The 288,358-nt window shown below is 43.4% G+C and overlaps 3 protein-coding genes, 1 long non-coding RNA gene and 1 pseudogene across 11 annotated transcripts; 2 read left to right on the forward strand and 3 right to left on the reverse strand.

The window, feature by feature from the left end:
* Positions 1–13,978: 13,978 nt before the first annotated feature.
* LOC113912290 lies at positions 13,979–18,166 on the forward strand. The gene is made up of 3 exons (XR_003516792.1): positions 13,979–14,115; positions 15,084–15,279; positions 17,876–18,166. It is a non-coding gene; the product is annotated as an uncharacterized LOC113912290 (long non-coding RNA).
* Positions 18,167–53,276: 35,110 nt separating this feature from the next.
* On the forward strand, positions 53,277–76,952 carry MPPE1 (metallophosphoesterase 1). Of its 2 annotated transcripts, XM_027575351.2 has the most exons (11): positions 53,277–53,675; positions 54,008–54,187; positions 63,337–63,720; positions 66,607–66,715; positions 70,902–71,005; positions 72,166–72,240; positions 73,874–73,982; positions 74,139–74,204; positions 74,296–74,418; positions 75,428–75,568; positions 76,527–76,952. In XM_027575351.2, the coding sequence occupies exons 3-11, from the start codon at positions 63,452–63,454 to the stop codon at positions 76,707–76,709; spliced, it is 1,179 nt and encodes a 392-aa protein (XP_027431152.1). In that variant the 5' UTR covers positions 53,277–53,675; positions 54,008–54,187; positions 63,337–63,451; the 3' UTR covers positions 76,710–76,952. The 2 variants fall into 2 exon arrangements, with proteins under 2 accessions (XP_027431152.1, XP_027431154.1); XM_027575353.2 differs by lacking the exon at positions 74,139–74,204.
* Positions 76,953–77,469: 517 nt separating this feature from the next.
* Positions 77,470–219,288, reverse strand: GNAL (G protein subunit alpha L). 6 transcript variants are annotated; one of them, XM_027575348.1, is made up of 13 exons: positions 218,682–218,767; positions 176,585–176,831; positions 176,245–176,317; positions 175,246–175,300; positions 174,976–175,095; positions 124,749–124,846; positions 90,474–90,528; positions 89,201–89,274; positions 88,616–88,674; positions 88,187–88,307; positions 86,104–86,234; positions 83,254–83,321; positions 77,470–79,525 (listed from the first exon to the last, which is right to left on the reverse strand). In XM_027575348.1, exons 2-13 carry the CDS (start codon positions 176,724–176,726, stop codon positions 79,379–79,381), a joined length of 1,143 nt encoding a protein of 380 aa, XP_027431149.1. In that variant the 5' UTR covers positions 176,727–176,831; positions 218,682–218,767; the 3' UTR covers positions 77,470–79,378. The 6 variants fall into 6 exon arrangements, with proteins under 6 accessions (XP_027431149.1, XP_027431150.1, XP_027431148.1 ...); XM_027575349.1 differs by lacking the exon at positions 218,682–218,767 and adding an exon at positions 177,609–177,630; XM_027575347.1 differs by lacking the exon at positions 218,682–218,767 and adding an exon at positions 177,451–177,585.
* On the reverse strand, positions 95,212–98,558 carry CHMP1B (charged multivesicular body protein 1B). Its single transcript, XM_027575354.2, has one exon. It carries the CDS (start codon positions 98,447–98,449, stop codon positions 97,850–97,852), a length of 600 nt encoding a protein of 199 aa, XP_027431155.1. The 5' UTR covers positions 98,450–98,558; the 3' UTR covers positions 95,212–97,849.
* Positions 186,259–187,740, reverse strand: LOC113912328 (annotated as a pseudogene). The gene has a single exon (XR_004819567.1). The product of XR_004819567.1 is annotated as a dnaJ homolog subfamily A member 1-like (transcript).
* Positions 219,289–288,358: the final 69,070 nt, after the last annotated feature.

A 288,358-nucleotide genomic window follows, 5' to 3' on the forward strand; every position in this document is an offset into this window, starting at 1 on the left:
CAGCGCTCACCATAGCACATACCCCACCCAATGTCTATCACCCAGCCACCCCATCCCTCCCACCCCCCACCACTCAGCAACACTCAGTTTGTTTCCTGAGATTAAGAATTCCTCATATCAGTGAGGTCATATGATACATGTCTTTCTCTGATTGACTTATTTCACTCACCATAAGACCCTCCAGTTCCATCCACGTCGTTGCAAATGGCAAGATCTCATTCCTTTTGATGGCTGCATAATATTCCATTGTGTATATATACCACTTCTTCTTTATCCATTCAACTGTCGATGGACATCTTGGCTCTTTGCACAGTTTGGCTATTGTGGACATTGCTGCTATAAATATTGGGGTGCACATACCCTTTCGGATCCCTACATTTGTATCTTTGGGGTAAATACCCAGTAGTGCAATTGCTGGATCATATGGTAGCTCTATTTTCAACTCTTTGAGGAACCTCCATACTGTTTTCCAGAGTGGCTGCACGAGCTTGCATTCCCACCAACAGTGTAGGAGGCAGGATGAACAGAAATCTTAAGCATAAAGTCCATCTGGGTCAAGGAGTTTCTATCTCTTTATGCTTGGCTTTACTGGACCAGCAACTCAAGCCGGCACCTCTTGTCTGTGCCACAACGGCTTGAACATTTCTAAATATAATACCCACTCTCCTCACTGTGCAAAAAAAAAAAAAAAAAAATTATGCAGACACGAACAGATGATTGGAAACATTCATTTTCAACTGATTTATAAAATTAAAAGATTTGTGAAGACACTACCAAAAACGTAGATTCTAACTTGCTTAAAATGAATAAAAAATATTTCAAATAAGAAATTTTTAAAATAATGCAGCATTATTCACAATAGTACGTGAACAACCTAAGTACTATTGACAGATGAATGGATAAAGAAAATGTGGTGTGTGTGTGTGTGTGTGTATGTGTGTGTATACACATACAGTGAAATATTGTTCGGCCTTTAAAATGAAGGAAACCTTGTCATTTCTGATAACATAGATGAACCTGGAGGGTTATTATGCTAAGTGAAATAAGCCAGATGGAGAGAGCATGGTATCACTTATATGTGGAATCTAAAAAAGAAGTTGAACTCATAGAAACTTCAGAAATGAAGTTTGCTAAGGGGGCGCCTGGGTGGTTCAGTCCATTAAGCCTTTGACTCTTGATCTCAGCTCAGGTCTTGATCGCAGGGTCGTGAGTTCAAGCCCCGCATTGGGCTCCATGCTGGGCATGGAGTCTACTTAAAAAAAAAACAAAAAACAAAAAACAAAACACTGAAATGAAGTTCATTAAAAGAGTAGAACTTAAATGTTCTCACCAAAAAAAGGGGGATGCGGTAAATATACGAGGTGATATATGTGTTAATTAACTCAATGAGGGGAACTGTTTCACACAAATTAACTCAACGAATCAATTCATCATATTATACAATTTCAATATCCTATGATTTTGTTTGTCCATTATACCTCAGTAAAGCTGAAAAAGAATAATAGTAGATGACACATTGTCCAGCAGTGAATTTTTTGTGTAAATTAAATTACTGTTTTGAATTAACTAGTTCTTAACCAAATTACTTTGGATCAAATGGTCTGCCACGCAAAATGCAGATGGAAGATGTATATAGGGAAAAGATAGAGGACAGGATCAGATTTTTCCAAAAGTATAATCTCAACCTTGTCCTAAGGCTAACGGGACTTTTAGGGGGTCTGCTTGCTTCTAGGAGAAAAGGGGAAGAGAGGGAGGTGAAGGGGGGGACAGCAGTGTCAACTCAGACTTGCTTATCCTTCCAGGTCCTCAAATCATGACCTGCAGGCTCTTTATGGCGTAAGAGATGCTCTGAGTGATTCCTAACTTCCCCCAGTGCAGGGAGCGTGTCTTCCTTGTCAGTTGCTCCAGGGTCTCTATGGAAAAGGCTGAGTCAGGGAGAGAAAGATTTGCTCAGTACTCAGAACACAGCAGCAGCAAAAATGGTGCATAGCTTCCCTACCTTCTAAGATCACTAAGAATCAAATGTCTTTAGAAGAAATACCCTGTGGGACGCCTGGGTGGCTCAGTCGGTTGAGCATCTGCCTTTGGCTCAGGTCATGATCCCAGGGTCCTGGCACTGAGCCCCACATTGGGCTCCCTGCTCCGCGGGAAGCCTGCTTCTCCCTCTGCCTGTCATGCCCCCTGCTTGTGCTCTCTCTCTCTCTTTCTCTGTGTCAAATAAATAGATAAAATCTTAAAAAAAAAAAAAAGAAAAGAAAAGAAATACCCTGTGATGCCTGGGAGGGGGAAGAGAGCATAAGGACTCTTTCTAGAGATGTGATTTATCGGGCAAACAGCATTGTCCTCTCAGAGTGATTCAGGACGTTGAAGGAGAATTGCACATGAATGTGATAAATTATCCTGAAACTTCAAAGTATTTGGATGGGGCTTGGGTAACTTCTCTTTAGTACGTCTGTTCTTAGGTAGAGCTATTAGTGGTATAACTGGTGCGTGTCCATGTGAAAGGAGAAGAGGTGTGGACTAGGGCAGTCTGTGTCTGAGCTCTCTGCAGTCAGTCCTGTCCAAAGCTTAGATCAACCCTGACAGCAAACATGGTAGAGGGTTATTCCTTTTCTGGGCTTTGAGCCCATCCTCGTTTCTCATGTACCCTCCTCCCATTGCTGATACTGTGCCAGGCTTGATCACTGAGCCCCCCGATACCCATTTCACTGTTAGACCCCTGCTCCCAACACACACACACACACATACACACACGCGCGCGCGCGCGTGCGCGCATGCACACACACACTCAGCATCTTCACAGAAAGCTCTTCTTCTCTCTTCTGATCCTAAATGAAACCTGGCTGTCTCTAGCAATAAAGCACCCCTTCCGAAGCTCTTCCACATCCCCAGGGAGATGGAGAGAAGGAGGTTAGCGTTCCTCGCCGCCCCCCCAGCTCCCCAGTCTCCCACCCACACCATCTTTGCCTGGCTCCTAGTCACCTCTGCAGTCCATTCCCATATTCCACTCCCTGTCTAACCTGTCCATACTGCTTTCTCTCCTGCATCTATTCCCATATCTTAACTGTCCCAGTATCTCCAGGAGTGGAGCACTGGAAAGGATGTGACTTCAGACCAACCTGGGTTCAAATTCCAGGTATGCTACTGGCTAGGACATCAGCCTTCACCTGACGACTTAACCTTCCAGTCTTCACTTGGCCATCTATAAAGTAGATACCATACGAACTTCCTAGGGCAGTCTTGAGAAGTAAATGAAGTAACGTCTAAAAGATCTGGCACATAGTAGGTGCTCATCAAATATTGGCTTCTTCTTTGCATTTCCTCAACTTCAGTGCTGCTCAGCAATGCTTTTCCTCTCCCCTTCACTGACATTTCCAGAACTTCTCTGCTCACTGTTCAAATGCCCTATTGCCTATTTCACTAGGAGGTAATTCACCCTGGTACACACAACACCTTTCCCCTGTACCCATTTTCTCCTGATTCAAAGGAAGAGGTGCTTCTCTATTTCCTCTCCACTGTGCTCTGGACCGGCTCCTCCATTCTCCCTCTGGACCTCGCTTCATCAGTTACCTCCTCTCTCTGGTATGTTTACTCCCTACATTCATTTCCACTGACTATTTCTTCCTTCTTGCCCAGCCCCCTAGACATCTGATGTCTGCCTCTCCTTAAATGTCTTCTGTTGAGCCCCGCACCCCTTCTAGTTGCCACTTTCCCATTGTGTCTGGATCTTCTTGAAAGAGTCCTCCCTCTCCTCAGTGCCCAGCTGGCAGGTCCTCAGCCTGCCGCAGCATGGCTTCCTATGACACCCTGCCTCAAATGTCACCAGTGCCCTTCTGAGTCCTGCATATCAGACACTTTTTCATCTTTTTTCCTACTTCAGTTCTCAATAGCATTTCCCTCTGGGGGCTACTTCTCCTTGGAACACTCTTCTCTTTGTTTCCGGGACCTCAATATCTGCTGATATGTCTTCTGCATAACTCTGGCTACTCCTTTCTCAGTCTCCTTTGAAAACTCTTGGTTCCTCTTGTCTAAGTCCTCTCTCCAATATTTACTGGGTGCCTACCGAGTGCCAGACCTGTGTGGTTGGATGTGTTGCAGAGAGACTAAGACAATAATAAAAGAAGCGTTTGTTTAGTTCAGAAGTGGTGCAAAGGCCAGACCCACCGTCGGGAGGGTGAGAGCATGGTCACGGGAGGCTTCATGGAGAGGGGAGAGGAAGAGTAGTTGTCCACAAATAGGAAAGGAAAGAAAGATTATTTCAGGCAGAGGAAACGTTCCCAGGGCAATGCCAAAAAGGGAGGCAGAAGTTGATTTACACAAGTAAAATTCTGAGCAACTCAAGTCTCAGAGGTATTATGCTCTTCTTTTTCAGTGTTCTCAATCAGTGTGATTTTGCCCTTCAGGGGACATTTGGAAATGTCTAGAAACAAGTTTGGTTGTCACAATGTGGGGAGTGCTACCAGCATCATGTGGCTAGAGGCCAAGGATACTCCCCACAATGCAGAATTTTCTAGCCCAAAATGTTAAAAATGCTGAGGTTGAGATATCATATTTTATTTTAACTCTAGTCTGAAGAGTCTGGCTCCAGGCCAAAATTCTAATTGTGATTTTTCAGACCAGACCACAGGCAATTACAAAGTTTTACCTGGCAGGTTCCACGAGGGGTGGACTGTGCCCTACCCATCCCAGACTTGGTACTTAGCCAGTGCACTGCAGTTTTCTGGAGAGCATGGAAAGATTCAGAGGTCAGCCCCACAGTGCTCTCCCACTCCCAGCCATGCTCTGAGGCATACCTGCAAGCCTGGCCCAAGCATCTCCATTCTCAGGCCTCTTTTTGTGAGGGAGGTGCCTCAGATGAGGCTTTTCTCAGGACCTCTGCCAAGACCACCTGGTCTGGGGGGCCTTGAAGACACTTCTCTCCACTCTGACTCAGCATTCAGTACTTTTCCACTCTTAGCCCTCCCTCCTCTACCTCCCCAGGCCCCCAGGTCCTAGCGGCTTAATCTTTCAGAGCATGGGCTGTAGACCTAGTCATGTTATGCAATTATTTGGCTTTCTTTGTCTTTGAATCTAGTAGGCACTTCATGATTTTAGACCCGGATAAATAAAAGCGTGTGTCAGTTTTCCAGATGGCAAACCCAAGAGAGGTAATTCACAGCAGATGATAGAAAAAGGCTTCAAGGAATTTTGTGGACAGCTTGGCAAAGAAAACTTAACTGGGGTCCATAGGAACTCCTCTATTTAGGTCTCAAAGAGTAACTGTGCAAGTGTGGAGTGAGTGCCTAGGGTTACATAGCAGTTGCAGGGATCAGCACACGGATGTGTTAGGATTCCTTGATATTTAGAACCGTGCAGGTTAGAATCCCATTATACTCTGGCTGGGTGGGTCATCCTGGAGAATCTTGTTCGGTTTTGGGCATGTTCTAAACAGTTATTTGCTTAAATTGGTGATTCAAGGCATTTCAATGTGCAGCCATGCATGCACAGGACACAAAAACGTCACAAGGGCACGAACTAAAAGCTCTCCTTTCATCGCGGGCACCTGTCTCCCACTTTCCTTCTCCAGCGGTAGTTACTGTTTACACACCATTCTTTAGGACGGTTGATAACAAACCCAAATATGTCCAAGGAAACAACTGGGTAAATTAAGGATGCTTATCGTGGAGAAGGAAAAACTTCTCAACATGGTGGAGAATAAGGTGATATGAAGAATTCTCAAGAAAAGAGATTGAGGGCGCCTGGGTGGCTCAGTTGGTTAAGCGACTGCCTTCGGCTCAGGTCATGATCCTGGAGTCCCGGGATCGAGTCCCGCATCGGGCTCCTTGCTCGGCAGGGAGTCTGCTTCTCCCTCTGACCCTCTTCCCTCTTGTGCTCTCTATCTCTCATTCTCTCTCTCTCAAATAAATAAATAAAATCTTTAAAAAAAAAAAAGAAAAGAGATTGAGACAGAAGTGGATTTGCTATGGCTTTCATGGAAGAGAAGCTTCTGGGCCCCCCACTTGCACTGGCTTCTTTGAAGCCTTCAACCTAATATCATGTTCATAATTGTTATTCTTTTTTTCTGAAAGAGAGTTCTCCCCAATCCCCAAATCGAGTAAGATTAGCTCCACTTATTCTGGATCCAGCCCTGAGCTAGAATTAGTCTACATAATTCCTTGGGACAAAACTAGGATTAATAGTAGAAAGTTACAGTGAGGTAAACATTGCTCAAGATCTGGAAATTCTCCCAGTTAGAGCTATTAAAAATTGGGATGGGCTGCAGAAAACCAGAGAGTGCGTCATTGGATGCTTTGGGTAGAGGCGTGTGAGGCAAGGGTGTTGTAAGCGGGGCTGATGATCTCTTCCAACTCTAGGAATCAAAGTCTCTGAGATAAGCTACAGAGCACTGGGAAAGCATTTGTTTGGCTATGTATTAATAGCAGGTACCCCAAGTCCAGACATGTATTAGTTTGCTAGCTTTAAGTCCCTGCATTATAATAAAGTAATAAAAATATTAAAAAGCATTCAGTATTTTAGGATAGACTTTCTCAAACATATTCAAACCAGCAGGAAGTTACTGAATTTAGTTTGCAGTAGACTCCTAATCTATTACTCTTAGTCTCCTGCTCCTCTAGCCATGTTCTCAGATGCTGATTATGCATGATTGTATTCTTTCCGAAAGCTCTCCGGTGCAGAGAGAAGTAGAAAGCACCCCACCATCTCAGTAATGTTTGTTGCTGCTGGACATTCAAGTGCAGTGAATGTCATAACTTCAAGGCACATCAGTAGACACTTCCTCACAATGAATCTCTGGTCATAATTTCACTAATAGTGACACCATCATATGCTTTGGGTTACCAGTGTCCCTTTTTCATCAGGAAGAAGCTCAGCACTGCATTCAAGGCCAAACACATCTGGATCAATCCCATATTCTGACCTTTAAAAATCTGTTTTCTCGGACCACTCACACCCAGTATGATAATTGATCATGGTTCTCAGGACAAGGGAGAACTGAATGTAAGAAATTGGCTAAGCAGGTAAAAAGGCCAAAACAGAAAACTGTTTAGTCAGCAACAATAGTGGGGGCAGGAAGCAGCTCCCAACCTTAGGGCTGGCTGGGGAAATAAGGCAGAGGCTCGGATCGCCAGAACCTGTCCGCTGGGAGGGGTGCCCTGGGGCTGGGAGCCGGGCCTCCTCAGAAGGTTGCTATGCAGGCAGGACAGAGGCTTGGAAGAGGGGCCTTGAGGCAAGGCTGCTGCTGGGTGGAGCTGCCACCTCTGCAAGACCCAGGCAGGCTGGCATGGGGGTCTGGAAAAGAGCTGGGAATTTACTAGTGTGATGGTGACAAGAACAGCCTGACAGCAGGTGCCCATTCCCTCCCCAAGCCTCCCAGTCTCCTCTCAGCACTCCCACTGGTAGATCCTCATGGGGAGCCAGCTGGCAAAGGGAAATGTATTTGCAGAGGCTTAGCCTTGGCATCTAACTGCAGAGCAGAGAAGGGGGTTGGTGAGCTGGAAGGCAATAGCTTAATAACCAGCACAACCTCCTCTGTCTGCAGGAGACACCCAGACCCCTTACGATCTGGCCTGCTGACCAGACTTGCCTTCTCTGTGTCTCCTTCCCACCCTGATGAAGGGTTGCTCTCCCACCTCACCATTTCTCAGGGAGAACTGATGATGTCCACCTCCCTTATGCTCCATTATACATGCCCAGGTCATTAAGAAAGCACTGGGAACACTTCCCAACTTCCCATGTATTGGTCAACATGTCTCTTTCTCCCTATTAAAATTCCTAAACCCCTTGGTGGAAAAGGATGAGTTTTCATTATTGTGTCTCCAAAGCCAAAGCTACGGTTGGCACATGGTAGGTACTTTAAAAACATTTGCCGAGTGAATGAATATGTCTTAGATGTTTACCCAGTCATGGCACTGATATTCCAATTGGAAAAGGTCATATAAAGCTTTGATATATAAATTGAAAGTCTTCTTCTTATTATTATTATTTTTATTTTTATTTATTTTATTTTTTTTTAAAGATTTTATTTATTTATTTGAGAGAGAGAGAATGAGAGATAGAGAGCACGAGAGGGAAGAGGGTCAGAGGGAGAAGCAGACTCCCTGCTCAGCAGGGAGCCCGATGCGGGACTTGATCCCAGGACTCCAGGATCATGACCTGAGCCGAAGGCAGTCGCTTAACCAACTGAGCCACCCAGGCGCCCCTCTTATTATTATTATTTTTAAAGGTTTTATTTATTTATTCCATACAGAGAGAGATTGAGAGAGAGAGCATGGGTGGGGGGAAGAAGCAGACTCCCCGCTTAGCAGGGAGCCCAACCTTAGGCTCTATCCCAGGACCCTAGGATCATGACCCGAGCCAAAGGCAGACACTAACCAACTGAGCCTCCCAGGCACCCCACAGATTGAAAGTTTTTAAAGGAAAGTGAAGCATACTGGACTTTAAAAATTATTTTTTAATTTTTCCTAGTTGGTAGAAAACTCTAACATAACTTCTGTTTAGTAATTAAATGTATTAGGTAACTTTTCAGGAGTCTCTAAAACTCTAATATAATTTCCCTTTAGTAATCAAATGTATTAGGAGCTTTTCAGGAACTTTAAAATCCCCCATCTCTGTGTGAGATGGATAACACATGGGAAATACCTGTGGTCTGAGAACAGAGGTGTTTTCATATATGGAAGGGTTTTTCTCTTTTCCCATTTTCTTTGGGAATGATGGTTATAGAAACAGCAAAATAGTACTAAATTTCCTCCCAGGAAAGCACACTGGCCTCACAGAGGACACTTCTCAGTTCTGAAGAGGGCGTTCCCTCTCGCAGCTGTCCCCTGGAGAAGGGATGGGCTCAAATGATGTCTTTAGGCTCATGATTGGCCCAGTGACAACTTGGGAGGCTAAAATAATGCAGACAATAATAACTCGAAAGGCGCATTAATCAAGGGGCACAGACACTTTAAAAAGTATGAGGCTGACATTTGTGCCCACTAAGAGGAAAGAAGTGCCAGGCAGCTCAGGACTCGGATGGAGGAGACGCAGAGTGCGTCCTTGCATGAGGAGGCCTAGGGGAGGTGGGGCGGGGGGACCCAGCGCACTCAGCCTGTTCTCTGGGGCTGTAATTCCCAGGTGGGCACTGGTCTGCCCCCAGTGACATTTACAACCACACAAGAGTAATAGGGACAACCCTATTGATTTCCTGAGATTTCCATTCAGCTAAGTGTATTTCATGTGAAAAAATGGTCCTTGACCGAAGTCATGTCCTTTCTGCATTTTGGTGTTAAAATGTCACATCTGTAATAAAATGATTGTGATGTGAAATGGCAGGGATTTGTTTTTGCTTTTCCTTCTCATTTGGCCACATAAATGATGGACAAATCTATGTAGGTCACCAAAAAAAAAGTTTGTTTGGTTTTTTTTTGAGACTTTGCTGGTGTGTGGAATCTAGAAGTCTGGGAACCATGATAGAAGGCATGTCCCGTGGGACACCCCCCTGCCCCCACCATGAGTCTTTCCTTAACCAAGAGGGGAAGAATTGGGGAGAGGGGGTAGCAACAGAGAATGGCTCTTCATCCTTGCTAATAAAGAGCAGAAAAACAAGTCATTGGTGAGAATCCCTAGAATTTCCCAGGTTCAATGAGCTTCTCCAAGTACTAAACAGGGATCTCTCTCTTCCTCCTCACTCTCTCTCCCTCCCTCTCTCTCTCTCCCCACCTCTCCTTCCTTCCTCCCTTCCTCCCTCTCTCTCTCTCTCTTTTTTTTAAGATTTTATTTATTTATTTGACAGAGAGAGCAAGAGAGCACAAACAGGGGGAATAGTAGAGGAAGAGGGAGAAGCTGGCTCCCTGGGAGCCAGATGTGACCCAATCCCATGACCCTGGGATCATGACCTGAGCTGAAGGCAGACGCTCAACCATCTGAGCCACCCAGGCGCCCCCTTCCCTGTCTCTTTCTCTATCTTTCGCAAAATGCCCTTCCAGGAGAAAAAAAAAGAAGCAGCCCACTAGAAAACACACTTGCTATATAAATATTCCAAAAATAGTATTAATCTGAAAAAAAAATCATGTGGGTTTTAGACAAAAGAGCCTTGGCCTTTTCTGTGGCACAGGCAACGGCATCTCTTTTACTTTTCTAAACTGTGGTAGAAAGCTGTCAATTGAGTTGTTTGATGGGGAGGTAGCATTATTCCTCAAAAAGAAAAGAAGATTATGGTTTGTTTTTTTATCAATACTTAATGAACTAAAATTATAAAATTAAAAACCAAATGTTCTTCACATTTTATCCTCCATTGATAAGTCTTGCTCAGCTATTCAACCACCTAATAATGTTAGAAAGTCAAAAGACAACCTTTCCGGGATGCCTGGGTGGCTCAGATAGTTGGGCGTCTGTCTTCGGCTCGGGTCATGGTCCTGGGGTCCTGGGATCGAGTCCCACATCGGGCTCCTGGCTCGGTGGGGAGCCTGCTTCTGCCTCTCCCCCTGCTCATGCTCTCTCTCTCTCTATCTCTGTGTCTCGAATAAATAAAATCTTAAAAAAAAAAGACAATCTTTCCTTGTTCTTTAATCAATGCTCAATTTGTGTATAAATTTGACAGATTAAATACCCCTAAACAACAATATTTCCAAACTTGACTAAATTATCTTAGATAGTTCAAGCTATAATTATGAATATAATATCTAATTCTTTTTTTTTTAAAGATTTTATTCATTTATTTGACAGAGAGAGAAGGGACACAAGCAGGGGGAGTGGGAGAGGGAGAAGCAGGGCTCCTGCCTAGTGGAGAGCTCAATGTGGGGCTCGATCCCAGGACCCTGGGATCATGACCTAAGCCGAAGGCAGATACTTAACAACTGAGCCACCCAGGTGCCCCTATAATATCTAATTCTTTCAAGTACTTCAACTTGGAGTTTTTATAATTCTCAGGGACAAAATTGCCTTGCACACTTAAGTGTGCTTACCCATCTAGTAATCAGAACCCAACAAATCAGGTTCCCCAACATCCTAACAGCAGTCAAAGCATACATAAAATAGTGTAATGATTCCAAAACTTACTACCACAACTATATAAACACAACTTAAATAAGTCTCATATAATATGAGACTTTGCTGGTGTGTGGAATCCCAGAGTTAAAAATGTGCTCATCAGCCAAGGCATCGGATCCCACATCCCAGGCAAGAGAGCAGGTGTGGGATCTCAGCACTGGCGCAGAGGCCCACGAATCAGGCTGGTACCCTCATTCCCAAGGACCTCCTTGCCACCTGGTAACTCACTTCTTTGCCTTTATGGATTTTTTACTCTGAATGTTTTTTTCCCCTGATCATAGCTACCCCCTGCCTGATCCCCCACCTCCTTCTCTCTGGTCCCCTAGAACCCTCAGAGGAGCCCAGGGTTAGTCCTGCACCTGCAGATCAACTCTCCATGCCCTGATTCACACTGCCTGACATTAGTTGTCAAACAAAATACAAACCTGGTATATAATCAGGGGTTATCAATACGTACCGTTTTTTGAAACTGTTATTAGAAATTTATGTACAGCTTTCCTGAAGCATACCTCATACTGTTAGCCTCTTTTGAGGTAATAATTGGACTCATGGTTTTCTACAGAATTATTGTTTGCTTTATAATGCTCCAATTGTCACAAGGTAGCCTGTGGGAGCCCCTGATTTAAACTGGTTCCTTGGTAGTCTTGAAATACCCTGCATCTTTGACAGCAAGCAAGCTGTGTCAGGCTGGGTTTTATTTTCCCTCTCTTACAGCACAGAATCAGCTGCTCTGAGTGCAAGCAGCTGAGGGACCCTGGGGAAATGACACTGATTTAAGTCACTTTAGTGAATGTCATGAGTTCACATTTTGTATCTAATTTTACCTCCATCTTTACTGAGTTCTCTTTTTATTTAAAGCAATCTGATGTAAAATAAGATTTTCAATGTTTCTTTCCCTGAGGCACCCACTTTTTGCATCTGATATATCCATATCCTCTTGCCAACTTTTTTTTTTTTTAAGTAGGATCCATGCTGAGTGTGGAGCCCAAAACAGGGCTTGAATTCACCACCAAGATCAAGAGTCTGATACTTAACCAACTGAGCCACCCAGGCACCCCTCCTCTTGCCAACGTTAATGCATCATACTATACGCTATTTCCCCCCAACCATTTGATTAAATCACACCATCTAACCTTTCTGTTACACAAGTGTGTACCTATTTAGATCTTGAAACCCTCGCTTGGACTGCCTGCTCTTTTATTTTATTTATTTATTTTTTAAGATTTTATTTATTTATTTGACAGAGAGAGATGCAGCGAGAGAGGGAACACAAGCAGGGGGAGTGGGAGAGGGAGAAGCAGGCTTCCCGCAGAGCAGGGAGCCCGATGCGATGTGGGGCTGATCCCAGGACCCTGGGACCATGCATCACCCAAGCCGAAGGCAGAGGCTCAATGACTGAGCCACCCAGGCGCCCCAGAGGACTGCCTGCTCTTTTAAAATCCTTCCAACTAAAAGTCAGGAATCCGGGACACAGTTACATTTTGAGTCACTGAATTGCTATGAATGATTTTCCACTGAAATATAAATGTTAACATTCCGCCTTTGCTAGCTTCTTAGAGAGATTAGAAAGTAGGAATGTACTGAGAATGTGCACCCAGGAGGACTCCAAGATTGAGAGAAGGAAGGCAGCAAAGAGGAGCGGCTGAGGATGCCTGGAGCTGGTCTGTGTCCAAGCCCATCTAGATGGCTTCCCAAGCGCACACAGGCCTGCAGGACAATGGTGGCCTGCGCTCTGCTCTTTGCCTACAGATTTTATTTAATTTTTTAAAACTTTTTATTGAGGTACATATATGTTCAGAAAAGTGCATAGAACTTAACTCAATTTTTTCTTAAAAAGTTTTTCTTGTTCTTAAACCTAGAAGTCAACTGAATTTTCACCAACTGAACATACTATGCAACTAGCTGCAATTAAAAAGCAAGGTTTTATTTTACTAATGTGAACAATTTTGCATATGAATGAAATCCAAAAGGTCAAGAAGGGTATGTATGAAATGAGTTTCCCTCCTACCCCATTTTTCAGTCACCCAGTTCTCCTTCCTAGAGAAAAAACATTGTTAGTAGTTTCTTAACAAATGGGCTTCATTTATCTTTAAAACATTTTGATTCCAGTATAGTTAACATACAGTATTATATTAGTTGCTGGTGTATAATATAGTGATTCAACAATTCTATACATTCCTCAGTGCTCTTTGTAAGTGTACTCTCTTAATCCCCTTCACCGATTTCACCCATCCGCCCCACCCACCTCCACTCTGGTAACCATCAGTTTGTCCTCTACTGTTAAGAGTCTGTTTTTTTAACTAAGGAATTTCTTTTTTTAAAAGATTTTATTTATTTACTTGAGAGAGAGAGTGAGCATGAGTGGGGAGGAAAGGCATAGGGAGAGGGAGAAGCAGACTCCCCGCTGAGCAGGGAACCCACCTGCCGGAACCCTGATATCATGACCTGAGCTCAAAGCAGACGCTTAACGGACTGAGCCACCCAGGCGCCCCTAACCAATGAGTTTTTTTTTTTTTTTTAAGATTTTATTTATTTATTTGACAGAGAGAGAGAGAGAGAGCGCGCGCGCACAAGCAGGGGGAGTGGCAGGCAGAGGCAGAGGGAGAAGCAGGCTCCCCGCTGATCAGGGAGACCCATACGGGGCTCGAGTCCAAGACCAGGGGATCATGACCTGAGCGGAAGGCAGTTACTTAACCAACTGAGCCACCCAGGAGCCCCACCAATGAGTTTTAAATCAGACTTTCTGACATCTGTATGATGGCTGGGTGGGGGGAGGGACGGTGAAGTCCTGAAAGGTTCTTTATGTGAGCCAGATAAGGCCCCTGAACCTGTCCCAGGCTCCGCCTGGCCCAGTCTGCCCAGGGACAATAGCCAAGGAGAAGGGTCCAGGCCCCAGGTTCAAGTCAGCGGCCACCCCAAGGCCTGTCCCGGGAGCTCCCCTCCTCGTCACGGCCCCCTCCCCCGATGTGTGACAGATTGGGGAAGGGGGGGCACAGAGGCCGGAGGGTGGGGTGGGGAATCTGAGACTCAAGTCTTATGGACCCTTGGCCACCAACGAGGAAACCTCCGGGAGGATCCGCCACAACGGTGGGCAGAGGGCCATCGTCAGTCCTGGGAAAGGGCACTGCAGGGAGGCCGAGAGGACGGCCTTTCCCTGAGAGTGTGGAAGGCAGGGCCCGCCAGGCCAAGAAGGAAGAGAGCAGGGCGGGGGGGTGGTGGTGGTGGTGGTGGGTGGTGGGGCGGAGACCAACCCTCCGGGGATTTCTGGGGGGCGGATCCCCGGGGTCTGGAGGCCGTCCTCCCCCCCTCCCCGGGGTCCTGGGAACTGTCCTCCCTCCGGGGTCTGGGGGCGGTTCTGTCCCGGGGTGTCCGGGGACGGCCCCTTCGCTGGCCAGGCTGCCGCGCCGAGGCTGGCAGGACCCGGCTGTGGTGGCCCGGCCCCGCGGTACTTTTAGTTTGCGGAGCTCCGGGAGGGATTTTAAAAATAGCTTGGCTGACGTGTGAAGAGCGACTTTCTATGGCAAGTGATGAGTGCTTGTTCAAGTGCAAGCCTGAGGACTGAGTGAAGAGGACAAACAGGGACCGTGGCCGCCCGCCGGGATAAGCGTCCAGGCGGCCGCCCGAAGTGGGGCAAAGGTCGCGCGTGGGACCCAGCGCCTGCGGCGGCCCAGATGCTCTGGTGCTTGTGCCGGAAGCTCAGCCAAGGCATTTGCATTTTCAAGATAATAGAGAAAATAGAATTTTTCATAAAAGGATTTTTTTCCCCCTTGAGGAGGGTACACGTTTACCTGGGTCACCTTTTGACCTTTCCTTTCTTCTCTTTTTTTGGGGGGGGGCCTTCCCTTTCTTAATAAACTGTAAACAACGATCTCCTTCATGTATTCATCTTTACCTGGTGCCAAATGAGGAGCTAGTTTAACCCATCAGCACTTCAGTTAAGTTTGAAGCTAGTTATTAATTAGATAACAGGTATTTATGGGACTGAACCTGAGTTCAGTCCCGAGCTATGCCATTTCGGTGGTATGAAGGAGTAACATTGGGTTTTTGGTCCTCAGGTTTATCATCTCACTGGGAAGTCGAAACTAGCACCTTGGACGTAATACATGACACGATAAGCTTATACAATTTGCGTTCAGTTGTGAAATCAGACGACGATTTTTCTAAGACTTCGGAGAAGAGATCAATGAGAAAAAAAGGAATCAGGGAAACATTCCGAGAAGGGGCCTCTCTTCAAGTTTAGATGAGATTTCAGTAAGTACTCACTGGGTTACACTGAATGAAACCTCCTAGAATCTTTGTTGCCTTTTATAACCGGAAGGCGGGGTGTTAACGGAAGGCTCTACCCACACTTCGATATACCCGTCGCCCAGGTGAACGCATAAGATATCCCTAGGCACCTCGAAAGCTCCCCTTGTGCCTAGCCCCCGCCCCCACTGCTCCCCCTTCCACGAGGTAACAACTGTCCCAATATTAACATCACGTATCCGTTTTGTTTGCTTTTGAACGTTACTATATGCCTTTTGTGCCAGCTCTGAAGCTGCCGCCTCTTGGTTCCAAACCCACCCTCTTAGTCTGCGGGCGAGGCTCCCCCTATCCCGACCCCTCCCGGCGGCTGATCTACTAGATTCCCCGCGAGGCCTGCGGCAGAGAACCTGCGGCTGGGCGGAGAGGGGCGGGACTTGATCCTTCCTGCTGGCTTCCTGTTGGCTCCCTTTCCTGCCAACGTTACCCTAGCAACCTGCTCCCCGCCCCCGCACCCCTCCCCCCACCCCCAGCGGTGGCGGCAGCTTCCTGCAGCAGTAATTTCATCTAGTTTGTAAGTTTCGCAGTACTTACAGAACCCGCCTCAGCGCCCCCCCCCCCCCCCCCCGACGCCAGTCTCAGCACCAGAGGGCTGCGCCGGGGCCCTGCCTCGAAGTGGCTGGATTTCAGGAATTCCAACTTTTTTCTTTTTATTCCCCAGTCCGAGGGGGTTAGTAGCTACCTCCCGGAGACCTCTTTTTGACTTTTCGTCGTCTAGTTAATAGCTTTATACCTAGTTAACAGATCTTTATACTACATTCTTTCTATTGGGATAAGCGGTGTGGTTTGTCTCTCGTTACTGGATGCTGACTATAGAATCTATTCAGGGTTAATTCTTTTGTGTCTGGCTTCTTTCGCCCATCCTGTGAGACTCCGCTGTCTTAGGCCGTGCCGCTAGAGTTCATGAATTGTCGCGGCTGTTGATTAGCACTCCATCGTGTGGACACACCACCATTTATTAATCCAAATACTGTTGGTGGACTTTCAGTTTGGGCTATTATATGATGCTGTTGTGAATATTCTTGCACGAGTGTTGATGCCTAATGTGCGTGCATTTCTGTACGTGCGTCCTAGAAGTGAACTTGCGGGGTAGGGCATGTATCTGTTCATTCATACGGTTAGGGAGATCATTCACACGGTTTTCCAGAATGGTTGTACCAGTTACACACCCCACCAGCAGCGGCGCAATGAGAATTCCCTTTCTGGTATACCGTAACCAGTTCTTGATATGTCAAACTTTAAAATTTTAGCTATTCTGGTCTATGTGTGATGGTATCCTATTGGATACATCATCTATGTAACAAATTACCCCCAAATTTGGTGGCTTAAAAACTTTATTATCACACGTTTCTGTGGGTCACCACTTCTTTAGGAGTGACTTAGCAGGGCAGTTCTGCTCAGGGTCTTCTCCTCAGAGTTTGGCTCGAGGCCCCAGTTCCTCACCGTTTGGGTCTCCCTAGGGCTCTTTGAGCAGCCAACTGCCTGACATGACAGCCAGTTGCCCACTCTACTCTGAGTGATTCATGAGAGGGGGCGAGGGGGAAGCCACACACTTCCATCTGCTTTATTCTCTCTGTTGGAAACCAGTGTTTACTCCTAGAGGGCCCTCAAAGGAACTAGTCCCTATGTTGTGAAGGGAGAAGTAGCAAAGAATGTGTGGACTTATTTTATCTTATTTTATTTTTAAAAGATTTTATTTGAGAGAAAGAGAGAACACAAGCTGGGGGGGGAGTGGCCACAGGTAGAGGGAGAAGCAGGCTCCCCGATTTGGGACTCGATCCCAGGACCCTGGGACCATGACCTGAGCCAAAGGCAGCCTCTTAAGCCACTGAGCCACCCAGGCATCCCTGGACTTATTTTAAAACCCTCACACACATCATGGTTTTCATTTACAGCTGGTTACTAACAAAATTGAGACTGTACATTTGAGTATCCTGCTTGGTGAAGTGTCTGTTCAAATCTGTTGCTCATTTTTCTCTTTAATGTTTTTTTTTTTAAATTGATTTGTAGGACTTTGTATATTCTGGACACAAGCTCTTGTTAGAAGTCTGCGTTGCCAATATCTACTCAGGCATGGGAAATTTCTCTTTAATGCCGTTCAGTGTTTTCGAGTTTCTTGCAGTTCACATACATTACTTTTTTTATTAAGATTTTATTTATTTATTTGACACAGAGAGAGAGACAGCTAGAGAGGGAACACAAGCAGGGGGAGAAGGAGAAGCAGGCTCCTGGCTGAGCAGGGAGCCCGATGAGGGGCTCATGACCTGAGCCGAAGGCAGGCGCTTAACAGACTGAGCCACCCAGGCACCCCTCACATACATTACTTTTATATTTTAAAATATCTTTAAAAAGTAAAGTTCTCGTGGCAGATGGACAGGGAAGCAGCAGCGGGAGTTAAAACATCAGTAGGTGTGAGGGAAGGAAGCTGGTAGGTGCAGGACAGCTATTCACTGGAAATTAGTCACTGACCTGAACATTCCAAACTCTTGTTTGAGGGCAGACGTTTAAGAAGCTTTAATTAATGAAGTTCTGTTTTCTGTTCCAGATTTTGAAGATGATTCCAAGGATAACATACTATGTTCCCTGCCTTCCCAAAGAGGGTTACCTTGTCTCCAGGGATGCAAATGTTTTTGGTTCTACTGTTGGCTTGGTCACAAAAAAAATGCATTAGCCCAAAGCTCAGCATGTGAGCAAGAACACTGTATTTATTTGTAAGAAACTAGCGAAGCAGCAGAAACATTGGCTGATCTCAACAATCTCTAATCAACGTCCCCTTTCCCGAGGTTTCCTTGGGAGTTGATTTATCTTTAATTTGTTATGGGAAAACTTTCTCCATTATAAGCCCTTCACCAATTAATACAAATATTTTCAGATACCGTAATTCTTGGTACTTTGTTGTCTTTTGGCACTGAACATAAAAGTCTGTCTTGAAAGAATTCTTTTTTTTAAAAGATTTTATTTATTTATTTATTTGAGAGAGTGAGAATGAGAGAGAGAGAGCACATGAGAGGGAGGAGGGTCAGAGGGAGAAGCAGACTCCCCGCGCCCGATGCGGGACTCGATCCTGGGACTCCAGGATCATGACCTGAGCCGAAGGCAGTCACTTAACCGACTGAGCCACCCAGGCGCCCTGTCTTGAAAGAATTCTTAACTTTCAGAGCCCAAAATGATATGAATGGAACAATATGTGTGAGGTCATAGCATGTTTTTAAAACAGTTCAACATGAGAAATAACGTTAAAAGCTTCCCGATTTTATCTTCCCTTCATAATGTCTCTTGGCATCCTGCTGACTGATTTCTCACCTAGCTCCTCACCTGGTTAGGATCTACTGTTTAAATCATCATATGAAGAAGAAACCTATTTTGATACTAAATGGATCACTCTGTGAGAAGTCTCATCACAGCAGAGGGCAACTTGCGCCATCTGCTGGGGACATTCTCGGCAGAGTCTAGTTAGCCAGAGCCTGACCACTTTTAGTATTTCTGACTGACAATTATTTGCCTTGAGACCCTCTGTCTTTAAGATTATGTTTCAGACAAAAGCAAAATATGACTTACCCTAGAGATAAAAACAAACTTAAACCAAAATATGTAGAGTTATCGCAGCCATTATCTGCTTTTACCCCCAAAGGATGTTCTAAAGGGGCTAAGGTAATAGGTATAACCAGAAAATAGCTTATTTCTTTAGGGCGATCACAGTGGGGTGTGTGTGTGTGTGTGTGTGTGTGCGCGCGCACGCATACGCACATTCCCACCAAACTGATGTCCCTCTATCTCTTCCTTCTTTCCTTCCTTCTGTTCTCTTTCATCTTTCTGTCTCTCTTTTATTTCTTTTCCTCTTTACTTCCTTTGACCCTTCCATTCTTATTCATCTTTAGCTTCTTCCTCCTTCTCCTCCTCCGTCTTTCTCTCCCTCTCGCTCACTCTCTTTCTCTCTCTAATGAACAAAAATAGGTTACTGAGAATCTGGTATGCATCCAGAACAGAAACTGTGAGTGAACTCGCTCCATGTATATTCTTCTGTTGGCAAACTTCCCCAGCTTCAGACTCCAGCAGAATTCTGTGATGTGCACTGAGGAAACAAGAGTGGCCAAATACTCAGTGTCTGTGTGGTTCTCTGGTGCTGCACTCAGAATACCCTGTCACTAGCCAGGCTGTTGGGATCTCTGCTTCCTAAAGAGACAGAAAGGGTGCAAAGACTTGGGCTTATAGGTTCAAAACTTGGCCCTCATGACTTGTCAGCATCCATTGTTACTTTGACCACCGTCTAGCCTGCAGAAATGCTGAGTCCCTGAACTCTCTACTGTTTACTGGATTCCTACCCCCTCATCCCTGCCCTTTGCCCCACACCTGCACTCCTCTCTGCCCCCCACCCCTGTCCTGGGAGCACCCTTACTCTGTGATGGTCTGGACTGCTGGCCTTCTTAGTCTGGTCTTCCCCGCCCCCACTCTTGGGCCCCAGCCAGACCCCACCCAAAGATAGGCTTCATTAGCTCTGTGCTCCTCAAGGAAGGACTTAACAATGCATTGATTCCCTGTGAATACCTGGTCCACTGCTTTCTTTGCTTGGTTACAACTGGTTGCTAATTCACGCTCCATCCAGTTGATCCAACTGTGAGTACCTTAAATTCTTATTTTCTTCTGGATGTGATGGCTGGGTCTCCACATTGATGATGCTAGTAGGTTTTACTTGCAGAGATCTAAGAAAATTGCTTTGATATGAATTGGAAACCCAGTGAACTAATTCCATAAGCTCTGCTACTTTGGCACTGAACATAAAAGTCTGTCTTTTACACATCTCTCTGTGTTCCTGCCCCACATCCCACATCAGATGGGTTAGAATGAGTCATTGGAGGTGATGAGTCTTAGGGTCACGAGGACTTGTGACTCAGGACTTACTTGTACTTACTTTGTGCTCACAGAGCAGTCTAAAAGTTGTATTACTTTTTCTTCTTATTGTTCCTGAATATAGGGGGAGTGTGATCGTGTCTACTCTTTGACAGGTGTTTGAGATAATTAGTATTTGAACATCTCTATGTTAGAATAAAAAGCAGTCTCTTTTGTCTTACATTTCTTTTGTGAAGTTATGAAAATAATTTTAAATACTATCTTCTGAGACTATTATGTCTTCAGAGGAAATTGTTCAGATTTTCTTGAAAGTCTACACTTTATTCTTCTGTCCTGTCTTTCAGAATGATACCTGCTCTTGTGTGAATCAAGGGTTTTGGCAGGAAGTTTTGCTCCTGAAGGTACAGACAGCGCAGAGCCAATGACTGTCAAACTCGATTTTAAAAAATAATAATAAATAATCATAATAATCATAATAATTACCGTAACAAATTAAATAAGCTAAGGTTTAAAGTGTCATAATACAATGGAGCACTTTCTTATGGACTGGTGATGGCAATAGTCAAGAAAACAAAGAATCTTGGAGATTCTCAAATTATCTAACTTGATAATGGGATTTCCTTGTTGACATATTCAATAATATGTATTGAAACAAAGGCTGGGTAGCATTTTAGTGAAAAAATCAGAAGTCCCAGCCCTCTCCCTGACTAACTGGTGACCTTGGATAGGTTACTTAACCTAGCTAAGCTTTAGTTTCTACACCTGTAAAAAAAAAAAAAGAGAGAGGAGGTGATAATAATAGGTTTCATCCCATAGGATTGTTGTTCTCATTTAATTTTCTTTTTAAGGTCTTATTCATTTATTTGAAAGAGAGAGAGAGCGAGCACAAGCATGGGGTGGGGAGAGGGAGAAGCAGGCTCCTTGCCGAGCAGGGAGCCCAACTTGGGGCTCGATCCCAGGACCCTGGGATTATGACCTGGGCCGAAGGCAGACGCCTAACCAACTGAGCCACCTAGGTGCCCCTCATTTAATTCTTTTAAATGAGTTACTAGTACTTAGTATGGGGCAAGGTGTCTAGTAAGTGCTCCATAAATGTTACCTAAAGAAGCAGATTAGTTTCAGGTTCCTTTTGGTAGTATGTACTGTGGTAACCAGCCTCCTGATACGTGCCCTTGGAGGATCCTCACCCACGTTGTACCAGAGGTAGTCTGTGTGACCAATAGAACTTAGCAGAAGTCAGTGCTGGTTACTTCTGTGATCGGGCTGTAAAAGGCTGGGCTTTCTTCCACTATCTTGGGCTCTCCTCGCTCCTGGGGAGACATTCAGGTTGCTGACAGTTTGGCCACTTAGCAAGGCCCTGGGGTTTTTGGCCAACAGGTGGCAGGACCTGGAGGTACCGACAAACCCGTGTGTGAGCCTGGAAGTGGATTCTCTGCCCCGGATGGAAGCAGCCCCAGCCAATAGCTTCACTGTAGCTTCCTGAGAGACTACGCACCAGATCCCCAGAGCCTAAAATAGGGTGCATCTCACAGTTGATGATGACTTAGATTTCAAGAAATATTCTCGTCTCTCTAAATCATATCGTAGTTACATGATCAATCTTTTCTCCCCCCCCGCCGAACCATACTTCTTAAATGGCCACGATCTTTATTTTTGGAATAAATGATGATATCTGAAACAGAGGTGCCTGGGCACATTTGCCATCTAGAGGGATTTTGGCTATTACTGACCAACCGTGAGGCTAACTTATCAATATGCAATTGTTTTTACATCGAAGGTGCTGCTAGGGGTGTTGGTGATGGTTAAGAGGAGCTGATGACTTACAAACCTGTAAAGATGTTCTTGGCAGGCACCGAGAGAAAGGCTGTTGATTGTGGATCACAGATATCATGGGATAGGATGAAGCTTGGGGGGAGGGTGTCTCTCTCTGTGTTCCTGCCCCACATCCTACATCCATATTAGCCAATGATGGAAGTAAGCGAGGTGAGGTGAGGGAAGGAGGGAGGAGGTAAGGAATATAAATGAGATGCTTCAGAATTTTTCCATGGTAACAAGAAGATAGTTTGTCAGCAGGGGAAATTTGGGTCCCTAGAATTAGACTCTTGTGTGTGTATTTATTTATTTATAAGATTTTATTTATTTATTTGATAGAGAGAGAGATAGCGAGAGCAGGAACGACAAGCCAGGGGGTGGGAGAGGGAGAAGCAGGCTTCCCGCTGAGCAGAGAGCCCGATGCGGGGCTCGATCCCAGGACCCCAGGATCATGACCTGAGCGGAAGGCAGACATTTAACGACTGAGCCACCCAGGCGCCCCTCTTATGTGTTTATTTAAAACTAATGTAGATTGTTAACATTCTCATAATGCATTTACTCGGTCATCAGAGAACTGATGTATTCATTGTAGGGCATGATCTAACAGAACTATCATGAGCTCCATATTTGTTACATAATTATTATTTCTGCTTTGTCAATGCCCTGCACACTCCTCCCTTTCTATTTTCTCTCCATCACCCTAATACAGCACTTGGGCTGTAGTCTTTTGGCTAACCCTCCATCCATGCACCATAATGCTAGTGCATTGAGTTTCCGAAAGCACTACAGTGCTCACAAACTGCATTAGATGCTGTGGTCAGTGGAATAACATCCCCTCCCCTGCCAAAGATGTTCACATTCTCACCCCCAGAACCTGCGAATATGTTACCTTCCATGGCAAAGGAGAAGTAAAGTTGCTGCGGTAAGATCAGAAAGATAGTTGGTCTTTGTCCCCAGTTCCTGAAACAGAGCTTCTAAAACTCTTGGAATTTCTGGAATGATGAGGTGTTCCAATGAGGTGACTCTTGCTCTCCTAGATAGCATCAGGGTAGGAGCCAGTCTCCAGAAAGGTCAAGAGTTGATCAGAATCTTGGAAATTTCAGCTTCATCCTCCCTGCCCCCCAGCCTCTGGGGTGGAAGGAAGAGTTGGAGACTGAGTTCATTGCCAATGGCCACAGTCATGCTTAAATAATGAAACTTCCATAAAAACACCTGAATAATGGGATTTGGGGACATTCTGAGTTGGCAAATACATCCATGTTCTGGGAGGGTGGCATACTTCAACTCCACAGGGATGGAGGCGCTGGCACTTGGGGCACTTCTGGTCCTTGTCTTATGTACCTCTTCATCTGGCTGTATTTGCACCCTTTAAAATAAACTTTAATAACCAGTACAGCACTTTCTTTGATTCACTGTAATAATAGTTGAACGTTGGTGGGGGTGTGTGGGAACCTGGGACTTTGTAGCCAAGTCCCAAGCCAAGAAATGAAGCTATCCTGGGGACACGATACTTGCAACTGGTATCTAAAATGAGGGCGGTCTTGTGGGACCAACCTTTAAACCTGTGGAATCTGACAATAATGATGGGTAGTTAGTATCAGAATTGAATTGAGTTATAAGACACCCAGTTGGTATTGGAAAGTTGGACAAGACACTATGTATTTGGTGTCAGGAGGAAAGAAGCTCCTCGGTTGATTAGTTGACCTTGAAAAAGGGAGATTATCCTGGATTATCCATGTGGGCCCAATATAATCACATAAAATCCTTAAAAGTAGATGAGGGAGGTAGAAGCGGAAGTCAGAGTAGTGTCATGGGGAAAGGATTTGATCCACCAAGGCTGTGATGTGTCTTCTGGAGAAAGTGTCTGTGTTCTATGAGCTTCATTCAGGACATGAGTTACAGTGCTGTAGGCTGTGACTTCAAGGATAATACATCACCAGTATGTGTAAAGAAGGTGTCTTTAAACAGAAACATTCATCAAACGAGTTTCTCTAATGATTTGTCAAACACTGTGACCGGTGACCTGCAGGAATCTGACCTAGCATTTCCCTGAGGAACAATGGCTCAGTATTCACTAATTCGGTGAATACCTCAAAGAAAGAGAAATGATCATATTCACTCATACAAGCTAACACATTATTTTTTTTTAAGTGATCTCTACCCTCAATGTGGGGCTCGAACTCACAACCCTGAGATCAACGGCCCTGTGCTGATCTACTGACTGAGCCAGCCGGGTGCCCCAAGCTAACACACTATTGACTGATTGTGAGGGGAAAAACAGAGCAGATAATTTTTTTTTGGTAGTGAAGTTATGTGATGTATTTTGTAGTTTGCATGGTACATAGTGACTTTTATTTGTTGTATGTAAATATCTTCCCATGTCTGGCCCAACTTAGACTGGGAATGAAGTGCTCCCAAAAACATCATTGTTCCCTAATAACTGTGTAGTTTATATAAGCCGTATTTGTGTAAGTAAAACTAGAACATGTCTATATTAGAAAATCAAGGGCTCAACCTTCTCATTTTGGGTGGGAAGAATATTTCCTCTTATCTAGCTCATTAATTTTCAGCTTTTCAATGATATAACTTTAAAGGAATTTTGAAAAACTGTGTACCCCCTCACCAACATTAAGTTGTCCTCAAATATTTTCTTCCTAAGTTTAAATAGTTGCAAAGGATTTAATTGCTAGTCTAATGCAAATATCAACACATATAAATGAAACTGTTACATCTGTCTTTTAAATGGATCCAAGGAAATATAAATGCCATAGTGATTTATATCCACCTCTATATACATTTAAAAAATGAACAAGCTTTTTAAGTCAGAAATCTTAACATTTTCCTCTCGTCTTGAAATCATATTTTCATTACATACACTTATGCTTGAAAGTCTGTTACTGATCTCTGCATGAAGATTTATATAAATGAAAACTAAATTTTTATTATTTATTTATTTATTTTTTAAGATTTTATTTATTTATTTGACAGAGAGAGACACAGTGAGAGCAGGAACACAAGCTGGGGGAGTGGGAGAGGGAGAAGCAGGCCTCCTGCTGAGCAGGGAGCCCGACGTGGGGCTTTGATCCCAGGACCCTGGGATCCTTACCTGAGCCGAAGGCAGACCCTTAATGACTGAGCCACCCAGGCACCCCGAAAATTAAATTTTTAGAAAGTCTCTTGTAACTACAAAACTTTAGGTGTTTAATCATTCCCTTCCGGATTAATCTAGAGTAAGGTTGATGAGAAATGGTTTTTGACTTTAAGGAGAATGCATTCTTCTTGGGAAGGCAAGACTCACATGCAGGAAGCACTAAGATGACTGTCGAGCTGTGTTTGCAGAGTTAATGCATAGAATTTCATAAAGAGGGCAGCCTCCAGGAGCTGGGGTATCTGGACCACCAAGCTGCAGTTGCATGGGTATAGAAAGGACATCTTCAAATCTATATCAGGATAAGTTGCTAATTTTTTGGGGGGGAGGTTGCATGAAAGTATCCAAGTTCAGTTACCTGTGGCCCAATTAAATTCTGTTTAAGGCATTGTGCTAAGTGCTGGGGGATACAGCAGTGAATAAAGGATTTAACATACTCTTATGGACCATTCTTTGTCCCAGTCGTGATATTGGGGACCAGAATATATCCAGAAAGAGATCATCATTAAAGGGAAAAAGGCAGAGAAAAATGACAGGAATAGCAAACAGAATAAAAAGCTAAAATTAAGAGATAAAAAGGTAATTACAATACTGGAATTAGTAATAACTTTTTCTTCGGATACATTTACTGTAGTTGAAATGCATTTTTCTTTTCTTCTCAAAATGGCTGGGTCTAGGGCGCCTGGGTGGCTCAGTTGGTTAAGAGACTGCCTTCGGCTCAGGTCATGATCCTGGAGTCCCGGGATCGAGTCCCACATCAGGCTTCCTGCTCGGCAGGGAGTCTGCTTCTCCCTCTGACCCTCTTCCCTCTCGTGCTCTCTATCTCTCATTCTCTCTCTCTCAAATAAATAAATAAAATCTTAAAAAAAATGGCTGGGTCTACATATGAAAAGTAACTGGACTATGACATGGCCTATAAATTACTCTGGATTGTCAAAGGGATTGACAATGATTAACACAATCTCAAAGGCTAGTTTATGTGTCATAATGCAATTTGAGGTCTCTTTCTTTTTTTTTTTTTTAAGGTTTTATTTTTTTATTTGAGAGACAGAGAGGGTGAGCTCCATGCTGGGCATGGAGGTTATTTTAAAAATAAATAAATAAATAAATGGAGATCTTACATCATCACTATAAGTGGCAATCCTTTATCAATTGCCATAAAGAGATAACACATTTAATAAATACATAAATCTTCAAAAAAGAAAAGAAATTTAAGTCCTATAGGAGCTCCTGGCAGAAAAAAGTGTATATTTGTAATGTGTTAAAATTCACAGGATTATGCGGCACCTGAGTGCTCAGTCGTTTAGCGTCTGCCTTCAGCTCAGGTCATGATCCCAGGGTCCTGGGATCGAAACCTGCATCGGGCTCCCTGCTCAGTGGGAAGACTGCTTTTCCCTCTCCCCACTCCCCCTGCTTGTGTTCCCTCTCTCCAGTGTCTCTCTCTGTCAAATAAATAAATAAAATCTTTAAAAAATAATAATAATAAAATAAATTCTCAACCTCAGAACAGAATGTTGGGATATGTTAAGAGTATACAGTAAGGGCTGATGGCTGTTTTAGAGGATACACCCATTGGTGTATATGTGCATATGTGTATATGTGCATATGTGTGTCTGTTGAACATGGGCAATGGGGAGACACTTGCGCTTAGCATTTGCTAGAAGCCGAGTGGGGTGATGGGTGTGGAGAGGACAGAGCCACAGTCATGGTCATTTACAGTTTGCCTTCTCCCCACGTGCCCCCACCCCTCATCCCACCGCAGAATTTTGCTCTCTAGCTCTGGATAGTAGAGGCACATGCAGACAAGATAGGCCCCCATGCCATTGTTTGCACAGTGTGGGACACCCACCCCAGTTTATGGTCATGTGATGGTTAATGCTGACTGAACACTTATCATGTGCCAGGTCCTATTCTAACATTTTTTTGAAGATTTTATTTATTTATTTGAGAGAGAGGGAATGAGCGAGCACAAGAGGGGGGAGGGTCAGAGGGAGAAGCAGGTTCCCCACTGAGCAGGGAGCCTGATGTGGGACTCGATCCCAGGACTCCAGGATCATGACCTGAGCCGAAGGCAGTTGCTTAACCAACAGCCACCCAGGCGCCCCTATTCTAACATTTTATATCTAGGAAAGTGGGTAATCCTCACAGCAGTATTGTGAAATCCTTACTGTTATCATTCCCACTCTACAGATGCAGAGCGAGGGATTAGGGAACTTGTCTGAGACCACACAGAGTGGTAGAGTTGGTATTTTGATCCAGGAAGTTAGTCCCACAGTTGAAATGCCTAACTACTACACTAAACAGGAAGTTACCTAGAGTCACAGCCACACACCCAGTTATATCCAGTTCCAGGTCGTCACATGGCACCTGTTCCAGGCCATTTCAAGAACTTTGTGAAAGCAGTCTCTGGGAGCAAGATGGTGGAGGAGTAGGAGACCTGGATTTCGTCTGGTCTCAGGAATTCAGCTGGATAGGGATCAAACCATTCTGAACACCTACGAACTCAACAGGAGATCGAAGAGGAGAGTAGCAACAACTCTCTGAACAGAGAAGCGACCACTTACTGGAAGGTAGGACATGCGGAGAAGTGAATCCGAGGCGATATTTGGGAGGATAGACGGCGGGGGAGGGGGCCTCCGTCGGCCGCTTCTGGCAAGTGATAGAGCCGTGGAGCACAAAATCGGAACTTTTAGAAGCCGGTTCCGCGGAGGGACGTCGCTCCAGTGGCTAAGCGGGGGTGGAACCCTCGTGGGACAGTGTGGTCTCAGGACCCTCGGGGTCACAGAAAGACCGGAGGTGCCTGAGTGCAGCAGAGCTCCCAGGTATCGGAGCGGGTAAGCCGGGTGCAGAGACGGAGCCGAGGCGCGGGCTCTCAGGTCGGGGTTGCCATAAACTGTGATCCGCGGCCCAGTCGGGCCACTGCTCCTCCAGCAGGGACCCAACAAGCAGCAGAGCCGGGGAGACTCCCCTTTCTCCCCGGGGAGGAGAAGCATGGGAGCGCACCACAGGGATATGCTGGGTTTGGAGACTCCACACGGGGTCAGGTGCCAGAGATAGAAACGCTCCGTCACAGGCCGGGTGAGCACAGAGTGCGGCCGGAGACCGGGGACACGGGAGTGACTGCTTTTCTCTGGGGGCGCACTGAGGAGTGGGGCCCCGAGTTCTCAGCTCCTCCGGGCGGAGTTTGAGAGGCCACCATTTTCGCCCTGGTCCTCCAAAGCTGTACCGAGAGCTTGCAGGGAACAAAAACTCCTGAGAGCAAACCGGAGCAACTTGCTCTGCTGGGACCGACAAGGGCGGGGCAATTCCGCCTCCGGCAAAGACATTTGGGAACCACGGCAACAGGCCCCTCCCCCAGAAGATCAGCATGAACAGCCAGCAAGCCAAGACCAAGTTTACCGATCAAGGAGAACGGGAGAACTCCAACGCTAGGGGAATACTGCACATAGAGTTCATGGCTTTTTTTTACCATGATTCATTAGTTTTTCAAAGTTAATTTTTTTAACTGTTTTTTTTAATTTCTCTTTTTCCCTTTTTCAACCAACATCTTATCAATCCCTTTTTTTAAAAAACATTTTTTTATTTTTCATTTTTAGAGTCATATTTTATCCCTTCATAGTAGTTACCCTTATTTTTGGCATATATATATATATAAGTTGTTCTCTCTTTAAAATTTTGAGATACAGTTTCTTCTAACAGATCAAAATATACCCTAAATCACTAGTGTATGGCTTTGTTCTAGTCTCCTGCCTGATCACATTCTCTCCTTTTTTTTTTAAATCTTCTTCTTTCTTTTTACAAACAACTTCTTATCGTATCAATTCCTTTTATAAAATCTTTTATAATTTTCATCTTTACAGTCATCTTCCATCCCTTCATTGTATCAACCCTTATTTTGTACATATATAAGTCTTTCTTCCTTTAAAATTTTAGGAGGCACTTTTTTCTAACAGACCAAAATACGCCCAAAGTCTAGTGTGTGGCACTGATCTATGCACTAGCCTGATCATATTTGATCATATTTGGTTTTTTTTTGTATTGTTCTGTTTTTGTTTTTAATCTTTTTCTTTTTGTTTTTTTTTTCTTTCTTTTCTCTTTCTTTTTTCTTTCTTTCCCTTTCTTTTCCCCTGGTTTCAGGTCTTTTCTGATTTGTATAGAGTATATTTGCTGGGGACGTTGTTAACCTGTTAGCATTTTGTTCTATCATTCATCTATTCTCCTCTGGACAAAATGACAAGACAAAAAAATCACCTCAGCAAAAAGAACAAGAGATAGTACCGTCAACCAGGGACCTACTAAATACGGACATTAGTACGATGTCGGACCTAGAGTTCAGAATCATGACTTTAAAGATACTAGCTGGGCTTGAAGAAAGCGTGGAAGTTATTACAGAAACACTTTCTGGAGAAATAAAAGAATTAAAATCTAATCAAGTTGAAATCAAAAAGGCTATTGATGAGGTGCAATCAAAAATGGGGGCACTAACTGCTAGGATAAAGGAGGCAGAAGAGAGATTCAGCGATATAGAAGATCAAATGATGGAAAATAAAGAGGCTGAGAAAAAGAGAAAGAAACAACTACAGGATCACGAGGGCAGAATTCGAGAGATAACCGATATGATAAGATGAAACAACATTAGAATAATTGGGATCCCAGAAGAAGAAGAAAGAGAGAGAGGGGCAGAAGCTATATTGGAGCAAATTATAGCAGAGAACTTCCCTAATGTGGGGAAGGAAACAGGCATCAAAATCCAGGAGGCACAGAGAACCCTTCTCAAAATCAATAAAGATAGGTCAACACCCCGACATCTAATAGTAAAACGTACGAGTCTCAGAGACAAAGAGAAAATCCTCAAAGCAGCTTGGGAGAAGAGATATGTAACCTACAATGGTAGAAACATTAGACTGGCAACAGACCTATCCACAGAGACCTGGCAGGCCAGAAAGGACTGGCATGATATCTTCAGAGCACTAAACGAGAAAAATATGCAGCCAAGAATACTATATCCAGCTAGGCTCTCATTGAAAATTGAAGGAGAGATAAAAATCTTCCGGGACAAACAAAAACTAAAGGAATTTGCAAACACGAAACCAGCCCTCCAAGAAATATTGAAAGGGGTCCTCTAAGCAAAGAGAGAGACTAAAAGCAGCACAGATCAGAAAGGAACAGAGACAATATACAGTAACAGTCACCTTACAGGCAATACAATGGCACTAAATTCATACCTTTCAATAGTTACCCTGAATGTAAATGGGCTCAATGCCCCAATCAAAAGACACAGGCTATCAGATTGGATTAAAAAACAAGACCCATCAATATGCTGTCTGCAAGAGACTCATTTTAGACCCAAAGACACCCCCAGATTGAAAGTGAGGGGGTGGAAAACTATTTACCATGCTAATGGACACCAAAAGAAAGCTGAGGTGGCAATCCTTCTATCAGACAAATTAGATTTTAAACCAAAGACTGTAATAAGAGATGAGGAAGGACACGATATCCTACTTAAAAGGTCTATCCAACAAGAAGATCTAACAATTGTAAATATCTATGCCCCGAACATGGGAGCAGCCAATTATATAAGGCAATTAATAACAAAAGCAAAGAAACACATTGACAGCAATACAATAATAGTGGGGGACTTTAACACCCCCCTAACTGAAATGGACAGATCATCTAAGCAAAAGATCAACAAGGAAATAAAGACTTTAAATGACACACTGGAACAAATGGACTTCACAGACATATTCAGAACATTCCATCCCAAAGCAACGGAATACACATTCTTCTCTAGTGCCCATGGAACATTCTCCAGAATTGATCACATCCTAGGTCACAAATCAGGTCTCCACCAGTACCAAAGGATTGGGATTATTCCCTGCATATTTTCAGACCACACTGCTTTGAAACTAGAACTCAATCACAAGAGGAAAGTTGGAAAGAACTCAAATACATGGAGGCTAAAGAGCATCCTACTAAAGAATGAATGGGTCAACCAGGAAATGAAAGAAGAATTAAAAAAATTCATGGAAACCAATGGAAATGAAAACACAACTGTTCAAAATCTTTGGGATACAGCAAAGGCAGTCCTGAGAGGAAAGTATAGAGCAATACACGACTTTCTCAAGAAACAAGAAAGGTCTCAAATACACAACCTAACCCTACACCTAAAGGAGCTGGAGAAATAACAGCAAATAAAGCCTAAACCCAGCAGAGAAGAGAAATCATAAAGATCAGAGCAGAAATCAATGAACTAGAAACCAAAAGAACAGTAGAACAGATCAACGAAACTAGGAGCTGGTTCTTTGAAAGAATTCACAAGATTGATAAACCCCTGGCCAGACTTATCAAAAAGAAAAGAGAAATGACCCAAATCAACAAAATCATGAATGAAAGAGGAGCGATCACAACCAACACCAAAGAAATACAAACAATTATAAGAACATATTATGAGCAACTCTATGCCAGCAAATTAGATAACCTGGAAGAAATGGGTGCATTCCCAGAGATGTATCAACTACCAAAATTGAACCAGGAAGAAATAGAAAACCTGAACAGACCTATAGCCACTAAGGAAATTGAAGCAGTCATCAAAAATCTCCCAAGAAACAAAAGCCCAGGGCCAGATGGCTTCCCAGGGGAATTCTATCAGACATTTCAAGAAGAATTAATACCTATTCTCCTGAAACTCTTCCAAAAAGTAGAAATGGAAGGAAAACTTCCAAACTCATTTTATGAGGCCACCATTACCTTGATCCCCAAACCAGACAAAGACCCCATCAAAAAGAACTACAGACCAATATCCTTGATGAACATGGATGCAAAAATTCTCACCAAAATATTAGCCAATAGGGTCCAACTGTACATTAAAAGGATTATTCACCACGACTAAGTGGGATTTATCCCTGGGCTGCAAGGCTGGTTCAACATCCGCAAATCAATCAACGTGATACAATACATTAACAAAAGAAAGAACAAGAATCATATGATCCTCTCAATAGATGCAGAAAAAGCATTTGACAAAGTACAGCATCCTTTCTTGATCAAAACTCTTCAGAGTATAGGGATAGAGGGGACATACCTCAATATCATAAAAGCCATCAATGAAAAACCTACAACGAATGTCATTCTCAATGGGGAAAAGCTGAGAGCTTTTCCCCTAAGGTCAGGAACGCGGCAGGGATGTCCACTCTCACCACTGCTATTCAACATAGTATTAGAAGTCCTAGCCACAGCAATCAGACAACAAAAAGAAATCAAAGGCATCCAAATTGGCAAAGAGGAAGTCAAACTCTCACTCTTTGCAGATAATATGATACTTTATGTGGAAAACCCAAAAGACTCCACCCCAAAACTGCTAGAACTCATACAGGAATTCAGTCAAGTAGCAGGCTATAAAATCAATGCACAGAAATCAGTGGCATTCCTATACACCAGCAACAAGACAGAAGACAGAGAAATCAAGGAGTTGATCCCATTTACAATTGCACCCAAAACCATAAGATACCTAGGAATAAATTTAACCAAAGAGGCAAAGGATCTGTACTCAGAAAACTATAAAATACTCATGAAAGAAATTGAAGAAGACACAAAGAAATGGAAAAACGTTCCATGCTCATGGACTGGAAGAACAAACATTGTGAAGATGTCAATGCTACCTAGAGCAATCTACACATTCAATGCAATCCCCATCAAAATGCCATCCACTTTTTTCAAAGAAATGGAACAAATAATCCTAAAATTTGTATGGAACCAGAAGAGACCCCGAATAGCCAGAGGGATATTGAAAAAGAAAAGGAAAGCTGGCAGCATCACAATTTCAGACTTCCAGCTCTATTACAAAGCTGTCATCATCAAGACAGTATGGTACTGGCACAAAAACAGACACATAGATCAATGGAACAGAATTGAGAGCCCAGAAATGGACCCTCAACTCTATGGTCAACTCATCTTTGACAAAGCGGGAAAGAATGTCCAATGGCAAAAAGACAGTCTCTTCAACAAACGGTGTTGGGAAAATTAGACAGCCACATGCAGAAGAATGAAACTGGACCATTTCCTTACACCACACACAAAAATAGACTCCAAATGGTTGAAAGACCTCAACGTGAGACAGGAGTCCATCAAAATCCTAAAGGAGAACACAGGCAGCAACCTCTTCGACCTCAGCAACTTCTTCCTAGAAACATTGCCAAAGGCAAGGGAAGCCAGGGCAAAAATGAACTATTGGGATTTCATCAAGATTAAAAGCTTTTGCACAGCAAAAGAAACAGTCCACAAAACCAAAAGACAACCGACAGAATGGGAGAAAATATTTGCAAATGACATATCAGATAAAGGGCTAGTATCCAAAATCTATAAAGAACTTATCAAACTCAACACCCAAAGAACAAATAATCCAATGAAGAAATGGGCAGAAGACACGAACAGATATTTTTCCAAAGAAGACATCCAAATGGCCAACAGACACATGAAAAAGTGCTCAACATCGCTCGGCATCAGGGAAATCCAAATCAAAAACCTCAATGAGATACCACCTCACACCAGTCAGAATGGTTAAAATTAACAAGTCAGGAAACGACAGATGTTGGCGGGGATGAGGAGAAAGGGGAACCCTCCTACACTGTTGGTGGGAATGCAAGCTGGTGCAACTACTCTGGAAAACAGTATGGAGTTTCCTCAAACAGTTGAAACTAGAGCTACCATACGATCCAGCAATTGCACTACTGGGTATTTACCACAAAGATACAAATGTAGGGATCCGAAGGGGTACGTGCACCCCAATGTTTATAGCAGCAATGTCCACAGTAGTCAAACTGTGGAAAGAGCCAAGATGTCCACCAACAGATGAATGGATAAAGAAGTGGTATATATATACAATGGGATATTATGCAGCCATCAAAAGGAATGAGATCTTGCCATTTGCAACCACCCGGATGGAACTGGAGGGTGTTATGCTGAGTGAAATAAGTCAATCAGAGAAAGACATGTATCATATGACCTCACTGATATGAGGAATTCTTAATCTCAGGAAACAAACTGAGTGTTGCTGAGTGGTGGGGGGTGGGAGGGATGGGGTGGCTGGGTGATAGACATTGGGGAGGGTATGTGCTATGGTGAATGCTGTGAACTGTGCAAGACTGTTGAATCACAGATCTGTACTTCTGAAACAAATAATGCAAGATATGTTAAGAAAAAAGAAAAAGAAGAAGATAGCAGGAGGGGAAGAATGAAGGGGAGTAAGTCGGAGGGGGAGATGAACCATGAGAAACGGCGGACTCTGAAAAACAAACTGAGGGTTCTAGAGGGGAGGGGTGTGGGGGGATGGGTTAGCCTGGTGATGGGTATTAAGGAAGGCACGTTCTGCATGGAGCACTGGGTGTTATGCACAATGAATCATGGAACACTACATCAAGAACTAGTGATGTAATGTATGGTGATTAACATAACAATAAAAAATAAAAAAAAAAGAACTTTGTAAGCTCCAGGCTTGTTTCAAATTAAGTACCATTGCACATTATATCAAACATTAAAATGCACCCACATCCATATTAAAAACTATATATGTATTTGTATTTTTGCTGTGAAGCATTTGAAAGGATTTCAAAAAAAGTAATTCTGCTCTTGAAATTATTTAATTTTGAATAATATGCAGTTTACGTTTGATTTCTTTACAATCATTTGGCATGCTCGGGGGTTTGATCAAAGTGAGAAAAAATGTTTTCAAATATAATAATATTTTTATGAATACTCATTTTTACAATGAAGAAATTTGATACATTTTATAGTGTTAATGAAACATATTAACTCCAATTTCACAGTTTTCTTTTTTGTGTTTTGGAATTTTGGAAAAATTATTGTAAAATAAAGCGCAGCCACAGAAAACCACACAGACCAAATGTACGGATTAAGGCCAACCCTTTTGAACTACCACTTGAGTCAAGAAGCGTAACTTGCCAGGAACCCCACATCACCTTGCCCCCAAAAGTAACCATTATCCTGTCTTTCATAGTAACTACTTCCCTATGTTTCTTTGTATTTTTATTACTCCAGTAGACAATATAGTTTGGTCTTGTTCACTTTTTATATGTCTTTTGAGTTTCTTTCTTCTTCTTTTTTTTAAAAAAGATTTTATTTATTTATTTCAGAGAAATAGAGATAGAGCACGAGATGGGGGGGGTGGAGGAGCAGAGGGAGAGGGAGAAGCTGACTCCCTGCCGAGCCAGGAGCCCGACAACACAGGCTCCATCCCAGGACCCTGGGAACATGACCTGAGCCAAAGGCAGACACTTAATGGACTGAGCCTCCCAGGTGCCCCAGGTCTTTTGAGTTTCTTTTAATTAATTAATTTATTTTTGTTATTATTTAAATTCCAGTTAGTTAACATACATTGCAATATTAGTTTCAGGTGTACAGCTTGGCGATTCAACACTTCCATACAATACCCGGTGCTCATCAGTTTCTTTTAATTTAAAAGCTCCATTTTCCATCCTCTTCTTGCTTTAAAATCTGTCTGTTGGGGGCCTGTAGAGTTTGTCCTGCGGAATTTCCCACAGTCTGGTTTTGCTGATAGCATACTCACTCGCAGTTTAACATGGTCCACTCTCCTCAGTCCGTCATGCAAATTTTCACCTCCATCAGAAGCTTGATCAGATTCTTCCCTTTGGCAAGACTCTAGGAGATGGTCTGTTCTTTACTCAGGCGGAAGGCACCTCATGCCTGATGTGGAATGCTAGGAGTCAGCGCTGCTCAGTGCCTAGACCATGAATTCAACAGGAGTTCCAAAGCAGATGTAGTCTAATTATATCCAGTCTTTTTCATCTATTCACTCGGAATACTTCCCTAAAGCATTTCATAATCAACTCTTTACTAATCCAGTGTATGGGTCACATAGGAAAGGCAGGATACATTTTAACTTTTTTTTTTCCTTTGTTGATTATCTCCTCATGGTATAGTTCAAAAGTTAGTTTTTAAAAACAGTATTAATGTGAACTCATGGATTTCAACATATCTTGTGGGCTTTTTCAAAAAGATTATTTATTTGAGAAAGAGAGAGAGAGAGCACGAGCCGGGGAGAGACAGAGGGAGAGGGAGAAGCAGGTTCCCCTCGAGATCATGACCTGAGTCACAGGCAGATACCCAACCGAATGAGCCGGCCAGGCACCCCACTTATGGGTTTTAATTCATTGTAATTATTATCTTTATTGAGGTCCAAATATCCTGATCTTTGACCTGAGCCTTTTCAAGTTGCCTTTAATTCCTTTGGACATCACCCCAGTAATCTTGGATAGGACTTTTCAGTGACAGAGTTAGGAAATGAACAAATACACACACACAAACACACAGGCACATGTGTGTGCACACACATTACAAAATACCTCATGACCTAATAGAGATACTTCCAGTTGAATATTCCAGGGCTTTTAATCTAACCTCTTTCATTTTACATGTATATCCAGTGGTGTGTTGGTAAATCCTTGACAACTAAATATCCAAAGCCCTGATTTGTAGCTCTTGCAAATTTAGGAGTAGAAAAAAGTTTACTCTCTTATGTTCAGTTACTGGGGCATGTGAATTAAAGTTGCAAAAGATGGATTAACGAGAGAAAAGGTTTATTTTGCATGTGTAGAGACTTCTCAGAAAAGAAATGAAACCCTCGAGAAGCAGCTGGCCTGAGGGCTTATATGTCATTTTAAAAAGGATGATAAATTGTGGAAAAGAAACTAGGCAAAGGAAAAGACAGATGTAGTAAGTTGTGGGAAGGTGAGTAGGAAATGTGTGGTAAACAGGGGTTGTTTAGGGCTTGTTTGTCATGCAGTCTCAAGTCATCCCATGTGATGAGATTGTCTCTGTAGTTCTCTTCTTCTGGGTACAGGAGAGGGGGACACCTTTGCAAGTGGAAATTGCCTTAACAAATGGAAGGCCACCTAAGTTAGGCTTGCATAGGGTGGGTGCATTCAGGCATTTAATAATGGTCATTTCTTTTTTTTTTTAAGATTTTATTTATTTATTTGAAAGACAAAGCACAGAGGGAGAGGGAGACGCAGAATGCCCGCTGAGCAGGGAACCCAATGCAGGATTCGATTCCAGGAGCCTGAGATCATGACCTGAGCTGAAGGCAGCAGCTTAACAGACTGAGCCAGGCAGGCGCCCCTAAAGATGGTCATTTCTAAGGAAACAACATAAAACCAAAAAGTAATGGTTCGAGTAGACCATATAGCAGTTCAGAGGGCTCTCAGTGGAGAAGGTCTCCAGATGTGCGGAAACGCTGATTACTGAGAGAATGCTGAAAACGGCCACATCCAGCTTACAAAGGAATGAGAATAGCTTAAAGACAATGAACACTCACAAGGGTAGGGTCTAGTTTTCCACTGAAACATAAACTTGCTCATGACAGTCACCCTCATTTTTAGCAAAGATAATCAAAGCAAGATTACTTTGGTTGCAAAATAAGTCTAGTCTCGTTAAATGTAGCTTGATTATTCATAGAAGTGCAGCAAGAATAGTAATTGAACTCAGATCTTTTAAAGTTTGTTTTGCTGGAACTTTTTTTTTAAAGATTTCATTTATTTATTTATCTATTTATTTCTTTATTTAGAGAGCGAGAGCTGGGGGAGAGGTAGGGGGAGAGGTAGAGGGAGAGGAGAGAGAGAGAGAATCTCAAGCTGACTCCACGCTGAGTGTGGAGTTTGATCTCATGACCCTGAGATCATGACCTGAGCAGGAATCAAGAGTCAAATGATCAACAGACTGAGCCACCTAGGTGCCCCTTGCTGAAACTTTTTTTTTTTAGATTCATTTATTTATTTGACACAGAGAGCGCACACGCACAAGCAGGGTGAACAGCAAGCAGAGGGAGAGGGAGGAGCAGACTCCCCACTGAGCAGGGAGCTCAATGCGTTACTGGATCCCAGGACCCTGGGATCATGACCTGAGTGGAAGGCAGATGCTTAACCAACAGAGTAACCCAGGCGCCCCTGCTGGAACTTTTATAAGGACTCTCAGATTAGACTTTTAAAAGGATCTGGAGGCTAAGAAGCCAAGTTAAGAACTCCCCAACAGACTTTTCCAGCAATACCTATAGATTTGGGCAAATCCCTTTTCTTGAGGTCCCCCCCAAATCCTGAGTTTTCTGGGTCTGCCAGAAAGTGACATTTCTTACTCACACATAAGACAAGGAACCTTATAAACCAGGTTCCAGGACGGTTTTTCCAAGGATCTTTATAAACATTGGTTCCATAAAGTCAACCTTAGTTCCCTAAGACTGGAATATCTGATTCTATGCATGCCATTCTCAAATATGACATTCCAGTCAAAGCCTTTGTAATATAACCAGTCTTTCCAGTTGTGTTCTGTTAGGAGACAGATTTATCGAACTTCTGCAAATAACTAGGTTGCCGTAAAATCAGAATATTCCATAAGACTTTCTGAATTCTGGAGGTGTCAGATAGGGAGAAAAATAAATGTTTGTTTCTATTTAAAAAATCATAATCTACCAAGTTGCTATAAGTTATAGATAGCTTACGAGAAAAAGTGTCCTTGAATCTGGAAAATAAAACATTAAAGAACCAGTAATATCCTGAGCAAAGCCATGAAAGAAATCATAGTAATATTTTTAAGTTCATTCAGTTCCATGTAATTTATTCTTTTTTTTTTTAAAGATTTTATTTATTTATTTGACAGAGAGGGACACAGCGAGAGAGGGAACACAAGCAGGAGGAGTGGGAGAGGGAGAAGCAGGTTTCCCGCGGAGCAGGGAGCCCTATGTGGGGCTCGATCCCAGGACCCTGGGATCATGACCTGAGCTGAAGGCAGACGCTTAACGACTGAGCCACCCAGGCACCCCCCCATGTAATTTATTCTTATTTTGCTACATTTTAGGTTAATAGTTTCATGAGCTTACCAGCTTCTCTGCTTAAGTTTTGGAAATCCCTTTTCAAAAGTGCTCCAACCTGAATAAAGGAAGAACCCCAGCTTCTCCTTCCCCCTCTCTCTCCCTCCCTCCCTCTCTCTCTCTCCCCTGACTCCAATCCTGCTGTGGGGCCCCCGGCATGCTGTGTACTTTCCATGACTTCTGAGTAATAAACCTTGTTTTCCCGAAGTTCTCTAATGGTTATTGCTGAGGGGAGTCTTGCACTCATGGTAACAAGCACAAGAACTGGTCCAGCCACAACATTGGCTCTGAAAGGGAATAGGTCTGTAGGGGCCGCCACAAGAGGGACGGGCCAGGTGAGTGCCCACAGGCATTTCTAGCCAAAAGCATCTCTATGGATAGGCTGAGACCAGCCCCAAACACACCATTTCATAATTTTTATTTTTTTAAGATTTATTTATGAGAGAGAGTAGAGTGGGGAGGGGCAGAGGGAGAGGGAGAGAGAGAATCTTAAGCAGACTCTGAGCTGAGCAGGGAGCCCCTTGTGGGTTTGATCCCATGACCCTGAGATCATGACCTGAGCTGAAACCAAAAGTGGATGCTCAACCGACTGCACCATCCAGGTGCCCCACCATTTCATGATTTTTAGAGGCATATGTTTCTTGATAGTACAAATTTCAAAGAGGCAAAAGAACATGTTTATTTATTTATTTTTTTAAGATTTTATTTATTTATTTGACAGAGAGAGACAGTGAGAGAGGGAACACAAGCAGGTGGAGTGGAGAGGGAGAAGCAGGCTTCCCGCTGAGCAGGAAGTCCGACGCGGGGCTCGATCCCAGGACCCTGGGATCATGACCTGAGCCGAAGGCAGACACTTAACTACTGAGCCACCCAGGCGCCCCAAAGAACATGTTTATTAACAGACCCAAATATCTTTAGTTTCTCTGTAAGAATAAGAAGACAAAAGTAGATAAAATTAACCTTGTGTCTAGTAATTAATATTTCAATATTTTATCTTATTTAGAAATGATTACAAATATCTATCATTTAACTTAACCTAGTATAACTTGAAGGTTTTAAGTTAACCCAAAAGATTTTGGAAGTTATTTTTATTATTTTTAAATATTTTATTTATTTGAGAGTAAGAGAGAGTGCGTGCGTGGGGGGGAGGGGCAGAGGCAGGGGGAGAAGCAGGCTCCCAGCTGAGCAGGGTGTCCAACGTGGTCTCCATCCCAGGACCCTGGGATCATGACCTGTGCAGAAGGTAGATGCTTAACCAACTGAGCCACCCAGGCACCCCTTGGAAGTTATTTTTAAGCAGGCATATTATAAAACAGAATTTTGTTGAAAAGTTCATTCATAAACTTTTATACCACTTACATTTATTTAATTCATATGTCCCTAACAATTATGTTTCAACGGCTCATGAAAATTTTATGAGACATTAGGAAGCTAGCCATCATCTTAAGTTATTTTGTTGTTCTTGACAAATTTTGTAACATATGCATGTTAGGCAAGTATCAAAAATCACAGAAGTAAAGAACCTAAAAGTTAAACATGTGATTCTTTCTTCTTTTCTTTTTCATTGCTGTGCTTAACATATATCAGACAATTAATTTTGTTAAACTTTTTGTTCTTAGGATAAATTAGAATTTTATAATCTCGTTAAAAGACAAAGTGAGGGGGCGCCTGGGTGGCTCAGTCATTAAGCGTCTGCCTTTGGCTCAGGTCATGATCCCAGGGTCCTGGGATTGAGCCCCGCATCAGGCTCCCTGCTGGGTGGGAAGCCTGCTTCTCCCTCTCCCACCCCCCCTGCTTGCGTTCCCTCTCTTGCTGTGTCTCTCTCTGTCAAATAAATAAATAAAATCTAAAAAAAAAAGACAAAGTGAGGCATATTAAAATTTTTAAGAGTTTACTTGCTATGGAAGCAGCCTGTATCCATCAATAGATGAATGGACAAAGTAGATGAGGTATATATTTACAATGGAATATTATTCAGCCATGAAAAGCAATGAGATCTTGCCATTTGCAGCAACGTGGAAAGACCCAGAGGATATTATGCTAAGTGAAATAAGTCAGACAGAGAAAGACAAATACTCCATGATTTCACTTGTATGTGGGATCTAAAAAACAAAACAAAAAAAGCAGAAACAGACCCATAAATAGAAAGAACAAATGGATGGTTGCCAGAGGGGAGGGGGTGATGGATGGGCAGTGTGGGTGAAGGGGCGTGGGAGGTACTGTCTTCTAGTTGTGGAATGAATAAAATGTACAACATAGGGAACATAGCCGATGGTATGGTCATAGTGTTGTATGGTGACAGATTGGAACCACAGTTGAGGTGAGTGTAGCGTAATGTACACAGTAGTTGAATGACTATGTCATACACCTGAAACTAATGTGATGTTGTGCGTGAACAATATATACCTCAATAAAAAAAGAAAAGAGTTTGAGCAAAAGTCTCTTCAGGTGGGGCAAGCGTCAAACCGGAAGTAGTTAGAAGCACTCTATGGACCCAAGCCTGGGGAAAGACTCACAGAAGGTGTGGAAGCCAAGTGAGAAAATGATTGTCTACAGCTTAAAGCCTGGTTGGCTGTTTGTGCTTGGTTGTCCTTAGGTTCAGTTTCACAACCTTGAGATATTTGTAGGCTTTGGTTTTGTTTTGCTTAGGTAGGTAGGCTGCCAAGAGTATTAGAGACACTTCAGTGTGATGGCCTCCTTGTATTAATTAACAATCTTAAATATCTTGTAGAAATAACATAAGCTTATTTGAGTAGTAAACCCAGGTAGAATAAAAATGGCATGCCTGTATGGCCTGCTGACAACTCTGAAGATATATCTGTTTTTATTAAACCAACAATATTAAATTAACCTTATTTACCAAAGATTATTCCAGCTCATTTGAATTTGAAAGCTACTTCGATTAGTTCCTATTTTTCTGAAAGTTTTACGAATATCTATTTTATATATGTGTTATGTTTTTCTAAGCTGATTAAAATAGATCTCTTTTTTTTTTTAAGGGGCAGATTTTAAAAATTTTATTTTATTTTAGAGATAGAGATAGAGAGAGAGTTGGGGGAGGAGCAGAGGGAGAGGGACAAGCAGACTCCGTGCTGAGTGCAGAACTGGACACGGGGTTGGATCCCACAACCCCGAGATCAGGACCTCAGCCAAAATCAAGGGATGCTTAACTGACTGAGCCACCCAGGCGCCCCAAAATAGATCTCTTATATGGAACTTTATGGATTAATTCTCGCAATACCATCTGGAGGAATGAAACACTACATATACATATCCTACAAACACAGAAACACAAACATGCGGGCAGACACAAAAAAGAACCTTAAAACTTTCACCCTAAAATTTTAGCCACGAGTCAGGCAGACATAGAATTCAAACCCCACAAGTTTATATAAAATAGTTGGATCCAAAGTGTGCTCCTGGCATACGGAACAGGTTTAGGTAACCTGCTTAATTTTACCAATATTTGTGGAGAAAACTTTTAAGATTTTTGTTTGCCCTGATATGTAATGTTATAGAGGTATGGATTGAATTTTGGGCAAGAGACCTTTTGGAAACACCAACAGGTGTTTGGAGGATTTTGAAAGCTCATCTGAGTGGATAAAATATCTAGTTCATTTTCAGGAAGTTAGAGTAAGATGCCCTTCAGTCGGGGAACCAGTCACTACTACCCCCTTGGAAGTTTGCATTTCTTTCTTTCTTTCTTTTTTTAAAAGATTTTATTTATTTATTTGACAGAGAGAGATAGCGAGCGCAGGAACACAAGCAGGGGGAGTGGGAGAGGGAGAAGCAGGCTTCCCGTCGAGCAGGGAGCCCGACGCGGGGCTCGATCCCGGGACCCTGGGATCGTGACCTGAGCGGAAGGCAGACGCTTAATGACTGAGCCACCCAGGCGCACCTGGAAGTTTGCATTTCAAAGAAAGGACTCAGGTTCTTGAAGGGACAGTTCCTATTATCAGAGGTTTGGGGCAATTACTATTTAAAATTTTCTTTTTTTTTTCCTTAAGTACAGAACAGTTCCGATTTCCAAGGTCCTGACTTTTTACAGTGTCTGCAAGGCTTGTCAGATGAACAAGGGGGATGTGGGAACTGGTAAGAAGGATGGGTGGGCTTTAAATTCTAGGACCTCAGTTTCTGTCTTTGTAAAGATTCAGTTAGTAAGGTAGGGACAGTTGTTTTTACTTTTAACCCCAAAGAATTCGGTCACCTCAGTGATAATATCAAGGGGCTAATGTGCCTGTCCTACTACATTGTCTTGATTTGTTTCTTTATTTCAGGAAGATTTACAAGTAAGATGAAAATCTAAGGATTCCTAAATTCTGGATTTAGGAATGTGCCTTTGGGATGTTTTTTATAAGTCATTTCACAAAGGCTTGAGTTTGTTTTCTTTCCCTCTGAGTACATAGTTCCATTTTAGCCCAGTTATTTATAGGTGAGGGGCCTTAAAAATAGCTCCTCGCAGGCCCTAAATACTGGCTTCCAACTGGGCAACTTCTGACCATAGAGCTCTTTTAAAAAAATCCTTTCAAGGGACACCTGGGTGGCTCAGTCAGTTAAGCATCTGCCTTCAGCTCAGGTCATGGTCCCAGGGTCCCGGGATCGAGTCCCGGGGCCTGGGATCAAGCCCCAAGTAGGGCTCCCTACTGAGCAGGGAATCTGCTTCTCCCTCTGCCTCTGCCCCTCCCCTCGCTCATGCTCTCTCTCTCTCTGAAATAAATAAAAATCTTTAAAAAAAATCCTTTCAAATGTATTATTATCAGGTTTGGCAAAGATAAACAGTGAATTTTCCTGGCAGTGTTGAACCTCCCACTTTTTTTCTTTCCAAAGGTATACCTACTACAAAGGTGACTCAAAACCAAAATCAATAAGCCTTTTTGTAGCTTAACCAGGGACGCAAGAGGTATTTCCAAAGAGGGTGCAAAAGTGCAGCCACCATCCTCCTGAGCCACTGCCAAAGACAGACAAAAGAAACACTTAAGTGAACTGAGGGCTGGCAATCGTTAATAAGATGGGTGGGGTGCAACCCACATTTCTATCTGGTCAGCTATAATTTCTTGGGGCTCCACCACCTGTAGGTTGGCTGCCTGCAGATGCAGGTCTGACATCCTGACATAAAATGGGACAAAAAGGAAAGCAATGACTGTCCCTGGGAGAGCAAGGATCAATAACCAATGAGTACTCAAAACCTAGTGTCACCCAAGAGTAATAACTTAAAGTACTAGTTCTTGCAAGTGTTTCCTCCTGTTAATCTACATTTAGATCATTGGATCAGAAATCTGAGAAGCTGACTTGGTATTAATTTTTACTTTTTGCCAGCTTTGTCGGACATCCTGAGTTCTCCAAAATGATTGAGGTGTCCTGCCTGTCCTTTTGTGGTAGTCAAAACTCTAGGGGAGTAAAAACACCACATCTTTTCCTTTACTCTCTGAGGTTCTGTACCTGGGGCCTGTGAATTAAAGCCATAAAAGACAGATTAACAGGAGAAAAGGTTTATTTTGCATGTACACAGAGCCTTCTCAGAAAAGAAGTAAAAACTCAGAGAAGCAGTTAAGCCTGGGGCTTATATGTCATTTTATTTCTTTTTCATTTTTTTAAAGATTTTTATTTATTTATTTGAGAGAGAGAGAGCACATGAACAGGGGCAAAGGGAGAGGGAGAAGGAGAAGCAGACTCCCCGCTAAGCAGGGAGTCTGATGCAAGACTCGATCCCAGGACTTTGAGATCATGACTGAGCCGAAGGCAAGATGCTTAAATGACTGAGCCAGACAGGTATCCCCCACTTTTTAAGATTTTTAATGTCATTTTATTTTTATTTATTTATTTATTTGAGAGAGAGAGAGAGAGAGAGAGAGAGAGAAGCAGACTCCCCACTGAGCAGGGATCCTGACCCAGGGCCTGAACCCAGGACCCTGGGATCATGACCTGAGCTGAAGGCAGCTGCTTAACCGATGGAGCCCCCCAGGCACCACTTATATGTCATTTTAGAAAAGGATGATGATTGCAGAGAAGAAACTAGACAAAGGAAACTGGGGATTTGGTAAATTGTGGGAAGGTGACTAGGAAATGTAATGTATGGTAAACAAGGGTTATTTAGTAAAGTTTCTTATGCAGTCTCAGGTGATATACGACTTGACTTGTCTCCTTAGTTCTCTTCTCAATACAGGAGAGAAGGACATCTTTACAAATGGAAATTTCCATTACAAATGGAAGTGAAAGGTATTTTCTGCTTTTAGTCAGATGGGGGGGTGGTGGTGCAGAGAGCTCTTTCCTTGTTTGTTGTTTCTCAGTGCCTTCAGATCAAAACAATCATTATGCCAAAGTGGCATACTCTGGTCCCCTTCACAAGTTTCCATAATGAACAGGTTTGGGATAGGTCCCCCCAAAACATACCCCTTTGGCAAGTAGACGTCTTGAGCTGAAGGCAATGGGGACGCTGTGGGCCCAAGAGAAACTTTTGCCCCTCCCTTAACTACATAGAAGAATCTCAACTGGGGGTCTTTCCCAGAATAAGAATTATTACCAGAAATAGATTTTATCTGAGTGACCCATCTGTATGGTGGGGCAAACATCTCATTACTGAACATTTGCTCTTCTTATTGCCCTGTGAACTGCATTCCTTCTCTCTGAAGTCCCAGACCCCATGACCTTCTTTTTAGCTTGAGATGACATATATATCTCATTTTGCTTGACTGTCTTTGGAATTTCCGGGTCTGTGTGGATTCCCCAAAAGTACGACATGAAATTTGATTTTCTTCTCATGTCAATTTGATTCTTAGTCCAGTTAGAGAGACCTTGAAGGGGGCAGGATATTCTTGCTCCCTGCCAATAATGTACACTCCCCCAGCATGGCTCATGTCAAGTGATGTGTCCAGTGTGATGTCACTGCTTGTGGATTTGGGAATAGGTGTACCCAACCAGCTTCAGCACACCACCGTCTGTATCTCCTTTCTTCCACACCAAGAGTCCTGGTGTCAGGTGCACAGGGACTGATAGATTAGAATACCCCATAGTTATTAAGTTGCTACCCTGTTATACGTGCAAAAGGGTTAGAATAACATTACAGATAATGTTGCTACCACTATGCTTACTGCAAACAGCAATTTGTTTTTGCATTGTGCTCTCCATTCTTCCCCCATTAAGAACAAGAAAAAGTTGTACTCCATCTGTTTTGTCAGGGTAGACAGCTATTACATACCACACTCTCTCTTTTAACATGAACTTGGTCTGAGTTCAAAAGAAACTGTAGCTCCCACGTTCACCATGGGTCTTTACATCAATGTCTCTGAAGCTTGTTTTCTGGAAGGAATCACGGGAACTCAATTCTCTGAATTCCTGCATGTTGAGAACAGTTGTCTATGACCCTTACTCTTGAAATTCACTTTTGCCACATATAAAATCCTTCGGTCACATTTTCTTTCCTCATGAAATCTTAAGTGTGTATAGTTTTCTTCGGGCATAAAGCATGCTGTCAAAGTCTGATGATAATCTTATCAAAGGAGCAGGAATTCCTGTCCCCTTCAAGGTCTTTCTAGCTGGACTAAGAACCAAATTGACACGATACAGATTAACAGGAGAGAATCAAATTTAATAGAGTACTTATGGCGAATCCACACAGACATGGAAGTTCCGAAGACAGATGGAATGAGGTACACGTGTCTCCTGGTCTAAGGGTAGTGGTCTGGAGCTTCAAAGAGAATGAATATAATCCTCAGGAATAATGAAAAAGGGTAAATGTCTGGTAAACAAACGTTTTCTGCGCTACTCACTAACCATGGGACATAAAGTACTTGGGTCAAACAGGCCTTGCTTGATTTCTGTCTGTCCACCACACTGCGTAGTATAACATAGTGATCCATGGTGATAGATCCCTTCCTGGAGAGGGTCCTCTATCTGAATTCTTTTTAGGCAGTTGTGGGGGAGATAAAGAGCTTTTCCTGCATCTGCTGGGTTTTGATTTTTTTTGGGGGGGGTTGATTTTTTTTTTAACTCAAAATAATCTTTATGCCAAAGAGGCCCATCTTGGGGCAGCTTGACCTTGGCCCCTACAATCTCAATTCTCTTCCCTCATAAATCGCTTCTTGCTCTTTGTGCCTAGATGCCCACATATATTTTCTTTACATTTTTCTTTAAAATCTCACCATTTTACTAGACTGTCTTGATGCTCAGCATTCTGAGTTGATAGTCTCAGCTATGTAGGGTGTGCTTTCAATATTTTTCAAATATGTGCATTCTTTTATTTCAGAAAAGTTTTCTTGAATGACAGGTTTTAGAATTGTTCTCTCCTATTACTTTTCATCTCCAGGACTCCTATTATCTGTGCGATATTCTTCCCTAGCTTCCATATTTGTCATATACTTTTAAACTCATTTTCTCTTACTTCATTTCTCATTGATTTTAAGGTGCTGTTTGTTGTTTATTTCCTCATAGTCATTTCAATTTAGTTTCTATTTCTTAAATTTTCTTCTCTTATTTCTAAATTTTTCCTGAGCTGTCACTTCATTTCTGAGTTTCCTTAATTCTGATTTTATCTTCCTTAATTCTCTTGATGTCTTTAGCTTGTTTTGAAATAATGGGCTCCAGCTTGGGTCTGTTTGATGGGCATGACTTTGTGGCATAACATTCCTACACGCTTTCGTTCCCTGTAGGAATGTTACTCTACTTTTTCTATTTTTTTCTGACAATAACTTTGATAACTTTCAAATGCAATTCTTTTTTTTTTTTGAAGATTTTATTTATTTGACAGAGGGAGACACAGCGAGAGAGGGAACACAAGCAGGGGGAGTGGGAGAGGGAGAAGCAGGTCTCCCGCTGAGCAGGGAGCCCGATGCGGGACTTGATCCCAGGACTCTGGGGTCATGACCTGAGCTGAAGGCAGATGCTTAACAACTGAGCCACCCAGGTGCCCCAAAGGCAATTCTTTTCTAATGCTCACTCTTAACGTGCATTTATGTCTCCTGAGCATCCCAAAGGAGCAGAGTTCAGGAGCAAAGTTCGCTTAGCAATGCCTTCTGTTTTTCATGAGTGAGCTAAAATATGCAAGTTTGCCTTCTGAAATTTCTCCTTTCCCACTTTTTTATTTTTTATTTTTTAAGATTTTATTTATTTATTTGACAGAGAGAGAGATAGTGAGAGCAGGAACACAAGCAGGGAGAGTGGGAGAGGGAGAAGCAGCCTCCCGGCTGAGCAGGGAGCCCGATGTGGGACTCGATCCCAGGACCCCGGGATCATGACCTGAGCCGAAGGCAGACGCTCAACGACTGAGCCACTCAGGAGCCCCCCACTTTTTTTATTTTAAAAAAGATTTTATTTATTTATTAGAGAAAGAGAGAGAGGACAAACAGGGGGACCTGCAGGCAGAGGGAGAAGCAGACACCCTGCTGAGCGGGTAGCCCGATGCAGGACTCGATCCCAAGATCCTGGGATCATGACCTGAGCCAAAGGCAGATAGATGCTTAACAGACTGAGCCACCCAGCCGCCCTCTCATTTCTCACTTTTTTATTTACTTAAAATTTTTTATTGTTATGTTAATCACCATACATTACATCATTAGTTCTTGATGTAGTGTTCCATGATTCATTGTTTGTGCATAACACCCAGTGCTCCACACAGAACGTGCCCTCTTTAATACTCATCACCAGGCTAACCCATCCCCCCACCCCCCTCCCCTCTAGAACCCTCAGTTTGTTTTTCAGAGTCCATCGTCTCTCATGGTTCGTCTCCCCCTCCGACTTACTCCCCTTCATTCTTCCCCTCCTGCTATCTTCTTCTTTTTTTCTTAACATGTATTGCATTATTTGTTTCAGAAGTACAGATCTGTGATTCAACGGTCTTGCACAATTCACAGCGCTCACCATAGCACATACCTTCCCCAATGTCTATCACCCAGCCACCCCATCCCTCCCACCCCCCACCACTCCAGCAACCCTCAGTTTGTTTCCTGAGATTAAGAATTCCTCATATCAGTGAGGTCATATGATACATGTCTTTCTCTGATTGACTTATTTCACTCAGCATAACACCCTCCAGTTCCAGCCACGTCGTTGGAAATGGCAAGATCTCATTCCTTTTGATGGCTGCATAATATTCCATTGTATATATATACCACCTCTTCTTTATCCATTCATCTGTTGATGGACATCTTGGCTCTTTCCACAGTTTGGCTATTGTGCCTTTCCCATTTTTATCTGTACTTTCTCTTTCCCACATTTCTCTTCTCCATGTCCTACAAAATTCCTATTCCATCCTGGGAGTCCTCCCCTCTGTGCAGGGTCTTATCCTTATCTGGGTGGGGTAGGAGGCATTGTAGCCCTTCAGCAGGTCTATCCATGGGCTCCTGGCACTTGATGCTATTGAATGGGGGGGCCTTCCTGTTTTCTGCTGATGTTCTCTCCTTCTTCCCTGGGGAAACTCGAGGCTGTTTCCCCATCATTCCCCTGTTTCTATCCACACATATGCTGATAGCGCCAGGTCTAGCAGCTATCTGTGTTTGGTCCTCACTGCCTTTACATTTTGGGGGTGTGTGGGGACACCTCGCCAACTAGTTTTGTCCCAGGCATTGTCCGTGGGTTTCCTTTATGATCATATAGTGTCTTTCGTTGTCTCTTATTACAGTCTTTGTCTTAAAGTCTATTTTGTCCAATATAAGTACTGTTACCCTGGCTTTCTTGTCACTTACATTTGCATGATAAATGTTTTTTTTTTTAAGATTTTATTTATTTATTTGACAGAGAGAGACACAGTGAGAGAGGGAACACAAGCAGGGTAAGTGGGAGAGGGAGAAGCAGGCTTCCCGCTGAGCAGGGAGCCCGATGCGGGACTTGATCCCAGGACTCTGAGATCATGATCTGAGCCGAAGGCAGACGCTTAACGACTGAGCCACCCAGGCACCCTGCATGATAAATGTTTTTCCATCCCTTCACTTATTAATTAAACTCTTAATGATATTTTTTAAGAGGACATTATATAATATAGTTCTTTTTCAATTTAAAATGCATCATAATAATTTTGTTAGGTCAGATTCTGTTATGCTTCAGGTATAAAAGAAGTACTTTTAAAATGTATTTCTTAGTTAGGTCTGTGTTTTGTAGACTTAACAAACATTACCAAAAACGTTAACCATACACAAAAGTGGAGAGAAATACAATGAATGCTTATGTTGGTTTTCTATTGCTGCTGCAACAAATTACTGTCAATTTAGTGACTTAAGACAACACAGATTTGTTATTATTCTGTGGGTCAGTAGTCCAACTGAAGACTCACTGGGCTAAAATCAAGATGCGTCTATGAAAGAATCCATTTCCTTGCCTTTTCCAGCTTCTAGGGGCCACCTGCCCACATTCCTTGGCTTGTGTCCCCTTCTTCCATCTTCAGTATCATTAACAGTGGGTGGAGTCCTTGTCAGGCTGCATCTCTCTGACCCTCTGCTATGGACTGAATGTTTTTGTCCCTTCAAAATTCAGAGGTTGAAATCCTAATGACTGATGTGATGGTATTTGGAGGTGAGGCTCTTGGGAGGTATCAAGTCATGAGCATGGAGGCTTCATGAATGGGATTAGTGTTCTTATGAAAGAGACTTCTTGGGGCTCCCTCACCCCTTCCACCATGTGAGGACACTGTCAGAAGATGCTGGTGAACTAGGAAGGTGACTCTCACCCACTGTCTCAGCAACCATGCTGGTACCTTGATCTTGTACTTCCAGCCTCCATAAGTTTGAGAAAAATATTTGTGTTGCTTATAAGCCACCCAGTGGGTAGTGTTTTGTTACAGAAGCTTGAATGGACAAACCCACTCCTTCTGTGTTATCTCCCCCTGACTTTCATACAGCAGGGAAAGGTTCTCCATATGTAAGGACCCAGTGATTAGGGGTGCCTGGGTGCCTCAGTCGTTAAGCATCTGCCTTTGGCTCGGGTCATGGTCCCAGGGTCCTGGGATGGAGCCCCACATCGGGCTCTCTGTTCAGCGGGGAGCCTGCTTCTCCCTCTGCCTCTCCCCTGCTTGTGCTCTCTCTCTCTGTCAAATGAATAGATAAAATCTTAAAAAAAAAAAAAAAAGGACCTAGTGAATCGACTGGATTCAGTGGGATAACAACCCAGGAGAAACTTCCACCTCAAAGTCCTTAACCTTAATCACACCTGCAAGGTACCATTTGCCATGTAAGGTAACGTATTCACAGGTCCAGAGATTGGGAGGTGGATGTTTTGGTGGGGGAGGATGGTTTCTTCCAACCGCTATGCCACACACCTATCTCCTTGCTTCAACACTATCAACATTTTGCCAATATTGTTTTTTCTCCTACTTCCCTGTTTTTTTAATTTCCTGGAATATTAAAGCAAATTCCAGAAACCATATAATTCGGTTGTAAATACTTTAGTTTCTCTAATCTTAAAAAAATAACCACAATAGCAATATCATAGTAAAATCACCAATAATTCTTTAGTGGCATCTAATATCCATTCCATGTCCAAGTTTCCGATCTTTAAATATTTTTTTTAAAGATTTTATTTATTTATTTGAGAGGGAGAGAATGAGAGATAGAGAGCACGAGAGGGAAGAGGGAGAAGCAGACTCCCCCCTGAGCAGGGAGCCCGATGTGGGACTCGATCCTGGGACTCCAGGATCATGACCTGAGCCGAAAGCAGTCGCTTAACCAATGGAGCCACCCAGGCGTCCTAAACATTTTTTTTTTTTAAAGCTAGTTTGTCTTGATTATGACCCAAACAAGGCCCACAGATTTGCATTTGGCTAATGTGTCTCTCAAGCCTGCTTTATAACAAATCTCCCTCTCTTCCTCTCTCTTTTTTCCCTTATGCTATTAATTTGTTGAATTAAGAAGTTAGGTAATTTGGTCTGTAGAACTTCCACATTCTGGTTCTAGCTGGTTGCTTCCTGGTGATGTAATTTAACCTGTTCATTGGTCCATTTCCTTAAGCTTGGAGTTAGTTTTAGGCTTTACCCGATTCACACTTTTTTTTCTTTTGCTTTTCTAGTCAGCTAGAATACCTTAGACAATGCTACATACTTCCTATTGTTTCATATTGGTGTGTGTAGGTTGTCCCAGTTCTCATGATAAAATTGTTCATTTGGATATATTTGAAAATATTACAGTATTCTTAATTAATAATAATGTTACCATTTACTGCTTGCCTACTAGATACCAGGCATTTTGCTGGTTGCTTTCTATAGGATTTCTATTATATCTCCGTATATTAATTATACCTCACGGATTTGCAAAAATATGCTAGAAGACCCTGTGTGTTATTGCTTCGAGCTTCAGTTTACTTCTTGTAACGTGAGGTAATGGTTCTTGCTCTTGATTTACAGCTTATTTTGAGGATTATTTGAAATAATGGATGTGAAGCTCTTTGAAAAGTAGAACATGCCATGCTATACTGTTAGAAGTAACATTAGTTAAAAAAAAAAGGAAAAGAAAAAGAAAGCCCCCAATAAATAGTGGCGCTGATGATCTCGTTTATTCATCACACACTCCTTGAAGAACTTTGTCACGCCCTGGAGAAGCCCAAGGTGAGGGAGATCCAGCGTGGGATCCCGGGCGCGGTGCAGCGAGGGAAGAGGGAGCGAGCAGCCACAGCGCCACCTGTCGGCGCCGCGCGGAGGCCCGGCGACTAGCCTTCCGGCCGCCGGCCACCCCCCCGCCGCCGCCCCGCCCCCGGCGTCCCGGGCGCAGAGCCTGGGCGCACCGAGGGCCCGCGGAGCCCGCCTCGAGCCGCGGCCGTGCAAACGGGAAGCGAGCTCCGGGCCGCCCTGACCACGAGCGGGGCTCCGGAGCCGCCGCGGGGCCGCCCCGATCCGCACCGGCCGGCGCGCCCCTCCTCCCCTGGCCGGCGCTCTGGGCGCCAACGGCTTCGCGGCTGCAGCGCGCCCCTCGCCTTCTCGGACGTTGCTCTGGGGTTCCAGGGAGCCGCGGCACTAAGGACCCGAGCGGAGAATAAAGTCTAGACGACATTAAGGATGGCACGAAGAGCCGAGTCGTTGCGGAAGATGCGGCCAAGTGTAGGGTTTTGCTTCTTTGCACCCACCGTTTGGGGCGGCCCGTGGAGCCCACTGGGGGTCCCGGCCTGGGCCCGGGCGGGGGCGGGGCCGGGGGCGTGTCTCTTCGCGGCGACTTAGTATTTACCGCCCGCCCGAGGCCGGCGGCGCGCGGTGCCAGGGGTGACGGGGACCCGCTGGGCCACGTGCGCGGAAACAGGAAGTTGCAGGGATGCTCGGCGGGCCGGAGGACAGGTGAAGTGATGGGGGCCCGGCTCACCCGGAGGCTTTGCTTTGCGATCTGCCTCGCCGGGTGGTTGGCCGCCCACCGCAAGCAGGATTCTCCATGTATTCTTATGACCATACTATAATATTTAGGCTTCTAGGTTAATTGCTATTTCTTGTTACTGCAGACTGGAACCTCCTTGCCTTTTTAGGTTTGAGAATTTGCTGAAAAAACGGTGTTCTGGGAATTAGTCATTTATTTGCTGGAGAATCATGATTACTTAAGGCCCAGGTATCAAATCGTAGGCGCCTCTCACTTTCTAGTTTGCAGATGTAGATTGACAAAAATAAAATCCGTCTTATTTAAGGTGGAACATTTAACATTCGAATAGCCATTGATGACACTGTGCTAATATATTTAAGATAATGGACAGGTAAGAGAAAAAACTATGGATCAGTGCATATTACACATTTTTTAATGCTGTTTTTGGGTGGAGGGAATTTAGATATTTAATGATGGCTTTGAAGTTAAAACTCAGTCAATGGATAAAGTATTTTGTTCGCAGTTATGGATTGCAGCTGCTATTTTTATGTGTTAGGCAGTACAGAGCAGTGTGGCATGCATATATTATATGTTAATATTTTGCGCTATAATTTAAGAGATCTATTCTTGAACAATAACATGTCAGTCATTTTTCTTTAGCTGGTTTTTTTGTTTGTTTGTTTACTTTAAACACTGATCAGGTTCCTTCTCTGTGTGCCACAGGGCAGCACCTGCTGTACCCTCTAGGGACTGATGCATTATCCACTTTAAAAATTGGTTAACCGAACAGCAACAACGCACACATTTTACTTTATTTCAAGTAAAGGTGCTCTGATGTGGGGGAACACAAGCCAACTTAGAGCCTTCCTACCAGTCTCATCTACCAGTTGTATCGTTTAAAAGGTGAGAAGGTGACTCAGTGATATTCCCCTAAACCCAGGCTCCCAAGACTTCTTTTTATATATAAAGGTAGTTTATTTAGATCCAAAAGGAAGTCCTTGCTATAGGACATCGTTAGCTTGTAGCGTCCAGTGTGTGTGTGTTGTGTGTCTGTGCCTCTTTCTTTTTTTTAGAAAATTGTGGGAAAACCTGCATAATATAAAATTTAACATTTTAACCATTTTAAGCTTATAGTTCAGTGACATTAAGTACATTCACATTATTCTTCAACTATCACTACTATCCATTTACCGAACTTTTTCTTTTTCCCCAGTTGAAACTCCATATCCATTACATAATGACTGCCCATCCCCCCAACCCTGGCCCTGGCAACCACCATTTTACTTTGTCTCTATGAATTTGACCACTGTAGGTCCCCCATATAAGTAGAATCATACAGTACTTTGTCTTTCTGTGTCTGACTTATTTCACTTAGCCTAATGTCCTCAAGGTTCATCTATGCTGTATCATGTATCAGGTTATGATTAAATTAAAAAATATTTAGTTGTAAAATATACAAAAAATTTACCATCTTGCTAATTATTAATGGACTATTTTCTAGAGCAGTTTTAGGTTCACAGCAAAACTGAGCAGAAAGTAGAGAGTTTCCATATGATCTCTGCCCCCACATAGCACGCTCTCCCCCATTATCAGCATCCCACACCAGAGTCACACATTGGCTACAATTGATGAACCTACACTAACACATCAGAATCACCCAGAGGCCATAGTTTACATTAGGTCGGCTCTTGGTGGTGTATATTCTATGGGTTTTAACAATGTATGACATATATCCACCATTATAGTATCATACAGAGGATTTTCACTGCCCTAAATATTTCCTGTGCTCTACCTGTTCATCTCTCTCTTCCTCCCCCTTACACACCCCCAACCACTGATCTTTTACTGTATCCATAGTTTTGTCTTTTCCAGAATGTCATATAGAAGGAATCCTACAGTATGTAGCCTTTCAGATTGGCTTCTTTCACTTAATGATACCCATTTAAAGTTCCTCATGTCTTTTCAGGGCTTGATAGCTCCTTTCTTTTTAGCACTGAATAATGTTCCATTGTCCGCATGTACCACGGTTTATTTATCCATTCACCTATTGAAGGACATCTTGGTTGCTTCCAGGTTTTGGCAATTATGAAGAAAGCTGCTATGTTTGTGTCAGCAAACAAAAACATTAAAACTTGTGTGGACATAAGTTTTAAACTCATTTGGGTAGAATACCAAGCAGCACAATTGCTGGATCATAGGGTATAGAGTATGTTTAGTTTTGTAAGAAACAGCCAGACTGTCTTCCAAGGTGGCTACACCATTTTGCGTTCCCACTAGGAATGAACGAGAGTTTTTGTTGTTCCGCATCCTCACCAGCATTTGGTGTTGCCAGTGTTCTGGATTTTGGTGATTCTGACAGGTGTCTGTCTTGTCTACCTTTGGTGTGTCTAAGAGGTGTATATTTTGTTCTTGTTTTAATTTGCATTTCTTTGATGACCTATATTCATGTACTTATTTGCCAATATACTTTTTTGGTGAGGTGTCTTTTAGGGTTCTTTGGCCCATTTTAAATTTATTTTTAATTATTAATTTTTCCCCAGCTATATTGAGCTACAATTGACAAGTAAAATTGTACATAATAAAAATGTACAATGTGATGATTTGATACACATGTACATTGTGGAATGGTTATCACAATCCACACAACAGTTAATTAACACATCTGTCAACTCACATAGTTCCTTTTGTTTGTGTGTGTGGTGAAATGCTTAAGATCTTTTGTCTTTTGTCCACTTTTTAGTTCGGTTGTTTGTGTTATTGAGTTTTAGGAGTTCTTTGTAGATGGGGTGATAACAGTCTTTTATTAGAGGTGTCTTTTGCAGATATTTTCTTCCAGTCTGAGGCTTGTCTTCTCATTCTTTTGGGTCTCTTTATACACCATTTTTAGGTGTATAGCTCAATCTGATTAAGTGTATTCACATCGTGGTCCAACCAATCTTTAGTGCTTTTCCATCTGGAAAAATTGGAACTATACCCATGAAACAACATCTCCCCATTTTCCCTTTTCCCAGCCCCTGGCAACCACCTTGCCATCTACTTTCTGTCTTTATGAATTTGACTACTTTAGGGACCTCATATAAATGGACTCATAGAGTATTTGTCTTTTTGTGACTGGCTCATTTATCTTAGTATATAATGTCCTCAGGATTTATCCATGTTGTAGCCTGTGTCAGAATTTCTTTCCTTTTTAAGGGCTGAGTGATATTCCACTATGTCTAGATATACATATAGCACATTTTGCTTATCTATCCACAGACATTGGGGTCGATCCCACCTTTTGACTCTTGTGAATAACGCTGCTGTGAACATGGGTGTACACATATCTGGGTCCCTGTTTTCAGTTCTTTTTTAAAAAATTTTTTTATTCTTTTAAAGATTTTATTTATTTGTCAGAGAGAGAGAGAGAGCAAGAGCAGGGGGAGTGGCAGGCAGAGGGAGAGGGAGAAGAAGGCTCCCCGCTGAGCAAGGAGCCCCACGTGGGACTCGATCCCGGGACAATGGGATCATGACCTAAGCTGAGGGCAGCCGCTTAACGACTGAGCCACCCAGGCGCCCATGTTTTGTTTTTTATAATAACCATCTTGTCTCTCTCCCTCCCCCTTTGCTGTTTCTTTGAGTGACTTGCCTGAGCTCTCGTACTAGGAAAGAACACAACTAGGATATAGGCTTCCCCAGCTGCCCAGGTCATGCCAGCCTCGGGGTTTAGGAGAGAACCCAGGCGCTGCCAGGCATTTTCATGTACTTCCCTTTTAGAAGGAAAGCTGTTTTCTCCAAAAGGGCTCGGGGAAGGTTGTCATTACTTCCCTGTCACCAAAAGGCCATGCAAGGTTTTCCTTTGTAAGAGTTCCACGCAGGGGCTGTGAGAAAATGTGTTCTGTGCACCTGTTTGCCTGTCTTTAAATTCCTGCCTGTCCCTCTGACCAAGGGGAACAGGACATCGTCTTGAATCTGTTCCTCCTGTTCCTATGGCTGGAGACTGTGACGCATTTAAAGACCAAAGGAGTGATAATATATGTTTGTAATTCTAAAATGTTTGGGACAATAAGGTTAAATGTAGGCTATTCACTCCACAGATGTTATGGAGCACTTACTGTTTGTGGGCACCATCCTGGGCACTGGCAGAGGGGGGATGTGAGGATGGACAAGGTAAGGTGCCTGACTTAGGGAGCTCACAGACTAGTGCAGTGAGAAATACGTTTTATATCCTGACCAGGACACACAGATCCATGCACAGAAAAGTGGAGACAAGAGTTGTGTGAAATCAACTTTATGATGCCTTACCTTTACTATGTACGCTGCAGGCTAATGTTTTCGATTCTGTTTTATTCTATCTTATTTTTTAAAACTCTCGTCACCAGCCACCAAACCGATTTCATAAACCAGGGATGGGTTTCTTACAGCTTTTTGGAAAAATTATGGGGTGGTAAATGTGACTGATGTCATCATGTGTGATGTCAGGAATAAGGTGTGTGTAGGGGGTAGAAATCAAAATCGCACAGATTCTGCACGTTAGTTCTCACCAGGGCCTCCTGGGACCTTTAATATCAAACCTTGCTCTCTTATAGGCAAGTCAGGAAGGGTCCTGAGATGCGTCGTGTGTCTGCCTTTTGATCCCAACCAGACTGAACAGTGTTGGGAGGCCTATGTAGTTTTCCTGCTGGGATATCATTTGATGAGCTTAATAAAATTGACAGATTCACTTTGGGGGGGGAGTGAGTTGAAAACAATCACATTTGAGTAATTTTGCTTTTTGAACCCAAGTCTGCTAATGCAGAGAAGTGTCTTAACATGGACAGAATTCTTCATCACTTAACCATGAGAAGGCAACACACAGAGAGAATAGTCTCTTTATTGAAAGCACTCACTGCCTAGTTGTACGTCTAGCGATATAAGGTGGATTATTACATTTCCCCCCCTGTATTTATGGAGGAGGCAGGAAGAGTTAGCCGCATTTGGGCCTGGGTAGAGCACTCCACAGTGCTCCAAAGAAGGACCGGCCCCCCTTTCATTTGATCTTGGAAAGAACACAGTTTCTCTTCGTTAGCCTGTGAGAGCCGAGATGTGGAAGACAGAGCAGCATTTGGTTATTCGGGCTGCATGGCTGTGGGGATTTTAAGTCACTGAGCTACTCATTGTGGTTGAGATACAAGTTCAGGTTTACGTTTAGTGAGGAAAGGGTCTAGGGACTTTGGATGTCAAGTGTTAGCAAGTCCAGCTCGGTACACGAGAGAGAACGGCTCTCTGCGGTTGCTGCCTTCGTTCTCCCTACTCTGATTATGGCTATTTGCCTTGAGTTCCATTGCTTCTGATTTCACCAGAGTGGAAGGCTTGCTCTTTGATCCAGTCCTGACATACGTGCCTCACGGAAGGTTTTACTGTTTAAAAAAGGCACATTTGTGAACATAATTTCTGTCAATCCCATGACATCAGTGGATACAGCACTGTGACCCCCATTATGAGGCTCAGAAAGGGTAAGTGGCTTGCCCAAGGTCACATAGCAGAGCTATACGTTGGACTTTTTTCCAGTTCAGCGTAGCTGTTTCCTGCCGGTTGGTATTCATAACCTAGGATGAGATACTGGAAGAGGAAAGAGTGGCTGGTTCCCTGTAGAGGTTTTCCTCTTTCCTGCCGAGAAAGGTAGGCTCCGTTGTGCCAGGTCTGCCCCTGTGCTGGAAATGTCCGTTGCTCCCAATTCCTCGTGCTCAGCATGTTCTTTTCATGGGTCAGCCGCGGCTGAAAATGAGGACGCCGTGCTGTCCCTGAGGTTGGCTTGAGCATAAGGAGAAGGGCACTTTATAGGCATCTGGAAGCAGCCATAAGGTAGGAGCTCATTACCTCATGTGTGCCTGGTGCTGGCCTTGCTGTGGCATTTCTAGGGGGACAGTGGGCCCCCTGCCCCATCCCCATTGGCCCTAAAAATTACCCTGGCTTCATTTCAGGAGGGAAAAGGGGTGTGTGTGTGTGTTTTGGCCATCACCTTGAAGACAACATTGGGGAGTACTAATTTGCAGAGTAGTACAATAAGTTTGGATAGAGAAAGCAGATTTCCAAGATTTGAGCAAAAGGAATTTCGTTTAAGGATTTGGTGTCAGAAGTTGTCACACAATGGTTTTCACCCCATGAGGAGTTCTGTTTCTTATACCACAGAGCTGAGTCACATGGTGTTAGGGTTTTCACAAGAAAATATATAACGGTACCCGCTAGCTTGCTCTCCCTCTTTCCCTTCCCCTCATCCGTTCCTCTCTCCCCACTTCCTTCCTCCCCTCCCTCCTTCCTCCCACCTCCCTTCTTCCTTCCCTTCCTTTATTCTAAGTCCTCTGGCTGAAGGGCTCTCTGTAGGATATCTTTTATGTCTTTACGGAAAAAAGAACACAGATGCTTGAGGGAAGGGCAGGGACTCCCCCAACCTTTTGTTTGCCCTGTGGCCCTCCTTATCTGAGCTGTCAGCCTGGGGCCAGAGGCCGGCCAGGAGTCAGCGGGATCAAAGGTACATGGGAGCTGGGTTGGTTGGGGAGAGCTCCCCTGGCTTGTCTCTGTGTGTCCTGTACTGCTTCCGTGGCTCCAGGGAAGCTGAGGGGCTGCAGTTTTGCAGCCCCTCAGCCCCTGACCCCCGCTGTGTGCTACACTTGGACGGCAGCCTGGGCCCACCTTGCTCCAGGCCGCTCCTCTCCCCTGGTCGTGTTCCGGATCTTAGTTACAACTCCTGAAACCAGCTTCTTAGATGAAAGGAAGTGGGTGTAGAGGAGCAATTATGAAGTCGTCATTCTGGTTTTCATCTCAGAGAGCCTGGAGCCTCTAAAGAGCAAAGGTCTGCATGTTAGGAGAATTGTAGGGCTGGCCCCACGAGGCTGGGCTCCTTCCTCCCAGGCACACCCTCCGAAGTCTGAGGAAACGTGAAGGTTTTTGGGAAGTTTCAGCTGCCGTGGTTAGGATTTCAGAAGACTCTTGGGCCTTTTGAAAGAAAGTGAGATAGTAACACCACATGGTTGCTTCTGAGACATTGGATTGAATCAAACCAAAGGAAATGAGATGGTATTGAGAGATTCCTTCGAGGCTCTCTCATTCTCTCTTTTACGAGCATCACCCAAATAGAGGATCCATGTTCTTCGTCTCCCTGGTGAATGGTTACTAGGGGCATTTGTACCTCATTCTGGAGTTCGATTGCTGAGAGATGGATGACAGCAAGAGACGCCTTACTTTGTCCTCTGTCCTCGTTACTCTGTCCTCTTCGGCATCAGATGAAGCGCTAGCCTCACGGGAGGAATCATGCACAGGGGGACCGCGCTCCCTGAGGGGCCTGGGGCTGCCCTGGCTTACACCACTGCCCTGTCTTTATTATCCTTAATGCCACTTTTCCCTCTCAAAGATGTCCCCGGTTGGAAGAATAAGCATCCGGCGATTCTAGATATGTGGCGCGCGTGGTTCATCCTTCGAGAAACCGAGGTGGCGAGGAGGTTCTGAGGAGAGGACAGCGTGTGGCACGTGGTCACTGGTGGTCGGACCGCTTGATAAAGACAGATGGGTGTTCGGAGTAAAATTGCAGGAAGAGCGTTTGATCCCAGATTACATGCACCCCTGCCTTTGACCTCCCTATCTGCAAGGACACATTTACAATCTGGGGTTCGTGTCCTGTTCCCTCTTCAATCAAGGATTTACTGTAAATAACGCCATTCGAGAGCAGGCAGAGGAAGGGTGAACACTTGGGCCCAGAGCCATTCCTGCTCCTCCGATCCTGTCATTTCTTTTCTGAAAAGTCACAGATGTTGTCAGTGCTCCATTTGGAGGAGCGGGAAGGGCATCCATCATTTATCACTTTCAATTCTGAGGTTCTGTTTTAAACTTTTGATAATGGCTCAAAATACGTGTTTGCCCCCATTTATTTTTCTTTAGGTGAGATTTAAAAATTTTTCTGTAGCTTAATGGTTGATTGGTATGTAGAACGCCACTGTGCTGTAAGCTAGGGACTCTTATAGGGACTCAGGCTTATGTGCAGATGTGGACAGTTCTGGAAACTGAATTTTGCAGAGATTATTTTAGACCCTCCAGGAGAGAGTGTTCTTGACCCCTTGCCTATCAGCCGTATGAGGTTTCCTGGATTCATCTTAGAAAAACATCCCCCCCAGGAAGGGATTTTCTATATTTATTGGCTCAATGAGGATCTGTGGTCAGTGGCCCTCTAAACCTTCCCCGAGAGACTTCTGGAGCTTCTCCCTTACCAGTTCTCTGCAGCTATCAGGTCACTGTCCTTTAAGATCCTCGTGTGGAGCCTAAGGTGAGGAACTTCAGTAGCATGTCACTTATTTTTTTTTTTTTAAGATTTTATTTATTTATTTTGAGCGAGAGAGAGAGTGCACACAAGCTAGGGGGAGGGGCAGAGGGAGAGGAAGAAGCAGACCCCCCCCCCCAGGGGCTTGATCCTGGGACCCTGGGATCATGATCAGAGCCGAAGGCAGACGCTTAACGACTGAGCCACCCAGGCGCCCTGCATGTCACTTTTTTTTTTTTTTAAGATTTTTATTTATTTATTTGACAGAGAGAGACACAGCGAGAGAGGGAACACCAGCAGGGGGAGTGGGAGAGGGAGATGCAGGCTTCCCGCGGAGCAGGGAGCCCGATGTGGGACTCAATCCCAGGTCTTGGGATCATGACCTGAGCCGAAGGCAGACGCTTAATGACTGAGCCCCCCATGTGCTCCGCATGTCACTTCTTAAAGCCTGTTTCAGATCATCCTTGTACCGACCTTTCTCTTCAGCTGTGTCAGAAGTGGATGCTTTTCTTTTTTTAAATAGGTACAAACTTCATTTATGATTCAGAAGAATCCATAAACATTTTAAAGTTTCCCATAGAGAAACCACTGTACATAGATGTCTTCTAGCAGAAGGCCATCCAGAATTTTAAGGCTCATTTGCAGGTGAAAAGCCGTATTCTTGCAAACATATAATCCAGATGCTGTGTTGACAGATGGGTGGCTCTGTGAGACCCTGATCTCTGAGCCCAGAGTAGAATGTATTGCTCGCATCCCTGAAGCACATTGTCCATGAATATTCAATTCTTTTGTGGAAAAGGAATATGGAAAAGTGCTGAATTCACACCAGAGGCAACACAATACAGGGGGCTTCTGGCCTGTTGATTTGTAAGGTCGAGGGGTGGGAGTCAAGTTTTGGGGGTCAAGTTATACTTACTTAATATTTGTCGACTGTTCCATTATGTCTCCTACCTTTTTTTTTTAAAAGATTTTATTTATTTATTCGAGATTGAGAGAGAGCACGAGTTGGGGGGCAGAGGGTAAGGGAGAAGCAGATTCCCCTCTGAGCAGGGAGCCCGACGTGAGGCTCAATCCCAGGACCCTGGGATCATGACCTGAGCCGAAGGCCTAACTGACTGAGCCACCAAGGTGCCCCTTATGTCTCCTACCTTAACATCCTCTGGATGGATTCTTATTTAATGATTTCCAAAGTGGCAGTAAAACTTTATCGTGTTAGAGGGAGGATCATTCTTATAGCATGATCCAACATATTATCCTGTACAAGGACTGGACATTTCATTTATTTGGGAATATAGGTGGGATTCTGTAACTCATTAGTTATTATTATTATTTTTTAAGATTTTACTTATTTATTTGACAGAGACACAGCGAGAGAGGGAACACAAGCAGGGGGAGTGGGAGAGGGAGAAGCAGGCCTCCCGCGGAGCAGGGAGCCCGATGTAGGGCTCGATCCTAGGACCCTGGGATCATGACCTGAGCCGAAGGCAGACGCTTAACGACTGAGTCACCCAGGCACCCCTGTAACTCATTAGTTCTTTTTTTTTTTAAGATTTTATTTTTTTATTTGAGAGAGAGAGAATGAGAGAGAGAGAGCACATGAGGCGGGGAGGGTCTGAGCAGGGAGCCCGATGTGGGACTCGATCGCAGGACTCCAGGATCATGACCTGAGCCGAAGGCAGTTGCTTAACCAACTGAGCCACCCAGGCGCCCTCATTAGTTCTTAATAGAAGGAGTATTTATGGCATTATTAAGAAACATAATCTGATCCTTTCTCTTTCCCCTGTAGGTACATGGCTAAGCGCTGGACACCGGCTGCACCTTACCCAGGATTCCACAGTTCTCTCATGGTGAATTCTTGATGGATTTCACTCCTGGATGCTGGTGACTCTTGGGCAGGAGCCATGGCTCTGATCAGGCTGGGGTTTGAAAGGCAGCATCTTTGTCTGCTAAAGAGAAGGAGTTCCTTGCTGTTGAAACTCACAGCTGTTGTCTTTGCCGTGCTTCTGTTTTGTGAATTTTTAATCTATTACTTAGTGATCTTTCGGTGTGATTGGCCTGAGGTGAAAACTCCAGCCCACGACAGTGGACAGAAGACTCTGAAAGCCATGTTTTTGGCTGATACCCACTTGCTTGGGGAAGTGCGAGGCCATTGGCTAGACAAATTACGAAGGTAGGAGCTACAATCAGGAATCTTTCTGAAATTCTATGGCCAAAAAGGGTGGATCCCTCTCCCTATAGGTCAGGATAGTCCTTAGTTATTTTCCTCTCAAAGAGAGACACATGGGGCATTTGACTCTTCCTTGAACATACTGTTTGCAGAGCATCTGTTATTTATAAGGACCCAGGATTTGGGAGGCAGGTCTGGGTTTGAGTCTTGTGACTTTGGACCATTTCCTAGGGCCCCTCCAAGCCCGACTCTGCCTCCTTGTTTGTAACTGGCTAATACCAGAGACTTCACAGGCCTTGTGAGGAAAATGTCCATGGCAAGGTCTGGCACCTGCTTGTGGTCGGCCTGGGTTGGTGGTCCCCCCTGGCAGTTGCTGGTGTGTCATTTTGAGCCCACTTGGTGTTTGCCTGCTCTGGGCAGCCGGAGCAGAGCAGATGTGTGGCTGTCACCCTGGGGAGAGGATCAGGTCCTGTCTCTCCAACTTAGACTGGCCCAGCAGAGTCCACCTGCTTTCCCATCAGAAGGCTTTTTAGGGGCGCCTGGGTGGCTCAGTTGGTTGAGCGTCTGCCTTCGGCTCAGGTCATGATCCCAGGGTCCTGGGTTCAAGCCCCGCGTTGGGCTCCCTGCTTGGTGGGGAGCCTGCTTCTCCCTCTTCCTGCTGCTCCCCCTGCTTGTGCTCTTGCTCTCTGACAAATAAATAAATAAAATAAAATAAAAAAAAGGCTTTTTAAAAAATTTAATTGTGGTAAAGTACACGTAACATAAAAGTTACCATCGTAACCAGTTTTAAGTGTGTATTTCAGTGGCATCAAGTACATTCACACGGTGGTGCAGCCGTCACCACCAGCCATCTCTAGAATGTTTTCTTCTTCCCAAACTGAAACTTGGTCCTCATTAAATACTGACTCCCTGTTCCCCCTTCTCCCAGCCCCTGCCCCCACCATGCTACTTTCTGTCTGTCTGGATTTGACTCCTCTAGGTCCCCCATAAAAGTGGAGTCATACAGTATTTGTCCTTTTGTGTCTGGCTTATTTCACTGAGCAGAATATCCTCCAGGTCTGTCCGTGTTGGGGCATGCGTCAGAATTTCCTCCCTCTTTAAGGCAGGGTGCTATTGCACTGTATATGTAGACCACGTTTTGTTTCTCCGTGCATCTGTTGATGGATACGTCCACCTTTTGGCTGTCGTGAATGACGCCCACCAATGTCGTGATGGGCTTTCAGCCACCAGGGCAGCAGAGTTCTCTTCTTGCCCCTGGTGACCCACCCCCGTACCGTGACCCCTTTTCCTCATGACTGCATTTGAGCCTCCCCAAACAGGTCTTTATCCTTGTGAGCAGGACTATCCCTGGAGGACTCTGGATATGGGTGAGCCTTATGCTGAGTGGGAGGGGGAGAGGTATAACGTCCCCAGGGGTGAGGGAAGAAGGCGAGACAAAAGAAGGAAGGATGGAGGGGCTGCCGTCCTTCTGTACTCAAGTTTTGAACCAAAGGAGGCATGAAATAGAGAAGGGCCTAGGTGAGCCTTCCTTTGACTTCATTTGGGCCTTACCAGTTGAGCTTTCTTCCCTGCCCTCTTGCTGCTGCAATTTCTAGATGCTTTCTTCTCCAGGGTGAGTAACATTCAGTCAAGAAAAACAGAACTGAATTTTGGGAGGTATCTTGAGTGGCGGTGTGCGCTGTGCAGCAGTTTATATGGGGCCTAGACCAGGGTCCCCGCTGACCTCAAATTATCTTTCCCTATTTCTGTGCCCTGGGATGTCACAGTCCCCTTTGGTAGGGGAGGAACTCTGTGAGGCTTGGAAATTTTGCTTAAGGAGGTTGCCTTAAAAAGGAGGGAAGAATTGGGATCCTTAGGAAAATGACACAGGTCAGAGTTGGCCAGGGAGAGGGGAGGGTGTTTCGAGAAAGCACTGACCTGTGAATGCCTACTGTGTGTGGGTGCTGTGCTGGGCGCATTACAAATGCTATCTCATTCAATCCCATAACTGCCCTGTGAGAGTCGGTTTTATTATTCCCATTTACCAATGAAGAATAGGAATCAGAGAGAGTAGGTGACATTCTCAAGGCCGGACAAGGGCTTATGGGTGGAGCTGGGGTGTTAAGTCGTTGCCTGTCAGGTTCTGGATCCCAGGCGGGATTCTTTTTTTGATTATTTACTTATTTGAGAGAGAGTGAGTGAGAGTGAGCATGAGCTGGGGGGAGGTGGGGCAGAGGGAGAAGGAGACTCCCTGCTGAGCAGGGAGACCATTGCAGGACTTGATCCCAGGATCCCGGGATCATGACCTGAGCTGGAGGCAGACGCTTAACCAACTGAGTCCTCCAAGTGCCGCCTAGGCTCTTTTCATTCACTTGTCTTATCCACAGGATGAGTCCTTGGATGTCTGAAATCTACAGGATTTACAGTTTTGATATTGGCTAGTCTGATTCTCCCATTATCTTCCCCCAATTCTGAAGGCAGGCAGGAAGTTGAGGTCCTTCAAGGAGAAGTGAAACTTAAGGCAGATGCTATCATCTTGCTGTGGTGCAAAATCAGTCTACGCAGGGCATCTTTGGAAGCTGCGTTGAGCTCTCCCTGACCTTTGGGGCTTGTCGTGACTGAGGGATGGCTTCTGGGGTGCAGTGTGGGGTCTGATCTGTGGGTGCCACATAGGGGAAGTCAGCCTTTAAGATGTGTGGGCAGGGCAGCCCGACTCTCCCTCGGGCTCCTTGTTCCCCACGTTTAATCAGATACGGACTCGGACCCTTGCAGGCCTGGATGGGAATGCAGGGGTGGGGCCGTGGAAGGAGAATGGGACTATTCGGTTCACTTTTTAAATGGCCCATAAGACAGATCTAGGCTCTACTTAAGAACGAGACTGATGCTGTGCTTTTTCCTGTTGACCTCAAGGGAGTGGCAAATGGAGAGAGCCTTTCAGACGTCTCTGTGGTTGTTGCAGCCAGAAGTCGTCTTCATTCTAGGGGACATCTTTGATGAAGGGAAGTGGAGCTCCTCCCAGGTAGGACCCTGTGATCCGGGCACCCTAATCCTACTTTGAGGGTCCAGGACAGGCAGCCCAGAAAAATCCATGAAGCAGTATCTGTGAGGCTTAGAAGTTTTGCTTAGCACCAACACTAAACATGTATAGTCCATCTTGAAGCTTATTAGGATCTGTATCTCATGCCAGTCTTGGGTTAGGCAAGCTAATCTTAGACAGTTGACCCTTGGGCATTGCCGGGGTATGGATGCTGACCTTGTGCAGTCAAAAATCTGTGTATAACTTTTTTTTTTTTAAAGATTTTATTTTATTTATTTGACAGAGAGATAGAGAGCACAAGTAAGCAGAGAGGCAGGCAGAGAGGGAGAAGCAGGCTCTCCGCTGAGCAGGGAGCCTGATGTGGGGCTTGATCCCAGGACCCCAGGATCATGACCCGAGCTGAAGGCAGCCGCTTAACCGACTGAGCCACCCAGGCGCCCCTGTGTATAACTTTTGATTCTCCCAAAACTTAACTACTAATAGCCCACTATGGACTGGAAACCTTGCTGGTAACACAGTCAGTTAACACATGCTTTGTATGTTACGTGTATTCTATTCTGTATTCTTAGAATAAAGTGAGCTAGAGAAAAGAAAATGTTGCTAAGAAAATAATAAGGAAGAGAAAATACCTTCACGGTACTGTACTGTCTTTATAAAAAAAAGCCCATGTATAAGCTGACACACTCCCAGTTCAAACTCATGTTGTTTGACTGTCCACTGTGTTTGTTTACGTAGGAAATAGATTAGTCAGAGCTCACTTTGTTGGAATGCACATTCCTGTGAGCCTCTTGGGAAAGGGAAAAAGAGCCAAGGTGCATGCAATTTCACTTGTCACCAGAATTACAGAATACATATTGAAATGTAATTTGACTTTACACTTGATCATTTAACCATGAAATTATGAGAATTGTGCTATAAAAGTTACTTGCTACCCTCCTTTTAAATTTTTAAAATTTTTTAAATTTATCAGAGAGTTGGGGGAGGAGCGGTGGAGGGGGAAGAAACTCAAGCAGACTCTGTGCTGAGAGCGGAGCCCAACGTGGGGCTTGATCTCACAACCCTGAGATCATGACCTCAGCTGAAATCAAGATTTGGATGCTTAACTGCGACTGTGCCACCCGGGCGCCCCTCCTCTTAGCAGAAGGAGCCATGGGGGCCTAGTGTGAGCTTCCTGCACCTTCAGGGGCCTCCATCTGGGTGTTGAGATGACCTAAGCCTTTCCATAACCAAAGAGAAAGGCTGTTTTCACCTTAGCTATCAAAATATTTTACTTAACTATATTCCTGGAATTAACGGAAAAAAGAAAAAAACTTTTGCTGCTTAGTTAAAAATGTTTGGTCATGAATGGTTTTAGGGATTTTGGGGGGAGGGTGGGATATTTAAAAAAATTTTTTTATTTAAATTCAATTTAATTAACATAGTGTAGTATTAGTTTCAGAGGTAGAGTTCAGTGATTCATCAGTTGTATATAACACCCAGTGCTTGTTACATCACGTGCCCTCCTTAATGCCCATCATCCAGTTACCCCATCTCCCACCCACCTCCCCTCCAGCAGCCCTCAGTTTGTTTCCTAGAGTTAAGAGTTTATGGTTTGTTTCCTTCTCTGTTTTCATCTTATTTTTCCTTACCTTCTGTTATGATCCTCTGTTTTATTTCTTAAATTCCACATATGAGTGAAATCATGTGGTATTTGTCTTTTCTGAGTGACTTATTCCACTTAGCATAATACCCTCTAGTTCATCCACATTGTTGCAAATGGCAAGATTTCATTCTTTTTGATGGCTGAGTAGTATTCCAGTGTGTGTGTGTGTGTGTGTGTGTGTGTGTGTGTGTGTGTGTGTGTGTATGTGTGTGTGTACATGTTTTTATATATACACCACATCTTTATCCATTCACCTGTCGTTGGACATCGGGGTCTTCCCATAGTTTGGCTATTGTGGACATTGCTGCTATAACCATTGGGGTGCATGTGCCCCTTTGGATCATTATATTTGTATTCTTTGGATAAATATGTAGTAGTACAATTGCTGGGTTGTGGGGTACCTCTACTTTTTTAAAAAATTTTTTATTGTTATGTTAATCACCATACATTACATCATTAGTTTTTGATGTAGTGTTCCATGATTCATTGTTTGTGCATAATACCCAGTGCTCCACGCAGAACGTGCCCTCTTTAATACCCATCACCAGGCTAACCCATCCCCCCACCCCCTTCCCTCTAGAACCCTCAGTTTGTTTTTCAGAGTCCATCGTCTCTCATGGTTCGACTCCCCCTCCAATTTCCCCCCTTCATTCTTCCCTCCCTGCTACCTTCTTTTTTTTTTTCTCTTAACATATATTGCATTATTTGTTTCAGAGGTACCTCTACTTTTTTTTTTTTAAGGATTTTATTTATTTGACAGAGACAGACACAGCGAGAGAGGGAACACAAGCAGGGGGAGTGGGAGAGGGAGAAGCAGGCTTCCTGCAGAGCAGGGAGCCCGATGCGGGGCTCGATCCCAGGACCCTGGGATCATGACCCGAGCCAAAGGCAGACGCTTAACGACTGAGCCACCCAGGCGCCCCGGTACCTCTACTTTTAACTGAACCTCCATACTGTTTTCCAGAGTGGCTATGCTGGGGTGGGATATTTTTAAAAAAGCCATTGGCATTTCCCAAGATAATCCAAAAGCTTTACACAGAAAGTCTTGGTCCAGATCTGGTTAGAAATCCACGGTTTGGGGCACCTGGGTGGCTCAGTGAAGTGTCTGCCTTCAGCTCAGGTCATGATCCTGGGGTCCTGGGATTGAGCCCCACGTTGGGCTCTGTGCTCAGTGGGGAGCCTGCTTCTCCCTCTCCCTCTGCCGGCCTACTTGTGCTCTCTGCCAAATAAATAAATAAAATCTTAAAAAAAGCGCAACCCACTGTTTATACGGTCTCATAATTGAATATGAGATAATGGAAATACTATATATAACAAGCAACTAGTTATAAAATGAGGTTGGATGTATATGTTGCTTTTGCGAATTAAGGACAGCATTTTATTTTATTTTTTTAAAGCTTTTATTTATTTGGGAGAGAGAGAGAGAAATCATAAGCGAGAGAGGAGGGGCAGAGGGAGAAGGAGAAGTAGATTCCCCACTGAGCAGGGAGCCTGACATGGGGCTTGATCCCAGGACCTTGAGATCCCGAAGGTAGATGCTTAACTGACTGAGCCACCCAGGCACCCCTATTTTTGTTTTTCTAATTTTATTTGTTAAAGTGAAGTCTTTGTAAATATATTGAAGGACTCTCTCTAGCATATTTCTCTAGATTGGGCCTTACTTAAACTTTTAGGATAGGGGCGCCTGGGTGGCTCAGTTGCTAAGCGTCTGCCTTCGGCTCAGGTCATGATCCCAGGGTCCTGGGATCGAGCCCTGCATCAGGCTCTCTGCTCTGCAGGAAGCCTGCTTCTCCCTCTCCCACTCCTCCTGCTTGTGTTCCCTCTCTCACTGTGTCTCTCTCTGTCAAATAAATAAAATCTTAAAAAAAAAAAAAACTTTTAGGATAAAGTTGATTACTATCCAACTAAGTATTGTCTTCCCTGTGTTTGTCCAATTTATGTTTTTAGGCTTAATAAGAAGCAGAATGATACAAACATAATTCTCAAGCTTTAATAGTTAAAGTAAATGTCAGAATGATGTTGAAATTTTGGTTGGATTTTGTCTTTTTTTTCTCCCATATCCTATCCGTTCTCATTCCCACAGTGGTAGCCACAGGGAAATGCTAAGATGAGGGATGTGCTCATCCTTGTCTTGGTTGAGACACATGAATTTACTTGACATTTCCTAAGAGCCTATTCTTATAATGTGTCCAAATCTGGAGTGATTATCAACCTGGGGTCCATGCATGGGCTTCAGGGGATCATTTTTAGGGGATCTTAAAATAATGGGTATATTAATTGCCATCTAATGTTTTAATACGGGGAATACCATTTAAAAGCTGACATCAAATTAAATAAATTAAAATATTAAGTCTTAGAAAAAAGCAGTATGACATAGAATTAGAAATTCTAGGTTCTACATTAACCTGATTCGGATGGGGGGAATTAATTTCTCATCATCAGAATAGGGAGCGTGTTGGTTTTTTTTTTTAGCCACAGGGAAGAGAGGGTTCTCTGGGTCTCAGCAGTGACCCGTTTCTCTCATAGGCCTGGGCAGATGATGTGGCACGGTTTCAGAAAATATTCAGACACCCACGTCACGTGCAGCTGAAGGTGGTTGCTGGCAACCATGACATTGGCTTCCACTATCAGTAAGTAGTTCAGCGAAGCATTGCACCCTGAGAGCTTCATTAACTGTAACTTTAAACCTGCCACCATTCAGGTGAGAGCCTTATTTGTGCTGTGGGGGGGACATTTGGTGTCCTTGAAAGATATAAGCCCTGGAGCATAAACTCCACAAGGGTGAAGATTTTTGTCTTGGCACATTGTACACCCTTAACGAATCTCTGTTGAATAAATGATTTTTACGTGCCCTTGGGTGATTCTAACTTGAAACTTACATTAATGACCAATTATTTCCTTTGGGACTCAGAAAACAAGACCATTTAGACTTCTGTAAATAATATTTACGTAGTGCTTATGATGTGTCAGCCTGTTTTAAGCACTTTATTATTTTTTCCTCCAAATTTTTATTTAAATTCTAGTTAACATATGGTATAATATTAGTTTCTAGAGTAGAATTCAGTGATTCGTCACTTACATACAGCACCCAGTGCTCATCTTAACAAGTGCCCTCCTTAATGCCCATCCCCCATCTAGCCCATCCCCAACCCACCTCCCTCCAGCAACCCTCAGTTTGTTCTCTATTTAAGAATCTCTTATGGTTTGCTTCTCTCTCTTTTTCCCCCTTCCCCTATGTTCATTTGTTTTGTTTCCTAAATTCCACGTATGAGTAAAATCATATGATATTTGTCTTTCTCTGCCTGACTTATTTTGCTCAGCCTAATACACTCTAGCTCCATCCACATCATTGCAAATGGCAAGATTTCACATTTTTTTGATGGCTGGGTAGTATTCCATGTATATAGGCTGCCTCTTCTTTATCCCTTCCTCAGTCGATGGACTCTTTCCTTAGTTGGGCTCTTGTGGATAATGCTGCTATAAACATCGGGGCTAAGCACTTTACTTCCATATATCCACTCATTTCATCTTTCCGATGGTCCTAGTATTTTACCCATTGTGCTGGTGAGGAAACTGCGGCTCTGGGGACTAAGTCACTTGCCCTAGGCCTTGCAGTCACTCAGTGGTGGAGCTGAGATTTGCCCCTGACAGCCTGGGGCGGCTGGAGCTCTCCCCTCCCAAAGCTAGCCCGGCGCTCAGATCCCGAGTTACTTCCCATGTTTCTGCTAACTCTTAAAAGGTCCTAAAATGGCTTGCTCTGAAAAATGTCTCTTTTTACAATTGAATATAGGATGAGCACATATAAAATAAAACGATTTGAGAAAGTTTTCAACCCCGAAAGGCTGTTTTCTTGGAAAGGAATGAAGTGAGTATTATTTGTGAATTCTTACGAAGCCCCTTCTGTCCTTTGAACTTCATTTTTTAAGGGAGCTGTCATCCTGGGTCGGAGCCGGGCTCTGTGTGATCTGCTGTACAGTTTCTGATGAAGGCCCCGCAGGCCTCATCCCTCCCTGATGGTCACTGTCAGGGTTAGCAGCCTGGTGTTCCTTAACAAGCTGCAAGTGGACCGGCCAGTGTATGACTCTGCCCGGCCATCGAGGGCATTTTCTTCCTGCCTGCAATGTCTCTGGGTGGTAGAAAATTAATCAGCCCAATCTGTAAAGGAGCATATTTTTATTTGTTCAAAATGTACTTCTTTCCCTTTATAAAGGGTGCTCTTGTGGGTTTGCTCACCCAGGATTTGGGGGCACGTGTGTTCACTGTGCTTCAGCTGTGTACACCCCCACTCCTGTCAGCCTTGATTTGTAGACCAAAGCCTCCCAACCCTTTCGCCTGACCATGAGCACCAGCTCCCCTTCTGTGTGGCCATTTTCGTGCTGTCTCCGGACCCTCTCAGGTCTGGGTGTGTGTTCACAGTGCAGTGTACAAGATTGTACACATTGTTCTGGCTGCAGACCTAGTGGAGAAAGAAAAGGTGGGAGAGAAAGCCTCTTCCTCTTTAGATGGTGGCCCCCATGGGTGTCCAGTGCTCGTGGCTTTGGCCGTGGCAGCTCACTGGGTCTGTCACAAGAGATGATCTGTGACACTCCCAGAGACCAGGTCAGGGGTTCTCCACCAATGCTCACTCCTCCCCCTCCCTTTGCCCTTAGGACCAAGTCTCTAGTAGCTTCCTTTCCTGAGTCCTATAAAGACGTGACAAGAGTTTTAGTTCTTTTTCCCTTAGCATAGAGTTTAAGAAACTTTAAAACACACTGATCATATTTCAGATCATTTGGTTTGTCAGCTCCTAATCGCTAAGGTTCTTTAAATTTCCCACAGTGTTTACTGACACGTACCTTCTTCATGCCCAGTTGGTAAGTGTGTAGGAAATAAAAGCATACTTAATGGGAGTCTATAAAAGTCTCATGAAGGTAGAGTGGTTTGTAGAGGGCAACCATCACTGACTTTATCCGCACCCTGGTCTGGGATCATCTGTAGCAGTTAGCTCTGGCCACCCCCTCCCCGCCCCCCAGCCTTGTCTCCTGCGCGTGTAGATGTCCGCAAATGCGGCGTGTGGTTCGCTGAGTGTCATGGTAACAGTGTTGAGCGGTTACCGAGGACTTCCTCGTGGCAGGCAGGGTTGTACTGCCTTCGGTCCTCATGAGTCCGTGGCATGGGTGTGCTGCTGTATCCCCGTCTTTACAGACGAGGCACATGGTGACATGCTGGGCACAGTGGTGGTCCGACCTCAGAGCTTCTGTAATCTGGGATTTCTCACACATTCAAGGTTGAAACTCCTTTGACCGTGTCTCAGACTCCACTCCCAGTATAACGCCCTCGTGCTTTCTTAATATCAACTCGTGCCTAAAACACGGTAGTCGAGTTGAGACTTCAGGCTGTTCTGGGGCATGTTCTTCACGCTGTGGGCGCTCAGCTTTAGGGTCACGGGAGCAGTGTGGCCGGAGCCCGGCGCCGGGAAGGCCGCAGCACTGACTCTGCGCTTGCTCCCTCCGCCTCAGTTTTGTGCTGGTCAACAGCGTCGCCCAGGAAGGGGATGGCTGCCACATTTGCTCTGAAGCGGAAGCCGAACTCATCGAAATTTCTCACAAACTGAATTGCTCCCGCGAGGTAGGAGAGCACCTGAAGGCACAGGTGCTTCTGTTCTGGCATCTTCTGCGGGGGCGGTCGCTGCACTTCGTGTTTGGTGCATCCCTCAGCTCCCTCCTCCTTTCCTACCGCTCAGGGAGGGCCGGCTCTGGCGGTTTAACTGATTTCTCACCGCAGGAACGTGGCCCCGGCCCGTGCCGGGGGGCACCGCTGCTGCCCGCGTCGGCCCCGGTGCTCCTGCAGGTGAGTGGGGACCGCGCCGCCCCAGCTCCGGGGGTCCGGCCCCACGGCCAGCACCTGCTGGTCACACGTGACCCTCTCCAAATCCCGGCAGCATTTCCCGCTTTTCCGGAGGAGCGATGCGAATTGTTCCGGGGAGGACGCTGCGCCTCTGGAAGAGCGGGCCATCCCGTTTAAGGAGAGATACGACGTGCTTTCCCGGGAGGCCTCACAGCAGGTGTGCGGGGAAGCGGGATGCCCACCCACCGACAGACAGAGGGTCGCATGGCCGCCCCGGGGCCGAGGGCGGGGGTGTGGCATGGTCTCAGATTTTCATGGCATCCTTTTGTTCCTCCGGCCACCACCCCCCTTTTTTTTCTTCAAGAATTTAGTTAGTTATTTGAGAGAGAGAAAGCAAGAGACAGAGCATGAGCAGGGGGAGCGGGAGAGGGAGAAGCAGCCTCCCCGCTGAGCAGGGAGCCCGATGTGGGGCTCGATCCCAGGACCCTGGGATCATGACCTGAGCCGAAAGCAGACGCTTAACGACTGAGCCACCCAGGCGCCCCATGTTTCCTAATATCAAGTTAATAATATCCTCAGCTATTCCTTTTTTTTTTTATAAATATTTTATTTATTTATTTGACAGAGAGAGCCAGAGAGCACAAGTGGAGACAATGGCAGAGGGAGAGGGAGAAGCAGGCTCCCCACTTGAGCAGGGAGCCCGATGTGGGGCTCGATCCCAGGAGCCTGGGATCATGACCTGAGCCGAAGGCAGATGCTTAACCATCTGAGCCACCCAGGCGCCCCTATCCTCAGCTATTCTTTATTCAGAGTTTTTTTCATCAACTGAAATGTATTTGAAAATGTGAATGGAACTTAGTTAATTTGGGGGGACTTAAGATGTGCTTACTTATATATGTTTATAAATGTATTTATATTATATAAACATTTGTATAATGTATGGTATACTATACAATAAAATATAAATATATTTATAAAATAAATTTATAGAAATATTTGTAAAAATATAAAATCTGAGATGAGCAGGATAGATTCTCCCTACAAGCCTGAGCTTACTTTTGATCGGGTCTAAACCAACCAAAGGATTTTAAGGAAAAAATAAAGCCCCCTAACAAGTAGAGATTTTAGATTTAGCTTCATGAGATAAGTGGGTGGCCTGGCACTGGGCCCCGACGGGGCTGTGTCCAGGCCCTGACCGCCTGTTGCTGTCCCCCTGGGTGTGGCAGCTGCTCTGGTGGCTGCGACCTCGCCTCATCCTGAGCGGCCACACGCACAGTGCGTGTGAGGTGCTCCATGGCGCCGGAGTCCCCGAGATCAGCGTGCCGTCTTTCAGTTGGAGGAACAGAAACAACCCCAGCTTCATCATGGTAATATGAACATTTATTTTCATCCGAACGCTCTCATAGAAGTATTGAAATCTATACAGTAATCAACTATTTAATTGCTGCAATCCGTAAAAACATACAAACGCTGTAAATACAGACTTGCCCTGCCCCCCACACGCACTTGGTTTGATCCACTGACCCGTCTGCACGCCTCTCTGGGGACACATGAGCACGGCACTGCCCTGGGCAGGGGGTATCCTGAAGGTTGTGTCATCTCCATGGACTGCACCGTCCTCAGATAGGAGGCTCTGCATGTCTAATTTTCTAAGGAAACGGGATCCTGTCTTTACCGGCTGTATGCCATCATCTTGTCTTATGGCAGGAGAATGCTACAGCTCTTGCAAGTTGACTTGACATGTTTCAGTTAGTGGCCCCCCGATGTTGATTTTACCCAGCTCCTAATGCTTTTATGTCAGGTACTTTTACTTCATGAAAAGAGGGGGGAAACCCTCATGTTTTCAAATTCAAAGTAAATGCGACCATTCCTCAGTGTCATTCCACATCACAAAAACGTCTACCAAAAAAGCCCACTGAGGTGCCCCCGGCACGTGCATTTCTGGGTAACAGGTTGCATGAAATGGCCTTGTTGTCCTTGTTTCTCAGTGACCACTGATGTGACTCTCCAGCCTCTTGCATCTCTGTTGTGTGTGCCCACTGCACTGGGGACCTGCTGTGCCAGGGGCTAGTTTCAATGGAGAGCTCGGCTCCACTCAGCACGCCAGGAGCCTTCCCTTCGTGTCTCTAACCAGTGCTTGTGGTTGGTGGGGGGTGGCCTGTGGAGGCCAAAGGCTGTGCCCCTTCGCCTCAGGAGGAGAGCCACTTCCTGGCCTCACCTGGCTCAACCAAGATGGCTGTCTTTCCCCTATTGTGTCTAAGTCTGTCGCGTGGCGCCGTGGGAGGGCTCTCACTGTGGCAGTAACAGTTCTCATTGCCTTTCCAGGGCAGTATGACGCCCACAGACTACGCCCTCGCCAAGTGCTACCTCCCCTACGAGAACACCGTTCTGGCCACATACTGTGTAGCAGCTGGGCTCCTGGTGGTCCTCATATTAGTTCACTCTGGGCTTCTACCCTCACCTCTTCTTTTTGGCTGGAACCTGCTCAGAAAATTTAAGACAACGTAAAGAGCAGGAGACTTTTGTATTTCCTAATACGTAACAAAGCCCAAGAAACTGGACCTTGGGCAGGGCTCACGTGAGATGAGATCAAAGGAGGCTGTCTTTACACACATCACAGAAATTGTAAATCACTGATGCGAATTCCTGCAGAATAAATAGTTGATGGTACTGTTCTCATGCTATAAAAATGGAACGCGTACTCTACAACAAGTCTGTTTTCTCATTTTATCAAACATATGTATAATCAAAGATCGTGTCTGTACAATATGTAAAAGCTATTGAAGTCACACTTGCATGCACTAGACTGTCCTACGTCCCCCAAGATGGCGACGGCCCGGGAACACACTCGGGATTGTGTTTGCACAAACACTGGGTTTGCTTCTTTCCCCCTACGAAGTCCTCAAACTCTTATATATTAGAAAGCTGTACACTTAAAATAAAAGTACAGATGCCACAAGCAGGAATATATTGTTTTCGCAGACTTTTGTACTTCTGTGCTAATAATGGAATCAGATTTTTTGAGAAGTGTAATTTTCTCTCCAGCAGACCAGGCTGTTAAATGTGAATATAATGCCTGTCCACGATCCAAAGAAACTTGAAAAAAGGACTGGGAAGTGGCTTTTGGTACTTAAAAATAAATATGTTTTGATAATTTTAAGCCAGATAAAATGTGTTCTTTCTGTGTGTCTTCTACGAGTCTGGCTCTGTCTCTGAATAGGAAGTTCAGTTGCGAGGGAACTGCTGAGTGACAATGTATGTAACAGCACACGACTTCGCTTTGTGTGTACATGTGGGGGTGCAGCTCTGCAGTTCTTCATGTTGTACATTGAAAGCTCAACGGGAAGAAAATAATTTCCATTTTACGTGTCTCATTTCAAATCAGAGTTTTACACAACAGGGATGAGAGGCCCAGAATTTAGTGATGCTGACATAAATTATGTGTTTCTTACACTGGTTGCCTGGAAAGTTGTCATCCTCTCTTTTCTGGACAAGTAGTATTTAAATCTGGATGCATTTATAAAGGATTATAAAATGCCTTCTAGAGTAAACTTGAAAATATTAAAGACTAAAAGGAAATGAATGACGTCAGCTAAGCTATCACTTCTGGATTTGTATTGTTGAAATATAACTTTGGACGTGTTTGCAGATTACCTTGGACCTAAGAAAACTACACTCCAAGCCGTGGCTGTGGATAGAATATGAAGCATCACTGCTAAGCGATTCTCTCTAGATATTGTACCGTACTATAACTTTTGAGGCTGCGTTTGCAGATCTTCCACTTGTGAGAAACAGGCATGGATTTTGACTTTGCATTTCAAATAAGGGTTTTGTAATATTTCTTCTTCAAGAGGCAAATGGAGATGCCATCTTTTGATTCTCTCAGGCTGGACACAAACACTTGACACCCCTCTGTCTCCTTCTTGCTACTTGTTTACAATAGAAACTGTGGTCAAGTGAGTGGTTCAAAAGCTCTGGCTAAGGGAATGCTTGGCCTATTTCTACTCAGAGAGCTTGTAGAAGTCTTTAAATTGCAAAATAATCAAAAGACATATTGTCTGGAGGAAAAAATCCTTGGTTTCTGAAAGAAGCTTGTGAGGTGGGTACAAAATGGTAAAATGTGAATGATTCATGTGTATAATTTATATATATGTGTGTGTATATATATATATTTAATCAAGGATATTTTTTAAAAGTACTAACCTGATAAAATATCCTAAATTCTACAGATACCATTCTCTTTTTTAGAGCAAGCAGCAGGTAATGTTGACATTTAGCTGTTAAGCACGATAAAAAACACATTTCTTGTACAGACAGAGCCATAATCAAGGCACAAAGATCTACAAGGATTTTTTAAGTAGTTATATAAAATAATGTTACATTTGGTGGTCTGTACAGTTATAATAAACTAGCCATAAAACAACAACAACAAGAAGATATGGAAGGAGACTCTTGTCCAAGCATAGTCCAAGTCTGGAGAGTCATTTTGAGACAGGACACACTGCAGCGGTGCGTGTGGTAGGTTTTCTGCCTAAATGTAAAAGGCTCAAAGTAGGTCTAATTTAATGCCTGAGGTCGGCAGCGACTCAAATGGGACTGAAAAAAGGGTTTCTCTCCACTCTGTGACTTGAGGTCTGGCCTAGCTCTTGGGCCAACGCAGCTCCGAAGGGGCGACCACTTGTCCGCCTGACTGCCTCGTACCCCTGCCTCTACAATCGTGCCTGATAATTCGGGAAAAAAGTGCCATTCCTCCCCCATTTATCAGGCTCCTGCTGAATCAATAAAGCACTGAGTGGATGACTAAGAGGGACCCTCACCCGGACAGATGTCGCTGCAGCACCACCCGCGTGAGAGTGGTCTGCAGTGACACAAAGGGGTGCGGGTGGGGGCGCTGGGGGAGGTTGTGTGCGCTCAGTGAAGACAAAAGCTACAAACCAAACCCGAGGGGAACAGAGGTAGCCAGAGGCTTGGTGGTCACACGGGAGCCAACACAGAACAGGACAGGTGGCAGCCGGATGAGACTGAGAACACCCTACTTTCGACCATGGCTTGGGGCTGACAGTGCTGGAGTAAATGCCCCACCTGGCAGGGTGGCCAAGGGAGGAGAGGCAGGTGGAGAGAAGGTGCGAGAAGGCGCGCCCCCCGGCCCCCGCTCCCCCCTCCCCCCCAGGGCTGCCTCACAAGAGTTCGTACTGTTTGAGGTGCATCCTCTGGATGATGTCACGGCAGTCGTTGAACACCCTGCGAATGTTCTCGGTGTCCACGGCACAGGTGAAGTGTGGGTAGCAGTAATGTTTGCCGTCCCCTGTCGCTGTGCTGATCCTCTGCAAAAAGAGAAAAAAAAGCTGTCTGTGCGGCGGGGCCCTGGCCACCACGCTCAGGGGTACGTGGGAACACGCCGTCACTCCGTTAGCTCTTGGAGAAGGATTCAGGCAACACTTTGAAGACAAGAGGATCTGGGGTTGTGGTTTGTTTGGCATAGGAACGCTTAGCTTGTAGGGACTGTTTAAATACTGAACACTGCTGGAAACTCAAAGAACCTCACACTTACCTCTGCCCACAGAAGCTTAGGGTTCAGCTGAGAGGACATACATTTAAATGACAGCCACTTATAGAAATCAGGGGAGAATTTTCCAGAAATGAATGTCAGTCCTAAACCAGTGCTATCAAATGGAACTTTCTGCATAATGGAGATGTTCTGTATTCACCCTTCCAATACGGGAACCACTATTACTAGCTGATGCAACAGAGATGGATTTTAGTTTAATTTGATTAAGTTTAAATATCCACATATGGCTAGTGATTCCATGTGGATCGCAGATCAGTCATACTGCCTCCTCCACCTAGAGCTTGAGTGTTTCCTGGGGGTGTCCCCTGGTTAGCAGTGGGAGGTTCATGGCTTTTCTCCCAGAGGAGAAAAAGCATGACCGGTCATGATTCACAAGGTGCATTGGGAAGCTAAGTGGGGCAATGCGGAGAGATGCTGTCATGGGCTGAATTGTGTCCTCCCCACACCAATTCATATGTTGGAATCCAACCCTTAGCACCTCTGAGTGTGACTATTTGGAGACAGGATCTCTTTTTAAAGACGTAGTTTAAGTTAAAATGTGGTCATGTGGGCGGGCCCTAATCCCGTAAGATTAGGGTGTCCTCAGAGGAAGAGAGGACATTGGGACACACACAGAGGAAAGGCCATGTGGAGACACCATGTGAAGACACAACGAGAAGGTGAACATCTACAAGCCAAGGAGAGAGGCCTCAGGAGAAACCAACCCTGTTGACACCCTGATCTCAACTTCTAGCCTCCAGAAGTGTCAGGAAATGAAGGCTGGGTAAGCCCCCGGTGTGTGGTGCTTTGTTATGGCCGCCCCAGCTGGCGAATGCAGAGGTCACGTGGAGGTTTCCTCATAGGTGCCCACAGGGATCCCTGCACGTCCTCCTTGCCCCCCCCCACCCCTCTTCCTGCAAAGCATCTGGGGAATCAGCTGTTGGAGAAAAACCGAGACCCCCTGCCGTGCTGTCTAAAGATGTTCTTCAGGGTATGAGAGTCCTCCCGGGAGGAGGACGGACTTATTTTAAGCAATAGTCAGGCTTCTCTTGAGCAATTACAACTTTTACAAGACTGATGGACACTGAAACGTGTGGGTTAGGTAGCTGGAGCCCTACAGCGCTCGGGGGAGGGACCGGCACCCGGGGAGGGAGTGCGCAGTGGGTGAGTGAGGAACAGGCTTCCTTCTGTACTGATGGGACCGGTGTGTCCTGGCCTGGAGCAACACGAACATAAGGCAGAGCCATTACAGAGGGTGCCGCAGTTTGCTTATCTCTAAACACACTAAACATTTTCTAACATTTCTAAACATTTTCATTTTAAATGACAGAAATAAGCTTGTCGAGGAAAGCTGGGCCATTCCAGACTCTGCTTGACTGGCTCAACTGAGCCTCACTTCTGAGGCTCTTTCTTAAGGAGATGATGTTCAAGGTAAAAGAAAACAGGGGAGTTCATAAAATACCAGGATGAGAAGCCCAGTTAAAATATACAGGCTTCTACCAGATGCCAGAGCATCAAGACCCAGGGTGCCGACCTCATGCTCTGCCTTTGAAACCTTCTGCTCTAAAAGGTTTGGGGGGATGCCTGCCCCGGAGGGCCCCCTGGCCCAGGTCTGGGCGTGGGCTTGCGGGTGGTTTCCAGTCTGAGGCGACAGGGCTGCCTGCGGGTGACGAGGGGAATACTGGGGGCTGACCACCTGGCCCTCCCTCCGTTCTGAGGTCCTCCTGCTCTGGGGATGACTTGGGCCTCCCCGTTGTAGGAGGAAGTGACCCTGACTGGGACAAACCTCCTGGTGGCCAGTGCCCTCCGCATGTGAGGACATGTAAGGAGAATGCTCCCACAGTGTGTGGCCCTTTCTCACCGAGGGGCTCTTCTCATTATGCCTTCCCCCTTCTCTGCCCAAGTCCACCTTTCCCTCCTCAACGCCAGCCGCCCCCCGCCCCCGCCACATACCTCTCCCTCTCCATGTACAGCCTTTATTCCCCACCCTGTCTCGGAGCCTTCTATCATCGAAGTTATTGTTTTGCCCACATTTGCTCCTGTCCAGACTCAGCACTGACCATGTCTGCAGCCTGCCCTGCTGCCTTCTCAGTCTGGGGTCAGGGGTTCCAACGTGACTCCAGACGACTCACTGACCCAGGCAAATTCCACCATAAAAAACTTAAGTCAGGAACCCCTAGGCTTTTATTTCCCTGACTTGCAAACTGCATGCAAGCCAGATTGAGTCCACTGTTAGAGAATAAAAGATTTCTGCCCAACGTCCGAATGGTGGGGGCAAGGCCATTCATTTTGGGAGGGGGTAGCTCTGTTTCTAATCTTTAAATGCCTAACGGGCACACTTAGTTAACTCTCAGTTCTCATTAGAACAGCATTTTATGGAACACTATGTGTTTTTCTATTTATGGTCTTGCAAGATGCTCCTCAAAAAGGGAGCCTGCGGTATGCTACAAACTAATCAATCTACCTTACTGAAGAGATTGGGCATGCATAGCAGCACAGCAAACGTTCCGGACAGTCTGACAACAGAGAAACCTGTCTCACTTGATTTACACAGTATTTCCCGGACTTCCTCACTGTAGGGCCCTTCCCCGTGCCACCTGTTAAAGTTGGGGGAAACACTGTTGGTCAGAACTTACTTTGGGGACTTGATTTTCTTCTCCTTTTTACTTTCTCACTCAGTATAGGATTCAGGAGACAACAGGGGCCGTTGTGGGAAGAGGGTAGAGAAAAAGGCTCCCCTGAGGAGTCAGGCTGGTACCCGATCCCCACGGAAATGCCAGGCATGCTGTGGACCATCCCCACTGCAGACTAGGCTGACCCCCACCTTTCTGGAAGCACACTGTCCATGTGTCCAGTGCTGTCGGGCACTGCTGGGAAAATGTTCTTGGTATTGTGGCACCTACTAGTTTCAAGCTAGTAAAACCTCACAGGTAGCTACACACTGCAGGTTATTCAAGAGACTATGTATGGATGGATGGACGGATAGATAAAGCAAATGTGACAAAATTTTACCAACTGGTCACTTTGGGTGAAGAGTATCTCGAGTTAATTGTATAAGTCTTTTACTTTTTATGTAAGTTTGAAATCATCTCAATATTAAAAGTAAAAAAAAAAAAGAGAAAAACAGATATCTGAATTTATCTGAAGGTCTGAATTGGCCTTTTGGGGGTGAATGAAGGGAGAGGTCTGTCAAAGGTCTCTTTCCTTTTGGAAAATACAAGTGAACACAGTCTGGCTCGTCTCAGTGCCATTCCCTGGGGCCTTGGGCACAGTAGGAAAAGTGCTATGCTCCCTGTTCTTGCTTGGAAGCTGTGTGACCTGAGGTGAGAAGTCCAAACTCTCTGAACCTCGGTATGCTCAGTGGGGAAAGGAAGCGACATTTTCCCTCATCTCTCATAATTCAGGGGGAGATTAAATGAGATCATGAAAGGGTAAGTAATATATACATTGTAGAGAACAATATCACTCTAAGGTGGTAAGAAAACAAAGATGCAAACTGCTTACCAAAAACAGGTCTCGGATAAAGAACTTAGCCCGCGTCACTTTGGGATCTTCTCCTGCATCTGGTGTTGCTGTAAAAACAGCAAGTATTAGTCGTTTAGTTTAAATAGTGTGAAACAAAGATACAACTCTACGGAAAACAGAAGAGGAATTACAAAGCTGGGCTCCTGCACACTCATGGCATTGGACGACGCTTGCAGCAAGGCCAAAAGCTAAAATGGAACTTTATTTCTCATTTAGCTCTGATAAAAGTTTTGTTTTTGTTTTTGGCGGTGGGGGATGACTCCCATTCAAGTAAAACGAAAGCATGTCTCTGAACACTGACCAACCCCGCAGCTGCCTTCCCCTTCCGAGCTCTGGTGAGAGAGAAGGTTCTAGAGGCTGTGGCTTCAGCAGTGGCTGTGCTCATCTGGTCTGCATTCTCCTTCCTTAGCCTTGTTCTAGGGAAGACCTCCCAGTTCGCTGTTCCTACCACCGACTCAGGCATTTGGAGCCCTTCTTTGAAATCAACTGTAGTGACCTGATTCTGCCTCGCAGATTCTAAGTTCAGGGGATCAGTCAATGACTTCTGTGACCCCTGAAATCTACTTTCCTAAAATCTAGGCCTCTCTGCATGTGCTCATTATTCTCTTCCTTCTCTGTTGTAACGACTATGATTATATCATTACTCACGCAGAGCAGGTGATGGGGAGCGCTGCAGGTGATGAATCAGGCTTGACGGGCACACCTGCCATGCTTGGCCCTGGCAGGTGCCTGTGTGGGCTCAGTGCAGAGGGGAGGAAGGAGGGGGCAGGGAGAAGAGCCCAGGATCCACGGAGGGTGTGTGTGTGGGGAGCCCAGGATCCACGGAGGGTGTGTGTGGGGGGAGCCCAGGACCCACGGAGGGTGTGTGTGGGGGGGGAGCCCGGGACCCACGGAGGGTGTGTGGGGGGGAGCCCAGGACCCACGGAGGGTGTGTGTGTGTGTGGGGAGCCCAGGAGCCACGGAGGGTGTGTAGGGGGGAACCCAGGACCCACGGAGGGTGTGTGTGGGGGGAGCCCAGGTTCCACGCAGGGTGTGTGTGGGAGGCACCCAGGATCCACGGAGGGGTGTCTGTGGGAGGATCACAGGATCCACTGAACGTGTGTGTGGGAGGAGCCCAGGATCCACGGAGGGTATGTGTGGGAGGAGCCCAGGATCCACGGAGGGTGTGTGTGGGGGGAGCACAGGATCCACTGAATGTGTGTGTGGCAAGAGCACAGGATCCACGGAGGGTGTGTGCGGAAGGAGCACAGGATCCACTGAGGATGGGGGTAGAACAGGATCCACTGAATGTGTGTGTGGGGGGAGCCCAGGATCCACTGAGGATAGGGGTAGAAGAACAGGATCCACTGAATGTGTGTTGGGGGTAAGCACAGGATCCACGGAGGATGTGTGTGGGAGGAGCACAGGATCCACTGAATGTGTGTGTGGGGGGAGCACAGGATCCACTGAATGTGTGTGTGGGGGGAGCACAGGATCCACTGAATGTGTGTGGGGGAGAAGCACAGGATCCACGGAGGGTGTGTGTGGGAGGAGCATAGCATCCACTGAGGATGGGGGTAGAAGAACAGGATCCACTGAATGTGTGTGTGGGCGGAGCACAGGATCCACGGAGGGTTGTGGTGGGGAACCTAGCTTGTAATATTCCCTGGGCAGGCCAGGTTTGGTCTCAGCTTGTGGTGAGATTAAGTCCGTGTTGGTAGGGATCATAAGTAGGATTGTGGCTGTGTTTCAGAAAGAATTTGGCAGAAATTCAGAGAATGTTCTGGAAAGTTGAATGAGCAGAGTAAGGGAGTCTGGGCAGGACGTTGTCTTGACCAGATCCAGAGCTGAGAAGAGGCCAGGACCAAGACAGAGAGGACGGAAAGAAGGAAGAGCACAGTGGACGCCTGAGTGTTGACTGTCCACGGTGCGGGGCACTGGGGGCCTGGCTACCGGGAGAAGAAAGAAGGCCCGGTTGGCCGGCCGCCATAGTCCAGGGATGAGAGGGCAGCGCCAGCTCTGCTGACTTCTCGTAGTTAGGTGACTGGCCACCAGGCTGGCCGAGGTTAGCCCGAGGATCACCATGAACCACTTCTTACCTGAGTTTCCCTGAGTTTCTAGGAAAGTCCCTTTCATTCTGCTTTATCTAGCTGGGGGTTCAAATTTTAAGAAGTGGTATCATTTCACGCAAATAAATCCCTTCTATGAGAACTGAGGAGCAGCAGTGGGAACCGGGGTCTGCCCGGGGTGGGGTCTTCTGGAATTTAGCACTGAGAGGCCCCCACCCAGTGCCTGAACCCTGCAGGTGGTTGGCCACCCTGGTGGTGGCCAAAGTCATCGCTGGGGACAAGAGAGGTGGATGTGGTGGCTGAAAGCGTGGGCTTGGGCATGAAGGTTCAGAGGCTACCTGTCCTGGCAGGCTCTACCTGAGTGACTTTGAACAACTGACTACCTCTCTCAGCTCACTTTCCACAGGAAAACAGGCAAATAACAGAAAGGGTCATTTCTAGGGTTACAGTGAGAGTCAAGGTCGGCTGACACAGTGCCCAGTTCATGACAGACCCAACCAAGGCACCAAGAGACAGAACTTAATTCAGCCAATGACACCCAAAAGTGCCCTGTCTTCTCCTAAACAGTTTGAAGTCAAACCTTGACATTCTTACACATGGAATCCGAAATAAGACATTTTAATATGCTCGTACTTTAAGGTGGGGCAGTAGTCCAGAGGATTGATTCAAATTAGTTGGAATTCCCTAAAAATCGTCAGAACTGTTTGAACTATAGTAACAGGGCTATTTAAAAAAAGCAATCAATCCTTTTCCTTAGGAAAAACTAGTTTTGAAATCTTACCATCTTCAGGAACAGTATAATTTGCATACTCTGGGAAATAATCTTCAATTTTTGATTTCCCTGCCAAGACTTTTTCTGCCAGCATATCCTGTTTGTTCAAGAACAAGATGATAGAAATGGTCCGTAACCACCTGAAAAGAGAAATAAACGTACCAAGTTCACATCCACTAGTACGTGAAAGTACCTGTAACGTAGGAGTTACTTGCTGAAAAAGAACAACACTGCCATCTTCCTGAAATGTACAGGATTTAGAATTATGTGATACACCAAATCTCGTGGACCCCTGCTCCAGCTGCAAGTAAGACGTTCTTATAAGTAAACCTTATAAAAAATAAATAGAGATAGTTGATTTAGCAGTTCAGTATTTTCGAATTCATCTTTCCTGGGAATGTAAATTTCTTGGCACCAAAGCTAAGGTTTATTTATGGAATAAATACACCTGCATTTTTGCGCTGCAGTTTATTAATAAAGGGTGGGAAAACCAGACGTTAGAGCGTCAGTAACAAGAACAAAACACATGAGTCATTAGCTGATCACACAGAATGTAATTTGTAGCTGGTTTGGCTCTTCCTGTGCTGAGTCTGAGCAGGCTGAGGTTCTCCAGAGGTGGAGCAGGATGTTAAGACTTTGGTCAAGGCCACGGCACTGGACAAGCTAAGGGGAGGGGCTCAGGTACAGTGACGGTGAAGGATGGGGAAGGTTCTCTCTGTTTTATTAAACAGACACAGAGCACGGGCTTAAGATGAACTCAGTATGTGCATGAGCAAAGCCTTTGTAAATTCTATTATTTCAAAGGAATCAGGCTGATGATTAGTGTACAGGAATCTTACTATGAAGTAGAAACAATCCATTCTTCCTCCAAATGGAAATAGCTTTACTGTTCCTTGTTATAAAATAGCCAATCCTGGTAAAAATGATTTTTTAATTATAGAAAAATTAATCATAGAAAAAATCAAATGTAATTACTATTAGAGGCAACTATTAGCACTGTTATGTTTTTACTTCCAGGTTTTTTCCCATCCTCAGACATAGTTATAAAAACAAGATCATGGTGTTTTTAAATCTGCTTTTTCATTTAACAATATTGTGGTCATTTTCTCATGTGACTGTGTGTGTTTACATACATATATAAATATATATAATATGTGTAAATATTATATATAACATATATATATTTATATATATAAAAATTTTTAATGACTCCAAAGTGTTCTTCCGTATATCCAGTATTTCCTGACTCTTTTTCTTTCTCGTTGTCTTAATACTGTTCCACTGAGAACAGTTGCTGAACACTTTTGATAGAGAAAAACTTCTCTGATAAACCAAATGTTTTGCAAGTTCAGCTTAATGCTTCCTGTCCTCCTTGGTGATATTTCTTCTTAAATAGTTCAGAAGATACTTTGATTTTTAATATCTATGTGTGTATTGTGTATGTGTGCGTTTGGTGGGTATTCCTTTCTAAAATAATCACCCTTTGCAACAGTAGCAGTTTCAAACATGATTATGCTGTGATTTTGACCTGTAAGGGATCTTCTAGAGATTATCTAGTTATTTGTGGATGGTACTTTCTAAGTTTCAAAAACCAAACCAAACCAGTTTTGAACTCTAGCTATAATCTTGAGCTTTCAAAACAGGTATTTGAATTTTCTTGACAAAGCACTGTCAGAGTGTCATCAAAGAATACTCCCCATATTAAGTGTGTCTGTACATGAGATGGACCAAAAAAGATCCTGCTGACGGTTCTGGATTTATCAGCATGGAAAGAAAATATATCTGGAGAATAATAATGAAAGTGAGCTGAGTGGTATTTTTCATGAAAGAAAATTTGCAATTTCCAGAGGTGCAACTGAATTTCCTTCTTTCTTTCTTTTTTTTTTAGATTTTATTTATTTGACAGAGAGAGACACAGCGAGAGAGGGAACACAAGCAGGGGGAGCGGGAGAGGGAGAAGCAGGCTTCCCGCTGAGCAGGGAGCCCGATGCGGGGCTCGATCCCAGGACCCTGGGATCATGACCTAAGCCGAAGGCAGAGGCTTAACTGACTGAGCCACTCAGGCACCCCCCGAATTTCTTATTTTTATCACCTGTTGTTCCAGATGCTTTCGAAGAGGTCCAGGGACTCTCTGAGCCTGTTGGTGTTGTTATCCTCCCGAATCACCATGTTGTAGCTGCTGCAGGCGGCGACATAAATGATAGCCGTGACGTCTTCATGGGAGAAGAGAGACAAAGAGAAGCGCCTCCGTTAGACAGAGAGCCACTGCGTGGTAATAAGGTCCACATCCAACTGCTACTCATTTTCACCCCGGGATTATGAGAATGACTTAAAGAGGCACTGTGTGTTTCAGTAATGTACCCCATGAGCCAATGTTAAATGTAAAGCTGGGATGCCTTGATTCCTGATGAGATTCACATTTAAGGCACGTAATGGATGGTCTAATTCAAAGCTACTGAAGCACAGTAGCAGGAGTGAGTGTGAGAATTCATCCCTATTCTTGAGAAAGCATAGCAATCACCGTTAAAGCACTGGATCCATTTTCTTCTCTCGTCCCTCTGGCCGCCGACGTCAAACATGCTGTGGAGGAACATCAGGGCATGATCATTTGAGGCGAGACTCCCTCTGTGTCCCTCCTCTGCCGTGGCTCCGGGCCCGTGGCACTGCTCCCTGTGTGGCCTCGGCAAACGGCTCCGCACGCTCTGAGGTTCTGCACCATTGCCGGGCCCGGGAGTCCACACCCCGTTGTTTCTTGGGATCACAGGCCTCACCGTGCAGTGACCAAGCCGGCTCAGGCCCCTCCGCTCAGGGCAGCCCTCAGGGGGCATCCCCCTGCCTGGACAGCTGCTCTGGATAGTCTTCACCTACTCAGGTGGCCCTGGCTCCCACCTTCCTCCCTGCCCTACACTTAACTGCATGCCCTTTAGGGCCACAGAGTCTGTATGGACCTATCCAGAAGGGTAGTGAGGCACAGTTGGGATGACTGAAGCCCCAGGGCCCAGCCCATGGCAGGAAGGCCGGACTCCCTGAGCCCATTAGGCCCCAGCAGGCAGCCAGGGGGGCGTCCGGCCCCCCATCTCCGGCAGGCTTGCTCTCAACCACTTACTGAAAGTTTACTTTGTCCACTTGGAATCGGGTCTCGAAAATCCCTGATGTCAGGACCCTGCATCTGAGAAGATCCTGAGAACAAGAAGACAAACCAAGTGGCATCACTGTTCTTCAGAAGGAAAGCCCTGAACGCAACTGCAACCACAGTAACCAAGTTTTTCAAATAACCATTTCTTCCAACTGTGAGAGAGACAATGATACTTAAAAAGTCAGACAAACGCTCTGCTCCCACCCCCTGCCGCCCCCACCAAGCAGAAAGTCACAATTAATGTGCTGGTTTGGTCTTAGAGACTTAATAGCTGTGCTTTTATTTTCTTTAGGATTTTTTTTTTTTAATCACTTCTGTGGGGGTCCCAGGGCATCCTGTCACAGGTGCAGCTGACACGGGGTCCTGGTGGCGCTCTGCTGCTGCGCCTTCCTGGAGAGCCACCTGCTGCGGGTGCACACCGATGGGTGAGAAATCAAAGGCTTGATTGCTCTGTCGGGTAATTTTGAGCTCTTGGGGTCAGCCTCACGGAGTTGTGGATTTCAGGGGAGAGAGGAGCTCAGGCCTCCAGGGGAGGGGAGAGAAGAGAAGGGGAAGGGAGGCAGAGAAGAGAGCCGCCAGGAAGGGCCCACAGCCAAGGCCCTCCAGGGGACACAGACACTGGGGGAGTCTCAGAGGGGCAGTTCGAACAGAGCCCCCCCAGCTTCCTTGGAGTTCACTAGCTCCTGAGGTATCTGGGGGGCTCCTAAGCTGAGCAATTCAGAGTGATCAGAGTCTCTGTAGTTGCCTGATGGCCAAAGGTTCCAGGGGGCACGGAAGCTCCCTCCCTGCTACTTACAAATGGGCAGTGGGGCACTTTCATCCAGCTTAACCCAAAGACCACACTCTGAGTCGCACCTGGAGAGTGTGCCTGTATACGTGACCCAGCCCAGGGCCCAAAGTAGAATGGGCAGAGTGGACGAAGCTGGAGAAGCAAAGGTTGAGCTTGCTGTGGACAGCTCCAAGAGAAATGGGAATTGCACGCTGCTATCCCACAGATAAAATTGTTTCGATATTGGCAGGTTAGAAATCTAGTAAATTTTAGAGAGCTAAGTCAGGCGCCAAATCACAGGGTATGGTAAATATACCCTGTGCACATGCAGGGACAGTGGACACAATTGCAGGAAGTAGCTGTTTTATGGATTTCGCCCCTTAATCCATTTACAAACCATCAGTGAATAATACTGACAGTTCCTCTAATCTCGCCAAGTTCAAGCAGGTGACTGCGGGCTCCAGCTTCACATACCTGGTCTGTGGGTGTGTAGTCCACCAAACTGACACTGTCAATTCTCTCCAGGAAGCTGAAAAGAAAGCCAGCACATGCTCAGAAGTGTTCTTGGGTGGCTTTCTCCTGGGCAGTGGGTCTAGGGGATGGGACAGTCACAGAGGCACGGGAGGGCAGGGGCAGGTGGGGGAGTGAAGGGAAAAAAAATCACGTTGTATCTGCACGTGGAAGAAGACGTGGATGCGAGGGGCCCCATGGGCACATGCTCCCCCTCCTCAGAGAGAGAGGCCGCCTGCCCATATTAGCTAAAATTTCCACGCCAACCTTGCTTTATTTTTCTACGTGGCATCTACCACAGCCTGACACGATTCCCATTTATTTGTTTTACATTTATTATCTATTTCTTCCTCCAAAATGCAAGACCCACAGGGCGTGTCTCAGTCTTGCTGGTCCAGGTATCCCCAGCACCTAGTACAGGCCTGGTCCCCGCATCTTTGTTCGATGAATGAACGTCTGCTCCCTTCCTCCACCAGCAGCTGAAAGAGGTAAGTGAGCAGGTGGCTGAGAGGCCCAGCCCATAATGGACACCATGGAGACTGTCAAGACACAGGAAGACATGGAGACTGGTTAGCTGCTGAGCAAGGAATCCTTCTGGAGACAGAGGGGGCAGCAGGGGCTTCAAAGGGAAGGAGAACATGTAGGGGAAGGAGGGGTTTGAGTGGCCCCTGGTCTCCCGGCTGTGGGTGAGGCTCCAGCTCCAGGGAGGGTGAACGTGCCCCAGACTAAAGGGACACGGCCGACTTCCTTGCCTGTCCAACTCAGCATGGTTTGGGTTCCTTTACTGAAGTAAAGTGATAGAGCATTAGGCCTTCCTCGAATGGTCTAATGCTTGTGGGCATTTGCACAGTGCAGGACAGGTGTCACCCCCCACCCCCATCTCCACACGCTCCCTCTGCCAGCCTGCACGGCAGGCCTGAGAGATGCTTCCAGCATGGGCAAGAGGGAGGCCAAAGACACATTAAGATCACTTAATTCCCTTGGCCATTGTATCTCCTTCCTCCTGGGGAGCTAGAGATAGCTCCCAGTGGTGCAGGATGGTGGCCTGGTGCTGGGGCGACATTTTGGCGGCCCTTTGCCCAGGCACCCTTGTGCACAAGGGCCAGCAGCTCCACACCCAAGGCTTCCCTTAGAGCTGCAACAGAGGCAGCCCTGGCCTCGGCCAAAAGCCGACTGTTGGAAGGGGCGAGAGTGGGTCGACTGGCGGTAGGGATTTCCTGTCAGAGACCGGAAGTGCAGGAGGACAGCATCAGGAATGAGGTCATGTCAGGTATGGTGGTGGTGGGAGGGTCTGTGGCGGCACCGCCTGCCATGGGCGTTGTCAGAGTCATCAGCTCCTGGAGGACTGCAGAACTAGGGGCTGGTGGCAAGGTTGCAGAGAAGCCAAAGGGGCCGTGATCCGCCTGGGGCCTCTCTGGAGTGGGGACCGCGAGCCCCGGGAGGTGCTGCCATGTGCCTACCAGAAGGTGGGTGAATTGGCTGGGGGCAGAGCTAGTTCCCGAGGGGGAGGAGTTTGGACAGAGTGCAGACAACCCTGCGAGAGCCACAGGAGGGGGCCCCTTGGGAGCTGGGGAAACGTTGGAGGCCGGGCTTGCTTGAGGCCTGGTTTGAGAGCCATAGTGTCGTTTGGCTCAGTCCCTGCTGGCCTTGAATTTGGCAGAGTGGAGAGCACCTCCAAAGTACACAATGAGTTCCTGACCATCTAGCAGGGAAAGGGCAGAAACTCACTCTGTGACGGAGTTTTCAGCTCCTGGAAAGGGGGCTCTGGTTTGTAGCCCAGACAACCAGGTGGGTCTGGTGGGAAGACGAGCTGCCTCCCTCACACTGGCCTACACTAATTGATTACAGAGATGGTCTGTCCTCTTGGCAGGAGACATATAATACTGAACATGTGATACAGAAACCAATCATCTCCGAATAAAGGGGCTAGAAAATTAAACTAAATATGGAGCCTTTGGCTATAGTTAGAGTTTAGGAAGCAACCAATTTCAAACAGGATGCAAACAGGGTGGAGGTAGGTGGGTGAATTGATTCAGATGGTAATAACTAGTATAAGTAGAAACAATGAAATGTGGTTAAAAAAATACATCAAAAGTTCTTGATAGATGTGATTAAAGACTGCCTTCCAAAGGAAGCTGTGGGAGTACCTTACAGAACGCTATTAAAAATAAGCGGTTCAGAGATGCTAATGACAAAGGCAAAGATGTCAAGTTTGTACCCATCCCTAATCTCCAGGATGGATATTCGAAGTTCCTTCCAGCTCTGATAGTTAACGATCTAAGTGAGATCCGAGAGGCATCAATGAACATTTCCAAGAGTCCCTTCTGCATCGTTCCTGATGCTGAATGGTATTGTGAGTTCATGCATTTCAAATTTGTGCAATGAAAATAAAATGTGAAAATCCCTCCCCCGAATGTGAATGTGTCCCCCAGTTCTTTGAAAGACCCTCTAAGGCATAAAGGAATGAAAGAGAAATCTATAGTAGTAGATTTCTGCCAGCCTTTTGCCTTAGTCTTTGGTTCAATCAGTGTATTTTCCAGCATGTTTTAGAAGTGCTTCAAATTGGAGCTCCTAAGATAGTCTCTATAGAGAGATGAGTTTTAAAAGGGTCTTCTAAATCATACACAAAATTTAGTAAGACTACATTTTAAAGGGTTAGTAAAATTGTCTTCTTAAATATGCTACTGCCTTTTTAGTGGAAAAATTAATCAGATTTAAGAATCAACCTTGGAGACGGTTCACTCACTTTACAGAGTTGCAAGACAGTACCAAACTATACTTAAAAAAAGTCACGATAGTGATATGGACTCTACAAAAGAGTAGTTAAAAAGCAATTTACTTTGATTTTTTTCCCATTACTTCCTGCTACAGCTGAGGATATTCATGTTTGCAGAAACATTTTCATTCTTGTCATTTAGATCCCCCTTCTGCTTGACACTGGCACAAAATAGCAGTTCATTGTTTATTTCTCATCTGCTGTCTGCTATCCCACTAAAATGACTCAAAAGTCACAGTGTTCTTGTGACCATGCAGTTGGTCATGAGGAGGGAGAAAGGATCATGAAAAGATGAAAAACATTTCTGTTAAATACCTTTAAACGATGAGATCTGAGAAAAAGCACCAACTAAATATAATTAAAAAGTATCCGTAATTGTTTTATTTGTGAAAATGTAGCAAGCTGGAACTGTCAAAGGTTAGTAAGAAACCTCTCTCAGTGTGTTACTGAAATTTACTTCCTGTGCTAATGTACATGATATAAAACTGTGGAGGAGAAAAATATTACGCACCCAGTGACAAGGTACCAGGCAGTTCTGACGCACGGCAGGTTAAGATCCGTACCGCTTACAAGGGGGGTCCTCAGACCAGGAGCAGCACCTGCAGACCTTGGGGATGAGGATTTGCAGCTGAGCCATATCCCCTGGTGCTTCTGACCCGCAGTACCCCCGGGGACTCAGTGACCCCTGTGCATGTCAAAGTTTGCGGAACACCTTTCCTCTCCATTTTTCCTGCCACCCTGCTCTAGGCTCTGTCTTGCTTCACTGGGATTATACAGTTTTCCAATGTTCATGCTCCTGCTTCCTTCCTCAGGGTAAAGTTCACATTTTCAACCTGGCCTCCAAGCCCTTCCCAATCTGTCCAACCTCTTCACTCTTTTTGACGTCTTGACATCGAACAAACCCTCCACTCCTTTCAAATCCCCATATGGCTTTGGGCCTCTCCTACCTTCGTGTAATTCCCACTTCTTTTCTTTGAAGCCCCAGATTCAACTCTTACCTCCCGCAAGAAGCCAGTTCTAACCACTACGGGCACTGACTCCATTCTCCGTGTAGTTAACGTTCATGATTTGATTAGCATGGGCTACTCCCTTATACTGTGACTTACTCCCTTTTTAGAAGTCAAGGTATAAAACACGTCAGGTGTATCAAGTGCACTAATCTTAAGTGTTCATCTTGATGACTCTGTAACATTTGTATACATTCATGACTGTTTTTCTCTTTACGCGTATGGTTTATCTACGTAACTGTACTGAGCACTGTTTAAGGCAGAAGTGTGTTTTTTTTTTCTCTCTAGAAAGAAGCCCCAGATAGCCAACATCTGATATACTTTAGTCTAAATCTTTTACTGTATTCAGTCATTCTGAATAAAAACTGCTGAATTGTTTGTCCTGCTACTATTCAAGAGGGAGGGAGGATGTATAAACCCTGAAGAGCAAGAGCGAACATTCCAATTTGGGGAAATGCTCTGAAGGAAAAGGACACAGTGCTTCTGAGGAGACACAACAGGGCTTTGGCTGAGTGCCCAAATGCACCCCCTTTACTCACTGTGTACGTTGTCATTAGAGAGCTCTAGGCATGATCACAGGTGAGAGCCCCAAGGGAGCTATGCATTCACACCGGGGACGTGATCAGGAGCAAACTGAGCTAGGTACCACACCAGGCCCAGTAACTGTGACCAAGACAGACATCGTTTTACCATCTAGTCATAAAAAAACAAACCTAGGGTAAACCAGGTGGGTATTTTACTAGTGCATCAGTTGATTAAAAAAAAAAAAATTACAAGTGGCTATTCATCAGTTTATTCAATGTCCACCGGCTTGTAGCTTTTTGCCAATAGTATTGAAGGTCTTGAGCTTTGGATTTTGGCTACAGAAATGCCTCCTAAAGAATGGTGTGCATATTACAAAGGATGCATCTAGAACCCAAGGTCCCTCACTTCTGCTTTATGATGTGAGATTTGTTTGGCTAACTTGAGACTATGTTCAGTTAATAAGGTTAACAGACTGGTGCTTCTTTTAGGTGGCTCTTAAGGACACAGGATAGGCACGCGATGTACAAGACTCATAGCATGCCTCCGTCTGAAGGGCACACATATGCATTATCACTTCCAGAAGAAACTGCTTTAGTAATAAGACTTTTCCAATTGCACAGGTATCATCTGAACTGAAATAAACTAAATAGTTCATAAAAGTATATTCCAAATCCGTATTAAAACTGTGCATGTGAAGGCAGAAAATACAAAAGGAGAAATAAGAGTAAAAATGGTACCAGTAGCTGTATGGAAGATTAACTATATCCTTGGTATGTTTGAGTTTGAGCCTTTTACAAATTTTATCTATCATTAGCCCAGGTTAGTTTCAAGATGAGGAAGAATCTGGTTGCTATGAAGAAACTATTATAGTAAAGAAGTAATAGCTAGGGTTTCTTGAAATATACATGGACATTCCATGTTAGCAAAACAGAAATTAAGGTGGTAAGGGGAGGTTTGGAAAAATACCACGCTTTCTGAACCAAATCTACCTCTGAATTCTTTTTTTTAAATAGTTTTTTTAAACAGGATGCACACTCACATGCAGTATCATGCAGTTTAAAATGATTTATTTGACAAACTTCTGTGGCTTACATTTCAGCATTTCATCAACTGCAAAAGTGAGGAAATAATTCATGGGCCTGGTATGCTTTTGAAAATATTTATGGTTCATAAAAATGTACATTCATATAGTTTGAAATGAACATATTTTAAGAAAGTTCAAGCATATACAAGCATTGTTTAATTTCACAAAATATATTAATTTTGTTGGGAATATTTGTACTATAAAAGGGTCTTTAATTTACCAAAGGATTTGACACTAGCTATATTTTGTTTTTAATTATTTTTTCCAGTCTAAAGAGGGGTTACGACTCATGCTATACTCACACAGCTGCTTCTGTGCAACCATGTGGATGAGAAGAGACACCAAAAGGGGAGAGTTCTAAAAAGAAGATACAGGGCAGACAATCGACAGGTGTCTCTTATGGAAGACTTCGGAACAATATCCAGTCAGATATAAAGACACTTAAATATGAGGGTCAGTCCTCATCTGCATATACCTGTTTTTTTTTTTTTTTAACACACTCATTCATAATGGAAAATGTAATGGTGACTATTTGGTCATGAATCTTTCAAAGGGCTTGGAAGAGTCCCTCTAAGTATCTTCTGAAACACTGGAATTCTTTTATGGGGAAATCCACCAGTGAAGGAAAAGGGGAATTTCAAATGTCCTTAAGTATTTGACTTAGATTAATACACTTGCCAAAGCAAAAGCAAATTGCTGTTCTCCATGTTTGGAGGCCATGAGAAAGTGGTGGCTACAGGCTTTACCTTGCAGCCAGAGAATACATACTGCTGTTCCAGAAAAGACAAAAGGCAGCACAGATGGGCTCTAGCCTGAAGAGGGTCAAGCCTGCTATCCCATTCTGCATCTTTCCCTCTTCCCAGACGTCCAGCTGGCTGCATGTATATTTAAATTATCTGCATGGCTAAATAAAACATCCAACTTATATTTCTAAGGTTTTTCTCAACAGGTTGTTGCTTTAAAAGAAAATAATAAATGCAAATAATTAGAACTCAAAAAGCAGTTCTAATTTTATATCTATTTTTGGTTATAAACAATTAAAGAAAACCTACAAACACACCACCCCAGGGTTTTCTCAAACCAATCAACAGTTCTTTGGCAATGTTAGAGTAATATGACTGCCATGCTAATTAACATACTTTATGACAAGTCTAATTAAAATGTTGAAATAGGAAAAGAACGAGAAATGTGTTCAAGATGTTCATTTGAAACTGTCAAATTCAACCGTGTCTTTTGAAAAACTCTTTAGTAAATGAAAATATAAATGAGCAGTTTTTACTTATAATAAATGAAACTAAGTGGCATTTTTTTCCAGTTGTAAAAGAGTAACTACCACACAAAAAATTTGTGGAACATAAACGGTAAGAGAATATTATGCAGAATGCCCTACCATAATTTTAGTATAAGTTATGAGAACAGATCAATAGAACAGTAGTCTGGATGTGATGGTAAAGAAAAAAAAATACACAGAAATAGCACTATCCCGTTAGGTTGAATGAGGTGTTGATAGTCCTGTAATCAATCTAAGTAATCATTCTCCTCTCTCTAATTTTTATGCACCACCTGTCAACTCTAGATATTACCAATTACACTAAATTAAAAAAAGTTCAATTTTGATAAATTCAGGCAGAAAACTGAATACACGAAACAAGAGTTTTGACCAAATTTTTGAGAAAGATTCATACACACCAAATTAACTAGTTCTGTTAAGAGGCACCTATAAAAATACACATCACAAGCTATACGGAACTTTAAAATCCAGTTAAGATGGAGGAAGCCTGGAATTTCTTAGTGTATCTGGAGAGCACTGTAAACCCAAAGGTAGAAGCATCTTAAGTAAAGAGCATTTCAGCATTCTGGCATGTTCAGTTTCTACTGTATAATATCTAATACACAGAGCATTTCAGAAGGTGGCTACGGCCAGGAAACCTCAGAGTGGGTTCTGTCGTCACACCTGATCCCGCAGGCGGGCCAGTCTCTGGGATAGTTCATCCTGCTCGGCGGAAGCCACGCTAGTGCCCACGGAGCCGGTCTGCCCCTGCGGCAGCTCCATGTTGAGGTCTAGGCCAGCCTCGTCTGCCATTTCCTGAAGCAGCAAATCCACTTGGTTCTGGGGAATGGTCAGCGTAGTCGTGCTGCTCATCGTGTCTTCCATTTGCTGCGTCTGGACGTCCAGCGTCTCAAACTGGTGCTCAAATTTGTCCATCAAAGCAGAGATCTTCTCCAAATTCATAGTCTTCAACGTCGCATCCATCGACTTAACCACACCGGCCATCGACTTGTTCACCTTGCCCATCGTCACCGCCGTCTGGACTCTGGCAGCCACCGCATCGACCCGTGCACTCATTCTCAAGAAATTCACCGCCTGGTTCTTCTGGCGAATGGCATTTTCGGCGTGTATCCTCGCCACTTCCATGTTGCCCTTCTGAATGGCCTTTTTAATCTTGGCCTTTTCGGCCTTTTCCTCTTTGTCGCATTTTTTGGCACTCCTGCTGAGTTCTTTGGCGGCGAACTTTAGGTTGAACAGGTGTTTTTCCATGTTGGACATAGTCGGAAGGCTCCCTAAGGTCGGTGGCCAGGGCCAAAAAGGGCTCGGCAAAGGGCGAAAGACGTAGGTCCGCTCCCCGCCGCCGCTCCTTTGTTTTGATCCCACTTCCTGTTTCTGCTGCGCGCGGCGCAGACGGTGACGTCAGAGCCCGGCGCCAGGGCGGGGCCTGCGGGACGCGGGGCGGGGCTGGGGGGGTGTCCTGTGGGACCCAGAGGGCCCGGGGATGGCCCCGGAGGCGGGGCTCGGGCCGGACCACGCAGACGCGGGCTGGGTCGCGCTGGACGCTGCAGGTGTAGATTATGGCGCTCCCTCTCTACGTGCTGTTTTACAAGTATTTAAGCATTAGTAAATTCACAAAAACTAGTGTCCACGCAACCCTGGGAATATATATATCGAAGTAGGCAGGCTACACGTAAAAAAAATCTCAACTCCCAACTTGGAGTTGAGGCCTTAAGGTATCTGGTAAAACGGTTGAAAACCGGCAAACCGCCAACTAGGTTTGCAGACTAATGCTTGCTTTATTTGCATGGGTAACTGCCACTTTCTCAGGGGAACCTGAAACTCTGGATCAGTAATTCATTGACAAAACAGAACAGAAGTTGCATCATTAACTTGCTTGGAGTATTCTGGTATCCTTTTACTGCAATGGGTGAAACCACCTTCACAACTGTGGACCACCATATTCACGCTGTAGCTTTAAGTTCAGCTTACAGATGTGTTGCCAGAAACTACCCAAAAATCCTTCTGTGGTTTAGTAATAAAAGGGCCCATCTTCTGACACAATTCTATCTATTTGATGTTTTATAAATATCCAAGGAACTTCACTCACATTTAAGTTTGACAGGCTACACTGTCATTTTAAATCATGCAGGCAGAGAATGGTGAAGTACTGAGACCCACACCCACTGGCATACATCAAAACTGTCACTACGTATGATACTCTTTCAAAACTCAGGCTTTCAAATGGCAGCAATGTGTGCTGTAGTTTTTTTGTTTTAGAAAGATTCTTCAGGTAGAGGCAATTAACAAAATATAAGAAGGCCCAACCTGTCCTAATGAGCTAGGTTGAAAATGAATACTGAGAGCTAACTCTGTTTAACAGAGAGAATTTTAATCTGGCGTCTTACCATCCCTTTCCTGTGGTAACTTGCCAACAGTCTTGAACCACAAAGTAAAGGAGTGCTGGTGTCACATGCATCTTCCGAAAAACAGTGCTGATTCTATCACTCATTTGCTCCAAAGCCTGGGCATAAACGCTGAACTTCTCTAGGAGACATACTGAGTCCCCACCTTCTTTCCTTTCCTTCCCCTATGTGCCAGTCAAACCAGACTGAAGCCCGAAAGTCTAGGATCATTTGCGTGTGGAGAATGAGGTATGCTCGATGCCCCTCCCTCTGTGTATACTGTCCCTGCCGCCTGGGCTTACCCCCCATGCATCTCTGCCTATTGAGATCCTGCCCTTTCTCAAAAGCCACCTTCTCCATGAAGCCTCCCAGGAGCCCCCTCCTCTGTGCTGTCTCTGTACTCTGTATCTCTGCCTTAGCACACAGGGCATAACTCCTGATTCAGGGCCTGTGGGTTTAGGGCAACTACGATATTATGAACGACGTGGAGGCAGAGAACAACCTTATTCCTTTCCCCCTAAGGAACCCAGACATCTCTCTGCACGTATTAGGCACTGAGTCCAAAAAGCCTTGTTGAATTGAATTGTGGTTGAGAGGAGCTGGAAAATTATCCTAGTTAGCAGCATAGCCAAGATTACTTTTTTCCCTCAAGTAGTAGAACTCTTTCTTCACATGAGACACTTCTAGAAACAATATGAACAGCAAATAAAAGGGAAGAAATCTGTTTGAAGTGGGGATAGAGGGCCTATATCTCTTATTCTGCTTGCCCCCCCAACCCACCCTCTCTTTCTTTTGGGTTCCTCACAGTTAGCAAAGCGGTTCCTTGACATGTTCCATAGTTTCCCTAATGACAAATACTAACTAGGTGAGCGGTTTTGGAATATAATCATGAGAAGCTCTGATAGATGAGGAGGACGATGACAACGAACATTTATTAAGAACTGATGTGCCAGGCATTGTTCCAGGCACTTTACATGAATTAGCTCATCTCATCCTCACAAACCCTATGGGGTGGATACTACTAACACCTCCGATTTACTGGTCAGGAAACTGAAGCGCAGAGAGCTAGGCAACTGGACTGGGACCACACATCTGCTAAGGGTTAGAAATATTCTATGGATACAGCAAGACCGGTAATAAAACAAGGCGGAGTCGAATCAGTTAACAAGAATTAAAGACTAATCATCTTTGGCTTAAAAGAAGACTGATTTAGCTGTTCTTTTGAGAAGTTTGAGGAATTGCACTGACTGAAAGGTTCATGTGACCTAAGTAAGGTGATAAAAGCAATTAACGTGCCCTGAAGCTACAGTCTTTGACGGACGGCAAGTCTCTCTCGGCTGGGGTGGAGTTCCAGAAGCCATATTTTCAGATATCACGACAGCCTGGAACACAGAAGAGGCCAACCTCGCCTTTGGCCAGTGTTCCCTCTCCTCCCCCTGAGCTCAGGAGTAGCAGTCCTCAAGCCCTGTTCTCTTCTTGCCTCTATCAATACCCCAGCCATCCCCATTGTGTTCAGTATGATCTCTAGCTAACACCCTCACTCTTACACTTCTAGAGCAAAGTTTCCTTCTGAACTCCAGTATCCCCAACTGTCTCCTGACACTGGAGAATTTGGGGTGCCAGACTGTTTGGCAACTCCTCCAACAGACTGAACTCTCAGTCCTAACCCCCAAAACCTGCTCATCCTACTTCTTAAATGGCATCTTTGTTCATCCAGTTATTCAAGCCACATTCTTAGGAATAATCCTGGACAACTCCCTTCTCCATATCTACATTCCGTGGCTAAGTTGTTCCATTCTTTACATTCCATCAAGGGTGAAAACCTTCAGGGTCTGTTTCTGACTAGCATGCTTTCTTTTTCATGTATCTGGCAAAGGGGAGATTATTTTGAGTTTATGAAAGATTACCAAAGGAAACTTTGGTCCTGTGGCAATTCTGACTGCACATGAGAGTCTTCTGGACTCAATTCATGGTGCAAAGAAAGAATACAGACCTTCCTTGATTTATGATATGCTACATCTCAATAAACCTATGGTAAGTTGAAAATATCCTAATTTGAAAATGCATTTAATACACCTAAACCTACTGAACATCACAGCTGAGCCTCACCCACCTGAAACATGCTCCGAACACTTCCATTAGTCTACAGTTGGGCCAAATCATCTAACACAAAGCCCATTTTATGATCAAGCATTGACTAGCTCATGTAATTCACTGAATACTGTACTGAAAGCCACAAGCCCAATGGCTATATGGGTACAGAATTGTTTTAAGTTTGCTATCCGTGTGAGCACGTGGCTGGGAACCGTGTCACTGCCACTGCTCAGGCTTTCTGGAGAGGAGCTTGCTGCACATCGCTAACCTGGGGTAAGATCCACATTCCAAGTATGGTTTCTACTGAATGTGTATTGTTTCCACACCACTGTAAAGTCGAAAGTTCTAGTTGAAGTATCCTAAGTCCGGGAGCCTCTGTATACAGTTTACAATCCTGGGACTAGTCAGAACTTCTGCAGTAATAACACCATCGTCTAACACCCATCACCAAAGTAGAAACTTTCTTCTTAGGGATCGTAAGAAAATTTTGATTAGAGTACAGACATTTCTAGAAAGCTGCGAGTCAAACCAGTTAATATTTTTATCATAAAATGAGGAAGAAAAGTATGTTTTAATTTAGCTCCTATGACCTATTCTTTTTCTTTCTTCCTTTGAACCAATACAAATGTTTAAACTTGAGATATTTAAGCAGGACATATGGCTTGATTTCACTGTAAAAGACTCTTGCTAAATCTAACGATATTCTAAAATAAAAGAAGGAACTAAATATACATGAAAAATAATTTTATTGTGTGTGTTAAATGATTACTGGCTTCTCACAGGTAATTTTCCAGTGGTTTTGGAATGTTATGCCTTAAATTCTCTTTTATTACAGAGAATTTCACTCACCATAATTTGCATCTATGTATATATTTGTGATTTGCTCAATAGAAGTCTGTCCTTTTAGATCTTTCCATGGTGACATTTTGGTTCTTGACCTCACACCTGGTACTGATTAACCTCTGGGACACACAGATGCTTAGTAAATTTCTATTGAATGTATGAATGCATCCAGAGAAAATGGCATTGGATATTATATCCATGTGGTGATCATTTCAAGGACTACCTTACATATTTATATATTACTGTATATATTACACATATAATTGTTTTTATCACTTTTTTTTAAAGATTTATTTATTTGAGAGAGAGATCATGAGCAGGGGGTGGGGTGGGTAGAGGGAGAAGCAGGTTCCCCCCTGAGTAGGGAGCCCAATGCCGGGCTCGATCCCAGGACCCTGGGATCATGACCTGAGCCGAAGGCAGACGCTTAACCATCTGAGCCACCCAGGCGCCCCATGTTTTTATCACTCTTTTATTTTGGAACACAGTTATAATTTAAAACTCCAAGAGTCCTCAAGCCTTGGGAAATTGCAAAGTCATTGTACCTCAAATTATGTTAACATGATGTCAAGGTTTGAAAGATGAGAGTAAGAAAGAGTTAGAAACAGGAAAGTTGCACTTGAGTGGGCTTCCACATTGCTGTGCATGCAGGCTGGTGATGTCTGGGTTATTAGTCCTCATGGTGATGTAGGAAGTTAACACTCTTAGTAGTATCTGAATTCCTTTATGTCCTGATGGTCTAATTTGGCAGCTACAACTGTACTAACAGGGATTCTCCTGTTCCTTCTCTACACTGAATAACTTACCAATTTGATGACAGGCTGAAGATTAAATCTGGATACTCCTGACCTTTTAAGGACAGTCCAGGATTTCTTTTCGTGCTGAGTAAAGCAATGATCACCTTGTTCTAGATGTTCACAGAACTGTGGGGGCGAGGGGTGGGGGGAGGCTCCATATGCCTTCCCAGTCCCCTTCTTGTAACAAGGAAAGATCCAAATTTAGGAAGAATCAATGGCAGTGATTCCGTTTTTAAAAAACATAGTCTCTACAAGACGAAAAAAATCACCTCAGCAAAAAGAACAAGAGATAGTACCGTCAGCCAGGGACCTACTCAATACGGACATTAGTATGATGTCAGACCTAGAGTTCAGAATCATGACTTTAAATATACTAGCTGGGCTTGAAAAAAGTGTGGAAGTTATTAGAGAAACCCTTTCTGGAGAAATAAAAGAACTAAAATCTAACCAAGTCGAAATCAAAAAGGCTATTGATGAGGTGCAATAAAAATTGGGGGCACTAACTGCTAAGATAAAGGAGGCAGAAGAGAGAATCAGTGAGCTAGAAGACCAAATGATGGAAAATAAAGAGGCTGAGAAAAAGAAACAACTACAGGATCACAAGGGCAGAATTCGAGAGATAAGTGATACGATAAGACAAAACAACATTAGAATAATTGGGATCCCAGAAGAAGAAGAAAGAGAGAGAGGGGCAGAAGGTATATTGGAACAAATAATAGCAGAGAACTTCCCTAATGTGAGGAAGGAAACAGGCATCAAAATCCAGGAGGCACAGAGAACCCCTCTCAAAATCAATAAAAATAGGTCAACACCTGGACATCTAATAGTAAAATGTACGAGTCTCAGAGACAAAGAGAAAATCCTGAAAGCAGCTCGGGAGATGAGATATGTAACCTACAATGGTAGAAACATTAGATTGGCAACAGACCTATCCACAGAGACCTGGCAGGCCAGAAAGGACTGGCATGATATCTTCAGAGAACTAAACGAGAAAAATATGCAGCCAAGAATACTATATCCAGCTAGGCTCTCATTGAAAATTGAAGGAGAGATAAAAAGCTTCCAGGACAAACAAAAACTAAAGGAATTTGCAAACACGAAACCAGCCCTCCAAGAAATATTGAAAGGGGTCCTCTAAGCAAAGAGAGAGACTAAAAGCAGCACAGATCAGAAAGGAACAGAGACAATATACAGTCACAGTCACCTTACAGGCAATACAATGGCACTAAATTCATACCTTTCAATAGTTACCCTGAATGTAAATGGGCTCAATGCCCCAATCAAAAGACACAGGCTATCAGATTTGAATAAAAAACAAGAACCATCGATATGCCGTCTGCAAGAGACTCATTTTAGACCTAAAGACACCCCCAGATTGAAAGTGAGGGGGTGGAAAACCATTTACCATGCTAATGGACACCAAAAGAAAGCTGGGGTGGCAATCCTTCTATCAGACAAATTAGATTTTAAACCAAAGACGGTAATAAGAGATGAGGAAGGACACTATATCCTACTTAAAGGGTCTATCCAACAAGAAGATCTAACAATTGTAAATATCTATGCCCCGAACATGGGAGCAGCCAGTTTTATAAGGCAATTAATAACAAAAGCAAAGAAACACATTGACAGCAATACAATAATAGTGGGGGACTTTAACACCCCCCTGACTGAAATGGACAGATCATCTAAGCAAAAGATCAACAAGGAAATAAAGACTTTAAATGACACACTGGAACAAATGGACTTCACAGACATATTCAGAACATTCCATCCCAAAACAACGGAATACACATTCTTCTCTAGTGCCTATGGAACATTCTCCAGAATAGATCACATCCTAGGTCACAAATCAGGTCTCAACCGGTACCAAAGGATTGGGATCATTCCCTGCATATTTTCAGACCACAGTGCTTTGAAACTAGAACTCAATCACAAGAGGAAAGTTGGAAAGAACTCAAATACATGGAGGCTAAAGAGCATCCTACTAAAGAATGAATGGGTCAACCAGGAAATGAAAGAAGAATTAAAAAAATTCATGGAAACCAATGGAAATGAAAACACAACTGTTCAAAATCTTTGGGATACAGCAAAGGCAGTCCTGAGAGGAAAGTATAGAGCAATACACGACTTTCTCAAGAAACAAGAAAGGTCTCAAATACACAACCTAACCCTACACCTAAAGGAGCTGGAGAAATAACAGCAAATAAAGCCTAAACCCAGCAGAGAAGAGAAATCATAAAGATCAGAGCAGAAATCAATGAACTAGAAACCAAAAGAACAGTAGAACAGATCAACGAAACTAGGAGCTGGTTCTTTGAAAGAATTCACAAGATTGATAAACCCCTGGCCAGACTTATCAAAAAGAAAAGAGAAATGACCCAAATCAACAAAATCATGAATGAAAGAGGAGCGATCACAACCAACACCAAAGAAATACAAACAATTATAAGAACATATTATGAGCAACTCTATGCCAGCAAATTAGATAACCTGGAAGAAATGGGTGCAATCCCAGAGATGTATCAACTACCAAAACTGAACCAGGAAGAAATAGAAAACCTGAACAGACCTATAGCCACTAAGGAAATTGAAGCAGTCATCAAAAATCTCCCAAGAAACAAAAGCCCAGGGCCAGATGGCTTTCCAGGGGAATTCTATCAGACATTTAAAGAAGAATTAATACCTATTCTCTTGAAACTGTTCCAAAAAGTAGAAATGGAAGGAAAACTTCCAAACTCATTTTATGAGGCCACCATTACCTTGATCCCCAAACCAGACAAAGACCCCATCAAAAAGGAGAATTACAGACCAATATCCTTGATGAACATGGATGCAAAAATTCTCACCAAAATACTAGCCAATAGGATCCAACAGTACATTAAAAGGATTATTCACCACGACCAAGTGGGATTTATCCCTGGGCTGCAAGGCTGGTTCAACATCCGCAAATCAATCAACGTGATACAATACATTAACAAAAGAAAGAACAAGAATCATATGATCCTCTCAATAGATGCAGAAAAAGCATTTGACAAAGTACAGCATCCTTTCTTGATCAAAACTCTTCAGAGTATAGGGATAGAGGGTACATACCTCAATATCATAAAAGCCATCTATGAAAAACCTACAGCGAATGTCATTCTCAATGGGGAAAAGCTGAGAGCTTTTCCCCTAAGGTCAGGAACGCGGCAGGGATGTCCACTCTCACCACTGCTATTCAACATAGTATTAGAAGTCCTAGCCACAGCAATCAGACAACAAAAAGAAATCAAAGGCATCCAAATTGGCAGAGAGGAAGTCAAGCTCTCACTCTTTGCAGATGATATGATACTGTATGTGGAGAACCCAAAAGACTCCACCCCAAAACTGCTAGAACTCATACAGGAATTCAGTAAAGTAGCAGGATATAAAATCAATGCACAGAAATCAGTGGCATTCCTATACACCAACAACAAGACAGAAGACAGAGAAATCAAGGAGTCGATCCCATTTACAATTGCACCCAAAACCATAAGATACCTAGGAATAAATTTAACCAAAGAGGTAAAGGATCTGTACTCAGAAAACTATAAAATACTCATGAAAGAAATTGAAGAAGACACAAAGAAATGGAAAAACGTTCCATGCTCATGGATTGGAAGAACAAACATTTGAAGATGTCAATGCTACCTAGAGCAATCTACACATTCAATGCAATCCCCATCAAAATACCATCCACTTTTTTCAAAGAAATGGAACAAATAATCCTAAAATTTGTATGGAACCAGAAGAGACCCCGAATAGCCAGAGGAATCTTGAAAAAGCAAAGCAAAGCTGGCGGCATCACAATTCCAGACTTCCAGCTCAATTACAAAGCTGTCATCATCAAGACGGTATGGTACTGGCACAAAAACAGACACATCGATCAATGGAACAGAATCGAGAGTCCAGAAAGGGACCCTCAACTCTATGGTCAACTCATCTTTGACAAAGCGGGAAAGAATGTCCAATGGCAAAAAGACAGTCTCTTCAACAAACGGTGTTGGGAAAATTGGAGAGCCACATGCAGAAGAATGAAACTGGACCATTTCCTTACACCACACACAAAAATAGACTCCAAATGGTTGAAAGACCTAAACGTGAGACAGGAGCCCATCAAAATCCTAAAGGAGAACACAGGCAGCAACCTCTTCGACCTCAGCCGCAGCAACTTCTTCCTAGAAACATCGCCCAAGGCAAGGGAAGCCAGGGCAAAAATCAACTATTGGGATTTCATCAAGATAAAAAGCTTTTGCACAGCAAAAGAAACAGTCCACAAAACCAAAAGACAACTGACAGAATGGGAGAAAATATTTGCAAATGACATATCAGATAAAGGGCTAGTATCCAAAATCTATAAAGAACTTACCAAACTCAACACCCAAAGAACAAATAATCCAATGAAGAAATGGGCAGAAGACATGAACAGACATTTTTCCAAAGAAGACATCCAAATGGCCAACAGACACATGAAAAAGAGCTCAACATCGCTCGGCATCAGGGAAATCCAAATCAAAACCTCAATGAGATACCACCTCACACCAGTCAGAATGGCTAAAATTAACAAGTCAGGAAACGACAGATGTTGGCGGGGATGTGGAGAAAGGGGAACCCTCCTACGCTGTTGGTGGGAATGCAAGCTGGTGCAACCCCTCTGGAAAACAGTATGGAGGTTCCTCAAACAGTTGAAAATAGAGCTACCATACGATCCAGCAATTGCACTGCTGGGTATTTACCACAAAGATACAAATGTAGGGATCCGAAGGGGTACGTGCACCCCAATGTTTATAGCAGCAATGTCCACAATAGCCAAACTGTGGAAAGAGTCAAGATGTCCATCGACAGATGAATGGATAAAGAAGATGTGATATATATATATATACACAATGGGATATTATGCAGCCATCAAAAGGAATGAGATCTTGCCATTTGCAACGATGTGGGTGGAACTGGAGGGTGTTATGCTGAGTGAAATAAGTCAATCAGAGAAAGACATGTATCATATGACCTCACTGATATGAGGAATTCTTAATCTCAGGAAACAAACTGAGTGTTGCTGAGTGGTGGGGGGTGGGAGGGATGGGGTGGCTGGGTGATAGACATTGGGGAGGGTATGTGCTATGGTGAGTGCTGTGAATTGTGCAAGACTGTTGAATCACAGATCTGTATTTCTGAAACAAATAATGCAAGATATGTTAAGAAAAAAGAAAAAGAAGAAGATAGCAGGAGGGGAAGGATGAAGGGGAGTAAGTCAGAGGGGGAGATGAACTATGAGAGACGATGGACTCTGAAAAAGAAACTGAGGGTTCTAGAGGGGAGGAGGGTAGGGGGATGGTTTAGCCTGGGGATGGGTATTAAAGAGGGCAGATTCTGCGTGGAGCACTGGGTGTTATGCAGAAACAGTGAATCATGGAACACTACATCAAAAACTAATGATGTAATATATGGTGACTAACATAACAATAAAAAATTAAAAAAAAACTTAATCTGAGCAAAAAAAAAAAAAAACACCCCAGACCAAAATGGTATACACTGCATAATTTCATTTAAAATAATCCTTGAAACAATCTGTACAGATTTACTGTAAAATTTACTAAGAGAAAATGTGTATTCTCTGAATTGCCCTTTCCCCAGCAATTTGTGATGGACGTTTGCAGATCTCGCAGAAACACGTGGAGGAGATTAAGCAAAAAAGAGAAGGCAGACTGTGTCTATTTCTATGTGAATCCTCCACTTACAGAACATTCTGTAGAAAGAAAATCTACTTCTTTGATGCGGTTTCTGCCTCAGAAGGAGAAAAAAACATGAGTAGAAACTAAACTACGGAAGGAAAACAAAAACCTGAAATATTTTTTGTCTGTGAAATGAGCGATGTATTCCTCTTTCCAATCACTGTTCCCATTTTTCACCAGAAATCTTTATTATGCTACTTTTTTTTTCTTTGTAAGAAAAGCTTATTTCCCTGAGTAGAAACACACGGCAATATCTCCTGCTGCCCGACTGTCTAATGGGACATTGGTGGGCACCCTGCAGACACAGTTCTGGATGGAGAGTGATTTCACAACTACGGAGCTGGGGCAAATGAATAGGACTGCACACCGGCTTGTCCAGGCCACTCTGAGCACCAGGAAGCTGGCTGTTCTCACATCACTTTTTAAAAAAGGTGAACATTAAGCTTACAACCCACGAGTTAAAAAACTGTTCATGTGCACACTAGGCAGTAAATTTTGCTGCATATGAAAACCTCTTGTCCTCCTCTTGGGGCACCTTGTGTATATCATGAAATCAGATTGTCAGAAGCTGGGAGCATCCGCAGAGGTAGTTTGGATAGAGTACTGGGAGGGGGTGGTGGTGGGGGTCTTACTGCTGCTCCTGGGAACAAGCGTGTGCTGCTGACATACTCATATCCCTAATCAATGCTGCGTCTGACCTGCCACGAGACACAGCTTGTAAGTCACATCATCTCACAGATAAAATAAGCTTAAGTCAAGTGATTTAGAATACTCATGGCCACAGGACAGTGCTAGTTCTAACAGTTGCATATTCTGGAACCATTTAAAGTCCTTTCAATTCTGGTTTAACCCCCACTATATACAAAGAGGAAGGAGTCATTGGCCATTAGTGCCCGTGCAAGGTTAAGCCTGGTAATCCCTTGGTGAAACCAAGAATCGGACCCTTAACCCACTGCACCACCCAGCACCAAACGAATTTATTTTAACACTTCTATTTAGAATGTAAAAAGCTTTATAACAAAGCAGAGTATTTCTTGTCACTTCTATACTTCTATAATGTGCTATGACAGGATTCAGTTTTCTCTGTGACAGTGATCACTGGTGGCTTAAAAGGAGGCCAAAGATCAATATATATATTTTTTAAGTGTTAACTTCATGGGGAGCCTGGGTGGCTCAGGTCATGACCCTGGGGTCCTGGGATCGAGCCCCAGGTAGGGCTCCTTGCTCAGCTGGGAAGGTGCTTCTCCCTCTCCCCCAACCCCTCCCCCCACTGCTCATGGGTGCGCTCGCTCTCTCTCTTTCATGCTCTCTATCTCTCAAATAAATAAATAAAATGTTTCTAAAAAATAGAAACCTTACCTCTTAAAAAAATAAATAAAGTGTTAACTTCAAAATGGTTTTGAACTCAGTCATCAGGTGCAAGATACATCAACTAAAACATAAGGGATATGCATTCTTGTTCTATCATCTTTGATGGGGTTGGGCTAGAATCTTCCAGCTCGTGCCTGTATCCCACAAATATTTACTGAGTTCACGGTTCAGGGATGATAGGTAAGTCATCCGCAAACGTGATGCATGTATAACGTCCCATAAACAGGGGTATTTATTTCCCACAGCGTTTCTTCTCCTAGAAGTGCGGCCTGAGCTTTCCTGATAAATTCAACACGTGGTGGTTTCTTTTCTAGGAACCACCAGGCTGCCTCAGGACATGATTGACCATGTCCTAAATATCTTAAGTCCCAGCCAAGATTAACATCTGGAAAACAATACTTAATAGTGAATCTTAGCATACTGCAGGAAAAAGGAAAACATATATGTATATTTTTGGAGTAGTTTAGGGGTTAAAGGAGAACGCAAAGCTAAATGAACTTCACCTTTCACTACAGTGTGAAACTTTGTGAATTCTTCAATGTCACTTATATGAAATAGAACAAGAAAACAACCACAAGTTGCAGTCAACATGATTCCTGCTCACTGGAAGCATCCTGGTGTTTCCTTTCTGCCAGTGGCCCGGGATGGTGTCCCACTACCTGCCCTAGGTCCTTACAGGGAAGCCGGCCTTTACAATCTTTAATTGTGGAAGCATGTGGTTGACCAAGGGTAGAGGAGGAAGCTGTAGGTAAAGCCTTCTGTGGAAGGGTGGCCCGTGGGCTCTCTATTTTCAGCGACTAAGTATGCGATTTATTCAGATCACACCATGTGTCAGGAAGAATCCGAATGAGAAACGGACCTTCCAATCTACATTCATCTCATACTGAGTTTCTGATCTTAAAAGAGATATGAGATGTCATTAAACATGTTCAGTTGAGAATAAAAAATGTTCTTTTTTGCAAAAATGGCCTATTAAATCTCGTAGATTTTAGAAGATATATTTAGTCACTGCATGCATTTTGGCAGAGTATGGAGAAGCAATTTCTTTCTTAGCAGTTACCTCTTGTCTCAGGTAGCTGATATGAAGATTTTCTTTCCTTCCTCACAGAAATAATGCAGAACATTCACCTTAATGCAAAATATTAATTCCAGATTCACAGTAATATAAAACAGATTAAGAAACAAAGGCATACCATGCATGTAACTGTTGTCACATGAATAAAAGTGCTAGTAGGCAAATGGAAATTCTATTTGTGCTTAGATTTCCTTAATCTAAAAATAATAATAGAATAAACTTGTATTTGAAAGGTGGCTTTTCGCTGATACCACGGATTCTAATTATTATGTGATCAATATAGTCTGGTGTAAGAAAGATATGTAATTCTAACCATTGACACACATACTATCCCAAGGAAGGTTTTTTTTTCTTTCTCCCTGTTTCTTTGATGTGCTATCAAAGGGCAGCTTCCTTATTCGCTAAATCTGATTTAAAGGCTTTAATAAATTTCTTGATATTGTGAACATGGTCTCGTTGTTTACTGGAGGGAAGTAGTTGTACGATGTACCGTGAAAACGGTATACAGTTTTCTCTGAGACGGTGGACACGTCTGTCCTAAAGGAGACCATGTAGTAGCAGCCATCAATAATACTTTTAAGGGCTGAATAATATTCCACTGTAAGGACAGACCACATTTTGTTTCTTCATTCATCATTTGATGGACATTTTTCTTGTTTCCACTTTCTGGCTATTTTGGATAATGCTTCTATGAACAGATACCATGCCTTGATCTGAGCTTTACAGCAAAATTGATTCCGTATACATGAGAATGGTGACTATGAATGGTAGAGAACACAGAGAAAGAAAAGCTATCAAAGTCCATTCATTCAACAACTATTTCTTGACCACCTGCTATGAGGCAGGCATGGATCCAGGTGCAGTGGTAAGCAACAATTCCACGCGAGCAGTCAACAACAGCACGTGAACCATTCATAAGGAAGAGTTTAAACAACCTGATTAGATTTATTATTCATTCAACACATATTTAATGAGTCGTCATGGTGTCAGGCTCTGCATGGAAAGGAGTAACTCAAAATGCCACGGAAATAACTTCTGATAAAATTACCTGCTAACTTCCACGACGATGCTTTTTTAGAGATTTAATATGTCTTAATAACATCTTTTCAGCATGAGAATCCTATTTTCAATCAGCGTTTTTGCTTTTGCATTTCTTTTCTTCTCTTTCCTCTCTTAAACTGACTTAAGTAGGAAGCATGTGCAAAATGTGAAATGTTATAAGTCTTATACTGAATGCTTTCCACAGCGTTACAACTATCACCACACTCAGTTCGAGCGCACAGATGAACCAGAATGCGCTGTACAGGGTCAGGAATATGAACTTCAATCCAGCAATTGTTCACTACTTTTGAATGGAGTCTCTTCCCCTGCCTTGGAATTAAACTGAAAGGCCCTAAATTAGGAAATCCCAATGATCAGCAGTCTCCAAATTAATTTTACTGAGGTGTCCAAGTTAAGATTTAATTAAGCGAGTTCCAACAGGGCATCTCCATTTAAGGTGCGGGGCGCCTGGGTGGCTCAGTCGTTAAGTGTCTGCCTTCGGCTCAGGTCGTGATCCCAGGGTCCTGGGATCGAGCCCCGCATCAGGCTCCCTGCTCCACGGAGGCCTGCTTCTCCCTCTCCCGCTCCCCCTGCTTGTGTTCCCTCTCTCACTGTGTCTCTCGTCAAATAAATAAATAAATTAATTAATTAAAAAAAAAAGTCAATTTAAGGTGCATTTGAAGTGCACGATTCGGTGGTGTTTTGCTTATTCAGAGTGGCGCAACCATCTCCATAATCCCTTTCAGGACATCTTCATCACTCTGAAAAGAAACCTCATACCCGTCAGGCAGCCACTCCTCCTCTGCCCCCCGCACCCTCCCTCAGCCCTGTGCAACCCTAATCTACTTTCTGTCTCTATATGTCTGTTCTGGGCATTTCATAGAAATGGAACCATATGACATGTGGCCTTCTGTGTCTGCCCTCTTTCACTGAGCATAATGTTTCCAAGGTTCTTCCATGTTGTAGCCTGTGTCGGTGTTTCATTCCTTTTCATAGCTCGATAATAATCCACTGTACAGACAGACCACATTTTGTGTACCCATTCATCAGCTGATGGGCATTTGGGTTATTTCCACTTTTTGGCTCTTATGAATAATGCTGCTGTGAATATTTGTCTTGAAGTTTTTGTGGGGATGTATGTTTTCAATACTCTTGAATATGTATCTGGGAGTCAATTGCTGGGTCACATGGGAACTCTGTGATTAACTTTTTGTAGAGCTGCTAGACTGTCTTCTGAAGCGGCTGTACCATTTTATATTCCCACCAGCAATATCTGAGGGTTCCAATTTCTACACATGCTTGCCAACATTTGTTTTTATTTGACTTTTTTTGATTATAGCCATCCTAGTGGTTGTGCAGTGGTATCTCATTATGGTTTTGATTTGCATTTCCCAATGGCTAATGCTGTTGAGCATCTTCTCATGAGCTTACTGGCCATTTACATATCTTATTGGGGAAATGTCTATTCTGATCCTTTGCTCATTCTAAAATTGATGAAAACTTTAATATGAAAATTATTTAACCTTTTATTACTGAGCTGTAGGAGTTATTTATAGATTCTGGATACAAGTCCCTTATAAGATACATGATTTATAAATATATTTCCCCTTCTGTGAGTTGTCTTTTCACTTTCTTGAACCACGAGGACCTCTATAAAAACATCTATCCTGGCTTTCATCTGCAAACTATGCTCACAATATGAATTGGATGGAAATGGAAGGTGGATGAGAGTGGCTTCTGAATCCGAGAAAATGGGGGCCCTTGTGAAAATCCACTTATTTACGCTTAGGGCCAGGCCTCATCATCTTTACATTTAGCATCTGGTAGCACCTGGCACACATCTGAAGCTCACATAATGTTGAACTTTTAACCTAAAATAGTCTCTCACATCTTTAGGTTTAAGATTTGAAATCCTGGATAAATGAAGTCATAAGATGGCACGGTGTGGGCCTGTGTAATATTAGGTGATTTGTTTTTCTCCTCTTTGGGTTAGTGTGAAGATTAATTTGTTACCTTGTGTAATGGGCATAGAACAGTGCCCCACCTGGTAAATTTCTACAACACTATGGGCTATCTTGCAGCTACCCGTGGAGGCTCAGAAATCCGGGACACACCTGTAAGTCTTTCTGAAGCTGTACACTTTGTTCATACTCGATTTAGTGGTTTTCAATCTGAGGTCCTTGGGGTCCTTGGAAATGTTTCAAAGAACTCAGCAAACACTTCAGAGAATTGTAATAAACCCCACCCCCCCCAAAAGGCAAATGTCTTATGTGGCATATTGTGTGTGGAGTACCACTGATGTGTTAACTTGTGTTGCTATGTAATTTATTTTTCTGTAGACTTCTGTACAAGTGTATATCCCTCCCCCTACATTTTATTATGACACATTTCAAACATGCAACTTGAAATAATTTTATAGTGGATGCTTGAACACCCACCATCTAGATTTTGCCATTACCATTTTACCATACTCAAAAAAAAAAATCACATATCTATCCATCTACCTTACTTTTGATGCATTTCAAAGAAATTGCAGACACCAATTCACTTCCTCCTAAATACTTCAACATGCAGATCTTTGTCTAGACATCAGTATTTGTTCACAGTTTTTTTCTGTTGAGGTTAAAATTTAGGTCCAAAGAAACACAACTCTTGAGTGTACCTTTGCTGAGTTTTGACACATGTGAACACCTGTGTGCTCCCAGCTCCTATCAAGCTGTTGTGCACATATTTTCCACTTCTTGCAGCTGTGGTGCTGTTTGGCAGGAAGGCTGTAGGGGTGCGCTGGCCGTTGTCCAGACAGTGCGGCGCCTGACCTCAGTATAACGACGGTAAGTTCCCACAGGACACGGACAATGCGGCGTCCTGCTGCATCAAGGCCCGTCCCACGCTGGGCCCAGGCTCATCACAAGTGAGCAATGCCACATCACCACAGGTGACAATGTGGCACAGAACAGAATTCTGTCTTAAAGACTATCTTTGTGCATTTGAAAGTTAAAAAACCAAAACATCTAAGTGTCTATCAGACCTCGCATTTATATTTAGAAATGTGAGGAGGCTGCCAGGAATTCAACTTGGAAGAGAATTTCTTACTCTTCTCCTTTTCACATTCAGCATCATTTAACTTAAAATGGTTCTGGTGATTACAAAGCAAATTAACAAAACAAAACAAAACAACAAACAACCCTGTTTTTGCTACTATTTGCTGTTACTCATCTACATAAACCAGAGTATTCCCAAACACCCTTTCCCCGGCAGGAAGAAACTGGATGTTGAGCCCTAGTGAAAGACTCAACTGTCATCTCTGAGCACTGGGTTTCAATTCTGCTTTTATCAAAATGGCCACATAGATCTTATACAAAGTAAATGTGATCCATGTGACCATCTAGAATAAATTTGTCTCTAATAAAATACCACTTTGGTTTGATATATGTATTCTAATAAAATAGGACTTTAGTTTGGTATTTGATGCAAATTGTATTTGGTCCTGCTGCTTCAACTTTGGAAACCGGCCCTAGTCTTCATTTATTTTTTTATTTTTTAGAATTTTATTTATTTTTTAAAAAAGATTTTACTTATTTATTTGAGAGAGAGAGAGAGATATCACGAGTGGGGGGAGGGGGGGTAGAGGGAGAAGCAGGCTCCCCAGTGAGCAAGGAGCCTCACGTGGGGCTCGATCCCAGGACCCTGGGATCATGACCTGAGTTGAAAGCAGATGCTTAACTGACTGAGCCACCCAGGCGCCCCGGTGGCCTTAGTCTTTAAGCTGGGCCCCGTGGAGCGTTCCTCGCCACCAACTGAGCCACCGTAAGGAGCATGGGGAGAGGCTAAGGGTGACGCGCTGGGCTCGTCACTGCTGGTACACTGCACAAGACACTGTTTGACAAGGGTTCTATTTCTAAGAAATAATTGGGGAAATAGAGCTCTCAGGCAGCAAAAACATTATTATTTACCATATATAGTTCAAAGGCTTGATTTTCACAGCCTTCAAAATGAATCTAACAATATCTAGGGAATGAGAAACACGAGAAATTAGCGTGACATGCTGGAAGGGACAGGACTTGTAGCCCCATCTCAGCATCCTCTCTTTACAGGAAGCATAAGGATTAAATGAGGTGATGTGTGGGAACCCACCAGGATTCTCCACTCAAGGGAGTAGTTTTCTGAAAGATTTTAAAAATTTTGTTTACGCATGTGAGAAATAGGAAAAAAAAAAAACTATTGGTTTCTGATCCTGATTCCTGGCACAGAGCTTCTGAACCCCTTGTAAATTCCTAAGTGGGAAGAGCACTAGGGGCATCTTCTGTTCTAATACTTTGTCTCTGCCCCCATTCCTGACACGTTTTTTTTTAATTTTATTTGTTTGACAGAGAGAGAGACAGCAAGAGAGGGAACACAAGCAGGGGGAGTGGGAGAGGGAGAAGCAGACTCCCCACCGAGCAGGGAGCCTGATGTGGGATTCGATCCCAGGACCCTGGGATCATGACCTGAGCCAAAGGCAGACGCTTAACGACTGAGCCACTCAAGCGCCCCTCCTGACACTAGTTCTTAAATCCCTTGTACCTTCCTGTGTGACAGGAACATCTTTTGTTTTAATGAGGTGACTCTGGGTGGGCTCCTGGATGGGGCTGGTCACTGCAAGGACCAAGCCATGATTAGAAGCTTGGAACTTTCAGCTCCCCACCACCCCATCCTCCAAGAAGGGGAGAAGGGCTGGAGTTAAGAATAGATCATGCCGACGTGATGGAGCCTCCCTAAGTACGGGGTTTGGAGAGCTTCTAGGTTGGTTGAACGCATTGCACGCACCAGGAGGATGGCACATCCCAACTCCAGGGGACAGAGGCTCCTGTGCTAGAGACCCTTCCCGATCTTGCCCTGCACATCTCTTCATGCGGCTGCTCATCCGTATCCTTTATCATTTCCTTTCATAAACGAGTAAATGTAAGTAAGTGTCCCTGAGTTCTGTGAGTTGTCAATAGTAGGGCAGACGCTGTAGATCACCTATCCCTTGAGCCTGGCATCTGCAGTGGGGGCAACCTCATGGGACCGAGCCCTTAACCTGTGGCATGCGATATGGGTTCCAGGTAGACAGCATCAGAATTGAGTGGAGTGGGAGGACACCCAGCTGGTGTCGTGGTGCACTGCCTGGCATGGGAAAACACCTCACACGTCTGATGTCAGAAGGGTTGTGAGTGTGGTCGCAGGTGAGCGTGAGGGAAATGCAGGAGGAGAGGTGTAGGCTTCCCGCTCACATGGAAGCATGCGTATCACGCAAGCCCTCTTCAAAATTCCTTCTCAGGGCAGGGTTTCCAAGCGGGCGTGGGAGAAATGGATATAACCAGGGGCTGACCGACTTACTCTATTTGGTCTACCTACTTTGCCCTGCCACTAAATTTATTCTTCATACTTAAAAAAAAGTGGACTGTACTGCCCATAAACAGGAACATTTCCAATTCTGCAGATCAAGAAAATAAATCTGACAACAAATCTGGCTAAAGATGAAGGTCAAATGAGAATTGAGAAGAACGTTTATGTGCCCCAGGCAGTTTGATTATGTTTAATGAGTTCAACAGTATATAGTAACATACACATTTTAAATTATAGTTTCTCTTATTTTAAAATGACCTGGGGAAAAAAAGCAACTTTGAAGTTGAAACTTCATTTTTGCTAATAGTTTCCCGATTGTCCGGAAAGCTTAGATTCGGGGACCTGGGAGCCATGAGAACCAAATAGTGCTGGAGAGTAAATGTGGGAAATGTGGTCATCAAGACTCCTGACAGGGGCACCTGGGTGGCTCAGTTGGTTAAGCGACTGCCTTCGGCTCAGGTCATGATCCCAGGGTCCTGGGATCGAGCCCCGCATCAGGCTCCCTGCTCGGCGGGAAGCCTGCTTCTCCCTCTCCCACTCCCCCTGCTTGTGTTCCCTCTCTCTCTGTCAATTAAATAAATAAAATCTTAAAAAAAAAAAAAAAAAGACTCCTGACAGATGGCCAAAGGCAGACAGGGATGCAGCAGAAAAATCACTGTACCTTTCTCACAACTCTCTCCTTTTTTCTGGAATATTCTCTCTTTGCGAGTATTCTAAAACCAATTATTCAAATGGATGCCACTCCTAGAAGTGCTTATCATGTAAACAACTGGTACAAAGCCTAAGAACTTACACTGTGAGCCGTGGAGTTTCAAGTTACATTAAGCAAAGTCTGATTTTATAAACCTGTTTTAAAGATCCAATTTTCTCTGATTTTCTTTCTCCCAAAATAGCTGTTTCCATGGCTACATAATCACTTATTATTAGGACTTAGAGGAAATGCATTTTGGGGGATAATACAGTAGAGATTGTCTTTTAATTTTCACAGTGGGAACTGGGCAATTCTGGATAAAATATAATCTCTGGTGATTTGCACAGCTTGCTCAGTGCTTCGAAGACATTCATTTTCTCCCAAAGTACAATACTTAATGCTCAGTTATAATGACTGTTCCCACACTCCTCTAGCCAGGGCGGTCAGTCTGGCTGGCCCGCCTTACTGCTCAAGGACGTGGGGATGGCCACTGACTGGACCTGTGGGCCCCAGGGACAGCAGGTAAGGCTACGGCCAGATGCAGGCCGCCTGGCTTTTAGCAAAATCGATCTCTCTGTTTCCTCTGGGATCTGGCCTGCAGATTACAGTGTGCACCTGCTGTAGGATCCAGGGATGAGAAGAGCAGACAGGGAGAGCGAAGTTGAAATGCCCAGACAGCAGGAATAGAAGAGCTGGTCCCCACAGTGCCTTTGACTCAATAGTGGTTTCCCAGAGAGACTCCGAACAAATTCCCCTTTTCTTAAAGTAGCCTGAGCAAGTTTCAACTCCTTGCATGATAAATAGCATAGTAAAGATTACCATAGCTTTTTTCATTTTTATACCATAGGTGCTTTATAATTTCGGGGTTCCCGTTTGCTTGTATGTGTTTGCAGAATTGGAGTGGCATGCATTTGTGATTGATGGAGGCCTTATAAAAAGCAGGCCTTGTAAATGCAGGCATAGACTTTCATCCGTCGTTGACAAGAGGACCCCTGGCTCAGCGAGGACAATGTGGGTCCCCCCCCCCGCCAATCTTGACCAGTGTTCCCATTGCTTTTCCTGCCCTGAATCCCTCCCTCCTCCATAAGCTTCCTTTTTTTTAGATTGAGATATAATTCACATAACATATATTTCACATAACATAAAATTCACCAGTTTGAATTGTACAACCCAGTGGTTTTTAGTATAGTCACAGGTTGTGCAACTATCAATACTATCCTATCCCAGAATATTGCCATTATCCCCCAAAGAAATCCTATACCCATTAGCAGTCACTCTCCATTTTCCCTGCCCCTGGCCATCAGTAATCTATTTTCTGCTTCTGTGGATTTGCCTATCCTGGACATTTCATATAAACTGGATCATATAATATGTGGCCTTTCGTGTCTGGCTTCTTTCACTTAATATAATGTTTTCAAGGTTCATTTATGTGGTAGCATGAATCAGTGCTTCATTCCTTTTTATTCCAAATAATATTCCATTGTGTGATGGATCCTGTTTTGTGTTTCCATTCATCATCTGATGGACATTTGGGTTGTTTGCACTCTGGCTCTTGTGAATAATGCAGCCATGAACGTCCGTGTATGAGTTTTTGTGTGGGTGTACGCTTTTTTTTTTTTTTTAGATTTTATTTATTTATTTGACACAGAGAAAGAGAGTGAGAGAGGGAACACAGCAGGGGGAGTGGGAGAGGGAGAAGCAGGCTTCCCGCCGAGCAGGGAGCCTGATGCGGGGCTCGATCCCAGGACCCTGGGGTCATGATCTGAGCCGAAGGCAGACGCTTAACAACTGAGCCACCCAGGCGCCCCTGGATGTATGTTTTTAATTCTCTTGAGTAAATATCCAGGAGTGGGACTGCTGTGTACCTCTGTGTATAAGCTTTTAAGGAACCGCCAGACATTCCCAGACTCTTCATGGGCAGCTCTGCCTTAACAGAATTTCAGCATCACTGAGAAGCACCTCTTCCCCAAAATATTCTCCTGGTTTTTGCCATGGAAGAAATTACTTTAATGGAGCTTAGAATTATTCCCTTTATAGTAAGCGTTAAGGTTCAAAATGCAATACTGTTGAGCAAGGGAACAGAGTGACTCAAATTCACACCAAGAGGTAAGTCAGATCTTTTCTCAGAGCAGTTTTGATGAGAGGAAAAAAGAAAACGTGTCAGACGCTGGGGATCTGCAAGGGGGAAGACGGAGGCCACAGAGCCTGAATCTGGGGTAGGCTGTGCACTTTTAAAAAAGGACAGGCCAGGGCGCCTGGGTGGCTCAGATGGTTAAGCGTCTGCCTTCACCTCAGGTCATGATCCCAGCTTCCTGGGATCGAGTCCCGCATCGGGCTCCCTGCTCAGCAAGGAGCCTGCTTCTCTCTCTGCCTCTCTCTCTCTGTCTCTTCTGAATAAATAAATAAAATCTTAAAAAAAAAAAAAAAAAGGACAGGCCAGCTTTTCCTCTCAAGTACCATAGTGAATGCCAGGCTCTTATTTTGCGAATTCATTTATTTCAAATAGCACCTACTGAGCACTGACTTCATGAGAGAACATTCACCTGGACATTTTAGGAGGAATAAGACACATTCCCTGAAGAGTTAAAGATTACGTGGGTTGGACAAGTCTCAGGGCTTTCCTCTGAGATCACGTCACTTCATTGGTTGGATGCTGACATGTCTTTTCTTTTCTTGGAGGGATGGCTGATGACTGGTGGAGGCAGCTTCTATTTCTTTAACATCTAATTTGGCAACATAAAATTTGGTAGCCCTATGTTGGTCTAACAAATTACTGCAATATTCCTTGTTTTTTAAAATCCCTCATCCCCACCTCAAAATCAGAGTTTAGAGGAAAAACAACGGGTATTAAGAGACAAAGGCTATTGATCCAACTCGATTCCCACGTGTATTAAATGGATAAAGAAAGCAATGTTGTAGCAGTTAGGATTAACCTAGATAGTGAGGTCTAGGCAGAGAATTGCTTTCTGAGATTCTGCCAGGCCCAGAGTTAAGAAAGCCACAGCTGAAACTTCAGTGCCTCGTTCCTGGCGAGTCTGGGAGGGAGTCTTGACCTCACGAGCAAGGCAGCATGTGCCCATGGCCCTCAGTAATCTAAAAGGATGGGACCAAAGGAATGTGAGACCTTGGCTCTGTGCCACCTATTTCTGAGAAACTCTGGTCTTACGTGCCTTAGTTTACCTCTCTGGACCTCAGCTTCCACACTGGTAACATAACAGCAAGAGCCGATCTGGGGCTCACGAGCACTATTTTGAGGACTTTGGAGATATACATATTTAATTCTATGAGAACCGTATGAGAATGGGACCCATAATTGTCCCCATGAGTTTGCCCAGACTCTCACACGACTGTCAGTGGCAGAGCAGAGATCTGAATCCTAACTGCCTATTGTCAAGGCTCATACCACTTCTTCCTTTTAAAAAATTTATATTTGCATATTCTATGTTAAAATAAGTCATTCATTCTATTACTGGAGTGGTGTGAGAATAATTTGATACTGAGTAGCACTGTGGCGCTCCCTCACAACTCTGCTCAAGAAATACTGGAAAAGGACGAGAAAGCACATATTCCCATCAACTTGAAATGCCAATGTAAGTGAATTTAATATTAGTATGAGCTGTGCTTGAAATTCCCATTGCTAGCATTAACTTAGGATATTCTTTCCATCTCTACAACACCGCTGTGGCTTTAATTTTTTAAATGATTTTATTTATTTATTTGACAGAGAGAGACACAGCGAGAGAGGGAACACAAGCAGGGGGAGTGGGAGAGGGAGAAGCAGGCTTCCCGCGGAGCAGGGATCCCGATGCGGGGCTCGATCCCAGGACCCTGGGATCATGACCTGAGCCTAAGGCAGACGCTTAACGACTGAGCCACCCAGGTGCCCCACCCCCCCGTGGCTTTTAAACAACTGAGATGACATGTTCGAGAAAGAGCTAGTGAGAGCCAGAAGGAAAGATAAGGGCCCTTCGGGGAGTGGTGTGCCTCCTGAGACCCTCCCAGGGTGCATCTGAGCTCCACTGGGAACCTCGCCCCACTCCACCTCCAAACCTAACCCAGCCTGGCTCTCGTGGAAGCAAATGTACATACCAAATGACCTGAGAGTAACCAGAGCAGTGCATCCACAAACGTCAACTAAATTGGCACGCCAATTTAAAAAGGGAATATTGATTTAAGGTAAGTCTTAAAGGACCGGTTAAGCATGGCAGGAGACAAGAAATTTTAAATACTTTTCTAATTCACAGAAATGTTTAATTAGTAAATAGTTTCTTCAGCATATACAGTGGAGGGCCATTAATGCTCTGGTGCTCATTTCAGCATGTATGCAGCAGGTGGGTGCTGCATCGCCATTTCACTACCCCTGTCGCACCAAGAGCACTTGCTAGACACACCTGCCGTTCATCAAATGCTCATGGACTGGGGGGAGGATGAGCCAGTTCTCGGTCATCATAAGAAGGAGGTTAAGCGAATCTTAACATCATCACTCCTCCCGCATCTCAGCCCCGAGATCCTCCCCTCTCCTCTGAAGGACTCCCTCTCCGCCTACTTCTCTGATATGGTTTTAGGCTCCTCCTCCTGAAACCAACCTCTGGGGATTGAATTTCCTTGTCCAGGACCCTGTCCTCTATATATTCTGCCAGTCTCGATTCTGAGCTCCGGGATCTACAACCAGCTGTTTGCTTCATCTCTCGCCTTGGGAATGTATCTCCAACCTAACTTCTCCAAACCGGGGCTTGATATCATCCCCCGTCCTCCCATACACAACATCTTCCGGGTTCCTCCGTCTCAATAAATGGCACCGTGACATTCCCTGTTGTCCTCCTTGATCCCCACTTTCTTCCGCCCCCGGCATTCTGATTCACCACCTCGTTCTGCCCCTTTGGGTCCCAGGGCTCACCTCCATGGTGGCATCTGACCCGAGCCATCCCGCTCGGGTCCTTGTTCCCTTCTTCTAATACTCCACATAGCAGCCAGAGTGACCCCAACAATCTCACTCATGGAACCGATGGTCACTCACTGCATTTGGAAGAAATCCAAGGTCCTTGGCAGGACCTTTGGCAATCGGGAGGGTCTGGCCTCACTGACCTCTCTCATGTGTTTGAGAGTTGGCCACTCTTCCCTTACCCATTTGTCCCCGGGCTGGCTTCCTGTCACTGCCTGGGACACGCCCAGCACCCTGTCCTCGGGCCCTTGCCATTGGCTTCTCTCGGTGCCTGTCACGAGGTGATGGTGCCTGAACTCTGGATGAGGAGGGGCTGGGGAGGCCACACAGCTACCCTGTCCTTGAAATCAGTATTCACAGTGTAGCTCCACTAGAGGGTTCCAACTACTGTGAATTCCCAGATAGTATGCTTATGGAATCTCTTCCACAGGTATGAATTTTTAGAGTTTACAGACTTAAAATGTAAAAGCGCTCATTTCTTGCTGTCCCAAGTGTTATATAAAACAACTTTAAATACAGTTTTTGTTATCAAAATAACAAACATATCTAGAAATTCTTGATTAACATTCTTCTTGGGCCCACTATTGTCTAATGGTTGTTGAATGGATCTAAAATAGCAAAAGAAAATAGGAAAATGAGCATTTCAGGGAAAAATAATGAGCCAGCCTAGGCACCAGAGTCCTTTCCTTATTTCATATTTCTCATTGCATTTTTTCATCAAGGCTTTACTTATTCTCTTACCATCCACTTTCAAGGTTCTAGTCTACTTCCAACATGTATAGGATGATCGCTTATTACTTTAACTAAGAGCTTGGGTTCAATTGCAGATGTGGATATTATTTTAAAATTTAATTTGGGGGCCCTGTTCCAAAGTGAAAATATGATAACGAATATCTAAGTACATTCTAATTTACAGATATGCCTGTAATTTTATAGAAAGCAAAAAGATGAACAGAACTGAAAACAAGGGTCTGGGTAAAATGAATACACCTGCTTCTGGTTCTTCCTTGAAACACTGATTCCCGTTGGAGTTTCAGTTTTCCATCTACCAAACCCGTGCCCTTTTAAAAGTTGATTTCTGTAGTAAGATGTTAATGCTTTCTTCCTTGCACTCAAGAGACTTCAGTGACCCTGGGAGGGCAGCATAACTGAGGGCTAAAGGGTAGCTTCAGAGAGGCCTGGCCATGCTCAGACGCTGACTTACTATTGTGCGCAGTCAATCAGCTGGTACTCGTTGGACCTCTCAAAGCACGCCTTCACGCCTTCATCATCCCAGAGCTTCTTCACATGATCGAAGAATTCCTAATATTTGAAAAAGTTCGAAATAAGAAAGCACAAGTGTTATAATCTTTTTAAAAAGTTAAAAGTAAAAAGAAACTGCCAAAAAATTTTTGCAGGTAGCGCATGAACTGTTTTCCTTGTAGGAGTCGACTTCACACACAGGAAAACGCGTAGGACTTGAGAGCGGCCTGATGAGAAATGGATGCACCTGTGTTATCGTTGCTCGATTCAACCTGTCAAACGTTCTTGTCCTTCCAGAAAGTTCCCCCAAATGAAAATTATGAGTCAAAAGTAATTTTGTGGCACTCATCAACTATATATACAACAGCTACTGTAACAAAAATTTTAAAGTTCTTCGTACTCCGTCACCTGCCTAGTGGTACTTGTCACTTCAGCAGTGAAAAGTGTGTCTATTCCAATGGTAAGTTCTGTTTTAGCTGTTGTCTTTGAAACTTTCCGTAAGCCTTGATTATGAATAGCCATGATTGAGCAGATAGGTTAAATTCGGCCCAGAAGCATTAGGTACATCAGAAGTAAACCTTGAAAATTTCACTCTTTGGGGATACTAATTCGCTGTTTTCTGGCATTTTTTAACACTATGAGTTACATGTGAATTGTGATTTTTGGTTCCCTCAAGCCCATGTGGGTGCAGAGCTTAATTTCATCCATTATGGCAAGCAGCACCCTCTGAAACAAGAACTCTCCTTCTCTCAAAGTAAGAGGTGGCTTTATGAATTCATATTTCCAAAATTACCCAAATTAAATTAACAGTGCTATGGAAGCAAATGACAACACATCAGCTGCTAAATATAAAAGAAGTTACGTAAATTTTCACAAACCTGTTCATTAGAATATTTATATCCCTTCCCACATTAGTCATCTGCCCTCGCGGCAGCCCCAGGAAGCACCCATTCCCATCTCTGATCTGCACCAAAGGGTCTGGGGCTTCTGACACCTCATGTCCATCGATTTTTTGGAGAAAAAAAAAAGGGCTGATTTTTTTATTGAAGATTCACAAGTCCATACCAAGGTGGACCTGAGTACTGAGGGGGCCCTCTTTGAAAAAAATCACGAGTACACAATTAGGTACAAAACCTTAGAAAGGGCAGGAGGGGTGAGGGGCCATGAGGTCCTGATGTCCTAGGATCAGGGACAATCTCTAAAGGTCTGCCGTGTCTCTATACCTATTGTCTGTCCGGCTGCTCACTGTCGTCAACAAATCCAAACTCCCCACAGGTGACGACGAAGGGAAATCTCCGTATGAAGGAGAGGAGCTGACCCTCTCAGTTTTTGTCTCCCTAGATTTACGGCTCCTTCTGGAATCTCCCACTACTGCTCTTGTCACTCCAGTGAGGGAGTTTTTATAGGCTTCCTTAAAAACTTTTTTCCTCTAAGAGCCATATGAAGACACACACACACACACACACACACACACACACACACACACACACACCCCAAATGAAAAATACGGTTTTCTATTGTCGAGATGGTCTTGAAAGACAATGTTAATTTCTGTGTCATGATGATATTTGGAATCGAGCCCCATCTCTCTCCTCTCCTGCAAACCCCTAGTGTAGTAGTTTCTTGAATAAAGTTCCTTACTGTCTTTATCAGGTGTCTGAATCATTTTTTTCTTCAGCAGGATGAGCTGAAGCCTCTGAGACAGAATTATAGAGGAGTGCTTGAATCAAGAACCAAGATGCACGATTTCTGGGGTCCGTGTTGATAGCGGTAGTAAAACAGGAATTGTGGGCACTGTGTTTTTAAAGCAGATGCTTTGGACGACACCAAAGGAACATAAAAGCAGCAACAATCTCTGCTTCGGCTTCGTGGTTGGTGAACAAAGACACTGGACTGGAATATAGCTAGGTCTCCAGGATTCTCCATGTTTACTTTTTAAGGAGTTCTAAAAACCTCATGGAAAATTTCAGAGCTGTTACTGCCGTTGCTTCTGCCTTTTATTAGAGAAAATTTCAAACTTACGAAAGTAGAATTCCCCAGGCCATTCATTACTCAGCCTCTGTGTTTACCAACACATGGCCAATTCTCTCTCTTTTTTAATAACTCATGCCTTTCCCCACATTTGTTATTTTGCAGCTAATCTCTTATGCCATATAATTTTATTTCAACATTATTTCTGAAAGATAAAGGCTCTTAAAAGTCATAGCCAAAACACCACTATCTCAACTAAAAATATAACAACAAATAAGCCTCTCTAGCCATGCTTAACCGGTTGTCCAGAGCCAGGCTAGAATTCTCATGCATTTGTGAAACCAACTGGGAAATAAATATGAGGAGTAATTTTGGTATGCCTCCATTAGCAGCTAAGATGAATAATATAAAATAAAACTAATTTCAGTGTTGTGTGTGTGTGTGTGTGATTGAAAATAAAAAAAGATGATTCACAGAGAAATGTAACCTGCTTTTGACAACTGAGACTATGTAGAAATTGAGAGTATAAAAAGAAAATCACTGACATTTCTTAATTTTTTCGGTATTAATGAGAATCGCCTTGTGATCTTCATGTATTTAGGAACTGAAATATGCGAACCTTTGTTACTCTTATTTAAAGGGCCTTGACACGCTGTGAATTGTGTAAGACTGATGAATCATAGACCTGCACCCCGAAACAAATAATACGTTATATGTTAATAAAAAAATAAAAAATTAAAAAAATAAAGGGCTTTGACATAGCATAACCTATAAGCTTCCCGTGTCACTGAGTTGTACAGCTGAAACTAATGTCACATTGTGTATCAGTTCTACTCAAATTAAAAAAAAATTAAAAAAAAACAAGGAAGTTTGAGTTGTGTTACAGAAAGGAAAAATGATAATGGTACCAAATTTAAACTTACTTTTAAAAAAGGCAAGGCTTTAACATTTTCACAGCATCATTCTGATTTTTCAATCAAAATTTAAATTAAAATAAAAAATTTTAATTTTTTAATCCATTTCATGTTACAGCATTTTCCTTCTGGTACTGCAGTCTACATCTCCCTTTCCACATGAAGTACAAAGCTAATCCGGGATTCTCAGATGAGTAACAAGTTTTTTCTTTTTCTTTTAAATTCCTCATAAGTGCCCTGAAGTGGAAATCATATGATAGTAGGAAATGTTAAGAATGCAAATTCTTGCATGAGATCCCTGCTGATAGAACTTTTTGGTTACACTAACAGCCGGGATCTATTTTTCATTTTTGAAATAAGAACCCAAAGCGTATTTCTTGTCTCTGGAAGGGAATGCTGTGAGGTGGTTTGTAGTCAACGTTCTGGCTACGCCCGCAGGTCTTGGGAAGAACTGCTTTCACATGCGATGCAGGTGGAAATCATCTCTAAGTTGAGTGTAAAAACATTCTTCCTCATGCTCATCGCCCGATATTCCTTCTAAGGTGACTTATGGAAAATATCTTGAATTTTAGTATCAGGAATACTTTTTTTTTGCATTTCTGAAGCAAACGCTTTTTATATTTTATTGTTAATGTTTAATCTTCGGAGCCCTGTGGCTCTTCTATGTTTTTATTTATGTCACTGAGTTGACTGCAGGAAAGCTTAGAAGTCCCGTTTTGGGGTCAGTCCTCATGTGTGTGTAGGGCTTGGCCTTACACTCTGGATGCTAACTTCACTTCTGGTCCCACATAACTTATCTCCTGATCCTAATTCTGTTCTCCTGCATTTTCAGTTATTTCATTACCTTGTATTATAACTTTGTGAGCAGCACTAAATCCTTCTTGGAACAAGCCGAAGTATAAATAATTGTTTGATGGAACTTTTTATGAGAACATAGTGGATAACATCCACCACCACAATCAAACAGACCTTAGAAACAGGCAGTTTCAGGTCAGAAGCCATTTATTTACATGGAATTTTCTAAAGCTCAAGTTTAGGTCTGATTCATTTAAAATACACGCACTCAATCTTATCCCTCAGATAACAGAACAATCGAACAGGATTTGTCATTTGTTTTTTCAAATTATCTGGTGGGTATCAAGTCTGTGTGGGATCTATCATGCCTGCTGACACTGTGATTTTGTTATTCATAATCTCTGTCCATCCTCAAATCTAATTTAATACAGTATGTCTAAAATTCTATTTAGAAACAACTTTCAGAAACTATGTTAAAAAAAAAACCCAAACATTAAAGTCATTAGCAGTCCCCTCGCCCATGTCTTTCCTCTGACCACCCGGGGCAACAATCTTAGCAAGTAACTCATATAAAAAGAGGTCACGCCTACCATTTACTGAGCACTTCGTATGTTCCAGGCAATGTTCTAAGGGCCTTATGTACAAGGTCCCATCTGAGACAACCCTGCCTTGTAGGCGATTCAATTTCCATTTGACAGATGACAAAGCAAGTATGATTAGGGATACTTTATCCTTGCTCAAGCTCTCCTGGAAGGAAGTGATCAACCTGGCTTCACAAGCATGCTCTGAGACCAGCTACCTTCCTCCTCCTCCCTCCTCCTGCTCCCTGAGCCCGGGAGACCAGGGAGGACAAAGGCAAATTTATAATATACCCCACACCTGTCTACTTTTTTTTCCTTTAGGACAGCCTACTTTATTCTTAGAATCATTTTTAACAGATTTGAGGTATACTCTATATACCATAAAATTCACCCATTTCTTCATACAATCAGGCCACCACCGACATAAGCAAGTTTTACAACACCTCATCATCTCTTACCCAATTCTCTGGAGCCAAGCCCGGCCCCCAGCCCTGGTCTCAGACACAGTTAATCTTACTTCTCTCCCTACAGTTTTGCCTTTTCCAGGAAATTTCATATAAATGAAATCACCTTGTCTTTTGTGTCTGTCTTCTTTGATTTAGCATGGAATTTTTGTCATCCATTTTGTTATGTAAATGAGCAGTTTGTTCTTAAAAAATTGCTGAGTTCTACTCTGCTGTGTGAATATACCCTGTTTTGTTTATTCATTCAGCAGTGGATGGACATTTGAGTTATTTTCAGTTCTTGACTGTCATGAATAGTGCTGTTCGGAATATCTGTGTACCAGACTGCGTTGATTCTACCCAGGAAGGGAATTGCTGGATTATATGGGTTGTGTTTAACTTTAAAAAACTGCTGCACTGTTGGGGCGCCTGGGTGGCTCAGTCGTTAAACGTCTGCCTTGCTCTGCGGAAGCCTGCTTCTCCCTCTCCCACTACCCCTGCTTGTGTTCCCTTTCTCACTGTGTCTCTCTCTGTCAAATAAATAAATAAAATCTTTACTAAAAAACTGCTACACTGTTTTTCTTTTTTTTGTTTTAAATATTTTATTTATTTATGCGAGAGAATGAGATAGAGAGAGCATGAGAGGGGGGGAGAGGGTCAGAGGGAGAAGCAGACTTCTGCTCAGCCGGGAGCCCGATGAGGGACTCAATCCCAGGACTCCAGGATCATGACCTGGGCCAAAGGCAGTCGCTTAACCAACGGAGCCACCCAGGCACCCTGCTACACTGTTTTTCAAAGTGGCTATTCCCTTATACATTGTCAAGAGATCAATATCTAGGAGTTCTAGTTATACCACATCCTCAATAGCTGGTTTTGTCCAGTCTTTTTAATTTGAGTTACTCTGGTGGGTATGTAGTGGCATCTAATTATGGTTTCAGTTTGCATTTCCCTAATGACCAAAGAGTTTGAACATCTTTTCATGTGATCGTTGGCTACTTGCATATCTTCTTTTTAAGTGTTTGCCCAAATATTTTGCCCATTTAAAAAAAATTGGGTTGTATGTCTTCTTACTATTGAGTTTTATTTCTTTTACAAGAATAAGACATTTGAAAAAATTGTCTGGGTTTAAGTCCTTTGTCAGCCACAGGTTTTGCAAATATTTCCTCCCAAACTGCAGCTTGCATTTTAATTTTCTTTAGCATCTTTTGATGAGCAAAGTTTTAAATTTTGCCGATGTCCAATTAATCAAATTTATCCATTTAGCATTATGCTTTTTTTGTGTTCTAAGGAATCTTTGCCTAGCCCAAAGTAAAAAAAAAAAAAAAATCCCCCAAGTTTTCTTCTGAAAGTTTTACATTTATACTTCTTACATTTAGGTCTATGATGATTTATCAGAGCTCATTTTTGAGTATGGTGTGAGGAATGGGTCAAGTTTCACTTTTTTCCATACGGGTAACCAGCTTCCCCAGTGTGTTTATCGCAAAGACTACCGTTCCCCACTGAATTACTTTGGTACCTTTGTTGAAATAGACCATATACATGTAGGTCTATTCCTGGACACTGAGTTCTGTTTCATTGACCTGTATGTCTATTCTTCTGCCAACAACACACTGTCTTGATTTCTGTGGCCTCGTAGTAAGTCTTAAAATTAGTAGTGTTAAGTCTTCCAACTTTGCTCCTCTTTTTCAACGTCATTTTGACTGTTCTAGGTCTTTTGAATTTCCACATACATTTTAGAATTAGCTTGTCAATTTCTATGAGAAAGCCTGTTGATCTGAGATTGCACTGAATCTATAGCTCACTGAAGGGAGAAGTGCCACCTTAACAATAATGAATGTTCTAATCCATGAACATGATGTATTTACTTATTTATATCTTATTTAAATTCCCTCAATAATACTTTGTAGTTTACTGTGTATAAACCTTTCATATCATCTGTTAAATTTTTTCCTCTGTAGATTTCTTGGATGTTATTTTAAATGTACAGTTTTTGAAGTTTCATTTTTGGATTTTTGTCATTGCTGGTACATAGAAAAACCATTGGTGTCTGTATTTGAGCTTGTGTCCTGCAACCTTGTTAATTTCACCTGTTAGTTCTAGAAGCTTTAAAGTGCAGCTCTGGACAGAAACGGTGACCTGCATAGTTCTGGCCTCTCCCTCTTTCTCTTCTTAAAGCATGACCCATACGGCCTGGGGCAGAATCAGAATTCTCTGTGGTTGCAAGTACAGGGCTCTGAGCCAAAGGGACTTCATTGCCCCTGGTGGCCAGCTTTCATGGCTTTTGTTGCTTTTAAACACTTTTTTTCCCCAAAAAAAGCTATACTAAGATTTGTCTAGCGATTCTATCATTTATTTCCAAATTATAATGTTACAAAACAACTGTGGTAAGTATAAAGTTTTAGTTACTCAGATCCATGAACCATAACAGAGAATTAAATAAATCGATCTTATAGTGATGAGAACATAATTTTCCTCAAGTAGTTTTCTTCCACAAACTTAATTTTTTAGCTTTTGATTTCTCCTTCACAATACTCCCACTCTTATGCCTAAGAGTCTCTCTGTAAAATCTTCATTCTCTGAGAAAATTGTGTACTTGGAGAATGCCTAAGAGACTCACCAGAGAAACTTATTTGTGTGGGAACAGAAGTAAAATAATTAGGTATTTTCATTAGGGATAATAGACTCAAAGAATCACGACTTTAGTCCTTGCTTCCAGACAATTCTCTATCAAGTTTTCTGACAAAAGTTCTCCTTGGAACATCAGGCATGAATTACATAACACTTTAAGATATTATTCTTGGTCTTCTTAGTCACTCAGAATCCTTTGTGCTGAGAGGCAAAATGAAGTGAGGAACCCTCCTTTTTGGGAAGAAAGTTAGATTTAAAGGAAATGTCTTTAAAAGTGCATTTGCTATATTCCTACTGGCAACAATTATAGAATTAGATACACATTTCTTTGGGAAAATTCTAGTGTAAAACATACTAAATTTTAGTGTAAAACATCTGTCTAAGGAGGGATCTGAAGATATTTATGGTTTGAGCATGGATTTTTGTATTTGAGTGCCTGGGTTCAAATCCTGACTGAGACTCAGTTTCCTCCTCTGCTCCATAGGGATATACCGGTTCTCCTGGGCAGAGGTTGGCCGGGCCAGATCAGTATCTGGCAAACAGGTGGAGGCAGGTGGCTGAGGAGGTGCACATACGTGTGAGGGGTGAGGGCAGGAAGGACATGAAGAAAGGATGGCTGCACTGACAAAACCAGAAGCGGAATGGGGTGATGTGAGGGGGGCAAATTCTGACTGAGGACAGTCAAGAAGTCAAGAGTGTGATGACCAACAGTGTGAAGTGCTGACGAGCAGTGAGGGTCAGGAAGAGTCCTTTGGCTTTGGACACAGGATGGCACCCAGAACGCGGTGCTGTAGTTTTGGTAAAAATGTGGCAAGACCTGCCAGATTTCAACAGCCAAGAGAGAAACACATGGCGAGGACACAGAAGTCAAGCGTAGGCTCGAGAACTGAGTTCTAGAAACATCTACAGAACACTAGGTGCTGGGTATGGGGAAGAGAGGGCACACGATTTCAGAACAGCAGGAGAGGGATGAGCTCCGATCCTGGGCACAAGGCAGGTTATGGTGTGGCTGTGCAAAGAACCGACAACGCGGGCAGCGCTTAACTTCCAACCGAGTGCTTCTGATTCCCGAATTTGCCCTAGGCTTTCAGACCCTGCAGGAAAGGCCCCCCGCGAATGTGGCTTGTCCAGATTTATGCACTTACCTCCCAGCGCCTTCTCTGGGAGGTAACAAACAGCCGGGGAGGGAGTGAAGCTGGCTGAGTAAAACTGTGGCAGATTACTAGAAGGAAGGGAAGAAAAGGGTGTAGAATACTTCCAGAAGAACGTGTGCTACGACTTGGAAAATCTGCCTTAATGGCCGGGTGCCGTGAACTGAGCCTCTGCACAGGGAGAGGGGGGCCAGTGACCTCACAGGACCAACAGCTCTGCTCTGCAAGAGGTGCAGCCAGGAGCCACGATGAGGGGCAGCTACCTGTGTACCCACACCCTAAAATTAGCTGACGGTGCCCTCAGTGGGAAAGAACAGAATCACACGGAATTTTGTTCTGTGAAACGTGGGGCCCTGCAGCTCTGCGGCACCAAACCGGTGAGAGCCTTCTCTGGGAGCTAACAAACAGCTTCCAGAAAATTCGACACCTCGCACTACATCAGAGGCATTGGGTGACTGAAATCTCTATGTAGATAGAAAAGCATTTCAAAGGCAACCGCTTGCTGAGCCCCTTGGCAATGTTGAAGCAGCTGCAACTCAAAGAGACAACTGACATAAAAGGGAAAGAAAACTGTCCCAAACGCCAGACACATCACAATTCAATACTTGTGCGCTTGTGCAAGAGAGTCTTGCAGATTTCTTCCAGTTCGGGGACTCTCTGATTTCAAGTTGTATATTTTCCCTCTTCCTTTTTATTTTGTATGCAACAGTTTTATTGAGATATAATTCATATACCATAAAATTCAACCATTTAAAGTTGTATAATTCAATGGTTCACAATTCAAAGAGCTGTGCAACCATCTCCACAATTGCTTCTAGAACATGACCCCTCCAAAGAAGCCCCATACTGTCAGCACTTTCCCCCGCCTCAGCCTCTGGAAACCACCAATCTACTTTCTGTCTCCTTGGATTTGCCTATTCTGGACATTTCATATACGTGGAATTGTATAAGACGTGACCTTTTGTGTCTAGCTTCTTTCACTCAGCATCATGTTTTCAGGTTCATTCATGTTATAGCATGAATCAGTGCTTCATTCCTTTTTATTGCCAAATAATATTCCATTGTGTGATGGATCACATTTTGTGTGTCCATTCCCCATCCGATGGATATTTGGGCTGTTTGCACTCTTTGGCTCCGGTGAATAATGTGGCCACGAACATCCGTGTACGAGTTTTTGTGTGGATGCATGTTTTTAATTCTCTTGGGCACCTACCTAGGAATGGGTCTCCTTTCTCTCCCAAGGGAAATATCTGGAACCGTTTATAAGAGTTACTAGTTGGATTTCTGATTCTGCACGTTTGTTTTATTCATCTCAGCATTTCATAATCTGAAGAAACACTCAGTTATGTGTCCTCACCGAGGCAGACGGTGCGGCAGATACTACAAAATGGTCAATCTCGTCCAGCTTTTGAATGTAGTTCAGGTTTAAATTTGAACACAGACAGACCTGGCATTCTTGAATTCCTGACAATTGCAAAACAAGAAGGAAGGCTCAAAGATGAGCTGAGGGCCCAGCTCTTTCCGCGGGACCGGCCCCCACCCATCTGTTCTGCTCCTGCGTCCGGCAGGCCCCTCCTGAGCTCCCGTGGGGCCATGTTGTGTGGAAACAGGAGGCACTGGGAAGAGGCAGAGCCAGGTCTTTTCCCGTGGAGCTGACAGTGACCAAGTGAGTGTCTGGAAGGAGAGGTGTCTGGGGCGGAGGGGGTGATTATTCCTTTCAAACCCTCCACCAGTGGATTCACGCTAAACAACAGATGTCGTTCATTCATTGACTCTGCAGATGTTACTGAGGGCCTGGGATGGGTAAGACTTGTGAGGGGCAAGAAGAACAAAGTTAAAAAAAAAAAAAAGAAAAACAAAGGGCCTGGTAGGCAAGAAAGGGGAGTTTCTTGTGCGGGTGATGATTAGGCCCTTGACCTGCCGGTTGTTGCATTGGGTGGTCTGTTCTCAGTCTGGTCCTCTCTAGCCTATCCTAAGCAGCCTCTACCACAGCTGACCACTGCCTCTGTACTCCAGGCTTCCTGACTTTCCTCCAATCCCATGGGCACTCTTGCTCGGTGCTCTTCGGTTGGTCCTTCTCCCTCCGCAGCCTCCTAACACTCATGGGTCCTCCTGGGTCTCCTTCTCTGTCTAAGCTCACTTACTTGGCCATTTCCTCCATCTTGCAGCTTCCATCCCTTGAACGTCCTAGTGACTCTCATATTGACATCTCCAGCTCTGGTTTCTGCACCACTGCCTGCCTGACATCAGCACTTGAATTCTAACAGGCAACTGCAATTCTGAAGGTTCAGAACAGGAGGCCTGATTTTCCCCCTAAAACGTGTTCTGCTTGAAGTCTTTCCCAGTCGATGGTAATGCTGTGATTCACTTGCTCAGTCCAAAACCCCTGGAGCCATCCTTGACCCCTCTCTTTCACACCTGACATGGATCCTTAAGGAAATCCCCTTGGCTGTACTTCCAGAACACACCCAGATTCTGATCACATCTCAGACCAGCACCGCTGCATTCCTGGTGGAAAGTGTCATCTGGGACTGAGGTACTGCCACAGAATCGCACCTGGCCTGTGTCCACCCTTTCCTGCCACAGTCTAGTCAACTCTGGAGCCATGGATTATTTGAGAACATGTCAGACCACATTACAATTGGGTTCAAAACAATCCCATGCTAAGAACCCAGTGTCCGCAGATGGATGAACGGATGAACAAAATGTGGTAGAGACATAACATTGGAATTATTCAGTCTTAAAAAGGAAGGAGATTCTGGAGTATGCTACAACATGGATGAACACTGAGGCTACAACGCTCAGGGAAACAAGCCAGACACAAAAGGACGAATACTGTGTGATTCCACTTACATGAAGCACCCGGAGTAGTCAGATTCATAGAGAAGAAAGTAGAATAATGGTTGCCAGTGGGTGGGGTGAGGGGAATGAGGAGTTAGTGTTTAATGGGGACAGAGTTTCAGTTTGGGAAGATGAGAAAGTTCTGGTATGGATGGCGGTGATGGTCGTACAACAATGTGAATGTACTTAATGCAACAGAAATTGTACACTTAAAAATGGTTAAGGCGGTAAATTTTATGTTTTGTATATTTTACCACAATTAAAAAAAAGAGTGTATTAAGAAAACCAAACCAAACCCGTTCAGTTCTTCCCATCTCAGAGTAAAATCCAAAGTCCCCACATTACCTGACCCCACCCCACCCCTTCCCCATTCCCTTTCTGACCTCTTGCCTGGCTCACTCTTCTCTGGACACACAGGCCTGGCTGTTCCTGGGGGAGGCCCAGTACTCTGCCGCCCCCTGGGCACTGTGCATGCTCTTCTCGCTGGCTGGACCCTCTTTAGGCCTTTGCTCAAATGCCCACATTGTCCTAACAACCCTATATAAAACAGCAACTCTAAGGGCCACCCTGCAGTCTCTGGCCTTCTTTGTCCTCCTTTCTCCTCCCCCCAGCCATCAATATACTGTGAGCTTACCTATTTAGTGGCTGTGATCTTGTCTGCCCCACTAGAATGTTGGCTCCATGAACGTAAGCTCTTTTGTCTGCTGCTGTATCCATAGCACCTAGAATCGTGCCTGCCAGATACACATTCAGTGGCTATTTTTGGCATCTATGAATGGATGGGAGGTCACTGGGGGTTTGGATCAAGAGAACCCCTGAGCTCTCCTTTACCAAAGTGAATCCAGGGATGTCAGGGATGTGGACCACAGTGATAAGCCACTGCACAGTGCAGGACTGGAATGAACTTGCCAAGGGAGGGGGCGAGAAAGCAGGCAAGGAAGACAAGGATGGCGCCTCAGAAGTTCCCTAGATTTGGAGGATTAGAGGGCTGGAGGGAGAGGGGAGCCAGGAGAATGAAAACCAAGATGTACTTGGGGGGCAAGGCCCCTAGCAAAGGTGGAATTCAACCAGATTACCAAGGTAAAAATAAGAAACCACGTGTAACCAGGTGGCAGACAGATGGCTTCTTTTGAATTAGTTGAGTTATTCCAATAAGAACTGAAAATAATTTCCAAAGAAGCCCACAAACAGAATGGTTCTAGTTCTTAATCTCTCGGTGAATCTTTTAGGGCCAAATGAAATGAGCGAGCAGCAACAGGATTTCAGGGGGAAGTCCGAACGAAGGATGATGTTTATTTTTATCAGTTTTTTCCTACCTTGACTCTAAATGTCAACAAAATGATATTTTCTCGGCAAATGGAATATCAAGAGGGAATAAATTAAGGCATCTGTCAGATTACAGGAAGAAGAAATATTTTTTCATAGCATTTTTATCCTAAATCCGCCTTTCTTCCTACCACAAGAAAAATGTCCCTCAACTTTCAGGGAAAGAGGTAACAAAAGTTCATATTTGAAAAAGCTTTGAAAAAAATAAACACTATATATGATGGTTAAGCATTGCACTGATCATTGTTCTAAGGACCAGCCTGGGATCACGCACCTGAGAATGTCTCCTTACTTTCCACCCACAGAGCACTATCCTTGGAAGCACCTGGTACTTAAAGATGGTGTGGAAGAGCAGTTCCAGTGTCTCTCCTTGGCTGTCTAGTGGATGTCTTAAACTCAACATGGTCAGAGTTGAACTCCTGATCCCCCCAAACCTGCCCGCACTACAGCCTTCATATGTGAGCGGATGGCAACTTTGTCTTTCCAGTTGCTCGGAGCGTGAAGTCATCTGGAGGCTTCTCTTACCCTCCCCAACCACATGTAATTCATCAGCTCTACTTTCAAACTGTCTCTGGGGCTGAATATCTCACCACCTGCATGGTTCTAACCACCAATACCTCTCACTTAGATTGTAGCCAGAGTCCCCCATCGGGTCTCCCTGCTTCCACCCTACAGGATGATGCTTTTACAGTGAAGGTCATCTCAGGTCACTCCAATGGGGCCCTACTCACTCAGAGTCCCCGCAATAACTCTAAGACCCTGTTTCTTTGGCGCCCCTCTCTCCACGTGTCTCTCTGGTACCACACCATCATCAGTCTCCTCCTGCTCCCTGTCCAGCCACACTGGCCCCCTGCTCTTCCCTGCACTGCAGGGGTCTCCCACCCTAAGCACTACTGCTACTCTGACTACCTGGACTCTCCTTCCCTGATCCTGCTTTGCTTGCTGCCTTGTCGCCCACGGGTCTGTCCTTAACCTGCTTCTCAATGCAACCCTCGCCGACCATCCTCTCTAAAACCACACCGTCCTCGCTCCTCCGCTCCCATGCCCCTGAGCCTGCCCCAGTGGTTCTTATTTCTGCAGTGCTTAGCACCACCTAAGAAACCCTTTCATAAACTTATTTATTATGTCCTACTTATGCCTTGCATTCCCTGCTAGACCCATGAAGGCAAGGATCTTCATGGCTGTTTTCTGAAGTCTATCAAGCACTTAAGACAGTCTTGACCGATAGTGAGAGCTCAATAAATATTGGGCTCATGAACAAGTGGATGAATAAACTGTTCTGGGAAGTCCTCTTCTCTCATTCTGTCTTCTACTTGCTTTACTGTCAATGTTCACCTCCATACCCAAAGTTTATGCTAATTAAGAAAGCTGAAAATTCATATACATGATTTGTTAGTAACTTTGAATTGATGGGAACCCAGTTTGTGTCTAAAAGTTATTTTAAATTTTATTTATTTATTTGAGAGAGAGAGCACGAGCAGGGGGAGCAGCAGAGGGAGAGGGAGAAGCAGGCTCCCCGCTGAGCAGAGAGCCTGATTCGGGGCTCGATTCGAGGACCCTGGGATCATGACCTGAGCCGAAGGCAGACGCTTAACCGACTGAGCCACCCAGGCACCCCTGTAATTTGACGTTTAAAGGCATGTTTGTCCTGGTTCTCCCCTACGAATAATTTAAAAAGGAGCTCTTCTGGAACCCAAGAACGTTATCAAACTCAGAGAGTTCTAGAGAACTCACGTAATTGATAGTGTAGTGACTACCACATGCGAAAAAGCTTCCTTTTCTCTGACTGACAGAGCTGAGCCTTCCACATGGGAGCCCCGCCTCACTGCAACACACCCAGCAAGTCCAAGGCTGCCCAGCCCTTTCCTGGCCCGGGGCTGGCGGTGTAATTCGGCAAGGTCAAGTTCCACCCAGGCCTGTGGCTTGAGGGACATTCTACCAAGGCAGATGCCTTTCTCCTTCCATTAGCTTCTGCCAGGATTTATACCTCTCCTCTTACCAAACGCTGTTTCTACATGGCAGTAAATTGCCCCCCTGCCACTTACACACCTCCCCCAGAATGTCCAGCAAGAACCCTTTATTCCATACTTGTAAAATGCCTAATTATGACCAGCAATGTTCACAGATAACAAACAACCAATGTGCACAGGTATTCCCTCCATTTATACTTCCATACCGCTGGTCACACAAGCCTCACATAATTCTTAAATACTGGGTCTCACTACCAGGGTTCGTAGGACACTCGCTGTTTGTCATTTTATCCATCCATCCTTCCATCCACCATTTATTCATCTATCCATCCATCTACCCATCCACCCACCCATCTACCTATCAACTATTTTATATGTTTTGTGTTTGAAATAAATATATGGAGATAAAGATATATACAAATATATAGTTGTTGTCATTTTTAAACAAGATTTAATTAATTTATTTAGAGAGCACGAACGAGTGAGTGGGGGGGAGGGGCAGAGGGAGAGGGAGAGAGAATCCCAAGCAGACTCCCAGCTGAACACAGAGCCCGATGTGGGGCTCGATCTCATGACCCTGAGATCATGACCTGAGCCAAAATCAAAAAGTCAGACACTTAACAGACAGAGCCACCCAGGCGCCCCTATAGTTGTTGTTTTTAAGGCTGTTGGTCCACAGGGGGAAAATCAGAACGTGGGATATTAGATCCAACTTACAAAATAAAACAAACAATAATAATAATGCAGTAATAATGCACTTTGGTTTCATGGCCTGTGATGAGTAGAGAGAGATGGGCAAAAAGGAAAGGAAGGAGACAGAGGAAACAGACAAATATTGGGGACAGAAAGCATGAAATGAAGAGGAAGGGAAGATGGGAGAGAGGATGAGAGGCCAAGAGAAAGCCTCAGGGGCACAGAGAGACATGGGTCCACACACGCCTGGCAGCCAGAAGACAGTGGGACATTTTGTAAGTCGTGTCATTTTCAGACGTTGCTACTGAAACGTTAAAGCCAGTGCTTAAAGAAAAAAGCCATAAGCAAAAGTAGTACTAAGGGTGGGTCAGTCGTTAACAAACAGAAGGCTGTGGCTGGCATGGGCTGGACGGTGACCCGATTATATCACTGTGTTATTGTATAAAAGCAGTGAAACCTCATCACTGTAGAAAAGATAGAACATTTATGTTTAAGACAGGGCAATTAAAAGATGTTACAAGACCTTTAAAAACGATCCTCTAACACCTGTCCTAAGAAGACAATGGTACTCACAGCAAAGCGCTCAGAGCGCTCCTGGGCCAGAGAGAGAACTCTCCCACAAGCACAGTCTCAGAGCTAACGGTTGCCTGGTGCCTGGGGAATCAGGCTTGGGAGCTGAGGGCTCATTAGTTTGAGGTGTAATTTCTAAAGATGTTGTTAGAAAGGGTATATTCATTTAAAATATGTCAAGCTACTGAAGTGCTTTGAGCTAATGATTTGGCATTCACATTTGATGCCAAACGTCCCATTTTATGATATAAACACTGTTAATTAATTCCATGAAGACGTTTGACAACAAATATATCACTGTTATATTCAAAAGATATAATTCTGAATGTGACAAATGTCAGCAAATCATTGTATGTATGCATGTTGTAAATACAAACACAGTTCATACATCCTTAAGGAACTGAATCAGTGTTGGCCTTTTATTGTAAAGATGATAAAAGACTGGGAAAGACTTAAACACTACCTACTTTAAAGGCACAAAGAATGAAGAGAGTTAGCCACACAGGGGAAGGTCCTATTGAGGTCCAATCCATCCGATTCTGTGTCTTGCCATCCTGAAGTTGAACTTCCCTATAACTGTGGAATGAGAAGCCTCCTGTCATCAACCCCACGCGTTTCACAGTATCTCTCGAGGTACGTAACAATAACCCAAGGGCAGGAGTATCACAAGTGTGTTGTACATGTCTGCTGCCAAAAACTGTACCTGCTCATTATGTATCTGTTATGGGAAAGTATTTGCTAGAGTATGTTTCTTGTGGAAAATCTAATTTACTCATGGAGGTTATAACGTTTACACCAGTTCTCTCTCCAACTCCACGTAATGACATTAGTTCATGGCTGGTCCAAAACCACTGGGACCTTTCTGTTTTGCTTTTCTCTGTGTGGGTGGGTTTGTTTGTAAAACATACATAGCAGATTCTGACCAATTCATTTCTAAACTCAACCAGAAGCTTATTTCTTTGATAACACTGTCCCCAAAGAGTTATCAAAAAGGAATACTAAATAATCAAGTAATTCAAGGGATGGAACTTTGTATACCATAAACAAAACATTTTTTAAAAAAGATTTTATTTTTATTTATTTTGAGAGAGAGAGAGAGAGCATGCATAAGCAGGGGGAGTGGGAGAAGAAGAAAGGGAGAAGCAGACTCCCCGCTGAGCAGGAAGCCCAAGGTGGGGCTCGATCCCAGGACCTGGGATCATGACCTGAGCTGAAGGCAGCAGCTTAACTGACTGAGCCACCTAGGTGCCCCTAAACACTTTTTTTTTCTGACTGCAAGGAAGTTAAAATTAAATTAGTCCCCTAAAGCAGTAAGTATTAACAATATAAATCAAAAGCATTAAATATGTTGTATCTTTAAGCAGTTCCATTAGGAATTCATCCTAAATTAAAAAATAATCAAGTTGTAAAAAGTTACATGCAGTATTTTACATATATAATAAATTACATATATTGTATAATAGCAAAAAATTATATGTCTACAATAGGAAGTTTGTTAAATGAGTAATGGGATACTCATATGATGAATACTCTGTAGTCATTAAAAATCAGGTTGTAAAGGCATATTTATTAAATGAAAAATATTTCTAATAAGTTTAAAAAGTAGGTTTTAAGTTGGTAGCAGGCTAAGATCCCAATTTAATAAAAAACAGGTATGCTTGTCCATAAGATACTGGAAGGACGTCACCAAAGGTTTATGATGTTTCTCTCTGGGGAATGGGGCTACAGAAGGATTTTATTTTCCTTCATGGTACTTTCCTGTATTCAAAATAAAAAAAATCCTACAATAGATATGTACCTTCACCACAATAGTCAGCACACTGCTGGTGTTGGTTACCTAACACTGGCTTTCTGCTTAATTATGTTCATCCCTGAATATACGGCACCTCTGCACAGGAGTAATGGGACAGAATGGAATGATCGTTTTCCTCTATTGCAATAACAGTCTCCTGGTGGCAGAATGTTCTGGAGTCTTGCAGCAGACCACAGCTTTGATTAAACCTCATTGTTGGCCCCTCCATTCCTGCATGAATGAAATGCTACAGTCCCCAGTCACCTGGAGCTGATGAAATGGGGACTGTTTTACCCCTACGGGGGTACCCTTTTTCCTTAGAGAAGTCTGTTCTCCTCCTTACTGGAGTCTGAGGAGATCCAAAGAACCTGGGTGAAATCCAGACCTTCAGCACAGGGCTGGTCTTGGCCGAGTGACCAGAGTATGTAGGAGACCCAAGGCCTGGTGTCTTGCTGTCGCCAGCCCTTGACACAGCCAGATGGCCCAGAGGTGCAGACAGGGCCACAAATACCACGACACTCAAGTTTTCAAGGAAACATCTGTCCGAAAAAGGTCTCAGCTAAACCTTTCCCATAATGGGATTTATATTAAGTATAAAGCCTGTTGTTGTATCTGGCCTGTGTCTCTATCCTTAAATCTGTAGTTTAGCATAAATGATACTTGGAAAAACTGTAATACTTTAAATTATTTTAATCTATCTTCCACTAAACAGAAATTTAAGAAAGTGAATTTTTCCTGATGATGGACACAAACATCGTTAGGTGCCTATTTATGTACAACTTGAGTTTTTTAAATTGAATTGAAATTTGCATCATATAAAATTGACCATTTTAAAGCGTGTAATTCAGTGGTATTCGTGGATTCACAATGTTGTATACCCACCATCTCTGTTTAAATAGGTTCTAGAACTTTCATCAGTTCAAAAGAAAATCCGTGCCCATCAAGCAATCTCCATTCTTTCTCCCCCCTTGTATCAGGCAACCACTGATCTGCTTTCTGTCTCTACGGATTTGCCTATTCTGGAGATTTCACATAACTGGAATCATACAACGTGTGGCTTTTGTGTCTGGCTTTTTTCACTCAGCACAATATTCCCCAGGCTCCTCCTTGCTGCAGCATGAATCAGCGTTTCATTCCTTTGTGGCTGAGTAATATTCCATCGTATGTACAGACCACATTCTGTTTATCTCTGCATCTGTTGAAGGACATTCAGTTTGTCCCACCTTTTGGCTATTGTGAAGAGCGCTGCTATCAACATTAGTTTAGAGATGTCTGTTCAAGTCCCTGCTCTCGATTTGGAACCACCAGGTCATATGGTAGCTCTGTTTAACCTTTCGAGAAACTGCCAAACTGTTTTCCACTGCATCTTCCCCTCCCACCAGCAGCACAGGAGTGTTTCCATTTCTCTGCATCCTCACCAATACTTGTTATTATCAGTGTTGTTTTTCATTATTTTATTTTATTTGTGGGGCGGGGCAGGGAGAGGGAGAGAATCTCAAGCAGGCTCCACGCCCAGCACAGAGCCCGACATGGGGCTCCATCTCACGACCCCGAGGTCATGACCTGAGACCAAATTAAGAGTTGGACGCTTAACTGGCTGAGTCACCCAGGAGCCCCTCAGTGTTGTTGTTTGTTTTTTTTATGATAGCACTCCTAGTAGGTGTGAAGTGCTATCTCATTGTGGTTTTGATGTACATTTCTCTAACAGCCAACGATGCTGAGCATCTTGTCATATGCGTATTGGTCATTTGTGTATTTTCTCTGAAGGAATGTCTATTCAAGTCTTTTCCTCATCTTTTTTGTTACAGAGTTGTAAGAGTTCTTTATATGTTCTGTTTACCTACATCTTTTACCAGATATATCGATTTGCAACTATCTCTCCCATTCTGTGGGTTATTTTTTCACTTTGTTGATAATGTCCTTGGATGCACAAAAATTTTAAGTTTTGATGAAATCCAATTTATGTATTTATTTACTTTGTTGCTTCAGTGTTTGGTGTCATAGCTAAGAAATCACTGCCAAATCCAAGGTCATGAAGATTTATCCCTGTATTTTCTTCTAAGTCTCTTTATAGTTTTAGCTCTTACATTTAGGTCACTGATCCATTTTGAGTTAACTTTTGTGTGTGGTGTGAAGTTACGTATATTGTTTAAAGGTAGTTTAAAGATTATTTTCAAACCCACATGAATATTTGTCGGGAAATGACATATTTCAATACTGTAACAAGTCCATACTACACAAATATACCTCATTTTACTAAGGAATTTTGTACTGTCATCTTTCCCACAAATGGAATATGAAGAGTCTCACACAGAATTTTCATCATCATGTCATGAGATGGCAGTTTGTCGAAGACATTTTGAAACAAGAATTACCTTCTCCCTCAAAACTTGTCTTTCACTGCCCAAGTATTCCCTAAGTGCCAACAATCAACCAGTCATTCAACAAATACTTACTGAGTTCCAACTGTGTACTAGGTACTGTGTCAGGGGTTGGGGAGACCATGGTGATTGGGAAAGAGTTTGAAATTTTGCAGATTATGTGCCCAGCACAAGGTGTGGTGCTGGGGAGATGGACCACAAGTATAAGCCACCACTCCTGGTCTCAAGAAGTAAACTCTTTTAGTAGGGAGACCACACTCAGGTGTACCAAATAATTAGAAAATAATAAAGGGCAGTAAATTACTGAATATAATATAATGACTAAATAATGCTGCCTGGTGGGGCCGCCGTGGAGGCCGTGCAGAGATGGACATAGGAGAGCTACTCGAGCCCAAAGTCCTTTGTATCATCCTCCTCTGGGTCCTCGCCACTAAACCCAATGGAGCAGAAAGCTCTACACATACGTGTTGCTGGTGGGGCTCAGCAGTCCAGGTGACTAAAGTTTTCCCCGGTAACAATGTTTTACCCAAATGTGTCACACGCACAGCAGGTTGATTTGTGCGTGTGTGTGGCTACCAGATGGGCACAGTATTTTATTTAGATAGTGTGAAGTTGGTTATAGGTTTTTTTTTTTTTCATTTTTAAAACTTTTGAAATGTTTTACCAAGAAAAACACCCAGGAGAGAAGCCACCTCATTTATTTCAAACAAACAAGCATGATCTCTTGGTACTCAACCTTCTGTTTAGAAGGCAAGTAACAGTCCCTGATGGCTTCTCTGATCACCTCTCAAGCCTGGGTGTCTCTATCACGCAACAAGGGAGCTGTGGCTACAGAAAAACACTTTGCTGTTCCTGGTACTGTGGCTGGCAACACAGATACAAAGGGACAGGGAATTTAAAAATAACTGTGGCCAGGAGATCTCTTTAGAGTGTCAGCATCACTTTCTTGGAAACCTTCATTAGGATACTGGCGATGGCTAACCGGTCCATGCAAGCTTCCCAACACAATGCTTTCCTTCACAGCCACCAAAGGGACAGCTCCGTGAGAGATCACCCTCCTCCCCAAATCAGGATATCTTGCTCTGTACATTCTGAGTCGTAGTTTTATTTATTTATTACTAAGTATTGAAATAGTTTTTATAGAAAAATCAACAGGCTGAAAAGCACAGAATGTTACGTTATGTTAAATGCCAACGGGGTTTCAGACACAAAAATCAAACATGTTAACAGACTCGTTTCCACCCCCAGCATGTCCCCTGAGAGCCACCCTAATGTTAGGAATTACCAAGTTAAAATGAATGTTACAACCTCTCGGTGCATCTGCATGAACAATGAAGTCTCTCTTGAGTGTGAATGCCACACTATCATAAACAACACCCCCCCAAGGGACACAGTGATGTCAGAGTGTTGGAAGCTGGGGAGTCGTGATACACTAACGAATGCTCTGGAGAATTCTCCTATCCCAGCAATGGTGCCGGGAGGTCCCCAGGTGCCAAAAAGCACCCCCACCCACCCACCCACCCAAGACCCAGGGTGACTTACAGTCAAACTATCAAAAATCATTCTTCCACTTTAATTTTTTACTTGGAATACATCTGGTCTCTCATTACTTTAAAATAAAAGCACCATTCCTGGGCCACTGGAGAGCCCTAGAAAACTGAAGCCTTGAACTTGGTTTTCTAGACTTTTCTTCTTATTTTCAATACCTTTCCTTCTTATTTATTTGCCATAGAATTGACATATAACATTATATTAGTTTCAGGTGTATAACATACTGTTTTGATTTTTTAATTGCAAACGAACCTTTCCTTCTTCAACTGCTGCTACATATTGCAAGTAATCAGATTTGTGATGTACTTCAAACAAAATGTTTACTTTGAGACTTTCAGTCTGAAACACAGCAGAGTCACCGGGTCACAGGCTACTGCTTGTTACAATGGCATTTGATAATGGGGCATTTTACAGCTCCTGGGTCTACACTTTTCATTTCTCAGCTCAAAGCCAGATGAGCATTATTTGTATAAATAGCATGTGAAACTCTGTGTCGGTGTAAGCTTGTTTCCAAATTATGATAGTAAATGCCAAGATAAAAGTAGAGATAAAATGTAAGTGGGATGAAGGAGATACACAGAGTACTTTAGTAAAAAATGCACTTAAAAAAGGATATCTTTGTTTATGTTTGTAATCCAGAAGAGCGTAACTGTGTTATCTGATCTATGGGGAATCTGTCTATACAGTCTTCCCACCAATATGCTTCACAGGTGTCGTCACCTTGCACGCCCTGTATGTGGAGTCCCCCAGGTGAGCTATGAGCTGTGAGAAAACGGTGAACACGGGTCAGCCAGCCATCTGGAAGCAATGCCAACATGGTGGGAACATACCACTTAGAGTCTCTGAACCTAGGGACCCTTGCTGGGGCCAGAATTTCCACCACCATTTTAAGCTTCTTTAGTCACTCACAGCTTCCCAGGCTTAAATGCACGGTGCAAGAACAGGACTGTTTGGGGCTATTTTTGGCCATTCTGTCCTGAACTCCATAGTTTTGCCTGGGACTAGCCTTGACTAACTTCTGGGCATTCCAAAGCAGTCCCCGAGTCCTTAAGACTGTAGCTGGAAGCTTCCTCCCAAACCCCACCCCAGCCGCCCCTCTGTGTCTGCCAGGCCCAGCTGGGGTGAACTGGCAGGCTCAAGAAGGCCCAGCTCCTGCTCAGTGGACTGCAGCCCAGCCAGAGGGGGGGCAGCTGCCTGAAATGACACAGGGCTGGCAGAGGGACTGTGGCTTCAAGTCCTCTTTCAAACCGATCCTTCACATTTATTATCTACATTCTGTTTTTAGGCAAAGATACTATTGATGACTTTCAATGAATCAAGATTTATTCTGAATCATAAATATAAGAAGGGCTACAGGGAAGTGAAGTTATTACTACGACCGTGACCGGTCCCTGCAGAGAGAAAGCTTTGTTAAGTCAGGCAACCCTCACTGGTGACCACTCAGCATGTAACTAGAAAGTTCCTGCACATCCACAGAACATTCTTGAGCACAGCCTCGCTTGACTATGCCCCGAGAGCCACACCCTGTTCCGCCATCCCTGCCACCCAAGGGTGCGGCAGAAACCATAGATTCCTCAAACCTTCCCCCAAGAATTCCTGAATCAAAATCTCAGAAGGCAGGCTTAGGAATCTTGCTTTAAAAGCTCCCCTGGTGATTCCGGAAGTGCATCCTGATTTGGGAATAATGCACTGACCCCATGCCTGAGGAGAAATTCTTAGGGCTCCCTAAGATCTCAAAGGCCTGATTATGGGAATGGCTGCAGTTTTGATCAAGGATTCATTGAATAGGGACAGAAAGAAATAAAGAAGGGAAATTTGCAGAAGGAAATGGGAAACTGGCAGTGTCAGAGACCAGGTGCTAAAATCCACTCTGGGCCTTTCTTTATTATCAAGCCAATCTAGTGCAGGTTGCCCGTGATCCGCTAAATACATGCGAAAACTTCATGATGGAAGTAAAATTCACCAAGGCTGATAGACCTCAAATACAGGAAATCATCCAACCAGGATGAACGTTTATCAGTTAAATGATGGCTGTCAAATGATGCCAAAGTCTGAAATGTTCTATATCCATATCTTATGTCAATGTTGCAAAAAGTCACTAATGATAAAATTAGGCGATGCCGTAAATGTTGAGAACAGCTTCGCCTATCTTCCTGAATATCATATCGTCGCTTCCAGGCACAAGAGCTGTTGCCAAAAAAGTGATGTGTTATTAGCAGAGACTTTAGTTCTAAGATCTATACATCTTAGGCTTAGGAATGTGCTGTTTTCAAGTTTGTACAGAATGGGCTTTTGCCCCCGTCAGATTCTTTTTTTTTTTTAAGATTTTATTTATTTATTTGAGAGAGAGAGAGAGAGAGAGAATGAGAGAGAGAAAGCACGAGAGGGAAGAGGGTCAGAGGGAGAAGCAGACTCCCCGCTGAGCAGGGAGCCCGATGTGGGACTCGATCCCGGGACTCCAGGATCATGACCTGAGCCGAAGGCAGTCGCCTAACCAACTGAGCCACCCAGGTGCCCCCCGTCAGATTCTTATTTTCCTTTCTATTTGGTCATGGCAAGTAGAGACAATTCTAAACTAGGACCTAGTTAAATGCTATGATCTCTTGGTCTTTAGCTTCTCAGGAATGTCGGTCTTCCCTTCCTTACTAGACCATGAGCCCTAGAACAGAGATTATTTAAAGAAATCTTTTCCATACCCCTCTAAGCCCCTAACTCAATTTCTTGAACACTGATGGCGCTAAGTGAACATAATGTTGCTGCCTATGTTGGCTTGGGAGATACAAAAGCGAGCTGAATTAACAGAGAAATTAAGAAACGATGTTCTTAAAATACAAAAAGATTTAAATAGAAATTTGTGAAAATCTATCCACTACACTTCCTTAGTCACATGGAAAGAATCATTACCAAACATGATTTCTCATTCAGATCTGACCCACCCTCCCCACCCCCAGCCAAATGGATTTCTTTTCAGTGGAAGTGCTAGTGCTCAAAGGTATAGGAAGAATGAACTGAGTTTCTATTCTCTTTACATATTCTTCTTTATATTTCAGTCGTCTGGGGTCTTGGAGTAAACTGCCCTATGGGGACATAATCACGGGTATCCCCTCCAGGGTGAGCAGGTACTCTGTATTAGAATGTGTCCTGCATTTTAGGACTCTGAATTTATAAGCTGGAATAAACACACACAAAGCAGAGGGGATAAACTTCCCCTTCTCCTGATTTCTGAGAGCTAGAATTCTTCACCCTGTTTCTAAGAACATCCTTCACAGATAAGGAATAATAAAGGAGAGGCAGAACCCACTTTCCTTCTCTCTCCTTTTTAGAACAGGGAACAAGTCATTTTCTTTCACTTTAATAATTTTCTCCCTTGAGAGAGGAATTCAAACGTCTTTCACTTGCCAGGGGAGTGGGAGGAAGGTGGGTGGAAATCTTTAAAGACCTTCAATAACAGCTTGACACAGAGCTGAGCTGGCGCTGTAACCCCTTCAGAGCTGAGGCCACGTTTGGGATTTCGCCGCAGGAGGGGAACGAAACCGGGGGTTTGGTCAGAATGACCCCTTCTGGCCTCCCATACACCAGCTTAGACCCAATTTAGGAAAGGCACATTGCAGAAAAAACAAAACGAAAACAATGCAATTCGCTTTTAAATTCACCAACACTGACTTCTTTTACCTAAGCGAATTAACTGTGTGCTAGAGAGAGATACAACAACGCCCTTAGAGAGGCTCGATGGGGTGCTTTCTGGGACGATGCTCTCGCAGGGGCATGGCCTGCACTGGGTGGGTCCTCGCTGGCAGGCATGGTGCCCGAGCTGGGGGAGGGGGCACCGGTGCTGGCAATTCCAGATGCTGGCCCAGCATCCGGTTCCTTCTAATTGTTAGACCTTTGTGATGTATATTTTGTTTGTTCTACTTGTTGGGAGGGCCGAGGCACTCCTGCTTACAATGGAGCACCCCCATTTCCATCTGTTGTGAGGATCTGCACCCCCACATTTCCAGAGTTTCACTAAGGGCTGGCAACACAGGAATGGGCAGAATCCAGGGGCACCTGCCTAAGCTTTGCGTCAGCTTTCCTGGACCCTTTCACCTTTCAAGACTTAATTTCCAAATTCCACAGGGGCAAGTCTTAGAAAAACTGTCTAGCAGACTTCACTGGAGTGAAGCAGGGGAAGAAATTTCAAATGGCTGATACAGACGAGCCCTGAGTGTGGGGCTTGACAAAGAGTATGAATCACAGTAATTCTAGGCTTTGGAGGAACTATAAATGCTACAATATCTGGAACTTTCTCTCCTCGAACACTACTGTGCTAATTGTCTTCTGGTTCTCAGTTTTAAATAGTAGTGACTGAGTAATGCCTCTTGTTTATTCCCCTTTTCTAAACTCGACTTCTTTGTACACCGTGAATCATATTATTTCCTCCCACTTTTCTGACTCCCTCATGTACAGGACACCCAGGCCTGCGCAGCTTCCTCAAAATTCAACAGAACACGCACAGCGAGTTCCTTTAAGGCTCAGAAATCAGGTACTGGCTTTTTTTCCTCTCCCAATTCCACTGAGGCTGAAGAAGACTCCCCCCACCCCACGTATCCCACTCAGATTCATAATATAGTCCTCTTAAACACACACAGACCAGAACCCAATTTCTTGGCTCAGAAGTAAAATGCTAATCTGTATGTTTTCAGTGAATTGCTAAATGCCCTAAAAAGTGCATGCATAAAAGAAAGTGAAAAGAACAAAATTACACAATCTGTTTCTGCTCTAGCAATACATAATCATGTGGCTCTTTCTGAGCAAAGGCATCAAGAAGAATATGTTCAAAAACACAGCATCAGGCTTACCGCGGCTTTCGATAACTAAGGTGTGGTGAGGTAAGGTCTCACAGTTACACCTGCTATATACGCAGAGAACATGGCTGTTGGCAATGTTGGAAAAGGGCCATGTGGTTGGATTCCGTCCCAACATCGGGCCATGGGAATGGCATAAAAGACTTAGAAGCAGTCAGCCGGACGAGGGGTTATGCCCATTTGGCTGGACACCTCACCCACTGACCTGAAGAAAGGGAAGTGCTGCAGAGAAGGTTCTACAAGAGTAAGAGGTTCTTGTCTGCACTTGGAGGGCAAAGATGAGTGTGCCTGGCCCCTTGAGGAGGAAGCATGGCTCCCAGGCCCAGGTAGCCTGGGCCCACTCCTAAGTGAACACTCCTAATATGGGCTGCCCTTCATGACACCCTCCACCCTCTGAGGGTGCAGTGGGGCTCGGAGAAGCACAATGAACGGCTACAAGTGGTGCTTCTCACCTGGACCTGTGTCTGTCAGTAACTCTAATGCTGAGGCTAGTCAAGAAGAAATCATTATTCTCTTTGCCCACATCCTCTGGCTCAGCCCTGCCTGTCTGATATGGCAGCCACTAGCGACAGGTGGCTTTTGAGCATCTGACATGTGTCTTGCTCAAATTGAGGTGTGCCGCACGTGTAAAATATACACTGGATTTTGAAAATTGATTACAAAAAGATAAAATATCTCATCAATAATTTCTAGAAATTGCACACCGAAGTAATATTTTGGATATATTGTGCTAAGTAAAATACATTATTAAATTTTACTTGTTTCTGTTTACATTTTATAAATGTGGCTACTAGAAAATGTAAAATTATGTGGTTTATACTCGTGGCTCACATGATATTTCTATTTTCTGTATCTGGTCAGTGCTGGTCTAGAGAATGTGTTCAATAAAAAAGGGGTGGCCACAATTACATGTATCAATGCAGTCACTCTGAGATCAGTAGGATATCTTGGTTTTGCAAACACATAACATAAACGTTTGATTTTAAATTTTTCTTCTGTATAGCTAATATGGAGTACTTACAATGTCCAAACACTGAGAGTAATCTTTCACTATACTAACTCATTTAATCCTCACTGCAACTCTGTGAGGTAGGTACCATTATCATGCCCATTTTCAAGGGGAACAGACTGAGGCATACCGAAGAGCAGAGCTGAACTCTGAACTCAGGCAGCCTGGCTCCAGGTAGCAGCCTTCTCAACACACCCATTTCTGTTGAATGTTGAAAGTTTAAATTACTTTTATTTATTTATTTATTTTTAAAATTTTATTTATTTATTTATTTGACAGAGAAAGAGACAGCGAGAGAGGGAACACAAGCAGGGGGAGTGGGAGAGGGAGAAGCAGGCTTCCTGCCAAGCTGGGAGCCTGATGCGGGGCTCAATGGGATCACGACCTGAGCCAAAAGCAGACGCTTAACAACTGAGCCACCCAGGCACCCCTAAATTACTTTTATTTTTTTAAATTTATTTTTATTTATTTATTTTTGCATGAGAGAAAGAGAGCGCGTGTGTGCATGATGGGGGAGGGGTGGGGAAGGAGAGGCAAAGGGAGAAGCCGACTCCCTGCTGAGCAGGGAGCCCAATTCAGGACTTGATCCCAGGACCCTGGGAAAATGACCTGAGCCAAAGGCAGACGCTTAACCAACTGAGCCCCCAGGCGCCCTTAAATTACTTTTAAAATAACCTGGATTATATTCAGCATAAAAAAGAAATGGGAGAGGCATCCATCTCTGGAATTGGAGTCTGATTAAGTGCAAGAATGATTGCTAGAAAGTGGTATGAAACTTACAGAACGATAGTTACTTTTACAAACACTGATTTTTCTGCCACATCTTCTGCATAATCAGAGTCTGTTCTCATGAAGGTAATACCCTCAGTAACTGTGCCAATGAATCTTAAAGCTTTGTCATCTATCACAATAAATACAAACCTCAAATAAAAGTCCTGAGATTTATGATTCTCTTTATTATGCAGTATGCTCACATAGCCCCTTCAATATCATCCATATAAAATTTTCTTTTAAGAGAGGACCTGACACAAAGAAGAATATATGTCAGTAAATTTAAAAAAACCAGAATTTCTTTTCAGTGTGGACTGTAGGTGAATAGCTACTGGCTAATGACACAAGGTCATCATTGGTCCTCACATGGTCTTCTTTTGTTTTATCTTATTATTTATTTGTTCAATAATACAATGAACACCACAAGCCCCCTCCTATTCCCCACACCGGACACAATCAGTAACTGATATTTACCCAGGTGCTCTCCAATATGCCCTTTCTCTGCTTCCTCTCCACTACCCTGGAGACTGTGATGACCATTCTCTCCTCTTGGAAAAAATTTTAGCACAAATATATGTATACTGAAACAATATATATTTAGTTTTGCTTGTTTGTGAACTTTACAGAATGGTATTGTATTATATATAACCTTTCAACACTGCAGTTTTTCATTCCACATTAAGATACTGAGATCCATCCCCATCTGTTACGGTGTGGGTGTAATTCATTCACTTTCACTGCTGTATACTTCACTGTGTGGCCATTCCACGTATTATGTATCCATTGTCCTGTTAGTGGGCATTTGGGTGATTTACAGTCTTTTGTTCTTAAAAACAGTACCCCTATGAATATTCTTGAACACATTTCCTGTTACATATTTCTAACGATAACACTTATTTATTAAAACAAATCTAATTTTGGGGCGCCTGGGTGGCTCAGTTGGTTAAGCGTCTGCCTTCGGCTCAGGTCATGATTGGGATCGAGACCCGCATCAGGCTCCTTGCTCAGTGGGGAGTCCACTACTCCCTCTCCCTCTGCCCCTGCTCGTGTGCTCTCTCTGTCTCAAATAAATAAATGAAATCTTTAAAAAAATAAATAAAACAAATCTAATTTTGAAATCCATTGTAATCCCTGCCCTTCTGGCAGCAGCATTTCCTAGGTTTTCCTTAAAAATGGCAGAATAAACAAAGACCCAGTAGCTTGATGACTCTATTTTGTGCAATTCATAATTCCCTATCCATATAACACATATAAATCATATTACACATATAAATCATAAATTATACATAAATCACAAAGTAGTTTACCATCCTCACAAAAGACAAGATTTATCTTCAAAGAACTCAGTAATTTGTTCATTATGTAAAATGATGTTTTTTTTAAAGGATTATGCAATTAGCCAAGGAAATGTTTACAGCTGCTCTTTTCTTTTTTCAAAGCAATCTGATGTTTAATTTTTCACAAAATGCTGTATTTTCTCCATTCTTAATGTTCCACTGTTTTGGTGACAGACTTTTGAGGGTATGGGGGTGTATGGGAGGCAAATGCTATCACATTAAGTGTGCATATCTATTATAAGAGATCTGGCAACCTCAGAAATTCTACATTTTTAAGAGGTATATACTAGGAACTCTCAATCCCAGGTTCGGCTCTCTGGCTTGGGTGACATAAAGGAACCTTGAGTTGTTCACAGCTGTAGTTCAATGGTTAGGTGTTTCTAAGTCCAGTTTTTTATGAATAAATTGGGGAATGCTTTATTGAGAGGGACCGCAGATATGGCAAGGACAAATAAAACCTATTTTCCTTACACTGAAACTCTTAATTTGAGAGCTTGTTTGGAGATTCTAGCTGAGAGAAGCACCCCTACTTGTATACCCTTGACCAAAGAATGGTCCTCCTCTATCAGGGAAGGTCGTCCTCTCAATCAGGAGGGATGCACATGGAGCAGTGAGGGAGGAAGGGGCCACCACCTCACCAGTCCAACCAGCGAAATCAACCCTGGTGATCAACCGGGTGACAGGTGTCACAGTCAAACCGCCTTCCCATCCCAAAGTGCTAATTTGAAACAGTCCTAAAAATCCCTCATAAGTTTCAGTCATTCATTGGTTGATATTTAAAATTTAACTTCTGGAATTTCAATCCTGTAGCCACAGGCTCTGAGTTGGTTAAAATGCGAAGACACTGGTAGAGGTAAGAGGTTAGTAGTCTGTTATTAGTCATTCACACCTTGGGGAGACTTAGGTCTTCTGGGTTGGGCATGGAGTTGTCAGGAACGTGTACGTCAAAGTCTTTGTGTTTCCTGCTAATTTTTATTATAATTCAAGTCCCTTTCTGGTTCTAGTTTTTGAATTTGGCCAACGGTAATAACTAATAATTTACACTTATGGTGTTTTTTTTTTTTAAACTTACCAAGCTTTTTCATGCATAGGATCTAATTCATTCCCCAGTGCAACTCCATGAATTAGGTATTACTCTCCCTATTGTACAGATGGGGAAATTCAAAGGCAAGTTGGCTAAGAGGCTGTGTCTGGCCAAGAACTTATTTAAATCTTTTTACTCTTGGGCTCATTCTAATGTACCACACTTCACTGGGGCTGACTGGAATAATTCTGAAAAACTGTTTGGACCCATCTTCCATATAGCTAAAATATTTTTATTTTAAGGAGCTAAACAGTTTCCCACAACATAACTGTAAGTATTTTTTTTTGAAGACCTTAAAATATTTAAAGATCTAGAGTTAGTGCATCTTAAATTTGACAGAAACATATCCTTTTTTAGGTATAAGAGGCATAATACGAAACTTTAGATATGTGCTCTGAAGGAAGGCCTTACGTATTAGGATTCAAATAGATAAAAGCAGTGCGCTAGGCTAAACCCCTGGACAAGAGAGCAGGAATGTGACTAAGCAAAAATCCCTCAACTTCAGGGACTGGTTTCAAGTCCCTATAGAATAACTTTAAGTAACAGCACATGCAAAGAAGTTTAAAAACTTAAAAATAGAAACTTATCACAGAGATATTTTTATGCTACAATGGAGAAATGTAACACAAACCACCTAAGACCCTAAGAAAGAATAGGACTATACAACCAAACACTGCAAAAAGGCACTAAGAGCCAATGAGATTCATGTTCTAACGGAGCATGTAGTCCAACAACATTATGAAAGACCTCTCTCAACTGGTGCAGTAAGCTGCAGAATTCTTCAAGTGAGTGGAAAAAGAATCTCTGGTTGATACTTTCCCCCTTGATTTCTGTTCATGATGGCACGATTAAATTTTTCCAGTAGGATGCAATAAAACCACAACAGTATGTGAGTGAAAATGCTGCCTTTCAAGCAAAAGTTTGGTTGATGAACCATCCTTCAGGGCAGTTTCCAAGATATTCCAGTTTCCAGGTTACCCTAGACTTCACCTAGGGGGTGCTCAGGAAATTCTACTTGAAGGAATGAATGATCCAGTCATTCCCACACTTCCGTTTTCATCTACTTGTATTTTTGCTCCGAAAAGAAACAGAGTGGCTATTAGATCCGATTATTTACGGACTAGCTGGAGATAGGTCACAGTGAACTGAAAGAATGCCCTATTATTCCAGGTAATTTCCCCTTTTCAGGCTGTTATAGGAAGTTGAGCCCCTGCTACGCAAAGCTCCCGTCAGCAGGTCCCTCTCTGTAAGACAGTTTACCCACTAATCTCAAGGCACTTCATCAAATGACTTATTCCATCCAGCATCCACCAATCAATCTCAGTAATATCTGTCAAGGGCAGTAATGAGGCATAACATGGATACCACATACTTGCAAACCTATGGGATGAGACCTAGTAATGGAAATTTTGGGTGTAATGGCCAACTATTAGAAAGTCTAGATTTGGGAAACAAGAAAGTTGCTTCCATCCTAATCATTGCTTGTAATCTCTTGCCCTACATTTGGCAACACCAGGAGACCCATTCTCCAACCCACAGTGTGTTTGTCTCCACTCCACCAAGGCCACGGTTACTGGGCTAGGAAGAGCGGGTCCCTCCATGACATCTGCACCCTGTTTCTAGTTCTTTCAATAGTCATAGTCAATGTATCTCCTGATCCATGATGGGAACTGATAAAAACAGGTTCTTGAGAAAAGGGATTTTTACTTTCTATATGAATTTTCATCCATGTACCCCTTGCATTGTTTAAACGGGACCTTTGTCATAATTCTACTGGCTCTCTGAGCCGAATCGACCTTTCAGGGATCATCTTGCTCAGCACCCATTTTTACAGATGATGCAACAAACCCCCCAGATACTGAGTGATGCTTCCCCGGGTTTCATCGCTTGTACTCACTGAGGGGAGGAGAAGCTAAGACTCTTCCAACAGAGTTTCTCTGTCACATCATCCTGCCCCTGCGGATGTGACTCCAGGCTCTGAAGACTTGCATAATGATCTAGGGGATGCTCACTCGGTCTGCAGTTAGCAGCATTTTTGAAGAAATAACTGAAAATAAGAGAACTAAATGGGACTTAATTTGGACACAAAAGGAACCTTGTCTAGAGGTTCTGATATTCTGGAGAATTTAACTTCTTTGATATTGAACTACGTTCATCTGTTCCAAGGATGGGTCAAAAAAATGCAAACAAATCACTTTTCAACTCCGAAGGCAGGTAGTCAGCCAGCCGCTCTTCCCCTGCCTCAACAGCCACTACTCACCATGTATGTGTCATGGGTGGTTGTGAGAGTTCCTTCCCGAATAGGACGGGCAACACAGTGGTCTGTGGGAAGCAAGCCAGTCATGGGAATGTTAGGTGTCAGACAAGCTGGTAGGCAGTTGTAGACTCTGGAGCCCAGAGGCAGCAGTGTGAGGGCATTTAAAATGCAGACTCCAGAGCCAGACTCTGGACCTGAACCCACCACTGACTAGTCGTGTGGCCTTGATCTGTGCACTGCAGCCCCTCATCTATAGACGGGACGCCACGAGTCCCTGCTGCTGGGGCGTTGTGAGGATTACGTGAGCACATATGTCTGCAGTCCTTAGAGAGGAGTGAGTGCTGTGTGAGTGTCTGCTCTCCTGGGGAGGCTGAAATCCTCAGCAACCTTCCCCACAGAGGTAGGCGCCCATCTAGCTTACCTACTGTTTGTTTTTTTTTTTTTTAAAGATCTTATTTATTTATTTGACAGAGAGAGACAGCAAGAGAGGAAACACAAGCAAGGGGAGTGGGAGAGGGAGAAGCAGGCTTCCCGCGGAGCAGGGAGCCCAATGCGGGACTCGATCCCAGGACTCTGGGATCATGACCTGAGCCGAAGGCAGACGCTTAACCATCTGAGCCACTGAGGCGCCCAGGTTTCATGCATTTTAAAATTCCAGTTTGGTTTTTCTTTATATTTTTATCTAAACTATAGAATTTACTCCAGGTGAAAACATTTTCTGCAGAATATAGTATTTTTAGCTCTCCCCATGAAAGCCCAAGCCTTGAAAAGTTACAGAAGAGAGAGAGAGAGCCCCCTGCAAACACAACAGTCTGACCATGAATCCCGAGCCAGGCTTGCTCTGGCGCCACTCCCAGAAGTGCCAGCGCGCGTACACAGGGCAGGCATCCCATGTCGGTGGCAGCTCCCATTTCCCTGCTCCCGAGGGCCTTGCTGTGCTCAGGAATGCAGCAAGGATCCTAAGCACTGCAATGCTTCTCGGGGGGAGGGGGTCCTCACCACTCCCCTGCCCTGTGAGCAACAGTACTCTGCATGTTTCTGGCACTCATGTATCTGACAGCAAAATCCCTAAGGAAAGTTTCTAAAGCTCCAGCACTTGGCAACACCTAAAAAGGCACTGTATATACATTTATGAATGTCACAAGAAAGGCAATTAGATAGTAGCTAATATTTATTGGATATTTACAGGGTGCCAGGAACAGTGCCAAGCACTGAGATGCATTGGTGCATTTAATTTCCATCACAAGATAAGCATTATTATTATCCCCATTTTACAGATGAAAAAACTGAGCACAGAGTTGTCATTTAAATTGCCCAAGGTTGGGGCCCCTGGGTGGCTCAGTCGGTTAAGTGGCTGCCTTTGGCTCGGGTCATGATCCCAGGGTCCTGGGATCGAGCCCCGCATTGGGCTCCCTGCTCAGCGGGGAGCCTGCTTCTCCCTCTCCCGCTCCCCCTGCTTGTGTTCCCTCTCTCTGTCAAATAAATAAATAAATACATAAATAAACAAACTGCCCAAGGTTATAGAGTAGTGGCAGAAGACAAGAATCTCCGTAACGTTAAGGAACCTTTCCTCTAGCCACTAAAATGACTCAGATACAATTGTTTTAATACAACTATGTATGTAAAGCTATTATTATTAAATTTCTGCCACTATTTTGCTTCCTTTCTTTTCAAACAAGAGTCTGAAGACAAGATACCAAACTGACTATGGGAACTAGTTCAGAGACTGGTTACACAGAGCACTATCCTGTTTTCTCCCACCTCCAACATACATGAGACTCTTCAGGATAACTACATACCAAATCCTTTACACAGACGGCTTGAGGTTCTAATTGTTACAACTGGAAACAAGCAAACGTGTCATGTCCTTGGCCACCAAGAATGTGTAACTTCGACCAAACAAGCACTGAAGCAGCTCGAATTAAATGGATCAGGGTGTGGGACATGGGATGTGCAGGCAAGGGGACGCCGAGGAGCCGGCGAACAGGATTTGCCACCTCTCACCTCCCAGGTGGGGAAGGCTCTCACAGGAGATGGCTCCTTGGAAGGCTTCTGCCCAAATGTATGTTGAGACTAAGGACATGAGGAGAAGCACCTCAGAGGAGAGATGGTGATGAGAAGGGGGCACCACGTAGATGGTACTGACCAGAGTGAAGCAGAAAGGCAGGGGAGAGGGAGACTTCTGGAACAAGAAGAAAAGAGCCTCACCCTGCTGCAGCCTGGCCAGCAGTGGTGGCCTTCATCAACGACCCGCTGTACAAATGCAAGGCCATTCCTGGCAGCAGGGGATGGAAGGGACTGAAGCCTGGTGGGTGGCACTCAATCCCTTAAACCACACGAAACTGCATAGTGTAGGTCAAAAACGGCCATTTTTGACCAAAAAGGGCAGTTTCTTTTTTTATAATCTGTACGTTTGTACCTTTTAATCCCCCTCCCCTATTCCACCCCTCCCCCTAGCTCCCTCCTCCTCTGGCAACCACCAAATTGTTCTTTGTATCTATGACTCTGTTGCTGTTTTGTTTGTTTTGTTTTGTTGATTCAACATATAAGTGAAATCCTATGATATTTATCTTTCTCTGTCTGCTTTATTTCAATCAGCACAGTACCCTCTAGGTCCATCGATGTTGTCACAAATGGCAAGATCTCATTCTTTTTCATGGCCGAGTAATATACCATTGTATATCCATTCATCTATTGATGGATGCTTAAGTTGCTCCCATATCTTCACTATTGTAAATAGTGCTACAATAAACATAGCACTGTGTATATTTTTTTGAATTAGTGCTTTTGTTTTCTTTGGATAAATACCCAGAAGTGGAATTGCTAAATCAATATGGTAGTTCTACTTTTAACCTTTTGAGGAACCTCCACACTGTTTTCCATGGTGGCTGCACCAATGTGCATTCCCACCAACAGTGCATGAGAGTTCCCTTTAATCCACATCCTCACCAACATTTGTTATTTCTTCTTTTTGATAACAGCCATTCTGACAGGTGTGAGGTGATATGTCCTTGGGGTTTTGATTTGTATTTCCCCGATGATGAGTGGTGTTTAGCATCTTTTCATGTGTATTTGGCCATCTGTATGTTTTTGGAGAAATGTCTATTCAAATCCTCTTTCCATTTTTCATTAAATTCTTTTTGGGTTGAGTTATGTGAATTCCTTATATATTTGGGATATTAACCCCTTATTGGTTGAATCAGTTGCAAATACCTTCTTCCCTGCAGTCAGTTGCCTTTTCATTTTGTTGATGGTTTCCTTTGCTAAGTAAAAACTTTTTAGTTTGATATAGTCCCCCTGGCAATTTCTTATTATTCAATTTAATAGAGGATAAAAGTCTTCTATATAAATGCAGATCTTGCGTTTAATGAAAATGAGAAGAGAACTGAATGAGAAAATGAGAATGAAAATGATGAGATGAGAATGAAAACAATGAGAAGAGAACTGAACGAGGAATTAGGAGACTCTGTGTTCTAGTCCTGAGTCGACCTCTGGGTCAACACATCTGGATGACCCTAGACGAGTCTCTTAAAGTTCTGCTGTCACATCCTGCTCATCTATAAAGTAAGTCTACTGGACACACCTAAGTTCACTTCCAAGTGAAATGCTTCGAATCAAGGAGAAGCCACCATAAGAGTGTAGAGAAAGAGGCGCAGTCAAAATGAGGTGAAGAAGTCAACTGCATATGAGCCAGGATCAACTGGGGTAAGAGTAGTGCTGAGGACAGAGCAAGGACTTGAAGTAGAACCCTGCAAAGATTCAGTCTCCCAAATTTCTAGGTCATGAAAACCACCAGAGAAGCATGAGTAGTCATTTGGCTTAAAGACAAAGTAGTTTCAATTTTATCCTCAATGAAATCAACTTGGACCATTTAAAGCAACCCTTTTATTGAGGCTCATATATTTTCTAAATTTTTTGTAGCTCTTTTCTATTACCTGTACAGCTGTTTTTATTTATTTCTATACCATAGCATTCCGACCATAACATTTTATACTGGAGTTAAGTATAAAAGTCTCCAGTTTAATTACCTAAAAATTAGCTTCAAGAGAGCCATGACGCTAAGAATGTCTCACCATGATATTTCTGCAGGACCAGACTCTTTCTGAATTCCAGTTGTGAGAAGGACTCCTTGGATGTGTCACGGTTTATACGTGGTACTGCTCCGGCCGCATTACCCTCCATCCCCAGCTAAATCAACTACCATATTGATTTAGCAATTCCACTTCTGGGTATTTATCCAAAGAAAACAAAAACACTAATTCAAAAAAATATACACATTGCCAAACTCATTCATTCTTCGAAGTCTGGTCCAAGCCTCACCTTCCCTGGGACAGTGAGGGGTCCACCAACTGCTCCCTCACAGGCGAATGCCACTTTTTTTGGCATGGACAACACATCTCAATGTGTCCTGGTTATTTATTTAAACCCTGTGCACCCTGTCACTCTTTCTGGGTACCCAAAAATTCACCTCAGTATTTCCAGTGCTCAACACAGCTCCTGACACGTTATCAGGTAATCATTCTTGAAGAACTGAATTGAATTGAATGCCTATTCAGATAAAACGGATAACGGTTAATTTGTAAGATAATGTCTTCTAGTAAATTAGAGAAATTCATGTGATATGATGTACTAATTAATGATAACGTTTTAGCAGTAAAAATAGGAAGCACTGATGATAATCTTTATTGACTTAATTATTTTTGTTAAGATTTTTATTTGAGAGAGAGAAAGCACATGTGGGGGAGAGGGAGACAGGCTCCCTGCCAGGACCCCAGGATCACGACCTGAGCTGAAGGCAGACACTTAACCAAGTGAGCCACCAGGTGCCCCTTTATTGACTCAATTCTTTCAAGTAGATGCAGATGCCAGTTGGTGTCATTTTAGTTTCTCGGGTAGGTGATTACACAGCTTAACAAAAACAAATAAAAATACAATGGCTTAAGAACAATTTTAAAAAAACCCTAAAGAAATATAACACCTAGTACTTTGAAATGATATGTCATCGTTTAAACTGCATCGCAATAGGACATTTAGACAATGTCAAAATTTAGGAGATTGGGTAAGAAGAGGAAGCTTGAGAAAGAGGGGTTAGGGCTCCCCCAATAATTCTCAAATCAATCATATTCTCACCAAAGGTATTCGTTAGAGTTTATTGGGGGATACACGAATACACTGTTGTGGATAAAGATACAGGAAACCTGATAATGACTCCATAAAACTGCTAACATTATTTTTTTATAAAAATGAAAACACAAGTAGCAATTCTTGTTTTTCTACAAATACTCATTTGACTGAGATTGCATAGATGGTTCTAGAACCCAGTTGAGAATCAGGGGTGGTTAACACTCATTTTTGAAACCAAATGGCACACTCTTATCTGATGGATGGATGGAAGTAGGGGAAGAAAAAAAAGAGAAAATGCCTGTTTTCTTTTTCCAGAGATAACTGGAAACGTAGTTTTTGCTGTGATAACATCTTTCATTCCTTTTAGGTCTTTTTGAAGCACAATCATTGAACTAAATGTAATATGTTGAAAACAGTGTTCATAACTTACATAATACTTTGTGCAGAATTCAGCCTCCGTGTGTGTGTTTTAGATGTGTATGTGGATAAATACGGAGGATAAACAAGATTTTGGTAAGGTTCATGTCACCTCAGTGTGGGATGAGCAAGTTCAAATGGAAATGAATGAATGAACCAGTATATTTATTTATCTTTTCTTCTCCTGTATTTATGTGCTGTATAGAATGAAGAAAACACAATGAGCTTGAACAGTTTTTACTACTACCGTTTCCTTAAACACTAAGTAATTATGTGCGTGTGTAATAAATCGACTGCCACAACTGTGACTTCACTATTTAAGCTAAAGGAAGACAGTCTGTTTTTCTGAACACCGTGGAACCCAGTCGGTAGACCATGGGCTCACCCTGGGTTCAGCCAAGTTCACAGCTCCCGCAGTCCCAAAGGACAGTGAAGTGGCTACTCTGGCAAACGGATCTTGATTTTGCGATGGGGATGTGCTTCCTGACCAGGTGAGTGCACATGTGAGTCCGTGGATTGCCACTACCTCCTCCTGTCTGTGCTCTCCTGTTCAGTCCCCCAGCAGCCATGCTCCAAATCCACAGAGTGTCATGTTTTTTAATGAAACAAATAAAAAGTGTTCCAGGTGGGTTGGCAGCCTGCGTCCCATCTCCCTAACCCTCCATCTCCTTTCAACACCCAGCTTGACTTGAGCTAAGCTGGCTCCTCCCACCATGGTCCTTAGCTCTTCCCGCTTTGCTGATGAAAACACAACTCTCCCAGGAGCCCCACCACATCGGTGTGACTGTGAAGCCTTTGGTCTGAGCCCTGTTATCCTTAGGACTCTTCTCTGTGTAGCTACACAATTTCTGGTCTATCCCACGTGAGGAAGCATGGCATTATACAACACTGGGTTGTTCATTCATTCTATAGCACATACTGTAGATTGCTGTACGTACATCTTGTTTCTTCACTAAGACATCAGGTTCCTGAGGCTAGAAGTCTTGTAACTTTGTGTAACTCTCAGTCCCAAGTACAGTGCTGAGCACATGGCAATTACTTTTTGGTGACTTTAGCACAAATTTTTGAGCATAATTCTGTGGCAAAGGCCATGGCAAGCAAGGAGGAGATGGTTCCTACCCCCAATAAAGACATGTTTATTGGCAAAACACAACATGACCATGACCTGAGCTTTAAATAAAAAGGACAGGTAAACATTTGAAATCATGACACATAATCTGTTTTCTGAGTGAGTTTAAGCCTTGTTAATTGGAGGAATTTAAAGGGAGCAGATAACTCCTTTCTTTGGTTATTGTAACCCCTTGGTATTTGTTGAGTACTTACTAAGAGCTCAAAACGGACCTTTGGCAAATCAGTATTTAAATAAGGACAGACAGCATCCAAACTGTTCTGGGAATCTTGTTTAGGTACAGGCAGGTTTTGCAGGTGGTAAAGCAAGAACCAGTGGGAAGGAGGGACAACGTGCAATGTGCAGATGGAGGTAAGCATGTTACATGGGAGGAAACCAGGGGTTTATCCTTGTGCAGAAATTTCAAGGGCTGGGAAGTGTGGGAGGGGCAGAATGTCCTAAAGCCAAGAAGGAATACTACAGGATGGGCATAGAATGAACGGGGACCTCATGTGAGAAAGGGCATGCAGTCTGACCCTAAACGGTCAGAGAAATAGCCCCAAAGGGCCACCAACTGCTCTGACAGGTTATTCCACGCAGACCCTGAAGGTCAAATGCCCTCCAGGTAGTCTGCTGGGGTTAATTGTATATGGTAAGGTTCCCCTTAGAGGCATGAAGGCTGCGGCTTCTACCCTTTAAAACATGGCTATTTAATGGATGCCTAATACAGTTTTTCTATATTTTTATAATCAAGTACTCTGGCATTTTGTCTAAGCTCCAAGACAGTTTCCTTACAATTTAATGTTAAATCTTTAATATCACATTTTATTTCAAAAACATTTACTTGGCAATTCAGGCTGGATATCTTCTCCATACCAATAAGATTAACTGCAATTGTGTTTCATAACTGACTACTCACTATGAGATAAAAATACGTTAAAAGGATTGCTCTCTGAGGGCCCTAAGTTAATTTTATGCCACACTGGTTGTCTCTGGGTGTGAGACTGCGTGTCTGGGGCCGAGAGTAAGAGAGAGACTTTTCACTCTTTTATATCTTTTGGATTTTGTGCCGTATACAAATACGTCCTATTCAAAAAAAACCCCACAAATACAACTTCAAAAATGAAACTGCTTTGTGTAGTGAAAATGTTATGCATAAAGTCGATTTAATTTAATCCCAATGCTATAATAGAGGCAGAATAAAAAAATGTACAGGATTATTTTAAGAGGTGAGGAAAAAAACCCCACACATTCTGGATGATGTTCTCATGCAAAATGAAAAAAATTTAAAAGTCAGTGTTTTAGAGGAATCTTTTCAGGAGTAAATTCATTATTCTGCCTCTTAAAACTTCAGTGTACCTTTCTCACAAATCATGTGTCACCTCATTCAAGGCTTCATAAGACAAAAGAATAGCCTACTTGTCCGCAACTTCCACCATTTTCTGAGAGAGCTGCAAAGTTCAAGACATTTTCTCTCAGTTACATAAAACTGCAATGATAAGGACAACATGCTTTAATGCTAAGGTATTTTTAATGTCATATTCTTCTGGAAAGAACAAGCGTCCTTTGAAGTGAACTTCTGCTTTGGTAAGCCAAGTGACAAACTCCCAACACATCAAAATTTGAGGTGAGCTTTGACAACAAAAATCTCACACTTTCAAAGGATTTGAAGTTTCAATGACATCTTCCTTAAGGAATTAAAAAAATACGGTGTCTCACTTTGTGACCCTTAAAATGTATTGGGAATTTAAAAAAAACATGTTGCCTTACTTTGGGGCCGTTCAAATGTATCTTCTGTAAGGAAAAACACTTTAGGGAAGAGTTGCCTTGTGGCTCCAGCCTGGATTTCTTGGTGTGTTGGTATAGACCAGGGGTCTTTCCGCACGCTTTTATTAGTAAGAGCACAGAATGATACACTTTTTATTATGCGAAAGGCAGCATCATGATCTACATTGTATTTGGTTTTCATTATAGTACTTAGAAGTAGCCAAAAAAGTTGCTAACAGCTTACCCCCTTCAATATATATTGCACATAAAATTTATTAATCTGCTAAAATTAGACAGTGGGAACGTTTTGATAAGAACAGGGTATTTATTTATACAACCCCCCAAAACATTCTTAGAACATACTTAGGAATTACAGAGGGGAAAAGGGCAGCAGACCCCACCTTCACGAAGAGATTATTGTTAATGTCCGTGATGCACTAGGAAGGACACAAGGTCACTCCTGTGCTTTTGCTGCCAAAGCCCTAACTGCATCTGGTCACAACAAATCAGATGAGCCACAGTGAGGGCACTGCACAATAATGTCTGGTCAATGTCATGACAGAAAGGAGGGCTGAGGAACTGATAGTAAAGGAGACACGGACATTAAATGTAGTGCTTGATGCTGGATTGGATTATTGACCAGAGTTATCACTATCATTATTATTACTATAATTTCACTATATTACTGGGGCAACTGGAGAAATTTGAATAACATTTGTAGGTTACAAAACAAGAGTGTATCAATGTTAAATCTCTTCATTTTGATAGCCATACTGTGGAAGGTAAATCCATAGCAGAGTATTAGGTAAAGGAGCACACTGTCTGCAATCAACTCTGGAATGGTTCATGAAAATGTGTGTTAGTGTAGATAGGAGGGGGAAGCAAATATGGCCGACTAGCTAGTGATGAATCTGTCTGGTAAGTGTCTGGGAGTTCTTTGTACTACTTTTGCATTTTGGGGGTAAGTTTAAAATTGTTTCAAAATAAAAAGTTATCTTTTGTTAGGAAAACCCTTATGATAACATTTCAAAGAAAAAAACGGAATTTTTAAAAAGCACCCTCATTGAAGCTCCAGTGTAGTTGATGGCTCTAACGGGAATATTTTATTTAAAATAATTGCAATTCCTGGGCGCCTGGGTGGTTCAATTGGTTGGGCGACTGCCTTCGGCTCAGGTCATGATCCTGGAGTCCTGGGATCGAGTCCCGCATCGGACTCCCCACTGCTTCTCCTTCTGACCCTCCCCCATCTCATGCTCTCTCTGTCTCATTCTTTCTCTCTCAAATAAATAAAATCTTAAAAAAATAAAATAATAGCAATTCCTTTCATTAGTATTCCAGATGTGCAGAATGAACTATGGGGGTTCCATCCCTCCTTGTGTTTTGACATAAGCAATGTAAGGCTTGGAAGTAGGTTTTTGACAGAGGAAATGCCCTTTGCCCAAAAACAGATGGGCCCTCAGAGCACCATGCAAGAGCAGACATGCAGGAGTGGCCTCTTAATGAATTCAGGAGTGGTCTTTCCAAAGACAACTTGCATTTTGTCACTCCCTGACTAGAATCACTGGATGATTCTCCATTGCCTTGAGGAGGAGGCCCAAATCCTCTGGCCTCAGCTCGGCATGAAGCTGGTCAGGTGGGGCCCCCTCATATACTTCCAATAGCTCTCTATAAATACTTCTCTTGTAGTGTTATACGATACCATCAACTTTGTTTATAAGTCTGTATTCCCTCTAGATGATAAGCTCTTTGAGGATCTTGGTATCCACAGACATGTAAGTTTGTTGACTAAACATTGAAGAAGCAAGGGGAGCTAGGTAACCTCTTGCTCATCCACCCCTTCCCCTCAGCAGCACCTTCACACTCAGTTTTGGCAAAAATGGTCTTGGGGATCATCAATGTTACCCACGGAAGACTGCTGTTTAGACTACTCTGTTACAAAAGCCTCTCACTGGAAAAATAGCCAGGGAAGCCATGTTCCATCTTTGCCAACTACCAGGGTGCTCCACACACAGCAGGAAATCATCAAACTTCCTGCCTCCCTGGCAAGTTCGTTCCCTCTGTTGCTGCCATTTCCTCAGCTGGAGCTCTCAGGCTAGATGGTCTCTAAGGCCTCAGCAACCATCTATTTTCAACACCCCTGTTTTTAAAATATGACTTTGACAACACCCTATAGAATCAATATGGCGGCCTTGCTCCAAGACACAGGCACTCACCACTTCCAGCAAACTTCAGAAAAGGAAAAAAAAACCACAAAAAACCCAGCTTTGCAAATTAAAAAAGGAATGGTTGTTATTTTTAAAAAATAATTTTTCTAGGATTTTTTTTAAACTAGAGAACATACCCTAGGACATTTAAAATATTTTATTTAGAAAAGGTCAAATGCTGGTAACTTCCCTGAGGAGACACCTGTTCTTGAAATGCGATGTATTTCAGTGTTAACTCCCCTTGCGGAGGGAGGGGGTGTTTCAGGATGCAGCTCATCTTTCTATTATTAGAAAGCCTGTGTTGGGGTGAGCACTGGGTTACAAGAATGGGCCAGAAGCTTGCTGGAACTTGTGGCAAAACTGGGCAGAGATTGTAGCCCCAGGGAGAAAGGTGAAAAGTCTGACAGAGATCTGGCAGATCTAGGGCAGTTCCAGTGGCCTCAGAGAACCTGTCGCTAGTCAAGGCACAGAACAAAAGGGGAGGACAAAGACGGGCAGAACTGGTGGGAAAGGAGGAAGACCACTGATGTCACTTCCAGAAAATCTGACTGGAAGTAAATGAAGGAGGAGGAAGAGGGCTGAGATCCGGGGGGGCTTCGGGTGACAGAAGCCAAGTGGGAGACTGGCTGGGAGATGGCCCATCTGGACGTCGGTGCTTTGAGGAAGCATGCAGGCCAGCGTTCCTGAGCAGTCAGGGCCAGTCCATGGCTTGGCAGCTCGTTGGAGATAATTAGAGACAGCTCCTCCCAGGTATGTTGTGAGGTGTTGGGGACATCAGCTCTTGGCATGGACAGAGGACACGGTTTATAGGTGCTGGCTCAACGCAGGGCTGCAGGGTGGGGCTGGCCGGTGGGGGAATAGCTAGAGGGTTCAGTTGTCTCCCCCCCTGGACTCAGAGATGGTGTGCAGGCAGCTGGGTGTTCATCTGAGGCCAGCAGGGCTCAGGATGATGGATGGTGATGAAGAGTGCCTACCAGGCACACCGGCACCCAGTCAATTCCAGAGCCCCTGCCCTTCTACACAGCAGTAATGCTAATCCTGCAGGTGCACCTCCCATGTGCCAGCACTGCTTCAAGCCTCCTAACAACCTCACATGGTCGGTATTGTGATCACCTACCCCCATTTTACAGTTTAGAAAAGGCAGACATCAATAAGGTGATTTGCTCAAGGTCACATAGTGCCAGGGCGGTCAGAATCTGTGCCCAGGTAGTCTGGCTCCAGTATATTCCCTTGAGACAGGGACACTGTCCAGTCCGCAGACTCAGAGGTCGCGGGCAGGTGTCTCTGGAGCACTTCCTGCCCCAGGCTGACGCTCTTTCTAGGTCCTGCCTTGGCCCTTGAAAGCGCAGAGGCAGCCTGAGCCCCGTGAGGCCCGTCTCCCCTTGGGTTCTGGTTCAGGGCAGTCAGCTCCCTGTCTTGGTGGTTCAGGACCCTGCCAGGGGCAGCTGAGATGGGAGAAGAGTGAGCTCGGAGCACAGCCCCAAGGCACCCCTGTGTAGTCATCCCCGAAAGGACATCTGAAATGATCCAAGATGACTTTTCTCTCGGATGCCATATATACAGATCTCTAAGAGTTTCAGAGTACTGTGGAACATACAGTCGTAGTTCCCACATTTTACACTTTCAATGTTTCCTTTCTCTTTTAAAACGCACACTAAGCCTCACTCCCTCCAAAGACAAAGAACAGGGTGGATGCTTGGGAGGTGGATCTAAATGCCATCTTGAGTGAAAGTGCCGGTTTACTGTACGGAGGGGAGCCTTCCTTTCAGTAACGCAGTGTGATGTCCCAGGGGGCCAGTCCCCTGACTTGTTACACCCACAGCTCCCTAGAGAAGTGGACAGAGGATTCTGTCAGATTCTAACAGGCACTCAGGAATTGTTTTCAGTGTGCCCAGCTGTGGGGTGTGAGTTGTCGGGGGAGAGGACGGGGGGCAGCTCGGAGAGAAGAAGCCTGTTCCCTGGGAGCTAACACAACTGGCCTGTCATTTTCCAACAACAGCTCTGGGGAGCCCAGAGGGCTCTGATGAGGTTCAGGGGCAAATGCTGGGGTCCCGGGTGGAGACGGCAGCTTGGGCTCCAGAGGGAAAACCTGCTCCTACCTGATGTAGACTGTGGGCTTCAAAGACTTTTTGGATGGTGTTGGTGGGGGGCGGGGATGAGAGAGATCAGTGGGTTAAAAAACACTATAGACGCTAGACTACTAACCTGGATGACGTGAGTTCCGGAATTCTGCGAGCCTTCGCCAGAGGACAGGACAAGCACTCGGGCGGGAGCAGCTGAGCGCGCCTCACCATTGGACGCTTCGCTTCCCGCCCTTCCGTGGCGTGCGCGCGCACCCTCCTAAGGGCCACTCCCGGAAGTCCCGCTCTCCCACCGCTGTTCTCACCGCGTGGCGGGCCGCTAGCTCCGGATCACGTCTTTAGAGAGCCGCGGATCTAAGACCCACAGCGGGCAGCCAGGCTCCCAGGGCCTTGCCCCTGTGCACTGCGGGGAGCCAGCCTATTCCTTAACCAAAAGCCCCGTGTACTTTTACCTGGGAGGAGCGGACAGGACAGTGTCATTCTCGCTCTCTGGGTCTACACTGACATGCAGTTCTGATAAAACGTCAACGTAGGACATGCCAGGTGGTCCTGACAGAGCACTGATCAACACGTCAGACTGCTGTCACATTTCTCAGGAAGCCTTAGTTTTCATCTTCCCCTTAAAATAACCTAGCAAACTACAATGTTAAAAGAGCTAATAAAATAGCCACATTTTAAGAAGAAAAAAAAAAAACCACACACATGAATTAATAGTTCAGTTGAATTAATTGCTCTTTGGTACCGTGCTAAGAGTTTTTTGGGAGGTGGAGGGGGAATCTATCATGATCGTCACCTGAGACTATTTTCTATCACCTCATGTGTAGATGAACTGGATGCAAAGGCATGGTGCCAAGGGGTTCCTGGATGGACCCCAGTCCACAGAAAGACAATTTTGGATATATGCATAAGAAAAGAACTAACTAGGCACCTATCAATGAATTATACCACCCCACACCAAGCTGCTCCATTATCTCACATCTGGATCGCTATAACTGATTCCCAGACCATTGCTCCACTGCAACCTTGCCTTCCTATGACCCATTCTCCACCTACTGCCAGAGTGCACGACCAGGTCATGTAATTGCACTGCTCAGAGCTCTCCAAAGGCTCCCCAGATCAATACAGACCTGGCCTATGAGGTCAGGGAGGTCTGGCCCTGAATGCTTTCTCTAATCCCCACAGCAACTGTTAGCTGGCTGGGCACTATTCACTATCTATACCAGCCTAAGTTTTAACCTAAGTTAAAACTTAGGTTTCCTATAGTTCAATTGAAATTCAAGTGGAGGGGCACATGGGTGGCTCAGTTGGTCAAACAGTTAAGCCTCTGCCTTCAGCTCAGGTCATGATCTCGGGGTCCTGGGATTGAGCCCCTTGGTGGGCTCCCTGCTCAGTGGGAAGTCTGCTTGCTTCTCCCCACCTCTCTCTCTCAAATAAATATATAAAATCTTAAAAAAAAAAAGAAATTCAAATGGAAGGCAATATGAACAGCAAAAAAACCCAAAACCAAAACCAAAACCAACCAAAACCAAAAACCAAAAGGTAAACTTAAGTGTAATATTTTTAGAGAGAATCATTAAGATACTCAAGATAAGATTAGACTTTGTATTATAATGGGCAGTCTCATGTAATTTTAAATGTATATTCTTCTAATTTTTCCTTCTTAAATTAAAGAACTCTGAAGTTAATTTTTTATGATAAAATTATTTTATAGCTACAAGAAAATGAACTTACGACCCTTAAAGAATTGGACTGTGACACCAAAAGACTTTCTCAAGGATTCAATCTCAAAAAGTCCTAGAATTAGTAAATTTGTGTTATGTTTACTACTAAGATAATTGATTTAGCTCTATTTTTATGACTTCTACAATAATATACATTTTCTTTAAATACAAGTTAATTTTTTCCAAAAGTATCAAGTGTTATTAGTATATAAGTGAGAGATCTGTCTTAATATCTTTTTCAGTGAGGGTCATCAAAATGTAAATTCAAGAACTATTCAATTTACTGATATAAATGATGAAAATTTCAGGGCATGATGGAATATATGTTACTGAAAATTGTGTGCACATTAAAATAAAAATAGCATTTTCAGAAAGAAAGTTATATATTTAGGTATTAATTTCCTTATTTACACAAGTGTTGACTCTATTATAAACATAATCACATTGGACACAGCACAGGCACATAAGACAACAGAATGCTGGCTTAAAACCTACCAAAAAGAAAAAAAAAAGCATTATCTCTGAAAGAGCATAACTGCATTTGTGTCTGCTGGGTCCTAATTCTCTTTTATTTTATGGATAATGAATTACGGTTTCTGATAATCATTTTTAAGTAGCCTTAACACGTCTATGTAAAAATGTGTGTTCAAAGGAAATGGTTTCTCGAATTTTTTTTTTTATTAAAAATATTCATGATTTAGCTCAAAAAACACTTTCACAAGTTAGGTACTTTAGATCCTTTAGAATCCACCTGGGAATGACTATTTCTGAACTTGGGGTTGAGTATGAAATCCCTCATTGTTTGTGAGTCTATCATATGAAGAGAGAAGATTTGTGATGAAGACATCTCAATTCTAATTTCTCATTACATGGTAGGAATAACTTTTTCCCCTAAATCAGAACCATATTATATGGGATGTTTTATGATTACTTTCAGGCAAATATGACAGGAAAAATTTGAGAATCTAAGTATGTGTCTCTACATATGTAAATCTAAAATTGAATGGGGGAGTGCCTGGGTGGCTCAGTCCTTAAGCGTCTGCTTTGGGCTCTGCTTTGGGCTCAGGTCGTGATCCCAGGGTCCTGGGATTGGGGCCCCTCATCCAGCTCCCTGCTCGGTGGGGAGCCTGCTTCTCCCTCTCCCACTCCCCCTGCTTGTGTTCCTGCTCTGGTTGTCTCTCTCTCTCTCTGTCAAATAAATAAATAAAATCTTTAGGGGTGCCTGGGTGGCTCAGATGGTTAAGCGTCTGCCTTCGGCTCAGGTCATGATCCCAGGGTCCTGGGATCGAGCCCCACATCGGGCTCCTGGCTCAGCGAGGAGCCTGCTTCTCCCTCTCCCTCTGCCTCTCTCCCTGCTCATGCTCTCTCTCTCTCTCTCTCTGTATCTCGGTGTCTCAAATGAATAAATAAAATCTTTAATAAATAAATAAATAAATAAATAAAATCTTAAAAAAAAATAAAGTTGAATGGGAATGCCACCCCTGATTTCAGCTAGGATCTTGTAGTTTGGGGTGACTTCTTCCATATATACAATGTCACACAGTACTGGGGGACATCCTATAGCTGTAGCTGGCTGAATCACTGCTTTAGTCCTATCCGCTACAGCCCTGTCCTGTCATCTCCTTTACCGCCTCCAAGCCATCCAGTTAAAGACACAATTCAGTAAAAAAGTGTGCCCGCTGTGCCAGACACCCCAGCCCCCTTTTCTAGCCAGTTTGCCACCTCTAACTCCTTCCTGTTAGAAATTCCAGAGCTCTCAGGGGCTACACTGGAATGCTTACAGATGCAAAAATCACAGGAAAGGATGCAAATAAAAGCTTTCAAAAGGGTCATTCTTATCTGCCATCCTGCTACAAAGCTTCCACAACAAGGGTGCTCTGCTGCAGAGTCAGGGTAGGGGCGAGCATGTGCACACTGCCCCAGACTTCAGTCAGAGCAGGGCAGGACCTGTCTATTTCACACACTGCCTTCTGTACCACCTTCCTTTCGAAGGGGGGATTGTGAGAAAGAAAAATGTCTCAAGAGCACTGTGCCAGGCAAAGAAACCTTTAAAATTCTGTTACTGTTGGGTACACACACACACACACACACACACACACACACACACACACACACACACACAAATATGCTCTTTTGGTACAACTGTAAGAAAAATGACTTTCTGAGAAATTTAACAAATATATTTTCCTTTGACACATGCTTAATCAAATGACCAAATAACAATGCTTTAAAGATATGTATATATACCAAACAAGAAAAAATTACTATTCATTTTACCCTTTCACATAAGCAATACTGTTACCCAAGGAATTAGGAAAGCGGCCATAAATACTGCAGATGTGAAGCAAACTACGTTTTTTTCCCATCACAGAATAAACATTCAGAAGTGATCCATGTTATTTACAGCGTGCATTCTCTTCTCATTTGAGCTACAGGATGCACATCTTAAGAGTGAACTGAATTCTGTTCTACTATTCCCCCAGAAGCAGTCACTTACCATAAATATTTCTCTCTGCTCATGTCAGTTCTATTCTTTTGTTATCTGGGAAACTGCTTAATTGTTAATTTAGAAATACATATAGGAAAAAGTACTATCAATATTTCCTAAAGGTAGGCTATTTTCCTGATTACCAACCTCACCAATACATTCATAAAAGCATTTCTTACAATCCTATTGTCTTTAACATTTTTAACCAATGTTAATATTTTGGTATGAAAGAAAGTATTTCTCTCAGGCAGAGAGCTAGATTTTGAAGAAAGTCAAAGATAAAATAATACTAACATTGATTCTCAAGCAATCTCATTAAAAATGGTTCTCTCTTCCACCATTTAAAATATTTCAAGAAAGATTTACTTACCTGGGAATATTCAAAGTCGGTGATAGGAGCTATACTCTTGATATAGTCTGATCGAAATTGGTTTTCTGGGTTGGCCAGTGGAACTGGAGGTATGATAGTACTCATCGCTGAAACAATTGTCTAAAATGGAATGAAGAAAAAGATATATGGATAAATACAACATTTAGGTTCCTCTTATGACAACTAAAATATATAATTTCTGTCTATACAGTTTTAGAGAGCAGAGTATTTAACCTTTCTATTAACCAAACATTAAAAAAAAATCCTTACCACAATAGCATCTTTAACATTTTTCCGGATGTCCAGAATTTTCTGTTTCTTTTCCCTATATTAAAAGAGAATTGTTAACAATAAAAAAATTAAAAAAAAGAGCATTGTTATTAATTTAATTTATCTTTAGAACTGACTTGAATCAGCTGAATGGGATTTTAAACTTCCAGCTGCAGCATGGGGCTAGACTGGCTTTTCTAGAGGTCAACATCAACCCCCAAGACAACAGTTGCAAAGTTTTTAACTGGGAAAGGAAAACATACTTTTTTTTCTTTTTTTTTTTAAAGAATTTATTTATTTATTTGACAGAGAGAGACACAGCGAGAGAGGGAACACAAGCAGGGGGAGTGGGAGAGGGAGAAGCAGGCTTCCCACAGAGCAAGGAGCCCGATGCCAGGCTCGATCCCAAGACCCTGGTCATGACCTGAGCCGAAGGCAGACACTTAACGACTCAGCCACCCAGGCGCCCCAACATACTTTTTTTTCTAATTTGTACACTAAGCAAACTTGAATGCACACATTACAATGTGTAGTTTTAAACTACACAGGTTACACAAAGCATGGCAACGTTGTTACGAATATTGCATATAAAATCATACAGCTACACTTGTAAATATATTTTACTTGAATTATCCATATGTTGATAGATATGAATTGAAATAGAGGCGGACCAAGGATATAGAGATAAGTATATACTGACATATTGGTTAAGTGTGGTAAGTGCAGTACCAATAACACAGACCAATATCGCAAGATATCTAATAAATCCTATTTTGTTAGGGAAGTTATTTTATTTTTTCATCTAGACGCTACCTAAAGAAGAATTTGCCTAAATATATCAAATTCAACAACACGCTCCTATCTCACTACCCCCAACCCGCAAAGGTCTATTCAATGATCAAATTAATTATTCAGAGAAAGCACGTTTGGAAATGCTGGAGAGAAGTGAAAAAGTTTGCATGCAGTTTGGAAGCAAAAGCGAAATTGATCATTCCTTACTCAGGATTAAATCCATTGACATGCAGGATCCTCATTTGTTTGACGATAGTGCTCTTCCCAGACTCACCAGCCCCTGCAAACAAATAAAAAGAATGCTGTGGTCCGTGGCCCAATACCGTTGCCATCTCTCCTGCGAACCCAGACAGCAATTACCCTACCCCAGCGTAGGCATTTTCCAGTACACTCCAGATCGCGACTGGAGGAGCGGGTCCCGGTGGCTGGCGGCGGTGAGCGCGGCCCTCGCCCGGCCCTGCCCTGCCCGCCCGGGCCCCGCGCTCGCTGCGCTCGGGGGTGTGCGCTCCGCTCGGGCCGGGAGCCGCCGCGCGCCCTCCGGCCTTACCCAGTAGCAGCAGGCGGTGAGTCGCTTTGTATGCCAGACGCTCCTTCTGCAACTGCTTCTCGATCTTCTTGTTGGCCTCGCGTCGTTCTTTTTCATCGACGCCCTGGTCTTCTGCCGTCTTGCTGTTGCCCAGACACCCCATGCCTGTCCGCTTGGATGGACGTCAGGCAGAGTTAGGTATTTGCACAAAAAGCAACAGAGAGTTGTAGATGTGTGTGGATCCTGCGACGGCTTCTCTTCCTTGCCGCTGAAAGAGATGCTCTGGTCTCGGTGTTTGCCGATCAGAACAGGCTTTCCTTCTCCCTCCCTCTGCCCACCGCAAACTCCCAACTAAAAAGGATGCGAGGAAGACGCGCGGAGCCAAATAAATGCTTTTTAAAGATACAGGTTTAGAATTTTCTTCTGGACAAACCGCACAGAATGAAGGGAGACCGGGCTCTGCCGGAGCTAGCCAGGGTGGCGCTGCGCCCGGCGCTCGCCCCTGGTCCCCGCGCCCGCACCGCCCGCCGCCCGCCGCGCTTAGCCCGGCTCAGCCCCGCCCCCGCCTGCACGGCCTGGGAAGCGCCCTGCGGGAGCACGAGAGTATCCCGGCGCCGCCGCGTGCTGGCCCACAGCGGCGCGGCGGGACGGAGCGCACCGCCGGTCCCCTCCGGCCGACCGTGGGCACCCGCCGGCCCGCTCGCGCCCCGCGCTACCTCCGCCGTCGGACGCGCGCCCCCTCCCGGTTCCGAGCGACCCCCGGGCCTCCGCGCGGCAGGGAAGGGGAGCTGGCCTGCTCGCTGGGATCTCGCTGGGGCACTAGAGCTATCGGTGCTGGAGGGGTCGGGAGCTGACCTCTCCGAGCCCGGCCCGCGCGGGGTCCGCACCTCGGCTGCGTGCCTCTCTCGCACCCCGAGCCCGGAAGACTGGGTTTGGGCGTGCGCTCCCCGCCGATGCCTCGGACGCCTCCCTGCTCCCAGGCAGGCGAGGACTCGCGCAGGATCATGCATATTCTATCAGGGAGGAGGATCTGTAAGAGGCTCACCAGTCACACCGCCTTTGTTCCGTTCATTTTCTAGACTATTCCAGCGCACCCACGCCGCCGCCTCCCTTAGCCTCTTGTCTTTATCTCCAGCCCCCGTTTCTCCTTCGCAGTTCTCTGAACAGCTCTACTACTTTCCTAGGAGACACTATAGCTTCGAACTTTGGCTTGGAGCCGTGGAACCGAAGAAGGTAGAGACCGGTCTGCGTTCTCACTCACGGGGCTGAGTGCGAGTTCCCTCGGTTACTTGCTACCATTGGCCCGCAAAGACGGTCCGTCCGCGGCAGCTTTGCACTCGCATTCTTGGACTTGGGGGAAGGTCGGCAAAGAGGCGACCCGGCCTAGAAATCCGGGTTGGAGATCACTTCCTCGTGCGGCGCTGTTGTGGCACGGTCATGGTCTTCAGGCTCAGGGGGCCCGAGGTCCTGCACGCCGATTCTTCTACGTGGCCTTGTTCATCTGTGTTCAAGTGCCCCAGTTTCCTCCCAACCTACGTTTCTCTCACATTCAGCCAGGCCTGATCTTCTTTACAGAAAGCAAACAGCACCTGGTGGGGCTCCCGGCGCTCTGCTGCCTCATTCCCTCTGTAGGCCGCACCCGGGGCACAGCGGGCCTCACTTGTCAATGCGTCTCACTCAAACCCAACAGAACCTCCTGACACCCCAGGTTCCTTGCTAGTGCCACCATTTCCCCCTCCTGCCCACGCCTCCAAGAGTGAAAAAGGGAATCTGACTCTGGCCTGTCCTTCCTTACCTCTTGTTCACACCTCAGCTCCTGGCAGCCTGGCTTTGGCCCACCTCCCTACACTGAAAATGTTCTCCTTAGGGTCATCAGTGGCCTCCCAGGCATGAAATTTCATCCGTAAACTTTGGTCTTTACTTTCCTTGACCTCTCCATGGAGCTGGCACTGACCCTCCCTTGGGACTGTCTTGTTCTTTGGCTTGCATTGGATGGTGGTTTTGATGGCCTGCTCAGCCTCCAGCTGGTGGAGGTGCTTGGGACCCCACCCACCCTTTCTCCCCTGTGCACACACTCCTGGTGGGGCTGACTGCATCCTCCATCCTCTAAGCGCGCAGCTCTAACTGCGGCCACATCACATCTCCAGCCCTGCTTACCCCTTGTCCCCTGCCATCCCCAAGCATACCTCCACTTTCATCTCCCTGAGGTACATCCTCAGCTCTACCTGCCAAGGGCTGAGATCCCCTACACCTGCCCCCACACCTCCAGCCCTTTCCTTTCCGTTCTCTTTCTGTGATAAGAGTCCCTGATTTTCCAAACCAGAACACAGGTCTCATTCCTGACTCCTTTTCCTTCCTGAAAACCCAAATAGTTACTGTGTCCCATGGAGTCAGTTTCCTAAATACCAAATATCTCTTCCACCCTGTCTTCCATTACCATGGTCTTAGATTACTAATCTAACGTGGATTTTGGCAATGGCCTCCTGCTTACTTACTCCAGTGGCCCATGTGGCCACAGTGACAGTACAGATCTGCCATGTCTATCCCCACCACTAACAAGGCCTCGACCATGATCCTTTAAGACTGGGTTGGTGTAAACCCTGTGGCCTCAGCCCTCAAGTGTCTCCCCTTCCCAGCACTGCCCTGACCCTCCTTCCAGCCGCATGGACTTCCTGAACACCCTGGCTTATCCACTGGGTTCGCATGCTGCTCCTCCCTGGAATACCGGGAATATCTTCTCCACTTGGCCACCTCCTACTTACCGTTCTAGCCTCACTACTCCCTCCACATTCAGTGTTAGACCCCTTCCCCGTGTTTCATAGTCTCACCAGTTCCTTGCATTGTAATGGTTTATTTATAGCTTTTTCCAAAGTCGGCTAGACCACAGCCTCCATGAGGGCCGGGCCTGAGTCTGTCCTTTACACCTGCTGCACCTGTGTCTAGTCCAGTGCCTGGCCTGGAGGAGGTGCCCCATGGATCTTTGTTGAATGGATGAATGAATTCCTGAATGCTCAAAGGGTGGGGTCTCATGAAAGGAATTTTGTCATCAGATTTTAAGTTCAGGAAACACTTGTCCAGTTTGGTACTATACTGAAAATATTAATACTTTCTAAAAAACAACAGCAATAAATTATTCTTCTTGACAGAGGCAGAAGCGAACATACAGTGCCATACTATAGGCTGAGCTAGGTTAAAGTTTCTAGTTTTGTGGAAGGGGACTGTTTATCACTGCTGCCAGGCCTCACACTTTGAGTTAACACACATGTACATGCATGGTAATATCAACCTGGCATGTACCGTGGGTAATGGGGGCAGTCAGGAGGCAAGAAAAGGTATGTAAAAATTGCATAGTACAGTGGGATGTTCATAAGGGTTTGTCAGTTTTCTTAATACCGAGATTTTTTTTAAAGATTTTATTTATTTATTTGAGAGAGAGAGAATGAGAGATAGAGAGCATGAAAGGGAAGAGGGTCAGAGGGAGAAGCAGACTCCCCACTGAGCAGGGAGCCCTATGCGGGACTCGATCCCAGGACTCCAGGATCATGACCTGAGCCGAAGGCAGTGGCTTAACCAACTGAGCCACCCAGGTGCCCTTAATACCAAGATTTTTTTAAAAAAGATTTTATTTACTTATTTGAGAGAGAGAGAGATAGTGACAGAGATAGTGAGAGAGAGCACGAGCAGGGAGGAGAGGGAGAAGCAGGCTCCCCGCTGAGCAGGGAGTCCGATGCGGGACTTGATCCCAGGATCCTGGCTTCATGACCTGAGCTGAAGGCAGATGCTTAACTGACTGAGACAGCCACTCAGGCACTCCTAATGAAAAGATTTTTATAAACAGTTGGAAGAAAAAGTTTCAAAACAAATCCCATGAAAACTTATAAAGGGAGAATTAAGTCAGACCTCAAAGCTACACTTTTAAGATAGCCTGATAATTCAGCTACCCTAAAAATACAGCAAAAAGTTTCCACTTGTTCAGATCTAGGATTTAAGGGTGTCAAAAAACAAGACAATGGGCCCCAAATCGAGTTGCTTATGCTAATCCCCACGTCACCAAACTGAGAATCAATTACAGTTTTGAGTTTCCTAGAAATGAAATATTTTTTTAAAGATTTTATTTATTTATTTGACAGAGAGAAAGACATAGCGAGAGAGGGAACACAAGCAGGGGGAGTGGGAGAGGGAGAAGCAGGCTTCCCGAGGAGCAGAGAGCCCGATGTGGGGCTCGACCCCAGGACCCTGGGATCATGACCTGAGCCAAAGGCAGAGACTGTTAAGCTGAGCCACCCAGGCGCCCCTAGAAATGAAATCTTAAACCTGTCAATCTGGAATCGCCTGATGAGCACAAGTTAGGTAATCTGCTTCATACACCCCTGTTATCCCCTAAGGAAAAGTGACCTTGCAATAATCAACCCGCTTTTTAACCTAGTATAATTTCCTTGTTTCTGCTCCCTGCTCATTTTGAAAGGCTTTCATTTTGTGCAACAACTTGGAGCTCCTTTCTTTCTGTTAGATGGGATGCTGCCTGATTCAAATCAAGTTTTGCTCAAATAAACTCTTAAAAATTTTAATATGCCCGAGTTTATCATTAAACGGGGTTAAAGATAAATTTTTGTATTTGAATTCTAATAAGATTTAGATGATCATATATGATGAATAATACACCCAAGAAGTTAATATGTCAATACAATAATAATAATATGTTCAGTGTAAAACAGCCTCTCCTAGTGGTTCACTCATTGCTGGCACTGTGCTAGTCCTTCCCATGGAATAAATTCTGTAGCATTTGCAATAACCCTAAAAGGAACTATTGTCGCCATTACTTTACAGAAGCTTCGAGGGGCGAGTAAGGGGTGTATCTGGGATCTGTAATAGCTGCACTAAACGACCTAGAGTGTGTTCCACAATACGCAGCTAAACATTCTAAAACAGAAAAGTAATGTCCGTATACAGTGATGCAATTTTTTTTTATGAGAAATGCAAAGGCAGTTTTACCCAGTCTGTTATCAGGTAGGCGATCAAGACACCTTCCTCTCCCCCCGCTTTAAGCCAATCATCTGGGCTTTTCCTAGTCTGGTCTCGAAAATTAATCCTCATTTGTGTTTTAAACCATGGGATCAGGATCCAAAATCGTAGCTGGTTCACCTGCAGTGGCGGGAGCTGAGCTTTTGGGGAGCACCGAGCGCAGCCTGAGCCACAGGCAGGGCGAGCCTCTGTTGCCAGGCAACGGCTGCGCGGCGGCGTCGCCCGCTCCAGATGCGCACACCCACCTGCGGCGAGCAAGGGCCGCCCTGCCGCTGCTGGCCCGGGGAGGGGAGGGGAGGGGAGGGGAGGGGAGGGGAGGGGAGGGGGAGGGGGAGGGAACCGCTTGTGCCTGCCTAGGGGCGGGGTGGGGACGGGGCCGGGGGAGGCCCTGGGCCCATGGAGGAGGATTGGGAAGCCACAGAATCTAGGGCAAAAGGACAAAGGTCAAAGTTGTGGCTTCCTTACTCTTGTCGATATTTAAGACAGGCTGTCTCAAGCGTTAGTGCATTTGGAAGTTTAAGTATTTAAATTTTGTTTACACTTAGTTTTGTGAATTTTGAATCATGATTTTTTTTTAAGGTTTTTATTTATTTTTTGACAGAGAGAGACAGCAAGAGAGGGAACACAAGCAGGGGGAGTGGGAGAGGGAGAAGCAGGCTTCCCGAGGAGCAGGGAGCCCTATACCGGGCTCCATCGATACGGGGCTCCATCGATTTGGGGCTTGATGGATACGGGGCTCGATGGATACAGGGCTCGGTAGATACGGGGCTCGATCTCAGGACTCTGGGACCATGACCTGAGCCGAAGGCAGACCCTTAATGACTGAGCCACCCAGGTGCCCCTTGAATCATGATTTTAAAATGTGGTTTTGTTTCAGACCCTCTGATTAAAGTTGGCCCATGTTGGGAAAAAACTGCCCCTGTTCTCTGGTGAGTTGGACTCAAGTCGGCGACAGCAAGGCGACGAACAGCATTTGTTTCTCACTACAAGGAGGCTCTCCGCAGATTCAATTAACAACAGAGATGAAAAATTCAAGGCACCTCTTTCCGTGTATGACAGGCCTAGATCACTATTTAAAAATGTATTAACTGGTCTCACGGTGGCGTTTTATACTTTCAAAGTTACTAAAGGATAAAACGGGACTAAGATTTTTAGAACAGATGTATCCAAAGATTTAGAAGAAAAGGAACAAAACAGTTCAGGAAAGGTGATTAGTCCCTAATTCAATGCAAGGGCGGTGCTCCAAGAAACTACAGGCTACAGCCAGTTTTGCAAACCCAAAGGTGCCAGAATGGCCACGGGGGCAGGGGATGGTGTGCACACAGCCCTCGTGTGGCTTCCTGCCACTTTAGACAACTTGCTGTGGTTTTTTTCCTCTCTCTCTCTTTAAGATTGTATTTATTTATTCGAGAGACAGAGAGAGCGAGAGCTTGAGTGAACACAAGCAGGGGGAGTGGCAGGCAGAGGGCGAAGCAGGCTCCCCGCTGAACAGGGAGCCCAATGGGGGACTCGATCCCAGGACTCAACCCCGGGATCATGACCTGAGCCGAAGGCAAGACGCTTAACCAACTGAGCCACCCAGGTGCCCCATCTCTCTTTTTTTCCTTAGTGTCTTGGTGGAAATAACCTGTGCAGATTATTTTCCCTTCTTAGCCTTGGAGCTCACTCCATGACCTAATTACCATACACTTTAAAAATACTGTGGTAAAACGTTTTACATTTTTTATAGAAAATCCGGGAAACTTACTCCATTTACCTTTTCTGTACATAATACTCTGCAATCAAATACTTGAGAATTTATTGAAATGATTTGTCCTTTTTCCCCCTTCTACAGTTGAAGTAATATTACGTAGCTTTTGGAAGGTCCATCCATAAAGGGTAGTGATGCAGTCTTTTTTTAACTGACAACTTGGAAAACCAAAGCAGTGAATCAGTAGGAAAGGGATGTTAACCGTCTTTGACTCTGCCCTGTGTCCAAAAACGCAGGACTGAAATATCCTCATTGGAATACACAACTCAGTGTCACAGACAGGAGTTTCATTACAGTATAAAAACACAAGTTGAGAGGCTACTGAATAAGTTAAAACAAAACAACAACAAAAATCCCATAAAGCAGAATGGGAAATCTGCAAACAGAATGAAGCTATTACAGTTTTGCAGTTCAAAACATTGGTGAAAGCCACCAAATGGGGTCAGGTTATGAGACAGAGACATCAGAAGGGCAGTCTGTGGACTGTCAACATACTGCAAGAGAAACAACACACATCAAAGTCGCATTCAATACACATTTTCCAAACTGAAATCAAGGGGCTCAAGGACCAGAGGAGATGAGAAAAGTTGCTTTCGAACCATGAAGATTAGCATCCCTAGCTATTTAATCCCTATCTTCAACCTCAGATAGCCTAACAAAATATGGAACTACAGTAGATTTTCAGACACCTGTTGTTTAATTCAGAGATTTTAATACTGATGTAAAGTTGCAAAGATAGTCTAAACAGTTTCAAAGATATTTCTTTCTTTACTAATTAACAAACATCAGGTATAAAATGTAAACTTGCAAACAAATCTACCAAATGTGAATAAAGCTTAAATATTTTTTTTCTTTTTTAAAAGGTTTTGTTTTAATTCCAGTTAGTTAACATATAGTGTTATACTAGTTTCAGGTGTACGATATAGTGATTCAACACTTGCATACATCATCTGGTGCTCATCATGACAAGTGTGCTCCTTAGTCCCTGGCACCTGTTTTACCCCCTCCCCCTCCCCCCTCGTTTGTTCTCTATAGTTAGGAGTCTGTTTCCTGAACAAACTCCTAAAACTTAAATCTTAAGGAATCTTTTATGATAAAAAAATAGTTTTACAAATAATGCAACATATGTTAAGAAAAAAGAAAAAGAAGAAGATAGCAGGAGGGGAAGAATGAAGGGGAGTAAGTCAGAGGGGGAGACGAACCATGAGAGACGATGGACTCTGAAAAACAAACTGAGGGTTCTAGAGGGGAGGAGGGTAGGGGGATGGGTTAGCCTGGTGATGGGTATTAAAGAGGGTACATTCTGCATGGAGCACTGGGTGTTATGCACAAACAATGAATCATGGAACACTACATCAAAAACTAATGATGTAATGTATGGTGATTAACATAACAATAAAAATTAAAAAAATAGTTTAAGCACTTAGTTCTAGATGCCATGAGTTTTCTATTCCTCAGATAACTATATTCACCAACATAATTTTTTAAAAAAGATTTTGCTTATTTATTTGAGAGAGAGAGAGAGCACAAGCAGGGGGAGAGGCAGGCAGAGGGAGAGGGAGAAGCAGGCTCCCTGCTGAGCAGGGAACCAGAAGCAGGGCTCCGTGCCAGGACTCTGGGATCATGACCTGAGCTGAAGGCAGATGCTTAATGACTGAGCCACCCAGGCACCCCAGTATGGCAATTTTTCTTAAGGTAAAAGCTCTCCTATGGTGTGTGTAGCTTAGTGGTTAAGAGCATGGGTTGCTGAGCAAGAATGGCTGGGCTCAAATCCCTCTTCTGCTGTGTGGTTCTGTTTCTTTCTTTGTAAATGGGTGAGGACGATGGCGAGAATGATAGGAATCAATTCATTTTGTCACAGTGCCTGGCAAATAGCAAGGTCTCAATAAATGTAGCAATTATTATCATTCAACATTAATTTAACAAACACATATACATTTAACTTCTCTACATGAAGGAGCATGTTGTCCTTGAGGAGCTCCTGATTTTTTTCTACTAGGCAGAAACACGAGCAATGACATATAGTACAGTCAACACAGATTTGTTGAGAGGCTACCTACACTCAGCTGAGCAAAGTACTAGCTGCTAGTTGGGAACATAAAAGCAATGAGACATGTTGGAAATGGAAAAAAAAAAAGCACAGGTGATGGATGAATGGATCAACAAAATGTGGTCTATGGGTATGATAAAATAGGATTCTGCTTTAAAAAGGAAGGACATTTGGGGTGCCCGGGTGGCTCAGTCAGTTAGGTGTCCAATTCTTGATTTTGGCTTGGGTCATGATCTCAGGGTCATGAGATCGAGCCCCATGTTGGGCTCTGTTCTGAGCGAGGAGCCTGCTTGAGGATTCTCTCCCTCTCCCTCTCCCTCTGTGCCTCTCCCCATCCCCCCACTCCACTCACATGCACTCTTTTTAAAAAAATTAAAAACAAAAAATGAAATAAAAAGGAAGGACATTCTAAAAATATGCTGCAACATGGATAAGCCTTAAAGACATTATGCTAAGTGAAAAAAGCCAGTCAAAAAGGGACATTTACTGTTTGATCCCACTTCTGTGAGGGACCTCGAGTGGTCAGATTCCTAGAGACGGCCAGGAGAATGGTGGTGGCCTGGGGCGGGGGAATGGGGACTTAGTGTTTAATGGGCACAGATTTTCTGTTTGGGAAGATGAAAAATTCTGCAGATGGATGGAGGCAGTGGCTGCGCACAACAATGGGAATGCACTTAATGTCCCAGAACTGTACCCTTCAAAATGGTGAATATGGTAAATTTTATGTTATGTGTATTTTGCCACAAGAAAAACAAGAAAAAAATTCACATGTAGAACCTTCATCATGACAATGATGGAAGAGAGAAGTCTTTCTCCATTGTGGTTTCAGGATATTTGTTTTGGAATTTTTTGATTAGATTTAAGGGACTTCAAGTCCGTTTAGAAACATTTGCTGCAAGTATAGATTCTTACCAGCAGGTGGCAATGTAGAGCTGGAAGGACAGGGGGAGGCTGGAAGGATGCTTTATAGTGGTACATTTACATTCATTCATTCACCATTATTTTTTTTTTTTGAGCTTTTATATTTGAGTTCATTCTTCATTTAAAACACTACTATAGTTGAATATTAAAACAAAAACAATAGCAAGTAGTGAGCTATGATTATAGTCCTTCACTCATTCACTACTGCATATAAAATGCCAGCAGTGTTATTGACTGGACCCATTAAGAGGTCTGACACTGAACACCATCCCTGGGATGATGTTCATCATCCTCATAGGCTTCCCCATTGTAATGGTGCCATCTTTCCTGATTTGGATCAAAGTCCACCAGTTCTACCTGGTCCATTTCATCAGTCTCTTCTACTTCCTTCCTCTCAGGTAGGAGTTTTTCCAGCAAAGAAAGTTTATCAGGAGAGAGAAAGCCATTCTCAGGAAAGTTTACCTTAAATTCATTGATTAGGCGACCCTTCTCATATGGTCTACGATAAATTGGCATGCCTTCATTTAGCACACACTTGATATCTCCATGCTTGACAATTTGACCTGGGTGAGAGGTGATGACGATGGTTTGGTTGTCAAGAGTAGATATTGGCTTTTGAAAGCCACACAGTGCTTCAACCAGCTGTATGTCCATACACATGAAGAGGTCTTCTCCTTGCCGAGTAAAAACAGCGTGGTCCTTCTGATCTAAAACAATGATAATATCTCCTGGTTCCAGTCCTGGTTCTTGGTCTCCTTCACCATGGAATGTTATCTTCTGGCCGTCCTTCATGCCTTTGTCAATATGAACTTCTAGAATCTTCTTCTCTTGAACTATCTTCCTCCCATTGCAGCTTTTACATCTGTCTTTGGGACTGATCCGTTCCCCATGGCCCTGGCACTCCATGCACACAGACTGAATTTGTTGAACCATTCCAGGTCCTATCTGATGAATTCTTATTTGCATTCCAGTACCTCGGCAATTGGGACATTAGACTGCTCCTTTCTTACCACCTCGGCCTTCACATTTATCGCAAATCACATTCTTTGGCAGAGCTAGTTTTCGTGTTGCCCCATTATATAAATCTTCTAAGGTTACTGAGAGCTGATGCACAACATTTTTACCTCTCCTTTCTCTCTGCATCCTTCCTCCTCCTCCAAAAAACATATCACAGATGTCCATGGGGGAGCCAAAACCACCACCAGCTCCACCTTCTTTAATCGTCTATTCTCCTCCTTTGTCATATAATTCCCTTTTCTTTGCATCAGAGAGTACTTCGTAAGCTTGAGAAATCTGTTTAAACTTCTCTCCTTCATTTAGATTCTTATCAGGGCGGTACTTCAAGGCCAGTTTCCTGTAGGCCTTTTTCAATTCCTCTTGGGTGGCATTGGGTTTGACTCCCAAAACATCATAGTAAGTGGTTTCTTTCACCATTTTCTACAGCCGGTGAGAGGGCCGAGGCTGGTGCCGGGGAGTGGGAAGGAGCGCGTTGCTGGGCGCAGCTCGGGCAGCCGCGGCTCCTCTGCAACTCACCGAGTGTTCTGGAAAGTTCCCCACCATTATTTTTTTGAATGCCTATGCATCCATAGCCTTGAGATTTCAAGGATTAATTAGGCATTATCCCCCAGCTCAGGCAGTTTACTAGTCTAGTAGAGAGGGACAGACATGCAATCAAGTAAATGAGGTAAAGTTCTCTGAATTCTGTAGAGATTACAGCAGGAACCCATAGGTGTGTGTGGTCAATTATAAAAGTGAAGAAAAAAATATCATTTCCTTTCCTGGAGAAATGCATGCTTAACTTTGCTAGTCACCTTTCATCTTAATTTTAAAAAGATACTGAAAGGTGCTTTATATCTAGCATCTCGTCTGATCATTACAGCAGCCTACAAGATGCACATTATTATCCACATTTTGCAATTAAGACTGTTGGCCTGAAGGCCCCACAGGGTCCTGAAAGGGGTGGAGCACCTGTCTGATCGCAAAGCCTGTGCCTTTTCCAGAAGGAACTCTCCAGCCCTTCCAGATTGAAAAAAAATCACACCATTCTTCTTCCACTAATTCCAAAAGGAAAAATCAAACAAGCCCACCTCCTTTCTAACTCAGTTAGGCAGATTAATCTGCATATAATGACTGATGAATTAATTAACTCTTTGCCCAGTTGCCTTAGCAACTGGTTTCTTTTAGAATTTGGCTTGGTTACAGAGTTTAAAGCAACAGTGTTCCTTTGACAACAGTCAAATTGTATATGAAATTAAATGGAACAGACACATTTTTTACCACAGGTGGGAACTATGTAGCTTTCTCAGAAAAGTTGGAATGGCTCTTCCTAAAGCTTGCAGGGCTGTTGACAAAGAACAAGGGAGATAGAGCCTAATATTTGTCTATATTTGCCATTACATGATTTGTTTACATTTGTCATTAAGTAGGAATGATTCAACAGATTTAAACTATAAATAAATGAAAGACTGACATTCAAAAGAGGTCTTTGACTGCAGATAAATCCCAGTCCATCTTAGATGTATTATAGGATTGAGCAAATACAGAAATGTGTTAATGTTGTTATTGACAGCCAGGATTTTCAGAGAGGAAGAATGATGTACAAATACAGAATGAGGGAAGGCAAGGGAAAGCCTGTGAGGGTGAACTGGGATTGTAGTTGTCGCTGTGAAATCATGATTTCCAAAATATATATGTATATGTTGATAGTATGGGCATGCATGTGTGTACATTTGTATGCTGTGTACATATATATGTATATATAGTTGACCTTGAACAATGCAAGGTTGGGGTGTCGACCCCCTGCACAGTTGAAAATCTGTGTATAACTTTTAACTCTTCAAAAACTTAACTATGGGGTGCTTGGGTGGCTTAGTCGGTTAAGCATCTGCCTTCAGCTCAGGTCATGATCCCTGGGTCCTGGGATTCAGATTTGCACTGGGCTCCCTGCTCAGCAGAGAGCCCGCTTCTCCCTCTCCCTCTGGCCCCTCAAATAAATAAATAAAATCTTAAAAAAACAAAAAGACCCCAAAACTTAACTACTAGTAGCCTACTGTTGACCAGAAGACTTACTGTTAACATAAACAATTGATTAAATACATATTTTGTATGTTATATGTATTTTATATTCTTAAAATAAAGTAAGCTAGAGAAAAGAAAATGTTATTAAGAAAATCATAAGGAAGAGAAAATATATTTATGGTACTGTACTGTGATAAAAAAACCTAGGTGTATTTGTGCAGTACAAATTTGTGTTGTTCAAGGGTCAAGTGTACATGCATGTATTTGTTCATTTTGTCTGCTGAAAAAGCCAAGAAGTTAAGACACTCCAGCAGCAGTGAGCGCACCTCCTGCCCAGGTCTGAGTCTTAGTCTTAACTTATCACCACAAAGAACCAGGGCTCCTCAGAGAAATGGATGATACCAGCCTGAGGGGCAGGGTAGCTGCAAGGTAAACCTGGAACATGGTCACACCAGAAAGTAAGAAGTGCTTTAGAACTGTTGGGGGTATGTCAATGGGACACAAGAACCAGGTAGAAGGGGCTCTCATTTAGTCAAATCTGGGATGATATGAGCACCCAAATATTTGGGTACAGAAATGAATTCTAAACCACTGAAAAATATAGGAATATTATGTGTCTGTGCCAATAACAAAGAGATAAATAAATGAATGGGGGAGAAGGGAGGGCTCTTGCTAGCTAGCTGCTAGAGAATGTGAACGGAGTCTTGGAATGGGAGAATCAGCATTTGCAACCAGCATAGCGAAGTTTGGGTCAGGCAAGATCCAGAAACGGAGGCTCAATCTAGGGGAACTTTTTTTTTACAGATTTTATTTATTTGTTTGAGAGAGAGAGAGTACGAGAGAGAGAGAGAGCACGAGAGAGAGAGCGAGCGAGAGAGCACAAGTGGAGGGGAGGAGCAGAGGGAGAGGGAGAAGCAGGGAGCCCGACTTGGGGCTTGATCCCAGGACCCTGAGATCATGACCTGAGCCGAAGGCAGACCCTTAACTGATTGAGCCACCCAGGTGCCCCTAGGGGAACATTTTTTTTTTTTTTAGAGATTTTATTTTTTAAGTAATCTCTACACCGAACATGGGGCTTGAACCCACAACCCCAAGATCGAGAGTTGTATGTTCTTCTGACTTAGCCATGCCACAGAGGAGCATTTTCATGAGGAATAGAATTTCTGTACAGTTTCCTCACAGACTGCTTATCAGTTACAGAGTAAAACATAATAACTAGTCAGTGGAGAAACTAGACAACAATTTGGGTGATTAAAATTAACACTATCAAAGGAGGAGGGGTGGACATTATCTGCGTTCAGATGCAGATCCTGAGAAGGACATCCGTCATCTAGGTAGTATTCTGGCCAGGGAGGCATAACCTGAACCTAAGGCAGGAGGAAACATCGGGCAAACCTGAACTTCAACAAAAGGGAGGGAGGGGGACTGTAGTCTTCAAAAATGGCAATGTCATAAAAGGAAAAAAAAAAAAAAAAAGAAAGACAAGACTGTGGAGATGTTCCAAGTCAAGGGCAACTAAAGAGAGATGGAAACCAGATGCTGCCCCAACCCAACCCAAGCCTGGATCCCGTGCTGAAGGGGAAAATCTATACAAGACATAATCGGCTCAACTGATGAAACTGGAATACGGATGGGAAATTGGATGTATTGATGGTGTCCGTGTTAAACTTAACCGAAGTTGCTACCCGCACCTTGGTTCTGTAAGATGAGTGCACACTGAAGTCTCTTAGGGGTAAAGGGCCGTGATGCTGACAACTGACTCTCAAATGAGTAAGGAAAAAATCATATATCTATATCTAGACCAAAGATTCATAGAAAGAATGCAAATGATAAGGTATATGAGGCAAATACTAGCAACAGGTGAATCTGGGTGACAGATACCTGGGAGTTCTTTGTCTTCTTCTTCTTCTTCTTCTTTTTTTTTTTGGTTAAGATTCATTTATTTATTTGAGAAGGAGAGAAAGCCCACATGTGCACTTGCATGCACACAAGTTGGGGGAGGGACAGAGACAGAGAATCTACAAGCAGACTCCCCACTGCATGTGGAGCCAGATGTGGGGCGGATCCCATGACCCAGGAGATCACTACCTGGGCCGAAACCAAGAGTTGGACCCTTATCTGACTGAGCCACCCAGTCACCCCCCTGAATAAAAGGGGAAGGCGCCCCCTTCCAAATAAAAAGTTAAACAATTAAAACAACACCAGAGGGATTCTTTGCTCCACAAAAGGCTCAAAAACATGTTAAGAATCAAGTGCCCCTAGGGCATCTAGTTTTGCACAGAGTTCTCTCCAGGCTGTGTGTCCTTGTTCAGTCAACAACCGACACAGCCGCAATATTTCTGTTCATGTCCTTTAGTGGTACATCAAGGGCATGGAGTACAGTAATAACATAGTGTTAACGTTGGACAGCTAAGAGCACCTGACCACCCTCAGCCTCTGTGATTATTAGAGCTCCTTTAGCTTTGCCGTTGTCAAGTCTCCGAAAATCACTTGCTGTCCTGCTGCCATCAAACGGGTCCTCAGCGGTTCCACATGGGACTCACACCACACACCCATCTGGCCTGGAAAGAGCTGTCTCCAATAGTGGCAGACTGGGTCTGTGGGAAGTTTCAAATAAGAAATGTAAGTCAGGCCTGTGTCCCTTCAGTGCTGAGGTCCTGGCAGGCCCGTTAGTCCCCAAGTCCACTACTTTATGTGCAGCAGAAAGGATCCCATGCGGGGTGTTCTCTTGGTTTCACAGACCCACGCTCTTGGGCCCAGAAGGCTGGCCCCTGCAGACCGCCTCATCTGGGCTCCCTGCACCCAGCTGCCTAGGGTGCAGAGTGGACGGAAGGTTGGGGGTGAGGTCAGAGTGCTTCCCACCGCTGTCTCCCTGTCCGGCTGTGGTCTGGCTGTGACTTTCTTCTTCACTGAAAGCCACAGTTCCTGGCCAGAGGCCCTTCGATCGGCTCCAAGAACTGCTGTGGCCTCCTGCCCCTCAGGCCTGGGCTGGCGATGGCCCCCTGCTGTTGCCAGCTCTGGGATGCCACGCTATCCCTTCTTGGTTTCCCGAGCCCTCTGCAAACTTTTATAAATAATATATTCATCAAGCTCCCTTAAATAATGTGGTTTGAATGGGACAGTTGTTTTCTGTCAGGATCCTGACCCGAACGGGGTCCTTCCTCTGAGCGGATGTGTCTCTGTGCCAGGCCCATGGTTTGGGAAGCACAGCCACCTGGATTTGAGAGTCCACTGCTATGTTGGGCAGGTGTCCCCGTGCTGTGATCTGACATGCTTTCAGAAGGAAGACTAATCCCCACACTGGAAAGATGAGGGAAGGGGCAAGTGGGGGGTTCAATATACACAGAACTAGAGGCCCAGCCAGGGCGGCGAAGACAGTACACATTACGAGGAAGAGTGGAAGGGAGAAACATTCAGAAAAACTTGCAAGAACTTGGGGGGTCGGGGCGAGGGAGAATGGAAAAGTGCTCAAGATCCTTAGAATTGACTGGAAGACAATATATCGAATGTGAAGCCTTTGCAGGTCATTATTGCAAAGAAGCAAGCTATTCTACAAAGATGATTAAGATAACGTACAAGCTAATTTCGTAGGCACCATATAAATATTTGGCTACATGTATGTTTTTCAAGTTTTGATTTTGAACTTAAAAAACGTTGTAATAGCATAAAATTTTTCTGCATACCCTTCACCCAGAGCCTTCCTTGTTAGCATGTTGCTGCATTTGCTTTATCATACACTCTATGTTTTCATACTTCATATGCAGATGCTTTTTCCAGGACTGAGAGTAAGATGCAGACATTCTGTCCTTGTCAATGCGTATTTCCTAAGAACGAGATTCTCTCATTGAACCACAAACATCACTACAGTCCTATTAGCTAATCTACAGTCCCCATTCAAACTGTCTATCTTTTTTAGTACATCTGGGAAACGTCCACCCTGCAGTTGATGTGGGAAAACTATGAAGGATGCTTTTCATGCGCTGAAGGAGGATGTGACCACCAGCAGCTTCCAAACAGCAGGGCAAAATCTCCTCTCCAACAAGGGCCTGCCCCCCGCGCCCCCCAGGGCCTTTTGCAAATAGGGGTTGCAGAATCCTGGTGCAAATCTTTTAGGACAAATGCTATACAAAGGCATTGTCAAGGGTGCCTGGTGCTTTTTCAATTCCTCATTCAGGAGATTACCTTTATCATTATTTAACTTTCAAATTAGTTAAAAATAAAATCAATGACTCCACATTAGAAATAAAACTGCTCACAGGTATCTTTAATAAAGCAATCTCATCCCACCCGTGGAAAGAAAACATAATAGTTCTGGAGGCACACTGTTGGCCCAGGGGAAGGGGAGGTTTTCGCTTTTGCTTCTGCCCTTCCACATTCTCTGCACTTTTTACAATTAATTTGTATTCCTTTTTTTAAAAAAGATTTTATTTATTTTTGAGAGACAGAGAGAGCGAGCCAGTGCACAAGCAGGGGGAGCAGCAGGCCAAGGGAGAAGCAGGCTCCCCACTGAGCAGGGAGCCCCATAGGATCCCAGGACCCTGGGATCATGACCTGAGCAAAGGCAGTCACTTAACCAACTGAGCCACCCAGGCGCCCTAATTTGTGTCCTTTTAAAGAGACCAATGGACGACTGAAATTACTGAAATTATCCGTCCCTTGGAACCACCTCTTCAGTTCGTCTGACTCCCTTACCGGCGCCGCTTGCTAATACTCTCAGTGTCGGAGACCCTCTCATTGGCCCAGCGCTTTCCCCTCCCTATGTCTGGAAAGGTTCCCAACAGCATCTCTGTGCATCTACGCAAATCCTCTCCCAACCCTAGGCCCCTGCCAGTGTCTCCTGCCCGAAGGGGACCCTGGTCCTGCAGTGACTCATCTCATGGAAATCCCACTGGGTTTTTTTTTTTAAAATTTTTTATTGTAATGTTAATCACCATACATTACGTCATTAGTTTTGGATGTAGTGTTCCGTGATTCATTGTTTGTGCATAACACCCGGTGCTCCATGCAGAACGTGCCCTCTTTAATACCCATCACCAAGCTAACCCATCTCCCCACCCCCCTCCCCTCTAGAACCCTCAGTTTGTTTTTCAGAGTCCATCATCTCTCCTGGTTCGTCTCCCCCTCCGATTTCCCCCCCTTCATTCTTCCCCTCCTGCTATCTTCTTCTTCTTCTTTTTTTTCTTAACATATATTCCATTATTTAACTCCCTCCCTCATTGCTGTGATTCTTTGAAAGCCTGGTCTCTCTACTAGAATAAGCCCCTCCAAAGGCTCTTTCCTACAATGCTTGTCAGATCTGTGATGTTTACTGAGTGAATGAAAGAAAGTCTCCAGGGCCTCCACTAAGGGACAATGGTGTTCCCCTGGGAACGCAAAGCCAATGCCATGGAGTGGTTAGGATCCTTGGCTAGCCCATGACATCCCCACGGTCCCCACGATGCCCGTGAGGATCTGTACCTGGCTGTGTCTAGTTTTGTTCTGTGCTGTGCTTGTCAGCACCAAATGGACAGAAAACACCTGACGCTCAGCCCTTTCAGTTTTATTCATGTTTCACAATCGTTTCGGTTTACTGTATCTTAAGTGATGATCCTATGACACTAAAAATCTGAAGCAATATATTTATCGACATAGATTTTCCATGAACACGATTAGCATCTTTTTAAAGTCTATAATCCACAGAGGAAAAAGAGTTTACTACTACAGATGAATTTTCCTGGCAGAGTAGAATTCTCCCCCTCCAATTAAGAATAAAAGGAGATATTTAAATCTTCATTGACTATATTTCTGAAACATTACTTTGCATTCCTGCTTAACCAAATAAAGTGTTCTTAAAGTAACTTATGTTTCCTTGATTTTATAGGATCTTATAGAAACCAAAACAAATGATCAAAATTTTACATTCTCCACTGTTGTTTTCTTTCATATGACAATGAAATGCTTGTATGCAGGAGACTTATTTATTTTTTTAATTTTTTAAAATTTCTTTTATTTTTTAAAAGATTTTATTTATTTGAGAGAGAGAAAGAGAGAGAGACATGAGCGAGATGAGGGGCAGAGGGAGAAGCAGGCTCCCTGCTGAGCAGAGCACCTGATGTGGGGCTCGATTCCAGGACCCTGGGATCATGACCTGAGCCGAAGGCAGATGGTTAACCAACTGAGCCACCCAGGCTCCCGCAGGAGACTTTTTAAAAAAAGGTTTTATTGTGGAAATTTTCAAAGATATGCAAAAGTAGACAGAAGAGTAGAATGAGCCCGATGTAAAATAATCAACAATATTGCTTAATGTCATAAATATGCAGTCACGGTCAGTGTGGGAGAAGGCTCTTGACACCAGGCCTCAGGTTTCCATGAGAGTTCCCACACTCTAGTTCCAAGATCTGGATGTCTCAAGGACCTCTGGATATCCATCTTCTTGCCAATCCCAAGCTGGGAATGATTACTGCAGGATTAGTGGTGAAGTATAGTGAGATGAAGAATGTGACTTTCCTGGCTGCTGATGTTATTCGATCGGGTATATTGGAACAGAAACTAAAAATACATCCTATACTTACAAAAACACACACCCAACTCCAGGCACAATTCCTACAATAGAGTAGGAGAGTGACAAAATCTTTATTGATCCCATGTTGATTGTATGCTAGGAATGTGGTCATTTATTTGTCATCCCCCCCTTCCTTTAAAAGCTGAATATAGAACAGTATATAAAGTACAGTATATACTATAAAAAGTATATAAAGAAAAGTTTGATTCCTTTGAATCTAGTTGATCATGTTTTTACTATACATGCAAATAATCAAGCCACCGCCCGTTCCTCAGAGCTGGCTGGAGCCTGAGAGCAGTTCATTGAGGCCACATCACCATGCTTTCGGCCCTCCGAGCTCCAGAGATGAAGGTTTTAACCTAATCCAGTCTGTGTGATTTGAACCTTTTGCATAAAGAAAAGGTTACTGCTCTTGCTTACCCCCTCAACTCCACCAAGAAACCACTGAGCCTCTGGAAAGACAGTTGTGTCTGTCCAAGAACATGAGACACCCCCCACCCCCAACCCTGATGCTTCACTCTTTCCTGGTGAGTTGGGAGCATGAATGTCTTGAAAAGTCTTGCAGTGCAAACCTTCCCACAGCGTGGCACAGATCAGTCAGGGAGAAATAAGAACCACTTCTTCACTGCTAATTCTCTGTCAGCTCCTTACCTTCTCACCTGCCTGATATTTATTTGGATTTTGTTTGTATGGAGTTTATCACTGATCTCTGCAAGTATTTATTGAGTGCTGATGACATGTCAGGTGTCTCAAGGAGTGAGGGACTCACACACTGATGAGCTGTGGGTTCTGTTAAGGATTTTATTCTTTATCCCAAGGACGGTGGAAGTCACCAAGCTGTCAGAAGCGGGGCAGTGATGGGGAAAGTTTGGTCTCAAAAGAATTTTAATATTTGGAGAACCGATGACAGGTAGGACAAAACTAGAATCAGGTGGCAGTGAGCAGGTGGTGTGCTTTCTCCGGGACAGAGGTGACAGGAGCAGTTTTGCAGAATGAACGGGTGTGTGACCTGACCAGGCATGTGCAGAATCACATGTGCACACAATGTGCTTGGATTTCTTTAGCACAGAAAAAATATTCCCAGAAGAGAAGAACGAGAACATACAGGTGAGGGGATGGGACCTACTGCTGGTTTAACTCCAATTCCAGAACGCTGCTGGGTGTCCAGGTAAGCGCCCCCTCCCGCCCCCCTAGGTCTCACCTATGGGCGCCGCGTGGGAGCCCCATGGGGCAGGGCATGCATCAATGCATCAGACCGCCTGCTTTAACTTCCCTTCGACACAAGGTAATGGAAGAAATCGCCCAGCACTCACCATTTCATACCTAGGAGCTTAATACATGCTAGTTTTCCCACTAACAGAACACCGACGTGGGTGGTGGCCACCCCAAGTAACCAGTATTGGCTCCTAGGGTCCCTGGGGCACAGGTGGGAGATTGCTAGAAGCCTCTGGGCTCTCGGCGCTTTCCTGTTCGACAGCACCACCTAGCGGCTGGGTCTAGGAATAACCCACCTGTGAGCACAGAACTTCGACACCTCTCACACGTTCAAATGCCCGCAGGACTGCCAGGCACCACCTCCTTTTCCTTCTCAGCAGGACGGTGCAGAGTTTCATTTCTCCTTTTCCCCGTTTGCTATTTCTCAGGTTAATAAAAACTAGGAAAACGGCTATTTCAAAAATACACAGTGTCTCCTTTATCCGTTCCTTCTTCCCCTTCTCGTTTCCTAATATTGCTGTTTCCTCTCTTCCTGAATGTCCCGGTACTTCTGCTTACATTGTTGATGTTAGCTGTTAAATTACTGTGTTCATTATCAGTTATTGGGTTCTGCTGACTTAACACTGACATTGATAAAAAACAGCGATTCAAAGTATACTGACATCTTAATTTGTTTTGAAAATTCCATATATTCCCCCTAAATTTGTAAATGTTGGTAAAGGTCCATATTTAGAAACTTGAAATTAAGACTCTTGATATTGCTAATGTACAACACAATTAAAATTATAACAATAGAGGCTAAAATCGACATTATTCACTCTTGAGCAGATATCCTGTGGGCTAGCACATAAAGTGCAGAGTTGTGGGGACTCTTGGTTTCAGCTCAGGTCATAATCTCAGGGTCATGGGATTGAGCTCCCTGTCAGGCTCCTTGCTCAGTGTGAGTCTGCTTAAGTTTCTCTCCCCCTGTCCCTCTCCCCCAAGATAAATAAATAAATCTTTTTAAAAAAAGTGCAGAGTTGGGGGGTTCCTGGGTGGCTCATTTGAGCAGTAGAGTCTTGGTTTCAGCTCAGGTCATGATCTCAGAATCGTGGGATCAAGGGCTCCCTACCAGTTCTATGCTCAGTGTGGAGTCTGCTTAAGATTCTCTCCCTCTGTCCCTTTCCCCCTTCTAAGATAAATAAATAAATCTTAAAAAAAAAGTGCAGAGTTGCATGTGGTTAAGAACAAAAGGCTCTAATGTCCAGAATATTTAAGGAACTACTATAATGCAACAATAGAAAGACAAATAACCCAATTAAAAATGAATAAAGGATTTGAATTTAGACATTTCTCTAAAGAAGACACAAATTGTTGTGGTGCCTGGGTGGCTCAGTCGGTTGAGTGTCCAACTCTTGATTTAGGTTCAGGTCATGATCTCAGGGTCGTGAGATCGAGCCCGGCAGCAGTCTCCACACTTAGCCTGGAATCTACTTGTCCCTCTCCCTCTGCTCCTACCCGTGTGCACATGCTCCTCTCTCTCTCTCTCTCAAATAAATAAATAAAATCTTAAAAAATAAAAGAAGACACAAATTGTTAATCAGCACATGAAAAGATGCTCAACACTATTAGTCATTAGGAAAATAATAATCACAACCACAGTGAAAACAATTTCACACCCACTAGGATGGCAAAATCAGAAAGACAGACAATAACAAGTGTTGATGAGGATGTGGAAAAATTGGAACCTGTACCTATTGCGGTGGGAATGTAAAATGATTCAGCTGCTTTGGAAACTGTTTTACACTTTGTCAAGAAGTTAGACAGAATTACCATATGACCCAGCAATTCTGCTCCTAGATATTTACCTAACAGAAATGAAAACATACGTGTACCCATAACTTGCACATGAATGTTCATGCCAGCCTTCTTCATAAGGGCTAATAAATGGAAATAACCCAAATGCCCATCACCTCAGTGAATGGACAAATAATGTGGCACATCCATGCAGTGGACTATTATTAGGCCATGAAAATAAATAAAATCCAGATATATCTTACACATTGATGAGATCATGTTTGTATAATTATTTATGTCACATGCCCACAATAGACCATTCCATAAAGACAAAAAATAGACTAGTGGTTGCCAGGGGCTGGGAGGGGGTGGAAAATAGGTAGGGGATTTCTTCTTGGGGAGGGTGAACATGTTCTGGAACTAGACAGTAGTGATGATTCCACAACTTCGTGAATACATGAAAAGACACCAACTTGTACAATTTTAAAAACAATGAATTTCATGGTATGGGAATTATATTTCAATTATGAAAGAAAAAGAAAATTATATTTCAATTAAGAAAAAAAAGATGACAGTCTTTAAATGCATAGTGGGATGTCCATGTTCTCGTTTCTGTTTTTTCTCTTTAAAGATTTTATTTATTTATTTGACAGAGAGAGACACAGCAAGAGAGGGAACACAAGCAGGGGGAGTGGGAGAGGGAGAAGCAGGCTTCCTGCTGAGCAGGGAGCCTGATGTGGGGCTCGATCCCAGGATCCTGGGACCATGACCTGAGTTGAAGGCAGACACTTAACGACTGAGCCACTCAGGCACCCCCTCATTTCTGTTTTGTCAATGGTTATTTCTGATTTATTTTGTGCCAGATTCTTCCAGATTATATGGTGGCCACAGAAATGAACCAAAATGGATATGGCTTCCATTGAATATAGAATCTGATACCAGATTTAAGCTACGTTTATAAATATCTACAATATAAGGTAAAAGGTGTTATAAGGGAAGTACATATAAAATGAACAGAGACTTCCAACAGAAGGGATCAGGGTGGGTTTCAAAGAGGAAGTGACACTTGAGATGGCCTTTGACACATGGAGAGGATCTAACCATTGAAGGGTGTGGGGAAGGGATTCCACGGGGAAGGGACAGGGTAAAGCTGAGGAGCCAGCAAGCAGAGGGCACAAAGAGGTGCAGTCTTGTGGGTTCACACTGCGGATGAAAGGGGGAAGCGGTTCATGAGAAATGGGGGAGTTTGCACCTTTTGGCTCCCCACTATAAAATAAGTAGGTCCTGGGGATGTAATATATAGTGTGGTGACTATAGTTAATAATACTGCATTATATATTTGAAAGTTGCTAAGAGAGTAGATCTTAAAAGTCCTCATCACAAGAAAAACAATTTTTTTTTGTGACTATGTGTGGTGACAGATGTTAACTAAATTCATTGTGGTGATCATTTTGCAATATATACAAATGTTGAATCATTATGTTGTAAGCCTGAAACTAATATGTTACAGGTCAATTGTGCCTCAAAAAATACTAAAACAAGGTAACCTCAAAACAAAGTTTGCCATCTTAATTCTGTACTCCTGATCTTACAGCATCATGCCCCATAGCACCCACCTGCTGGGGCACAAGAAGAAAGGATGGGCGCCCACAAGCATTTACACTTGGTGCTGAGGATCATCCTTGCTTATTACCATTCTGGTCGTCTTCTGACATTCATTTATTTATTGAAAACCATTCCTGCAGTCATCATGAAGGACACTGGAGACCGAGTAGGAGACAAAGAAGGATGAGGTCCCTGGTCCTAGGAGCTTTTGGGCGTCAGACAGTAAGCAAACACATTAATGAAAATATAATTGCGAAATGCAATAAGTTCTGTGAAGAAAAGAGACAGTTACCCTGGGGAAGAATAAAATGGGCAGCAAGGATGGCCTCTCTGAAGAGGAAGTGATCATTGAGCTCAGATGTGAAGGATAAAATGGAGTTCATGTGGGTGATTTGAAAAAAAAAAAGGACCAGTTTTCCAGGGCGGAAACTGCAATTGTGGATCAGTACCAAAAAGAGGGACAGAGAGAGTCCGCTGCAAAGTACTCCTGAGATGTCAGTTACTGGTGGCACTTCACACACGCACGCACACACACGCACACACACACAGGCAGGGGTGGGGAGTGGTAAGCAAAGCAGTTGGGTCATGAGGAGCCTTAAAACAACCTGACTTTGGGCAGGGAAGCTTGTTTTCTTTCTAACTTCTCAGGAAAAAAAATGTCCCATGTCTGGGAGTTAGGTAATGCGATGGCCATCGGGTCTATGAACCTTCGATCCCACAAACATCACATTCTGAATGTCATTCCCACAGTTTTAGAAAAATGACTTACATATCTTGTCTGCTGCAAATATCAACTTATACAAAGACCAAATAACAAAGCAAAAATATGATACCAGAGATCCTTCCCTCCCAATGGTTCTGACGTTTCTCAATGAGACTTCATCTGCTAAATGGTCCACCCACACCAATGTGTTTAAACTCTCAGAACCTTAAGTGATGCCTTAAGATTTCTCCCCAGAGAGGAAGCAGTCCTTCATCAGTAGGCTCCCAAGGAAACAATTTGCCTTCAAAATGCGTAAGTGTTTTTAGCTTGCAATATTGATTAGTATTATAAAACTCACTGTCTAAGACAGGGATCCAGGAACATTTTTCTTTCCTTACAGTGATGTAGCAAATATCTATGTTTCTGTTCATTTCATCACCATAAGGAAATAAAAATATGAAGAAATTGATAGGTCTCTTATCAAAGATTAACTATTTCTGAAACTAAGATCAGAAATAATTTTAGAAAATATTAAGTGAATTTATCTTAAAAAGCAACTTAGTACGGTGATAGATGGTAACTAGACTTAGTGTGGTGGTCATTTCATAATGCATGTAGTGTTGAATCACTCTGTTTTACACCTGCTACTAGTATAATATTGTATGTTAACTAGACTTCGGTTTTTTAAAAAAAGCCACCCTGAGGTTTGGGACAAGAACAAATGCCAGTTAGAAAATTTTTAAACTCTCATTTGAGCTGTTCAGCCCAGAATTGTGAGGCCTCTTTCCCGTGGGTTCTTGAGACTCTGTGATGGCAGGTCACTCACTGGCCGTGTATCTGAAACAGCAGACAGAACATGACAGAATTGAGACCTGGAAGGAATGGGGTGTGGATGGCACTGGCTGTCAGGATCCCCAGACTTCCTTGTTTACATGCTAGGCCTCTGCCTCAAACTTTGAGCTTGAGTTGGAGTCCTATCATTTATGATAGAGTCTGGATTAAAACAAGCCATGTGCAATTTCTCTACACAGTTGGCCCAATGAATGGCTTCTTATCAGGCTTTCTGCCTTTGAGTTTCAGGTTTATAACTTCAATTTGGGGTCCTGGTGTAGAGAGAAGACAGAGGGGAAAAGAGCATAAAAGGAGAAAAGCGGTAGATGGTCCAATAATAGAGTAGTTTACGGTCCCAGGATGCCTGCCATTACGTAGGAGCTCAGTCAGTGTCCATTATGTAGCTCAGTAAGTGTTCAAATAGGCAGTTAGTCTGGACACAAAACTCCTCTTCCAATCTGGACTACACGACAAGAGAGTATTGACACCACCCTTGCCCCCTCCCCCATGCCGAAGTCCCACTTCAGAGTTTGGTGTTGAATCTTTGGGATCATTAGAACACATTCCAACAAATAGTAATTATCTTCTTTCTGTATGAAACATATTAAATTTAGGTATGATGTAGCAAGCCATAATTTGTTATCTCATTACACAATCAGAATCGTCCTTGTTGAATTGTAACGTATCTATCCTTTTAAAAAATCCTTTTAAAATAGCAAACATTTATTAGCCTTTTACTATGTACATTCCAGGCACTACTTTTAAGGGCTTCATTAAAAAAAAAAAAGATTTACAGTAAAATACATAGTTCTTAAGTGTGTAGTTTGATAAGTTTGACACATGTTTACACCTGTATAGTTACCACTCCAATTGAGATACAGAATATTTCCATGACCCCAGAAAGGTGCCTCATGACCCTTTCCAGAAATCTGGCCCCTGAAAGTACTATTCTGATTTCTATCATCTTAGATTGGTTTTACCTGTTATTGAATTACATATAAATAGTCATAAGTAGATACTCTTTTATTTCAGTACACACTCTTTTGTATATGTACATAATATTTATTTATTTATTTAAAAAGATTTTGTTTATTTATTTGTCAAAGAGAGGGGGAGAGAGAGAGAGAGACAGAGCACAAGCAGGAGAGAGGGGGGAGTGACAGGCTGAGGGAGAAGCAGGCTCCCCGCCGAGGAAGGAGCCCGATACAGGACTCGATCCAACGATCTTGGGATCATGATCCGAGCCAAAGGCAGACGCTTAACTGACTGAACCACCCAGGCATCCCTATGTACATAATATTAAAAAAATTCATCCATGTTGTTATGTTTTCTATTAGTAGTTTATTTTTTTTGTTGGAGATTTCATTGCATGAATGTACGTAATTTGTTTATTCATTCTCCTGTTGATGAAAATTTGGGTTGTTTCCCATTTTTGGCTATCTTTCTTTTTTCTTTTCCTTTTTAGATAGATCCCATGCCCAGTATGGAGTCCAATGTAGGGCTTGAATTCACAACCCTTAGATAAGACCTGAGCTGAGATCAAGAGTCAGATGCTGAACTGACTGAGTTGCCCAGGTGCCCCTGTTTTTGGCCATTTTGAATTAAGTTGATACAAACATTCTGTACAAATCTGTATGTAAACACATGATTTCATTTTTCTTGGGTAAATTCCTAGGAGTGGTATTATTGAGTCTTGGGATAGGTATGTGTTTAACTTCTCAAAAAATTACCCATTAATTCTTTAAAGTAACGGTACAATTTTACTTGTACCACCAACAAAGAGTGGGATTTTAGGTTCTAGATCAGGGCTTAGCAAACTTTGGTTTGCCACCTGTTGGTATATAATCCATGAGCTAGGAGGAATTTAAATGGTTGGGAAAAAAATCAAAAGAAAAATAATATTTCATGACACTTAAAAACTCTATGAAATTCAAATTTAAGTGTTTGTAAATAAAGTTTTATTGGAACATAACCACATTCATGTGTTTCTGTGTGGTCTATGGCTCCTTTCTTGGTATGATGCAGCATTAAGTAGCTGCCACAGAGATCCTATGGCCTGCAAAACATAACATATTTACCATCTGTCCCTTAGAGAGAAAGTTTGCTGAACCCTGTTCTACATGCTGGTCAACATTTTCTATTGCTGGATTTTAAGACATTCTAGTGGGTGTGAATTTCTATCCGTGATTTTAATTTGCATTCCCTTGATGACCAATGATGTTGGCAGCTTACTGGCTCTTCATGCATCCTCTTTTGTGAAATGTCTGCTTCAAGTCTTTTGCTCATTTTAATTGGGCATCTTTTTATGTCAGTCTGTAGGATTCCTTTTTATGTTCTGGAAACAAGCACTTTGCCCCTGTGCTCTGAGGACATTTCCTTCCAGCACTCAGCCTCAGCCCTGCACAGGGGTCTCTTTGAGGCTGGCCACAGTCCATCCATAGCCCAGGAATTCCCACGAGGTCTGCTGGGTTCCTCCTGCACAGCTTGCTTCTGGTCTGCCTTCAGCCTGTTCTACAAACCCTACCACCTTAGCAATTCCAGACCACACTCAGCATCCTTGCCCCACTGCACCACTGACCTCTACCTCCCTGTACATGGTGGAAGAAATCCTGCCAGGAGCATGATCCTATTTTACAGATAAGAAATTAAGTAACTAGATGTTCTTTGCTTAAAAGGAATCAGAACGCTTCCTGGATGACCTGTAATGTTCTTGTCTAAGTCCTGGTTGTCATACCACAGCATGAAGCCATTATGTCCTTCAGTAGGCGAATGGATAACAATACATCCAAACAATGATAGCAGCGAGCTATCAAGCCATGAAAAGGCAAGGAAGAACCTTAAATGCATGTTGCTAAGTGGAAGACGCCAATCTGAAAAGACTACATAATGTAGGATTCTGACTATGTGACATTCTGGAAAAGGCAAACCTCTGGTGTATGAGTTTGCTAGGGCTGATATAAGAAATTACCACTGGTGGAAGTTTCTCTTTCAGAAAAATTTCAACCTCCACCCCGAGCTCACAAATTCACAAGAAAACTTGACCACTGCTAAGCCGTCGACCTGATGTACATGATTTCTCACAGGTTCGGTTTTCTACAGGCTCTAAGTATATAGCCTAACATGCAAAATAGTACCATTTGCGGTGAGGCTCCTAGAGGCTCCCATAGGCCTTGGATTCTGGTCTCCACACACATCCAAATTCTTAATAGCGGCCTCAGTGTCTAAGTTTAAACTGTGAGGATACTTTTACCCAGTAATCACACAATTCAGATAAAACAGCCTAGCATATTTGGTTACAGTGTTCTATTTTGAGAATTAAAAGTACATAGTAGGCACAGGAGACACTCAATAAATGGTAGCCTCTCCCCTCCCCCAGGGAAAACGCTCCTCCTGGAGTCCTCCCCTTCTCTCCCACCCACATCCAGTAATCTGCCTTCAAAATCTAGCTAGAAACTGACCACTGCTCCTCACTCCATTGCTACCACCCCGTCCCAAGTCCCTACGGGCTATTTGATTTATTACCAATAGCCAGAGAAAAACCCAAGGTCTTTTATTGCCTTATATGTTCCTAAGTGGTTGGCCACTGGCCAGGCTTATTCCTTGAACACACGAGGTTCATGCAAACCTCAGGGCCTTTGCACTTGCCTCTCCTTATCCTGAGAGGCTGTTCTCCATATAGTTACTTGGTCCCGTCTTTTATCCCCTTCAGGCCTTGGTGCACATACCCATGTTCTCAATGAAAGCTTCCTGACCAAGTTATTTAAAATTGCAACCCCGCGCTCATTCCGCAGTCCCTGTGTTCATTAGTTTTCCTTTAGCTGGCAGCAATGATGGAGCACAGGGGAGGTGCCTCCTGGGCAGGTGTCGGGAAGAGAACTCGGTTTGGAAAGGGTGGGAGGAGCTAAAATCCTAGCATCACTTCCTTTTGTGGTTCTGTTTAGTGGCTGGCACTGCAGGTGCTCTTAGAAAATCCCATGATTCTGGGCTGTTTCTTTAGATCAAACTTGCGCTTTGTGCCCTGTAAGTTGTAGATGTTCCTGGGAGGGGAACACATCAGACCCTGCCCTTGCACAGCCACAGATCAGCGTCTCCCAGTGTTTTGTGAGAAGCGGTGTTCCATCGGGGTTCCACGGTGCCCATGGCTGGAAACTTCAGAGACGATGCTCCCAGCAACCTGGGATGGCGGTCCTTCGCTCTCCTCTCTGTCGCCCCTGCCCGGGGAGGGGGTTGCAGGGGAGATGCAGGGAACAGACTACTCAGTGGACGACACAGGGGATGGAGTCTCTAAAAGGCAGCTAGTTGAGACTAGCCGGGGAAAAGTCTGTTCACCCTGCAGCCGTGCTCCTTTGGAGCCTGACCAGGTGCTGCTGAGTCCTTCCCTCTCTTAAGAGGGAGCACTGGTGAGCAGAGCCCACGCTGGCTGTGGAGGGCCCAGGGAGGGAGACCAGACATTTCCATTCGGACTGGAAACGCTACAGAAAAAATGACAAATGTTCTTGTACCATCTTTTGGCCTCCCATTGAATGACAAGTCTCTCATAATAAAATGTTTTTGGTAACGGACTTAATCTTTACCTCATTTAATAACTTGATAAGAATGACTGAAATGCCCCACTTAAGAGCAAGTTGCTGTAAGGAGAAACTGAAAGAAGAAATTGATATCAAGAAAGAGGAGGAGAGACAGAAATGCAGGAGTGGAGCCTGAAAACCCCACTGCAGGGCACCTGGCTGGTGCTGGGGATGGGGGAGGGTGTGAGTAAGGGGGCCAGGCCGCTGGCACCGGCCCTCAGCACCCGTGGGTTAGCGGGAGCAGGGACACATTCGCGTGGGGGAGCCTGTCATCACCACTCGGTCACTGGCCGTCCCTAGCCCATTCCTCAGTGCTCCCGCTCTCCACCCTAAGACCCTGGGCCTACGTCCTGCGCCCCCACTGAGGGTCGGGGCACAGAGGGCCAGGCCGAGAGCTCCGGTGGAACTCCAGTGTCTTCCCCCGTGTGTCTGATGGGTTCTCCTTAGCACATCGAATTTCTTTGTACAGTAAAAACCTATATAGTTAAAAAAAAAAAGAGTAACTTCCGATACACTGTGTGCTGTGATATACTGTGGGACCCATTGCCGCCCACGGCGTTTAGGCTCTTTTGAAGAATGGCTCTGCTGCTTTTTCCTTTTTTTTTTTTTTTTTTCCCATTTTGGCTTGAGTAACAGGATTTTTGAAACCCATCATCTATTTTCCTAAGTGAACATTCAGCTACACTTGATTTGAATCAGGGACTATTTGCACTTAGGTGTTTTAGGCGAAGGCAGAGGCTGAGGCAGAAACAAAAGCCCTCCCTTAGGCCGCGGCAGGAAGCATGTCTCTCTGGGTCCACTTTGGTGGCTCGCTGACACCAGATCACCCCTCTCCCTCCATCCACTGGTGACCGCAGAACTCCTGCACCTGTACCCGTGTGAGACCATTGACCCTGACCCCCCACACCCTGTTACGAGCTGATTATTGTACCCAAGCCCAAATGGGAGAGGTTCCTTCTGAGAACATGCCATTAGATCCGAAGGGAGAAGTGGATCTGAATATTAAATAAACATTCTCCATTAGGCACAGTGGAGTGTGTCCGACCAATTGCCTCTCTGGCTGCTTTTTAGTTCTATGCAGCGCTCAAAAATGGTTGATGCTCAGTATGCTGCTACATTAAAAAATCATTCTACAGTAAAGTGCCAGTTAAAAGAACTTCAGAGATAAAGAATTATGTAACTGTCCCTTATTGGCCCAGGAAGGAAAGCAATTCAGTAGATGGCTCTCCCCGTCCACCCCACCCCCCCAACCCCCCCACGGCATCTGATCGGCTTTCTTTAGCACTTTGAATTTCTCTGTACAACAAAAACCTGTAATAACCAAAGAAAGAGGACACTCCCTCGTGTTCCAAGAAGGTCACGTAAGTCAGTCACAGCGTATCTGAACTGGACTTTGAAATCTGCAGCAGATGCAGTTTTAATGCAACTATGAAAAACATGCTGTTATTTGCTTTTCGTTTGTTCTGAGAGGAACCTTAAGGTTCTGTATTCCAAAAAAACGCTCCAAATGGAAAAAAAACAAACAACCCTTAACTTTATAAGCAGAAATACATTCAGCATGTGTATCTTCACTCTTGAGTGAGAAAGCTGTCCGGAAGTGGGACTTGGGTGACCTCCCCCTGGGAGCTCCTTTGTGCTGCCTTGTCCCCCTGTCCTCCGTTCCACGTGGGTGCTGGACTGGGCTTGTCTCCTGCACGAGGCCCTGAGTTCCTGAGGATGACCTCGTATGCTGACCCCAGGCAGAACCTGGCACGGAGCTGGTGTCATTGACTGTGATTGAATTAGCAAATGAATAGCCCACGACAGAGCACTGATGTCCTTTTGAATGGTTGATCTGCAACTTACACTCTGGGACAAGCTGGCTTTGGTCTTGTCTTAGGTTTCCTTCTGGGGTGGGTGGTGGTGGTGGTGGTGGTGTGGGCTTATGGTTTGTCTACATTGGCTTCTGAGGCTGACCAGCCCTTGGGGGCTCAGGTAGGGTGAGGCCCGAGCACTCCTGGGGATCAGCACTCCCCTTCTCATTCTGTCTTGCTCCATCCTGTGGGCCCTAATCTGCTTTCTGAGTCTTGCTCTGCTCATTCTGAATGGTGACTTTTGTGTCTACAGATTTCGGTAGCTGGCCTACCTCTGATTAATTATCTTTCCCCTAAAGAAGAAATACAATCTGGGTCTAAGTTCATCTGATGATTCTGACTCGACCTGATGCCTCTTACTGAGAAGCCACTTGTGGGGAAAGAAGAATCAGAAATTCAGGGCCTGGCCTTCCAGCTGGTATCATGCATGGAGATGCAAAATTGTACTCTCTTGATTCTCCTAAAAGCTCCTGCAAAACAAGGTCGCTTCTCTGCTGTTAAATTAAAGGTTCCACACTGTGGCTTGGCATTTATTCTTATAATTATGTTCTTTCAAACTATAAAACAACAGTTCATTAGAATTATACCATCAAAAATTCCTTACCCACTATGGTGCAGAGAAGAGTTGCTGATGCCTGGATCCTGGGTAAGCTACTCCCTTCACCCCCACATGTCTTAAAACCACTTTCATCAAAACTTAAAAAAAATCTGATGCTGTCCTTATAACGGTAGTAAATAAACACAGTGTCCTTTGCTTTAATGTGGACAGGTTTTGAGGGTCAAATGACAGCTCCTGAATTTCACGATGAATATATTCCTTTAAAAAAAAAAGAGATAAACTTTTAACTGTTTTCTTCATGCCTCTTCACAGTCAGTCTCCCATGATGGCTTAATTCATAAAAGGCAGCTTCTAGTATTGATCTCTGAAGCACTTTGATGGTTGGAGATAAAAGGAGTGATCTCCTTCCCATTCCACACTGCTATATCCTGCCACTCAAGCTTTCTTCATGTTCTTAAACCGTCAGTCCTATTTGGTCAGCACCCCAGGTCTCTGCGACATCCTGGGAGCCCTGAGCACTTCTGGGTTCTTTCTGTGGCTCTATGATGAATAGGCAAACCAGGCTGCCAGGTGTGAACTCCAGGCAGGTTTCAGGATGCCTCTGCAGGGTGTATGTATCCAGGATCTAGAGTAGCATTGTGCATTTATGTGCAAACGCCAACATTCCCCTAAGCAATTAAGCTCCTACCTTCCTTGTGTTTTCCTGCGAATAACAGGAGATTATTGCCATTCTCGGAGCAGAGAAGAGACTATCATATTGTTAGACTTCTATGTGAACCCTGATAACTGTATTATTAACCCATGCCGTGGCCATTCACTGTAGCACGTGCACACTCACACTGCGGTTTCTTTTGTAGGCTTCTGGCCTTTTCCTTTGACCATGCTGTGGATTTCTCCTGGGCCGAGACTATGTCCTCTACCCCTTGGAATCTCTGTATTACCCAGAAAAGCGCCGGCCATATAGTAGGCTCTCAAAGAAATGTTTGTGGTTGGTGAGCAGTAGAAGTGATTCAATGAATAAAGCGAGCTTCTCCCTTGTAGCTCAGGGTGTGGATGGAATTGCTCCTTGTTTTCCTCTTATGCCAACAGCCTCTTCCTGAGTTTTTCCTGGGAGAGTCCTGGGTCGTGTTTCACTTCCTGGGAAAGAAAACTCGCTTTTCAGCTGCAGAAAAAATAAACTGAATCAATGCCAATCCAAGGCATAGATAGGGATGCAGGCCTTCCCTGGGTCTCTTCTGTTAGGATTAAAGAGGAGTTGACCTGGTGGGATGTTTTCACACTTCCTTATGCTCCATCAGTCATCAGCCATACCCATGGCTCACAGTTGCCTTCTGATGGCTTGCGTCTTCTCTGCTCTGAGAATGGCAAGTGAAGGGTGGAAGGGGGGCGGGGAGAAGTAACATCCTGTCTCTCTTCCGTGGCATCAGGTATGACCCCTTTGGACAGCAGCAGTGTAATGATGCGGTGGCTGCTTCTGACCAAGACACAGAGATCAGGCAGCCCTACAGAACAAATGGCGGGGCAGCCTGGAGGGACAGGGCACTGCGTGCTGCTCCCCAGCGTGGGGAGGGGCTGGGTGGCCGTGTGAGTCTAAAATCCTTCTTGGGAGTGGAAAATTTACCCCCTGGTACTGCAGATGGAAATGTATTCAAGTGGTGCTTTTTAATTCATAAACCATAGCTTTCAATAATGGGACATGATCTTTCCTGCTTTGGTCAACGTTTTGGACTTTTTATTTATTTATTTATTATTATTATTATTTTAAAAGATTTTATTTATTTGACAGAGAGAGACACAGCGAGAGAGGGAACACAAGCAGGGGGAGTGGGAGAGGGAGAAGCAGGCTTCCTGCTGAGCAGGGAGCCGGATGCGGGGCTCAATGCCAGGACCCTGGGACCATGACTTGAGCCGAAGGCAGATGCTTAACGATTGAGCCACCCAGACACCCCCATTTTGTACTTTTTAAGAGGAGGGTGTGATGCTCATGGCCCTGAGCTCGTCCTCTTGGGCTCCTAATTCAGGGATAAGAATCTTTCTCTTTTTTTTTTTAATTTTTTTTTTAGATTTTATTTATTTATTTGACAGAGAGAGACACAGCAAGAGAGGGAACACAAGCAGGGGGGAGTGGGAAAGGGAGAAGCAGGCTTCCCACGGAGCAGGGAGCCTGATGCGGGGCTCGATCCCAGGACCCTGGAATCATGACCTGAGCCGAAGGCAGACGCTTAACTGACTGAGCCACCCAGGCGCCCCTCTTTCTCTTTTTCTATCAAGGGAATTTAAAAAATTAATTAATTAATTAATTATTTTAAAAGATTTTATTTATTTATTTGTCAGAGAGAGCGAGCACACAGCAGGGGTAAAGGGCAGAGGGAGAAGCAGGTTCCCCACTGAGCGGGGAGCCCGATGCTGGACTCGATCCCAGGACCCTGGGATCATGACCCGAGCCGAATGCAGACGCTTAACCAGCTGAGCCACCCAGGCGTCCCAAGATTTAATTTTTTAGAACAGTTTTAGATTCACAGCAAAGGTGATTGGAGAGTACAGAGATTTCTCATATACCCCCCACCTCCTGCAGCCTACCGCTCTACCAACATCCCGCACTCTATACCCACAGAGCCATACGTTTTTTACAGTTGATGACCCAACACTGATGCATCTTTATCTCCCGAAGTCCGTAGTTTATATTAGGGCTGACCCCCAGTGTTGTATAGTCCGTGGGTTTGGACAAATGGATAAGGATGTGTATCTGCCATTACAGTATCATACAGAGTACTTTTACTGCCTTAAAATTCCTCTGTGCTCTGCCTCTTCTTCTTTAGTAAGTGAATTTTAAAACACTAGGGGGCAGTTTTCACTGGATCCCTAAACACAATTAGAATCACTGCTTCAGCTGATGGTCTGATTCTCCTCTCTTTTTCGGTTAAAGAGTTTGTTTTGGTCTGAAACCAACTAGACAAAATAGCTAAGTATTAATAAATTTAGACATGAAGTAAATTATTCTGGGTGCTGTGGGGTAAGGAATGATCACTCAGGGTTCTTTGTTTATTCTGATTGCTTTTTTTTTAAGATTTTATTTATTTATTTGACAGAGAGAGGCACAGCGAAAGAGGGAACACAAGCAGGGGGAGTGGAAGAGGGAGAAGCAGGCTTCCCGCCGAGCAGGGAGCCCGATGTGGGGCTCGATCCCAATGACCTGAGCCGAAGGCAGACGCTTAACGACTGAGCCACCCAGGCGCCCCTATTCCGATTGCTTTATTTATGTCGTGGGGTTTTGACAGTCTCCTCCTTATCTTTCAAGGTCATGAGTGGATTTTAGGTCTTAGTAGATTTGTCTTACCTTTGAAAATGCTTATGCTTGGAGACTTTTCATAGACTGAATTAGCTGGAGAATTTGCTAGACCTCTTGGTCTCAACTCAACTGAACAATCTACTTGCTGCTGAAGAATTTCAGTCTAAACTGCAAATGTGTCTGACAGTATCAAGAGTACAGTTATGGGTGGTAGAGGGAGGGAGGCTGGCTCATGTACCTGAGTGCCACACGGCAGTCTCATGGCCAGTGCCAAGCCAGCCAGGAACCCTTGTGAATGGAAAGATCTGATAATTCCTCTCCTGTCTTCTTTCTCTTCACCTGCAGGAGGCAACCACCTGTACACTTTCTGCGGTTTCATTTGGATCCTTCCAAACTGCTTCCTTAAGGCCCACTTTGAAAGGTGTGGTCACCGCTGTTTTGCCCGCCCCCCGCAAGGGGCTCTGTAACAGCCCCACCATTCCCAAGTCCCGTGGTCTTCAGCCTCCCATACCACCTTTGCATAAATGGGCAAACACAGTGGATTCCTTTTCAGGCCTTATCCTCGAACTTCCTGCTGAAACTCCTAGCTACTCCCTTCTTCCTGAAACTCCTTCTTTCTCGGCTTCGCCCAGCGGTCTTTGTTCTTCTTTATACCTTTCCTTCTGCAACACTCTTCTGAAAGGTGGGAGCTCTGTGGTCTTCTGTCTTGGGCCCTCTTCTCTTCCTGCTGCGCACATTCTCCCGGGGTGGCCACCCGTCGCCGGTGGGTTAGTCCTGCGTGTCTATCTCCAGCTCAGTAGGCCCCCGTGGGTTCCAGGCCCTCAGTAAATGCCCGTGTGCTTCCCCAACGATGCCCACTGGCTTGTCATGGTGGCTCTCCTTCAACACCTCCAAAGTGGAGCTCATGGTTCTCCTTCCACCCCACCTGCCTCTTTCTCTTAAATCCTTTATGGTGGGGCATGTCATTGCCATTTTGCCTAAGAGGGAAAACTAAGAGTTCACGGAGACCCCTCTTCCACTCCTCCTTTCCGCCATCTCCTCGGTCACCAGATTCAGTGGATTCCATTTTGCCTCCGTCCTGATCCTTCCTGGTCCTTCTTCTTTGTCATTACTACATCGGCCTGCGTTCACCTCTTCACATCTCGAGACTGGACCGTGGTGAGTGTCTCCAACTGGCCATGTGGCAGTTCGGTGGATTGAGGCCAGACCGCCTGGGTTTGAGTCCTGGCTCCATCCCAGAGAGGCTGGGTGAGCCTGGAATGTGGTTACCCGTTTTAGGTTGTGTGATCTCATGTGGCCGTTTAGCTTACAACGTTGAGTGTGGGTAGCATGGAGAGAAGTGGTTCAGCTGAATACAGAATTCAGAGACTGTGCCAATTTATGGAATGTTTATCATGTGCTAAGCTCCATGCCAAGTAAGTTTATATACAACTTTTTCAATTAATTTCACTGCATCCTCTCAGTTACCATGTGGCATCAGGATTATTATTGATAGGGAAACTGAAGCCCTAAGCTCAGGTCACAAAGCTGGTAACTGGGTATGCTGGAATTTCAGACAAAGTCTGACTCCAGTGCCTTGTTCTTAACCACCCTGCATCTCTTCATGGCTCAGAAGTATATCCCCAAGTTTTGAGAGTATTCATAAAAAATAGTTATATATTCCACAGACACCCTTAACCACAGTAGATGACATTCAGTTTGAGTCCTTTTCAGGGCCAGTACTAATCATCCGTATGAACACGAAGTTGTTATGGACTGAACTGTGTCCCCTCAAAAGTCATATGTTGAAGCCATGATCCCCAGGGTGACTGTTTGGAGATAGGGTCTTTAAGAGGTAATTAAGGTTAAATGAGGCCATAAAGGTGGAGCCTTAGTCCAATAGGGTTGGTGTCCTGGTAAGAAGAGGAAGGGAGACCACGCCCTCTCCTGCTATGAGGACCCACAAGAAGCTGGCCATCTGCAAAGCCAGCAAGAGAGCCTTCAACCGACACCGAACCCTGCAGGACCCCGATCCTGGCCTTCCCAGCCTCTGTGAAGTGTGAGGAAATAAATTTCTGTGGTATTATCACAGCCAGAGCTGACTAAGACCCAAGTCAAGAGAACAGCTTTGACCGAGTGCTCTGACCTTCCGGTGTTCGGACAGGTCAAAGGACAGCTTGAATTCTGGGGATGGAATCTGGCTTCACATAAACAAATGGGCCGCATCACGCCTATACAATTGTAGTTAATAGATTATACAATAAAATGACACAGCAGTTGTGACTAAAATGCCACAATTGCGCGGCATCCCCTTCCAAGTATGTAAGGAAGTGTAACGCTTTTGTGCCTTTGGGAAAGTGAAGGCATAGCTGGGGTATCTGGGATTTCCACTGACTTAAAAGCCACGGTGCTACAGGAGCCTGGGCCAAGAGGAGGGCAGCGACTCGCTGGGGATGTGCCCCGGGTGTCCTCTCAGCTTGAGTGTACCGGACAACTCACAAACTGTCCTCTTGGCCACTGTATGCTTTACCACGGATTAAGAAAAAACAATGGCATTTATTTGAAAAAACAAGTGATCAAAACCCCACAGCAAAGAATATTCCATGCGTTTGTCACTGCACTAAGCACTTCCTCTTGTAGCAACTGCGGACACAGACTGAGGTCATTCTGGTTTCTACTAATGGCCAAATGCAGAGGAAAAGCAGTGCATGTCCCAAAGAGATTGCTTCCCTCTAGAGAGACGTTTTCCTGGCAGGGAAACAGCAATCACACACACAAAAATAACAGGAAATAGTTGAATAAAGTAAAAAACATAAATCCTACCCACAATGGAGAATTTTAAAATTGAATAATAATCTGGAAAAAGAATAGTAGCAAATGAACAGTTGGGTGGTACCTGACGGCTCTTCCCCAATAGGAACGTGGTGAACAGGGAATTCACATCATAGTCAACAAAAGAGGTGGAAGGAAAAAATCAAGGACATCCGCTATATTACAAGTCCGGGAGCTCAGTGGTAGACAGATTCACTCAAAGAATGGTGAATGCAGCTTTGCTTGCTATAGGTGTTTGGATGGATGAAATATTTTGATCCTACACCCAGTTTTGTCGACTGTACTTTTACTGGGTGTAAACGCCAGGCTGCTGCACCTGACGCCCAGAGGTCTGTGTTGCTTGGGATAGAGATCAGAGAGGTAAGACCTGGTGGCCTGTGGACTGCATCAGGCACATAGAGTGTGTTTTATTAATTTGAGCCAACGCTTAAAAATAAGTAGATGTCAGATGAAAATGGGCATTTCCATCCTGTTATGGAAATTCAGAAGACCTGGCGACACTGGGCTTGCATTCTCACAGGGCAACAATGCGTTGAAGCTAGGACACATTTAGACAGGGCATGTGCTCTCCCTCTGAAACCTCCTTCTGAATTGTGCCCCGCTGCTCCCCATTCGTAAGTTGAAACCCTAACCCCCAAAGTGACTGTATTTGGAGACAGGGCCTTTAAGGGGGCTGTTAAGGTTAAATGAGGTCATAAGGCTGGGTTCCTAATCTGATTTTTCCCTCCTCCCTTGTGCACAGGCGTACAGAGGAAAGGCCGTGTGAGGACACGGCAAGAAGGTGGTCATCTGCGGGCCAGGAAAGGAGGTCTAAGGGAAACCAATTCTGCTGGACCTCAAACTTGAACTGCCAGCCTCCAGAACCATGAGAAAAAAATGGCTGTTCTTCCCCCTGCTTGGTCTGTGGCACCTTGTGATGGCAGTTCAAGCCCACTAATATACAGCTCAGGCTCTGGAGAAGAGAGTTCTCTGAGAATTCTTTCCTGTGGCCTACCCTACACACTTGTCATCTGACCACTTCTTTGAGACCATTCCCTCCCCATTTCTACTACACAGTTCTAGTTCTGACTCCAGATTCTAGTTCTGAATCTGCGGCCTTTTAACTGGAACTTCCATCTTATCTGCACCCCACCTCTGTTCCCCCTTAAAACCCAGCCACCCCATGACTGAAAGAATGCTCCATCTAAAAGTTAAAACAGAACCACATCAGTCTTGCTGTCAGGCCGTCATGGCCACAGTGGCTCCCAGACTCTTGTGTTCCTAGCACCATGTGGGGTACTAAGTCCTGTGCAGGAAACAAAACTCAGGTCATCGGGATGGACCCATGGGGGTGTTGGCATGCATCAAAGCACCCATGAAGCGTGTGGGCTGTAACAAAGTGCCAAACAAGAGGTGCAAATAGAATTCAATATGGACACGAGGGAGTTACACATTTATTCCCATGGGAGGCCTGGGCATGTCTCCTGGAGGAGATATCATCATGGAAGATGGGACAACCTTGGACTAGTGGGCATGGAGTATGGAAGGGCCCTAAAGTGCATGCATCCTTCCTGAGCCTATGAGTTCTCCAATGCACATTCTAGAATAAGTAAGTGAATGGGGTCAGTGAGCAAGATAAATGCCTATTCAATATAATGGCAGCAGAAGCAAACATTTGAGGACATGAATGGTCAGTAAATCGTGGTTTTGATTCAAAGATTTCCAGCTAAATCCACTTTCAATCCTAACAAAACCAAGAACCGTTCTCAGTTTAATTCAAATCTATACAAAATCCGATAAACAATGTTACCCTGACACAACAGCATGTACTTTCATGTTGACATCATCAGGTGAAAGATGCAATATACTTTACTCCCAAAGATCTGAGTCAATGTCATGTCCAATATGACGTTAATATACAAGCTATATTAGGCTATAAGATAATGTCTTTAAAAAGGGTAGTCGTTCAACATATGTACCAGAAGTTGGCTCTTGGAGGGCACCATTCCCTTCTTTAGATATTATCTCTCAGTTCCTTTTCAAAGAATCATAAGCTTATTAATTTTTACATATATCAAGCAGGTTCTGCTTCAGGCATCCTTTGATTTTAAAAAAATTCTGTTCAACTGCACAATCACATTAAAACGTTACATCGCTACAACTCTAGACCTTATTTATTTTATTCTTCTTTTATTTCTTGAGACCACAAATCCTCTCCTTTTTGAGTTATTTTAATCTGAGGCACTTAAAATTTCTGGCTTGAGTAATTTCAAATTAGTTTCTTTCCAGAAAAATAAGTGGGTAGGAGCATACTTTGAGCACTTGCATTTCTGAAGATCTTAGACACAAGTAATGGTTTAATGAGGTATGAAATTCTAAGATTACAATTCTGTATTTTCAGACCTCTAGAAACATTGCTCTGTCATGGTGTAGAAATTAGTACTGTAGACGAAAACTGTTTCTGATCTCGTCCTTTTTTCTTTTCAGGTAAACTGCTTGCTTATTTTTTTTCTTCTTTGTTTCTCCCCCCAAATTTCCCTTTATCTTAGAATTCAGCAGCTAGTTGTGTTGTTTTAATTATTCATTCTTGCAGTAAGTGAGCTCTTTCAAACTGAAGACTTATTTGGTTATCTAAATGTTAAATAAAAGCCACCTTCATTTATAACCAGGTATCTTACTCAAGTCATGGAATGGGTTCCTTTCCTATGCATAGCAGAGCACAGAGGTAAACAGTTATTTTTCTTAATATCTCACAAAATTTGGGTCAAAGCCCACATATTAAATGTTTGTTGTTTTTGTTGTTTGCCTTAAAATTTAAAAGGCAACAAGCAGCATCAGGAATTCATGATTTTTTAGAATTCTACAGTAGAGTGCACAGAAAATGCTTTCTGGGTGCTAACTTGGAGAAGCGCTGCTAATGCTTGCTACAGCTAAAGCTCTGAGAAAAATCCTAGCAAACCATGTAGTAGTTTGTTCCCTTTGAAACGCTGGTGACTTGGTGCCCACTTTCTTGCAGGCCGTTAGCACCATGCGCAGCTCCTGGGGAGCCTGCCACGCTATTCTGCTTCTGGTTCTGAAAGAGAAGCAAACGTTCTGGGAGCACTGGGGTTGAAATTACTCAATGAAATAGAAGTGCTACATCCTCAGCTGTTGAAGTCACTTCTCCAAAGGGAACAAGCCACACCTACCGACAACTCTGCCCTAATTCTGTGATTCGAAGGAAAGCTTTGCGGTCACGCTAAAAGATCTTACAGTCTCCTGCCATTTGTGTTCCTAAAAAAAGTGCAGAATGACTACACCGTTGCAGGAAATGAGATGCTCGCGTTAGCCATCCCTGTGGACTGCAGACTGGGGAAGTAATCGAGGGGGGGGGGAATTACCAGAGAAGCTCATTAATTAGTAATAAATGGGCAATTGGCCAAAATCACAAGGTGTGGAAAGTAGCAAAATCACCCGGTAATGTGTTCTCAGCCAAATCACGAAAGTAAATATTGTCCGTGTACAAATCAACGTAGCGACGATTTTAGCCTGCCCCACCTCCCCGCACACTTCTGCGACCGTAGCCCACCCGGTGTGGAACCAGAGGGGCCCTGCGCCCGGGGCGGGGCGCGCGCCGACGGCACCTACCCAGCAGCAAGAGCCGGTGCGTCTGCTGCAGGTCGCGCTTCTGCTCGCGGAGCATGCGGTCGATGCTCCTGCTGACCTTCCTCGCCTCGCGCTCGGCCTCGCGCTCCGCCTCGCGCTCCTCCGCTCGCAGCTGCTCCGGACCCCGCCGCCGCTCCTTCTTCGGGGCGGCTTTGGGCCGCGTGCACGCCGGGCTCCCGCCGGCGCCCCGAGGGAGAGGGGTCGGGGCCGCGTCTCCCCCCACCGCCGCCGGGGCTCGGGCGGGGGTCGGGCCCGGGGTCGGGCCCGGGGCCGGGCCGGGCCACGCGTCCTCCGCAGGGTCTTCCGAGGCGGCGCGGGAGACGTCCTCCGGATCCCCGAAGAGCAGCGGCCGCAGACTGTAGCACAGACCCATGTGGACGCGGGGATGCGGGGGGGGGGGGGGCGCGGGGCTCAGGCCGGGGCCCCGGCGGAGGGGCGGGAGGGGACTGCACCCGGACCCGGCGCGGCGCTACTGCCCACAGGCTGCGGGCTGGGGGTGCGGCGGGCCCGGGCCGGGGGCCACGGCCCCTCACTGTCCCGGAGGGCCATTTTGCATTTTCCGCTGGGTGCAGGGGGTGGCGGCCGCCTGGGCTGGAGATCACCTGATAACGCGGCGAGCGGGCCGCACCGACGGGCCTCCGCGAGCCCAGCCCCCGTTACCGTAAAAACCGCTGCCGGGACCGGCCCCCCGTTACCGTAAATACCGCCGCCAGGGCCGGCACTCGTTACCGTAAATACTGAAGCCGTGGTGATTCCATCGTAAATACCACCGCCGTCTCCACTCTGGTTACGGTAAATATAGCCGCCTGGCCCGGCCCCCAAGACCGTAGGCACCGCCTCGCGTTCGAGTCTTCCATACAGTAAATACGGTTGCCCAAGCCCGGCGTGCAGCTGGGGACAGTGCCGCAGTGGCGGTGGTGGTGCCGTCACCACCCAGAGCTGCCATTGCAGCACTTAAAAAACCACCGTGGCTTCGATCTGGGACAGTGGTAAATAAGAGCGGGAAGCCTGACAAAGGGATAGAGATACCAGCTTTCAGATCTTGAATTGCCGGATGTATTACCTGCAGAGATCACCGCACCTTGCCTCTCCTTTTTCACTTACATCTTACGCACAACCAGACACATCTGCACGCTTTTGATCCTTACCTTATTTCTATTATGCCTTTGATCTTGACAAAAATCTCCAAATCAGGAGGTCCATGACATCATTTTTAACAACCACACTATTTAAAACATTGAAAAGGAGAACATGTAATTGTCATATACTATTTTTATTTGTTAAAACGAATATATGAAATTGCACTCTGTATCCTATTTTTTATTTTTTTTTAAAGATTTTATTTATTTATTAGAAAGAGAGAATGAGAGATAGAAAGCACGAGAGGGAGGAGGGTCAGAGGGAGAGGCTGACTCCCCGCCGAGCAGGAAGCCCGATGTGGGACTCGATCCCAGGACTCCAGGATCATGACCCAAGCCGAAGGCAGTCGCTTAACCAACTGAGCTACCCAGGCACCCTGTATCCTATTTTTTAATCCACAGTATAAGGTCAGAGAGGAGCAGAGGCGTATTCAGACCGGGTGCCCTTTCTCCACGCCTCCTAGGGATACAACCCCACCGGAGTTGTATCCACTGTCTCTATTATTTCCCACTTAATATCCATCATCTTATAGAACAACTGTTGAAAATTTCGATAGTTTTTAAGAACTCTGCTGTAACACGTGTTCCTTAATTTCTACTAAATGACATGAAATATTATAACTGATATCTAATGTAAATCCCATTAATAGTGGCAGATTGGTCTGTTTAATGCAACGCCCTGCTAACAAGGTTACACTGTACCAATTGGCACTTGGTGTAAATATTACATTTGATTAAATATATTATTTAATTTGTTTTGAAAAAGAACTTTTTATTACTTTTATGTACAAAAAATTCAACAATGTCCGCTCATTCCAGTTTTATGGCCAGTTCTTTAGCCTTTGCCTTTTCCAGCTTGGCAGTGCTAGCTGCTGACTTTGGACCCAGGACGTTGCCTCCCCAGTGATGGTGGATCTCATCCTATCTGTCATTGTAATTGGTTCTGATGGCTTCCACCAGCTTAGCCAGAGCTCCTTTGTCTTCCTGTGCGAAGGCCACAGTGGTGCAGGTCTTCCTGTGGACCAGACACCCCAGCCTGGCCTTCCCCTTGACAATGAGTAGGGAACCCCCATCTTAGGACACAGGGCAGGCAGGAAGACAGCCAGCTCAATGGGATCCACATCATGTGCCATCACTATGAGCTGAGCCTTCCTGTTTTCTGCCCAGGTGGTGACATATTAACCCCTGCTTGAGGGACAGGCAGCCTCTTAGTGGGGACATCCCCTTTGCCAGCAGCTTTCTTCTCAGCCCAGGCCAACAGTCTCTGCTTCGTCTCTGGTCTGTATCTGTGGGTGAGCATTAGCAGTTGCCGTTTGGTGGTCTAAGGCCTGGGTGAGCTGGCTAATCGCAAGAGGCACTTTGAGACGTTCATAGAGAGTAGCCCTTTGCCGCTGCGGCAGATGTAGCGGGGCGATTTGACAAAGCAGGGGAGGTCCCTTTTGGACTGGGTCTCCTGTCCAATGCCAAAATTCTTGGGTCTTTTCTCAAATAGTGGATTGACCAGCTTCTTGGTCCCCTGTTTCTTCACAACAGCAGGAGCCGGGGCCCCCTTCTGCCCCTTCACCTTCTTTCCTTTTGGCATCTTGGATGGCTGGAGGGGAGGCTGCATTTTGATTACATTTTTAAAGAAGGAAATTGGAGAGCTAGATTCACATTTATTTTAGGGCCCTGTTAATAACAAAAGTATACACTATGTAATGTTCGGATTATCCCCCAAATTTGCCAAAATTAGCTACCTTTTAGGTTTTTGAAGAGTAGAAGAAAGGAGGACTATAGAAAATCTAACTTGAGAAAACAGAAAAAACTATGAAGTATCAGTGTGATTTTCACTGTTCATTCACCCGCCCATCCTCCATGTATCCATTCACTTATTTAGTATTTATCAAGCACCAACAATATGCTAGGCATTCTGGTTGGTATCAGGTGAAGCAAAATACATGGGTCCTTGTGGTGTTTAAACACTAATGAGGTAGAAATATGTTCAATCATATACATACAAGTTAATAAATTTATGATATATTTCAAATTATGCAAATGTTGTGAAGGGAAGGAAGAGGGTTCTCCAAGAAATAATACGGGAAGGCCCAATTTAAATTGGGAAGGGAGGCAAAGAAAAAGAAAACACCGATTCAAAGGGATACATGCACCCCTATGTTTATAGCAGTATTTTTTACAATAGCCAAGACATGGAAGCAACCCAAGTGTCCATCCATAGAAGAATGGATAAAGAAGCTGTAATATATATTTTATATATATAATATATATAATACAGTTATAAAATTATATTACTAATATATATTACATATATATTATATATAGTATTATATATACACATATACACACACTGAAATATTAGCCATATAAAAGAATGAGATCTTGCCATGTGCAACAAGGATGGACCTAGAGGGTATTATGCCAAGTGAAATAAATCAGAGGAAGACAAATACCATACGATTTCACTCAAATGTGGAGTTTAAGAAACAGAACAAATGAACAAAGAAGAGAGACAAGCAAAACCCAGACTCTTAAATACGGAGAACAAACTGGTGGTTGCCAGAGGAGAGGTGGCTGGGGGGAAATGGGTGAAATAGGTGATGGAAATTAAAGAGTACACTTATCATGATGAGCAATGAGTACTGAATAGAATTGTTAGACCATTATATTTTATATCTGAAACTAATATGACACTGTATGTTAATTATACTTCAGTAAAAACAATGGTAAGGGAAGAAGTTTGTATGTGATACAGGGAATGCCTTTCAGAGGAAGGGATATTTGAACTGAGAAGAATATATACCAATTCCTTTCCTGTTATAACTTATTAAACTTTATCAACTAGTATCACGAGATGGATAACATTTTATATATATATATTTTTTTAAATAATTTTTTATTGTTATGTTAATCACCACACATTACATCATTAGTTTTGGATGTAGTGTTCCATGATTCATTGTTTGTGCATAACACCCGGTGCTCCACGCAGAACGTGCCCTCTTTAATACCCATCACCAGGCTAACCCATCCCCCCACCCCCCTCCCCTCTAGAACCCTCAGTTTGTTTTTCAGACTGATAACATTTTATATATTAAAACCAGGTGAAAACAGAAGCAAATATAGTATAGATTTTATTTTTATTTATTTTAGAGAGAGAGAGCACAAGTGAGCACGAGTGGAGGGAATGGCAGAGGGGGAGTGAGAGAGGAGGAGAATCTCTCAAGCTGACTCCATGTTGAGTGCGGAGCCTGACGCTGGGCTTGATCTTACAACCCTGAGACCATGACTTTTTTTTTTTAAGATTTTATTTATTTATTCATGAGAGACAGATAGAGAGAGAGGCAGACTCCCAAGGAGCAGAGCCCGATGCGGGACTCGATCCCGGGACCCTGGGATCATGACCCAAGCGGAAGGCAGACTCTCAACCATCTGAGCCACCCAGGCGCCCTGAGATCATGACTTGAGCCTAAACCAAGAGTTGGACACTTAACTGACTGAGCCACCCAGGTGCCCCTGGTATAGATTTTTAAAGTACATAATTTGTATCTAGATGGGAATTCACTCACCTTTAAGGATTTACTTAAGAGATAGAAAACAATATTTTCTATTGGTACCCAATATCATAAACTGAAAATAACTTCTGAAAATCCTGTTAAAAGAATCCTAGGAAGAGGCGCCTGGGTGGCTCAGTCGTTAAGCGTCTGCCTTCGGCTCAGGTCATGATCCCAGGGTCCTGGCATTGAGCCCCACACCTAGCTCCTTGCTCAGCGGGAAGCCTGCTTCTCCCTCTCCCACTCCCCCAGCTTGTGTTCCTGCTCTCACTTGTCTCTCTGTCAAATAAAATCTTAAAAAAAAAAGAATCCTAGGAAAGAACTGCTGGGGGCTCATCTTGGCCACATTTCAATTTCTTTCAACACTTTTTATTACATACCAATTACACAAAATTGGATTATATGTTCTCTGCATAGGATAAATTAGAATAAAATATTTAATATTTATATATCACTTTAGTTAAATTTAATGTTTTCTCTTTAATTCAAGGTTGATTTTTAATTCATGAATAATTAGGTCATACAAGTAAGCAATTTCTAATGCCAAAGAATGATTATGAATCTGAAAATAGAAATCATGAGGTGACTTTAAAATAAATGTAAAATTATAGCATGTAAGGTATAATTTTATATTTAATCTTAACTGATGCCAATAGGATTATTTCAGTCTAAATTCATTTTCCTTTGAACTTTCTAAGAGCAATCAGAATTAGATATAGTGAAAGGTTTATGTCTAAGGTCTTTGTATGGAAATCATGTTCAGTTGTTGAAAGTGGCATTTTATTATTGCACATTTTTGCAAATTTTCACAGTTTAATTGGAAACTTGAGTAAGATTGTAGAAATGAGTTAAGACCAATTTGGCTTCTTTCTCCCCAGTTGGAACTATATTTGAATACTATGATGTGTAGTTATAGAGGGTTGATTAAACAATGATACATTCTCAAGAATGCAATAATAACGTATCCATTAAAAATGAAAGAGGGCTAATTTCCTATAATGCAGGATTTCTCAACCTTGGCACTATTGACTTCTGTGGCTAGATAATTTGTTGTGGTGGGGAACCGTCCTGTGTATTGTAGGATGTTTAGCAGCATCCTTGGCTTCAACCCAGTAGATGCCAGTAGGACTCTCCCTCAGTAGTGACAACAACGAAATGTCTCCAGGTATGCCAAATATGCCCTTAGGCAAAACTGCCCCTAGTTCAAAACCATGGTTGTAATAGATTGGCAGAGTAGCTCAGTTGGACTAATCAATTAAAAAATATGATATTTATATCTCCTATTTTAATGTACTAGAGAGTAACCAGAGCAAGTCTACCCTTGAAAGATAAGTACAATGGGTAAGATCTGTGATTTTAAGGGTTTTTGCTTGAGGACACTTCCTAATTCACCATTTGTGGGTAGCAGAAAGCCACAATATTACTGGCAAGACTGGCTACATGATTTGTGGGGCTCAGTGCAAAATAAAAATCCAATGCCCCTTGTTGAAAATTTAAGAATTTCAAGACAACGATAACAGAGTATTAAATCAGGCATGAAATGCTGTATGACTTTGCAGATAACATGCCCATGAAGCTGGGCCTACTTATTGGCTTGATATATTAGAGAATAGAACCTGGAGGTGGGGAAACAGCCAGAAAATTAGTAGAGAAATTCTAGAAAGGAGGAAAAGTTAGAAATGTGAGTCCCACAAATCTGTATATAAAATCCACTCAAATCTTTGGCTGACTAACAACAGTACAGGAGGAGACCCTGGGGGCCTAACAAAAACACCTAAAAAATGTGAAGGGACAGAGCAAAGATTTCATAGTCTTCTTTCTTCAGGACAGACAGATTTTGAATCCAGCCGTGTTAACTGGTTTATAGAACAAAACAAAACAAAACAAAAATCACTCATTAGAGAGATATAACAGAAAATAAAGTCTCTACAAGATATCATTTATGATTCCCAGTGTCCAATAAAAAGCATTAGACAAATACACAGGCAGAAAAATGTGACTCAGAGTTAAGAAAAAAAGCAATAAATTGATGCCTAGATGAACCAGATGTAACGATTAGCAGACAAAGATTTTATTTATTTATTTTTTTAAAGATTTTATTTGTTTCTTTGACAGAAAGATAGAGAGAGAGAAAGTACAAGTAGGCAGAGCGGCTGGCAGAGGGAGAAGCAGGCCCCCTGCTGAGCGGGGAGCCCGATGTGGGACTCGATCCCAGGACCCTGGGATCAATGACCTGAGCCAAAAAGGCAGATGCTTAACCACCTGAGCCACCCAGGCGCCCCAAGCAGACAAGGACTTTAAAGTAATGATCACAAACATATTCAAAGAGTTAAGGGGCGCCTGGGTGGCTCATTCGTTAAGCGTCTGCCTTTGGCTCAGGTCATGATCCTGGAGTCCCCGGGATCGAGTCCCACATTGGGCCCCCTGCTCAGCGGGGGGGTCTGCTTCTCCCTCTGACCCTCCCGCCCTCTCATGCTTTCTCTCAAATAAATAAAATCTTTTGAAGTAGCCACTACTAACATGTACTTACTGCACGCTTGGTATGTGGGTGTTGTCACTGGAGAAGTAAATTTTAATTTTAATTACTTAAAAAAACCCAAACTCTTAAATACAGAAAACTGGTGGTTGGCAGAGGGGAGGTGGGTGAGGAGATGGGCAAACTAGGTGAAGGGGATTAAGAGGTACAAACTTCCGGTTATAAAATGAATAAGTCCTGGGGATGAAAGGTACAACATGGGGAATATAGTCAATAATACTGTAATAACATTGTATGGTGACAGATGGTAACTCTACTTACCACGGTGAGCACTGAGTAATGTATAGAATTGCCGAATCACTGTGTTGTACACCTGAAATTAATGTAACATTGTATGTCAATGATACTTCAATAATTTATAAAAATAAATGTACGTGGTCACATGTGACTAGTGGTTGCCATTTTGCAAAATGTAGTCCTCGAGAAACCACTAAAAAAGAGTGAAAAGTTGGATACCTAAAAAGCTAATTGCGGAAAAAACTGAAATACCAAAACGTATTCAAGTAAGCCTGAAGAAAGAAGAAACAGAGAGAAACAAACAAATGAACCAAATAGAAAACAAATAGCAAAATGGTTAACTTAAATCAGACTATTTTAATAATTAAACGTAAGTGTACTAAACCTTTTAATTAAAAGACAGAGAATGTCAGAGTGGATAAAAAAGACCCAACTTTCTGCTGTTTATAAGGAACATGCTTAAAATATAGACACAGAGAGGCTGATAGTAACAAGAAGGAAAAAGGTATATGATGGTGTACTGGTTTCCCGTGCCACAGTAACAGATTACCATGAGCTAAGAAGTTCAAAACAACAGATACTCATTCCTTCACAGTCCTGAAGGTCAGCAGTCCAAATGAAGGTTTTGGCAGGGCCACGTTCCCTCTGCAATCTGTAGGGGAAATCCTTCCTGGCCTCCTCCAGCTTCTGCTGGCTCCCTGGGCCTATCGACAGAGTTGGCCTCACAGCAATCTCTGCCCTTGTGTTCACTTGCCTTCTTCCTGTGTCTTGGTATGTCCTTTTCTGTCTCTTATAAACACAGTCTCTTTGGTTTTAGGGCCTACCCTATCATATCTAATATGATCTCATCTCTATCCTTACCTTAATTATAGTCTGTGAAGATTTTATTTCCAAATAAGGCCACATTCTAGGGTCTTTTTTTGGGCAGGGAGGACATGAATTTTTGAGAGACACTGTTTCATTCAGCACATATGGAAATATTAATCACAAGAAACCTGGAATAGCTACATTAATATCAGGCAACATAGACTTCATGATGAGATTTACTGAAAACAAAGAGCACTACTTCATCGTGATGAAAAGGTCAACACATCAGGAAGATATAACAAATATAAACACTATAGCCAACAATTGCAAAATGCTCCTCCCAAGTTCAAGGGAAATGTTCACCGATATAGGCCAGAACTGGGCCAGAAAACATATCAGCAAATTATAAAACACTGAAAGTCTTATAGAGCATGCTTTCTGACCATGATGGAATTAAGTCAGCAGGACAATAAAGTATCTAGAAAATCCCCACATATTTGGAAATTAAGCAACTGACTTCCGAATGATCCATGGTTCTTAGAAAAGTTTAATAAAATTAATAAATTCCTAGCAAGAAGTAGAGAAAATGCAAATGATCAATACCAGGTATAAAAGAGGGAACACTGTTACTGCAACTACGTATGTTAAAATGATAAATAAGAGTATTATGGACAAACACGTTCGACAATTTAGGTGGAATGGACAAATTCTTTGAAAAATACAATTTAACGAAACTAATACAAGAGAAAACAAAAAATCTGAATAGTGGAGCAAATAAATAGCAAATAAATGGAAATTGTTACTGAATGTGTCCCCACAAAGAAAACTCCAAGTATTGATTACTTTACTGGTGAATTCTATAAAACATTAAGGGAAGATAAAAATACCAGTATTAAATAAACTCAGAATAAAGAGAAAGAAAAAAAATTTAAAACTCTGTGACTTGTTTGAAGCCAGCACAACCTCAATATAAAGACTTGACTGATAAAATATAGAACCAGGACATTTTAGACCAATATTGCTCATGAATGTAGATGCAAAAAAGCTTTAAAATTATTAGCCAGCAATGTATAAAAAATAATATGTCACAATCAAGTGACATATCCCCATGATGCAAGGTTGATTTAACATGTTCTCTGGATTTCCAAATGACATAACTGTTAATATACAAAATACTAATGCCTGGGTGGCTCAATCCATTAAGCATCTGCCTTGGGATCAGGTCATGATCCCAGGGTCCTGGGATCGAGTCCCACATTGGGCTCCCTGCTCAGCGGGAAGCCTGCTTCTCCCTCTGCCTGCCACTCCCCCTGCTGTGTGCACTCTCTCTCTCTCTGACAAATAAAGAAAATCTTTAAAAAATATATATAGAAAATACTAAGGAATAACCTTAAAAGCATTCTAGAATTAATGTGTGAGCTTAGCCAGGTCTCAGGATACCAGGTCAGTATACAAAAATAACTTGTTTTACTATACACTAACAAAAACACCACCACTATCACTGCCATTGGAACACAGAATTTAAGAATTCCATCTACAGTTGAGCCCCAACCTACAAAATAAGAATAAATTTGATAAAATATGAGAAAAACCTCTACACTGAGAGCTACAAAACATTGCTGGGAGAAATTAAAGACCTAAATAAATGGAGAGGTATAATGTGAAAGACTCAGTATTGTTCTTTCCTCCAAATTAATCTACAGGTTCAATGCAATATCAATTATAATTCAGGAGCCATTTTCATAGGTGTTGATACGCTGATTATAAAGTTGATATAGAGATGCAAATGACCTAGAATACCTATAGGAATCCTGGGAAAGAGGACCAAAGCTGGAGGACTTACACTACTTTTCTTCAAAACTCACTGTAAAAGGACAGGAATCAAGATAATGTGGGATAGATACAAGGACAGGCAAATATGTCAATGAAATAAAATGCTCAGAGCAGAAATAGAATCACACTAACATGGTCTATTAGATTTCAAAAAGGTGCCAAAGTAATTTAATGAGAGAAAGGTTTTTCAACAATTTGCAACGGAACAACTGGATGTCCACATTAGAACAAAATGGCCCTGATCCCCACCTCACAACATACACACAAAAGAAATGGGGATTGAACATAGTCTTAACCATGAAATCTGAAACTATAAAGCTTTTAGAAGAAGACTTAAGTGGATAACTTTGTTACATGGGGATAGACAGATTTCTTGTGTAGGACACAGAAAAATTAACCATAAAAGAAAAATTGGACTTCATAAAATTATGAATCATAAAACTGTTTAACCAGGAGATGCCATTAACATGAGTAGTCTGAAAGTATTTGCAATACATGTATTGACCATGAGCTCCCACAGACCAACAAAAATAAGACAATTCAAAACTGTGAAATACTCGAATGCTCCATGAAGGAAGATATGATTGGCCAATAAGCAAATGAAAAAATGATCAACATCTTTAGTCATCAGCAAAATGCAAATTTAGATTACATCAACTAAAATGGCTAAAATTGAAAAGACACTCAACACCAAATGTTGGTGAAGATGTGGAGAAACCAAAACACTAATGTTTTTCTAGTGGGAAAATACAATGATCCCATCACTTTGGAAAAATAGTTTTGCAGTTTTATTTTATAAACTTACACATTTATTTATACTTTAAGCCAGTAATTCCACTCTTAGGTATTTATCCAAAAGTAGTTTAAAGATGTGACCACAGAAAGACTTGTAGAAGAAAACCTAGCAGACTTATTGACAAGAGCCCCAAACTGGAAACAACACAAATACCCATCATCAGGACAATGACTAAACAAATTGTGGTATATTCATACAATGGAATATTACTCCTGAATAGAAAGAAACAAACTACTAATGAATTTTACAACATGGATTAATCTCATTGACATTTTGCTGAGTGAAAAAAGCCAACACAAAAGACTACATATTCTGCTTACTTGAAGTTCTGGGACATAACTAATTCAAGTTGAAAAAAAATTGTAACAATGGTTCTCTGGTGAATAGCATTGAATGAATTTTCAGGGAGATAAAGAAGGTTCAACAGAATAGGGGTGTGGGTTATCCATTTTTCAAAATTGTACAACTAAGATGTGGGAATACATTATATGTTATGTTATTTATTCATTATATGTCATATATTACTTAAAAAAACCTAAAATCTGGTGGAGTGTGGGAAGTGGGTCGATTTTCAGATGACAAGAATGGCGGAATGTTTATAATTGTTGAAGCTGAGTGATTAATACATTTGGGTTCATTATACCCTTCTGTTTACTTTGTGTGTGTTTGAAATTTCCATAACAAAATGTTTAAAAATCAGGAACTAAAAAAATTAAGTATATTATGCAACATTATGATAATGAAAAATGTTGACAAATTTAAGGATATACAAAACATACATCATAAATGAAAAAAAGGAACTTCCACAACAGCACATTTTGAAAAGAAACATTTGAATGCATAGAAAGTCACTGAAAAACTGCATTCTGAAGTGTAAACAATGTTGTCTCTTAGTTGAATTATGGGTAATTTTTCTTCTTTGTGTTCTTTTCCATTTTTTACCCCAATGAACACGTATAGCTTCATCATTCTATTGATATCTTTCTTGCAATTCATGCAGGTAGTTGATATCTAGTTCAATCCAAACCTAGTCAGGGCATTTGGTTATTCTGTATCTGCATCAGTGCAGAAAAGGCCCCTAAGACCCAGGAGGGATATATTTGCTTCTCCTAACCAGATTCCAGGTAGCTGAGAGATTCAGACTACAGGCAGACCTTGGAGATACTGCAGGTCATTTCCAGACCACTACAACAAAGTGAATACAGCAAAAATTTGAGTTAAAGAAATGTTTTGGTTTGCCAGTACATATAAAAGTTACATTTACACTATATTTTAGTCAGTCTATTAAGTGTGCACTAGCATTATGTCTAAAAGAATAATGTATGTACCTTAATTTTAAAAAATTATTTCTAAAAAACGTTAACCATCACCTGAGCTTTTAGCGAGTGGTAATCACTGATCACAGATCACCATAACAAATAATAATGGAAAAGTGTGAAATATTGAGAGAATTAACAAAATATGACACAGAGACAAGAAGTCAGCAAACAGTGTTGGAAACACAGTGCTGATAGGCTTGCTCGAACCAGGGTTGCTACAAACCTCAATTTGTAAAAAAAAACCAATATCTGCAAAGCACAATAAAATGAAGGACAATAAAGCAAGGTATGTCTATAGTGGGTTAATACACCCATGGGGTGTGCACAGTGGTTTGCTGGAATTCCAGTAGAAAATAAAAAGACATCTTGAAAAACTTGTATTTTATATCTAGATTCTCTTAATATCTGTTTGTGTGTATTTTTTTGTTTTTGTTTTTGTTTTATTTACATGTACATGTTAAGGTTTTGAGCTGAAATATTTATTCACTGACTGGGTAAACAAAATTACTGGAAGACACTGATTTTTTTTTTAAAGATTTATTTATTTATTTATTTGAAAGAGAGAGAATGAGAGAGAGAGAGAGAGCACATGAGAGGGGGGAGGGTCAGAGGGAGAAGCAGACTCCCCACTGAGCAGGGAGCCCGATGCGGGACTCGATCCCAGGACTCCAGGATCATGACCTGAGCCCAAGGCAGTCGCTTAACCAACTGAGCCACCCAGGAGACACTGATTTAGAATATATTTGGCCAGCTACACCACTTGGGGATCTCCTCGCAAGGCAGGCTGGGAGGCCCAGGGTGGGACCTTCCTGGGCTGGTGGAGTGGGTTTCTGGTGGGGAACTGGAATGGCATGTGGTTCTGGTTGCTGGTCTCTGAGCAGAGACCAGCCTGCTGCTCACAGCGACGGTCAAATTGATGTCATGAGGATGGTCCCCAACCGGATGGAGGCAGAACAGAAATCAGGGGTAGCTTTTACCCCCAGCTCACCTAAGTCCACATGTTCAACAGCATGTATCTTTTTTGTTGTTGTTTTGAGTTTTTATTCAAAATTTAGTTAACATATAGTGTAATATTGGTTTCAGGAGTAGAATTTAGTGATTCATCACTTACATATAATGCCCAGTGTTCATCACAATAAGTGCCCTCAATACCCATCCCCCATCTAGACCATCCTCCACCTACCTCCCCTCCAGCAACCCTCAGTTTGTTCTCTATAGTGAAGAGTCTTTTATGGTTGGCTTCCCTCTCTTTTTTTCTTCCCCTTTCCCTACGTTCATCTGTTGTGTTTCTTAAATTCCACGTATAAGCACCCCAATGTTTATAGCAGCATTATCAACAATAGTCAAAATATGGAAAAAGCCCAGGGGCGCCCGGTTAAGCATCTGACTCTTGGTTTCGGCTCGTGTTGTCATCTTGGGGTCGTGAGATCGAGCCCCACATCGTGCTCAGTGCGGAGTCTGCTTGAGATTCTCTCTCCCTCTGCCTCTGTGCCTCCTGCTCATGCTCTTTCTCTCTAAACTAAATAAATCTTTAAAAAATATGGAACGAGGGGTGCCTGGGTGGCTCAGTTGGTTGGGCGACTGCCTTCTGCTCAGGTCATGATCCCAGGGTCCTGGGGTGGAGCCCCGCATCGGGCTCCCTGCTCGGCGGGAAGCCTGCTTCTCCCTCTCCCACTCCCCCTGCTTGTGTTCCTTCTCTCTCTGTCAATTAAATAAATAAAATCTTTAAAAAAATAAATAAATTTAAAAATAAAAAATATGGAACGAGTTCAAATATCCATTGACAGATGAATGGATAAAGAAAATGTGGTATATATATACCATGGAATATTACCCAGCCATAAGAATGAAATCTTGCCATTTGCAATGATGTGGATGGAGCTAGAGTGTATTAGGCTAAGCAAAATATTTGTATCTTACAAGCAGTTTTGATGCCCCCTTAAAAAATCTGCATGTATCCAATTTAATTTCTAATTATAAAGCCCCTAATATTTCCTACACAAAATAGCTTTTTGTTCTAAAATAGTACCCAAATTGTTCAACAATCTTCCGCAGTTGGGGAATGAATGGATAAAGTGAGGCATAAAGAAGTGAAATCACTAACATCAAAGGACACTCATGGAAATGGACTTAGAATATTCTTGCTATTCTTTATATTTAGACTCTGCTGAGAAAGCAACACTTAGCAAACTGAAAATGACCACACTCCAGAGCTCCAGGAAGAAGGAAATCAGGAAATAAAGGGAGAACATAATTACCATATTTTCCTTTAATGATTGATAAAACATTATAACGATACAATCTAAAATTAGATGTTTTCCTGCAATTTCATTTGCCTGTTCCAAGGATATCAGGTTGAATTGTGCATGAAGACGCTACTTCAATACAGTACTCAAAAATGAGGTATTAGATGATGACCAGTCTTCATATGTAATCACATAAATATTAAGCTATGAATATCCTGGGTTATGATGAAAATAATCATTTAACAATGAAACAGACAGGAAGCATTTTGACAACCTAATGAAACCTGGAATGCCACACAACTTTCAAATCTCTTAGCTTTCATAAACCAGGCTAGTCATCGAACCATGAGAGACGATGGACTCTCAAAAACAAACTGAGGGTTCTAGAGGGGAGGGGCGTGGGAGGATGGATTAGCCTGGTGATGGGTATTAAAGAGGGCACGTTCTGCATGGAGCACTGGGTGTTATACGCAAACAATGAATCATGGAACACTACTTCAAAAACTAATGATGTAATGTATGGTGATTAACATAACAATAAAAAATTAAAAAAATAAAGAGGGCACGCTCTGCATGGAAAAAAAAAAAACAAACTGAGGGTTCTAGAGGGGAGGGGGTGGGGGATGGGTTAGCCTGGTGATGGGTATTAAAGAGGGCACGTTCTGCATGGAGCACTGGGTGTTCTACGCAAACAATGAATCAATGGAATGCTACATCAAAAACTAATGATGTAATGTATGGTGATTAACATAACATAATAAAAAAAAGCGTAAAAAAAAAAAAAAACCAGGCTAGTCATCTTGCATCTCAGACTACATTTCTATTGTCAGCCAATGAATTACCAGGACCAAATTAACAACTGGTTCATCATCCACAGTGTGAACATATTGGGTAATCTGCGTATGTGTATGTGTCTTGGAAGTGTGTGTGTCTAAGTGTTTGGTTGCTTCCTGCATCTGGAGCCATGCGTAGCACATAGTGAGTACTCAGGAAGCATTTGTTGTTTTATCAGCTACAGTGCCATCTGTGTGTGACACATCGTCTCTCAGAAACTTCTCTTTTTGTTTAGTTTTATTTTTATCAGAGTCATATACACATACTTGAGAGGCAAATTGTTCTCTCATTTATGAAAAACGGCTTTCCTTTGCCAATCTTCCCACCCGTTTCTGGCTTTCAGGAGGCAGCCAATTTCAACTTTCTTAGCTCTTTTTTTTTAATATTTATCTTACTCCTGTAATTTATATGTTTCCACAGCTACTGCTTGATTGTTCAATTTCAGGCACAGTCTATGGGTTTCCCATTAGGGAAGCTGGGACTTCAGCTCTCATTAACATCCCCTGCTTGCTCCCTCTACCCCTCACATTGACTCTTTTGTAAAAAAAAAAATTGAGTTGTAATTGACATGTGACATTCATTATATGTGAAACATAATGATTTGAAATTTGTATATGTATTATGAAATCATCACCGCAATAAGTCTGGTTAATATCTGTCACCATACACAGTTACAGATTTTTTCCTTGTAATGAGACCTTTAAAGATTTACTCTCTTAGCAACTTTCCATATATAATACAGTATTATTAACTACAGTCACCATGCTGTACATTACATCTCTAGGACTTTTGTACCTTTTGACCCTTCACCCATTTTGTCCACCCCCCAACTCCCATCTCTGGCAACCACCAATCTGTTCCCTGTATCTATGAGTTGCATTTCTCTTTCTTTTTTTCTTTTTTTTGGATTCCACATATAAATGAGGTCATACAGTATCTGTCTTTCTCTGTCTGACTTATTTCATTTAGCATAACGCCCTCAAGGTCCACCCATATTGTTGCAAGTGGTAGGATTTCCTTTTTTTTATGGTGGAATTATATTCCATTGTATATATATTTCCTTGATCCATTCATCCATCCATGGACACTTAGGCTGCTTCCATGTCTTGGCTATTGTAAATAATGCTGCAACAAACATGGGGGGGTGCAAATATATTTTCACCACTCTTCATGCCCTCTCAAAAATTCCAGTGATTTGTTTTATTTTTAAAAAGATTTTATTTATTTATTTTAGAGAGAGAGAGAGAGAGAGAGAGCACGAGAGCAGGGAGCTCAATGTGGGTTTCCATCCAGGGCCTTCAGGATCATGACCTGAGCCAAAGGCAGATGCTTAAGCGACTGAGCCACCCAGGCACCCCCCATAGTGTTTTATGAAAGTTTAGGTCAGTATTTAGCATTTACATCATTATGATCAGGTAAATTATTAAAATATTTATTTTTTAAAGATTTCATTTATTTATTTGAGAAAGAGAGAGCACAAGCGGGGGAGACACAGAGGGAGAATTAGAGGTAAGGCTCCCCACTGAGCAGGGAGCCCCATGAGGGGTTCGATCTCAGGACCCCGGGATCATGACCTGAGCAGATGGCAGACACCTAATCGACTGAGTCACCCAGGTGCTCTGGTAAATTCTCTTTACAGCTGAGCCACTTAACTGTATTAGAATTACTTTTCCATTTCTGTATGGTGTTATATTTCCTGTAGAGTGAGCAATCCTCTGTCTACTCTGGTTTTCTACGTTCTCATCACCAATTCAAATCTATATTCCGCCCTCCTCTTCCTACCATTGTAGGAATCACCTCTCAACACATTCAAACATTAGTATTATCAATTCCGTTATCTGCTTCCATCTGGACTGGTTGCTCTCTTTCTCAGCTTGGTACATGGGTATTGCTGGGGCTCTCCCTTTACTAGGAAATTCCTCAACCTAGGTATTATTTTCACCTCTTTTCTTTTGGTCTTCCCCTCCCCCTATTTTATTACATTATGTTTAAAAACAAAAATTAAATTGTCATATAACATTTCATCATTTAGACATACATTATTTTTCTTAATCATTCTGATTTTTTCTGTAGGACATGTTGCTAGAAGCAGTATTACTGCTACTGAAATGAATTAACTTTTAACTTTTCTTTTAAAGGCTATTTTTTAGAGCAGTTTTGGGTTCAAAGCAAAATTGAGCAGAAAGTACAGAGATTTCTCATATATCCCCTTGCTGCCACGCATGGTAGCCTCTTCCATTACTGATATCTTAACTAGATCGATACATTTGTTACAACTGGCGCACCTACTTGACACATTATTATCACCTAATTTTATAGTTTATGAATTATGGCTCACTTTGGTGGAGTACTTTCTGTGGACTTTGGCAGATATATAACACATGTATCCACCATTAAATATCATATAGAATAGTTTCACTGTCCTAAACATTCTCTGTGCTTTGCCTATTCATTTCTTCTTTCCCCCAATTGCTGGCAACAACTATCCTTTTATTGACCGTAGTTTTGCCTTTATCAACATATCATATGGATGGAATCATACGGTGTGTAGTCTTTTCAGATTGGCTTCCTCACTTAGCAATACACATTTAAGTTTCCTCCATGTCTTTTCATGACTCGATAGCTAATTTTTTTTTAGCACTCAATAATATTTCATTGTCTGGATGTAAAACAATTTATTTATCATTCACCTACTTGCTTCCAAATTTTGGCCAATATAAATAAACCTACTATAAACATCTGTGTGAGGGTTTTTGTGTCGATATAAATTTTCAGCTCCTTTCGGTAAAAATACCAAGGAGCATGATTACTGAATTGTACATTATCACCTCTCTTGTATGTAGGATTCCCTGTTTTCTGGCTGCTATGACTTTCTCTTTCTTGCTTTACTCCCTCTAATTGCATCCGTGTGCTAAGTTCTTGTTCTTTTCTTTCATTTTTTAAGGAATTACCTCTTAGATTCCTTCAATACAGACACTTGATGTTTCAATCTTGAGAAAATTTATTTCTTGATTTTTATTCCTTTCTTTTCTCTGGTCTTTCTTAGAAATCTGATCATTCAGATGTTAGACTTCATGATTTTATTTTTCTTCTCTCATTTTCCAGTTGTCTTTTTGTTTTACTTTACTTTTTGTGTGATTTTTCTTAACTTTATATCCCAAGCATTCATTGTTTTAAAAAAAAACCCACAATACATATATTGAAATATAACTCACAGTCATAAAATTTACCCTTTTAAATTATACAATTCAGTGTTTTTTTCCTAGTATATTCACAAAATTGTAAAACCACCACCTCTTTCTAATTCCAGAACATTTTTATCATCCCCAAAAGAAACTCTGTATTCATTAGAAGTTACTTGCTGCTCCTATCTCCTCCAGCTTCTGGCAACAACTACTAATCTTTTTTGTCTTTATGAATTTGCCTATTCTGGACATTTCATTTAAATAGAATCACATAATACATGGCCTTTTACGTCAGTTTCTTTTACTTAGCATAGTGTTTTCAAAGTTCATCCATGCATTAGTACTTCATTCCTTCTGTTGTATACCATATTTTACTTATCCATTCATCAGTTATGGACACTTGGATTATTTTCACTTTTTGGCTATTGTGAATAACACTGTTATGAATATTTCTGTACACATATTGTGCAGACACATGTTTTCATTTCTCTTGGGAATTGCTGGGTCATATGGTGACTATGTTTAACTTTTTGAGGAAGTGCTGTGGCTGCACCATTTTGCATTCTTACCAGTAATATATGAAAGTCCCAGCTTCTCCACATTCTCACCCACACTTGTAATTTTGTCTTTTTGATTATAACCATGATAGGGTGTGTGTAGTGGTCTCTCATTATGGTTTTGATTTGCATTTCCCTGATGACTAATGATGTTGAGTCAAATTAATGATGTTTATTGATTTTTAAAACAAGATTATTTATTTATTTGAGAGACAGAGAGACCATGAATTAGGGGTGAGGGGCAGAGGGAGAGGGAGAAACTGATGCCCTGCTGAGCATGGAGCCCAATGCGCGGCTTGATGCCAGGCCTCTGAGATCATGACCTGAGCTGAAGGCAGATGTTTAACTGACTGAGCCACCCAAGTGCCCTTGATGTTGATTGATTTTTAAAGTCTACTGTCAAACTCTTAATTTCCAACAGGTTTTTTCTTTGGTTGTCCTTTAGATATGTATATAAAATAGAAAACCATCCCACCTTTGTTTACTGGAGACGTATCTTTCCTTGCCTCTGTGAGCATACTAATCAGTATATTTTGAAATTTTCTTATTCTTGAATTGATTTTTTCCAAGTTTCTTTTTATATGTTTGTTTTAGGTCTTTCATTCTATACATTTTCCTTCAAATTGTCCAGTCACTCTTTGAACTTAAAAGTGTATTGGAAGCTCTATGCATGTGGGCATTACTGTTCAACTCTGTGGTCTTCCCTGTAGGGGGATGTGGCTGGAATGTTTAATGGCAGGAGAGGGGGGATTCCTAATTAAGTATCTTTGGGTCTTTTCTTCTGGATGATTAGATTCTCCAGAAGTTTCCTTCATGTTTTTGCCCAGAGAGTCTAACCTTGAACTTGGCCTCTAGCATTGTGACAGCTGCGTGGGAAATCTCATCATTCAGCATGTCAACTTTCAGTTAATCTCCCTATTTTCAGTTCCATAATCCCTCCTTCAGCTGTGCCCAGTTCAGACATCCTGACTTATCCTCTGCAAAGAGCAAGGCTCGGGGCCTTTGCCAGGACTGGTGAGGAGACGTAGTTCAGCTATATAGAGTTGGAGAGGGGATGTAGGGGCTTAACTGCTTTAAAAAAACTTTTAGCACTAAGGTTACCCTCATTTCTAGATTTATGTTCATGTCTGTTATGTTCCTGAGTCTTTGGGAGTCTAATGGCATAAATCAGGTGCTTTTCTGGTTTGCCCACCATTGCCTGATGATATAGCTTTCTTCAAGCTGCTACATCAACTACAATTGATCCATCTGTTCTGGCTTCCAAAATTCTTTCTTCACTCCTACTATCTTTTTCTTTTTAGTGTATTTCAGGTTAGCAAGGTTTAGGGAGATAGCAGAGGTTAAGCACTTTTGGTCAGTTTTGAAATAGGTAAAAAAGAACAAGTATCAAGTTCTCTGTGCACCTTGCGATCACAAAATACACACATATAATGCCTTGATATTGAAGGAACCCTTCCTGTGACTCCATTTTTAAAGAAAGACTTTCTCATCTGGCAATATTAGTCGGATCCAGCCTGCTCTTTTTGGACACCAAAACTCGTGATGCGGAGAACTCAGTCAAGGATAGCTTTTGTCTTGACACCAAAATCATGGTTACAGTGACAGTTTGGTTCATCCGGAAATAGTACAGTAATTTATGTGTAAATGATATTCAGATTTATGAAACCGTGATTTTAGGCCCTCCTACAGCTATATATCCTTTGGATTAACACAGATGCAGTGTCTTCAGTAAACATTTACTGTTGAGTGTTCTGTGTGAGGTCTTGAATTAGGTGCCAGTGGTGGTGGTGAAGTAGGGAGGGGAGAAGTACTTTTCTATGGTTAAGATAGTCCTTAATAGTCCTTCTTTGTGTCAGAATGATTAAGTCTGAGCTCTTGCTTCATCTCCCCCAAGAAACTAGAGGAAAAAATACAGAAGCCTTGTCTTCTCATGGCCAAAGATGGAAACCCATTTTCATCGATACCTCTGCTTTCTGTCTTCCTTTTGGGAGGGGTCTCTGCTTCTACTGAAGGCTGTCCCTCTGCATCTGTTGGGGTGGGGGGGGGTCACACCTTCTCACTCCTTCTAGCCTTTATTTCCCGCAATTACCACTTCTCTTTCGGGCACCACACATTTCTTACTTTCTAGTCAATCATTCCCAGTCAGAATTCAGGTCCAATTCATTCTTTGGGCACCTGTGCCCATGGTCCCCTGAAACCAGGTCTGGTCAAAGTAAGCAGGGACCTGCTTGCTGCCACAGCCATCTGGCACTTCCGTGTCAACATCGAGCTCAGCTACGTTTGTCACAGCTCTTGGAATTGGTCTCTTTCATCTTTTGTGACCACTTTCTCCTGATTGTTCTTTTCTAGTGGCTCCATTTCACTCTCCTTTGCTTAGTTTTTAAGTGGTGTGAGTGTTCAGACTCAGCCTTTTCTCTCTTCCCAGGTCATGGTTAAAATCCAGCCCATGGTTTGAATCCTTCCTCCATGTTGGTGACCCCAGTTTTCTACCTCTAGCTCATACCTCTTCCTGAGTTCCAGGTTCCAGTACTTACAAACTAATTGAAAATTCCATTTGCATGTCTAATGGTCATCTTATTTTAACATGTGCAAAATGGAACTCAACCTCCTTCCACCAAATGGATTCTTTTTTTTGTCTTCCCCAACTCAGATATAGGGGACCACAGACCATCCATTGTTCGAGACAGAAACTTAGGAGGCCTCCCCTCTTCCTCTACTTCACACTCCACATCAGTTTGTGATCAAGTCCTGTCACTTCTACCTTCATATGTACCTTGAATACTTGAATACTTCTGTCTCTGCTGACTGCACCCTAGGTCAAATGATTGCCTTCTTTTAGTTGGTTTTCTGCAAGAGCCTACTCTAAGTGATTTCCTGGCTTTCACTACAAAGTGGTTGCATAAATCCGATTATATCATTGTGTTTCTTAAAAACCTTCAAGGATTCCCCTTTGCATTGGGAATAAGACTCCCACCTCCTTGTCCTGACTTATGTGCTCTGCATGATCTGGTTTCTGCCTACTTCTCTGAGTCTTCTTCTACTACTTCCCCATAACATGCACTACTGTCTCTGGCTTTCTCTCTGTTCCTCAAACACCAAGTTCATTCCTGTCCCAGGGCCTTTGCAACCGCACTTTCCTTGGCCTAGACAGTATTCCCAGGCAGCTAGAAGCTAACATGACTGAATGGCTAGGCGTAAAGAACAGGAACTGAATGTAGACTCCGTGGGAGGAGGAAGACAATTTTTCGAATTCCCTGTATCCCCTGAATCTAGCTCACTGAATGAGCTCAAGTTGTTTTAAACACAGTGTCCAAAAGAAAGAAGAGATGGGGCAAAGTGCTGAGAAGCATTTGGAAAGAAAGTGGGTGCTCTTGCTCCCACCCCATCTTACTTCCCATCCCCAGAGTAGATTCTCCACGTGTGCGGAAGGAGAAACAGAAGAGTAAGGAGATGTGTCCTGCTTCCTGGCTGCAACTCTGGGACTTTAGCAAAACCCAGAGGGAGATAATTATGAGGTCATGCTGCAGTTTGAAACCAGGACCACAGATAGTCTTGTATGTCAGGAAAGTTGCAGAGCCAGCGGACCTGAGGAATGAGGTGGCCATGCATGAGAAAAGTCCCCGAGGGGACTCAGGAGTAGGTAGTCACCACACCACACCCAAAGTCACAGCACCACATTTGTTCACAGTAACATTGACAAAACCCCAAGAGTGGGGGTTGGGGATTGGAAGATGGCAGGAGGTTGGCTTATGAGAGTACTTGTGCCACCTCTTTCCAGCCCCCGTTCAGTGACAGCATATTGGGAGTTTGAGATTGGCTATGGTGGGAATATTTATATCATGGAAAAATAGCAAATGCTAGAAATCAGGACTTTTTCTTTTTCTTTTCCCTGGACATCCTGGTTTACCAGTATATCACTGGGAACAAACCAGTAATTGACTCAGGAATTCACTCAATCTGGGTGAGGTCTCCAAATAGAAATTTAGTTGGGTTATAGGAAAATACCTGCTATTCTCGGCATGCATGTGATAGCAATTTATTTTTCATTTTTTCATGCTGAGAATTGTCTTAGATGGGGTCCCCAGGGGCAGACCCTGAGACAGAGATTTGGATGCAAGTGATTTGTTAAGGCACTTCCCCCAGGAGAAGCTAGTTAGAGAGTAGGGGAAGTAAGGTAGGAAGGAGCCAAGCCAGGCGGGATTTTAGGTGATGTTTCAGCTTTGGCCTGATCCCAAGGGAAGCCCTGGAGCCTACATTATACTGCAGTCTTGATCCTGCCTCAAGGCACAGGGAGTGGGGGCTCTCCCGCACCTCGGTGATCAGCCACTGACCACAGGCTGCTCAAGGGACCACAAACTCCCAGTTACTTCCAGCAATCAGCACATCTAGTTGAAGCCATTCCAGGAGCCCAAAGGTCATCTTCTGAAGAAGGTTGCAGAAGTAGAAGCTGGGGACAGGTTTGTGTCCTGAGGACATAGAGCAGCAGAGCACCTACTCCAGGATAGCACCCAGAAGATGCGACTGATTTATTCCTACTCCTTGGTTCTTGGCCCATTATCATCACTGGTCTGTGCAAGGTCCCTATCTCATTTTATTTTTCCTGCTTTTTCCCCAATTGCCACTTCCGTGTGCCCCCATAGTTACCTATATTAATGTGTTGGGTGAAGATTGATACCAATTACAACATGTGGACATGTAGGTGTCTTTGAAGATTACAGGTTTACCCAAAACAGCTGTGTGTGTGTGCTGGGAGGTGGGGGGAGTTACAGTAGTTCAGGTAGGTTTTGGTTTTAGGAAGGGACCACGCCAGCCCAGAGGGGAGAAGGAGCAAGGCAGAGACACACTCCCTAGGGATATAGGAAATACGTCCTCCTGCAAAGGTTGGCACAGGTGACTCCAGGGTGAGCCTGGGCAGTCTGCATCATGGTGGGCCTGCAGGGTATGGCAAACTTTGGCAGAATTCTGGCCACTGTCAAGAGCAGAGTACCCAGTTAATGTGGGCACGGGAGAGGGAAATTCATGGCAGTGCTCTCTGGGGAAGCCAGGATGGCTCTGACCCACCTTAGAGTCACTCTTCATAGTGATGGCACTCTTAGCTTATAGCAGCCAGCTGTAGGGAAGCAGAGCTGGAAAGACAGTGGGAAGGTTCCCAGTCCTGGGCCCCGTAGCACCACTGCCCGAGTGACTACACAGTCCTAGGAATCCAATCAGACTTCCAGGAGGAGATTGGGAAGAACAGGGCCCCAGGAAGCAAACAGATATCCAGTTCACTCTTAGCAGAGTGGTTCGTAGGAAGACTGGTGGCAAAGAACACTCAAGGGGTGAGTGAGAGGGGGTGCCACATGTGGGAGGTTAATTCTATTCCTCAAGAGATAGTTTATTGCGTTAGCAAGAAGATTCAATTCAAAACCTGTTCAGGGGTAGCTCTGGTCTACCATCCACCTCTGATGGGTAGGCTTGGCTTCCTGTCTGCCTTGATCATGGGCCGTGATGCCCCTTCCACCCAGGCGGCTCTGACTGGCACATCCTTACTGTGTGACTCCTTCCCTCTGCATGCCTAATTGGGTCAGATGGAGCCTTAACTTTGGATGAACTGATGACAAAGTCAAGAATTAGTATCAAGAAAGTTGGTCATTCTCTGTTTTGATATGTAAGGTGCTGACTCGGGGAAGCCAAGGGGTCCCGTAATTGGAAGAAGCCGGTCTGCAGAGAGAAAAGAATGTAATAAAGAGGACGGCAGGTAAGACCAGAGAATGGTGAGGGCTTCTCAGAGGTTCTTCCCAGGACCTGTTGGAGGCCCAACTGTGACTTTGGCTTGCGGGTCTAGGAGACAGACCATCGGCAATGAAAACCCTCATTCTTGCCTCTTCCATTTTCTCTATTTGGGGACTTCCTCCCCATTCTTTGAAACAGCCTCCCAAGACCTTTCTGGGTTGGGCCTGGTGCTCCCCTTCTGTATTCCCAAAAAACAGTCTGTGTTTTCCACCAGACTCAGAACTCCTTAAAGGGGACTAGATTCATCTTTTTTAAGCTCAACTGTGGATTCTTGAGCTTGGCAATACGAAAAGCTCAAACAGAGTTTTAAAACACAGTGCTCAACAGAATACATGGCCCCAGGCATGCCCCAGGATGAGGACAAAACCTATCCATTGTTTTCGACAATGAGCAGCTCACTGGTGTCTTTGACAGAAGACAATGTTGACCACATGGTAAGGGAAGCCAGAATGCAGTGATTGAAGAGAGGTCAGGAGGGGCGCAAGGGAAGGGGGAACACACTGAGGAAAACTTTCAAGAAATTTGGTTGTGTGGGGAAGAGAACGTCGTACCCAGGTGAGGGTGGAGGATACATGACACGGAGATGGGGCAGAGGTGAGCCCGGTTGGGGAGTACGTGGGCCTCCAGGGCCAAAGCTAGCTGCCCAGCAGCCCCAGTTCTGACTGTGTAAAATTTGAAATGATAGATTTCTGGACACGGAGTCCAGATGTCGCAACCTTGGCATTGAGGCAGAAGGGAATGGCAGACCCAGGACTAGACTTCAGACAAATCTTTGGGGAGGGGGGTCGACCTAGCCAAAACAACACTCCACAGCACCATATTCTTTTTTTTTTTTTTTAAGAAATAGTTTCCGTGTGATCCTGAGTCCTGAGTCTCTGACAAAGTATTTAAGTGTGTCTTCAAAAGGCTTGAGGCTCTGAGGGCGACAGTCACCAAAGCTAGGCCCTGTTGGGAATCTCTCAGGAAGGGAGCTAGTTCTGGGGGGAGCCCAGAGCAGGCTAAGAAGCCAAGCAAAGACGGTGGAGGAGATGAGTGGCAGGTCCTATGTGGGGGGCAGGGACCCAGAGGCGGTTCCAAGTTAGTGGCAGTTGCTTGGAATCGGTTGATGGGTGGGGCAGTGGTTGGAACCCCAAAGGCAGTTGGAAGAGTCAGGTTCCATAGCAGTCTGTGCCGAGCAGGCGCAGTGGGCCACCGGCTGCGCACGTAGGCAGAGGGGCTGTCACCCACACAGCGAGTGTGGACTTACAGTGTTTGGGCCCCAGTGTGGCGTTGCAAGGGCCTGAGAAGGAGCAGGACTCTGGGGGCCCAGAGCGTTCCTGCCACAGTTACAGGCTTGGGAGGAAGTCTGTCCTAGCGGGGCAGCGAGCAGGGCAAGGATGGGGTGAAGGCCTCGGAGGACAAGTTTTCCCTCTTCTCTCCCCTCTCATGGTCAGGCTGGCCCTTTGTGCCTGGAACACAACACTGGCCAGTGGAGCGAATGGGCAGACGAGAGATTCTTGGCTGGGGCAGCAGCATGTGTTGGGTGTGTTGGACTATAGGATGGGCCTCTGTTCCCTAGGAGGCTGGCTGAAAGGGCAAACGAGCAAAGGGGCTGGGATTCAAACCCACTGTTCCCCAATTGCCACATCACCAGGTTCTCAGCATTTCTCAACGGGGGCAGAGCTACTGCCTTCCTTGGTTGTTTTCTTGACTCCAATCTACTCTCCACAAAGCGATTTTAAAACTTAAAAAAAAAACCAAAAAACAAAAACCCAACAAAATTTAAACATAAAAAACAAAAAAAGCAGTCCTAGCGTTCCTTATCCACTCTCTGTAATGCTCTCTTTGGCTTATGGGGCTCTGTCCCCAGCCGTGGCATGTTGCCCGGTGGTCTGGGGCCATCTTCCACTGATGAAGCCACCCTATTGCTGCTGCCTCAGACCTCATGGTCTGCTGCCTCATCCTGGAAACTTCCCTACCTCTGTCTGGGGCTCCTCTTCCCCTTTATCTGGGTCCTGCAAAACCTCCTGCTTCCTTACAGGGTTTCCTCCCTGGTGGGCCGTGCCCACCTGGGAGGCTCTGTCTCTGCATCCTGTTCATTCACCCAGGGGCCCTCTCACGCAGTGCAGAATGTGTGCGCTCAGTGTTGGGCTCCCGGGAGGTGGTGGCCGTCCTGACAGGTTTCTCACCCAGCACCCAGAGCTCAGCGCGCTAGGCACAGGTGCCCATCTGATGAGTGAGCCCGTGGACCCTCTGATTTCACTCTGCCGGGAGGAGGGCTCCACTGGTGTGTTAGTCATGTGCTTACAGGTTTTGGTAGCTTTGACTTTTACAGTCTGAATCTGCAGGCTCTCAATCAGGCTTTCAAGGCATCCAGGCGTTTCTTCTCACTTGGGCCCGGGCGGGTGGCATCTTCCTCATCCTCTGAACAAGCTAGCTCTTCTGGATCATGTCTTCTGCCTGTGCCTTTTCCAAATAGAAACCCCCTTCTCTTGACAAGCCTGTTGTTTCCAAAATTTGCTCTCTGCTATTTTCTTCTCTGAATTATTTTCAGGATTTGTTTAGAGACCATTCACTTTTGTCACTCCATCACGTATCATGTATTGATAACTGTTTCTGTGATTGTGTGTCTTGTCTGTCTTTCCTCAAGTACTTTAAGTTTTTAAAAGTCAAAGACTATGAATTTTGTACTTTTCACAGTGCTTCCTACTAGAATGTAAGAGCTTGTGGTTGCATGGAGGTAGTGATTTTTAACACTGTTTTGACCACTCTTGTATCTTTGGGGCCTTGAATCGTGACTGGGGCATTAATAAATGTTAGTTGAATGAGTTAATCTTGTAAAGTGTGGTGAGAAGAATATCCTTATTCCATAAAATGTTCATATTTTGTAATAATAAAATCAACATGGAAGTAACATTCCATACTTTTGAGTTATTTTGAATGTTACTTCAACGCGTCGGCTGATTTCTATCGTGTTGAATCCAACCAAATAATCTGCTCACAGGGTTGATTTGCCACATCCCATCAAAGAGGGCAATGAAAAAGTATTTTGGTTGTAGAAATTTGCTTTATAGCCTAACATTTTAGGGACACAATGCTTGTTCAGAGTAGCATATAGTGAACAGAATTTGGAAGGGAGTGGGTGGGATCCATGAGGAAGTGCTCTGGTCTGCGAGTCAGGACACACATCCCAGACTGAGTTTCATGATTAACTAGCTGTATGACTTTGGACCAAGAACTTAACTTCTCTGGCACTTGCTTGCCTCATAAAGATGAGGGGGTTATATTAGGTTCTGTCTCATTCTAACATTGAGGGGTTTATTTCTGGATCATATAAGCTACTTCGGAAAGTCACCCTGATGCAGTGGAAAAAGTTGTGGACAGGGATCCAGGACCCTTGAGACCCTGGGGTGACATTAAAACATACCAGGACCTTAAGTAAGTGTAACCTCAGGTACATAGAGGTACAAAATGCAGATAAGACATGAAGTTAGCCCTTGCTAACCTTAAAATTGAGTTTCTGTGCCTATAAAGTCGATGAGCAGGGAACTTAGGCCCTGGAGTCCAACCAGGGGTAGCAAAAATGTGGCCTCTGAAGATTTCAGGGCAATGATCCATGTGCAGAATGGCATATGGTTAATTAAAACAATCTACAAAAGAAGGGCAGCAGGAAATATGAAGAATACGATATTTTAAATTTAATTCTTTACGCTGTGACAGGCTACACCCCAATTTCATCATTAAGTGTGTGGTATTGGAGTAGTTCCTTGCCCAATTCACTCAGACATGATACTCAGGACCTCATTTTCTGTAGAATAAGGGAGTTGGAATAGATGGTCCTTGGGCTCCCTTTCAACTCTGCTGATCTGTGATTTAATTTTGCATCCCTGAAATCATAGGTAGCAGATACGTTTTGACCTGATCCTACCGTTTTTGGTGTGGTGACCTGATACTCCCTGTTGGTGGAAGGGTTTGCATGCAGAACGTGAAAGGCCACAACCACTATAAAGCTACTGTTTGCTTGAATGCTGTTGGGTAGAGGATTTCTGTCATCTCTCACCTGGGGCTTCCTTTATCAGTGACAGTTCAGAGAGATATCCTTGTGCATCCTGGGTACTCGTCCTGTTACTGATAAGACACACTGGCAGATATGATGCCCAAGAGGTGCCCCAGCTTGCTCAGCCCACAGATCCCCATTTCACGCACACTGAAGTGTCCTCATATAGTATCTGTCATTTCCACTGAAAGACTGACTCCAGGTTCTGCCTCTGTTCTTTCCTTCCTCTGGTAAAATTAAAGAATGTCACAATGGTGTGAGCTTTTTCCTTTTTCTTTGCATATCCAAGATTGAGGCATGATTTTCGTAAACATGCTCGCCTAATTTACCAATACACCATTTCTACTGGCAATTCTTTTTTTTTTTTTTAATTTTTTATTGTTATGTTAATCACCATATATTACATCATTAGTTTTTGGTGCAGTGTTCCATGATTCATTGTTTGTTCATAACACCCAGTGCTCCATGCAGAACGTGCCCTCCTCAATACCCATCACCAGGCTAACCCATCCCCCTACCCCCCTCCCCTCTAGAACCCTCAGTTTGTTTTTCAGAGTATTAATAGTTACGATTAAGGCCATTTATAATAACCATAACATGGGGGTGAGGGGGTGGGGGGCACGCATCTACTCCAGGGCTGGGTGAGGGGGGAGGGCTCAGCTGCTCCAAAGGACTATAAATGGGAAATGGGCGGGTTCCCAAATGGGGGTTGGGCAAAGTGGTTTCATCCCTAGTTATGGAATGAATGAAGCTAACACCTCTTCCCAAGCCCCCCCCTCCCCCCCGCCGTTCTCAGGAATGGGGGATGCTCTTAGGGTGGCTACATTACTGTAGGTTATAGTTGCTTTCATGTTTACTGAGGGAGGCAGAGGTGCTCAAGGTTTCAGGCATGGGTGCTTAACATCCTGGTGGGCCCTTGTGTATTTTCCCATGAGTTCCTTCAGGTGATGGCTTTGTTCTCTCAGCTCCCAAAGTGTTTGCCAAGATGCAACAAACCATGTGACAGAACATTCTTTGCAACTGGAGTCAATGTAATTTCTTGTAAATGTTTAAGAACAGGTTTCGTGCCATTTTGTGTCCCAAAGGCTGCCCAGTGAAGTCGGAGACCCAGGGTTTAAATTGAGGTCTCTATTTTTACAGTTGTGTAACTGAGGCTCTGGCATTTCACCTCTATTTCCCGACTGGTAGGATGAGGGTGATCCCATCAGTCTTTTACCTTAAAGAGGGTTTTGTGGGGATCAAATGAGATTATGCATGGGAGAATGCTTTCATAAAAGCAAATAGTTACATGGATAAAGGTCCTATATTTAACAATGTAAACTCTAAATGGTATGCTCTTAAATGTTTGTGTGAGTGAATGAACTTGTTTGTTTTAAATGTTTTGTCCACTTTATAAAGCCCACATCTACAGTCAGTCAAGATATCTCTCCCTCTTTTTGCTGCCTGAATAAGTTACCACATCATGATTCTGCACAAGGCACAGAGCAGCCCATGTGGGAGAGGGAGCCCCCGGGGGTGATTGGGGGCCCTCAAAGACTTCTCATCTGGGGGACCTGGTGTATAAAGACATGCTTGGGTCTAGGTACCCAACGAAATCTAGAATGTGGCACGCCACGCAGTCACACATCTCTGGCTTTTGACCCCCTCACTCATTGCTGGGGTCTCACTGAGGTGAGTACACCACTTCTAAAGAGAGATGTATATTCCAGAAACCCCAGTCAACTTCTCCATTTTGAGTGACTGTTTAAAAAAGTTGTTTTCTAGAAGCAAAAAACGAACAGTTGGTAAGGAACTCTAAAGGATCCTGCAGCACCAGTGTGACATGAGGTAGGGTGGCGGTTGGATAAGTCAGAGGTTGTGACTCTGTGAGCTTCCCTGGGCTGGGGGCAGTCTTGGGGCACAGACTCCTGGGGCCTGTGCTAGTAAGAGCAGAGTCAGTATTCCTTGAACTGAACTGAAAAGGACAGTTTTAAAAATCTTACCTTTCATCCTTCGTCCTACAGTTATATTAGAGGAATTTTGTGGTCATAAATTACCTATATTTGGGGAGCTGTAATTTAGAAATAAACCATGTCTACTGTTTTGCCCACCTTGCTCCCCATCCTTCTAAAAAACAAAGGGGGAAATTCTTAACTTTTCTAAGGAAAACATTACTTAAAACATTAGTCTGAATAATAATCAGATCCATAGCCAATTTCAGGAAAATCCTTTAATGTTTCTTAAAAGAGAGACAGAATATATCCCTGTTTCAAGTGCGTATTTCTGTGCAAATGAACTCCCATAATTCTACTGTAGGAAAGTCACTATCCTCCTTGGGGTGGGGGAGTGTGAGCAACCTAAACCACAGGCAATGTGAGGGGCCTCAGATTATAAGCTGGCACTTCAACCGTCCACTCTGACCGGCAGAGATAATTTGGTTGGTTCACACAGTATTTTAAGAAAGTCTGAATTGGTTAAAGACGTTTAAACATTGGGGCATGCCACACAAAAATTGGTGTTTCTGGCTTCCCCAGAAAAATCCAGAAGATCAGGCAGCCTTGGGCATGTGCGCGCACAGGGCAGAAAGGGGCCTTTGCGCGGTGTTGGCCGCCAGGGGGCGCTGCTGATGGGGCTAGGCTGGCCCTGCAGTTAACTTCAACTTGTGACTCTGGCCGCTAGGGTCTTCACAGGAGGAAGGGGGGAGGGTAAACTACCCAGGGCAAGTCGTTAACGGTTTTAAAAACGGAACTTTTTGGTGGAGAGTCCAAGCAAGAAGCAATAATTAGCTATGACAGGGCAGGAAACCTAAACTTCGTAAACTTGACTTTCCTTTGTTGATTTTACACATTTACTCATGTTATTAAAGTCCTTTAGAAGATCTCAGCCCTTTTAGATAGGCTGAGAGTGAAAAAAAACAGACAGAATGTCCTGAATTGGAGGGGAGGAAAGCTGACTTTCACTGTGGACATCCAGGCCTGGCACGCTTGGTTCAGGAAGGATCCCAGAACCACAGCCAGGCGGTGCCACACACAACCTTGCTCCCCTTCCACCTGGAGACAGGAGGGTCCTCTTTGCTTATTTTTTGGGGGTCGGTTTTGCTTTATTTTCATTTGTCACAGAGAAAACTGGTTGGTGGAGAATGGGGGCAGAGAGGGGTATAAAAGAAAGAAAACCCCATGGAGGAAAGGAGAGCTCATATGAACGGAGACAAGAAGTTCCTTTTTTTCTTCTTAGGAAGATGTTGAGGGTTTTTTGGGGGGGGTGCTGGGTTGGGCACGCTACAAGGTTATTCATAACTTTTTGGGAGAGAAGGGATTCACAGTATGGCTTGGGAATTCACTTCTCACTTATTCTGGGTGTAACATTTTTATTTTGCTGTTCAGGAAGAAGCTTGAAATAATTTTATATAGGTCATGATTTGGCTGAGGCCCAGATGGGTCTTTAGTGGGTGCTCTTGTATCCTCCTCACTCAGGGCTTGTGCCAGTTAGTTAACGGGTACCAGTGCCCATCCCAGGCAAACGCCACCCGTCTGCTGGCTCGGTCCTCTCACTCAGGGACAGTTCCTGTCAGGGAAGCCTAAGGCCTCACCTTCCGTCACCTCCTCTCTGCATCTGCTGCCCACCCTCAGGTCAGACCTGGTATGTTCTTGCTTCTGAAGAACAAGCATCTATTGAGCTCTGCAATGATGAACAATCTGGCTCTTCCTGAGGTTCTGAGGAGACATGAAGGGACTCCATCTCTTTTGGCACCCCTTTCTCTGTCTTGCTTTTAAATCCCTGTCACGCCTCTTTCTTCTAGGTCTTCTTCTCTCCGAATGTTTTCTCCAAAGTCCCTTCAAGCTTACCCCCTTTTCTTTCCTGTCTGACTTCTTGAAATCTCCTTAGCTTGCCTTCTTGTCAGGAGAAACAATAGAAACATTTACTAAACCCGGACTGCCTGTTCTCTTCAGCAGACCCCTTGGGTTTGGCATTGGAAGGGCTTAGTTCCTCCTAGTGAGGAGAAGCAACAGTTAGTTAATTATTACTTGCTAAGTGATGATCTGACTGCTAGCTTTCAAGTGTCCTCCTCTAGGCATGGACCCCACGGGGATACTTGCTTTTTGAGCAAAAAGAAGGCCAAACCCTGTATTTCTGTGTGTAACCAGAAGTAAAAAAAATAGGATAATAAAAAAAAATAAAGCCTTATTTTTAATGTAAGACCACACCTGCCTTGTGTGGAGGGGACCCTGGTGCGTCTTGCATGGACAGTGGGGTTTGCGCACGTGGCCCTGGGCTGAGGGAACGGGCAGGCTGGAAGGCTCTGCATTAGGGGTGGGAAGGGGAGACTCTGGAGTCCACCAGGCTGGGTGCTGAGGGGATGGGAAGGGATCTAGAACAAAGGTCATGCCTATTGTGGACTCTCAGATTTCCTGTCAGGATTGGGACAGACACTCTCGCATTCCATGTTCGCAGCTGAATAATTTGTAGAGTCCATATTGCTCACCAATGCTTTTGTGCAAGTTGGTTCTTTGGCGGGAACGTGGAGAAAATGTTAAGTTTCATGACTTGGGTTGGTGGGGTGTGGGAGACGTGGGGGCGACCCTGGGGCGTGGGGACCACAGGGGACGGAGAGCTTGAGCACCCATGAAGTAAGGACTTGTCTGGGAGTCTCCACAGGTGTTGGGAGGCTTGGGTTTCCTGTGGCTGCTTTGAGGGGGTGGCAGGAGTTGGGCTGGGGTTCCAAGGTCCTTCTGTGGGGTCCAGGCCTTAGAGAGGGCTCTGCAGATATAAGAAATCACTTTTTGTTAATACCTATCTTAGTTGCTCTAGATTTTCAGGGTTTGAAAGAATAAGGAGGTCCGGGCTGTTGTCAGGGAGGAAGCTGGGGAAGGGGCTTGAAGGGAGTCCAATGTCCACGCCACCACCAATGTCTTGGTTGGGCACCCCTTTCTCTGTCTTTGGCAACGCCAGCATTTTTTAGAGGCTTCTTTTCCCCCTAGCTTAAAAGTTTCGTTTAGTTTCAGTCTCACCGACTGCAATTCTGCTTGTCTTTCACTTTGCTAAGGACGGTTAAAATGTGCTTTAGCTGCCCAGCAGGCCTGGGGCCCTGGTTCTGTCCTGGGGGCCGTGCTGCCTGGGCCTCCTCCTCCCTGTGCCTGCAAACCAGAAGTAAGGACGGAGTCTATCTACCCCACAGGGTTGTTATGAACAGCAAAGGAGACAGCAAGTGCAAGGTGCGGCTTTAAAAAGAGTCCCAAGTGGCTATGCAAAGGGTACCAGTTGTGTGTGGGACCCATGTGAAGGAGAGTAGTGTGATATTGAGGTGGTTTAGGGCGCGATGGACTACCTACTTTTGAGCCACCTGAGCTCAGATCTCCTTGACTGTACTCTGAATCACCGCGCTGCCTCCCAGTGAGCCCTGCTGATTCCATCCTGTCTCAGTCGGCCCTCTCCCCTTGGTGGTGGCCAGAAGGACATCTGAACACGCACACCTCACCCCTTACACCAAGGCGGATATTTCAGTGGGAACCTGGCTGTGAACTCCAGGTGGTGCATTCACCTCTCCCGTTCACCCCCATCACCGCCCCCACCCTGAACTTGGCCCCTCAGCTGAGTGCCTTCGCACTTGCTCTCCTCACATATTGGAAGGCTGCTCCTCTTCCCAAGGGAGCAACCTCTCCCATGTGCTACCACCTCTAACAAAAAGTGAAAATAATTATTTTACCTGTATATTTTGGTCCTGTATGCAAAACTGACTTGGGATCATAAAAAGCTGCCTTTCCCCCCACCCCCCAAGACCGGTAATAAACATGCATTGTACATTTCAGAGGTCAGACAGGCCTGCACTTTTACTTCTGACACTTTTGGCCCTCTCCCTTTGGCGGGAATCTCAGCCTCCTCACCAGCCAGTCTCTGTCACTTCCATGCAGTGTCTCCCCTGGACATGGCATGAGCCTTTGTCACAGTATATATGCTGATTTCTGTTCGGTCAGCTTCGTGCCTAGAGGGTAGGAGGATGATGCCTTCCCCTACACAAAATCCAAATTCCGCACCTGGGCTTAAGAGCTCTGCATGGTCTGGTTTGTGCCTGACTCTTTGAGCTCAACTCAGACTCTTCTTCTCCTGGGTTACCTGCTCCTTTGGCCTTCGTCCTGTGTGTGGGGCATGCCAAGCTGTGCCTCCTTGTTCCTCTGCTTGGGAAAGCTCTTCCCTCAGGCCATTCCCCTTGTGGTTATGAGATGCATCAACTCACACATCACACCTCAGAGGAGAGATGGTGTCCGACCCCCTCGTCCCCCCGCACTGGTCTTTGAGAGTGTGGTGCAGACACTGTCTACCACACCATCCTTCATCATCCCCACTTTGACTCCCCTTCCTTACTTGTCTGCTTTTGGCCCTGTCACCCACCTTGGGTGGGAAGCTCAGTGAGGTCTAGTTCAGTTCACTCCAGCAGTTCCTGCAGCGGTGCCCAGCACATGGTCACTCAGTCAACCCTACTGGACAAATGTCTTGTTTCTCCGACTAGATTGTAAGCTCTTGAGCACTGGAACAGCTTGCCCCTCCTTTGACTCCTTCTCCAAAGGGCCTGGCACACAGGAAGTGCCGGGTGCGCGCTGGTTCATAGGTTGTTGAATGCGGTTGACGATCATTTAGGGGACAGCGTGATTGGAGAGGAAGAATCTGGAGTAACAAGTTTCCATGTGGCGCTGTGAATCTGCTCCCACACGTTATGTAAACACTGGGAGCAGGTGACATGGGACAAGCTTTGATTTGGATTCTAGTTCCACTGCTACCATTAACCAGCCGTGCGTCCTTGGGCAAGTGTTTTTACATATTCTCCAAGGGAGCAAGTCCCCTAGATACCCTCAGCTCTCATCCTGTGAATACAGGGATGAGGTGAGGGGCTACCTAAGGCTTCCTCTCAGTTCTAAATTCTGACCAGCGTCCTCTGAGGCCAGCACTGTCCCCCAGCATCAGGTGGCTTCCACTTGGCTTTTTGAATATTTGCTAATAGTGGTAGCTTAATCCTATGCAATAAGAGGAATCTTTCTTTCCAGGACAGAGAACAGGTGCAAAGGTGAGAAGCATAGAGATGTCACTGAGAAGCTGGGTCGGAGGTGTAGGCAAGAGGAGGGCCCCATAGCTGGAGAGCAGAGGCATCAGGCTGGGCCCTGCCCTGCTGTTCCTTGCGGGTTGCTCACGTGAATGCTCCAAACGCTCCAAATGTTCCATCCTGTCTGTGCATCGTTTGTTTGTGAGAACTGGCCTTGAAAAGTAATCTGGTGATGGAGGTGAGGAGGGCAATGAGTGAGCAAAAGTTGAATTTTGCAAAAAAGTTTAATTCCAGGCTATGTTGTGTACAATTTCCACACACACTCCACAGAGGAAAAAGAAAAACTGGTTCACGAAATTGTTTCAGTGAGCGCTTGGGCTGGTTACTCCCCCTCCCCCACAAAAGCAGGAACTGTGTGCTTCATAGGGGTGTGGGGGTGGGGACTTTCTAGATGGATTTAGGACATATCCCTTGTGAATGGCAAATGCGTATATGAATAAAAAATGAGTCTGGCACATGCCCAAAGCTCCTGGGTGGGGCGGGGGTGCCCGTGCACCTTCCTCAGCTGTTCCCACTGGTGCCTCTGCTGGTTCCCACCCACACATTTCTCTTCCCTCCGCTCCAGGGCTAATCTGAACCCAGGCCCAGCTAGTGACCGCGGTCTCAGGCCACAGCTGGGGGCTCTGAAACGGTCATTGTGAACCTTTTATCCAGGGTGCTGGGGGCCCCGTGTGCCCACGGAAGGCGCCGAGGTGCCCATTCCCACCCCCCTTTCTTTTTCCCTATCAAGTCATTGCAGCTCATTTGAGTGGGCTTCTGTCTCGCCCTCCCCGTCTAGCACCGCAGGTCCCCCACCGGCACTGGAGCTTCTGTGGCAAGGGTCCTGAACCCCCAGCCTTACTTCTTGGTCCCCTTGGCAGGAATGTGTGGTCAGAGTCTGGCCACGTCTGGACGGTTTCTGTAAACACAGTGCTGCTGTCCACACTGCCTCCCAAAGCCGGGCTCCTCACCTGACCACTGTAGCCAACCACTTCCACGTTAGCAAGCCCTAAGTTGCCAGAACTGTTGGGCCTCTTTTTGTAGACTTACGAGGTGGATGAGTGTGCTTGCCAGGGCTGGCGGGGCGAGCTTTGGTCATTGCCAGGCCTCGCTCCGGACTGGTATCCTTTCCCTTCCTCTACACGTTCAAGGTGCTGAAGTGACATGGCATTTTTGCTCTCGCATCCGCACTGTGCTAAGTGAAGTGTTCCCGAGAAGGGAAGTTACCTCACGTTTGAAAACAAGCCCAAACTCTAGCCTGCTAGTATGGGAGGTTGATATGAACTTCATCTTCAAATGTTCAGAGCTTTAAACAAATAAACTTAAAAGTAAAAGTGACGACTTTAGAATTAAGTTGCAAAAAAAGTAAGCGTGTTACTACGCATTGGCCAATGGGATCTTCCGAGATCAAAATTTTAGATGGATTGTGCATGTTTATGCCAGTTAGGAATGTTTGGGGAGTTATCTGTGTTTCTCATCATTTTTAAGCCTTGATCTTTTGGCCATGATACCTTTATTTGGGCACACGGTGAGCCAGAATTTTTGTGGAAGACAGCTCTCTGGAAAAGGTTTGTAAACCAAAAAGCTGTTTATCTACATGCTGATCACTTTCTCTAACCACAATAGCACACGAGATTACCTTTTCCCCAGTATAGTGCCATGAGAGCCTCTGCAGGAAGGCCGAAGTCTGGACCCCTCTTCACGGTGTTCTGCTTGAGAGTGTATAGCCTCTGCCTCCGCACTTGTGATGACAGACAGCTCAGGACCTCTGAAGGTGGACAAGTGGGCGCTTGGTGCTAGCAGGGGTTTTACTGAGTCCAAGTGCGTCTTCTCATACTTATTCTCTCCCGCTCTTCCGATGTAGTTCTTCCCTTTGTGGCCCCGGGGAAGTAAGTCCTGGTTTTAGCCTGGGTTCTCTAGAAGACAAAGCTGGAGGCAGAAGGAAGGGGAGGGGCAGGGATAAAGAGGAGTGAGGCAGGGGGTCCACGGCAGGGAACCTGCTGTTGTTAATCACGACTGATGTCCCCGCCCACGGGACCGCGCCTCTGCGGAGCCATGCCAGCCAAGCTCTGAGATGGCCCCTTGGCAGTGAGGAAGGGGAAGAAACCACATATTGGCTCTAGTCTCACACTGGGGGTCCAACTCCCTTACACACCAGGCTCCACTCACTCATGTGTAGGTGTGGACCCCTGGTGTGTCACCAGTGACCTCCCCAGGGCTGGGGATGAGAGGCATGTAGGCAGCACCGTTTTTAAAGTCCAAACCAGGACCCCTTTGAGAGTGAAGGGGGGGACACACTAATTATGTCTGAACAACAGGCATAAACTGGGCAAACTGGGATGCATGGCCATCATCCTCAGAGCCCATGAAGAGCAGGATCCAGGACTCACGAGGCCTCAGGGCTCTGAAAAGGTGCCTAAGGGGCTCTGCTACAACCCTCATCCACATGATAGTCCGAGTTGGGGGTTCATTTATTCATTCAACAAATATTTATTGAGTGTCTGCTAATACCAGCACTGCCCCGGGTCCTAGGGAGGGGGTAGTGTGCAAAGCCAGGCACAGGTTTCTGCTTTCCTGGAGTCTGTAGTTTAGGAGAGCAGATATCTACTTACCAATAACTGAGGACCTCTTTAACTACCAGTGTGGTGCTGTGGAGAAATGCTGTAAATACACAGAAGGGTATAACCTCCTCTGGGGCTGGCAGCAGTCAGGAAAATGTCCCCGTAGGAGTAGTGTTAAAGGTGAGGTTCTAAAGTGTGAGCAGAATTGGCCAGGCTGGGCTGGGCGGAGGAGGAGAGCCTGAGGGAGGGAGAAGGGAAGAGGCAGGGGAGGAGAGAAGAGTGTCTTGGGCCGGGGAGAGCCTATGGCTGAAGACTCCTGGCTGGGAGGAATTTGGTGCCCAAGATGACATGAAATGCCCCCAAGTGCCTGGGACCCGGCATCCAAGGGAGGACTGGGTGGAGGTGAGACCAGGTGGGGCGGGGTGTGGGGGCAGTTTGCTCCAGCCTGACAACCACGCCAAGGATCACATCTTCAGTGATTTGAATTGAAGTTGTGTTCTCATGTGTGCAGCATGTGCACAAGGGAAAATCTTTAAGATGTCTTTGGGAGTGTCCTACAGTGAAAGTTACAGGTGCTTTGGGTACGATGGAGGGAGTGGAGATGGAGAAAAGTAGATGGTTGGGGATATATTTAGGAGACAAGACTGGCAGAGCTCAACAACCCATGTGATGCAAGCAGGGAGGTGTACAGGGAAGGGCCAAGGATGAGCTCTGGGTTTTAGCACAAAGGGCTTCAGCATGGAGGTGCCATTTCATGAGGGGAGCGGGATGGCAAGGGAAGGAGAGACCCAGCCAATCCTTTTGGATTTGTAGAGGCTGGGGCCATGTGAAACCTTCCCATGGAGATGGGAAGCAGGGAGCTCGTATGGAGGATGGCCAACTGGAGCAGAGATTTGGCCTGGAGTTAGGGATTAGGGCTTTATGAATCTCTGTGAAGCCATGGTTAGACCTTCGAGGGAGAACTCCTAGAGAGAAAGGAGTCCGGGACAGGGTCTTGGTTAACTCTACTGTTTAAACATTTAGAGGAGAAGAAAGAGTTCTCAAAGCAAATTTAGAAAAAGCAGCCAGCGAATCGGAAGGGAAACAACTAGAGTGGTCACTTGGGAAGCCGAGGGAAGAATGTTTCAAGAAGGAACAAAATGCGTAACTGTGCCCAAGGCTTCTGAATGGTCCAAGAGATCCAGACTGAGAGGCACCAGGTTTATCAATGTGCAAACCACTGCTGACCTGAAGGAAAAGGAGAGTTTTAGCAGAGGGCAGTCCGGTTGGAGGAGCTGGGCAAGTAGTGGGAGCTGAAGAAAAGCAAACAGTGGGTGTGGATGAATTGGAGTGAGGCCGGGACAGGGAGAGATGAGGTGCTGGCAGCAGGGGCCACTGTGGAGGGCTCACTGCGGGGAGAGAAGGTCGGGAGGAGGCTGCAGGCAAGGAAGCTTGCAAGGCGGAACGGAGGTTATATGGAAATAGGGGAAAGTGAAGTCGAGTGCCCGAGAAGGTGGGGTGGGGAGGGGACTATGAAGCATCCGTTAGCGTTTTGCTCTGTTAGATGGAAAGAAGGCTGAGTGAACTCGAAAGGGCTTGCCCATAGGTTCAGATAAGGCGGTGGTTGAATTCTTGACCCATGGCTTCACATTTTCTTTGAAACATTTGAGATAAGTTCACCTGCTACATGGCAGCAAGAAAAGCTGGAGGTCTGAGGGAATATTTGGAGTTATTAAGTTCCAGGATAGGAAGATGAACCAGAAGGTGAACCAGCTCCTCAGGACTGGCCGGTTGAGAAGCGGGCCAGCCGAACTGGTAGCAAGATACTGGTCACTTTCTTGAGAGCTTGTGCCAGTGTTTGAGGCATGATGTTCCTGCCTCATCGTTACAAGTTGTCCTGGACTCAGTCTCTTAATGAGCATCTGAGATGCCAGTCTCACTTTTTTTTTCTCCTTTCTCCTTTCAAAACATTTCACAAAATACTATTCTCTTCTATCTGTCCAGAGATCTGAAATTTGGCTGAAAAAAAAATCATGTTCTGGGAATGTCTTTGACCTCAGAGCTGAAGCGACAAAGCCTCTACACTTTAGAACAGAGTACATTTTGTTCTTGCTTTTGCAGTTGTTCATTGGGAGGGGCACAGGAAGGCTCCAAATGCACACAGATCAGAGGTGGCAACTGTTCTTATCTCTTGTCTGTGCGCCTTTGTTGTAGAAATGATGGTCCTGTCCTGAGGCCACATCTGGAGGCTCGAGTTTGCTAAATGTGCTCTACACCTGGACAAATCACAGAGACTTTCCCTCCAAATTTTTATTTAAATCAGTTAACATACGGTATAATATTAGTTTTAGGTGTACAGTTCAGTGATACAACGTTCCATATATCACCCGGTGCTCATCATAACAAGGACACTCCTTAATCTCCATCCCCTATTTCACCGATCCCCTCCCACCTCCCCTCCAGTAACCATCAGTTTGTTGTCTATAGTTAGGAGTCTGTTTCTTGGTTTGTCTCTCTTCCCACCCCCCACCCATGTTTATTTGTTTTGTTCCTTAAATTCAAAGGTGATGTGGCAAATATATATACACTGGAATATTACTTAGCCATAAAAATGAATGAAGTCTTGCCACTTACAGACAAGTTTTATAAGAAGCTGTTTAAGGGACGCTATCCCTCCTGGGAATGCCAGAGATCCAAGGGATTTAAAAGTCTGGAAAAAAAACTGTTACAAGCCACTGTATTGGTGAATGGCCTAATTTTGAGTTTGTCTGGCTGAGATGCCCCAGTAATGGGCCAGTGCCCCTCGTGGGAGGGAGTAGTGTTGATCTGGAAGCTGTGGTTTAGTGCTATGGGACTTCCGGAGAATTCCTTTAGGAGGAGTATAAACTTAGTGCCCTGGAGTTAAGATTATGGACTAGAAGGATAACAGTTCTTCGTAAATGTGATCACTGCTGCACGCCCACTCTTGACTTCCGACTCCTCACAACCCAGCCAGGCTAACCTCTGATTCCCGGCAGGAATCTTCCACTCTAGCTATGCAGATTAGGCGAGGCTGAATCCCCTCCAACTGCCCGCAGAGCACTCTGGACTCTGTACCTTCTTTCACCTCAACACCCTCAGTTTTTCGAAGACCAGGACGATGCCTCCTATGCGTTTGTATTCCCAGGGTTTCACACTTCGTACTTTCTTGATGTGCTCACCTTCTTGAGTTTTCAGAAGACTTGCTCAGTTGTAAAGACTAGAGTTTGAACTTGCTAATTTCTAAAGCCGGGCCTTTTCCCTTTTGCTGTGATATCAGCAGATTCTACTTTCTCTCTGCTTTTAGTGTGCAAAATAGCAGCATTCTCATAATTCTCCCCTTGTGCAGACCCAGCTCTCCCAGTCTCCTCCTCTCCTCCCCACTACCTCCCTTCTGTTGAATTAATAAGAGGTGAGCCAGTGAGCCATTTGTATAGTTAAAGGTGACTCATGCCACGTGAATTTCAGCCCTAAAAGAACAGGCGCCGGCAATGTAATACAAGGCGGTATAGCCTGCCCCCTGCTGGCTTCATTCAGAACCGCAGAAAGCCTTGGTTTAACCCGCTCCGAGTCACATTAAGGGAAGAAGAAACAGCTTTTCACAAATCAGGAAGCTTAGCCCCTTGGAAATCCGAAGACATAGAATGTTAATGTCCCTTGGATCCGTTCTCCAGAGCTGTACATTTTATTTTAGTAAATCGCTTAGCATCACCGGGGGAGGTTGTGTTGCTTTAGAAATCGCATGGTATTTCTGTTTTACAATTTTACCAAATCCAGGCACTGGGTAAAGCTGTCCTTTGAAAAGTCACACTTACCCTAGAAGCCAAAGTGGGGGCTGTGTGTACTGAGGGAGACAGGGGTGGCCTGTGCTGGGGAAAGGGTGCTGGGCTTAGCTGGGGGAGGACAGCCTTGGATTCCTGGCTCCTTCCCCAATCTGGGTTTTAACTTGTTAAAAATAGGGTAGTTTGACTAGATGATTTCTAAGGACCCTTACAGCCTTGTGTCTATTGTAGGCAACACCATCCCTGCCTTCCAGGAGTGTATAATCCAGGCGGCATGTTTACCTGAGCCACCAGTGGTCACTGCGGTAAAGCACGTGCGTGGCTGGTTGCGTGAAGTGGTCTGACATGATGGATGGCTGGCCATCTCTGAGACTGGACCTGAGCGCTCATGCACAAGAGTGTGTGAACACACACACACACACACACACACACACACGCACCAAGCTTCCCTCCTGGTCGCTGCCACTATCGAGTCCTGATTGCTGAGGTCACGTGGGCATCCAGCACTCCTTGGCAATTCCTGTGTATGTTCCTACACAGTTTTCCCTTCCATTGAGCACGAGAGCTCTTTCAGAGCTTCCTCCCCCAGTCCTTTGGTCCTGCCACCTGTCACCAAACTCCTAGTGGATGATTTTGCCTCCCTCCTGCTTCACAGAGGAAGACAGAAGCTATTGGTAAAGAGCTCCCCTGCCCTGCCAGCCCCTCTCTCATGGCTCCTGTCAGGATTTAACGTACTCATGCCTGCCCCATCCAAAAAACCAAAACACAAAAAACAAGTCTCTCCCAGGATGCCACTTCCCCATTCTGTATCTTCTGTCTCCTCCCTTTCACAGACAAATTTCTTGAAAGCAGTGTCTACATTCACTGTCTCCCTCTCCTTCCCTCCACTCACCCCTTGCCCCACTCAGAGGCCTCCTCTCTCCTCACTACTCCCCCCGAAACTGTCACTGCTGACCTCCATGTTGCTAAAGCCAGTGCACACTTGGCCATTTCCTATCTTCTCATGGCTAGAAGGTTCCGATTTCTCTCCATGAACCTCTCTCTTCCCTTAACTACTGTTACACTGGATGCTTCTGGTTTCTCTCCTCCCTCTTTGGCTGCTTATTTCCAGTGTGTGGGGTCCTGCCACACTTGTTTTTCCTTTTGGGTTCTGTCCTAGATAATTTTTTGTTTTGCTCCACACACTCTCCTGTCAAAAGGAGATGGAAACAGAGTAGGGACGGGGGCGGTGGTGGACAAGAGCAGAGAGGGTGGTGTCTTGGATAGGTTGGCTATAAAAAGCAAAAGGGGAGGGAACTTGGTCCTGTTTCCAGTTCAGAACTGTAGGTGGAGCGGTGGTGGTGGTGGTGGTGGGAACATTTATTAGTTTGGACGGAACAGTGTAGGAACAGAGAAAAGAACCAGTTGGCATGCCTGAGCCCCATCAGCTCCTGTGTGGCAAAGGAGGGGGCTGGGGCCTGGACATGCATGCACATCCTCAGGGGCAAGCAGCCTGAAGCCTCTGGACGGCTGCCAAGGCGGGGTTGGTGATGGGACTCTGTACATGAGCGTGGCTAGGGTGAGCTGCCTGGAGAAGGGATGGGGTGGGGATTGCATTGTAATTGTGACAAGGGGACCCCAAGGGGCCCATAGCACCAGCAAGGGCTGAGCTGGGGTGTATCAGCGAGAGCAGATCGACAGTTCCTTTGGGAGAAATGCCCATGCTGAAGGAAAAGACCCATTTCCCAGCTGGATATAGGGGCAGGACCAGACCACCCTGCTACGTGAGACCAGCCGATGCACTCCCAGTGCCCAGGCCAAGGTGGAAGTCAGTGGAAGGACGGCAAGGCCTCCATCCCTTTTGGGGGTGCTTGCATGTTTTCATGGCATGGTCATTGGCTTCCCCCAAAATGAGTGATCCAGGAGAGCTCAAGGGAAATCCCAAATGTCTTTGATGACCTTAGTCTTGGAAGTCATTTGCGGCGATTTCTATTGGTTACACACACAGGCCCTGCTCGCTGTGAAATGGGAGTACACTGGGGCAGCAGCACCCCTCCAAGCCCTGACGCCCTCTTCGATAGGGGCGTGGGAGTGGGAGAACATAGGACATCTTATCCACCTGCAGAAGTCACCCAAAAGAGCTCATTTAATTGGGCAGGGACTGTGGCAACATAAATTGTCGAGTTGAAAGTTTACTTGACCCTATTCTCAGGGAGGTATAGGGTCATGAGAATATCCAAGTAGTTAGAGAAGATAAGGAACCCACGTTTTCTTTGCACACTTGGGTATGAAGTGAGAAATTTATAAATTTTATGAGAAGCTTGAAGGGGACTTTAAAATACTTGAAAATATCCACTTGTAATAATGATAAGCATAAAATCTGTGGGTCAACACAAAAACCCCTATAAGATGTGATGTCAAGTGAGCAAAGAATACACCTTGTGTGTTTGATTTCAACCACTGAAAATTAAATGCAGTTGGGTAGAAACCAGGAAAAAAGCACAAAACTCCTCTGTGAGGGGCACCTGGGTAGATTTTTACAATGTGTGTATTATTAATAAAATGGAATTATTAATAAATTCATCTTATTAATTATGGTTTGTTATAAAGTGGAGAGTAAAAATCATATTTTCGTTTCACTTTGTGGTGGGGCAGTCCACTGCACACTTCTTTTTTCTTTCACTGGAATGAGTGTTTCCTTTGGAAAACCACCCAGAATATAATTTTCAGTAGCCATTGCTTTCAAAATACCTTTCTTAAAAAACATACAACTGACATACCATTTCCTTCTGCTCTGGAAAGTTATAGAAGTTTTAGGTGCACTACAGGCTACAGACTAGAAAGTATAGGATGATCTCATTTGTGTACCATAGTCAGATGTCTCTACCCCACCTGCCCTGCTCTGTTACTGATTCCTGACTATGGTCTATGTCTCCCTTGTGTTTCAGTAAATTTATCTCTTTTGTAAAATACTTACTATGAACCGTATTATTTATCTATTGCTGCATAAAAAATTACCCCGATGCTCAGTGGTTTGCAACAATGGCCATGTATGTATTGTCTGATGCCGCTTCCGGGGGGCCAGGGGTTTGGGAGTGGCTTAGCTTGAAATTGCTCACGAGGTTGTAGTCAAGGTCTGGTCCAGCCCTGCAGTTGTCAGAAAGCGTTGTGCAGGGGGTGGAGGACCCAGCTTCTGCCTGCTGCTAAATCCACGGCTTCTCCCATGTTTTAGGTTTTGGTTATAGTAGCATCCCATTACCAAGTTCCAAAGTCTATTAGTTATCTATGGCTGCATGACTGCAAAACAAGTTACCCCAAAACTTAGATGCTTAAAACAACGATTCCAAGATGCCTCACTTGAATGACCAACAAGTGAGGGCTGGCTGTTGGCTGGAGCCCTTAGTTGCTTGCTATATGGACCCCTTGCTCGGGGTGCTTGCATGTTTTCATGGCATGGTCATTGGCTTCCCCCAGAGTGAATGATCCAGGAAAGCTCAAGGGAAATCCCAAATGTCTTTGATGACCTAGTCTTGGAAGTTATATGCTGTGATTTCTATTGGTTACACACACAGGCCCTGCTCGCTGTGAAATGGGAGTACACTAGGGTATGAATACCAGGAGGTGAGGAGCATTGGGGGCCATCTTAGAGACTGGCTACTGCAGTTCACCCTCTGGCCTCCAGTGATTCATGTTCTTCCTACATGCAAAATATATTCATCTCTCCTCAAGGTCCCTTACTAAGGGTTTCATCCCATTAAAGTATCTCCTCAAAACAAACAAACAAAAAAACAACCAAAAAACCCAGAAAAACCCCCAGGATCTCATTATTTAAATTAGGCCCCACTATGGGGCTACTCAGGTCCAGTTCCTCACAGTCTGAAGATCTGTGAATTAAAGAGACAAGTTATTTGCCTCTCACGCACCCAATATTCAACGGTGGGGCAGTGGGCACAGGATGGCTGCTATAGACATTCCTGTCCAAAAAGCAGGGAGAAGGGGGGGCCACACAGGAGTCACTGCTCCATAGCAATTCTAAAATCCATTGGGATACATTTAAAAAATTACTTTAAAAGGACTCAGTCCTACTCCTGCCTTGGAATGAGTCTCTTTGCCTTTTGGCTTTGACATCTGGCTCTTATTTCTATCTGAGTCACCCTTCCTTTCCCATGAGATGCGGCCTATGCTTGCAACCAAGTAGTTTCCCAGTCTTCCTGACTGTAAATGTTTGAGGTCCAAAGTCTACTTTTCATTTTGAACTGTCTCTGCCCTTTCAGTCCAAGCTGGTGGTGTTTCCGCCACAGCAATTCTCTTAAAAGTTTTTGAGGGTCTCCTGCCATAGTGGGTTTATTCCTTTGGATGAAAGCCACACCCACAAATCTCTTCCAAATAAGACTTTATCTCTACCTTAGGCTGCTACTGACTGAGACCTCCAAAAGGCAAACCTTCAAAGTCCTTAGAAGTCCCACACAGTGCAGGGCTGAACAGTTCTTTGAGGTCATAACAAAGGAATTTTCAGTTCCACTCTCAGCTTCATCTTTAGACCATGTTTTCTTGAGAGGGCCCTGGATTTGTTCTTTGCCCAGAAGCCATTTCTTAATTTTAGCATCCTTTCCTTTCCATTTGGGGAGTCTGGGGTGTTTCAAACGCACTGGATCCTTCCTGGTTAATAGTCCTTCCTCTGGCTTATCTCTGCCCTGTTGCATTTTAGTATGAGCAGTAAGAAGAAAACCAGCGCACCTTCAGAATTCAGTTTCGTCACTCAGCTCGTGAGGTACATTTATATGCTCCACATTCGGTAGATGACTGTGTTGATAATCAACTTTCTGCCACTATACAACCTCTTGTTTCCAATAATAATCTCCTCTGCTTCCTTGAAGCCCTCACAGGCAGCCTCCTCAAACGTCACCAGCTTTTGCTAACAGTTTGTTCCAAGTCCTCTAGGCTCTCGTTAACTTTCTTCAAAGTCCTCCTGGCTGCTGCCGGCAGCCAAGCACACAGCTTCTCCCACATTGTAGGTTTCTGTTTTAGAAGCACTTCACTTCCATGGTCCCCGATCTATTAGTTACCCACTGCTGCATAACAAACCACCCCAACACTTAGATGTTTAAGGCAACAATGACCATTTATTATCTCTACCCATTTTCTGTGGATTGGGAATTAGGGGATGACTCAGCTGGTGGTCCTGCCTCAGAGTGTCTCAACTCATGGAGTGGCAGTTCAAATGTCAGCCGGGGCTGCAGTCATTTGAAGGCTTTCCCAGGACCAGCAGATCCAATTGCAAGATGTCTCACTCACCTGGCTGGCAAGTTGTTGCTGGCTGTAGGCAGGAGGCCTCGACCTCTCACTGCGTGGATCCCAGGCTGTTTGAGGTTCCTCACAACATGACCACTGGCTTCTCTCAGAATGGGTGAGAATTTACTTTTTATGACCAACACTTGGAAACCACACACTGTTGTTTCTGCAGTGATAGCCGGCATCCTAACGATGGCCATTATGTTCTTTCCAGTTTTGTTTTCTTTCCTGCTGTTAAGACAATGCTGGTATGAGATTATCTATACATTTCTTCCGACATACTTGGGTAAGAATTGCTCTAGGTACATAGCTAGCAGAGCAGTTCTTGGGTCTCAGAATACATATGTGTTCAACTTTAGAAGGTAATGTCAAACTGTTTTTCCAAGTGGATATAGGAATTTATATTCTGATTACCATTTAAAAGAGTTTTCTTTGCCCAACACTTTGGTATTGTTAACTCTATTATTACTTTTTTGTCCGATGGATGTTAAATGGTAAGTTAGGTTTCCTTTAATGTCCATTTCTTAATTAGTAATGAGGATGATGATCTTTTTGTATTCTGGCTTTTGAATCATTCCTGTTTCTTCTTTTTTGAATGCCAGTTCCTGTCTTTTGTCTACTTTTCTACCGGGTTGTTTCTGTTTCCCACCCTCCTCCCACCTCCCAGACTTTATATGTTTGATTGAATCAGATAATTGATATTCAAATTCAGTGACTTAGTGATGTCATTAAAGACATCAAGGGCTGTTCTGGTCCATCCTGCCTGCCTTCTGGGCCTCCCTTAGGGTGCCTGAGTGGTGGCAGCAGTTCTGAGCCTCACATTCTCTGCCCTGCACCCCCAGAGGCAGCAGAATATAATTTACCATGGACATGTCAGAGAGCCCAGGGACTGAGGCCAAGGATTATTCCCTGTCTGGTCAAAGATGTATTTCCTATACTTAACATTCCTGGTACATTGTGGGCACCCACGAAGGATATGTTGCAGGAATGAGCAGAAATTGGCTTTCTTCCTAAGAGACCCTGCCAAACTTGCCCACCTGCCTGACTGACCACACGTGCATCCTGTGCTGCTTCCTGAGCACTCACGTGGCTAGGAAACACCTTGTGTGGACAAGTGTGGGCTTGATGAGTTGGGTGGATGTAATTTCACCTTAAAGCTATTGGGATTTTCAGTCTCCAGTTTCCATAAAAGAAGGAGATGCTTCTTTCACTGTGGAATCTGCCCAGGGAGAGGGCCATAATATCCCCTGGTAGCAGTCTTGCATTTCATTTACAACAGGAAATACAATGAGAACTTCTCCAAGGGGACCCCACCTAGCCCATCTTCTCTTTGTACTGATGGGTCTACAGCTCTCGGACTGTTGGTAGGAGCCAACACTGATGCTTGGGTGCAGTCGATGGCAGCAGAGCAGGAGGCAGATGGAGTGGGGGGCAGTTTTCCTTGATACCCTGCACAGCTCTCTGGACTGATTAGTGTTTTCAGCAGAGTGTTTTCCTGCTCTATCTAGTAGTTTCCATTTTTCAGCTCTTTTCTCTTTGTGAGGATCTACTTCCTCTCCAATTATGGAAGTCAAATATCTTTTTACCAGATCCACAGCTTGCCTCAATCTATCTTCAGTACTTCTCTCTTTACACAGAGAGGATTTGCAAGCTCTAAGCGTCTGGAGTAGCAGGTCCTCCCCAGACACAGGATGAATCTCAGGGCCAAGACAAAGGAAGTTCCTATCTTACATAAAAAAGATCCTTCAAGTGTGCATGTAGGATAATCTCTATTTTTGGCTTTTGTCACTTCTGAAGATTGATAGCAATTTTATTGAAAAACATGGAGAATGAATTGGAACAAGGAACATTTCCCCTGAAGGAAACACACATTTCTTCTGAATGTGATCTAACATGATCAAGGAAATAGTTTTTGGTGATGGCACATCTGCTTAAGATGACCTATAATCATTTTTGCTCATTTCCTCCAGTTTTACTGAGGTGTAATTATATAACCGGCACCTACCTTAAGTGTATAATTTTATGAGTTTTAACATATGGATATACCCATGATACCATCGCCACAATCAGAATAAGGAACATATTTGTGACCATGAAAAGTTTCTTCACATCTCTTTGTAATCCATTCTCAGGTAACCACTAAACTGGTTTCTGTCACTATAGATTACTTTGCATTGTCCAGAATTTTATATAGATGGAACTGTACAGTAGGACTGTATTTTTTTGCCTTCCTTCTCTCACTCAGTCTAATTATTTTGAGATTAATCCACCATTGCCTGTATCAATAGTTTATTTTTTTTTTATCACTGAGTAGTACTCCATCTTATGAATATACCATAATTTATTGATTCACCTGGTAATGGACATTTTGTTATTTTCCAGACTTTGGCAATTACAAATAAAGCTGCCATAAACATTCATGTCCTAGTCTTTGGATTGATTTTTCTTGGTTACGTGCTTAGGGGTGGAATAGGTGGGGCATAGGGTAGATGTTATGTTTAACGTTTTAAGTAACTGCCCAACTGTTTTCCAAACTGGTTGTGCCATTTTGCATTCCCACAAACAGTATAACAGAGTTACAACTGATCCAAATTCTTGCCATCATTTAATGTAGTCAGTCTTCTTAGTTTTTGCCATTCTAGTGAGTACGTCATGGTATCTCATTGGAGTTTTAGTTTGTATTTCCTTAATGAGTAATGATGTTGAGAGTCTTCTCATGTGCTGTTACATTATTCATATTATTTTCTTTGGGAGAGTTTCTGTTGAAAAATTTTGGCAGTTTAAAAAATTAAGCTATTTTTCTTTGAGCTATAAGAGTTCGTTCTTTATATATTCTAGATGCAAGTCCTTTGTTGCATATATGTTTTGGAAATATTTTCTCCCAGTCCTTGTCTTCATTTTCTTAACATTGTATTTTGAAGGTCAAAAGGTTGGAATTCTGATGAAGTCCATCTTATAAATTTTCTTGTGTTACAGTTCCTGCTTATGATGCCCTATTTAAGAAATGTGTGTTAAGCACAGGTTACTAGGTATTTCTTTTCTGTTTTCTCCTGGAAGTTCTTACTTTTATAGTTAAGTCTTTGATCTATTTTGAGTTAAATTTTGTGTATGGTGTTAAGTAAGGGTCAGGATTCATTTTACTTATTTTTGTACATGGCTTTCCTATCAATCTAGCATTTGTTAGAAAGATTGTTGTTTCTCCCATTGCCATGTCCCACATTTCTGTTTCTGGAGTCTCCATTATGTTTGATTGATCTACATGTTTATCTTCATGCCAATAGTACTCTATCTTTTCACGGATTTCTGCTCTTTATTATTTTTCTCTTGACTGTTTAGATTTAGTTGCTCTTGTTTCTTCTGATGGATGTTTAGCTCATTGACTTGATATCCTTATTTTTTTCCCTAATAGAGGTGTTTAGTGCTGTTCATTTCCTACTGAGCATTGCTTTAGCTGAATTACAAAATTTTTCATATGTTGCATTTTCATTTTCATGCAGCTCAGGGTACTTTTAAAATTTCCTTTTGATTTCTTCTTTGATCCATGGGTTATATAGAGTGTGTTTATTTTTTAAATATTTGGGGATTTTCCACATACTTTTCTGTTACAGATTTTCAAGTTAATTTCACTGTAGTTAGAAAACATTCTTTGCTTGATTTGATTTCTTCAAAATTGACAATTATTATATGGCCCAAAATATGATTCTTCTTGGTAAATGTTCCCTACACTCTTGGAAAAAAAAGATATTTCTTTTTCTATAGTCTCCATTATGTTTAATTGATCTTTATGTTTATCTTCATGCAAATACTAGGCTGTCTTTTCATTGATTTCCACTTTTGTCTTTATTACTGATTTTCTTATTATGTTTGGATCTAATTTGCTCTTGATTCTGATTTAGTTTGCTCTTATTTCTCTGGTTGTTTGATGGATTGTTGTACAAATGTCAATTCAAGTTGTTTGAGAGTGTTGTTTAAGTCTTTATATTTTTATTTTCTTCCCACTTGTTCTTTCAGTTATTGAGAGTGGAATGGTAGGTTAAGTCTCCAAATATAATAGTGGATTTGTCTATTTCTCTTTTCAGTTTTATAAGGTTCTCGTTCCATGTATTTGGAGAACTGTTACTGCATTTAGAATTACTATGTCCTTCTGATGAACTGATACATTTATCATTATGAAACATAACTCTTTATTCTTGGTAATATTCTCTGATATAAAATCTACTTGTCCAATAGTAATATAGCCATTCCAGCTTTCTTTTTATTAACATAAGTAGAGCAGTATATAATTTTTATCCTTTTACTTTTAACCTATTTATGATTTATATTTAAATTGAGTTTCTTGTAGATGGCACATAGTTAGATCATGCTCCCCTCCCCCATTCTGACAATATGTGAATTTAATTGGGGTGTTGATATCATCTACATTTAATGTGATGAATGACTTGATTGCATTTAAATCTTTTATCTTGTTTTTGATTTTGTTTGTCCCATCTATTCATCGTCTCCTTTCTCCTCATTTCTTGTCTTCTTTTGGTTTACCTGAGTAATTTTTTTGTGATTCTGTTTTATTTCCAATATTATTAATAATACTCTGTATAGTGTTTGCTTTAGGGTTTAAAGTGTGCATCTTTTAAACAGTCTATCTTCAAATAATATAAAAACAATTATTATGTATGGAATGTTTGAGTCCGTCCCTCCCCCATTCATATATTGAAGCCCTAATCCCCAGTGTAATGGAAGGTAACCAGGGTTAGATGATATTAGTGCCCTTATAAGAAGAAACACCAGGAGCTCTCTACATGCACACACATGTACATGCACCAAGGAAAGGCCATGTGAGCACATAGTGAGAAGGCGGCCATCTGTAAGCCTGAAAGAGAACCTCACCAGAACTCAACCACTCTGGCACTCTGGTCTCAGACTTCCAGTCTCCAAAACTGTGAGAAAATAAATCCTGTTTTGTTTAAGCCACCCGGTATGTGATATTTTGATTAAACAGATTAAGGCCAGGATCTTACAATTGTGTATCTTCACTTCCCCTCTCCTAGTCTTTGTACTAGTGTATATATTTTACTTCCAGATATGTTATAAGCTCCACAATGCATTATTATTTTTTCCTTTAAGCTTTCATTTAAGGAAATTTAAAAACCTAAGAAATGATGTCATATTTGCTTACATTTTTACAATGTAGTGTGGTCTTCATTCTCAGGTTTCCATCTGGTGTCATTTCCCTTCTGCCTGAGGACTTTACCTTTTCCTACAATGTTGTTCAGATGATGGTGAATTCTTTTAGTTTTTATATGTATGAAAAATATTAATTTTGCCTTTGTTTTTGAAAGACTTTTTCCTTAGAGTAGAATTCTAGGTTAACAGTTTTGCCCCTATCATGTTTTAAGGATGTTGCTCTACTACATTCTGGCTTACATAGTTTCTGCTGAGAAGTCTTCTGTCATTCAAATTTTTATTCCCCTGTACACTTTTGGGTCTGGCTGATTGTGATGTGCTATGGTGCATGGGGCAGTGAGGGTTCATTGAGCCTGTTGGATCTGTGGGCTAATAGTTTTCATTGAATTTGGAAAATTTTTAGCCATTAGTTCCTAAAATACTGTTTTTTGTCCTTACTAATTTCTGTTCTTTTTTTGGGACTACAATTATGTTCCTTAAAGTTGATCTACAGTTAACTGGTACTCTGTTTAATTGTTTAAAGTCTTTTTTCTTCCTGTGTTCCATTTTGGGTAGTTTCTAAATGTTGGTGTATTCAAATTCACTAAACTTATTTTCTGTAGTGTTTTATCTGCTGTTATTCCTATCCAGTGTATATTTTTTGTTGAAAATTTTGTTGAGATAATTGTTGATTCATATGCAGTTGTATATTTGCCTAGTTTTTGCCAAAGTTAACACTTTGAAAAATTATAGTATAATATTACAACCAGGATATTGACATGAAAACAATCTGCCAATATTATTTAGATATCCTCAGTGTTACTGATATGTGTATGTGTATCAATATGTAATGTCTTTCAATAAAGCTTTAAAATTTCCCCCATAAAGTGATTGCATATTTTTATTAGATTTATTTGTAATTACCTTACACTTTTGGTTGCTAATATAAAATTACATTTTCCAATTGTTTCTTTCACATAGTAATTTTTAATTGAGTTTTAATCTGCTCACTTGCAGGTAAAAAATCTATTCTAATAATTGCTTTGTAGACTCTTTGATATTATATGTAGATAATCTCAGAAATTATTTTATTCCTTCATTTCTAGTTCTTTCATTTTAGATTTATTTATTTCATTTTAGTTTATTTTCCTGGTTTTATTATTTTGGCTAGGACTTACAGTAAATGGATGTGGTGATAGCAGGCATCCTTGTGTTATTTCTAATCTTTAAAAACAACTTTATTGAAGCATATTTTACATACCATAATATTGACTCATTGTGAATTTGATGATTTTCGTACATTTATATGGTTGTGCTGATTTGCAGTTAATCCCCACTTCCACCCACAGTCTTAGGTAACCACTGATATATTTTGTCTCTATAAATATAGAGATGCTCAAAATCAATGGTTATAAGAGAAATTCAGATTAAGGGGAAATCACTATTCACCCGTTAGATTGGCAAAAGCTAGAAAACTGTGCAAATGTTAAGAATTGGTGGGGATATGCGGACAGAGGAGTCCTTGCAGGCTGCTGGATGGACTGTTGATTGATGTTGTTATTTTAGAAAGCAATCTGCCAGTACTTAATCAAGTACTCACATACTCTATGACTCAGTTCAACTGCTTCTGGAATTCATCCTAGGGTAATTTCTGCACAGATCTGTAAGAAGTCATCCTTGACAATGTTTATTGCAGCATTTTTGTGGGAGCAGAGAGTTGAAGGCTACCTTGGTGTCTGTTCTAACGAAGTGGATAGGTAATGTGTGGTGTTTGCATTAGACAAAACAAATTAGAGGTAAAAGTAACATGGGTGTATCTTAAAATATTATAGCTTAGTGGAAAAGGTAGGAAAAAATGAGATGCAATGCAACAATACAATATAATACCTTTTATGTAAATAAAAATATATGTCCTTATGATAGAAAGGCATTAAAATACGAACAAAAAGAATAATATGCTATTAATGAAGGAGTATAGCTGACTCAACCTGCTGAGGTACTTGAGATATGAAACAAAGCCCAGAAATCTAGCTTGTTAGCAAGTTTTGTAGGGATATCTGGGTAACTGACTCAGGTGGGCCAAGAGGGTGCAATCCAGAAAGTCTGAAGTGACCTGCCCTCAGAAGGTTTCACCACAATTCTTTATGTCCTGGTCATGTGATCTGAAAACTTTTACCCTCCTCTCCTCATCTGTTCCTAAATGCTTTTTAAAATATAATTTCTGCTTGTAGACTGTCTTCTCTGTCTTTAAGTATTTAGGTGAGAAAATTCTGTTTGACTTACTAAAGTGATGTCTGCTACTGTACTTTCTGACAATTTAATCCTGTTATTCACAATTGTCAAAGTAATGATTGTGCACTGTAGAGTCTTATTTCTTGGTTTACTTTTTCATTTTTCTGATGCATATCCTCTAGTAGTCCTCTCAAAAAAGGGTACCTGGAAAGTAAATTGAGACTTTACATAGCTGAATTCATTCATATTCTAGAGGAGTTTATAATTCTAAGACAGAAGTCACTTTCCAACAGAAGTTTGAAAGCACCACTGAGTTTTAGTAGCCTGTGTTGTTTTTGAGAAGTTGGATACCATTCTGGTTCCCTTGTGTATGTGTTTTTTTTAATCCTTATTCTGAATCATTTTAGACTTACATAAAATTTACAAAGATAGTACAGTTTCAGAATACCTTCCACCCAGTTTTCCCCATTGTTAACATCTTACATTACTGTGATACAGTTCCCAAAAGGAAGAAGCTGATATTAGTACTATTACCTCCAAGCTTTATTCAGATTTCACCAGTTTTCTATTAATGTCCTTTTTCTGTTCCAGGATCCAATCCATTGTACCACATTGCATTTGGTTGTTGTCAGAGCTCCCCAATCTTGAGGAGTATTACCCGTGTATCCTGTAGATGGTTCCCCAGTCTAGGTCTTTCTTACCATTAATGTGCGGTTGTGGATTTTTGGAAAGAATACAATAGAGGTCGAGTGCCTTTTTGTTACATTATATCAGAGGTGCATGCTATTTATGTGCCAGCACTGGGTATGTTAACGCTGACTTGGTTAAGGATTTATTTACCAAGTTTTTCTTGTCCATCAGATAATGGACATTTGGGTTGTTTCTGGTTTTGGCTATTGTGAATAATGCTATTTGTATATAAGCTTTCATGTGGAGAAATGTTTTTTATTTCTCTTGGGTCTATACCTAAGAATAGAATTGCTGGGTCATATAGTAACTCTAACATTTTGAGGAATTGCCAAACTATTTTCTGCAGAGCTTGTACCACTTTCCATTCCCACCCTTCAATGTATGGGGTTCCAATTTCTCTACATTCTTGATAGCACTTGTGTTTTCCTCTATTATTTTGATCATAGCCATCTGAGTGGGTGTGACAATGGTATCACATTGTGGTTTTGATTTGTATTTTCCTGATTGCTAATGAAGTTGAGCATCCTTTCATGTGCTTATTGACCATTTGCTTTATTTGACCATATCCTCTTTGGGGAAATGAAATGTCTATTCAGATCCTTTGCCCATTTTTAAACTGGGTTATTTATCTTTTTATTGTCACGTTGTATAAATTCTTGATGTATTCTGGATACAAGTACCTTATTAGATATACAATTTCTGCCTTATTTTCTGGGTTATATTTTCACTTTCTTGAGGGTGTCCTTTTATGCACAATGGTTTTTTATTTTGATGAAATCCGATTTATCTTTTTTCTTCTGTCATTTGTGCTTTGGATGTTGTATCCAATAAGGCTTTGCCTAACCCAAGTTCACAAACATTTACTCCTCTATATATTTTTTGAAGAGTTTTGTACTCTTGACTCTTATGTTTAGGTGGACTTTTTTTTTTTTTGGTTATGTGTCCATTTTATGTTAATTTTCTGTGTATTGTGTGAAGCATGGGCTCAAATAATTTGTTTAGTGTGTATGTGGGTATGTAATTGTCTCAGTAGAGTTTGTTGAAAAGTTTATTTCTTTTTCATTGGATTTTCTAGATGTCTTTGTCAAAATTCAGTTGACTATAAATACAAGACTTTATTTCTGGACTCTGGTTTCCATTCCATTGATTAATATGCTTATCCTTATGCCAGTACCACACTGTCTTGATTCCTATGGCTCTGTAATAAGTGTTGAACTCAGGAAGTGTGAATTTTTCAATTTTGTCCTTAATTTTCAAGATTGTTTTGTCTGTGTTGGGTCCTTTGAAGTTCCAGGCAGATTTTAGAATCAGATTGTCCAAAAAGTCTGCTGGGATTTTGATGGGGATTACATTGAATCCATAATTTGGTTTGGGAAAGATTGCCTTCCAAACAATATTCAGTCTTGCAATCCATTAGTTAATATTGGTTGTCTTTCCAATTATTTAGATCTTTGGTTTATTCAACAATGTTTTATAGTTTTCAGTGTACTTGTCTTATACTTCTTTTGTTAAATTTCACTGTATTTCATTCTTTTTGGAGTATTTTATTCTGTTGCAAATGTCATTGTTAAAGTCATTTTCTTACCTTGTCTAGCTAGAACTTCAAGTACAATATTCATTAGAAGTGGTAAGAATGGGCTTCTTAGACTTGTTTCTGATTTTAGGGGGAAGGCCCTCAGTCTTTCACCACTGAGTATGACATTAGTTGTGAATTTTTTGTTAATGCCTTTTAACAGGTTAAAGAAGTTCCTTTTTAGTTCTAGTTTGTTGAGTGTTCTAATCATGAAAGGTTGGATTTTTTCAAATGGGTTTTCTGTATCTAATGAGATGATCAGGAGTTTTTTGCTTATATTAATATGGTGTATTACATTGATTTTTGTGTGTTGAAAGGAACTTTTATATTCCTAGGATAAATACCACTTGTTCATGGTGTATGATCCTTTCTATATGTTGCTGGATTTGGTTAGATAATATTTAGCCGAGGATTTTTATATCTGTATTCATAAGGAACATTGGTCTGTAGTTTTTTCTTTTATCTTTTTTTTTAAAAAGGTTTATTTATTTTAGCGAGGGGTGGGGGTGCAGAGGGAGAGGGATAGAGAGTCCCAAGCAGACTCCATGCTGAGCACAGAGCCTGACCTGGGGCTTGATCCCATGACCCTGAGATCATGACCTGAGCTGAAACCAAGAGTTGGTCGCCTAACCAGCTGCACCACCCAGGCACCCCTGTAGTTTTTTCTTATGATGCTTTTATCAGGTCTTTCTTTTGATTTGTTAGCATTCTCTTATAATCCTCTTTATTTCTGTAAGGATTATAGTAATGTCTCCTCTTTTGTTGTTGAGTTTAGTAATTTGAGGTTTTTTTTTTTGTCATTCATTTCTAGCTAAAGATTTGTTTAGTTGATCATTTCAAAGAAACTACTTTAGGTTCCATTGATTTTTTTCTATTTTTCTATTTTCTGTTTCAATTATTTCTCCTCTAATCTTTATTAAATATATTCTTCCTTCTCCTTGCTTGGGTTTAGTTTGGGTTTTAGTTTCTTTTTCTACTTTTAAGGTGACAGGTCAAGTTATTGATTTGGGTCCTTTCTTCTTTTTTACTATAGGTATTTACAATGATACATTTTCCTCTGAGCCCTAATTTTATTGTATCCCACAAGTTTTGGTATGTTGTGTTTTCCTCTCATTCATATCAAACATTTTCTAATTTCTTTTGTAATTTTTTTGACTCATTGGTTAGAATGCTTAATTTCCACATGCCTGTAAAGTCCCCAATTCTTTCTATAATTGATTTTTTATTTCATTATATTGTTTTCAGAGAATATACCTTGTGTGATTTTGATTTTTAAAAAATTTTGGAGATTTGTTTTGTGGATAACCTGGCATATGGTTTATTCTTCAGAATGTTCTATGTGAACTTGAGAAGAATATGTATTTTGCTGTTGATGGGTGGAGTGTTTTGTAGGTGTCTGTTAAATCTGGTTGGTTTGTTGTGTTGTTCAAGTCTTTTCTTTCTTTCTTTTTTTTTTTTAAAGATTTTATTTATTTATTTGACAGAGAGAGACACAGTGAGAGAGGGAATACAAGCAGTGGGAGTGGGAGAGGGAGAAGCAGGCTTCCCACCAAGCAGGGAGCCTATTCTGTCAGTTTTGCCAAAATGTGTATTTTGGGCTCTGCTGTTAGCTGCATATATGTTTATAATCATCATATCTTCCTAGTGAATTGGCCCTTGTGTCATATAACATCTTCTGTTTTCTGGTAACATTTTTTTACTTAGTCTATTTTTTCCTTGGTATTAATTTAGCCACTCCAGCTCTCCTTTGGTTGACATTTGCATGGTATATCTTTACCCATTCTTCTACTTTCTCCATGCCTCTGGATTTAAAGTGAATCTCTTATAGACAGCATATAGTTGGATTCATTAAAAAAAACCCAAAAAACCCGTTCTATCAATCTCTGCCTTTTAATTCGAGAGTTTAATACATTTATACTTAATGTAATAAGTACTAAAGTAGGATTTATGTGACCATTTTGCTATTTATTTTCTATATGTCTTTTTTGTTCCTCAGTTCTTCCATTATTGCCTTCTTTTGTATCAAATAGAAATTTCCTAGTGTATCTTTTAAATTCATTTTTAATTTCTTTTAAAATACATTTTTTGTTAGTTTCTTATTGATTGCCCTGGGAGTTACTGTTAGTATCTTAATTTATAACAACACAGTTTAGATTAATACCAACTGAATTTCAATAGTATGCAAAAACTGCTCTTATATAACTCTGTATCTCCTTTATGCTATTATTGTCACAAATTACATCTTTAAACATTGTGTGCTCATTAACATAAATTTATAATTACTGATTTTTGCATTTGTCTTTTTAAAATGAAATAGGAGGAAAAAGAGCTGCATATAATAGCTACATTTATACTATTCTAAAATGTTATATTTACCTCTACTGGTGCTCTTTATTTCTTTGTGTGATTTTGTGTTACTGTTCAATGTCTTTTTTTTGTAGCCTGAGGTATTTTCTTTAGTATTGTTGGACAGCTTTGTTAGTAATGAATAACTCTCCCAGGTTTTTGTTTATAGAAGATGTTTTAATTTCTTTTTCACTTTTGAATGAGAGTTTTGCTGGATATAGAATTCTTAGTTGGCAGTTTTTTTCTCATCACTTAGAGATCTTCATGTTACTTGATTTCTAATTTGCTTCCATGGTAGTTGAAGAATACATTTTGTATGACTTGTGTGCTTTTAAATTTATGTAGATTTGTTTCATAGTCTTGAATATGGTCCATCTTAGTACATGTTCTGTATGCATTTGAATGAAAAATTTATTCTGCTCTTGTTGGGTGGATTATCTTATGAATGTCAACTAAGTCAAATTGGTAGATAGTGTTATTCAACTCTTCTATATCCCTACTTACTTTTTGTTCCCTTGTTTTGTCAATTATTGAGCGTTGTTGAAATCTCTGACTATAATGGTGGATTTATGTATTTCACTTTATTTTTAACAAGTTTTGCTGCTGTTGTTTTGAACCTCTGTTATTAGGTACATAAACCTTTGGGATTTGTACATCTTCTTGATGAATTGATTCGTTATTGTGAAATAATCCCTTTATCCTTGCTAATAGTCTTTGCTCTAAAATGTGCCTTGTCTGAAATTAATATAGCTACTTCACTTTTCTTATGATCTGTGGGAGCATGACATATCCTTTTTCATCCTTTCATTTAGATTTAATTATCTGTATATTTAAAGTGGTTTTTTGGTAAGCCTCATGCACTTGTGTCTCACTATATTTAAATCCCATTTGACACCCTCTGCCTTTTCTTCTGTTTACATTTCAGTTTACATTTCAGTATACTTTACATATTAATATGTGAATATTATTAATATGTGAATATTATTACAATTGAATTTAAATCTATCATCTTGTTATTTGTATCATCTTGGTATTTGTGTCATCTACTTCCTTCTTGAGGATGAATTTGTAGATTTACTTTATAATTCCAACTTATCACCTCTCTTTGCATATTAGCTGTAACATTGTATTATTATTTTAATGGTTGCTTTAGGGTTTGTAGTATATATCCTTATCAAATCTTTCAAACAATATATCATTCGCATATAGTATAAGAATCTTACAATAATATAATTTCATTTTTCCACTCTTCATGCTTTGTGCTATTGTCACATTTTACTTCTACATATATTATAAACCTCACTATACACTGTCGTTATTATTACTTTAATGAGTCAATTATTTTTAAAGAGATTTTAAAAAGATAACAGTCTTTTACATTTTTCTTATATTTATCACTCCTGGTGCTCTAAATTTCTCTGTGTAGATTTGGATTTATATCTGATATCATCTGTTAGTCTGCAAGATATTTTCAATTGGTATAGATTCCAGGTTGGCATTTTTCCTTTCAATGATATTGCTCCAATCTCCTCTGTTTATATTACTTCTCATGAGACATTTATAGTCATTCTGACTTTTGTTTCTCTGTATGTAATTTTTGCTCTGGCTCTTTTTAGATTTTATCTTTGGTTATGAGCATGAACGAAATTATGATATGCCTTGGTGTACTTTTCTTCATTTCTCTTGTGCTTGGGTATTTTTTAAGATTCTTGGATTTGTGGGTTTATAACTATCACAATATTTGGAATAATAACATCACTGCTGCTCGGCTAGTTTTTCTGTCCCCACCCCCTTCGTGTTTCATTTTGCATCATTTCTGCTGCCACGTATTCAAGTTCATGAATCTTTTATTTGCAGTGTCAAACTTGCTTTTAATTCCATCCAGTGTAATTTTCATCTCAGACATTGCAGTTTTCATCCCTAACATTTTGATTTGGTCTTTCTTGTATCTTCTGTGTTTTAATATGCTTGATTTTCCCTTTACTTATTCAACTTATGGAATATAGTTGTCATAAATCTTTTAAAGATTTCTTGCCTATCGATCCTATATTCTGTGTCATTTTTGGGTCTATTTCTATTGATTTCCTCCTCATGAGTCACACTTTCCTGCTTATTTTCATGCCTGATATATTTTGTTTGGGTGCCAGACATAGTGAAATTTCTCTTGTTGGGTGCTGGAAACTTTTTTTTTTTTTGCTTCAGCAAATATTTTATTATATTTTCCAATGAAAATAATTTAAGTTCAATTAATTAATATATAATGTATTATTGGTTTCAGAGGTAGAAGTCAGTGATTCATCAGTCTAATATAATACCCAGTTCTCATTATATCACATGCCCTCCTTAATGTCTGTCACCCAGTTACCCCATCCCTCCACCTCCCTCCCCTCCAGCAACCCTCAGTTTGTTTCCTATGATTAAGAGTCTCTTATGGTTTGTCTCCCTCTCTGGTTTCATCTCGTTTTATTTTTTCCTCTTTCCCCCTATGACCCTTTGTTTTATTTCTTAAATTCCACTTATCAGTGAGATCATATGATAATTGTATTTCTCTGATTGACTTATTTCACTTAACATAATACCCTCTAGTTATTGACATTGACCCATCCATGTCATTGCAAATGGCAAGATTTCATTTTTTTGATGACTGAATAGTATTCCATTGTATATATATACCACATCTTCTTTATCCATTCATCTGTCAATGGACCTCTGGGCTCTTTCCATAGTTTGGCTATCGTGGACATTTCTGCTATAAACATTGGGGTGTAGGTGCCCCTTTGGATCACTACATTTGTATCTTTGGGGTAAATACCCAGTAGTGCAATTGCTGGGTCATAGAGTAGCTCTATTTTCAACTTTTTGAGGAACCTCCATACTGTTTTCCAGAGTGGCTGCATCAGCTTGCGTTACCACCAACAGTGTAAGAGGGTTCCCATTTCTCTGCATCCTCACCACCATGCCTCACCACCATGATGTCGCTTCTCATTGTGGTTTTGATTTGTATTTCCCTGATGCTGAGGGATGTTGAGCATTTTTCATGTGTCTATTGGTCATTTGTATGTCTTCTTTGAAGAAATTTCTGTTCATGTCTTCTGCCCATTTCTTGATTGGATTATTTGTTCTTTGGGCATTGAGTTTGATAAGTTCTTTATAGATTTTGGATAGTAGCCCTTTATCCATGTCATTTGCAAGTATCTTCTCCCATTCTGTTGTTGTCTTTTGGTTTTGTCGGGTGTTTCCTTTGGGGAAATAGAGCAAATAGAATTCATGGCTTTTTCCCCATGATTCTTTAGTCTTTCAACTTTAATTTTTTAAAAAAATTTTTCTCTTTCTTTTTTCAACCAATTTCTTATTTTATCAACTTTTTAAAAAATCTTTTTTTAATTTTCATTTTTATAGTTACATTCTATCCTTTCATTGTATTTAATTTTATTTTTGCATATGTATCTTTTTCTTTCTTTACAATTTTGATATGTAGTTTCTTCTAATGAACTGAAAAAATACACTCAGGAGATGGTGTATTGCTCTGTTCTGTTCACCTGTCTGTTTATATCCCTTCCTTTTTTGTTGTTGTTTTTTCTCTTTTGTTTTTTCTTGTCTTCTAATTTTCACTTTTACAGTTATGTTCTATCCTTTCATTGTATTTAATTTTATTTTTGTACTTATATGAGTTTTTCTTTCTTTACAATTTTGGGATCTAGTTTTCTAACAAACAGACCAAAATACACACAGGATCCAATGTATTGCTCTACTCTGTTCACCCGTCTCATTATATCCGCGTTTATAAAAAAAAATTTTTTTTCTCCTTAAATTCTTTTATTGTTATGTTAATCACCATACATTACATCATTAGTTTTTGATGTAGTGTTCCATGATTCATTGTTTATGCATAACACCCAGTGCTCTATGCAGAGCGTGCCCTCTTTAATACCCATCACCAGGCTAACTCATCCCCCCGTCCCCCTCCCATCTAGAACCCTCAGTTTGTTTTCCAGAGTCCATCGACTCTCATGGTTTGTCTCCCCCTCCGATTTCCCCCCTTCAGTCTTCCCCTCCTGCTAACTTCTTTTTTTTCTTAACATATGTTGAATTATTTGTTTCAGAAGTACAGAACTGAGATTCAACAGTCTTGCACAATTCACAGTGCTCACCATAGCACATACTCTCCCCAGTGTCTATCACCCCGCCACCCCATGCTTCCCACCCCCCACCACTCCAGGAACCCTCAGTTTGTTTCCTGAGATTAAGAATTCCTTATATCAGTGAGGTCATATGATACATGTCTTTCTCTGATTGACTTATTTCTTTTTTTTAATAATTTTTTATTGTTATGTTAATCACCATACATTACATCATTAGTTTTTGATGTAGTGTTCCATGATTCATTGTTTGTGCAGAACACCCAGTGCTCCACGCAGAATGTGCCCTCTTTAATACCCATCAACAGGCTAACCCATACCCCCACCCCACTCCCCTCTAGAACCCTCAGTTTGTTTTTCAGAGTCCATCGTCTCTCATGGTTCGTCTCCCCCTCCGACTTACTCCCCTTCATTTTCCCCTCCTGCTATCTTCTTTTTTTTTCTTAACATATATTGCATTATTTGTTTCAGAAGTACAGATCCATGATTCATCAGTCTTATACAATTCACAGTGCTCATGATGTCTATCACCCCAATGTCTCCCCAATGTCTATCACCCAGCCACCCAATCCCTCCCACCTCCCACCACTCCAGCAACCCTCAGTTTGTTTCCTGAGATTAAGAATTCCTCATATCAGTGAGGTCATATGATACATGTCTTTCTCTGATTGACTTATCTCACTCAGCATAACACCCTCCAGTTCCATCCACGTCATTGCAAATGGCAAGATCTCATTCCTTTTGATAGCTGCATAATATTCCATTGTGTATATATACCACTTCTTCTTTATCCATTCATCTGTCGATGGACATCTTGACTCTTTCCACAGTTTGGCTATTGTGGACATTGCTGCTATAAACATTGGGGTGCACGTACCCCTTCGGATCCCTACATTTGTATCTTTGGGGTAAATACCCAGTAGTGCAATTGATGGATCGTATGGTAGCTCTATTTTCAACTGTTTGAGGAAACTCCATACTGTTTTCCAGAGGGGTTGCACCAGCTTGCATTCCCACCAACAGTGTAGGAGTGTTCCCCTTTCTCCACATCCCCGCCAACATCTGTCGTTTCCTGACTTGTTAATTTTAGCCTTTCTGACGGGTGTGAGGTGGTATCTCATGGAGGTTTTGATTTGGATTTCCCTGATGCCGAGCGATGTTGAGCACTTTTTCATGTGTCTGTTGGCCATTTGGATGTCTTCTTTGGAAAAATGACTCTTCATGTCTTCTGCCCATTTCTTGATTGGATTATTTGTTCTTTGGGTGTTGAGTTTGATAAGTTCTTTAAGGATTTTGGATACTAGCCCTTTATCTGATATGTCATTAGCAAATATTTTCTCCCACTCTGTTGGTTGTCTTTTGGTTTTGTGGACTGTTTCTTTTGCTGTGCAAAAGAAATTTATCTTGATGAAATCCCAATAGTTCATTTTTGCCCTTGCTCCCCTTGCCTTTGACGATGTTTCTAGGAAGAAGTTGCTGTGGCTGAGGTCGAAGAGGTTGCTACCTGTGTTCTCCTTCAGGATTTCGATGGACTCCTGTCTCACGTTTAGGTCTTTCAACCATTTGGAGTCTATTTTTGTGTGTGGTGTAAGGAAATGGCCTAGTTTCATTCTTCTGCATGTAGCTGTCCAATTTTCCCAACACCATTTGTTGAAGAGACTGTCTGTTTGCCATTGGACATTCTTTCCTGCTTTGTCAAAGATGAGTTGACCATAGAGTTGAGGGTCCATTTCTGGGCTCTCTATTCTGTTCCATTGATCTATGTGTCTGTTTTTGTGCCAATACCATACTGTCTTGATGATGACAGCTTTGTAATAGAGCTGGCAGTCCGGAATTGTGATGCCGCCAGCTTTGCTTTTCTTTTTCAATATTCCTCTGGCTATTCGGGGTCTCTTCTGGTTCCATACAAATTTTAGGATTATGTGTTCCATTTCTTTGAAAAAGGTGGATGGTATTTTGATGGGAATTGCATTGAATGTGTAGATTGCTCTAGGTAGCTTTGACATCTTCACAATGTTTGTTCTTCCAATCCATGAGAATGGAACGTTTTTCCATTTCTTTGTGTCTTCTTCAATTTCTTTCATGGGTATTTTATAGTTTTCTGAGTACAGATCCTTTGCCTCTTTGGTTAGATTTATTCCTAGGTATCTTACGGTTTTGGGTGCAATTGTAAATGGGATCGACTACTTAATTTCTCTCTCTTCTGTCTTGTTGTTGGCGTATAGAAATGCCACTGATTTCTGTGCATTGATTTTATATCCTGCCACTTTACTGAATTCTTGTATGAGTCTAGCAGTTTTGGGGTGGAGTCTTTTGGGCTTTCCACATAGTATCATATCATCTGCAAAGAGTGAGAGTTTGACTTCCTCTTTGCCAATTTGGATGCCTTTGATTTCTTTTTGTTGTCTGATTGCTGTGGTTAGGACTTCTAATACTATGTTGAATAGCAGTGGTGAGAGTGGACATCCCTGCCGCGTTCCTGACCTCAGGAGGAAAGCTCTCAGTTTTTACCCATTGAGAATGATATTCGCTGTAGGTTTTTCATAGATGGCTTTTATGATACTGAGGTATGTACCCTCTATCCCTATACTCTGAAGAGTTTTGATCAAGAAAGGATGCTGTACTTTGTCAAATGCTTTTTCTGCATCTATTGAGAGGATCATATGATTCTTGTTCTTTCTTTTGTTAATATATTGTATCACGTTGATGGATTTGTGGATGTTGAACCATCCTTGCAGCCCAGGGTTAAATCCCTCCTGGTCATGGTGAATTATCCTTTTAATGTACTGTTGGATCCTATTGGCTAGTATTTTGGTGAGAATTTTTGCATCCATGTTTATCAAGGATATTGGTCTGTAATTCTCCTTTTTGTTGGAGTCTTTGGTTTGGGGATTAAGGTAATGGTGGCCTCATAAAATGAGTTTGGAAGTTCTCCTTCCATTTCTATTTTTTGGAACAGTTTCAGGAGAATAGCTACTAATTCTTCTTTAAATGTTGGTAGAATTCCCCTGGGAAGTCATCTGGCCCTGGGCTTTAGTTTGTTGGGAGATTTTTGATGACTGCTTCAATTTCTTTAGTGGTTATAGGTCTGTTCAGATTTTCTATTTCTTCCTGGTTCAATTTTGGTGGTTGATACATCTCTAGGAATGCATCCATTTCTTCCAGGTTATCTAATTTGCTGGCATAGTGTTGCTTATATGTTCTTATAATTGTTTGTATTTCTTTGGTGTTGGTTGTGATCTCTCCTCTTTCATTCATGATTTTGTTGATTTGGGTCATTTCTCTTTTCTTTTTGATCAGTCTGGACAGGGGTTTATCAATCTTGTGAATTCTTTCAAAGAACCAGCTCCTAGTTTCATTGATCTGTTCTACTGTTCTTTTGGTTTCTATCTCATTGATTTCTGCTCTGATCTTTATTATTTCTCTTCTCCTGCTGGGTTTAGGCTTTATTTGCTGTTTTTTCTCTAGCTCCTTTAGGTGTAGGGTTAGGTTGTGTATTTGAGACATTTCTTGTTTCTTGAGAAAGGCTTGTATTGCTCTATACTTTCCTCTTAGGACTGCCTTTGCTGCATCCCAAAGATTTGAACAGTTCTGTTTTCATTTTCATTGGTTTCAATGAATTTCTTTAATTCTTCTTTAATTTTCTGGTTGACCCATTCATTCTTTAGTGGGATGCTCTTTAGCCTCCATGTATTTGAGTTCTTTCCGACTTTCCTCTTGTGATTGAGCTCTAGTTTCAAAGCATTTTGATCTGAAAACATGCAGGGAATAATCCCAAACTTTTGGCACCAGTTGAGACCTGATTTGTGACCCAGGATGTGATCTATTCTGGAGAATGTTCCATGGGCACTAGAGAGGAATGTGTATTCCGTTGCTTTGGGATGGAATGTTCTGAATATGTCTGTGAAGTCCATTTGGTCCAGTGTGTCATTTAAAGTCTTTATTTCCTTGTTGATCTTTTGCTTAGATGATCTGTCCATTTCAGTGAGGGGGTGTTAAAGACAAATTGTATTGTTGTCAATGTGTTTCTTTGCTTTTGTTATTAATTGGCTTATATAATTGGCTGCTCCCATGTTAGGGGCATAGATATTTACAATTGTTAGATCTCCTTGTTGGATAGACCCTTTAAGTAGGATATAGTGTCCTTCTTCATCTCTTATTACAGTCTTTGTTTTAAAATCTAATTTGTCTGATATAAGGATTGCCACCCCAGCTTTCTTTTGGTGTCCATTAGCATGGTAAAGGGCTTTCCCCCCTTCACTTTCAATGTGGGGGTGTCTTTGGGTCTAAAATGAGTCTCTTGCAGACAGAATATCGATGGGTCTTGTTTTTTAATCCAAACTGATAGCCTGTGTCTTTTGATTGGGGCATTTAGCCCATTTACATTCAGGGTAAGTATTGAAAGATAGGAATTTAGTGCCATTGTATTGCCTGTAAGGTGACTGTTACTGTATATTGTCTGTGTTCCTTTCTGGTCTCTGCTGCTTTAGGCTCTCTCTTTGCTTAGAGGACCGCTTTCAATATTTCTTGTAGGGCTGGTTTCGTGTTTGCAAATTCCTTTAGTTTTTGTTTGTTCTGGAAGCTGTTTATCTCTCCTTCTATTTTCAATGACAGCCTAGCTGGATATAGTATTCTTGGCTGCATATTTTTCTCGTTTAGTCCTCTGAAGATATCATGCCAGTCCTTTCTGGCCTGCCAGGTCTCTGTGGATAGGTCTGTTGCCAATCTAATGTTTCTACCATTGTAGGTCACATATCTCTTCTCCCAAGCTGCTTTCAAGATTTTCTCTTTGTCTCTGAGACTCGTAAGTTTTACTATTAGATGTCGGGGTGTTGACCCATTTTTATTGATTTTGAGAGGGGTTCTCTGTGCCTCCTGGATTTTGATGCCTGTTTCCTTCCCCACATTAGGGAAGTTCTCTGCTATAATTTGCTCCAATATAGCTTCTGCCCCTCTCTCTCTTTCTTCTTCTTCTGGGATCCCAATTATTCTAATGTTTTTTCGTCTTATCGTATCGCTTATCTCTCGAATTCTGCCCTCGTGATCCAGTAGTTGTTTCTCTCTCTTTTTCTCAGCTTCTTTATTTTTCATCATTTGGTCTTCTATATCGCTGATTCTCTCTTCTGCCTCTTTTATCCTAGCAGTTTGTGCCTCCATTTTTGATTGCGCCTCATTAAAGCCTTTTTGATTTTGACTTGGTTAGATTTGAGTTTTTTATTTCTCCAGAAAGTGTTTCTCTAATAACTTCCACGTTTTTTTCGAGCCCAGCTAGTATCTTTAAAATCATGATTCTGAACTCTAGGTCTGACACTGCCCTAATGTCCATATTGAGTAGGTCCCTGGCAGACATTACTATCTCTTGTTCTTTTTGTTGAGGTGATTTTTTTCATCTTGTCATTTTGTCCAGAGGAGAATAGATGAATGAGAGAACAAAATGCTAACAGGTTAACAACGTCCCCAGAAAATATACTCTGAACAAATCAGAAAAGATCTGAAACCAGGGGAAAAGAAAAGGAAAGAAGGAAAAAAGAACGAAAAAAAAAGAAAAAGATAAAAACAAACAAAAACAGAACAAAACAAAACAAAAAGACTATGATCAAATATGATCAGGCTGGTGCATAGATCAGTGCCACACACTAGATTTTGGGTGTATTTTGGTCTGTTAGAAGAAAGTGCCTTTAAAATTTTAAAGAAAGAAAGACATATATGTGCAAAATAAGGGTTGATACGATGAAGGGATGGGATATGACTGTAAAGATGAAAATTATAAAAAGTTTTAAAAAAGTAATTGATAAGAAGGTGTTTGAAATAAAAAGAAGAGGATAAAAAAGGGAAAGAAAGAAAGAAAAAAAAAGGGGAGAGAATGTGATCAGGCGGGAGACTAGAACAAAGCCATACACTAGAGATTTAGGGTACATTTTGAGATGTTAGAAGAAACTGTATCTCAAAATTTTAAAGAGAGAACAACTTATATATATATGCCAAAAATAAGGGTAACTACTATGAAGG

Source organism: Zalophus californianus, chromosome 14 (assembly GCF_009762305.2).
Source record: "Zalophus californianus isolate mZalCal1 chromosome 14, mZalCal1.pri.v2, whole genome shotgun sequence".
In the NCBI taxonomy this organism is placed as follows: Eukaryota; Metazoa; Chordata; class Mammalia; order Carnivora; family Otariidae; genus Zalophus; species Zalophus californianus.

Excerpts from the sequence above, each read along its gene's own strand:
- CHMP1B (XM_027575354.2), bottom strand. The coding sequence starts at position 98,449 with ATGTCCAACATGGAAAAACACCTGTTCAACCTAAAGTTCGCCGCCAAA.
- GNAL (XM_027575345.2), bottom strand. The coding sequence starts at position 219,072 with ATGGGTCTGTGCTACAGTCTGCGGCCGCTGCTCTTCGGGGATCCGGAG. Across the intron at positions 88,675-89,200 it reads GTGGACAAAGTAAACTTTCA|CATGTTTGACGTCGGCGGCC; the intron begins GTAAGTGGTTGA and ends GTTCCTCCACAG. Across the intron at positions 83,322-86,103 it reads TTATACTGTTCCTGAAGATG|CAACACCAGATGCAGGAGAA; the intron begins GTAAGATTTCAA and ends CTGTTTTTACAG.
- MPPE1 (XM_027575351.2), top strand. The coding sequence starts at position 63,452 with ATGGCTCTGATCAGGCTGGGGTTTGAAAGGCAGCATCTTTGTCTGCTA. Across the intron at positions 63,721-66,606 it reads TGGCTAGACAAATTACGAAG|GGAGTGGCAAATGGAGAGAG; the intron begins GTAGGAGCTACA and ends GTTGACCTCAAG. Across the intron at positions 73,983-74,138 it reads AACTGAATTGCTCCCGCGAG|GAACGTGGCCCCGGCCCGTG; the intron begins GTAGGAGAGCAC and ends TTCTCACCGCAG.